At 35.8% G+C, this 288358-nt stretch overlaps 14 protein-coding genes and 1 long non-coding RNA gene across 30 annotated transcripts in view; 10 read left to right on the top strand and 5 right to left on the bottom strand.

Annotated features, from left to right (window-relative positions):
- The window catches only part of ahr1b (aryl hydrocarbon receptor 1b), a 33136-nt gene extending 23069 nt beyond the window's left edge, over positions 1-10067 (top strand). The window contains exons 7-11 of the mRNA XM_065243237.1: positions 1-13; positions 208-317; positions 853-994; positions 1092-2583; positions 7047-10067. The exon at positions 1-13 is cut by the window's left edge and continues 190 nt beyond it. Coding sequence (XP_065099309.1) covers positions 1-13; positions 208-317; positions 853-994; positions 1092-2583; positions 7047-7208 — 1919 coding nt within the window. The 3' untranslated portion in view covers positions 7209-10067. The remainder of the gene's footprint in view (positions 14-207; positions 318-852; positions 995-1091; positions 2584-7046) is intronic.
- A 14442-nt stretch (positions 10068-24509) lies between these two features.
- Positions 24510-29079, top strand: LOC135721489 (uncharacterized). 2 transcript variants are annotated; one of them, XM_065243764.1, is made up of 3 exons: positions 24510-24648; positions 25551-25690; positions 27697-29079. In XM_065243764.1, the coding sequence occupies exon 3, from the start codon at positions 27704-27706 to the stop codon at positions 28769-28771; it is 1068 nt and encodes a 355-aa protein (XP_065099836.1). In that variant the 5' UTR covers positions 24510-24648; positions 25551-25690; positions 27697-27703; the 3' UTR covers positions 28772-29079. The 2 variants fall into 2 exon arrangements, with proteins under 2 accessions (XP_065099836.1, XP_065099846.1); XM_065243774.2 differs by lacking the exon at positions 24510-24648 and having other exon boundaries at positions 25451-25690.
- A 2190-nt stretch (positions 29080-31269) lies between these two features.
- Positions 31270-39531, top strand: mfsd6a (major facilitator superfamily domain containing 6a). Its single transcript, XM_065244620.1, has 8 exons — positions 31270-31495; positions 32528-33501; positions 34972-35582; positions 36055-36152; positions 36620-36781; positions 38221-38319; positions 38483-38766; positions 39042-39531. Exons 2-8 carry the CDS (start codon positions 32551-32553, stop codon positions 39180-39182), a joined length of 2346 nt encoding a protein of 781 aa, XP_065100692.1. The 5' UTR covers positions 31270-31495; positions 32528-32550; the 3' UTR covers positions 39183-39531.
- A 14509-nt stretch (positions 39532-54040) lies between these two features.
- On the top strand, positions 54041-68119 carry nab1a (NGFI-A binding protein 1a (EGR1 binding protein 1)). Of its 2 annotated transcripts, none has more exons than XM_065244619.1 (8): positions 54041-54274; positions 57019-57791; positions 57884-58017; positions 58234-58285; positions 61475-61594; positions 63217-63346; positions 63586-63726; positions 66282-68119. In XM_065244619.1, the coding sequence occupies exons 1-8, from the start codon at positions 54091-54093 to the stop codon at positions 66353-66355; spliced, it is 1608 nt and encodes a 535-aa protein (XP_065100691.1). In that variant the 5' UTR covers positions 54041-54090; the 3' UTR covers positions 66356-68119. The 2 variants fall into 2 exon arrangements, with proteins under 2 accessions (XP_065100691.1, XP_065100690.1); XM_065244618.1 differs by having other exon boundaries at positions 54042-54274; positions 63187-63346.
- A 5416-nt stretch (positions 68120-73535) lies between these two features.
- glsa (glutaminase a) lies at positions 73536-94214 on the top strand. 6 transcript variants are annotated; one of them, XM_065244614.1, is made up of 18 exons: positions 73536-73945; positions 79617-79707; positions 80018-80136; positions 80527-80656; positions 80797-80876; positions 81441-81604; positions 81722-81780; positions 84568-84600; positions 84678-84736; positions 85218-85284; positions 85373-85423; positions 85620-85796; positions 85877-86008; positions 86090-86182; positions 90320-90381; positions 90463-90539; positions 90621-90684; positions 92129-94214. In XM_065244614.1, the coding sequence occupies exons 1-18, from the start codon at positions 73677-73679 to the stop codon at positions 92280-92282; spliced, it is 1881 nt and encodes a 626-aa protein (XP_065100686.1). In that variant the 5' UTR covers positions 73536-73676; the 3' UTR covers positions 92283-94214. The 6 variants fall into 6 exon arrangements, with proteins under 6 accessions (XP_065100686.1, XP_065100685.1, XP_065100684.1 ...); XM_065244613.1 differs by having other exon boundaries at positions 79614-79707; XM_065244612.1 differs by having other exon boundaries at positions 79611-79707.
- Positions 94215-95101: 887 nt separating this feature from the next.
- On the bottom strand, positions 95102-110047 carry stat1a (signal transducer and activator of transcription 1a). 2 transcript variants are annotated; one of them, XM_065244610.1, is made up of 25 exons: positions 109872-110047; positions 108837-108981; positions 108570-108720; positions 107938-108033; positions 107734-107826; positions 107542-107620; positions 106171-106262; positions 105918-106069; positions 105370-105528; positions 105178-105270; positions 105034-105093; positions 103931-103954; positions 103731-103818; positions 103608-103649; positions 103416-103499; positions 103219-103317; positions 102612-102747; positions 101135-101190; positions 100869-100960; positions 100468-100607; positions 99925-100113; positions 99692-99767; positions 97597-97666; positions 97465-97503; positions 95102-97117 (listed from the first exon to the last, which is right to left on the bottom strand). In XM_065244610.1, exons 2-25 carry the CDS (start codon positions 108962-108964, stop codon positions 97109-97111), a joined length of 2247 nt encoding a protein of 748 aa, XP_065100682.1. In that variant the 5' UTR covers positions 108965-108981; positions 109872-110047; the 3' UTR covers positions 95102-97108. The 2 variants fall into 2 exon arrangements, with proteins under 2 accessions (XP_065100682.1, XP_065100683.1); XM_065244611.1 differs by having other exon boundaries at positions 107734-107823.
- Positions 110048-112066: 2019 nt separating this feature from the next.
- On the bottom strand, positions 112067-115917 carry mstna (myostatin a). The gene is made up of 3 exons (XM_065244606.2): positions 114755-115917; positions 114065-114435; positions 112067-113536 (listed from the first exon to the last, which is right to left on the bottom strand). Exons 1-3 carry the CDS (start codon positions 115164-115166, stop codon positions 113168-113170), a joined length of 1152 nt encoding a protein of 383 aa, XP_065100678.1. The 5' UTR covers positions 115167-115917; the 3' UTR covers positions 112067-113167.
- Positions 115918-116695: 778 nt separating this feature from the next.
- ftcd (formimidoyltransferase cyclodeaminase) lies at positions 116696-125001 on the bottom strand. The gene is made up of 14 exons (XM_065244605.2): positions 124846-125001; positions 124457-124640; positions 124258-124386; positions 123953-124041; positions 122190-122369; positions 121855-121992; positions 121549-121680; positions 121413-121474; positions 121195-121324; positions 119402-119563; positions 119094-119137; positions 118514-118652; positions 117569-117664; positions 116696-117391 (listed from the first exon to the last, which is right to left on the bottom strand). Exons 1-14 carry the CDS (start codon positions 124897-124899, stop codon positions 117308-117310), a joined length of 1623 nt encoding a protein of 540 aa, XP_065100677.1. The 5' UTR covers positions 124900-125001; the 3' UTR covers positions 116696-117307.
- Positions 125002-125977: 976 nt separating this feature from the next.
- Positions 125978-131119, top strand: cnot9 (CCR4-NOT transcription complex subunit 9). Of its 2 annotated transcripts, none has more exons than XM_065244608.2 (8): positions 125978-126165; positions 128201-128383; positions 128614-128729; positions 128817-128926; positions 129012-129121; positions 129222-129320; positions 129431-129522; positions 130562-131119. In XM_065244608.2, exons 1-8 carry the CDS (start codon positions 126148-126150, stop codon positions 130728-130730), a joined length of 897 nt encoding a protein of 298 aa, XP_065100680.1. In that variant the 5' UTR covers positions 125978-126147; the 3' UTR covers positions 130731-131119. The 2 variants fall into 2 exon arrangements, with proteins under 2 accessions (XP_065100680.1, XP_065100681.1); XM_065244609.2 differs by having other exon boundaries at positions 125991-126240.
- A 3321-nt stretch (positions 131120-134440) lies between these two features.
- Positions 134441-151990, top strand: plcd4a (phospholipase C, delta 4a). The gene is made up of 16 exons (XM_065244603.2): positions 134441-134681; positions 136768-136821; positions 137079-137237; positions 137505-137733; positions 139104-139233; positions 139591-139822; positions 139929-140130; positions 140320-140464; positions 146116-146268; positions 146928-147095; positions 149301-149457; positions 149539-149655; positions 149926-150104; positions 150180-150312; positions 150700-150849; positions 150933-151990. Exons 2-16 carry the CDS (start codon positions 136782-136784, stop codon positions 151022-151024), a joined length of 2286 nt encoding a protein of 761 aa, XP_065100675.1. The 5' UTR covers positions 134441-134681; positions 136768-136781; the 3' UTR covers positions 151025-151990.
- A 1391-nt stretch (positions 151991-153381) lies between these two features.
- Positions 153382-168683, top strand: slx9 (SLX9 ribosome biogenesis factor). The gene is made up of 6 exons (XM_065244604.2): positions 153382-153678; positions 154147-154273; positions 164894-164962; positions 166809-166974; positions 167612-167680; positions 168314-168683. Exons 1-6 carry the CDS (start codon positions 153472-153474, stop codon positions 168432-168434), a joined length of 759 nt encoding a protein of 252 aa, XP_065100676.1. The 5' UTR covers positions 153382-153471; the 3' UTR covers positions 168435-168683.
- Positions 168684-171330: 2647 nt separating this feature from the next.
- adarb1a (adenosine deaminase RNA specific B1a) lies at positions 171331-199778 on the top strand. 3 transcript variants are annotated; one of them, XM_065244601.1, is made up of 12 exons: positions 171331-171534; positions 178590-178640; positions 184632-184658; positions 188730-188789; positions 190871-191808; positions 192585-192699; positions 192776-192944; positions 195143-195294; positions 195374-195542; positions 196329-196510; positions 198796-198974; positions 199061-199778. In XM_065244601.1, exons 3-12 carry the CDS (start codon positions 184649-184651, stop codon positions 199235-199237), a joined length of 2151 nt encoding a protein of 716 aa, XP_065100673.1. In that variant the 5' UTR covers positions 171331-171534; positions 178590-178640; positions 184632-184648; the 3' UTR covers positions 199238-199778. The 3 variants fall into 3 exon arrangements, with proteins under 3 accessions (XP_065100673.1, XP_065100674.1, XP_065100672.1); XM_065244602.1 differs by having other exon boundaries at positions 190825-191808; XM_065244600.2 differs by lacking the exons at positions 171331-171534; positions 178590-178640 and adding an exon at positions 180465-180677.
- A 7232-nt stretch (positions 199779-207010) lies between these two features.
- Positions 207011-221406, top strand: cep70 (centrosomal protein 70). 2 transcript variants are annotated; one of them, XM_065244594.2, is made up of 18 exons: positions 207011-207139; positions 209488-209510; positions 209845-209944; positions 210016-210139; positions 213201-213381; positions 213778-213953; positions 214199-214258; positions 214606-214711; positions 214785-214873; positions 215881-215958; positions 217025-217121; positions 217220-217315; positions 217383-217511; positions 217588-217737; positions 217839-218007; positions 218757-218871; positions 221040-221119; positions 221269-221406. In XM_065244594.2, the coding sequence occupies exons 2-18, from the start codon at positions 209502-209504 to the stop codon at positions 221340-221342; spliced, it is 1833 nt and encodes a 610-aa protein (XP_065100666.1). In that variant the 5' UTR covers positions 207011-207139; positions 209488-209501; the 3' UTR covers positions 221343-221406. The 2 variants fall into 2 exon arrangements, with proteins under 2 accessions (XP_065100666.1, XP_065100668.1); XM_065244596.2 differs by lacking the exon at positions 221040-221119 and having other exon boundaries at positions 221269-221394.
- On the bottom strand, positions 220998-227432 carry mmadhca (metabolism of cobalamin associated Da). 3 transcript variants are annotated; one of them, XM_065244597.1, is made up of 8 exons: positions 227382-227432; positions 226752-226790; positions 226518-226653; positions 224748-224968; positions 224546-224654; positions 224167-224288; positions 221886-221972; positions 220998-221800 (listed from the first exon to the last, which is right to left on the bottom strand). In XM_065244597.1, the coding sequence occupies exons 2-8, from the start codon at positions 226758-226760 to the stop codon at positions 221582-221584; spliced, it is 903 nt and encodes a 300-aa protein (XP_065100669.1). In that variant the 5' UTR covers positions 226761-226790; positions 227382-227432; the 3' UTR covers positions 220998-221581. The 3 variants fall into 3 exon arrangements, with proteins under 3 accessions (XP_065100669.1, XP_065100671.1, XP_065100670.1); XM_065244599.1 differs by having other exon boundaries at positions 224748-224965; XM_065244598.2 differs by having other exon boundaries at positions 227369-227391.
- Positions 227433-237781: 10349 nt separating this feature from the next.
- Positions 237782-238596, bottom strand: LOC135721484 (uncharacterized). 2 transcript variants are annotated; one of them, XR_010521498.1, is made up of 3 exons: positions 238447-238596; positions 238207-238298; positions 237782-237987 (listed from the first exon to the last, which is right to left on the bottom strand). It is a non-coding gene; the product is annotated as an uncharacterized lncRNA (long non-coding RNA). The 2 variants fall into 2 exon arrangements; XR_012335910.1 differs by having other exon boundaries at positions 238231-238298.
- Positions 238597-288358: the final 49762 nt, after the last annotated feature.

Raw genomic sequence — 288358 nt, 5'->3', positions numbered from 1 at the left:
CCTGTGATGCAAAGTAATGCCACAAGCTTTTATTCAATCCAGCAACTGCTAAAATATTTAGATTAACTTAGCCTAAAGTAATTGCAAAGAACCATCAATTATGAAATGTTTGGATTCTTATAATGCAGGTTTCTAAATACAATGATACATTATGTACATACTTAGTTTAATGCTGATATAGTGATGTTGGTTCTGACTGTGTTTCAGGGGTAAAATTGTTCTTGGCTACACAGAGGCGGAGCTGAGGGTTCGTGGTACAGGGTACCAATTCATCCATGCGGCTGATATGCTTTACTGTGCTGAGAACCATGTCAGGAGTAAGAATTTCGATTTTCTCTTTTTTGGTAAATTAGATGCAACCTTACTACTAGTAAAATCTGCATTGATCTGATGTTTCGGAAAATGATGTTCGACTTTGTTGTGCTAATGCATGCTGACATTATTGCCAAGGGCTTTGTGTCTAAAATAAACCCTAGTGTCACTAAAATACATTAGCCTGGTTCTCTTAGAAGATTAATTGAAAAAATGACAGTGTCCCCATATTGCGTGTTTCATAAGATGCCAACGTTACATCTGTTGAGATGTTGTTGTATGGACAAGGTGTGGCTGAGTCCTGGTTCAGTAAAAAAGAGAGAGACAGTAGGACTGTTGTTGATTTCAAAATATATCTATGTCAATATTTTTGATCAGTGCACCAAGCAGTACTAGACACCAAGGAAGCTACCGTTCAACCGTACTCCAACCAAGGCTAATTTTACTCTTATTTAGCTCTTGGCTAGTGTTATTTTTGGGCCCTAATGGCAAGTATACCTAAATACTTGGGTTTAAAATATTGAAATTTTGCTATTACAGTGATCAAAACTGGAGAAAGTGGTCTGACTGTGTTCAGACTGCTTACAAAGGACAATCGTTGGAAATGGGTACAAGCTAACGCTAGACTCGTCTATAAGAACGGCAAGCCTGACTACATCATTGCCACTCAGAGGCCTCTTGTGTAAGTACATAAGTTGGTTAGCTTGCTAGACTACATGTCTTCTAACTGTGACATTTTGACAAGTTCGTTGAAACTCTTTACACCACAATTTATTCAGGGAAGAAGAGGGTGGGGAGCACCTGAGGAAACGATCCATGCACCTTCCCTTTACCTTTGCAACCGGAGAGGCTCTGTTGTACCAAATCAGCTACCCCATGCCAGGCATCCCTGACACCGTTCAGGGTAAAGGGAAGAGCGGCAAAACCAAAAAGAGTAAGGGGGACAAAAGTGGGAAGGATAATGTGGACCCCAGCTCTCTGCTTGGAGCCATGATGAGACAAGACGAGTCTGTTTACGTGTGTCAGCCTGCAATGGAGCCCCGAATGTCCTTTCACAGTAGCCTCTTTAGCAGCCAAGGAGAAACTAGCACTTTTTCATCTTCTGCAGGGAATGATAACTGGAATCCGACACAGAATGGTGTAATTGCCTGCTCCAAACAAGACCCAACAAGTTTTGACCCACTACTTGCCATATTAGACTCTTTGTCCCTGGGAAATGAAGAGAGCTGCTCCAACAGCGAGCTATTTAATGCCCTGGAAAACCTCGGACTCAATGCGGAGGATCTTGAATTACTTCTTTTGGATGAGAGGATGATCCAGGTGGACATGGAATCTGATTATATCCCATCTCTGAACGATCTTCTTACCAACAATGAAATCCTTTCTTACATCCACGATTCACTAGAGAACCGTCTTGATGACACTGCAGGTGGTGTTTTATTACCTCCCACTGAAGTAGATACTCCTGAACCATCTAAGCTCTGTCTACCGTCTACTTCTGACTCAGCTGCTGAAGTTACTCCCTCCATGCCTGCAATGTACACACCTTTCTGGCCACCGAAACTTCCAGCACCCATAATTCAGCTCTCACAACAGATGCAACAACATCTCAACGGCCATTGCAAAACCGACAACTGGATCCCTGCACCGATGATGCCTCCTATATCTGAAACTGAGACCCCTGCATCGTTTCTTACCCAGCAAGACACCTTGTTGGTAAATTCGGTACAAGGTGTCAACAATGATCACTGGGCCCCCGAACACACACAAACCAACTTGAACAAGTTGTCTCCACTTGGTGACAAAATAACAGGACAAAATCAGATGCTAGTCCCATTCCAATATAAACAGAAACCTGCTGAGGGTGGACAAGCCTCTACAAACGGGATCTACAGTTACCCCCAATGGCACGGATTCAACTGCACAGACCTTAGCACAAATGGACCTTGTTTTCCTAATGGCCAGACATCACATATACACAATGCAATGGGTAACCATGTCATGTATGATATGTCCGATGGTTCAGGGGTGGAGTTAACACTAAACAATAGTTCAGATGTGGAGCAGTTTCCAGGAGTCATGGCGTCTTCCTCATCCTATCAGCAGGATCATGAGAAACATCAGCAGCCAAAGGTCCCACCCACTTATTACACCACCTGTACCAAACAAAACTCCTCACTAGATCAAATTCTGGATTTAACCCCTTCTCAGACCTTCCCCTCATTGACAAATTATGGCTCTAATCTGACTCACGACACCACTCACAGTAAGGTAAGAATATCCCGTTGATTCCTTTATCATTGTAAAGCATAGGTGTCCAATCCTGGGGGGCGGTGTCTCTGCAAAGTTTTGCTTCAACCCTAATCAAACACACCTGAACCAGCTAATCAAGGTCTTCCTAGGCAGACTAGAAACTTTAAGGAAAGTGTGTTGAGGGAAGTTTCAACTAAACTCTGCAGGATACCAGCTTTCCAGAACCGGGATTGGACACCCCTGTTTTAAAGGAATACCTAAAGTATACCTTTATGGTACCCATATGGTCTTTTTATAGTTGTAAAACAGGTTGTCTAGACTCGATGATATGCCCCACCCAACCCCCTAACATTTTCCTTTCTTTTCCATTGACCTAAATGCTTACACTCATCTAATTGTGCTCTGAATAGGAGACCAAGAGCTAACAGGTCACAGCTAATATACTGAGACTGCATGTACAATGACAGACCCTACTGTCTTTCCAGTCCCCCGAGGCCCTCCGTGGGGCCCAGCACAGGTGGATGTTTGCTTTGCCTGCTGCGTGTCTTTTATTATGGTGACTGTGGTTAAGATTGTAATCTTCCTGTAAGCTTCCAGGTCAAGCCAAGAGCAGCAGGCAGGCTTTTTGGCTATTTTCTATATTCTGACTGTAGGCAATGTAGCATTTGCTCCATTGTTACTTTGATGCCTGAGGATTTGAAAGAGCGAGAGAGGTAGCGAAACCCTCACAAAGGGGCCACTCATGCAGCAGGGAGTAGTTGGAAACCATGGGACCCTGTCTGCACTCATTTATCTAGACGATCTTGCCTTCCCACAAGTAGGGCACCATGCTGGTGTCATTTTTTTGCTTGGTATTCACAGATTTTTGTTGTAGATTGTTAGGACATTTGAACAAATACTTAACTAGGGATGCCTCGAAAGTTCGGGGCCCAAAATTATTCGGCTGAAAAAATACCAAAATTGAATTTTTGAAAAAGTGAAAAGGCCGAATGAATTTTACCAAACAATTACGTTTTTGATGATGCAATTAAATAAGATCCAGGGTACCGTGAGAGCCGCATGTCGGCAGTATATGGAAGCATTTTAAATTATCACAGAAAGCTGATTTTTTTCAGTTTTTTTATTTACCAAACTTTCAGTGCATCTCTACACTTAACCCTAATTATTGAACGTGATGGGCCAAGAAGCATCCACCCAGTGCCGGTCTTTCCTATACGCAAAGTAGGCAATTTGCATAGGGCCCCGCACCACTAGAGGGCCCCCTTGATCTCAGAATTATTTAAAACCATTATATCAAAGAAAAATTATTATTATGTTTAATGAAAACAAGACGCTATAATTTAAATAATTTGCAAACTTCCGAATTTGTGCGGGTTTTTAAAAATACTTAATGATTTCTTAAATCACTGATATGTACTCGGACAACATGCAGGCAGTTTCTCAATCCGAAGGCTGCAGCCTTCAGAGGTCACATTTGTAGGCTGCATATGCGTCATAAAAACGTATTTTAGAATATTAACAATTATAATGTTGACTATTATTCTTAGTTAATGGTTAATTGTTATATTATGCTTATGACTTGCAAATGAAATGCTTATTTAACTTAAAGGTGCTCTAAGCGAATTGAAGCGTTTTAGACCATAAAACATTTTTTGTTACATACCGGAAACATCTCCTCACTATCTGCTTGCTGCCTGTCCGCTGATCAAACTGTAAAAAAACGCGATCTCTGTAGACAGCCCCGGCTTCACAAACGGCAATATCAACAAATGGCCAAACCTACAAACAGAAACCATAACAAAGTGTTCCAGCCAATAAACGACAAGAAGGATTTGGGGGTGGGGGTTGGGCGCGTTCATGAAAGCACGGAAGGGAGGGGGAGGGGGAGGAGGTAGCTACGCTCTGTCTGTTTGAAAACAGTTCAAACATCAACAGGAAGTGACGTCGCACATTATTCGCTTAGAGCGCCTTTAAATAAATCAGGCTTGATGACGTATGCAGCGCGCATATGCGACATGATTCGGAGGTTGCAGCCTTCAAATTTAGAAACGGCCGCGTGCATGACGCAGAAGAGTGATTTGGTAACGATGCGCATATTATATGCCCACCATTGATTTAAAACAAAGACAAAGCTATCCGTCTGGAGCAGAATAAAGGGAAAAAAACGTGAAGCAAGGGAACAAGATAAAGGATTTGCGCGAGCAGATTAAGTCAATGTAAAGACACGCATGGGGCGATTCAAATGACGCGAATTGGGTGACACAATTGCCGCGAAAACACGCGCTTTTTCCTTTGAACTTCAAGAACGCGCTCTCGTGCAGGATAATTTGACGAGAGAGAGAGAGAGAGAGAGAGAGAGAGAGAGAGAGAGAGAGAGAGAGAGAGAGAGAGAGGTAAGAATGGTGCCCACGTCGAGAAAACTTAATAGAAGACTTGAAATTTGTAAAGGATTAAAGTATATGTCACTCGTTTAATTACAGTATGTTAACTGGATAACACTGGATATAACTCATTGTATAGATAATAAAATAATGTATTTTGATTACACAAATCAAACCTAACTATATGATTGTAGCTGCTGACCAGCATAGGGAATCTCTATGGCTAATTTCTAAGACATGTTGCTGATACAGTACTGTGTGTTGTACCTTATCTTGTTAATTGAGTCTTTTTGGGCATCTTATGCCTAGAATTATTCAAGGAGATTGATTCTTTTAACTTACTTTAAAGTTTGATCAGTTGTGCATAATGACATGTGCAACAAATGGATATAGGGTGTCAAACTCATAGATTTGCAATATTTAAAATCAGACACTATTTTTAAAATATTTGGGGTCAACCTCTGTGACAGCTTTAAAGGGACACTTCACCCATTTGCATTAAGCTTTGTATAGTTAGAACTCCAGTCATGTTTTTGAATGGTCATGCATCATTTTCTCAGTTGCCGCTGAGACTGGAGAAATACAGATTTCAGTGTTGCACATCCTTCTTTCAATGATGTAAAAATCATCATTTTGCATCATTGAAAGAAGGAAGTGCAATGTCTTTGTTGAGGGAATGAGACTACAAACACCCCTTTTCTCTGTCAAATAGGCACCTAATTCTAAATGTATGTTACATTTCGACTACAAATATAACACTTTCAATAAAGATTAATGTTTCTACGGGTGAAATGCTCTTTTAAAGCTGAAACTTATCAAATCCTATCAGAGGTCCAGAATGTCATTGAAACACACCAGTGGCTTTGCTGTCATCAGTATTAAACATGTTACCCCTCGAAGTACCCCTCCCCACAGAGCCCCCCCCCACATAACAAATCCCAATTTAACCCCTGTGTATTAACAGTATGTATTTATATGTAATTTAATTTGATTCATTACATTCATTTAGATCAGGTAAATTTTGTAGTGCTTCTCACAACACATTTAAATCAAAACAACTTATCAGCAAATACATGTTTCATGTTAAAATCAGCAAGTTTATCAGTCAGGGTTTCAAAGTAATGTGCATATGGGAATATTATACAGCTATAAGATAATACACTATGTGGTTAGTTAACAACTAACTAACAGCAACATTGACTGGGTTTTACCCAGATAGCACAGGTACGTCTGTGAGATGTCTGGTAAAGATCTGGAGATCTGGAATACATCTGGTGTGTAAAAACATCTTATAAAGGAAAAGAGCTGCTTTACATACATTCTAAATCAAAAACGTCTTGCAGACATCTTCAATATGTCTATATGACATCTTTTAGGAGACGTCTCACAGACGTATTGCAGATGAGAAAACAATTTAAATAAGACATCTTGCAGATGTAAACGCAGACATCAAATAGACGTCTCCGAGATGTATGTGTGCTATGCTATAAGGGTCTGAATGCACTGACAGAGGGCCCCTCACAAAGCTTTGCTTAGGGCCCCCCAGCATCTAGGACCGGCACTGCATCCACCCAGAAGACCTGGCATCAATCTTGCACACATAGTACACTCTAGGAACTGCACATCACCTCCCTGGTAACCACCCAGAACACACTGTCAGAGAGAGAGAGAGAGAGAGAGATAGTGGACAAATGGGATTATCTGATCCTTAAAGGACAAATTCAAACATCGAGACACAACAAAATCAAATTGAAAAAGAAGTGAATGAGCATAAAATTGACAATGCAGAGAATTTGGTCTTTTATGTCCATCATTGCATTGAGTGTATATGTGTGTGGGTCATTGCTCACAGCTGAATAATGAATAGAGATTTACCGCCCATCCAGGCGTAAGCAATTTTGACCTACAATCCCATCTCCATATATTACCTCATGCATCTGATACTACACACATTGTAGACTTTTATATAGGAAGTGGAAGATATTGCGTTGCTCATATGACAGTCACATCAGTTTTATGTGTGACCCTTGTTGACGTTTTTTGAAGGAAAATTAAAAACATGAAACTGTCTCACATTTGTTTGTTATTATTTAAATCCAGATGGAAACCAGCTTCATTCTCAACCCCACTAGTGTTGCTTACGCAGGAAGCTGTCTGATTCCCAATGGCAACTTGACGACCACATCCAGCAACGGTCCCTGTCCCCTTTCTGAGCCCGTACCACCTACGCCAGACCCTCAGACCACCGGTTTTTACCTCTGATCAGAGTCAAATATCCATCCGAAGAGATGCCATCAATCACAAAGGACTGTCAGAACGACAAAAGTACACAGAGTTCTTTTTAATTTTGTTTACTTGAATTGCGTTCGTTTTTATTTATATGAAATGAGCCAGAAGTGTAACTGGAAGATCAAGTACCTAATAAAATCACCCAATATAATCTGATAGCACTCTTATTATTATATTTATTAGGAAAATGTTGGGATAATTTCATTAATGTTATTGATAACTGATGGTTTGTGAGATGCAGTGATGTGTCTAGGTTGACAGATGCAGTTAAACCGGATTTAGTACGATCGTTGTGGTTACGTAACGTTGGCCGCCATTTATTGGCTCTCATTCATAAAGTCACAAGCACACTATTGCATTGTGACTATTTACGTAACAATGACACATGAAGGACTGTCGAAATCAATTTGTTTTGCTCTTGTTTTATGAATGAAGCCTCGTTGTCTGTAAATCACGTCAGGAGCGCGTGCAGTATCTAGCTCTTATGAAACCGATTGTTCTGAAACGCAGTAACTAAATAAGAGATTTATGTGAACGGAAGATTGGGATGCATATTTATTCGGAAATCAAGAGTATTATGTTTATTATAACATCATAAATAACGATTTAGGGAATAGTTATCAATAATAAAGCAGTAAAAAGTTAGATTTTGTCATTCAGAATAAACATCTTATATGCACTCGCAGGAAGGAAATGCAGGACTTTGGCATTAAGATGCAAATATAACTTCTTTAGACGACACTTTGGTCTTTTTGATCTATTGATCAGCTACATTTTATGAGGTTTGGCACCCCTATTTTTAGATGCAGTTGATCATGCCTGAACTCGGATTGAAAAAAATATTCATTGAAATGATAAAATCACAATTTGTAGATTTTTATTGAGTAGTTTTGTCTCAATTGGAGTGAAAGTTAATAGCAACACCGAGAATATTTCACAATTTTTAACCCCAAAAGTACAAATTTGCTGTACTCACCCTCAGGGCATCCAATAGGTTGACGTCTGTACCTGGCGGCCATCTTGTCACAGTCAGCTCGCTTACTCGTAGCATTGTGTTTTAATGGTGCATGTACTTTTTAAATAACCATAACTTGCTTATTTTTCTACCGATTTTCAAACTGTTTGGTTTGTTATAAATGTAAGAGAGTACTTATGTCACTGCATACTTATGAATAATGTTCATGAAACATGTTCATAATCATAGCCACGTTATTAAAGTTCGTAAGAAACCAAACGATTTGTAAATCCGTCAAGATTTCAGCAAGATAAGAGTATTTGTGCAGATCACTCGCCTTACATCAGGTACCACAGAGCTCGCCGGAAAGCTTGCCTGTAACAAGATGGCCGCCAGTGATAACGTTAAAGTCTCCCCCGTTACGTCTATATGTCACCAGGAGTCGTGGGGATTACGTTTGTATTGGATATATCTTCTTTTGAAGTCTCAAAGTGGTGGAAACCGTTGACTTGCATTACGTGGATCACAGAGCACTGGGGTTTCTACAAAATATCATTTTTTTGTTTATTGTTCCACTGAAGAAAAAATGTCACCAACTTATCGGATGGCCTGAGGTTAATAAACATCAAATTTATTATTAACTATCCCTTTAACTTTATAAATTATACCTCCAGTGTATTAGCAATGAATTTTAAAAAAACAGTTTGTAGAAGTGTTTTTTTTTTGTCGTAAAAACGATATTCTGGAAACCTAAGACACTGAATGTGTTGAGTATATTGTAAAGCAGATGAAAAAAGAAGATTTCATGGGGCTTCAGTGTGTTTTATTAATAAATGTGTTAATTGATAATAATAATATTGTTCATTTAAATGAAATTACCACCGTTTTTTACTATGTTCTTACTTCAAGAGATGAATTACTACATACCTATCTTTTTTCAATGCGTGCACTTAATCTTTATACAGCGCCTCGTGAATGTGTTAGCATTTAGCCTAGCCCCATTCTTTCCTTAGGATCCAAACAGGGATGAATTTAAAGCCACCAAACACTTCCATGTTTCTCGTTTTTAAAGACTGTTACATGAGTAGTTACACAAGTAAGTATGGTGGCACAAAATAAAACGTGGTGATTTTTTAAGCAGATAAAAAATTTGAACTATATTGTATGGCGGAAGAGCACTTCGTTTGCAGCACTTCGACTTCGGATGCAGTAATATTGATGGTTTTTATCTGCTTTAAAAATTGCCATGGTTTATTGAGGTTGAGGTAAGAACATAGTAAAATATTGAAAAACTGTGGTGTTTTCCTTTAATGAAGTCACAATGGATTTTCAGGACTGCCTCTTTGTTTTTGTTTTTTAATAAAATTGTATTTACAGACATTTCTATAAGAAGTACGGTAAGAATGGCTCAAATCGTAGCTATGGAATTGATTATATCTACATACATGATAAAACCATATTAGCATATGGAGTACGATCTACAAAATGTTTAACAAGTACCATTTGTAAATAATCTGTTTATTTTATATTGTCGTGAGCACTGTTTTAAAGAGCACTAGGTTTTACTTGATCTCCGACACGAGATGTAGACGTGTTTGGAGTAAATATTTCCTTTTTGGTATTATTTTCCGCTTTGTGTTTTTAAAAAGATGTTTTACACTTTAAAATGAAAAGAACGTGGTGCCATACTGCTCAATTTTACTCCGAATTTAAATGTATTATTGTTTAAAAAATGTTGATGCCCATGTTTTTTTAAAGAAAAGCACATTTGGATTTATTTTAACACACTGGAAGTAGTGAATATAGTTACAGATGAAGTTCTGTCCATGTTGAAATGTACAATTTGGTCATTTGATTAAAGAATCTGTGCAATCACAACCAACCTTGCACTATAAACCAGTCTTTCTCTCAAGTTCATTTTTGCACATTTTGTTTTTTTCTTTGGCTGCATCCGAAATCGAGTACCGTCTTGGGTTTTGACTAACATGCTCGATGTACTATATAATATAAATGAAATGCAGATGTACTACATTCGCCATGTTGTCATTGTCACGTTACCTACAAGCATCAGTTCAGCCAGCGTCGCATCATCTCCATTTGTTTACAGAGACAACTTAAAAAATAACAAGTAAATAAAAGTTTTTAAAAAATTGTCGATTAATTGTGAGATATATATATATCTTATTTTGTATGCGATTAATCACGATTAATCGACAATTTTTATTTACTTTTATTTACTTTTTTATATATATATATATATATATATATATATATATATATATATATATATATATATATATATATATATATATATATATATATATATATATATATATATATATTTAAACACAATACATTTCAGAATTTTTCATTTATATATATGAATGTTTTTACTTTTTTTTTAAACCATTTACGTGTGTATATATATTTATGGATATTTTATATATTCTATACTATATATTAAGTAAAAACATTCATATATAAATAAAAAATTCTGAAATGTATTGTGTTTAAATATATATATATATATATATATATATATATATATATATATATATATATATATATATATATATATATATATATATATATATATATATATATATATATATATATATATATATATATATATGTTTTTACTTTATATATAATATAGAATATATAAAATATCCATAAATATATATACACACGTAAATGGTTTTTTAAAAACATGAATGAATGTGTGTGTATTTATATATAGATAATAATAAGACACAGCACACACTCATATATTATGCAAAAACTCATTATTATATAATAACACATTATTTTGTATGCTATTAATCGCGATTAATCGTTGCCCACCAAGTACCATAGTCGATCAAAAAAAATTATGAAACTGTCCATCATATAGTTTAAACTTCACAGGTCATAGTCATCTATGGAGACTCAGCCTGGTGTTAATGCATTCGTCTCACACGAGCGCCGCTAACTTGTTTCCAAACATTCCTTCTCAGCACTTTATCCCTGTATCGATCGCCCAAGCCGAATGTCCCCTTTTCACACCTGCCATAGTGCAAAAAACACAGGCAAACAAACATTGAGGAGTGGCCTGGATGTTATTTTAAGCCCAGCGTTGGGTCAAAAACGGACAACCTATCTGTTGGGTTAAATTAACCCAGAAAATTTATATATTTAACCCAACGATGTGTTGAAATGGGTACAATGGGTTAGGTTCGTCTATTTTTAACCAATCGCTTGGTTGAAAATAACCCAGCGTTGGGTCAAAAAGAAATAAATGAATCTATGCTGGTTTGACCTAACACTGGGTCTCTCTCTCTCTCTCTCTCTCTCTCTCTCTCTCTCTCTCTCTCTCTCTCTCTCTCTCTCTCTCTCTCTCGTGTCTCTATGATTTTTGCTCACTTGTGACAGGACCAGTAACACATGAGGTGCACAACATCTCTCTTCAGTCCCACCCTAGCAACAGAGGCAGACAAAACAGAGATCCCTATAGACCGAGCCAGACAGGTGAAAATATACACAACATAAGAGAGATAGTGACCCGGGTTGTACACAGAAAACATCCACATATCACTAAAACTCCTTCCAGCATGCACTGCAACCGTATAAACTATTATTTGCTATGAGCAGCCAATGAGAGTCTGTTTCTGCTAAAATGTCTTAAAATATTCATCATCCAGACATTTCACTAATGCCATGTATTATTAATGTGCTTACTGACTGAATTAGTCATTCTGCCAATGGGATCACCTGCTTGTATAAAAATATAGTTTAAAACCATCAACATCCTTAACTAGTTTTAGCTGGATTTCCCAGCAGGGTTTGTGGGGTTCTTGGTTATGTTTCTTCATGCAAGGCAAATAAAATCCAGGAATTTTCCAGTCATCGTTTTTTTTTTCTTATAAATATCAGACAAACGGTCTTCTGTCTCATAAAACATTCAACTATCCTCAGATGCTACAAACTGTTTTCTCATGTGCGCATAAAGCGGTTGTAAGTGATGTTATTATTGAAATCATATTAAGAGCAAGCTCTTTGATCACACTTGAACGCTTTCAACGAAGTTACTGCAATTTTTATACATGATTTTGTGGCTATTTTGTAATATTTATTTTTTTTAATATAGAAATATACCAAAGGCATACTACTGTCTGCTATTGCAAAGCAACATACAGGTATACATCTTTATCAGTATGTGTGTTCCCTGGGTTTGAACCCATGACCTTTGCACTGCTAACACAATCTGCTGCTATTCTGAGCAACAACAAAAAAATTGTTTTGCTTATTTTATGCACTGAAAAAAATATTCATTCAATTTACAATTTTTTTTAAGGTGAGTGGTTGCAGTCAATTTATTTAAGATACATTTAACCAAAAGTACATTTATTTATTTTTTTCTATTTTTTTGTTTAAATGTAACTTAAATAAAATTATTGCAAGCATTTAAAAAATTAAGTAAATTGAATAAATCATTTTTTTCAGTGTAGCTATTAACTTTTCATTCAATTTATTCAATTTTTTAGGGTAAGTTGTTGCAATCAGTTTATTTAAGCTACATTTAAACAAAAGTTTATTTATTTATTTATAATTTTTTGTTTAAATGTAACTTAAATAAAAATTATTTTATTTAAGTTACATTTAAACAAAAAATTATTCAATATACTCAATTTTTTTAAGTGGTTGCAATTATGCAACCACTTAAAAAATTGAGTATATTGAATAAATCTTTTCTCATTCAATTTACTCAATTTTTTAAGGTAAGTGGTTGCAATCAATTTATTTATGCTACATTTAAACAAGTGTTTTTATTTATTTATGATTTTTTTTTAAATGTAACTTAAATAAAATGATTGCAACAACTTAAATTTTTTTTAAAATTGAATAAATAATTTTTTTTCAGTGCACTGAAAAACTGATTGATTCAATTTACTCAATTTTTAAGGTAAGTGGTTGCAATCAATTTATTTAAGCTACATTTAACAAAAGTTTTTTGTTTTGTTTGGACTTTTACATTCTTCTTTGTTTAAATGTAGCTTAAATAAATTTATTGCAACCACTTACCTTAAAAAAAATTGAGTAAATTGAATGAATCTTTTTTTTCATTGTGTAGCTATTAACTTTTCATTCAATTTACTAAATTTATTAGGTAAGTTTTGCAAAAAATGTATTTAAGCTACATTTAAACCAAATTTATTTTATTTATTTATTTATTTATTTTTTATGTAAATTCAATAAAATGATTGCAACCACTTAAAAAATTTAGTATTTTGAATAAATCTTTTTTTTCAGTGTAGCTATTAACTTTTCAATCAATTTACAAAAAAATTTTAAGGTAAGTTGTTGCAATCAATTTATTTAAGCTACATTTAAACAAAAGTTTATTTATTTATTTATTTATTCCTAATGTTTTGTTTGTTTAAATGTAACTTAAATAAAATGATTGCAACCACTTAAAAAAAGGAGTAAATTGAATAAATCATTTTTTTCAGTGTAGCTATTAACTTTGAATCGCTACTTGCCAGTCTGTAAAGGTGCGCAGTAGAGGGAGGGACTTTCCATTCTAGAAAGCATCTGATAAAAATCTATGTAGTGCAGGATGAGTAATAAGTATTTTCGGTCTGTTTTCCTAAAAGAGAAATGTGTACATTTTAAATGTAACCTATATGTTAAAGTCTCCACAAGCATACAAATACGCTCATAAACTAAAACTTTTTGATTTAAAGGGGTCTCTCAAATATGTTTCACTCAAGGGGCAACCTTCCGATCTTTCTGATGAAGCCAACACGGAAGTGACTTAAGCTGTGAATTGTCAATCCCATAGACTGTAAAAAAATATGGACATAGTGTCCATGACGTCGCCCTTGGGTTTCTGAAGATCGTTTTTGAAGCCAATAGTAGGCGGAGGCTGCCGTGGCCATCTTTCGGTTATCCGTGAGTGACACGCCGCGCGGTGATGCATTTGCCAAGATGGCGAAGACCGTCTCCGCCCACATTTGGCTTCAGTATTGGCCTACAGTTGAAGACACTACGTCCATGTTTTATACAGTTTCACCACAAGGCCTATTGATTTATGGCTCCTCTCAGTATTTAATTTTTACTATTTAAAATCTTTCTGTTTTCCAGTTGTCGCCAAGTAAAGCATTATTTTTTTTAAGACTGCGAGCTAGTGGAGCTGGTGCAGTATTTTGGTGAAGGCCATTGTTTCTCTCTGTCTTTCTGACCCCAGACTGAGGTGTCCACTCATGTTTGGGAGTGTGGATCAGTCCAGTCATATCCTCTCCGGGAACCCGCAGGCTCCTGGTTCCTGTCGGCTGGACTCTCACGCAAGGCTGTCTGTCACGTACCCTCCCGACACACCCCAAATCAGAGAGCAGGAGCGATTGTGACTGCTTATTATCACCCTGCGGTTCATTTATAGGAATAGAAAGTGATGTTTCTACTGAGCCATTGCTTTCCCAGGCCTGGCATCGCTTGGCGACGTGTTAACGGTCTTACACTTCTATTTATAGGTTTGCTGCCCAATAAATGCACAGACCGCAAACCAGGTTCCCAGGCACAGATTTACTTCAGTTCTGAATTGATTCGAAAAATGTTGGTGCAGAACTATACCTCATGTTTGTTCCATATAAAGAGACAAGTCTTTAATGGTATTTAAATAAAAACTTAACAAACAAAATAAATCATGGACCAAACATCTCCAGACAGTAGTGTTCTCGGCACAGGATGTTATTCTGAATCTAGTCTGTTGTAGATGTTTGTTCTGTTAAAAAGGTCTCGTGGGTAAATCGTCCTCCATTAAGAAACCCAGCGGAGAAACTAAACACAACTGTTGCTAAAGATTAAGTCATCTTTGAATGCAACAGATGGTGATCTAATGTTTTGATTCTGCTAAAACTGTAAGCATGGATTTCGCTTGATTTTAGCGTAGTATTTGGGTTTAGATCAACTGAAAGTTTGCAGGTTTGAATCTCACAACATCTCCAGAAACCTCCAGATAGAGCTTGCACTTGCATTTTATGATGATGTCATCATATACATGCAGCAGTGAGTTGCATCAACCTTGGGTTGAAAAATAACGCTTCTTAATTCTTTCGCCGCCAGCGTTTTTGAAAAAAGTTGGCAGCCAGGGATTTTCATGATTTTCACAAAAGTTTAATGCCTTCCAGAAAATTTTCTTCTTTAAATGTATAAACATACAATATATAAAATGAAAGAACAGACCCTCTGCTTTAAAAAAAAAAAACTTCATTCTACCTTCATTAGATCTATTTTATCACCTCTCAAATATGGGTAGGTTTCTTAAAAAACACCAAACTTTGAGCAAAAAGCTGAGATAATTTAATTTTTGTGAAGGACTTTTGATAGAGATCAGATGCCGAGCGATCCTCAAAACATACACGGACATATAAGCATGCCACCTGGTGGATAATAGCGGTATTGTGAAAAGCCAGAAATATTCGTCATTGGCAGGGAAGCTTATCTTAATTGACGAGATAATCGTCAATGGGAGTGAAAGATTTAATAACTCACAATGTCTCAGTTGTTTTTTTGATCATAATATGGTAGTCAATGTCTGTCAGTGTTGTTCAGTTACCAAAATTTCTCAAAATATATTTTGTTGTCTTTTGCAGAATGCAGGTTTGCAGTCAGGTTTGCATGACATCAAAGGAATAGACAGTAAATGGAAATTGCACTTTAAAAAAATGATATCAAATCAACATATATTTCATAAAAACAGGTTGAGTTTGTTTAACTTAATTTGTTATGTCAACTTATAAGTCAAAACGTAAAATAATGGGTTCAATTGACTTGCAAAACCAAGTTGCTTGAACTTCATGCTACATTTTTTTTTAAGTGTAGTTCACCCCAAAATGAAACGCGTTGCCAAAATCACCTCGATTTCCCTTAGAAGGCCTTTATTAACCCCCTGGAGCCGTGTGGCTTACTTTTATGAAGGATGAATGGACACACTGCAAAAAATGATTTTCAAGAAAAAAAATTCTTAGTATTTTTGTCTTGTTTTCAGTAAAAATATCTAAAAATTCTTAATTGTAGATGCTTTTTCTTCATGATGAAAACGACCCAAGAAAATAAGTCTAGTTTTTAGACCAAAAATATCAAATTTAAGTGGTTTTGTGCATAAAACAAGCAAAAAAAATCTGAAAATCTTACAAATCTTAAACACTAAATTCAAGAAAAATTCTAGAAAAATATGCTTACCCCATTGGCAGATTTTTTTTGCTTGTTTTATGCACAAAATCACTTGAACTTGATATTTTTGGTCTAAAAACTAGACTTATTTTCTTGGGTCGTTTTGCTCATCAAGAAAAAGCATCTTCATTTAAGAATTTTTTGATATTTTTACTGAAAACAAGACAAAAATATCAAGAATTTTTTTTCTTGAAAATCATTTTTTGCAGTGCATTTTTGAGCTTTAAATCAGAAGCACCATTTACTCCCATTATACACGGCAAAAAATTATTATTCTCTTGGTATTTTTGTCTTGTTTTCAGAAAAAATATCCAAAAATTCTTAAATTAAGATGAGCAAAACGACCCAAGAAAATAAGTCTGGTTTTTAGACCAAAATTATCAAATTTAAATGATTTTGTGCATAAAACATGCAAAAAAAATCTGCCAATGAGGTAAGCACATTTTTCTAGATTTTTTCTTGAATTTAGTGTTTAAGAAAAATGTTTACGTTTTTTTTTTGCTTACCCCATTGGCAGATTTTTTTGCTTGTTTTATGCACAAAATTAAATTTGATATTTTTGGTCTACTTATTTTCTTGGGTCGTTTTGCTCATCAAGAAAAGGCATCTTAATTTAAGAATTTTTACTGAAAACAAGACAAAAATACTATTTTTTTTTTTGCAGTGTAAAGCTTGGAACAGCCAGCACATTTACTTTGATTACGTTCGTCTGTAAAAAGATATTGATATACATCGAGGATGCCTTTAGGGTGAGTAAATCATGTGGTCATTTTCAATTTTGACTGTACTATCCCTTGGAAAATTTACATTTTTGGGTGTACTGTCCCTTTAAGGTTCTGTATATTGCCATAGCGTCATTTCATAATTGAATATTGTAATAATTAAAGGAATCAACTTTATATCCACCGACTCACTGGTAAGGATTTGTCAGCTAATAAAAGCAGGAGCTTGGCACACACAAACACACACATGGATCTACACATCTGTGCCAACCATAGGATCCCAGGAGCTGAAAATAGGTTTCGATCGATGAACGTCTCCATGCACGCGCATAATCTCCGCCATCAAAGTGAGGTTTTGGATGAAACCGCTGCCCGGGGACACAGAAGTATGTTAGGTGTTTGGTGGACGATCAATATGAGAATTTTAGGTGTGTGAAGAGTGCTCTCTCTCTCTCTCTCTCTCTCTCTCTCTCTCTCTCTCTCTCTCTCTCTCTCTCTCTCTCTCTCACTCACTCGTTGATGGCTTGTCTAGTATGGTACATTATTGCCTCACTCTCGCAGCAGGGGGCAACAGCAGGGGCGAATGGGTGTGATTGTGTGTAAGCAGGGCAGATCTCAAGGGCGAGCCGGGACATTCTGCACAAAATTCGCCTTTAAAACTTTTTGGAAAATTATTTACTTTATTAACGACAATTGGACGTTTAAGTTACTCTTTTATATAGATTTAAAGGGTCATAATGTGACCTCTGAATGTACATTTACTTCTAAGGGCTCTCCTGAGATTATGTTGTGTCGTACATCAAGTGAGTATTGGCTTCCAGATCGTCCGCGTGCCACAACGCCTTCAGTCAGAATCACAGTCCGCCACGTTTCACAGGACTCTGGTATCAAATATTCATACAGTTTATATCCCTTAAGACCATCTGTGCCCTCTCCACTGACCTGAGAACAGTTTTACTTCATATCTTCTAGAAGATTAATCGGTTTGCTTTAGGCTGGTTCCAGATCAATGTGAACACAGCATATATAAACAACATTCCCTCGCGTCGACATTTCTTTTCCTGACTCTCTGATACATTAAAGATGTTGATCTCATCTGCTCTCTTTTTCGGAAAAATTCAGACCTTTTGTGGTTCCCTGTGTGACCCAACCGGACTTTTGGCAGCTATTTTAATTTTGTGGTATCCGTTTCGACTTCTCTGTGGGTTCTTCGTTATGTTTAACTGGCGGATTGTTGGTTCTTTCAGTTTAGCAGTAATGACTGTGTTTAGATATCCAGGAATAAATTATATATAAATGATTTCCTTTTTTAACAAATTCCTATGCCAATGTGATCGCATATTATGCATCTTCCCTATTATTACCGCTTTATAACCTGTCTGTGAAAATCCAGCTAAAGTCATTTTTTGTGAACGGTGAAAATATTTGAAATCTTATATTAATGTAAAATCCAACTTTGATGCTCCTATCATTATTATTAAATTGAGACTTTTGGTGGATTTCACAGACAGGGTCACAAATATTAAACCTATCCGTCTCTTGGGGTCAATCTTACCCCACTTTTCTTTAGTTTAAAAACATGGTTCCCTTTATCTCAGTGGAATAAGATTTTGTGACTTTTAGAGAATAAATCTGAAAATGTCACTAAAGTAGTGATGTTGAACAGTTGGCCACATCCAGTAAAATGAATGGGTCTCTATGGGCATCTGCTGGTCACAATGATTTATTTCCTAAACTGTAACCATAAAACTGTTTTTTTTTCTAAACACCAAATGGTAGAATTCAACACATAACATCTGGATCAATATCTAAAAGCAATTCAAATCAAATTTAGATACTAATTTATGTTATTTTTTTCATAAAAATGTGATGTTTTTCAGCCAAGCTAATGGTGTAGTTGAGGAATTGAGTGGTAAACAGGTACAAAAGTACTTCATATCTCCCAAAACACAGCATTAATGTATAGATGGGAAGTAAACAAAAAAAAAAGATATATTTGTATCCTTAAAAATTTATATATTTTTTGTAATCACTCTTTTAATTTCTGGGGTCATTTTTACCCCCAGGGAACTCTAACGTATACAGGAAAATAGGGGCTTATGAGGGTTAAACTTGTGGATGGGTTCCTTATAGTAACACCCTGGCAACCACACAGAAATATTTAGCAACTGTACAGAAAGCATATTAAAAGCATTTTAGAAACTGCATAGAAACCCTGTTGACCTGTTTGCATGCACAAAAAGAAATCTCAGTTTCGACCCATGGTTGGGTCAGAAATATGAACCCATTTTTTAATATTCCCTAGGTTAATTTATCCCAACGGGTGGATTTGTTCATGTTTTACCCATTGGATGTCTACAGTGTAGACAAATTCTGCTTAAATTTCCTGTCAGATGCATACAGAAACATCTAGGCATGAATAATTTTATAATAAAAAATTATTAATATGGTGGGAAAGAAAAGGGAGTTTGTTCAGTAGTGTCTTGTCTATAAGGCAAAAAATATATATATTCAAATATAATTTTAAATATATTTTAAAATATACAAAAAAAGGTCAAAAATAAATTCTGAAATATATTTTTTTAATATGTTTACAAAAAGGAATTTTATCCTAATATATTCGTTTGGTCATTTTTTATTTATTTTGAAATATATTTTAAAAAGAAATACATTTAAAGGCGGGGTGCATGATCTCTGAAAGCTAATGTTGATATTTGAAATCACTTAAACAAACACGCCCCTACCCCAATAGAATCTGGACCTTCTTTTGATAGACCCGCCCCACACATACGCAACCCAGGCAACGATGTCTGGTGGTAGACACGCCCCATACTGCTGATTGGCTACAAGTGTGTTTTGGTAGTCAGCCGGACTCTTTTCAAAAGTGTTTTTCAAAACCACGCACCCCGCCTTAAAGCATTTATATTCACAAAAAACTTTGTACAAACCTGTAAACACAACAGGTGTGAAAGGTTAAAATTTAATATATTTTGAACTGGAAAAATATACCTATATATTTTTTTTATTTTATACATACTGATACTTTATACATTTTATACAAACTTTTATATTTTGGCTAAGAAAAATATATTTTTTTTCTGTATGGGTTGTAAAATTAATAATGTATTTGTTGCACATTTTGAAATATGTGTTAATAAACTAAATATATTTTTAAATTTAAAAATAAGGTTTACTTTCTACAAAATGTATTTGAGAATGGGTTGATATTTTTGGGCAGAAAATGTAGCTCTTGTTTGTTTTGTTGTAGATTTTATTTGCTCTCTGTTTATTTTCGATTTAGCAGACAAGTGAAGCATCATTATTTCTGGAGGACCGGAAGGACACAAAAAAGGGAAGAAATGCAATGGACTCTCTCATAATATTTTGATAGAGCTAGAGAGGATGTTAACACTCGACTGCATGGATTTATCAGCTGTTTCCCAAAAAGACTTCTGACTGTGTGTCTTTAACGTAACCAAACACTGCTCTCTATAGAGATATTCATGAAGATTTCATTAACTGGATGATATTAATGATTTTTACAGCTTGCTGCAAAGTTATTATGATAATAGATCGGGGTTCGCGAACCCCTGGTGGTTCGTGAGGGAATTACAGGGGGGTTCGTGAGTTAAAGGTTTGACGTTTTTAAGATGTCAAATAAATCTTTGGTGTCCCCAGAGTACATTTTTTTTGTTCACACAATCTTTTTAGTATTATATATTTTTGTTTTGTTTACTTTTCAGGATAAAATGGTGCGCCAGTGCCAGAAAGCAGACGGGTCTGCTTTTCCACCATTTCATCATAAATAATATCTTTTGATCATACACAACCTTTATGTTAACTGCTCAAATACTTGTGTCAAGATCCATTAGTCCATGTTTCAGCATTGTGTACACCCACAACCAGGCGACTATTTATTCAAAATGAGCTTTCTTAGTCATCTGTGCTGGATTCCCCGGGGGAAACTTTCTTCAAAAAACAGGAAAGTTGTAGAAGGGTTCAAAGAGGAGCTTAGCTTCTTCAACCCATCCAGTAGTATAGGCTACAGTTCCCATGAAAAAAAGGCCCCTGTATTGGGCCCCGCAAATCTCCTTGCACATACGTAAGAGTTTAATTCCTAAGCAAGTATTTAGTCGTGATTAATGTCTCTTTCCCTCATCCTCTGATCTTACTTTTTTGGCTAAAAACATTCCTTTAGGTTACTTTATCGTAAGTTCACATCCTGTCTACGGCCAAGTTTATGTGGGAGACAAACAATGGCCTGGCTATAAAGCAAAAGCACCAAAATTCCAACATTTGGCGCCCAAATTTCCAGTAAAGATGACAAACATATCAGTTCGCAAAGGCGTTGGAAAAATAGCTGCGGAAAACCAAGTCAGAGATCTGTGCCCGTTAATTTCCTTATTGTAAATGATCAAGACAACTGCATTAGAAAAAAACATTTCTGCTGTTCGTTTTTCAATAAATGTGCGGCTATGACGTCTCTCTGATGTTTCTCTGTGTTTGAGTTGATCAAAGACGCTGAGGTGAAGACTCCCTGAAACAGTAAGCCCAACTGAAGCCCTAGAGAAACTTCGACATTGCTTGCAGATGTGAGCCAGTATGAAATTTTGTTATATCACTGCTGCTACCGTCACAACATGCTTACAGTAAAGTGTTAACTGAATATAATGCGAATCAAATGACAGCTACACTCGAATAAAAGGTACAAGGCTGACACTGGGACAGTAGCCTACCTTTTAAAAAGATCCTAATATGTATCACATAGGTACCGATAAAGTACCTTCGAGATACCAATATGCACCTTTTAGGTACAAAAGTGTACTTTTTGAAAGGGTACCGACCCAGTGACACCCTTTGTCTTGCATTAGTCACCCTGTGCACGCTCTGAAAAAAAAACTGTAGGGGTTCAATCTTCAGCTGGCTGGCAGGACCTGCCAGTGGCAGGTCCTGCCAGCCTGCTGAAGATTGAACCCCTACAGTTTTTTTTTCAGAGAGTGCACTAGGTAATATTTTTTTTTTGGAAATAGCCTCGTGTTTGTTTAAATGTTGATCTCTGCCGACCTCTGCTGGTCAGAGTATGAACTGCACTGCAAAATTGCATAATAACTGCTAATGCAAGATCTGTTGTGTGAAAAAATGTGAATTTGACAATTCTTATTGAACACAGGGCCTACATAAAACTATTGTAGAGTACTTTAGTATTTACTATAGTAAACCTTTGTTAAATGCAGTACATTACGGTAACAACTACACTTATTTTGTTAATATTTTGTTTAGTATTCACGTAAAGTTAATATTTTATAGTATTAACTTTGGAGAGTGAATAAACTGTAGTAAACGCTATAGTATACAGTACTTTACTATTTACTACAGTATGGTAAAAATCCAAATCACAGCAGTATTTTACTATGGTAAGTAGAAAAGTATAATACAGTATGTTTATGTGGTCAGGATGTGTTTCCTCTGGTATGATGAAGGTGGTTTTTGGGTCACTAACAAAAAGGGGGTTGGGAAGATGAGAAATATTTATAAAAAAAAAACTTGTTTTAAAAGCACGCATCAGGTTTATTTCAATGCACATAGTGTATTTATGTTGATTTTATGCAATAAAAAATTACATTTGCACCATTTTTATGAAAGTTAGACTGAATGGACGTGAAAATGTCAAATGGTGTAGCCGCAAATTGCACCAAAGAATGAGAAATATTAAATATTTTATCCACCTAGATGGTATTTACCCGACATAATAATTAAAAATGTAAATATCACATGAAAATTTTTTTTATTATGTAATATTTGTCCGGACATATGCTGAAAACAGCTCTGTTTTCTAAATAATCTTTGACAAGTGATGTAAAAATGTATGTAAAAAACATTATTACACTAAACTGTATGATTATATTTTATTTCAAATTTTTTATGAATATATTTATATTTTCATTTTTAAAATATTAATTACACCAATTGACATTTTTGCAATTGTCCCCCAAATATTCTTTTAAAATGTATAAAACTGGAAATTTTAGACTTGGATCTCAAAAAATCATATTATTATACACTAAACTAGATTATTATATTTTATTCCACATTTTTTATAAATACATTTATATTTTTGATTTAAAAAAATATTAGTTACATCATTTGACACAGACCGGTTACACCACACTGACATTTTTGCAATTATCCCCCAAATATTCTTTCAAATTGAAATAAAACCAGAAATTTTAGACTTGGACCTCAAAAAATCATATTATTATACACTAAACTAGATGAATATATTTTATTCCACATTTTTTATGAATACATTTATATTTTGATTTAAAAAAATAGTTACACCATTGGACCTTTTGCAATTATCCCCCAAATCTCTTTCAAATTGAAATAAAACCAGAAATTTTAGACTTGGACCTCAAAAAATCATATTATTATACACTAAACTAGATGATTATATTTTATTCCAAATTTTTTATGAATACATTTATATTTTAAATTAAAAAAATATTAGTTACATCATTTGACACAGACCGGTTACACCACACTGACATTTTTGCAATTATCCCCCAAATATTCTTTCAAATTTAAATAAAACCAGAAATTTTAGACTTGGACCTCAAAAAATCATATTATTATACACTAAACTAGATGATTATATTTTATTCCACATTTTTTATGAATACATTTATATTTTGATTTAAAAAAATAGTTACACCATTTGACCTTTTTGCAATTATCCCCCAAATATTCTTTCAAAATGAAATAAAACCAGAAATTTTAGACTTGGACCTAAAAAAATCATAGTATTATACACTAAACTAGATGATTATATTTTATTCCACATTTTTATGAATACATTTATATTTTCATCTGAAAAAATATTAGTTACACCATTTGACACAGACCGGTTACACCACATGACATTTTTGCAATTATCCCCCAAATATTCTTTCAAAATGAAATAAAACCAGAAATTTTAGACTTGGACCTAAAAAAATCATAGTATTATACACTAAACTAGATGATTATATTTTATTCCACATTTTTATGAATACATTTATATTTTCATCTGAAAAAATATTAGTTACACCATTTGACACAGACCGGTTACACCACATGACATTTTTGCAATTATCCCCCAAATATTCTTTCAAAATGAAATAAAACCAGAAATTTTATACTTGGACCTCAAATAAGAGAATGTATGCAAGTAATCTGCAAATTCATTTTGAAATTTTAACCCTTTTACATTTAATAAAACCATAAGGACACAAAACAATTAACGTCACGTCATTGACCCAGTCCGTGGTATTCAAAAAAATTATCATGTGATCAAGTGAATCCAGGCCAGGGATTACAATGTTGACTCTTTACACAAACTCTCACATGCTACACATCACACTACAACACTTTTACTCATATGAGTGTTAATAATCCAGACAGACAGACACATCAAATCACTCGGGCACCATTCACTTTACGTTAGAGATGATAAACACTGTTATAGGACTTCTGAACTTCTTCACCTGTAAGTATCTATCTATCTATCTATCTATCTATCTATCTATCTATCTATCTATCTATCTATCTATCTATCTATCTATCTTATCTAACTACAGTATCTATCATACAAGGTAAGTTTTGTATTTTATTTTGTATTTTATTTATTTTTTAATAAGTAATAATGGGTATCTCACAGCTTAAAGAACAAGCAATACATGCTTCTGAACTTTATAGGTCAAAGCTGAAGTTTATTTTTTAGAGGTCCATAATGAAACCCAACCGGTCGATAGCTGATAGCTGTACAGTTATATGATCTGGGGGACTCAGGTGATCTAACAAAATGAGGAAAGCAAATTAGGTCAGTTCAACCCATGATTGAATGTAAAACTTGAATAAATAATAACTATTTAAACACATCTATTGTCCTTTATTCATGTCATGGAGAACATTTTTCCTTAGAAATCCACAGACCAATCAGAGTCCACAAACGTTTACAATGATCAGATATTTCACTGTAACAATGTTACATGGGTGCGGAGTAAGAATCCTCAACATGATTTTCCTTATTCCTCCTGTAACATCTCAAACGTACAGAGATAAGCTGGATTTAACCTTTCCTCTTTGTCTCAATCTGTCATATGCATGCATACAGGGTGGACGTATTGACCACAGTGATGTATGCATGCAGAAACTGACAATTTTTTACACTCCTGAGAAAGATTGTAAGATAATGTTTACTTTATATAGAAATTTTAAACCTAAGGTGTCCGAAACCTTTTTTTTGTGACTCATCAAATGTAAAGTTTTTAAGTGTGCTCTTCTGTACAGATTTGGATCAAATCGATCTAAAGCCACCAACCCACCTCCGCATGTCGCTGTGAAATATTTATCGCTTTCCTCTTTGTCTTTTGTCCTCTATGCCAACAGCTGCCTCTTTATAATAGATCTTCCCTCCTGCTTTATACACATAAACACAGTGTCATGTCAACACAGAGATACATTCACCACCTGTAGCTGCTCTGCAAATGACAGACAGAAACACAGCAGACCTGCTCGCATTAACACAGGTAAGGGCCACGTCTGGACTAGATCTGGATTTTTTTAGCCTATTTCCATATTATTATTATTATACATTATTGTTACTATATCTCTGTTTGTTCTGCAATGTATTTGTAAAGCTGCTTGCAACCTTGCAAAATTGTAAAAAGCGTTATAGAAATAAACGTATATACGGCTTTATAAACAAGTATTTATACATTCATTTATACAGCATTTTAGTACAATGTTGCATTGCTTCAAAGCAGCTTTACAATGAAAACAAAGAATAAAAATACAGAAAAATGGTGGAAAATTAAATGCATTGTGTAGGCAAACATTGCTGTCCTCATAGATTATAATCTAATAATACGTTGTTATTATTATATGCACATTAAACTAGACATGCCTTTCCATCCTACATGGAAATGATCCTTAAAAGAAGTAATATTGCAAGTAATATAATAGTAATAAAAACGTAATATAGCAAATATTGATTAAGAATATTTTTATTTGGTTGTCAAAATATTAATTGTGATTAATCGCATAAAAAATAAAAGTGATTTTTGGCATAATATATATAGAGTGTGTGCTGTGTGTAATTATTATGTATATATAAGTACACACACACACACACATTCATGTATATGTATGTATTTAAGAAACATTTAAATGTGTATATATATTTATTTATATTTTTTATTATATTTAATATTCTATATTATATATAAATGTGAAAAATTGATATATAAAAAAATTCTGAGATGAATATATGTATGTGTTTAAATGGTTTAATACTCTGTCAAACATAAAGGTACGAAGCTGTCACTGTGGCAGTACCCTTTAAAAAAGGTCCTAATATGTACCATTTAGGTACAAATATGTATCTTTGAACTGCCAATATGTACCGCTTTGAAGTACTAATATGCACTTTTTGGAGACAAATGTGTCCCTTTTTGAAAGGGTACTGTCACAGTGACAACTTTGTACCTTTATTTCTGAGAGTCTATACATAATAATTATACACAGTACACAAAGATATATTATGCACAAAATCACTTTTATATTGTATGCGATTAATCGCGATTAATCTTTGCCCAACACTAGTAAAAATGTATAACAATGTATTTTTTTATTAATATAATATAATATAATATAATATAATATAATATAATATAATATAATAATAACAAAATCTAAATATATATTTTTTTTCATACAAACTTTTATTTTGTATGCGAATAAACTATGTGATTAATCACGGTTAATCTTTTGACAGCCCTATTATTTGCAATAGTCAAGTTTTTATGCATGCGTGTGTGTGTGTGTGTGTGTGTGTGTGCGTGCGTGCGTGCGTGCGTGCGTGCGTGCGTGCGTGCGTGCATGTGCGTGTGTGTCTTTGGAAAGGAACTATCCCAGTGACATAGATGTAAAATAGGTTTTTGGTGTCCCCAGAGTACGTATGTGAAGTTTTAGCTCAAAATATCACATAGATAATTTATTATAAAATGTTACAATTGACACTTTGTAGGTGTGAGCAAAATTTGCCATCTTGTTTGTGTAATGTGTACTTTAACATGCAAATGGCAGTGCTGTGGTTGGATAGTCCAGATTAAAGGGCGGTATTATCCCCTTCTGACATCACAAGGGGAGCCAAATTTCAATGACCTATTTTTTCACATGCTTGCAGAGAATGGGTTGTTTAATTTAACCAAAACTAAGTTACTGGGTTGTTGTTTTTTTTACATTTTCTAGGTTGATAAAAGCACTGGGGACCCAATTATACCACTTAAACATGAAAAAAGTCAGATTTTCATGATGTGTCCCTTTTAAACTTTCTTGACTAGTGAGTTGCTATAAATTATAAAAGTAAAGTTGAATTTGCTTAAGTAAATTTTAGCTTTATTTTTATAATTTATAGCAACTCCTCACCCGTCAAGAAAGTTGACATCAATTTAATGTAAGTGCAACAAGGAATTTTTACAGTCTATTTTTCTGTCCATCACATTGAATTAATCTTTCTTTAATTTTCCCAAAGCTCCAGAATGCATCTGCTGTTGGTTCTTCTCTTTGTTCTTGAAGTCCAGTCGAGATCCACCAGCCACAACTTTACAACCGACTGCCTCTATCATGTGGAGCTCAAAGCCGCCAACTGCACCAGCAGCAATTTCACGCACCTGCCCGTCTCCGTTCCACCCTATACCGAACAACTTGACTTGTCCTTCAACCACATAAGTGCCATACGACCCCGAGCTTTCCAGACCACACGAAGACTTCGCGTCCTTCTTCTGAACGGCAACACCATTAGCGCACTGGCCGATGGGGCCTTCTTCTTCCTAGAAGATCTGCTGAGACTGGACCTGAGCAGAAACCGAATCTCATCGCTGAGCGGAGGTTTCTCGTTGGGACTTGGGTCCCTTCGTGAGCTGTCGCTGGCTGAAAACAAGTTAAGCGTCATGGAAAGTGATTGCTTCGTCCACTTGGACTCATTACAAAAACTCAACCTGAGCCATAACGCCATCAAAACCATCAAGATGAGAGCGTTCGGCTCCACGAGTACCCTACGCCAGATACAACTGGACTGGAACAACATCACGGTTCTCAACAACGGGATCTTCTCCATGCTTCGCAACCTCGAAGTTTTAAATTTACGACACAACCAGATCCACGCGCTGGATGTTGGGGTTCTTTCGCCCTTGACCAGTCTTGCCTTACTGGATCTCACCAGCAATAACCTATCGTCCATTCAGTTCAAGACCTTCTTGAGTCTCAATACGTACAGCACCCACATCATGCTTCAAGGAAACCCGTGGAAGTGCGACTGTGATCTTCAGAGAGTGTTTCGAAAGCTTTGTAACGTCAAGAGGTTGTTCCTAGATGACTACGACAGCCTCAATTGCTCCAATTTGGATGAGATACACGGTTACTCAATGGGTTTCGATACTGAGCTGTGTGTCGCTGAAATGGTAACCGTCCTTGTCATCACCATCACCGTGTTTATCACGGTTGTGGCCGCCATCGTGATGGCAGAGAAAAAGAGGAAGAAAAAGATCAAAGAAAAACATTGGACGGAGGTTAGAGAGGCATCCAAGGCTGATCGATCCTATTACTAAATTATTATGACTGTCAATAAGATACACATACAATGAAGTGACTATTGAACATTGCCCTTGTAAGGTGTTTGTGAAAGTTATGAAAGAAAACATGCATTTGGTGATGTTTTCATTTATTAATTGATTTATTTGTATTTTCTACATGTATAACTTTACTGATTGATTAGTTATGAGACTTTAAATCGCTACCTTTCATGTTATTTGTGTTTGCCTTACCGAGGAACATCTCTGAATAGGTCTCATAGTTAATTTTATAATAATCTACCCAACTTTGCTGGTGCAGGTACAACACAGTCCGGCAGGTGGCAGCAGCTGTATAGATTTCCTGTAAATAAAACAAATCCGAAGAAACAGTTCTAAATTATTTGCTCATTACATTGCATGTCTAGTTTACGTAATAAATGTAGTAAAATAAAGCAATTAATAAATGATTATTTAATATAACCAATCATTTTACAACAAAAGTATTCAATTTACAATGAACTTGCTTTACAATACCCCGCTTTACAATATAGTATAAAGTGAAAGTTAAATACGAGAGAGAGAGAGAAAGAAAAATATAATTTTGAAATATATAAAATAAGGTTAAACGTTTAAGACAAATGGTAAAAGAACTAATAAATGATTAGGATAATTTGTAAATAAAAAAGCAGCTGTGACTTTAGTTCGACTTCATGCTGCGCTTCGCATACCGATCAGTGTATGACATCAAAGTACCGCGAGAGCGATTGGAAAGCTGTGCTGTGTAATCACTATCGCGGTACTTTGATGATGTACAGTACAAACTACTAAATACTCATATTGAAAACACACTCGTGTTCAGTTAGCTTAACCGACAGACAATAAAACTAAACGTTATTCCTTAATGTAGGATCAGTTGAAGTAGATCCTCTTGGTATTTAATAAAGCATGTATGTCGGATGTGCTGTTCTGGCTTTGGTCCGGGGCTCGAGAAGTGTAGGCTATCGACAGGACAAGATTAGGGAGTCAAATGTATTGGCCATGGAGATTACTGTTATTGCCAAAACATGTTGATATTTATAAATAAGTGATTTTCTGTTATAGGTTTTTAAAATACTGTAAATGCATTGGTCGCATACCATACTGAATCAGCATTGCAATGTCTGGTGCTGTAATGCAAACAATATTTTAGTTGTATTGCCTTTATCCCAGACAGCACATTATCTCAGGGATGAACAAATGCTTTATGGTTACATTGCGTTAATATTTACTGCCATTAAAGTAGTTCTACATGCATTAAAGGATCTAATCTATTCAACAAGACCAGAGTGAATAAACATCAGCCTTCAACACAGCATTGATTTAAATTGCAAAGTGACTTGTTGAACAGATGTAAGTTAGTTATTTTCTCATGCAAAAGTCCCACTTGACTATGCAATGAGGTTGACAAGAGGATTTCAAGCTAAATAATAAAACTCTAACATCAGGGCCGAGAAAAAATATAGTGAACACTACTGGGATGCAAAAAGTTTATCATTTGTGCCCGATATATAATTACTCAATCCAAAAACATTATGGCACACACAACGAAGTACAGTTTTTTATATATAAATTATAATATGACTAACAGTGAAATAGTACAACTAAATTATTTTTGTATTAATTTGTACTAAATATTTAACTTTTTGGTAACATGTTAAAGTAGCTTTCTTCTATGGCCAACTTTAAGGGGGCAGCGCCCCCTATTGAGCAGCCGCCACTGATACAAAATGTTTTTGGGTGTTTGAAGATACACACTTTTTATGTAACCATTTAGTTTGCATTAATGTGAAACTGTTTAACATACCCTGAGAAGCTGAGGAACAGGTTGTTTTAGGATGTGTGAAACACTTGATACGCCCGGTATGCACATAATAACAGGTTTCATACTGATCTTTATATGTGACTGTGTTTTTATTGTTCTGAGATCCAATGTATTCTTTTATAGCTTCTTTCTGTTTGTTCAAAGTCATAGTAACAGTGTAAATGTTCAACACTTAAGTGGTAATTCACAGGTTGTATGATATCAAAGCTTGCGAAGAAACCAATCTGTCAACTAGAAACATTTAATTTGAAACCTGTGTCACGTCTGCTTACCTATCTTAAGTTTATTCATGATATAATTTTCTCTCACTCACACACACACAAGTACAAATGTTTTTAAATATACTTTGCTTAGCATTTTATAATATAACGTAAATGTTGTATATGCATATAACAATCTACTGTAAAGGCACTTCAACTGAGTCTCGTGCGTCAATTTGCTATTTTTGTACAGTGACGTCTTCTATTTTATAATTATGAATCATTTTCTCCCCATTGGACGGCTAAATAAACAACGTCAGTGGTGCCTACTTAATATTCAGCAGCTACGTGTTCACAATTGGAAGTTACCTTGCAACGTCAGCACTATATTTTCAATATTCATCTGCCATGCCTTTGACAAATTAAATATGCATAGAACGTCAGCACTAATCATAAATATTCATGAGGTAAGACCAAACTCGGTTTGCTGTGCAGGTGAACGCTGGTTCGTCGCCGCGAGCAACAACAGTGTCCGTACAAAACGTGAAATAATTAAGAAAAGCTATAGAAAATCACCACACAGAATCAAGAACAAGATGATCGCTGGGTTGATCGCTGGAAATGGACGGAAAAAATCAACTTTTTAATCCATATTTACGTCTTCCGGGGTAACAAATACACCTGAAAACTTTGCGACAGGTAAGGTTACAGTGACTGCTTTCTTGTTTTCGTATTAATGTGTACGGCTTAAATGAAAATGTATGGATAATGGCCTGGATTTGATGGACTTCTCTGTTTCCTACAATTGAATTGAAGGCGGTTTTGTAACCGGCGTTCGTTGTTTTGATGGTTTCGGTTTTCACGATGGAACATCATTTATAATATGAAACGGCTGAAAATAAGCAAGGACATAAGTTAGTGTCAATATTGTTGTATTTGTCGATAAAGCCGCATTTAAAGGAAACGCAGGTACTTCCGTGACAGTCTAGGCGTGTTCAGCTTTAAGGGGCGCTGCGCAGACCGTTTGGCATATGACTTCAAGTACCGCGAGAACGATTCGAAAGAACAGCTGTTGAATAGCTCTCGCGGTACTTTGATGTCATAGACCGAACCTTCTGCGCAACGCGGCTCTGTATATCTCCATGTCGTCACAGCACGATCAATGTTTCCACAATTTTGAAGTTATTTATATATGTTTACCATTTTAGAAACTTTTGTAGCTCTGCAGTTTTCATTTAACCAGAGTTCGGAGCTCCCACATAAAGTAGACTTTAATATTTACAGTATTTATTTACTATAGTAAACTGTAGATACATTCCTAGATACTACAGTGTTTTTGAACCATACCATAGTAAAAATTAAAGTATACTACAGTATACTTTTTAAAGTCCTATAGGATAAATGTATTCCTTTATATGTTTATGTGCTCCTGTATAGCATAGTAAAGTAGTAAAGTATTGCGTTAGCATCGCAAAACGTCTTGGGTTCGAACCCAGGGAACATACAAATGTGTACCTTGTAATGCACTACAAGTCGATTTGGATAAAAGTAAATGTAAAAATAACATGCAATAAATATTTATTCTAAGCTTGCGCGCTGCAGTTTCAAATTTTGAAAAAAATCGGTTTATTGTTATAGTTGTGATGTGGACCAACGATTTTAACCTTTGTAGTTATCGTCCTTTGGTGTGCATTGGTCTTAATTGTAATTTTTATCTTTTTCCAATTTCAGATCTATTAACCAGTACAGCAAAGATGGCCGACGACCACGTGGCCATCTTAACAGACGATGAAGAGGAGTTGAAGAGGAGGCACCTTGAGCGCTTCGATCGTGTGTCACTTGAGATTCGGCCAGAACAGCCCGCCCCTTCTTCTGAGCCCGACGGTACGCCCCCTCAACGTGAGATGGGCTGCTGCGAACGCTTGTTTCTCCGGGTCAACCCCCAACTTCTCGTCTCGAAAGTCTTTTATTTTTTTTTCTACTCTGCCTACGGTTCCCTTCACCCACTTCTCGCTCTTTACTATAGGCAGCTGGGAATGACCCCAACCCAAAGTGGTCTCTTAGTGGGAATTCGATATTTCATCGAGTTCTGTAGCGCCCCCTTTTGGGGAGTCGTGGCAGATCGTTTCAAGAAAGGCAAAGTAGTGTTAGTTTTCTCTGTGCTTTGTTGGCTCGTTTTTAACTGTGGGATCGGCATTGTGCAGCCAGCAAACATCAAATGTAAAGAGGAGAACCCTCTGATGACCACAACTATGGAACCACCTCCCCTCCCGACCACATCCAACGAGTCATTCTACCTCAACTCCAGTTTCATCCCGACAACTCAGCGGATGAGACGACGACGGGACCTGATCGGACTGTTTTCAAATCTGTTTGTCGTCCATAGCTCTGAACGTAGGTTCAGACGGGAGGCCAACTTGAGTTACACCAGGGCACCCAATGGACTGAATGGACTGAATAGCACGACACAGTCTGAGGCCCCCTCGACTGTACCACCCAAAGCAACTACATTTATGTCAACGACAGAACCTACCAGCACAAATACGACATTCCCAAGCACCACAAGCACAACAACTGTGCCTACGATGCCAAATTACGACACGGAGTATAACGTGGACCAAGTTCAAGGGATTTTCCTGCTGATCCTGCTGGTCATTATCGTTGGCGAGTTTTTCAGTGCTCCAGCCCTTACAATCGTAGATACGGTACGTAACTTTCTTCGCATTACAAAGTAGATTTTAATTTTTACTCAACCAACATAGTTTTTATGGCTGACCCCAGTATGTAGAATAGGAGTTACCAGTGGCTAATTTAAAGCGACACTCCACTTTTTTTGAAAATATGCTTATTTTCCAGCTCCTCTAGAGTTTAACATTTGATTTTTACCATTTTGGAATACATTCAGCTGATCTCCAGTTCTGGCACTACCACTTTTAGCATAGCTTAGCACAGTCCATTGAATCTGATTAGACCATTAGCATCGCAGAATGAGAGTATAGTCCTAGCCATATCTGCCTAGAAAATCGCAACTTTTAATTTTCTGTCAGTCTTAGTACACAATGTAACTACAGAAGAGTCCAGTTTTAAATGGGAAAAGTTTTTTGCGCGATGCTAATGGCCTAATCAGAATCAATTGATTATGCTAAGCTATGCTAAAAGTGGTACCGCCAGACCCGGAGATCGGCTGAATGAATTCCAAAACGGTAAAAATGAAATGTTTAACTCTAGGGGAGCTGGAAAATTAGCATATTTTCGAACAAGTGGAGTGTCCATGTAACGCAGATATTATATATATATATATATATATATATATATATATATATATATATATATATATATATATATATATATATATATATATATATATATATATATATATATATATATAGTCAAATATTTTAACCAAAATATATATATAGTCAAATATTTTAACCAAAATATTTGAAGACGGATAGATGCGAGTCGACTTTCAGTAGGTATTCGTACTGACACGAGCCAATATTTCATTTATTCTTTAAAGCACTATGGTTATTTGGAAACATAAATATCATTTGATAACGATTATTTGATAATGTTAGATAGCATCAAGGTTATTGGAAAATGTTGATAATTTTGATTTATCAGCCTTGTCGATTTTAGCAAACACTTCTTAGTTAGCAGGGCATTTTTGTATACCGTTTAGGGATGTGACAACCAGCAGCTTTGTCTGCAAATTTGAAACAATTTTCGATTAGTATTTATAGTATTTAACTCTTTCCCCGCCATTGTCAATTAAGAGAAAACGCTTCCCTGCCAATGACGAGTTTTCCGGCAATCCGTATTTCTGCTATTATTCACCAGATGGCGCTCTTACCCAACTTATAAAACCCAGAAGCAACCCCTCACGCCAAACAGTTCAAACTCTGTGTATCTTTTGATCATAGCTCTGAATCGGATTTCTATCAGAAATCTTTCATAAAAACGCAATCGTCTCAGAGGGTGTGTTCTTTCATTTGATATATTGTATGTTTATATATTTAAAGAAGACATTTTCTGGAAGGCATTAAACTTTTGTGAAAATCATAAATGGCTGGCAACTTTTTTTAAAATGCTGGCTGGGAAAGAGTTAAATGCACATAATTTAACCATGTTATTTGAAGTTTAACTAAATCAGTTGTTGATTTTGATTGTTCTAGGTGACTCTGCAATACCTTGGTTTGCACCGTGACCGCTACGGTCTCCAGCGAATGTGGGGATCGCTCGGCTGGGGTGTCGCCATGCTCTGCGTCGGCATCTGGATCGACCATACCAGTACAGAGCTTTATATCGAGGATGGAAACGGTTGCTACATGCGCAATTACAAAAACTACACTATCGCCTTTATTGTGTTTGGCGTACTAATGGGGATCGCACTGATTGTCTCCACTCAATTTACGTTTGACGGTCAAACTCAAGCAAAGAGTGATAAAAAAGAGGTGGTAGACCACCAGCAACAAGATGCCCAACCTGGAGGTTCTTCCTCCGGTAGAACAGAGAACGCAGAGACCCCAACAAATGTCCAAGTCGAAGAGTTCCACTTCTGGGACTTGATGAAGCTGTTGTGTGGGGTACGGTACAGTACCGTGTTGTTCGTAGCTTGGTTCATGGGCTTCGGATATGGGTTTGTTTTTACCTTCCTTTACTGGCATTTGGAGGACCTGACCGGGACGACGACGCTGTTTGGCGTCTGCTCCGTTTTGAGTCACATATCGGAGCTCGCCGCATATTTCACCAGCCACAAATTCATCGAGCTGGTGGGGCACATCAGGTGAGGTTTCATTCGTGTCACTTTCCTATGTTGAAGTCACTGATGCTTTAGCTCCATAATCCTGTCTTTGTGCATGCCACCGTAATGTTGCACGCAGATTAGTGATTGTACAGTCCAGTTGAATAGCACAATGCCTTTTTCTTTCAGTGGTGATGCAAGTCCAGAATGCATTGCGGCAGCTACACTGTCCACTCACTGTGTCTCAGTTTACATAGAGCTGAATTTTGCCATTTGAATGATCGTCCTCAATGACATGTTTCTTGTAGAGCATTGCGTTAGAAAAGACATGGGTTGAGTCCCAGGAAACACACAAACTGACATAGTTATATAAAATGTATAGCTTGAATGCACTTTAAATGAAAGTGTCTGCCAATGCGTAAATGTAAGGAACAGGATATAAAAATAATAAGTCAGAATGCAAAGCATTTCGGAAAATAATAAATGCAATTTTCTCTCTCCTTTCTCTTGTCAGGGTTCTGTACATTGGCCTGGCTTGTAATACAGCGCGTTACCTCTACATCTCATACCTGAAGAATGCTTGGAGCGTGCTGCCCATGGAAATCTTACAAGGTAACACTATGGGGCGGTTTCCCAGACTGGGTTTAGATCAATCCAGGACTATGCTAATGTTATATTAGGACATGTTTTGCCAACAGTTTGTCGTTTTCAAAACACTTTAAAACCCGTCAACACTGTTTTCATGCTAAACCGCATAAAAACGTTCCCTGTTTTTGGATGAAAATGTTATGCTCGGACTACGTTCGGGTTTTCCAAGAACACAATAAAACAAATTCCTCTAAAAGGTTTCCAGTAAAAATGCAATGATCAATAAATGTCTTTGGTGTGTATGTGTGCAAAGGAATGAAGTCCTTGATCAAGTTAGTTTACATTCAGCACAGTCTTCTTTCTTTGTCTAGCGTTTTTTATGTACGACGTGTATTATTTGTAGATTTTAAAAACAAACTTTCTTGAGCTGTTTCACGTATTGCTTTGAAATTTAAGCCTCAGACTCTGATGCATCTTGTTCACCTGTGTAGGTTTGACGCATGCTTCTGTATGGGCGGCGTGCATCTCGTACTTGAGCGCAGCCGTATCTCCGTCTCAACGGACGTCTGCTCAGGGCATCCTGCAGGGGCTTCACCTCGGGCTGGGAAGAGGCTGTGGAGCTATGGTCGGAGGGGTTTTCGTCAACTACTTCGGTATGAATAATGACAATTGCTTGTAAAGGTGGAAGGTTTGATTCTTTGGTAACACATATGGGTGATTCTCACGAAATCCAGACTTGGAAGGTGTCTAGCATCAGATTTCTTTTAAAAAGCCATTGAAGCCCTTTTTTTGCACATATATAAGATTAAGGTATGAAGTTACTATAATCATTATTTTTAGAGGATTTAAAAAATATTTCCTATAGAATTATTACATTTTTTTTTAGATTATCATTATAAAAAATGATCATAACCGCAACATGATATTACAATAAATATATGCATTTACAAACTCATGTTTCCGTAATGAGAACTAAAAAGTTGTCTAGGTACTATGACAAACAAAATTGTAACTTTTATCTGGAGAGAAAAAATAAGAACTGCTTACCTGGTAGCCATCTTGAGTGTCACAGTGAATTATATCCCTTCCAGCTAATTTTTTTTTGAAAATGTTAGTTCCTTGAGGGATTAAACAATGATTGAAAATTGTTTGCGGAGGATGAGAAAATTGGTCTTGGACACATTTATATTCCTTATTATTGTCTCTACATTTACCAATGATCAACAAATACCACATGTTTCTTTACTGTAAATGTTTATAGTATAACATGCACTGAAGCGTTTAATTTTTTTTGATTTTTTAAAATTATAAATATTTCCATGTCAAAGAACCAAAATCCAGTCATGGACACATTGCGGTAATGAAAATTTTCTCCTTTAACTCTTTCCCCGCCATTGACGAGATATCTTGTCAATTAAGAGAAAACGCTTCCCCGCCAATGACGAGATTTTCCGTCTTTCCGCAATACCGCTATTATCCACCAGGTGGCAACCTTTTAAAACCGGAAGTATTGCCCTATGGCAAGCTGCTGCATGTCCGTGTCTGTTTTAAAGATCGCTCTGAATGGGATCTCTATGAAAAGTCCGTCATAAAAATGGAATTATCTCTGCTTTTTGCTCAAAATATGGTGTTTTTGCAAAAACCTACCCATATTCAAAAGCTGATTACAAAAGAACCACTAAAGGTAGGATGAAACGGTTTTTTTTTGTTTGAAAGCAGAGGGTCTGTTCTTTCATTTGGTATATTGTATGTTTATATATTTAAAGAAGAACATTTTCTGGAAGGCATTAAACTTTAGTGAAAATCATGAAAAACGCTGGCGCTGGCTGGCAACTTTTTTTAAAAATGCTGGCGGTGAAAGAGTTAATGTGAAAAAAAACAAGATTGGTTTGTATGATGTCATTTGAAATCATGTGCAAAAAAGTACATGAAGAGATGTTTGTAACTGTATGCTTATTTTGATAGCATTTAGGTTTTTTATCAAAATGTTTCATGACACCTCATAAGTCTAATTTCGCGAGATTTCGAGCATCAAAATTTAATTTCAAGTAAATCAAATTATTATATGATTGTGTGTCGTCTTGTTTTTCAGGTGTTGCAGAGACGTTCAGAGGAATTGGAATGACTTCTCTTGTTATATTAATCATCTTTTCATTCATTATGTGCATCACTGGTCAAGATGAGAAGAAGGGTGAGCATAAAAAATGTCTTGTTCTTGTAGTTTACTATAATAAATACCCACAGTATTTTCTTTATGTGGAAATAATTTGAAATGTACTTATAAAAACGTAACTTCAATGTTATTTTTGTAAACTATTTTCCATAATGTCATTTTTTGTCTTTTATTCATTCAGAGGACAAGATGCTAGCGGAGAACATTCCTATTGCATCCAGCCCCGTTCCCATAGCGACCATCGACCTGGTCCAGAACACGGCAGACTTGGCAACGCCCAGTCGACCCGAGCCCAAACTTCCTGTTTGGAAACTGCGACACCAGGAGGAGCAGGAGGACCTGAACAAGCCCGCCTGGGTCCCCTCCGGGTCACCGTGGGTTACCATCGCCTTCGCCTTTTATCAGATCAGAGAGATGGTCGTCATGGCGAGGACATACCCACCTGTTGAGGTCCAGCCCCTTCAGGTAACAAAGAGGATCATGGGAAGAATGTGATTGAATGTGGATGTTTTATTGTATATTGAAGGTTTGCCTATTCTTTTTTACATGCATACTGTAGCAGAAAGGTAAGAAGGAAGATATTTGGTTTAGCAAATATTTTGATTGAATAAAACATTGCAGCAAAACTATTCACATTTAAAACCTACTTTTTTGACACCATCCGATCAGCATTTTGATAATACAGTGCAAGAATTTATAAAAAATATTAAATATAATGTTTCACTACTGTGCATCTCCAGGACACAGATGAGGTCCATTCAGACTCTCGGGAAGAGGACCAATTACCTCCAGTCTCTGACAGGACCACCCAACAGGACGACCGTCCCAGTGGCCCCCAGTCTCAGGAGGACCCCGGGCCTCCAGGAGCCACTGAACATTGATGATTCCCTATAGGGCACATGCAAGCCTATATTAGGGTAGGGACACACTAAACCAACGCCAAATTAGCACTTGAGGTTACCTGTGATGTCACCTCGAATTGCCTGTGTTGGGGCCAAGAGACTCAAAACCTCCCACCTGAAGTCACACACTGTACCTTATACCAAAGGGTGTTTTCACGACTTGGTATTGTATTATACTGAACTATTTTACCTTTAGGCCTTTTAAAGTGGAACTATATGGACGTATAAATAAGTGAAGGAGAATATTATGTGGTGTAAATGGCCTTTGTATTCATTTTTAACTTATTTTTTGCACAAGCTTTAAATAAAGCTTGATTATTTAAACCGATGTGCGTCTCTTTGTACCTTCTCTGGCCTGTAGAGGGAAGCAGTCGGCCATTTTGTCAGTACACAATTTGGGATTTGTGAGGCATTAAATTTTGTCCCCCTTGAGAAATGTTATGAATATAAATGGGGTGTTTTTATTTATATTGCATTAAAATTATGGTTATTTTATCATGCATTAGGTAAAAATAATGCATTAATAGCTTTGGGGAAAAAACGGTGCACTTCTTAACAAGCCACACAAATTTGAGATATGATTTGTGTCTGTAGCACGAACGCTATAGGTTGCGTTTCTCCCCAAATTTTGTTTTTCCACAATAAAACAAATCGAAGAAAGTCTGCAAAAGACTCCAGATAATTTACTCACCACCATGTCATCCAAAAAGTTGATGTCTTTCTCTGTTCAGTCGAGAAGAAATTCAGAATTTTTCTCATTTTAATGGACTTTAATGGACCCCAACACTTAACAGTTTTAATGCAGTTTATAATCGCAGTTTCAAGGGCTCTAAATGATCCCAAATGAGGCATAAGGGTCTTATCTAGTGGAACGATTGTCATTTTTGGCAAGAAAAATAAAAATTATGCACTTTTGAACCACAACTTCTCTTCTTCTTCCGGCTGTGTGATGAGCCAGCGCGACCTTGCGTAATGACATGGAAAGGTCACGTGTTTCATATATGAAACGCACATTTGTGGACCATTTTAAACAATTAACTGACACAACGACATTAATTAGTATCATTCCACATACAACAACGTCGGAACGGTCCTCTCTCTCCACACTTGTAAACACTGGGGCGTAGTTTCGCATTCGTCCTCTGTGACCTCTCGACGTGATGACGTATTGTCACACAACTGGAGGAAGACGAGAAGTTGTCATTTAAAAGTGCATATTTTTTTTATTTTTCTTGCCAAAAATGACAATCGTTTCGCTAGATAAGACCCTTATACCTCGTTTGAGATCGTTTATAGTCCTTTGAAACTGCAATTTTAAACTGCATTAACACTGTTATGTGTTGGGGTCCATTAAAGTCCATTAAAAAGAGAAAAATCCTGGAATGTTTTCCTCAAAAAACATAATTTCTTCTCGACTGAACAAAGAAAGACATCGACATTTTGGATGACATGGTGGTGTGTAAATTATCTGGATTTTTTTTTTAAGAAAATGGACTAATCCTTTAAATCATCATCGTTTGATCAGACTGACCCGGTTGATGTTTACTCAGCATAGGAGGGCAGACCTCCCTTGTTCCTATGGAAACCGGACCATAATGCTTTGCTCGCGTGCGCACTCGCTGTACATGGTGACTTAAAGGGATAGTTCGGCCAAAAACGATATTAAACCCATGATTTACTCACCCCCAAGCTGTCCGAGTTGCATATGTCCATCGTTTTTCAGACAAACACATTTTCGGATATTTTAGAAAATATTTTATATCTTTCAGTTGATTAAATGTAATGTTACGGGGTCCAGCAATAGTCCACGACCTTCAAGTCCAAAAAAAGTGCGTCCATCCTTCACAAATTAAATCCAAACGGCTCCAGGATGATAAACAAAGGTCTTCTGTGGGTAATCCGTGCGGTGTTGTTGTAGAAATATCCATATTTAAAATGTTATTAACGTTATAAACTACCTTCCGGTAGCGCCGCCATCTTAGACTCAGGAGAGAGTATTAGCGTAATGCTGCGTTCCAGGCAACCTGTAACCCGTAACTCACGACTTCAAAACCACGACTCACGACTTTGAACTGGGAGTACATCGATCTAGTACGAGTTCACGGGTGGGAAGTCACGGGTTTGACTGCCGTTCCAGAGCACTTTCACCGGTAGAAGGTTGTAAAAACACGAGTTACAGGCTGCCTGGAACGCATAAGGTCGTGAGTCGTGGTTTTGAAGTCGTAACTCACGGGTTTAAAAACCTGCCTGGAACGCACCATAAGTGTACGCACTTTTCTTAGTGACGTATGACAAATTCGGAGGGCGGGGGCACAGAGCAGCAGCAGAGAAACTCTGTAAGCTGCGTAAGCTCTCATCCTGAATGCGGATCACTCCAAGATGGCGGCGCTACCGGAAGGTAGTTTATAACGTTAATAACATTTTAAATATGGATATTTCTACAACAACACCGCACGGATTACCCACAGAAGACCTTTGTTTATCATCCTGGAGCCGTTTGGATTTAATTTGTGAAGGATGGACGCACTTTTTTTGGACTTGAAGGTCGTGGACTATTGCTGGACCCCGTAACATTACATTTAATCAACTGAAAGATATAAAATATTTTCTAAAATATCCGAAAATGTGTTTGTCTGAAAAACGATGGACATATGCAACTCGGACAGCTTGGGGGTGAGTAAATCATGGGTTTAATATCGTTTTTGGCCGAACTATCCCTTTAATGGTAATAATTGGCTTGATTGTGAATTGGGACTTAAACGTTTCTCGGCAAGGTAAAAGAAGCAAATATATTTCCTCGTTCCCAGAATTAATTTCTTCCTCTGGAATCAAACACATTATTTACAGCAGACACCCACTCACAGCACAGATATCATCTCCGGTGAGGTTAGCTGTCACTAACGCAATATGCCCTGAATGCTTTGTGTCGAAATTCAATACAATGCAATTTAAGCATAACAGTGGATGCAGTTAACATCAAAGCACTTGCTTTTGAAGCAAAAGTGATCTTGTATCTGTTTTTGTTTTGTATTTTGGTTTATATAGATGTTGCTTGCAAAGGATAATTTGTTTTATATTTATTTTCTATTTAGTTTTATAAAGTATTACTTTGTCTATGTTGGCATTAGCAAACAAACTCAAAACAAAAGATCAAAGTGGAAGTTTGTTTTGGTTTGTGGTTTGCTTTTGTGATTTTGTTTTCTGTGGTTTGTCTGTCAGACCTGCCGAGTTGTGTTTATCGTTGTATGTTTACATATATTTTTAAGATAACAATCAATGCCATGATCACTTGGGCATATTTACGTTTGTGGCCCTGGTCATAAGTAGCATGGGTATATTTTTAGCAATAGCCAACAATACATTGTGTCGGTCAAAGTTGTAGATTTGTTTATTCCAAAAATCATTTGGATATTAAAGATCTTGTCCCATGAAGATATTTAGTAAATATGTGGTACAGACTTAATTTGGACTACTTTTAATATTTTCTAAATATTTAGATTTTTTGACCCCTCAGATTCCAGATTTTCAAATAGCTTTATTTCAAACAAATATAATCCTATCCTAACAAACCATAAATCAATGGAATGCGTATAGTTATTCGACTTTCGGATATTTTATCAGTATGTGTGGGAATCGAACCCATGACCAGCAATTCAGTATCATTGTATATATATAAAACTACCATTACCATCACTGTATTGTGGTAGCCTACTGCCCGTAGTACTTTTAAGGGTTAAAAGTTAAACAAAACTCTCAAGGTTTCTTGGATCAACTTTAACTTTGTTTCATGATTGTTTATTTATGTTTTTCTCTGAATAGCATAATAGGATTTCTAAATGTAACGGAGATTGTTGTGATCCAGTAAACAGTGTGACTTTCTGTGTGAATTTCTCAACAGTGAACCCACACAGCAGCCCGAATGTGGGCAGTTTCCGCCCATTTTGTAAATTCCAAAACCAGAGATCCAGCCAAAGGACGGGTAGTTCAGAAACTAGGGACAGGTTTCTACAGGATACATTTCCCTTTTTACGCTTTCAAATGCTATACTGTATATCCCAGTTCAAGACTACAAATTTTTTTTTCTATTTTAATTACAATGACTTTGATAAGAGTTGCTATAATGACGGGCCAGTGTTGCCAAGTCCACAATTTTCATACGAATTTGGGCTATTTTTAAACTGTTGACGTGGGTTGATTTTTTTCACGGGATGAATTTTGTCTATCTCCTGTCCATCTTAAAGGGACACTCCACTTTCTTAGCTCCCCTTGAGTGAAACATTTGATTTTAACCGTTTTGGAATCCATTCAGCCGATCTCCGGGTCTGGCGGTAGCACTTTTAGCATAGCTTAGCATAATCCATTGAATCTGATTAGACCATTAGCATCGCGCTCAAAAATGACCAAAGAGTTTCCATATTTTTCCTATTTAAAACTTGACTCTTCTGTAGTTACATTGTGTACTAAGATATTACGCAGCACCCGAAAGTAGTCCCCTTGGAAACTTTCAATAGCAGCAGACTATTTTCGGGCACTGCGTAATATCATTGCGCCTGCTGCAGCCATTTTACAGCAGCAAAGTCCTTGGTTATTACGCCAGAATGAGAGTAGAGTTCCTAGCCATATCCTACGATGCGGTCTTAGTATACAATGTAACTACAGAAGATTTCAAGTTTTAAATCAGAAAAATATCGCAACTCTTTGGTTATTTTTTGAGCGTGATGCTAATGGTCTAATCAGATTTAATGGATTATGCTAAGCTATGCTAAAAGTGCTACCACCAGACGCGAAGATCGTCTGAATGGATTCCAAAACCGTAAAAAACAAATGTTTAACCCTAGAGGGAGCTGGAAATGAGCCTATTTTCAAAATAAGTGGAGTGTCTCTTTATGGTCTTATTTATAAATTAAACTTTATAATTATTTATATACAGTGCTTTTTTTAAAGAAGAAATTGTGTGTAATGCATACAAGTGAATATAAACTATGTATTTTAGGTAGCCTACACTACCTAAAGTTAAAACAACTTTGTTTTGCACGTCAATTCAACCTACTTTTTTAAGTTTTGGAATTAAAAGTTGACAAAATCAAGTTGAAATTGTTTAACCTAATTTTTTAAGTTAAAGTATCATAAAAATATGTAGATTTGACAAAAATACTAAATATTTCTTACAGTAGTGGCATAATTTGAGGTTATTAGGCTATTCTGGGCTGATTTTAATTGGCCATAGGGCAGGTTTTTGTGCAGACCAACCTTGTGACATGTGCCCTTTTCCCAACATATAAAAGTAATGATATTAAAAGATAAATAAAAAAAATAGATAGGCTATGCTGTCTAAACATGAAACGATAACTGTTGAGGTCAATAAACGATGTGACGTCAGAGAATTTATATACGAACTAAGCTTGAAACAGAATGTGAGTCATCCTCACTGATGTGATAAAAGCGAACAAATCTGCTGAGGTTTGGACGGCAGATGTTGTTTAAATAATTGTAGAGGAACATCTAGTCCAACTAGCTTTGGAGATTAAACCATATTTAATCAGATGTTCTTTAAAGAATAGAAGCAGTCTGGATGAAATCTTCACAGCTGTTGTGGGTTGACGTTCAGTCTCTGCGGAGATGCTTCCTGCGTAAAGAAGGCTTTCAGTTCGTCTTTATCATCGTGTGGTAAATCACGTCAAATGCATGGTTTATGTTTTGATATTTCGCCCTCATTAATTGACTCGGGAGTTTCTGCCGCGTGGTGGGCGGGGCTGTGGGCGGAGTCATTTCTCACGGGTCTCATTTCTCAAAGCCAAAGGGCCTAACATCAAAGAGTCCTAATGATAATTATCGCACACGATGTTTGCCTCATTTCAAAGACGTGATTGAGTTTATTATCTTCAATTATGGTGCTTTTGTGTAATGAGTCCTTTGTTTTTCTGATCTCGGAATTTCCACTTCTGCAGAAATCAGAGATTTATTCATGAAGAAATGTCACGTTTCATGTCGAGATAAAACCTTTGATATATAAAAAAGTGGCAGGAAAGGAGCCCCAAGTTAATAAATTCATTAGGCTTGAGGGCAAACTTTGAATTTTCATATTGCTGCAGTAATGTTAAGTCTTCATGAAATCAAAATGGAATTTTTTATTATTTGATCCAGTGTATTAATTAATACAGTGTGTTAGTATTAATCCAGTCTTTATTGTAAACAATTTATCTATGTGTGTCATTATTACTTTTTTAATCGTGTGCCCTTATAAACTTTAATCACAATCTGATTATGCAGGCTTCTGGCGTCATTTTGTGGCGATCTTTCTTTGATGACGTCAATTTGAGCATCCGTTAACCCCGCCCCCTGCAACTGTCAGTCAGACTCTGATGCATATTCCATTTCTGAGTAAAACGCGGTTAATTTCATCGGATGCACGCGCGCCGTCGCGGTTACGCATCTGGAACACAACTTCCGGTCTCTGTTTGTTTAATGCTCTGGCTTCTACCGAACTCTGGAACAAATATCTCGACAAAAATAACAAATGTTTTGGTTTCCTAAAGACGAGGGGAGACGGCAATTATGGATCATCGCTATCAAGGAAGGTTTGGCAGCCAATCTATTCAACATTGTATACATTAACCTATATAGTATACATTTTACACAGTAACGTTAGGTCAGTGTAGTTTTTAGCTGGGATTTGAACTAAATGTAATCTACATGTTGTTTATTTTGCTTGTTATTTATTAGACATAAACAACTCTAAAAGGCTGAATTTGATTGGAAATTAAGTTTGTTCCACGAAAGCCGTTTGTTTATGATGTTACTGCTGAAGCCATAGACATTATATACATAGACGCCTCATAGACAGACACTTACGGTACATTCACACGATATGATTGGCTGACGCACGCGTTGCCGCTTGAAAAGTTGAGAAATGTTCAACTTCTGACGCGGTTTCGACGGATCCACAATTTAGTTCGCCAACGCTTGACGTCACCCATTAAAAGTGAATGTCACGCGTTGGCGAACTGAATTGTGGATCCGTCTGCGCTGTGTCAGTGCCGTTGCTCACGGCAGAAGTTGAACATTTCTCAACTTTTCAAGCGGCAACGCGTGCGTCAGCCAATCATATCGCCTTATCCAAATAACCTCGGCAGAGCCAGCCAATTACGTTTATGGAAGACCGTAGCTTGTGTTGCGGCCACAGTGATTGGCTGTTGGCCACGCTTCAGACAAGCCTTCCGTTAAGCGTTAACGCTTACGCCCCGTGTGAATGTACCATTAGGGTGGCCATTTGTGCCGGTTCCACCGGACACGTCCCAAACATGCTTTCAGGTGCGTTCCCGGGAAGTCGCGTTGGTCGACCGGATACGTCATCAAGGTTTAATATTTCGGGTTCAATTTCAGAAAAGCAACCATTACATTTCAAGGTAAGAATGAAACTACAATGATTGTATGTCTTAAAAGAAATAAATCTTAATTTTCTGATGTATTTTAACTGAAATGTGAGAACCTCAATGACGTATGCGGTCGAGCAACGCGACTTGCGGAGAATGCACCCGAAAACATGTTCGGGACGTGTCCGGCGGAACTGGCACGGATGGCCACCCTACTGACACTGCCTATTGGAGCTGACGTATAAGTGCGGCCGCCATCTTGGATGGGTCCCGAGTGCGCCCCCCCCTGCATTTATTTTTACTAAGGAAGGTGTATCCCCAACTACAATAATCATAACTCCCTGAATTTTTACCGTAGTGTAAGGAGACTAGGGATGCACCGAATCCAGATTTTTTAGGTTCGGCCGAATCCCGAATCCACCGTTTAAGATTCGGCCGAATCCGAAACCGAATACCGAATCCTACTCGCATCCTTATTCCATTAACACAGTAAAACACATTAATGAAGTAAACAACGTCCACAGCAGTGTATTTTTCATTTTATTTAATTTTAACTGTACATTATGCCAGGATGACAAGTTGGAAAAACTATTTTGACAATTACCATAAGCCTATGCATAATGAAAGCGATGCGTTGCGACACGCTCGTTTTTACAATAAGCAAGCAGCTCCGCGCTGAAAACTATATTTAACTTTGAGTGAGAAGCTCCGCTCGTCAATGTCAGGTTTCACACGGCCGTCCAATTACAGTGGAGGAGGGGCGGGAGATTACCACAGCAACCAACCGGCTCACAGCTGAAGCATCACAGCTACCAAGCGCTCGGCTGAAAAACAGCTGGAATTTGGCGTCCTCAAGGCGTTTTCAGCTGTGTTTAAAAGTTTTGGTGTGTCCAGCCCCTAAGGCTCACCGAAAGAAAAAGCTCATCTCCACGTCAGCACCCGATGTGTGTAATCAACGGCCACGTTACGTCGACCAGCGTAGCGCAAGCCTAGGGTTCGGTTCGGTGGAAAAAAAATCTAGGATTCGGCCGAATCCGAACCCCGTCAAAAAGCCCAGTATTCGGCCGAATCCGAATCCGAATCCTGGATTCGGTGCATCCCTAAAGGAGACCCAACCAATATGGCGGCGACGCTGGATTACATTCCAGCACATCATTATAATGTCTATGGCTGAAACCACCTATATCCAATAATTTAATTTTACAGTGGAAATCACTCACCACGCCCACTCGTAAATATGCCACGATACTGAAGCAAAGTCGTATGTTATTTCCTGTTCAATGTAACGTTTTGAAAATCTCATTACAGGTATTTTAACGTTTGCTTTAAATATACAAAGGTTGCTCAAAGAAAAGATACCAGGTATGTATTTTCACAGTCCTAAGGGGTTGCTAGGGCATAGCTAGGTGTTCTGCATGGTTGCAAGGGTTGCCAAGTCTTAATCATTTTTATGGTCACTACTAGGTATGGGGCTAGTCTTCATTGTATACATCCATAGAGTTTTTACACTCTTGGGTTCTTCCAAGCCATGGTAAAGTTAAATATGGAAATTTTCTAGAGCAACATAACCAACCAACAGTTGGTTTGTTCATACTTTACACAAGCCCACATTTTCAGTGTGTGTAAAGAATCATTATATCATTGTTTTATTAAAAAACATAATTATGCTTATAAAAGTTCACCTCTGCTCAACCAGCCTACATGTTAGTCCGCAGCCACAAACGCTTGGGGTCGAGTTACATGTTAAATATAACTTAGGGATTTTTTTAAACCTGTAAATATGAGCAATGTTAAAAGTTAAGACCCCTAATATAGAAAGACGAGCATGTCTGGGCGATATGCAAGGAAGTGGGCGGGCATTGTTGTGGGGTAAAGTATGAGCTGTCTGTCTCTCTCTCTCGCCCACGTGCTCTCCCCCAATTGGGCAGTGAAGGTCACTGGAGGTGGTCTCACATTGCGCCAGACATAGGGGGACTAATAAGCACCCATGTGTGTTGGCGCATATGCGTGTAAATTCCTGTCACCTAATCTGTAGTTAAAACCCCAACCAGTAATCCATTTCACACCTCAGGTTGTTTTGTGACATTCCTAATCCTAAAACGTGCCAACTTAATCCTGCCAAATAAAGACACATGTTTTAACATCGCTGTGGTAATCGTAGACGCGTCAATCAGGGTACATTTGTGTTTGGGTGTTTTGTTTTATACAAGTGTGCACTCTAACATGCTCTCAATAAAAGGTCAATACAACACAAATATGCAAGTATTTAAAGGGGACATACCATGAAAATTTTACTTTTTTATAAGTGCTATAATTGGCTCCCCAGTGCTTTTATCAACCTAGAAAATGTGAAAAAGATCAACCCTGTAAATTAGTTTTGGTAAACCATTCTCCACAAGCATTTGAAAAAATTGTTCATTGAAGTTTGGCTCCCTTGTGATGTCAGAATTAATCTGCACTATCCAATCACGGCACTGCTGTTTAGGACAGAGATCAGATCATTGGTATGTTAAATGACACACCGAAAACGGCACATTTTTGCACACACCTACAAAGTGACAATTTTAACATGTTATAATAAATTATCTATATGATATTTTGAGCTAAAACTTCACATACGTACTCTGGAGACACCAAAGATTTATTTGACATCTTAAAACGTCTTGTGAAATGTCCCCTCTAAGGTAAATGATGAACAACTGTGTGGCTTTTTAAGAAGGGGTTTGCTATATATAGTGATCAGATTTGACGCTAGATAAAAAATCCCCTATAAGCTTAATGTCGAAGGATGGGTCCAAGCCATATCTGTCAGAAAATGGTCCCTAGATTTGGTACTAATTTGAACTCTTTAGGTGCAGAGGTGTAATTTTCTAAAGAGGTCCGCCCAACGACAGCTTAGGACCATTTTTTGACCATTTTTTTTTCGAACAGTGTAGGGACTAATGTGCACTTGCAATGCCCTCCTTGAAACACCCCGCCCACTTTTTGTCTAAAGTCTCAAAATACAGTAGTTTAGTTATCTATCTATCTATCTATCTATCTATCTATCTATCTATCTATCTATCTATCATGCTTTTATGTAGCTATTTAGGGCTGTCAAAAGACTAATCACGATTAATCGCATAAAAATATATAGATAGATATATAAAGATATATTTTATATTATAAAAATAAATAAATAAATATACCTATCTATCTATCTATCATGCTTTTATGTAGCTATTTAGGGCTGTCAAAAGATTAATCACGATTAATCGAATAAAAATATATAGATAGATATATAAAGATATATTTTATATTATAAAAATGAATACATAAATATACCTATCTATCTATCTATCTATCTATCTATCTATCTATCTATCATGCTTTTATGTAGCTATAGGGCTGTCAAACGATTAATCGCGATTAATCGCATATAAAAGAAAAGTTTTTTGCATAATTTATGTTTGTGCACTGTGTGTAATAATTATATATATAAATACACACGTTAATGTTTGTATTAAAGAAATATATATTATATGTTGATTTTTATATTATATTAATATAATATTTATATTATATTAAGTTTTATATTATAAAAATAAAAAAAAAATATTGTATTTGTTTTCTTAAATTCATAAATGTGTGTATTTATATATCAATAATATATACACACACAGTACACACACACACACATATATTATGCAAACACAAACTTTTTTTGTATGTGATTAATCGCGATTAATCGTTTGCCAGCCCTAATATTTAGCTAAATAAAAGCATGATAGATAGATAGATAGATAGATAGATAGATAGATAGATAGATAGATAGATAGATAGATAGATAGATAGATAGATAGATAGATAGATAGATAGATAGATAGATAGATAGATTTTTATTTCACCATGCATTATTTGAAACTCTTTCAGACAAGTTTACAAAAGCATTACAGACAGATCTGTCTCCTAGGTGTTAAAACTCATTTTAAATAATTAAATCCTGTATGCGAGTGTGAAGTTTCATGCTAAAGAAGGAAGAAAGAGGATTTTCTGAGTAACTGTCAGCTTAACCATTAAAAACCACAAACCCACGCATACCCTGTCAACAGCCTCACCCTGTAATGGCAACACCCACTCTGAGCAAGGGCCCCTATACACACACACACACACATATATACACAAACAAGATGTATTGGTACGTCACAAAGCCTATCTATCTATATGTGTGTGTGTGTGTATATGTGGGTGGCCAAGTGTATGTGGGCATGTTTAAGTAGGAAGACATGCATAGTTTGACGTGCATATAGGCTTAGAAAATTAGAGGAATCTTACTTTTTTATCACAACTCCTTTTGTCAGGTCTTATTTATAGTCAAGCGAACAAGCACAAACATATACAGTAGCATTCCAGCTGGTTTGGACCTCTTATTTATGTTTACATTTATGCATTTGGCAGAAACTTTTATCTTGTATCAAGCTATTATGGATTAAACGCATGACCTGTGCGGTGCTTGAACCAATTGACCTACAGAAACGGACAATAATATGTTATCCCAGTATATGAACAGCCGAAGTATGATTGACAGGCCAACTGTGAATACGATACATTCTCTTGGTATTCAAGGATCCCATAACTCAAAAGATTTGTTGTCGCTGGAAAGATGCCACCACACATCATTTATATCACACCAAGTGGAAAGTAACTTGCTTTGTTTTGAGGGAGAGAGCAACATAAAAGAGAAAATGACGGCACCCACCACGCACTTCCTCCCAGGAGCTGTTTGGCTATGCCCAGCCTCCTACCCAAAATAGCTCAAGATGCTGAGACAGATGGGAGGCTGTTGATGTGGCCCTCCATCCAAACATCCGGTTTTGATTACATTTCATTTTAAAGGTTGATATAGCTGCAGTACGCACATTTTTTTGTGCTATCTACAGAGGAAAATATCTTATATCCGGGATGGTATAAAAAAATAGATTCTGCTGTGCTGTTAGTTTGTGGGTTTTTTCAAGCTGTAATTTTACTGCAAAAATGAGAGGTGATGCAAAAATGCTGTCCACCATGAATTTGAGTCTGTCGCTGTGTTTGATGGGATTTTGTCACCTGTGAGGGTGGGTGTGGGAGTGAATATCCTGAGGTGTTTACTGTCTCGTAGACAGTGTTACAGACAAGTTGTGATGCAATGTATAGTCCACACTCTCTAGGCTTTAATCTAAGATGCCTTTTTTACAGACTTGTTCACTTGACAATTCGTACGTAGTGCAGAGACTACTAAATAAACATTCACTAAATTACTATTATAAAATGAAATATTTTTGTAGATGTAGTTTACGAAACATATAACTTGATCTTGTGGGAATTTTTAAAGGCGGGGTGTGTGATTTTTGAAAAACACTGAAAAAGGAAGTCGAGCTGACTACCAAAACACACTTGTTGCCAATCAGCAGTAAGGGGCGTGTATACTAACCTCCATCATTGCCTGGGTTGCGTATGTGTGGGGCGGGTCTATCAAAAGAAGGTCCAGATTCTATTGGGGTAGGGGCGTGGTTGTTTAGGTGATTTTAAATGTCAACATTGGCTTTCAGAGATCATGCACCCCGCCTTTAAATGGACACTCCACTTTTTTGAAAATACGCTCATTTTCCAGCTCCCCTAGAGTTAAACATTAGATTTTTCCGGGTCTGGCGCTAGCTTAGTTTAGCATAATTCATTGAATCTGATTGGACCATTAGCGTTGCGCTAAAAATAACCTATGAATTTTCGATATTTTTCCTATTGAAAACTATTTTATTAGTATTATAAAATGATGATAAACACAACAATGATACCCACCCACCCCTAAATCCAACATCACAGGGGCTAAAGCAAATCATAGTCCGTCGTGCGTAAAAACCTTTTTCGCAAAATTTGTAAAAACGTACAAATCGAATGGTCTTGCGCAATTCCATAAGATTGTGTTGGTGTTATTTTGTTGATACTGTAATTTAGTAAATTCATAATGTGTATAACATGAGTATATAAATTGTTACCATAAAATGAAACATCAGATGATTTGACCATTAGCATTGCGCTAAAAATAACCTACGAATTTTCGATATTTTTCCTATTGAAAACTATTTTATTAGTATTATAAAATGATGATAAACACAACAATGATACCCACCCACCGCTAAATCCAACATCACAGGGGCTAAAGCAAATCATAGTCCGTCGTGCGTAAAAACCTTTTTCGCAAAATGTGTAAAAACGTACAAATCTAAGGGTGTTGCGCATTCCATAAGATTGTGTTGGTGTTATTTTGTGGATACTGTAATTTTACAAATTCATAATGTCTATAACATGGGTATATAAATTGTTACCATAACATGAAACATCAGATGATTGGACCATTAGCATTGCGCTAAAAATGTCCTATGAATTTTCAATATTTTTCCTATTTTATTAGTATTATAAAATGATTATAAAAACAACAATGATATCCACCCACCCCTAAATCCAACATCACAGGGGCTTAAATAAATCGTAGTCCGTCGTGCGTAAAAACATTTTTTCGCAAAATTTGCGCAAAAGACGTATGAACCCTGCTAAATACAATAATACAAATACAAATTCTCATGATTTCCATTACAAATATCATCACTCTTTATCATTAAAAACAATAGAAATTTGCTTTATGTAGTTTTTTTTTAGTCTTATTCCAGTAGGATTTAAAGGGATAGTTCACCCAAAAATAAAAATACATTTTGTTATGAACCTGTATAAATGTCTTTGTTTTGATGAACACGAAGGAAGGTATTTTGGGAAATGTTTGTAAACAAACCGCTCGTGGACCCCATTTACTTCCATAGTATTATTTTTTCCTACTATGGAAGTTAATGGGGCTTATGATCGGTTTGGTTAAACATTCCCCAAAATATCTTCCTTCGTGTTTATCAAAACAAAGACATTTATACAGGTTTATAACAACATGAGAGTGAGAAAATGATGACAGAATTTTGATTTTTGGGTGAACTATCCCTTTAACGGTGTTTTGTTGGTTCCCATTCTCCAGATAAAATCCCAGAACCCAACACATTACCAGCAGAAACCACTATAGTTACCAATTAAACCAATGCAATTCCCATTATAACCCTTACATCCGTTCGAATTTCTGTAATTGTTTTTATTGTGTCTTTTTTTAAAAAAATATCTTTCGTCTCCCACTTAAGTTATAAAGTCAAACGGGTTTTAACGTCACGAAAGTGAGTTAATAGCAACGATGAGCGGCTTTACATTGTCAATGAACCGTACAGGAACTCCTTTAAAAACTCTCCTTTCGCACATGTTGTGTGGTTCGTCCGTCTGAAAAAGAAAAGCACAGAATAACCAATTAAATTTTTCAATATGTCATGAATGTGCGTATCAGTCAGGTCTCCCCGAGCAGCAGCATCACCGCCCGCGCGCGCTCTCGCGCTCTCGGTATTCCGTCCCACGCGCTCAGCGCCGCCCACACGAGGATTTGCGTCAAGCCGGCGCGTGGGAGTGAGAGAGCAATGCAGCTTACATCGGAATATCCCAGCAGAAGAGAGAGAGATAGAGAGAGAAAGAGTATGTGTGAGAGAGAGACTGCACCGATGAGCGTTCAACGGACTTTCTCTCCAGCGCGAGAGGCGGAGCGCAGCCCCGAGACGACGGCGAGCAACGGGAACAGTCGCGCGCACCAGCTGCGGAAGAGAGGTGAGCGATAATATAAACATTGCATGTTAAAAACATCACAGAAGTTCTCGTGTTGTTTATTTATTTATCTGTGTGTTGCTAATATGTTGAGTTTTTATCTGGTGGATGGGAACCAATGAAACACCGTTACTGGAATAAGACCCAAAACACACTACATAAAGAAATGTTGTATTGGTTTTAAATGTTAAAAAACAGCAGATAGCTCATATTGGTATTTGTAATGGGAACGATTAGACTTTGTATTAGAGCATTCAGAAGAGAAGTGTGCACTTTTAAAGTTTTTAAAATTTGATCTGGTTGACTTTAAAGTCGGAATATCTGCATTGCTTGCATTCATTGATGTTGTCAGATGCATGTGAGGCACTACATTTCATGTAGCCTACGTGTGCAGGTTGCTACGTGTTTATGCCTGTATGGAGAGTAATTTCCTATTTTAATAAACGGTTGTGTCTGCAAGATTATAGACGTGTGCAATAAAATACGATCCTTCTTTGGAAGTTGCAGTATAAGTAGTTGTTAGCAATGGCGATGTAATAACCAAATATGCAAGATTTGAACAAAAGTCGTTGGATTGTGAATATATATTAATGGTGTCTTGTTTAAGGATCTGGTCTGGTGGTGATGATAATGTTTTGAGTTTAAACTTTGCAAAATGTGATGCAGGAGCTATTATCAATGTGCATGGCACTCAACCCCAGATTGCACTAGGGGTACTGTCCTGGTACAGTGCATTAGATTAAATTTACATTTATTTATTTACCAGATGTTTTTTTCCACAGTGAATTACAAATGAGAGAGCATTTAACATTTTTATCAGACTACATTCATATTTTGCCTTTTGTCATTTAATTGATGCCTTTAACTAAACTAATTTAGGTAGATTGACTTTACTCTGGTAACACTGTGGGTGTCTTGGGGAGTTTTTTCCTTGCTATGCCACCTTTGCCTCATTGAGGGGTTTGTAAGGGCTTTTTTAAATGCTGCTTTGGAAAGATTTGTGTCTCGCAAGTGCTATACAAACAAACTGAATTAAATGGTAACCCTTTCAAAACATTGATAACGTCTACATACACCCACATAATGCGATTATATATATTGAGATTTTGTAAATATTGCGATTACCCTTCGTCTCATGCAAATACAACTCTTCAATCAAAATAATGGCATGTAAGTTATACACTTTAATCGCATTTATACTAGTGCTGTCAAAAGATTAATCGTGATTAATCGCATACAAAATAAAAGTTTGTTTTTGCATAATATATGTTTGTGTATATATATATATATATATATATATATATATATATATATATATATATATATATATATATATATATATATATATATATATATATATATATATATACAAAATAATGACACACAATACACACATAAGTATATAATGCAAACACAAGCTTTTATTTTATGTGCGATTAATCGCGATTAATCTTTTGAGAGTCCTAATTTAACTGAAGTGCGCATGTGTTTTCAGCTTGACCTTTAATCGCATTTATACTAGTGCTGTTAAAAGATTACTCGTGATTAATCGCATACAAAATAAAAGTTTGTTTTAGTTTTTTTGTTTTTGTATATATAAATACACACACATGCATGTATGTATGTATTTAAGAAACATTTACATGTATATATATTTATTTAGATTTTAATATATTTTATATGATATATAAGTAATATAATATAAAAATAATATTTTACATTATATAAAAATAAAATGAAAAATACATAAATAACATGCGTAATATATATATATATATATATATATATATATATAACTTAATAAATACAAACAATAGACACATAAATATATTATGCAAACTTTTATTTTGTGCGATTAATCGCGATTAATCTTTTGACAGTCCTAATTTAAATGAAGTGAGCATGTGTTTTTGGTATTCACCTTAAGTGCGATTTTTCGCAAGTTTTCCCATCTTACTGCGAATAAGTCCTCAGTGTGATTGTTGGAAATAATCACATTATTGGTTAGGGCTGGGCAAAAAAAAAGATTTTTCGATTAATCGTTTTCCCCTCGTGGTCGATTCAAAATCAATTCTCACATGCCATGAATCAATATTTTTTCCATTTTTTTCCACAAACATTGACCGTAAGATTAAAGTTAATCTAATTACTAGTCTTCTCCACTAGATGTTACCCTTTTTGTGCCTTACACCTTGTTACTAAGGAGCGAGAGGCGAGCCTGTCATTCATTCATTCAGTCTAATATATTATAATATAATATTCTGTATAATCTATATTCATTGAGTTGAATCGAGAATCGAGTATAAAAACCGAGTCGAGAATCGTAATAAAAAATCGGACCAAGAATTTAAATCAAACCGATAGCTTGTGAATCGATATCGAATCGATCTGGAACATCTGAATCGATACTCAGCCCTATTATTGGTGTACATGTAAACGTAGTCATTGACTCGACCAATGGTGAGATTACCTGTTTGGTTATTACTATTTTTTGGAATTACCTTTTAGTGCAAAAATTTGATCCTGTCTGTAAAATCTCGGTTTATTCAGTTTAATCTTTGACATGACCTTAGTCAATATTGAAGATTTCAAGGTTATATTTTCCCAAAAACACCAAAAATGACTTAAGCTGGATTTTCACAGACAACGGTGCAAATTACAAAAAAATATATAGATGCCAAGAATGTTTTACTTGATTTTACGGTATTAAGTTCTTACTGTATTGTTGTGTGTTTGCATGTGTGTAGCCATGTCGGTACTGTTGCCACGTTCTTTGGGGGAGCTCCAACTGTACAGAATCCTGCAGAAGGCCAACCTGCTGTGCTACTACGAAGCCTTTATCCAGCAGGGCGGCGACGATGTCCAGCAGCTCTGTGAGGCCGGCGAGGAAGAGTTCCTCGAGATCATGGCCCTCGTCGGAATGGCGACCAAACCTCTCCACGTCCGACGACTCCAAAAAGCCCTACGCGATTGGGTGACCAACCCTTCCCTCTTCAACCAACCGTTGACATCTCTACCTGTTTGCAGTATACCGGTTTACAAGCTCCCCGAAAGTTCACCGGGGGTACAACAGAACCAACTCACAGTACCCAGGGCGTTGTTACCCACAAGCCCCAGTCCGGCGAGGCTGGATATCAGCAGAGACGGGACACCGGGGTGTTCTCCGCTACAAGGGGCTAGCGAGGGTCGCTTCTGGGGGAGCGAGAGCGAGCACAGTCTATCTCCATCCGGAGCATGTTCCCCGTGTTCTCCACACGACGCCCTCGACGCTCTCGACGCAGCCGCCGTCCAGTGCGTGACGGACTGCGTCGAGAGACTAGCCCAAACGTTGCCCAAAAGTGACCCCGCTGAGGTCAAAGAGCACGTCCGTGCCAACAAGAAGCTTAGCAAGATGATCGGCCACATCTGTGAGATGAGCGAAGACGATCCGCAGAAAGAGGCGGAGGTTCGGAAGTACAGCGCCATCTATGGGAGGTTCGATTCGAAACGGAGAGACGGCCGACAACTTACGATGCACGAGGTTTGTATTTATTGTGAATGTGCGAGTGTGCGTTGTGGTGTCTTTAATAATTACAATGCGTACAATCTGACTCTCTTTTTTTTAATGTGTAGCTAACAGTAAATGAGGCGTCTGCTCAGCTATGCATGAAAGATTTATCACTGCTAAGCCGAAGAGACGAACTTTTCTCACTAGCTAGGCAGATTTCACGCGAAGTCACCTACAAATACACCCGCAGGAGCAACAGGTGAGACACAAACTTTTGGTGATGTCACCTCTTAAAATTTACTTCCATAAAGTTTGTGTACGAACTTTTTCATGTAAACTGCAATTTTTTTCTTTAATGTTGCCCTCTTTGATATATTTGGTCTTTAAATGTATGTTGCTTGCGACTTTTCTTACGTCTTTTTACGTTGTTTTTATCTTAGTGTAAATAAAAACCCCAAATTTGTCTTTCTTTTAGGTCTCACTGCGGCGAAGAGGAGGAACCGTCTCCCAAGAGAATCAAATCCGAAGTGAGTTTCCTAAATTCAGTTCACATTCATAATCCTTACCGCTGCAACAGATTGCTTTATTTTCCGGAGACGGCACGCTTCAGCCTTGCAATCATTTTCAAGCTCCAGGTGGTTTCTCAAGAGCTCTTTATTAGTTTTTCCGGTCTTGTTGTGATATGCCACCTCTTTGCCTTTGCGTCTAAATCGGAGGCGTGATTTTGTGTCGCTCTGTTAATAATCTCCGGTGTATAATTAACGTCATGATTCACTCCGAAATGATGCCTTCACGACGTTTCTCCCGTGAGTTTGCCTCAAGGTGAACATCCAAAAGTAAATGATGCTGCTGTTTCTCCATCTCTATGGAGCTATGAGTCAACAAGACTCTGTTGTTCTGCGTGATCAGATTTCAGCTTGTTGGATAAAAACACACACACACACACAGGCAGAGAACTACACGGTGGACTCGAATATAATTTTTTTTAATCATCCTGTGGGTGTGTGCAGAATTACCCACGCCGGCGCTGTGCCTGTCTCTGCCTGAGTCTAACGTCATACGTGGACACACGCAAACACCACACACACACAAGTAGTGACCTCAGAGGAAAATCTGGAGGTGGTTAATGGGCGACAAGAGGTGACAATTTGTTCAGAGGTGACGAAGTCTGATCTGATACAGTGACAACAGTTAAAAAAGGCTGGAAACTACCATAGCAAATAATTGTTTACGTTATTAATGTTTTTAAACATTGGGGTCACTGGGATACAAGGTCCTATATACAAAAATCCGTTACCTAAATCTAAACTACTACTAAAATTTATTTTTAAAAATCACTTTGACTTTTACTTAAAGGGACACTCCACTTTTTTTGCAAATATGCTCATTTTCCAGCTCCCCTAGAGTTAAACATTTGATTTTTAAATTTTTTTGAATCCATTCAGCTGATCTTAGGGTCTGTCTGTACCACTTTTAGCATAGCTTAGCATAATTCATTGATTATTACGCCAGAATGAGAGTATAGTTCCTAGCCATCTCTGCCTAGAAAATCGCAACTTTTAACTTTTAATCTTAGTACACGATGTAACTACAGAAGAGTCAAGTTTAAATAGAAAAGATATCGAAACTCTTTGGTTATTTTTGAGCACGATGCTAATGGTCTAATCAGATTCAATGAATTATGCTAAGCTAAGCTTAAAGTGGTACCGCCAGACCCAGAGATCAGCTGAATGGATTCCAAAACTTTAAAAATCAAATGTTTAACTCTAGGGGAGCTGAAAAATTAGAATATTTAAAAAAAAACTGGAGTGTCCTTTAGCTAAAGTGTTATTTTAAGGAGTATATATGTGTGCAATTAAGGAGTTCAAATGCAAAACCCATGACATGTTTGTTTGTAATTAAATTTTTTTTGAGTCTCTTATGTTTAGATTCAGTAATTTCACTTTGATGGCATTGAAATGCCTTATTTTTAAAAATGTCACGTCATTTTAGTGGTATTTAACACATTTTTGTATTTCACTGCAAAACCCTCTAAGTGCCATTCATGCTTTTTTGGCAAAAACCTCTACTAAAACTTCTTTGGACAAAACTTAATAAATAGTTGCAAAATCACTAAAGATGCAAACATTGCAAATGGGTCAGTGACAAAAACGGTTTGGCAGGATGAAAAATGTTAAAATATATATAAAAAAAACCTCGTTTTAAAAGCATCACGTATATTTCAATGCACATAGTGTATTTATGTTGATTTTATGCAATAAAAAATTACAGCTACACTGTTTTTTATGAAAGTTAGACTGAATGGACCCAAAAATGTCAAATGGTGTAACCACCAATTGTGCCAAAGAATAAGAAATATTAAATATTTGATCTACCTAGATGGCATATAACCATAATCAAAAAAATAAAATCATCACACGAAAACACATTTTATTAGAGTTATTTCTAAATGTAAATTTTTATGCGTTTTTGTAATATTTGTCCGGACATATGCTGAAAACAGCTTTGTTTTCTAAATAATCTTTGACAAATGATGTAAAAATGTATGTCAAAAAACCATATACTACACTAGATGATAATATTTTCCACATTTTTTATGAATATATTTACATTTTAATAAAAAAAACTAGTTACACCAATTGACACAGACCGGTTACACCACATTGACATTTTTGCAATTATCCCCCAAATATTCTGTCAAAATGAAGTTATAGACGGTTTCAGCAGTAACAACATAAACAAGCGGCTGTCTTGGTCCGCACGTAACTTCCGGTAAACTCGGCTTATATTAAGTAACAACAAAGTTCTTTAAACGTAGTTTATTTATATAACAAGCAAAAAACAACAGATTACCTAGGAAACCAAAACATTTGTTATTCTCGACGAGACTTTTGTTCAAGAGATCAGTTTAGCAACTAGTCAGACCATTAAAAAAATTAAAGAAACCGGATGTAAAGTTCGGATCCAGACGTGTATCTCGTCAGCGCACGTGCGTCCGATGAAACCGTCTATACCAGAAATTTTAGACTTGGACCTCAAAAAAAGAGAATGTATGCAAGTAATCTGCAAATTTATTTTGAAATTTTAACCATTTTATATTTAATTAAACCATATGGACACAAAAAATTTGCATCACGTCATTGACCCAAATGATAAAGTCCGAATGTAAAAATGAAGAAACTGAACCAGACATTAGGGGGCACTGATCCATGTCAATGCCACATTCGTGTTGTATTCAGGTCCAAGTACTCACAAGGTACCCAAGTATGATCCATGGTCGTTTCGTTTGATGAATGTTTAATATGTGCCGAGAGCATTCGGTTAATATCATCTCATTTTTAACAAAGGTGCCGTTAAGTGGCTTTTGCATCAGAGCTGACTGCTACATCATTATCCTCATTTTACATATAGTACAGTAGCATACTGTTTAAGAGTTGGAAAATTATGTGAAACTAAATTTAATCAGTTTTTAATCGAACAAACATTGATAACAACATAAAAAAAAGTGTAGCTGCGAAAGGAGATTCAGTCGAGCTCTGATTTACCTTCACAGTCACTGTCGGCCTTGCAGATGATTCACTTTGTACCGACAGATTTTCCAAACTGTGCAAATGTCAAGTGGCACCAGAGACACAAATAGATGAAGCCATCATTGAGATATTAAACTCTGTCACTTCAGCCTGTGTTAGATTCTCATGATCTCATTCCTCGGTTAGGATGGTGTCTACGATCTGCAGGAGGCCCTGCACGTTCTTCACACGCGACAGGAGACGGTGAGAGAGCAGCTCGCAATCGCCAAATCGAAGGGAGAGGAGTCGATCAGACAAAGTCTACAGGTAGTGACATCTATGAACTGTAAATCACTTTTTTTTTGTTATCTGTGTGAAAAAGACTCAAACAATTTTGTTTGACTGCTTCAAAATGGTTTGAACTTTAAATGCTGCTTGTTAAAGGGACACTCCAATTTTTTTGAAAATATGCTAATTTTCCAGCTCCCCTAGAGTTAAATATTTGATTCTTATCTGATCTCTGGGTCTGGTGGTACCACTTTTAGCATAGCTTACCATAACCCATTGAATCTGATTAGACCGTTAGCATCGCGCTAAAAAATAACCAAAGAGTTTAGATATTTTTCCTATTTAAAACTTGACTCTTCTGAAGTTACATCATGTACTAAGACCGACAGAAAATTAAAAGTTGTAATTTTCTAGGCAGATAGAGTCAGAAGAGTCAAGTTTTAAATAGGAAAAAATCAAAACTCTCTATTTTTTGTGCGATGCTAAAGGTCTAATCAGATTTAATGGATTATGCTAAGCTATGCTAAAAGTGCTAGCGCCAGACCTGGAGATCAGCTGAATGGATTCCAAAATGGTAAAAATCAAATGTTTTAATCTAGGGGAGCTGGAAAATGAGCATATTAAAAAAAAAAGTGTAGTTTCCCTTTAAATATTATTTGAAAACAATGTCTGAAAAGTTTGTTTCAACGTAGTTTGAACTTTGTTTGTCTAAAAATAGTTACTTTAAACATTTGTTCCAAAGTTTTGTTTTAAGTTAAAAGTGTTTAAAAGTTTGTTTCAAAATAGTTTGAAGCACTTCTTAAAAAAACATTGGTTGACATTTAAAAAGTTGAAAATGTTCACTGTAAAAATATTCCGTAGAAATTACAATGTTATTACAGCTGGGTTGCCGGTAATTTACTGTAGATTTAAATTGATGTTATTTACTGGCAAGAGTTTGTTAAAAGTTAAATAAATTTTAAATATTAACAAGTCTTTATGTTTACAGAATAAAACTATACAATAACAGCCTCATGCAAAGCATTCTGGGAACCAGAAATCATCATCAACCTTTTTCTGTTTTTTGCTTCAGATTTTGTTTCCCAGAATATTTTGCTTGATGCTGTTTTTTTTAGTTTTACTCTGTAAAGACAAAGACTTGTAAATGTTTAATGTTCATTTAACTTTAAACAAAATGTTGCCAGTAAAAAAACATACATTTAAATCCACGGTAAATTACCGGCAACCCAGCTGCAATTTCTACGGATTTTTTTTACAGTGTTTGTTTGCAAATAAACGAAAACAAAAGTACGCACATCAACCTCACATGGGTGCTTGACTAAAAATAATCCCAGCCCAATTTCAGAAAAATCAGCACACCAAAAATATAAAAAGTGTATTTGCTGTCGATGAAGAGCCTGCGAGCTCGAAACGTCACACGTCATTCGCAAGTCTTATTAAATACATTTTTTGAGCTTTGTTGTGCCCACTTTACTTATACTTTTGCTTATGCTTGCAAATATTGAAATATATTTTAGGTTTAGGAAGTGCATTTACAATTTTTCCAAAATGTTCCAATTTTCCAATGTTCCAAGTTTGTATTTAAAATTCGGAAACGGCATTTAGTTCACACTCAGCATTTTTGTATGCAGGTTCAACTTGATTCTCTATTGGCCAAGCAGGTGGAGCTCCTGCGGGACGCTGCGATCCAGGAGAGACTGAAATCTTTGGATTGGCGGATTCCTACGGCGGCTCTGAAATATCTCACTCCCACACCTCAACACTGCAACAGCGGACTCTCACATGTCTCCGGTACGTTACTCCTTCCTCTCCATCTGCAATGGCCTCCTGCTAGTCTACAATCGGTTGATTAAAAGTAAATGCATGCTTATATAATGTATAACATGTCACATATGTTCTCTTGTAGCTTAGTTAGTATTACCAATGCAAATGTCATGGGTTTGATTCCCAAGAATTGATTGAATGCACTATAAGTCACTTTGGATTAAAGCATCTGCCAAATGCATAAATGTTAATGTGATTAAATGCAGGTGAAAGACCCTTAAATCTGCGTTTGACTGACGTTCCACTCGGCAGACAGCTGGCCAATGAGCTGAAGCGACATCACAAACAGATCACAGAGGAAAGACACAACCAACAAACCTCAGACGAGAGGAAAACAGCGACCACAGGTTAGTGCCCACAAACAGCTACACTGATATAAAGAACCTACATCGTACAGCAATATCTTTTTAAAGCCTGTTGGTAAGTGCAAAACATAATATGCAATGAGCATATTTAATTATTATATTCAAAGAGAATATACAGGAAATTTGTATGCGGTATTAAAAAAAAAAATTTAGCATCTAAAGTGCTGTCAAGTATTTAGTGTGAGCTCATTTTACACTTGAGCAATAGCAGGAAACCTGCAGGATCTCTTATGAAATGAAATTTCTAATTATAGTCTAATGACATCAGGACTTCGGCCTCTTTGTGTTTGTTTAGTGCCAAGAGAGGTCAACACTAAATATTGACTTAAATATTAAGTATTTTTATTCAGAAAATTGTGGTTTTCTTTATAATTCGTAAATATTTCCTGTATTTTCTTAATAAAGAGAGCAAAAAATAAATATGGATGGTCATTGAAACTTCTGCTCCTGGTGGGCTAAGACGTACAATACTGTATATGGTAAAATACTCCATTCATAATTATATATAAAAGCCAAAGTAGCCAAAATTAGGTTTCTTAGCAGGCAGCATAATGTTGCCACCTACTTTCTGGAACAGCTTTTGTGTGCACACATGATGCCTTAAAGGGATAGTTCACCCAAAAATGAAAATTCTGCCATTATTTACTCACCGTCATGTATAAACATCTTTGTTGTGAACACAAAGAAACATATTTGTACTTGCACAGAAAGCTGGAGCACCATTTGTTTCAATAGTAGGAAAGAAAGATCCTATGGCAGTCAATGGTTACAGGTTTGCAACAACTTAAAGGATACGTCCATTTTCTTAAAAAAAAATCCAGATCATTTTCTCACCACCATGTCATCCAAAATGTTAATGTCTTTCTTTGTTCAGTCGAGAAGAAATTATGTTTTTTGAGGAAAACATTCCAGGATTTTTTTCATTTTAATGGACTTTAATGGACCCCAACACTTAACAGTTTTAATGCAGTTTAAAATTGCAGTTTCAAAGGACTCTAAACGATCTCAAACGAGGCATAAGGGTCTTATCTAGCAAAACGATTGTCTTTTTGTCAAAAAAAATTAAAAATATGCACTTTTAAACCACAACTTATCGTCTTCCTCTGGTCCTGTGACGCGCCAGCACGACCTCACATAATAGATCATTACGTCAAGAGGTCATGGATGACGTATGCGAAACTACGCGCCCAGTGTTTACAAGTGTGGAGAAAGAGGACCGTTCCGACGTGGAATGATACTAATTAATGTCTTTGTGTCAGTTTATTGTTTAAAATGGTCGAAAAATTTGCGTTTCATATATGTAACACGTGACCTTTCGACGACATTACGCTATTACGTGAGGTCGCGCTGGCTGGTCACACAGCCAGAGGAAAAAGAGAAGTTGTAGGTTAAAAGTGCATATTTTTATTTTTATTGCAAAAAATGACAATCGTTACGCTAGATAAGACCCTAATGCATCGTTTGGGATCGCTTAGAATCCTTTGAAACTGCAATTTTAAACTGCATTAAAACTAATAAGTGTTGGGGTCCATTAAAGTCCATTAAAATTAGAAAAATTCTAAAATGTTTTCCTCAAAAAAAATTAATTTTTTCTCGATTGAACAAAAAAACAGATATCGACATTTTGAAAGACACGGTGGTGACTAAATTATCTGGATTTTTTTTAAGAAAATGGACTAATTCTTTAAGAGTGAATAAATGGTGACAGAATTTTCAATTTTGTGTGAACTATCCCTTTAAAATGCTGTCTAGGTAGGGAAAGCATATAACTGCATTGAGAACCTTACGCAGATGTAGGCAGATGTATTTGCGTGCATATCGTGCACAAGTTTATCTGAATATCATCCTTAATACGTCAAAACAAAGCACTTTTCGTAATGTATGCAATCTTTCATGCAAATGTTATCTGTGAAGGTAGGACTTTCTCTCTGAAACTCCTACCTGCCCATCCACACTGTGTTAGAGCTGTGCGAGTAGGTGAGGATTTAGTCGACTCTTTGACGTACTGGGTTTTTTCTTTCACCACACTGTGGGTAGGACCTGATGTCAGTCAGAGTAATTTACTGATCGTCTTTTGAACGCGCCTGATTTGAATATCTGCAATATGCGTTATAACATCTGTATTCCTGTCTATGCCCTCTTTGGTAATTTCTGACACTAAAAAGTACCCGGCCGAATTTTGTTTTTTACTGGCAATGTCTTAAATATTGATCAATACGATCAGATTGAGAATGAAGTTGGATTTTTTCAATCTTTGTTAAAAGCACCCAACGCAATTTAAGACGTATAAATTAAAACCTGTGAAATTATCTCACAAATAAATCAAAGTGGATTCAGGCACAAACTTTTATCACTTTTCTTTGCATGTAAATATTTAATAAAAAAAAATATTTCAGACTTTGGGAAAGGGGAAATGTGTGCTTTCCAGACCTTTCATATTTCAAATTCTAAACATATCTTGAAATATAATGCAGAACTGCAAAAAAAAAAATGAATATGCAGACATGTATTTAATATCTGTTTCCTTTCAATCACAGAAAATGGGTCATCTCAAAAGGAGCCCAGCCTTTTGGACAAGACCATCAAATCAGAACCTGAAGACTCCAGATAACATCTTCAACCTCTCACACTGTAAAAAGTGAAAGTTGGATCTACTTAAAAAAATTACTTTTTAAAAAAATACTATTTAAAAAAAAATCGCAATGAAACGGAAGTAGCGATCATCTTATTTTTACGATTTAAAAAATCGCAATTAAACGGAAGTAGCGATCATCTTATTTTTACTAAAAAAAAAAATCGCAATGAAACGGAAGTAGCGATCATCTTATTTTTACGATTTAAAAAATCGCAATTAAACGGAAGTAGCGATCATCTTATTTTTACTAAAAAAAAAAATCGCAATTAAACGGAAGTAGCGATCATCTTATTTTTATTATTAAAAAAATCGCAATGAAACGGAAGTAGCGATCATCTTATTTTTACTATTTAAAAAAACTCAATCAAACGGAAGTAGCGATCATCTTATTTTTACTATTTAAAAAAAAAATCGCAATTAAACGGAAGCAGCGATCATCTTATTTTCCTCGTCGCGAGGTATAACCAAGTGTAACAGCTTCTGAAATTAGAAAAAATGTAGGGCGGGACTTTTCAGGGCGGGAAATTGTCCAACGAGAACTGATTGGATCGTTGGAAGTTGGGTCATGTTGCTATTTGCTATAGCCTGTGACCGGAAGTAAAGAAAGATTGTTTCCAGGAGATTAGCGTTTTTATTAAAGATTATAAGGGCACCCAATTATTTTTTTTTTAAATGAAGCTCACAGATAAGTTATTTGTAAAAAAAAAACACATTATTCCAAAAAAATGAAAGTTTTTAATTTCATTAAATTGACTTTAAAGGTGTAGCAGAGGATTTTCTCGAATTTTATAAAAGAACCGCCTTCTCCACTTTTTAAAAAAATGCAATTGCGCAACACTCCTGATTGACAACTAGGAGGACCAATAGTCTAGATGATCCACCCGAAGAAAAAAAATCCTCCGCAATACCTTAAAGCTTTATCAATATTTTACTTAAAGTGAGAAAATTTAAGTAAAAAAATCTATTCTTTTAGGAGTTACCAATTGAAGTATTTTTTTTAAATTAATCCAACTTTCACTTTTTACAGCGTAAAACTTGTGTTTTGTTTTCTCAGTGGATATCTAGTATTAAAACTGTGTGGCCTTACAAAATGTAAATGCCTATAGATTTATTTTCATTTTATTTTTAAAAATTATTTAAAATTTTAGAAGAAGAAAAAAAACGCGCAAAAGTCTTGCAGTCTGTGTGCACACAAAAAACTTACAAGAGCGTAATTGTGACTATATCAGTTTGTAAATAATCTTATTTTACTGCATGTTTTATTTTTAAACTATTTTTATTTAACATATAAGCACTCTGCGACTGAAGCACAACTTGAGGTTTTTAGTTTTTGTTGAGAATTTTAAGAGGTATCGTTCCTCACCAATGGTATTTGATGACATTCATCTGTTCGTATTGATTTGTCAGTGAAGATGTGAAGTTCATTGAAGAATAATAAATATGTAGGCTTAGCTTTTTCTCGACTTCGTGATTGCGTCACTAAAAAGTGTACTAATTGTGTGACCAACTTTAGCTTTTATCAACAGACAAAATTCATAGATTGTGTATCTCGCTGTCATGAGATGTTAAATGTTTTGATGTGACTGCAGTAAACGTTTGTAAATGTTTTGATCACACATTAATGTTTTGTCTGTTATATGCGCTAGTCTGTTGTTGATGTAGTACTGGTCTGTTTACTAAACGCATCTTTCACCGTTTTTGTATGTTGTCTTTGTGAAATTCTCGTACAATAAAACCAAACTGAAGAAATGGGCTTCAAGAATTGTTTTTCAACACATTAAACCTAATATTTGTCTAATTTATGATGTCTAAAAAGAAACTTTATTCGGTGCAGTTTATGTGCACTGCAAAAAATTATTTTCAAAAAAAAAAAATTCTGAGTATTTTTGTCTTGTTTTCAGTAAAAATATCTAAAAATTCTTAAATTAAGATGCTTTCTTGATTAGCAAAACTACCCAAGAAAATAAGTTGAGTTTATAGACAAAAAATATCAAATTTAAGTGATTTTGTGCATAAAACAAGCAAAAAAATCTGCCAATGGGGTAAGCAAAAAAATCTTAAACATTTTGACACTAAATTCAAGAAAAATTAAAGAAAAATTTGCTTACCCCATTGGCAGATTTTTTTTTGTTTGTTTTATGCACAAAATCACTTACATTTTATATTTTTGGACTAAAAACTAAGAATTTTTTTCTTGAAAATGATTTTTTTTGCAGTGTGGGGAAGATATTTGCATTTTTTATTAAAGATTATGAAGACACATGAACTTTTAAAAAATAAGTTCACAGATAAGAAAAAATATAAATATAAAATACCAAAAAAATACAACATTATTCAAAAAAATAAAAGCTTTTTAATTTCAATTTCATTGTGACTTTAGCTTAATCAACCAAAGTTTTTCATTTAAAGTAAGAAAATTTAAGTTGATTAAGTAAAAATTAAATTATTTTAGGGGTCTTTTTTAAGTTAATCCAACTTTCACTTTTACAGCATAAAACTTGTGTTTTGTTTTCTTTATTCGCTGCAGTTTATTTTTATTTGGTTTCACCATAAAATAGCATTGAAACATTGCAATGAAACTTGTAAGTTCCTACCAAAAAAAGTCTTAAGCGAGATAAAATGCAAAACTTATTACAGATCAGTTTACATTTATACATTTGGCAGACACTTTTATCCGAAGACACTTGTTTTATCAGTACGTGTTTAACATGGGAATCGAACAAACATGTTGATAAAATGTATAACTTGCAATACATTGTAAGTCATTGCAAAAAAATGATTTCCAAGAAAAAAAATCTTAGTATTTTTGTCTTGTTTTCAGTAAAAATGTCTAAAAATTCTTAAATTAAGATGCTTTTTCTTGATGAGCAAAACAACCCAAGAAAATAAGTCTAGTTTTTAGACCAAAAATATCAAATTTAAGTGATTTTGTGCATAAAACAAGCAAAAAAATCTGCCAATGGGGTAAGCAAATTTTTCTTGAATTTTTCTTTAATTTAGTGTTTAAGAAAAATGTTAAAGATTTTTTGCTTACCCCATTGGCAGATTTTTTGCATGTTTTATGCACGAAATCACTTAAATTTGATAGTTTTTACCAATTTTCCTGCCTCGTTTTGCTCATCAAGAAAAAGCATCTTAATTTAAGAATTTTTTGATATTTTTACTGAAAACAAGACAAAAACACTAAGAATTAAAAAATAATAATAATTTTTTGCAGTGTGCCGAATCCATAAATGTAAAATTAAAAGATAAACAAAAGTAAAAGTATGAATTTCACATTTTGTGTAGTTTTGGTACATTTTCATGTGAATCTCATGTAAATTCCCACGTAGAAACCCATTGGATCACACATGACATATTCTCCACGTGTGATCCCATGGGTTTTCACATGGGAATTTACATGAATATGTACCATATGTTTCACACATGCGTTTTTTCCCATGTGAAATTCAGGTGGCTTTTTGGTATTCATACATAAATACATCTTTTAACTTCATATAAGCAACTAACAAGTTAATTTTAAAGTTTATTTATAGAGACGGCCCCCGAAACAGCTCATAATCTGGAAGTGGTTCATGAATCGAGCTGATCCAAGCAGCTTCATCTTCGGGTTGTGTCGCACACATGCGTTAATGCTAAAAACACCCACATACGCACACGCACACACACAAATGTGCATTCATCATTACTTAGGTGCACAAGCCCTATACGGTCCTTCCTCAGACAGACGTCATAACACCTACAGCATCTCTTAGTGTGAGGGAGACGGATCACCGTGGTGACCCAGATGTGTGGGCGGAGCTTGAATGGGGGCGTAAACAAACCCAGCCAGTGCATTACTGTGGTTTGCAGCAAAGACTATATTATAGACTAATGGGGACACTTGTTTAGCATAAAATAAGTAAGATACATTGAGGATCAAAGGTTTAGACATTTTGATAAAGATAAAACATATCAGCTCTCCTTAAAAAAACATAAAGGCTTCTTAAACTGTATTTTGGCTTGACAGCATGGGATTTCCCATGAGGCGTCTCCTACGCGTTTGGGGTTAACCATAAGCGTGTGTTTCCTGATCTCTGTTAAACGCAGTCTGCATGTGAAATGTTCGCTTGGTGTGTTCGTGTGGGTGAGGTGAGTTGAGTTCAGATATACTCAACATAGTTTAAAATTCACTTATGCTGTCTGGTGCATTCAAATGCAAGGGTTATCCAAATTATGAGAGAGATACTTATGTATAAAAAGTGCTCTGTAATGGACTAGTCATCTATCCAGGGTGTACACTACATTGTACACTACACTAAATTGCCTCTTGGCCTCTCGGATAGGCACCGGCCACCATCGACTCTGCAGAGGACAAACGGGTTCAACAAATAGGTGGATCATATGTATAAGAACTGGTGTGCAATTTTAGTTTCAGACTACATGATTCGTTTCTTTCAGTACAATTCATTAAAAGTAATAGAGATGTATCTTTTTTTGATGTCCACAAGGTGGCAAAACAACCAAAGGTATGAAAAAGCTAAAGACGAGGACGTCAAAAGAGACTTCCTGTTTTAATTATGCATATTTTAATATAATATTTATATGCTTATATGCACTGTTTAATGTAAAATACATATTTTGCCGGAAAATAGAAACAAGACAAGACATTTGTAATACAAGTATATACGTTAGAGATTAATTTGAAAGTAAATGATAAATTAAATGTTTTGTGCCCTTCATGGCCCCCCAAAGAAAATGTATTACATAAAACATGCAAAACATAACATTTGAATTAAAGGAGTAGTCCACTTTAAAGATGGGGTCCATTGACTTTTTATAGTATGAAAAAATCCTATGGTAAGTCAATGGGCCCCATCTATAGAGTGGACTACTCCTTTAAATAAAACTTAGAAAATATACAGTGTAGTGCTGTTGGTTAGTAGCCTTATTTTTCTGGGGTTTATTAAGACAGAATTCATAATAAATGAATGTATTTTATAAAATGTCATAAAACTGGGGCCCCCCGGCACCATCTCTGGCCCCCAGTTTGAGAGCCACTGACATCTCACTGAGCCATGCACAGTGTTTTGATTGGGCATTGCGATGTTAATACCGGGCGAGGCAAGCATGCAGTAAAACTCAGAAGGTCTTAACCCATTGGTCGTGTTTAACACACTGTAAACTGCAAGTATGCCTGCAATTTTAACGTTAAAATGACAACAATGGTTAATGTGATTGTCTAACATGTACATTATTATACACTCAAAAACGACGGTAAAATATAAACAAACACAACCATTCTCACATGTAAAGATAAGATACTATATACAATAGTAAGGGTGAGCGGGGCATAAACTAAAGCGGGTTAATTGTAACACGGCTACTTTACATAATTATACAGGAACAAAGAGGGTTTTGGAGGCACAAAGGTACATTTCTTCATCTTAAGTCACCAAATCCAACCTTATACTATTTTAATGACTGTCCAGGGTTCCCACGGGTCCTTGAAATTCTTGAAAGTTTGTGAATCTGGGGGGGAACTGTTCGCTTTAAATGCTTATATCTTCTGTATGTGAATGTTGATTCAAAATGCTTTTTTGCATAGTTGTGTTTGACACATGAAAACGTCTCGGGTTACGTATATAACTGTTGTTCCCTGAGAAGGGAACGAGACCCTGCGTCTCCCTTGCCATACTTCCTGCGTCCCTGTAACGCCGTCTTTGGCAATATTTCAGATAGCGATATACTTCCTGGCTCCCGCGTCACCCTGTCTTTGTCGTTAAGCCTCACCATTGGTTGAATTTGATATACACATTTAGACGCACTTACCCCTGGAGGCGTCCCCAAAGTGTCACCGCAGTGACGCAGCGCGAGTTCCCTGGAAAGGGAACTGTAACAATATATCTTAAAAGGTAACACAATGTAACCTTGCTCTCACTTGAAATGTGTCCCCACATTTAGTCCTTGAATTTGAGGGTATTGGACTTGGAAAGTCCTTGAAAGGTACTTGAATTTGAAGTTAATTAAGGTGTGGGAACCCTGACTGTCTTGTTACCTAAAACATAACACCATTTTGAAAATGTCAGCAACTCTTGGTAACTGATAGCTGGGATTGAAAACATTTTTACACAGTGGGGTTAGTTGTCACACGGTGTTACAACTAAGCCTGCAGTATACAATGATTATGAAATGAAAACAATGTAAATACTATTCATCAAAATGATAACTGTTTATACAATATCATGGGAAAAATTATGATAATTGCCCTTTCAAAAAAAATCTATTCATATGCATTGATGCATAATAAAACAATGGTTAGATGAAGGATCATGGATATATGAATATGTGGACAGAATTTTATTAAATTATTTTATTGAGTTTGTGCCCCACTCTCCCTTATTTATTATAGTAAACTGTAGCAGAATTTATCTACTTAGTACTGTAGTGTTTCTGAACTATAATTATGTGTATATATATATATATATATATATATATATATATATATATATAAAATATATAATATATATATATATATATATATATATATATATATATACAATAGTATTATTACTGTATTATATAACTATATAATAATAATAATAATAATGTATTATAATATAGTTATAATTAATGTATAATTATTATTAATTATACATTTATAATTTATTTATTTATAAGCACATTGGCTATTTTAAAATGGCATACTACCGTACTACTTTTATTATTGATGTAGTGTATAGTATACTGAACACAGCTCTCGAATTTTCCGTATTCATACAATAGCGACATGGGCCGTTTCTCAATCCGAAGGATGCAGCCTCCGGAGGTCGCATATGCGGGCAGCATACGTCATCAAGGCTGGTTTATTTCATTTAACTGAGCAAGTAAGAAGCATATTACAACAATTTACGATAAACTAAGAATAATAGTCAAGGCTGAACTACTCCATCATTCTACTGTTTAAAATGTACCTTTCCATACATACTTTCAAAACAATGCTTAGTGTGCAGTACGCCAGTAATCTTCCGTTACGAACACAGCCAGCCGCTCTCCCTGTGAAGGGAAGTGATGTACGCCATAACAATGATTGACTTGCGGATCATCCAATCAGCGCTGAGAACAACGTCGCGGGGGCCAATAGAACACGAGTGCCGCTTCAGTGGGCGTGTTTTATTCTGTTACGTACCGAATCGAAGCAACGAGGGAAGAAACCGGCACGACTCTGTCATATAGAGGATTTACGGACGTTATAAAAACCACAATACCGTTACTTTAACCGAAAATATCGCACTTTATTAAGCCTGTTGCGCTTGAAATGTTACAGTTTAGGTTCTCGGGGGCGTTAAAGGAGTTTTGTAAACCGAATCTGAGGCGCATATTGAATAATAGTAAGACAGATAATAAAACAAAAGTCGCGTCTCGCTCCATTAGCGCCGCCGCCGGTGCGCTACCGCTGTCCTGGAGGCGCGTCGCCGCCGCTGGAGGAAGATGCTGCGCGTCTTCGTTTAGACGCGCACTGTGTACAGAGACGGACGCAGCCGGCCAAGCCCAGAAAAATGCGCTCGGCCCTGAAGCCGTGGAGAAGTGAGTAATGAAACCAGTTCCATACAGAAATCATCGCCTTGTTTTATAAATTAAATGATCAGATGCCTCCATTCATTCATTATGGGCCTAATATTACCAGCAACTCATTTCACTATGACATAAAAAATGCAAATGTATGTCTGTATGTAAATAAAGCAAAGATTGTGAAGATGCAAAAAGAGATGCACCTTGTTCCAAGGATTGGGGTGGGTCAAATTCCCAGGAGCCTTGATCCTCTGTGGTTTCATCTGCAAATGGGATCTTTCTCCTGTTTTTATTTAAAATGGCTTTTTTCATGGTTTATATATAGTAAGGATGGACATTGGAGGGTTTTGGCCGATCCTCCTAAATGTCTATGTGTATAAAAATGTCTATATTAAATTCTCAGTGTTGTTCTGTAGTTAGTTATTTACCATTGGGTAAGTTATACTGGTTGATCGGAAATAGTAATTAGTCATAATTGTAGGTAATAAATTAAATAGTAGGTTTTCCTACAGCTCAGTTCGTAGAGCATCGCATTACAAATGCTGATGAAAGACGTCACGTGCATTTTAGTCATAGGCATGTTAGTTTTTGTGCTACCAGGTTACCTACTTCCTGTTTCTAAAACGGAAGCCTGGGGTTTTCTTGAAAACACGAGGGCCTGGGAAATATTTCAAAACATATTCCTCTGAATTTCTGGATTTTTTGAAAAAATAATCACACATACATTTATTTGTTATGCGATGAATGTGTCTTTGTCCTTGGAGAGACAGATTTGGCGCCTCTCTCTCTCTCTCTCTCTCTCTCTCTGTCTTTTTCTCACAATGACTTTTGAAGGTCATGGTCAGGTGATTGTAACATCCCATCACCGTGATTTTTCATCTCCATCTCTCATATTCTGTTCCCAAACCCTTTTGCTACCCAATAAAATACATTGAGACTGCAATTAAATATAGCTTTTGCATCTGTAGTGCGCTTTAAAATAATGCTGCCTACGTAGGCAGCTCGCTAGATTTTGAAACGGAGCCACTTACATGTATTTGTAGAGGCCTGCACAAGTCGGTTGTCAACGGCAACCTTGCATCCAGACCGATGCTGGGCTATTTCTATGGAGCACCCTTCACCCCCTTTCTTTTTAAACACAGGCGATTGGTCCATTGATCGAACATCGACGGGTCAATTGTAACACTGACTGATGTGAACCTGATACCCTTTTAATCTTTCTCTCTCTCTTTCTCTAAATCAGTCTCTCTTGCATTGTGTCAGCAATAATGCTCGTTGGCACTGTTGTTCTTCACAGTCTAATTCGTGATGTCAGGTCTCAGAGGCAGATGTGAACATTCCTGGGGCGTTCGGTGTCCTACAGTCCGACTTATTCACACACCAAACAAAGCTTTGTAAAAGCCAGACTGCATAGTTTTGATACTTTGATATAGCAGCAAGTATCACTATTACTGTCACTCATACTTCTGTTTAGTGAGCTGAACAAACCTTTAGTGTTAATCTGCAACGTAACACATCCGCTACAAACACAAATGAAACCTGAAAGCGTGCAGCTCGGCAAGAAGATTTGCTGTCTGGTGGATAAAACAAACAAGGCAAGGCAAACGTCCCATAGATTTGCATCAAAGGAGGGGCTAGGATATTATGTTGATACTTGGTTGGGCTAGTTTGACTTTAAAAGTGGACATGTAACATCTACCACCCATAAAGCCCTAGCAACCACATAGAAATGCTCTAGATATGAGAATGCATAGTTGATTTTCAAATGAGCCCATTGCAGAGTAGCTGACAGGCCAGGTTTATCCGTCATGACGCTACCAGCTGACATATGGATGCGGGTGTGAGTCAAAGCTGGCACCGGCGAGCTGAAATCCTGCCAAGCTATGCCGGCTTTGAATCTGCAGTGAAAAATCAAACACTGAATGGAAATTCAAATTTTGTGTCAGCTGTGATATTGAAGCATGTTTTTGTTGCTTTGTGTTTTTTTTTCTGTTCAGCCTGAATTGGACGATTAGATTAGAAACATGTCACTTGATATTTGTTTCTGTATGTTTTGTCCCTACTTAATTTATTTTAGAAAAGTTTTAAATGTACTAAATTATGCAAATAAACTTTTAAGGCCCTGTTCACACCAAGGATCATAACTATAAAGTTAAGTGCTGCAAAACGATTAATTGCGACTAATCGTTTGCAGAATAAAAGTTGTGTTTACATCGTGTGTGTGTGTACTGTGTATAATAATTATGTATATATATAAATACACACCCATGCATGTATAATTTTAAGAAAAAATCTATTTAAATATTAAGTATTTATAATTAAAAATATAAAAATGTATATGCACATGTACTGTAAATATTTCTTAAAAATATACTTGCATGTGTGTGTATTTATATATACATAATTATAATACACAGTACACACACATATATGATGTAAACAAACACTTTTATTCTGCAAAGGATTAGTCGCGATTAATCATTAGGGGTGTCACGATTCTCCAAATCCTCGATTCTAAGGGCTCGATTCGATTCTCGATTTTTAAATAATTTTTTTTGAAAGACAAAAAATTATATGCCTTTATTACTATTATTATTATTATTGTTATATTTTTACATTAACATGCACATTGCGTGCTTTTCCTCGCATGGGGGTTTGTGGGCTTTACTTTACGCAAGAGAGCTTGTAGAGAGAGGATTCCTTCTTGCACGCACATGGACTTAATGCGCGCGCGTCTTGGACTCCTCCTAGCATCTGAAAAAAAACGGTGCGTCATAAGCAGCTGCGCTTCTCTCTGTCTCACGTGCACGTGCTCTCGCATCTGTCCAAAGTCTAAACATAAACTAAAGTAGTAATCCTTACGTATTTGTTCAGTTTTATGCGTTTCATGCGAGCTGAGGCAAACTATCCATTTAAAAAAAAAAATATAACCCGCTGCATCTTGGCGGCTCTGTCGCGCACGTGCAGAGAGCTGCGCTCTGTCCGAAGTCAAATCACTAGGTAGTAATCCTGTTTATGATATGCATTTCAAGGAGTTGTAGCAATACATCCCTTGTGTTTAAATTATAAATCGCATTCCGCTGGACCGATGTTTTTAAAGGCACCTCTGAGAGGTTTTTTTTCCCCGCTTGGCAAGCCGACCGGACATGACATGGGGGTGTGGCAGCATCGACGATCCCATTTTTTAATTCGAAGTTCAAGGTTGTGACTTAATTTCGAACGATTTCGATTTAAAATCCAAATTGTGACACCCTTATTAATCATTTTGCGCCCTAAAAAAAGTTTTCAAAACCGTTCTCAATTTACGTAAAATAACCGCACATCGGGACGCAAATGAAAACAATACAGAGAAATTATATTGTTCGGGTAGTTTTTAAGGCAAACATTTCTAGCTTTTTTATTTATCAGCTCACGTGGCCTCAAGGGATATTAAAGTGTCCATTAAATACACACTTAAATCTAGCCGGAAGTAGTGGGTCATCTGAGTACTTTCAGCCTACAGTTTTACGAATATTATCAATTTGGACATACTACTAGGGCTGCATAACCATTAATTGCAACTAATCGTTTGCAGAATAAAAGTTTTTGTTACATCATAATATATAAATATGAATTCTTATTATATGCATACATTTTTTTTCTTAAAATTATGTATGCATGTGTGTGTATATATACATAGATAATTATTTCACACACATATATGTAAACAAAAACTTATTCTGCAAACGATTAGTCGCGATTAATCGTTATGCAGCCCTAATACTCGCCTCGTATTAAGATATTTGCCTACTATAAAGTATGGAAGTTTCGGACGATTTTTTATTTTGAGGCGTAGCGATAGTTAATGGGTATATTTAGCATTGGCAGGTCAGGTGTTTTTTATACTTCTGGCCCAAATATTGTTCCTAAAAGGCAAAGTGTGTGTGTGTGTGTGTTTCTGCGGGATTGTCAGCTATTTGCCGTGTGTTTGACTGATTCTCATTGATGCAAAAGGAAATAATGAAGCCTTTGTATACTGTTCCAGGTGAACTTCCAGGTGAACACACAGACATGTTACTTGATGTTGCATTTCTATAAAACCATTTGTAATGAGAGTCGAAACCAAATCCAAGTTAGCATGATTTGTTTAATCCATATGAGACTTTATTATTATTATATAATGCGTGTGTTTTTGTGCACATGTAGTGATATCGGTGTGTTTGGTGTAGCATATGTGCATTAGCAGGATTCAGTAACTTGCTATGAAGTAAAGGCTTAAATTCAGTATGGGGGACGCGACCGCTCTTGCTAGCGTACGTGTCCTAGTTTGTTGTGCCAGGTTGGACTCTCACGGTACACCACAGGTATTTCTTCTGGAAAAATGAAAGGTGTGTTTTAGACTTCCCAGCATTTGGTTGGTTTTGGCAGTGTAATTAAAACTTACTCTTACTTGTATGTGATATTTTGATTTTCACATAAAAAATGTGGAATACATCTATCTGGGCTTGTTGTTAACTTATCAACATTTATTTAAGTTAAGCAAAGTCATTGGTTTCCCAGGTTGTTCTGGTCATACATGCTTATGCATTTTTGTGTCATTTTTTAAATGTATATATCATTCATTTCTTTTTATTTTCTCTCCCATTCGGTTGATCTGCTTGGCTTGCATTTGTTGTGTAAGTATCTGATTTTATTTCTTTGGTCATTCAAGTTTCTATCAACGTGCACATTTTATTTCTCTTCACATTGTTTCTAACTCCTGCAAAACTTTTCCGCACCAACAAACATTCATTCTGTGGTCTAGATCCACATTTATCCTCCATTGAATTTAACCAACGAGTAATTTGAATGAAAATGTACCTATATGCCCTTAAATCAACTTCATGACTTTAAAGCAATACTCCAGCCAAATATCAAAAGTACATGATGTACTCACCCTCAAGCAATCCGAGATACACATGTCCTTCATCTTTCAGACAAACACATTTGGAGTTTTTTAGTAAATGTCCTTGCTTTTCCAAGCTTAAAGCAACGCTATGTAGTTTTTTTACCTTTAAATAATGTCTCTAAAATTATTGCAGTGATAGAACAACTTTTAACTGGACAAATTGTACTGTTGCTACAACCTGAGGACTGGTTACAAACCTGTATACATTTCTTTGTTCTGGTGCTGAACACAAAGAACGATGTTACAGATCAGAAGACCCACTGACTTCCATAGTATTGTTTTTTTTTTTACTACTATGGATGTGAATGGGGCTTCTGATCAGTTTGGTTACAAACATTCTTCAAAATATTGTGTTTATCAGAACAAAGAAATATATACAGGTTTGTAACAACATGAGAGTGAAGAGCTTTTCATTTTTGGGTGAACTATCCCTTTTAATGCGGGGGGTGCATGATCTCTGAAAGCCAATGTTGACATTTGAAATCACCTAAACAAACACACCCCTACCCCAATAGAATCTGGACCTCCTTTTGATAGACCCACCCCACACATACACAACCCAGGCAAAGATGACGGTTAGACACAAACATTACTGCTGATTGGCTACAAGTTTTGGTACTCAGACCGACTCCCTTTTCCAAAGTGTTTTTCAAAAATCATGCACCCCACCTTTAATAATACAAATTTGAGTAATTTGTTTTTTTTTATCTTTGCTACAATCTCACCGACTTTGTATATCTCTTCATTTCGCAGAAGAAGGAAGGCAGGCATTTTGCCCAGCCTGGAAGATCTCCTGTTTTACACCATTGCAGAGGGACAGGAGAAAATTCCAGCACACAAATTTACCACGGTAAAACCACACAAACACCAATACACAAAAATGTCATTCGGAGTATTGTATCTTATGTGTACTCCTGTAATTTGACGAAGATTAAGCAGATATTTTACAACCATTATCTTCTTGAAAAACCAAAAGACCAAAAATATTAATGACTCATCTTGCACTCATCTAATAAAATCCAATAAAATGCTCTAGAATGAGAATGTCCCATTTCTTAATAAGATCCAGCCAGTGATTTAAAATACATTAACAAATACGTAAAAAATATTGAATTTCTGATTGTATAAATTATGTAAATGTACTGTCTCATGTGTTTCAGGCATTAAAAGCCACTGGTCTGCGTACCGGAGACCCTCGTCTTAAGGAGTGCATGGAGATGTTAAAGGTCACGCTAAAAACCACGTCAGACGGCGCTCTGGATAGACAACTTTTTAAAAAGTAAACATATAAGTTTAATTAAACCCAATGTCCAAGTGTAATCAAAGCTTACAATAAAATGTTTTATTAGAATTATACATTATATGTTTGTTATTGGACGAATACAAATATATTGGCTGTAGTTATTCCAGTACATTTAAAGTGTTTCATTACTTTCCTATCAAAATTTGAAGTTCTTTTTAAAAGTCTTTAGCCAATACCTTCACTATCAGTAGTTTCTTATTATGCATGATAAACCGCAGTTTTGTCCTTGACTGAGTTTTAGTAAGTCAGACATGTGGTGCAAAGCAAGGACAAAATAAAAAAAAAGTTCACACTGCATATTAATTATTCAGAGCTTTCCTTAAGCTTTAAGTGTCGAATTTTATCTGACCTACTTTTTCCTCACAGGTGTGTGCAAAGCAACATCGTTCTGCTGACTCAGGCATTCCGCAAGAAGTTCGTCATTCCCGACTTTCAGTCGTTCACCTCCCACATCGATCAAATTTACGAGAGCGCTAAATCATTATCAGGTGGCCAGGTGAGTGCTCGCATACCAATGTCTGAACGACAAACACAAGTGTTTTTTAATTTAATAATAAAAAATGCGTTTTGAATTGTTAACGCTTTTAGTTTACGAATCACGTTTTGATTTTGTGATACTGTTTTTGTGTTATTTAGGTGGCGGACTACATTCCTCAGCTAGCAAAATTTAGCCCAAATCTTTGGGCTGTTTCTCTTTGCACTGTAGACGGCCAACGGTAAATTTTCAGTCTATAATAAAATACGTACACTTGTTTTTCGCATTAATTAATCGCATACAAAATAAAAGTTTTTTGCATAATATATATTTTGTGTGTAATTAATATGTATTTTTAAATCAAACCCATGAATACATTTCAGATATTTTTATTTATATAAAAAAATTACATTTATATAATATAGAATATATAAAAAATACATAAATACATACAAGTATATAAATATATAAATACTATATATATTTTATATATATATATATATATATATATATATATATATATATATATATATATATATATATATATATATATATATATAAAAGATTAATCGCGATTAATCACATACAAAAAAGTGAGTTTTTGCATAATATATATATATATATATATATATATATATATATATATATATATATATATATATATATATATATATATATATATATATATATATATAAATTATGCAAAAACTCACTTTTTTGTATGTGATTAATCGCGATTAATCTTTTCGTTAATATTCACTATTTAGTTTTTTTCATGTTTGCTTTAATTTTCTGCTATTCACAGATACACCGCTGGTGATACGAAAGTCCCGTTTTGTCTGCAGTCATGCGTGAAACCTTTAAAATATGCCATCGCGGTTCACGACCACGGCACTGAATATGTACACCGATTTATAGGGAAAGAGCCCAGCGGTCTTCGTTTCAACAAACTTTTCCTTGATGAAGATGGTAAGGCGATCTTTAAATCACTTTTTGGTGATGAATGTATATATAATGTTTGTTTTTGTTGAGGCTACTTACACTTTAAACTTATTCGTTGACTTTTTTTTTTTACTTTTTTTTCAGATAAACCTCACAATCCCATGGTAAACGCTGGCGCCATTGTGTGTACCTCCCTTCTCAAGGTAATTTGCAATTTTATCTTCACAACCTTCTACTGTTTTGATAAATAAAAACACAAAACATCAAAATGTGTAAAGTTCAACATAATTTACATTTTTTCTTATTTGATCACCTAAAATGTGTAGCTTTGCTGATATTTTTACTTTTTTAGATGATGCTTGTGGAAATCAGAGAGACCAAATGGAATTAATCTGATTACATTCGCTCTCATCTGAGATTAAGATTATGAATAATCATGCTTTAAGGATTATAGTGAAGAGAGAGAGAACAGGAAGAGGAAGTGGGGATGAGAGGAAAAATAACAGAGAGATGGAGATAGAGATACCATTATAGGGAAATGCAATAGAAGATTATCACAAAAGACAAAGAAACACAATTAAGAGAGAAATCTTTTAAAATGTCTCCGAAATTAAGTTATCAGGCTTATTCTGCAGTTTATAGTCGAAATAATTTTGTCCCGATCAAGACTTAAAGTGGCAGAATTAAATTTAATCGTTTTCAACTGATCCGTTATTACTAAAAAGGCAGGTCTGTATAAGTAACCAATATAAAATAAAATAAAAAAGACATGAATTGTGTTGTACATCTGAATTAAATTTAAATAAAGACATAATTTAATAAAATTAATTGTGTTGAACACCTGAATTAAATTTAACTAAATTCCTCATTTGCAAGTCGCTTGGATGATTTATAAAAAAATTTAAATACGTTATTTATGAAGTAAATATTAAAATGTATACAAACACACACACATAGATGTACGCAAATAAGAGCCTGACCGATAAAGGATTTTGAAGGCCGATACCGATACAAATGTTTGCTGCTTTTAAAATCCGATATTCCGATATATCGGCCGATTTTATTTTTTCAGAAACGCGCAACAAAACATGAACAGATATCCTTAACATTAGTTATTTGTAGTTATTTATGAGTTTTAACTAAAATAATATGATAATGCATTTTAAAAAGAAACTTGTTTCTTTTATTGTCATAACAGAACAGAGGAACATCAAAATATATTAAAGTTCTCATAAATAAAATTTATAAAAATACAAACTTAAGATATGAAACGTAAACACAAAAACAACAACAACCAAATCAAAGTTACCAGTTTTTAAAGACTTGGTTCATAAATATAACTTTGAATAAGACTGGAGACAAATTCTGTTAAGTTTTGATAAATAACAACAACAGCAAAATATAAATTGCTGATCACTTGACTCAGGCAGTGGCTAGACGCCTAAATCTGGACCCTACCAGCAGCTACTGGTTCGGAGCACTCTGTCAAAAACACCAATTGTGAGGAAATCTAATGAAGGCTGTTTCGTCCGTTTTGTTTTTTATTAAATATTCATTTATCGGCCATTATGAATACCGATAGTTTGGAAAATGCCGATATATCGGTCGGGCTCTAACGCAAATGACTTCTACTGGAGTCTGATATTGTATTACAGCATTTGAAGGGTAATGTAAATGTTATGGGACTTATGCTGCGTACACACCAAAAGCAAATTCAATTATTAGCGCAAGTAGATTACATGCAAAGACATGAATAGACGTAATTTCGCACAGACGAATCCGTGCTATTCGCCTCAGATGCGTTGAAAATATTAAATTCAAGCGGAAAATTGTCATGACACAAAGTTAAATCCCACGAGTAATCTATAGCGATTAACTATTTACACACAGTCTATGTTTTATGGATAATGAGTAGTGTAGTATTTTGAGAGCTAGCAAAATAGGATATTGTGGTTGTGTTTAGAAGCATCATGATGTCATATATTTGCTAAAACTTACAATAAAATCACTTTCTACGATATGATACACAAACATGCATAATCAGGTCTTTGTTACGAGATAATTATAATTTTTTTATTTACATATATGACAACATTTTATCAAATACTGTAGCTTGCATGAAATGTCACTCAGGCCTGTCGGGGTGGTAATGTGTGATGTATGTGTGAAGGATTTGTGTGGTTTTTATTGTTGTTGCGTATTTTACAGCATTAGGAACTGTGGGAAATTTTGACCCTCCAACAGGTCAATGACGTTGGTAATTTCCCTTTCATTTATTTTTCCATATTGAACAAATTTCCAACTAAAGCTAATGCTAGGCTACATTAGCATAAGACTGACAAATTCACTGCTTTACTGTCTGACTTGATAACTGACAGAAATTCAAGCGTACCGTAATTCTGCCTTATGCCTGTGGGAACAACGATAAAGGTTTACTTTTTTCTTTTTTAAATTAATTTTAATTTTGAATTTGTAAAAGTTTTCATTTTTGGATTTAACAAAACAGTCATTTCAATAAACATTTCTTCAATGTGGAAAATATGTTTGTTTGTTTTTTTACTTTAGAGCCCCTCATGTAAATGAATTTAAACATTAGACTTACCACAAATGGTAAAACAAACTAGCAGAAGACACGGTTTTCATCAGATTTCCCTCCCCTTTAACATTTAGCATTTTCATAGCAATAATATTTCTTCATACATGATCACATTTACTTGTTGATTTATGATGTTACAAAAATCACATTACTAGATTATATTAAATTTGATCTCACTTCATTTAAAATCACCTGCCTCTTATTTTGTAGCGTAACATAGTATAACTTCGTAGCGCTCCCAGCGTAATTGTCAACTTATTTTATAGCATTTCTGTGTCTAACATGTTTAAGTGTAAAATATGCGGTAGTAATATTTTTCTTTTAATTTTATGGCTGGTGTAAATATCTTTGGTAAAGCGTTTCGCATTCATACCGTTTTATTTTTGACTTTTAGCAAGGTGTAAGCAACGCTGAGAAATTCGACTATGTAAGTACATTTTTAATAATTCCTCTTTATGTGTACCTAAATAGTTTTTACAGTTTCATAATGATGCCGTTTTATAGGTGATGAACTTTATGAAGAAGTTGGCAGGAAATGAATATGTCGGTTTTAGCAATGCTACGTAAGTATTCTTTATTTATTTATACACTAAAATCAACATTTTTAACATCAGTGAAAAAGTTTTTTGTTTTTACGTTGTAAAAAGACGTGCCCTTAAAGGTGCAGTGTGTAAATTTTAGCGGCATCTAGTGGTGAGGTTGCGAATTGCAACCAACGGCGTAGTCCACTGCTCACCCCTTGCTTTTGAAACACATAAAGAAACTACGGTAGCTGCCACCTGACAAACATGTCATCGTCGGAGACAACTTAGTAAGAAAAATTGTCCGTTAAGGGCTTCTGTAGAAAAATGGTGGCATAAAATGGCGACTTCCGTGTAAGGGGACCCTCTTTGTATGTAGATAAAAAGGTCTCGTTCTAAGGTAATAAACACATAACGGTTCATTTTGAAAGGTCTTTGTACACCCCTTATTTTGCATTTATGTCAAGAGATCCTTCTAAAAATTACACACTGCACCTTTAAAATGAATTCTTGTGATTGGCAGGTTTCAGTCTGAGAGACTGTCGGGTGATAGAAATTTCGCCATTGGTTACTACCTGAAGGAAAAGAAGGTACGTGTACGAACTTTTTACATCAGTCATGCGGCATTAAAAATTCACAAAGGCATTCATTGAGTATGTTTTTTTTCCACATCTACAGTGTTTCCCAGAAGGTACAGATATGACCGCCATCTTGGATCTGTACTTCCAGGTCATTATAAATTTAATTATTATATTTAATTCGCACTATATAATATGCGTGGGGTTTGATTGTGTTATTTGGTCACTAAAATGGACAAAACTACGTATATGACGATTTTAATATAAAAAAATTGTAAGAAGTAAAAAAAGTTTTTTTTAAAACTAAATTCACACAAACTGACCGTGTTATTGGTTTGCGTGTGCAGTTGTGCTCTATCGAGGTGACTTGTGAAAGCGCCAGCGTCATGGCGGCGACCTTGGCTAACGGTGGCTTCTGTCCAATCACGGGCGAGCGTGTGTTGAACCCGGAGGCCGTGAGGGACACCCTGAGTCTCATGCACTCTTGCGGCATGTACGACTTCTCCGGACAGTTTGCTTTCCACGTGAGTTTTCACACGTGAAATTCCAACAATACTGCTACAAACAAACTCTTGCGTAGTTTATAACATGAACGTATTTGCAGGTTGGTCTTCCGGCCAAATCGGGTGTTTCTGGTGGCATCCTACTGGTGGTGCCAAATGTAATGGGTGTCATGTGTTGGTCTCCTCCTCTTGATAAACTGGGCAACAGCGTGCGTGGCATCCAGTTCTGCACGGTACTAAATCGAAATAATTTTTATAGCCATGACGTAGATTTTTTCTCTTTCCTTTTAACCTAATGCTTCGCTTTTTTGCAGGATTTGGTCCAGCTTTTTAATTTTCACAACTATGATAATTTACGCCACTTCGCCAAAAAACTGGATCCGCGCAGAGAGGGAGGAGAACAGCGGGTGAGTGACACATGCAGCTGATGCAACTACAATACGGGTGGACGATATACTAAGGTGCATCTTATTCAAAGCCCCGCCTCTTTTGTTTAATTAGAACATTCGCTTTTAACACATCTGCTGCTGTCAAACATGGAAAGAAGAACGAAAAATTTTCATCATTCATTCATTTTTGATACGAACTACACATGTAGCTATTGTATATCGTCCACCCTTTGAGGCAACTAAAGTGAAATATTGTCCTACACAAATGTATCGCAAGCGTGTGTGTGTTTAAGAACGTGTATGTGTATGTGGTGACCAAACCAAATCATGCTGATCGTTCTACGATCTTGGCCCTGTCCCAAATGGCGCACTTCATGTGGACTTTCGGTCTCGTGGTTAGTCTACGAGTCCGTAGGGTGTCCCATCTGTCATGTTTATGCTCCGAAGTGTGCTCATCAGCGCCCCCTTTGCACCCTTAATGTGGTCTTTACCGCGCACTTTACCAACCAATCAGATGGAAGGAGTTCACACTAATGCGCAACTTCTCTTCCTATTTCTGCCGTGACGCTCGAGTCTGTCCCAAAAGACGACTCCGATGCGCCCTCGTGGACTCGCGTCAAGGGTCCCTAAGGTCATGATGTCATCAAAGTGTAAACTCTGAGGAAGCACATAAGTCCGAAGTGTGCCATTTGGGACAGAGCCTTTCTTTCCTGCTCTAAACAAGCCTACTTTTTCTTGCTCTCCCCCTGCTGGAGGACCAGGGTACTGCGTCGCTATCTGCTTCTAAACACAACTGCTTTGATTTACAACGCTACAGATTTTAGTGGTAAATTTTACTTTTAAAAACTAACCGCTTGCACCGTTTCTGTACCTCTCTGCCATCTATACTAATCCAAGCAGGAAATCATGTGCTAAAATAATCTAATCTGATCATCTGTCCATATCCGTATTGGTTGAACCAGCAGCAACAGCAGCAGAACCTCGGACCCATGGATTATGCAAGCCTTCAGAAAGAGCTAGCGCTCGATGACAAAGTGTGGAAAAAGATTTGCCCATCCGAAACGGACGAAGACAGTTCCACCACGTTAGTCTATAGGATGGAGACCGTAGCAGAACGAAACTAGAAGAGACGACGGCCCCTTCCTGCACACTTTTCTGGTTTTGTCATCCAGCCAGTTATTGCATTCATTTAACATAAGGTCCAATCCCGTTTCTCTGTCTTGCCCCCTACCCCTAACTTTTGCACGTTCACGTGAGAATAAGGGCAATCCCAATTGGGGTAAGGGGTAAGACAGAGAAATGGGGTTGGGCCTCAGTCTCTATGTCTGGATTTACAGAGGAAAGCCGCTGTTGTTACTGTCTATTGCTGCTACAGTCATGATATGCTGTTATTTGTACCGGTCAAAAAGTTTTATGGTTGTTTTTTGTTTTCTGAAAGCAGTGTTGGTTTTGAAGGTAATATTTGTAGTTGTTTTTATTTGTTTAACTATTTCTTTCATATCCGAGTTTAATGTGAAGACATCAAGCGTGTAATGATGAGTTTTGAAGAATGTAAACACTGAATGTAAACTACGCGTGTTTTGGACAACGGCAGACACAAAACGCAAAAAAAAAAATCAAAAAAGAAAAAAGAGGTTTGTTGCATACTGTCACAAATTAATAAATTACAGTCACTGCATTATTATTACTGCTCAACGGTTTTGAAATATGAAAACTACATTCCTAGACCTTTCCAACAATATATAGTTTCTAGTTATAGATTTACATTCACAAAAAAATATTGAAATAAACTTGGGTGTCCCATTTAGGGGACAGTGCCAGTTAACAGGGTTTTAAGGCATCTGGTACTGACATATTTTACCATACATCAGTGCTAGTGTTTTGTCTCAAGATGCACACCAGTGATGTTTTTTGTAAAGTATTTTTGTTAAAACTACTGGATTAATCTAAACCCTGTCCGGGAAACCACCCCTGTATGTTTTTGTGGCATTCGACCTTAAGTGCACAAATTGTTTTTTTCAAAAGGTTTCGAAAATTGTATTTAAATTGTTTCTAAAAAGGGGTTCACACATGTGACTATTTAACACAATTTAGTCTATAAAGGTTAAAATGTTTAATTTAATTAGTACAATTTGAAGGTGGGGTGCATGATTTTTGAAAAACACTTTGGAAAAGGGAGTTGGGTCGAGTACCAAAACACACTTGTAGCCAATCAGCAGTAAGGGGCGTGTCTACCACCTGACATCGTTGCCTGGGTTGCGTATGTATGAGGTGGGTCTATCAAAAGAAGGTCCAGATTCTATTGGGGTAGGGGTGTGTTTCTTTAGGCGACTCAGCATTGGCTTTCAGAGATCATGCACCCCGCCTTTAACAGCCAGAATGTTAATTTTTGTTTTGAATACATTTTTATTATTTATTTTGGTAACGCTTTACAATAAGGTTGTATGTGTTAACGTTAGTCAATGCATTAGCTAACATTAACAAACAGTGAAGTTAGCTCATGCATTTACTAATGTAAACAAATAAGTACACTGCAAAAAAAATCTTAGTATTTTTGTCTTGTTTTCAGTAAAAATATCCAAAAAATTCTTAAATTAAAATGCTTTTTCTTGATGAGCAAAACGACCCAAGAAAATAAGTCTAGTTTTTAGACCAAAAATATCAAATTTAAGTGATTTTGTGCATAAAACAAGCAAAAAAATCTGTCAATGGGGTAAGCAAAATTTTCTTGAATTTGGTGTCTAAAGTCGCAATGAAATTGAAATGAAAAACTATATATGTATTTTTCATAGTGTGGTATTATTAACAAATGACTTATCTGTGAGCTTCATTATTTTTTAAAAATTCGTGTGTGCTCATAATCTTTAATCAAAAATGCAAATCTCCTCCCCTCCTCAAAACGATCTCTCTTCACTTCCGGTCAAAAGTATGGCAGGTGGGCGGGGTCCGGGAGAAGATCGCAGTGATTAGCAATTAGCAACACGACCCAACTTCAAACGATCCAATCAGATCTCGATGGACAAATTCAAATCCAGCCCTGCCTTATTTCATCTCAAAAGCCGTTTCATTCGGATATACGTCACCACGGGGAAAATAAGGCAATCGCTACTTCCGTTTCATGGCGACTTTAAGAAAAATGTTCAAGATTTTTTGCTTACCCCATTTTTTCTTATTTTATGCACAAAATCACTTAAATTTGATATTTTTGGTCTAAAAAAATTGACTTATTTTCTTGGGTTGTTTTGCAAGAAAAAGCATCTTAATTTAAGAATTTTTTGGTATTTTTATTGAAAACAAGACAAAAATACTAAGTAAAATCTTTCTTGAAAGTCATTTTTTGCAGTGTAAGCATTACTTTTTGTTAACCACATACAGGAGGAGTTTGACACTTTCAATCAAAAGCATGCACAATTTAGGTTAAACATAAACAGTCTGCCTTGAAACCAAACAATAGATAAACTGCAGTAACTAGAGCAGAACTGGTCAACTTTGATTAGATAACTTGTGAAAGGGGAAACGTGTTATGACTTGTGGTTTTACAATGGAAATTTGTCTTGCGTCTATCTGTGTTGCTATTTTCAATCTTTCGGTGTCGCTCAGCCAGTTTACTGTAAAGAGCTGATGCCTGTATTGTGCTTGGTCACAAGAATTGCTTTTTAAAACCTCCGACACGTGAGGTATGTTTTGGCTAAGTGCCGATTTATCTGGTTTGGCATTTTTACAAGTGTCTTACAGAAAGGAAAATCATTTCGTTTGTTACACGATTTGTTTACAGAAACCGCCTTTAAGGAGCTTGTGTAAAATCTATAAAGTATTAATATTGACATTTGCAAAATGTTTATAAATGTGACCAATAAATATTATTAGTTTGTGCCAAAAATAATCCCTTCTCTAAATTTTTTCTTTTTTTATATTTTCATTTTTTTTCTCCTGCTTTGTTTTTATTTATTTTGTCCTCATGGTTTACTCTTTAATAAACAATCTGTATTGAAAAAGTATTTATCTAGCCTGTTTGGTTCTTGATTTTCGTTATTGTTAACAAACAACGTGTCACATTTCTTGGTATGAGTCGACTGACGTCATTTCACCGTGACGGGATCCCAATGGTTCAAATATCAATAATGTAGCATAAATGACTTTCCTGTTGTCTTTCAGGTCAAGTCGGTTATCAACTTGCTGTTTGCTGCCTACACAGGGGATGTATCTGCCTTGAGGAGGTATTGTAACACATTGAAAATACATTTTGAAACCTGATACGTATTTAAACATGATTATTTGCTTACGTGCGCTTTCTCCAGGTTTGCACTGTCGTCAATGGATATGGAGCAACGAGACTACGACTCCAGAACTGCTCTTCACGTAGCAGCCGCTGAAGGTAAGACTTCAAATGAAGCAGACTAATTTGGCAACAGTTTGTTTCCTGCCCCTGACCTATTTTTTACCGTTTTGTTTTTAGGTCACACTGAAGTTGTGCGTTTTCTCTTGGAGGCCTGTAAAGTAAATCCAGAGCCCAAAGACAGGTACCTATATTAAATTACCGGAGAGGTTTCGTGTCATTCTTTATATTACCGCATAATCATAAAAACTAATTTTCATAGTTGCATAGTTTTGATTTGAATGTTGTGTGATACAGTTTGGTTAAATTACTAATGCTACGTACACACCGAACGCGGGGCATCATGTTATGCTGCATTCACACCAGCCGCGGTAGAGGCATCAATCGTGAGTGATTTAAATGTCAACGTAAAGACGCGTTGACGTGTGTCTGGAGGTCTCGCGACGCAAATTCCGCCTCATTCGCGTGTCTACTTCACGCGAAAGCCGCATATTGAGCGCAAGTTGAAAAATTTGAACTACGTGCAAAAAACGGATCAGGAGCTTGCTCTTGTAGTGACGTGATTACAGGAAGCGAGCGGAGTCACAGAAGCCCCTCCCATGATGCAAATTTCTGCGTGAATGTCTTAATGACTAGAATTTTCGCAAATGATGAGAGTAAACAGTTCAAGCGTCAAACTACACAAATTTGACGCCTCAAACGCGGCTGGTGTGAACCCACGGTTATTCACTCTAGATTACTTGTGAGATTTCACTTCGTATCATGCAAATTTTTTGCTCGAGTTGAATATTTTCACAATTTTGAGGTAAATAGCATGTGTTTTTGCGGCAAATGCGCTGCTCATATCGCCTCATTCGCATTGCTCTTGTAGTGACGTGATTACATGAAGAGGTGATGCCTGTATGTGCTTTGACACCAAAAATTTTTTTTTAAACCTCTGACACGTGAGGTATGTTTTGGCTGAGTGCCGAAGAGTCTGATCACATCTTTGCATTGACTTTGTATGTAATCTACTCGCGCAAAACTTTGAACTCGCGTATGGTGTGAACCACAGTAAAGGAAGGAGTTGTGACCTATCTGTTGGGGGGAAACTGCAAAATGATAGTCTGTTTTTTTGTGTACGCGAACATACGCGCACGATCAAACGCACAGCATTGCAAAACTATCGTATATTTGACTTGTACGTGTACACAGACGTTCGACGCATGCGCATTGCGACAAAATGCATTGGATCTCCTGGGTTACATAGTACTATTCTCCTGTATGCGCATGCAAGACCTACCCATCCAATGTAGGCTGGGTTTTAAAAACGTGCGCACTCTTCTGATGACGAAAATTGTGTCATGCGCACTGTGCCCGAACCCTCGCATGCAGGTAAAAACTGGACCATACTTTGCCCTTAACCCCCTGCCCAGACCTAACCAATCCCCTTTGGATTGAAGTTCACGTCCCATTATGGACATCTGCAGCAATTAGCGCACGTGCTGTTTGTATTTTTATGCGGAGCTCATTTTGGAGCCCCAGGTTCGAATTCGTTGCTTGAAATTGCTTTTTGTGGGAAAATCGAGGTTGAAGCAACGAAATGTGCATTTTGAATGAACTAATATCTGAGTTTTGTTTCTGCACAGGTGGGGTAACACTCCAATGGATGAGGCCGTTCATTTCGGCCATCATGATGTGGTTACCATCCTTCAGGACTATCACACCACCTACAGCCCGAAGGACATCACAGCCGATGGAGAAAAAGAGACGGCTGAGAAGAATCTGGACGGGATGTTGTAGAGATGTTTAAAGTGGAGAAAACAGTTACAAAACAAACAAACAGTGTTTGGACCCTTTTATTCCTGTTTTGTGGGGTGTGTGTGTGTGTAACCTCTGTAGTTTTGGTTTACTGTACACGGGGGAATGTATGTAGAGTCTCATAAAAAGTCTGATTAGCCATAACTCCAACTGAAAGGGCAATACAAATCGAATATACTCAAATATACACTTTAATATGTAAAATGTAACTGTGCGAGATCACACCAGACGTGGAAGAGTCGGCAAGCGTGAGTAATTTACATGTTAAGTCAATGCAAAGATGCGAATAGGCATCTTGCGGCGTGAATGGCACAGCACGATTGGTGCGGGGTGCGCATAGTGCGTTACGCGCAAATTGAGCATTGCCGCGGAAAACACGCAAGTTGGAAAATCTGAACTTTGGGGGATATTGGCGCCACCTTAAGCAATCATGGGCTTGCTCTAGTAGTGACCTGATTACAGAAAACGAGTGGAGTCGCTGAAGCCCCACCCATGACGCGAATTTCCGCGTAAATGTCTCGAATGACTTATGCTACTTACACACCTAACGCGGGGCACCTAGATTACTTGCGGGATTTAACATCGTGTCATGCGAATTTTTCGCTCGAGTTGAATATTTTCAAAATAAAAACGCGTTTGAGGTGAATAGCGCATGTTTTTGCGGCAAACGTGGCGCCCATATCACATCATTCGCATTGCCCCACGCGAGGACGCGTCTGATCGCGTCTTTGCATTGACTTTGTATGTAATCTACTCGCGCAAATCGTTGAACTCGCGTCTGGTGTGAGCCCACAGTAAAAATTTCATGTGAGGCTTTCATTCGCAAATGGAGCGAGTAAACTTAAAACGTTCAAGCGCCCATATATTTTTGCCGCCTCTACTGCGTCTGGTGTGAATGCACGATAAGACTATTATATATGTATATATTAGTATGGTTTGAGAAGGTTTATGTTTCGTACAAACATAAAGATGTCAAATGGATATTTCATCAAAGATATCTAAGAATAGCAGCTTAAGAGCACTGACCAGCATTAGGTGAGATATGTAACAAATCTATTTACTTTTTTATTTATTATTTTACTCTAAACGTTGACCACAAAACCAGTCTTGAGTCGCACAGGTATTTGTAACAATAGCCAACAATACATTGCATGGGTCAAAATGATCGATTTTTATTTGATGCCAAAAATCCTTAGGATATTAAGTAAAGATCATGTTTCGTAAAGATATTTTGTACATTTCCTAATGTAAATATATCAAAACTTTATTTCTGTGAATGGTTGCAGTTGCTAAGGACTTCATTTGGACAACTTTATAGGCAATATATTTAGATTTTTGTTTTTGTACCCTCAGATTTATAAATAGTTGTATCTCGGCCAAATATTGAATATGTTTACATGCAATCTTACGGCATTCATGCTTAACTCTTTCCCCGCCATTGATGAGTTAACCTTAAGTTAACTCATCAATTAAGAGATAACGCTTCCCTGCCAATGACGAGAATTTCCGGCTTTCCGCAATACCGCTATTATCCACCAGGTGCACCACTTCTGCAACTTATACAACCCGGAAGTAATGCCTCACGTTAAAGAGAAAGAACTCTGTGTATGTTTTAAAGATCGCTCTGGATTTGATCTCTATCAAAAGTCCTTCAAAAAAATTGAATTATCTCAGCTTTTTGCTCAAAATTTGGTGTTTTGGAAGAAATCTACTCATATTTGAGAGGTACTAAAAAGACTAATGAGGGTAGGATTAACGTATTTTTTTTTAAGCAGAGGGTCTGTTCTTTCATCTGATATATTGTGTTTATATATTTTAAGAAGAAAATTTTCTGGAAGGCATTAAACTTTTGTGAAAATCATGAAAAATGCTGGCGCTGGCTGGCAACTTTTTAAAAAAACGCCCATAACAGCGGCACAGGTAGTTTTTTTCCTCATCACCTAGATTTCGCATTGCATGTAAACACCTTAACTGGCTTTCTCGCAGTTTTGTTCATGTGCGCAAGTTTCGCTTATTTCCGCGCATTTATCTTTCATACGCGGAAATAACCGCAAAGTAACGCACAAAAGTCTGCGCTTGGATGGTCAAGTAGTTGGCAGAGAAACTGCAAAAATGAAAGCTCATGTTACAACAGTATAGCTTATAGCATTTTTTTTTTAACAACCATATGTACTATAGGCGGTGACGTCAATACTTGCTAGAAATCTGACAAATCTCCAAATCCCACGTAAATGCAGTTTTCTGCATAGCCAGTTTATTGATTTTCATGTAAACGCATGATAGTTATCCGTTAATTCGGCACATGTAAACGCACCCTTTTGTCCTATCCTAACAAACCATACATCAATGGAAAGCTTATTTACTAAATCGAGTAAATTGAGATTAATGACTGGTTTCGTGGTCCAGGGTCACAAATATCCTCGACTTTATTACTATTTGTACTACTACTTTATGCTTCTTATTGATTGTGTATCATCTTGTGAATTTGTTTCAAATTACTTTGTTTTTCGATTGTCAATGACTATTTGCACTATATTTATTTATTGAGATGTCGTTTGTTATTCATTTACTTCTAAACATTGTTCGAATTCCCATTTTCGTAATTTGTTGCCAGATTTTCACAACCTTGCTTATCTGTTAATCTTACTGTATTTAATAAAAATAATTGTAGAGGTGAAAACATTCGATTACTCTGCAATTGACTCATGCTGGTAAACATGTTACAAAACTCTATAGCCAACCTATTGTTATGTGATATTGATTGATAGTCATATTCTGTACGTAGAAAAACTACACAGCAATTTTTATAAATCAGTTTTATTACAGGATAAAAATCCCCCAAAATAAGATACATGCACTTGTATTAACAACAATGACAGCAAATAGGTCTAAATGTCCCGTGGATTGTGTGACAGCACTATATGATGGTTTTTATGTCTGTAAGCACACGTTATATTCACACATGCACAGTGATTGTTTTACTGTAAGAATGGTAAAGTTTTATGGACGTGCGAATACTTGAACAAACCTCCGAAGCTGAGTTGACCTCAACTGTGCGAGGATTTTCTAGTGGGACACTATTGTTGCCGTTATTAAAGTTGGCTATTGTAAATGTGTGTGTTTCGTAAATGTGTGTTGCTGATGTTATTTATTAAATGCTAAACGTCACAATGCAAACATACAAGCAATCAATGTTTTTCTGTCTTATTTTAATTACGTTTCGGTTACATTGCTTAATAGATATTAGTGGTAAAAGCTGTTCAAATTATTGCGCTATTTACTGCTATGAATTTACTGCATCGCTTTGATTTTTATTTAATAATTAAACAATAAAGGTTTTAACTGTAAATTATAAATAGTTTGTTTTCTATAAATGTTTAATTTCTTAAACTTTTCCAAGGCATCTATTCAGTGTGGGACCTGTATATATTTAGGCAACCCTTAAGTCGCAAACCTGTATTAACTTCTTTTTCCTGCTGAACACAAATTAAGATATTTTGAAAACAGATCTGGGGCACCATTCACCTCCATAGTATTATTTTTTTCCCTACTATATATGGTCTCGGCAGTAACAACATAAGCAAACGGCTTTTGTGAACCAAACGTTACTGTATAAAATAATGTATACAATATCTTTAGATTGCATTCCAAATGTTTATTTTATTTTAGACATTTTTGCTCCACAGTTCAGTTTAGCTACAAGCCACACGTATAAATAAACACAGACCAGAAGTAAACTTTGGTTCCAGGCTCTTATCCGCTGAAACATGCGTGCTTACAATGAAACCATCTATAGAAGTCAAAGGTGCCCCAGATCTGCTTGATTACAAACATTATTTAAAATATCTTCATTTGAGTGAACTATCCCTTTAAGACAATTATACAATAATTACGCTATATTGCTTTTACTTTATGAGATTTTTAAGAAATATACAACATTTGTTAGTCTACACCAAAAGCTTTAGGTATAGGTTTAAAGCAAACGAAAATAATTTTTATAATGCCCACGACAGACTAAGCAGACAAATAATTGTAATCGAAAACAGCAGCACGATCCAGTGTAGAAAAGAAAATACATAAAGTACAAATACGTGCAAACAAATACAAATGAAGCACCAGAAATTTCACAAAGCATTCAGGATTTTTTTTCAAGTGTGTTTAAAAAAACTAAACACCCAACAGCTTAAATGTGTCAATCAGACCTTAATCCTTGCTTTTTGAAAAATCTTTCTGGGTAATCTAAAATACTCTAGGTCACATTTTACTCCAAAATATAACTGGAAATATTTATAGTTAAAAATGAAGCCTTCTCAGAACCATAAGGATTGTATCCCCTTGCCCATCATTTTAACTTTTTATGATTTATTTCTTACTTTCTGCGTCTTTATATCATCACTTGGCATATCAGCAATGATAGAATTTATAAAATTAAGTGCTATTTACAAACTATAACGTCTCTAACTTTATAAGGTTGCTTTAATTCACCATATTAAGTGCTAAGTATACTATAGCATGAATTTAGTTAGTTTTTTATAGATGGCAGCATATATACAGTATTTTTTTTATCTGTTCGCTACAACAAAACAGGAATATCTGATCTCGACTCACACCTCACACATCATATCAGGTGTCTTACATCACTATGTGACCTTCCAATACTGCGAACCTTTCCGTATTACAATAAGTACGTCTATCGAAACCTTGCAATTGTAACATAAGTGCATGGTAGTTAAAGACACGTCGTGTGTGAACAATCCTTTTCGTTATTTTTAAGCAAAAACCCATTAATGAAGTCCTTAAGTGAGGTTCTATGGCATCTGCAAAGTAGAATAAAGCATATCAGTGCCATGAATATTGTTGAGAAATAAACATAAGTGATCATAAAAATAATTGCATTATAATTGAAAATATTCGCTAAGGTGTAGTCACACTACACTTTAAACATGCACTGAATATGGCTGCGAATATGGGCGGGAAGCGTTCATCCATCTTTGGCAAGAAAGGTCACGCCGTACCGATACAAATTCACAGGTCAAAGTTTAAAAGACTTGAAATTTGGTATGCAACAAAATGCGTATGAATGAAAGTGTAGTGTGACCGCCACTTAAATAAGCAACATAAGCGTACATTTAGAAATACACAAAAGGTGTTGATTGTACCCTACCTCCAAAAGAGTTGATTCCATTTCTTGTATGAATGGATTCTACAGACAAAGCAAAAATAATTGTATGCGATAATATATATGTATACAAAACTTGAAGCGGTAGAGAGAAAGATATATATAATGTATACATACCATCCGCGCTAGCTCGCCAAAGACCTCAGGTGACATAGGCATGAGGTTATGTTCATATTCCTTTGGTTTCCTAAAGTCAAACAAAACGCATTTGTCAAAACAAGCTAAAGGTAAGGCATATTCTTAATTGCACAGTTATAGGATTATGAATATATTGTTTAGGTATATAAAATAGGGCTGTCAAAAGATTAATCGTGATAAATCGAATACAAAATAAGTTTGTGTTTGCATACCATATTTATGTGTGTGTTGTGTGAAATAATTATGTTAAATTATTCATTTATATTTTTATTTATATATAAGATAATAATAATAATTACTAGATAGTTACATTTCCTGAAGAAAATGTGAAGTGGACCTTGCCGTGGCAAATTTTCAGGGGACAGTATCATGCAAGAATGAATGTACTCCAAGTGACAAGTAAAATTATCCAAACACCGTTTCTTGATAATGTTCTGATGCAGAGATATAAGGCTTTGTTTATTTGGTTGCTAGGGTACTGTATTTGGTTGCTAGGGAAAAATTGGCACCCACTACTGATTACACTCCGAGCAACGAGTCAAACGGTCCAACCCCTGTGTCTCTACGATGTTCTGATGCAGAGATATAAGGCTTTGTTTACTCGGTTGCTAGGGTACTGTATTTAGTTGCTATGGAGAAAAATGGCATCCACTAGTGATTACACTCCGAGCAATGAGTCAAACGGTCCAACCCCTGTGTCTCTACGATGTTCTGATGCCGTGATATAAGGCTTTGTTTATTCGGTTGCTAGGGTTCTGTATTTGGTTGCTAGGGAAAAATTGGCACCCACTACTGATTACACTCCAAGCAACGAGTCAAACGGTCCAACCCCTGTGTCTCTACGATGTTCTGATGCAGAGATATAAGGCTTTGTTTATTCGGTTGCTAGGGTACTGTATTTGGTTGCTATGGAGAAAAATGGCATCCACTAGTGATTACACTCCGAGCAACGAGTCAAACGGTCCAACCCCTGTGTCTCTATGATGTTCTGATGACGAGAACTGTTTGAATTTTATGTTGCTAGGGTGCTCAAAAGTGGTTGCTAGGGGCGTGGCTTAATACCTATGTAAGGATCCTGAGAGACTGATTGGATGCCGGAGTAAAATGAGCCCACCCCAATGTTTCTATGACACTGTGCTGCAAAGATATCCATCTGGGCATTTTATAATGGCAGTCTATGGGAGATGTTGCAAGGGAGCCCAAAATTGTTGCTAGGGGCGTGGCTTAATAGCTCTGGGACTATCCTGATAGACTGATTGGATGTCTGAGTAAAATGAGCCCACCCCCCTTGTCTCTATGACATTGTTAAGCGAAGATATCACATGTGGAACTTTTTTTCCCTTATATGGGCATGTTTCCTGCCTTATTATAAGTCAATATGAAATTTCGGGTGCCTCTTACACCCCAGGGGTAAAACTTAGACCCCAATGTGATGCATGTTCTTACAGAGCCTACCACCCTCTTCAAATAATGTAACCCACACGTTTCTACAAAATCCTTGAGCGGAGCTATGACCCGCAAAGTTCGGCACAATGTTAAGTCAATGGGATTTTTTGGGTGGTTTTTCGCCCCCCTTTCGAAAATCCTGCACCCGATCGCTTATAAAAGTCATAGCACACCATTCCTCAATAATCCAGTCGACTTGAGCCCTCTTTTGTGGGACTACTGCAAACCGTGTGGGACGAGTTTTGCGCCGAAATATATATATAGATATATAGCAGATATATATATATATTTGGCGCGTAACTCGTATATATATATATATTTGAAAATATATTAATATATATATATATATATATATATATATATAATTTAACAATCATTTTTATTCACAAACTTTTATTTTGTATGCGATTAATCTTTTGACAGCCCTATTTTATATATATATACATACATACACACACAAAATAAATACACAGTGCACACATAAAAATTATGCAAAAACAAACTTTTTTTATTCGATTAATCGTGATTAATCACGATTAATCTTTGGACAGTCCTAAAGTACTAACTTAAATCTTAGCTTGACTGTGGGATTGTGAAATTTGCTTTGCTTTTCGCAACATTGACTTACATTTCAGAGATAGAGATGAGGGTGGTACTGATATAGCCTTCATCTGACTTCCTATCAACATCCATTGGCTCTTGTTCTGGATAAACAAAAGGATAAATCAGCATTTATTATCCGTGACCCCGTTTCGTGTGATTCGATCAATTTAATTTTTATAATTTATAATGTAAACATGGAAAATAAATACGCTTTCTTCAAATCAAGTTTTTTAGGTGTTTAATATGTAAGTAACTTACTGTCTGTGGGTTTAGAGTAGTATTTCCTGAAGGCTTCATCTTTAGGTAGATTAGGGTAGAGGAAGCGCAAAGGGTTTTCCGGGACGTTTTCGGCTGCCATCACGCGGTAGTTTCGAATGATGTCGGGAAGTGAAACAGCCGAGAGCTCCTTTTTCGTGTAGGGCTCCACAGAGCGAATCTGCGGCTCTTCTAAACAAACAAGCACACAAAAATCTCAGTGATGAAACAATGAGTCAACTAAAGCTGATTTTCAATTTGCACCATCTGGGGGGCCTTTACATTTTATAAAATACATTAATTTATAAATAATTCTGCGTAATAAAACCTATTATCACCTGTGTAATAAATAAAGCTACTAACCAACAGCACTACATTGTATATTGTAATATGATTTGTTTAATTCATTAAGTTTTTAAGTAAAATTTTCTTTTGTGAGGGCCACGAAGTTGAATTTTTATTTTTCTTTGGCTTGGTGTTTGATTTGCTGTACACACGGGTTTCATACATAACCAAATATTGTACGAGATTAAGGAAACATCTTACCGTTCGCGTCATGTTCCACCCAGCTGAATGTGATGGCTCCATCGCGGTTGCTTTCGCTAAAGCGCAACAGAAAGGTACCGGGAGCTTTGTCGTGTAGCAAAGTTTTAGTGCGGTCCTTGGTCACAAACCCAACGATACACCTGAGAGACAAACAGCGTTAAAAGAAAGCTGCTGCTTTTCCAATTAAATGTCAAAACTTTCTTAAAGACGTTACATTTACACATGTAGCCAAGTTTAAATGATTATTGAGATTTGTGCCTAAACAAGAAACTTAAACGTATTAACTGTTTCTTCACAACTTTGCTTTTAACGTAAATACATCTTGTTTTAAAGAAGTTTAGATATTATTATTATTATTGATGACAAATAAGTAATGCAGTACAGTGTCCATGCAATCTTACCCATCATCCCAGAGGCTCAACAAGTGTCTCTTTATAAGGTCCAAAATTCCTTCAATCCAAAGCCAAAATGTAGCGTTCTTCTCACCACCCGACTACCCCACATGCAAGAAAAACAACCTGTCAAATCTTCTTTATACAAACACCATCTATAACTACGATTAACAGAAATGAAATGTGTAATACGTGCCTTTTAACTCGGCAAAATTAAGTTTAACCTAATGGCTAAACTGTTTAATTCATAGAAAACGTGTGATGTGGTAACCAACCTTACAGAATCTGTTCCATGGGATCTGAGCTTCAGGATCTGACACTGCTTTGGGACCTGGGGGTCAAAGTTCATTCAATTTAGTACTTTAAATGATGTATGAGTAGTATAATGTATTATAAATGTATGAAGCCGTGTATCACTGAATGTAATAATTTCTCACAATAAATTCTGTTTTATACAATAATGTCTTGTTTTTTTTACTCTAACATCCTTAAAACATGAAATATATGCGTAAGAAGTGAGATATTATTTATATTTCTTGCTTTCACAGAAAACGTAACAAAATTTTGTTAAAAAATCCAATTCAAAAGTAAAAAATTTATTTAAAATACTTTATTAAAATATTGAAGTTAAATTTTATATTTTAAGGTAAAGTGTTCAAATAAAAAATAAATAAATAAAATAAAAAAACAAAATATATTTAAAATATTATATATACAATATAAAGGATTTTATATAACAATTTTAATTTATCTTGCCAACATCCTTTTTAACGCGTTAGGCTTAAGGCCGAAGTATAGTCCATTTTTACATCTATGTGAGGGTCTGTGTACAGTGCGCAACTGCCGGTGACGCAATTTTCGTCAAAAGAAAAGTGCGCAAGTACTGTACGCGCACCGCTGGATTTTTAAACCCACGAACATTGTATGCGTTGGTCGCGAAAGCATGCGCCTACAGGAGAAAGAAGTACGTAGCACAGGAGATGCAATGCATTTTGTCGCAACACACGTGTCAGACATTTGTGTACACGTACGAGTCAAATTAATGATAAGGCTGTACATTCGACCGTGCGCGTACATTCGCGCACAGGTAAAAAAACAGGGCTGCAGACTTAAAAGAAATTCTGGTAGATCTCTCTCAAATTGGGATGTGCACTATGTCAGCTTTATTTTCGAGATAACAGCGCTGAACATATTAAATTGCAATACAGTGCGATTATTGACCATTATTGAAAATGTAAATTTAAATGCAAAAAAGGGCACCGATACACTATTTCACTCCCCCTTTACATTTCATTAGTAGCGCCAAACAGCATACTTATCATCAAAATGACAACAGCCAGTTTTTGTGCGTTAAATATTTCTATACAAATCTAGTTTTTTAATTAGGACAAAAGAAAATCAAATTTTTTCATTATTCTAGAGCAAATCAAAAAAAAATTAAAAGCTTTAGAAGTCAATATATTATGAAATTACAATTAATATTTATTATATATGATTAAAATGTAAGATTAACATAAAGTATGTTCTTTTTTTTATTAATTTATACATATATCCTGTACATATATTTTTTTTTAAGGATATTTAGATAATTGTGTTGAAAAAGCTGAGTAAAAATAAGATTTTTGCAGTTTATGTATAAATTTGATAAACACAAACAGCCAGTCATTACTGATAAATAAACCTATTCACTATGATACAGGTCCTATCTTATTTATATTGTGATAATGACTGACTGGTACTTTTCACACTTACCCAAAAGTTTAGTTCCCAGCATGCTTAGTTGTTCTTGATTGAGACCTCTTTTGGTAATGGCGGAAAACTGCCAGCTCAGCACCTCCGATAGATGTCCCCATGTACAAGTAGGAGGACTCACGAAAAACGACAGATTCTGAGAAAACAAAAAACAAAATGAGACAGAAATAAACTGAGGTTTGAGGAAAGTTACTTGACAGACATCCACAGGCAGCTATATTTACTCATGCAAGTACAACTTTATAGTTTCCCTGACTTGCAGGAAACAGAGAAATCTTCACATTTAAACATTTGTAAAAGACCAACAGCATTACACATTTTATTTTATTGCTACTTTAGCCTTAATAACACAAAAAAATATTCTAGTATTCATTTAGGCAGTCTCATTATCATTTTCATTCTGCATCCTGTTTTTAAAGTCAGGAATTGAATTAAACTTTCAAAAGGTGTTTTTCAGCTTTAAATGATGCAAGACCCTGATAGACATTTGAATGTGAGAAAAACTTGCATCATTACCCAACAGGATATGATCAAGACAGGAAGTGTTACTTTGTGCACATTAAGAACTAGACATCTATATATAAAGCCAGCAGAGACAGCACTTTACCTTGGGCTCAGAGGTCAGCATGTTGTACCACATTATGGACGCCCATCCACTGGGCAGCTGACTGACGTTGGAGATCACGACTATGGGCAAGGAGGTGGTCTGAAAAACAGGAACGCTCGTTATAGTAGCCAAAATAACTTGGATAAGAGTTTTCCTTCTTTAATAGTTAAACATACAACATATCTTGTTGTATCTACCTCAAAATTCATCACCATTCCAGACCAGCAAAGCTCCGCCTCAAAAGTGATGGAGTGAAGTTCTTCCGAGACGATCAGCGGGCCCTGCCACAAGTTTGAGAAAACAAAACTTTTAAACCAAAGCATCACTGAACGAATTACATACGAACAAATTAGTTGGCTCATCTTTCAAAGTACCGAACAAATCCTCACCTCACTGGTTCTGTTCCCAGTAACTTTCCTCTCTTTGAGTTGCTGTGAATTAAGAAAATATATATATATTTTTTAAAACAACACAAGCATATTTGACTGAATAATAATCGTTATCCACTTTACCAGATGTCGGAATTCTGCCGCCATTCCGTTGGATTCCTCCATGTTCATCACCTTCATGGACGTTCCCAAGATGTTAAACATACGATACCTGAAACAGGAATTGATGCTTATCTACCAGGCAAATGAAATTCGATTACATTTTAAAGCTATGGTACACATTAAAAATGAAAATATTGTGAAAAAAAAAATGACATACACACCCTTTTCGTTTTTCAACAACATCCCTTGAGGGCAAAAAGAGAAATAAAATATTATTTACAGTTTATTTTTATTATATTTTATAAAAATTCTGTATGGACTATATAGTTTAATTTATATTTATTTATTATTTATGATAAAAAAATTAGTAGTGCTGGGCAAAGATTAATCACGATTAATCGCATACAAAATAAAAGTGATTTTTGGCATATATATATATATATATATATATATATATATATATATATATATATATATATATATATATATATATATATATACACATTCATGTATGTATTTAAGAAACATTTACATGTGTATATATTTATTTATATTTGTGTATAGTGTATATATTTGTGTATATTCTATATATATATATATATATATATATATAAGGGATGCACCGATACCGATACTGGTATCGGCCTCGATACCACATTTTCTAAAGTACTCGTACTCGTTAAAAGTCCCCCGATACCAGGGATCGATACCACGGTCTGAGAAATGTCTATGTTTGAGCAGCGTGTAACGGTTTAATGCCTCTTGTGTTGTCCAAAGAGGCAGAGTTTACAACAAACTGGAAAACTAGTCCCTTGTTTTTTTGTTAAATTATATGACTAAAGCTGTTACCTGTAAATTTAAATAATGTTTTTTATTAAGTTCTCGGTATCGGCAAGTACTGAAATGCAAGTCCTCGTACTCGTATTCCAAAAAAGTGGTATCGGTGCATCCCTAATATATATATACATAAACAAACAACAAAACATTTCTGAAATTAATATATATATGTGTGTGTGGGGTTAAATATACATAATAATTACACACAGTACACACACATATATTATGCAAAAAAATTACTTTTATTTTGTATGCAATTAATCGTGATACATTTTTGCCCAGCACTAAAATTTGGTATTGATGAAACTGAATTAAAAAGCCATTTCAATAAAATACAATACATTGTACAAATTATAAATTAATAAATAAAATAATATATTGAATTTTTTGTAATCTCTGTTTGATGTTGTGACACCAAAATTAAATTTCTGTTATTATTTTTTCTTGGTTTAGTGTCTGACTTTGGTTTGTGTTGCATTATACTTACTTATCAAAATGCACCTTCACGCGAACAGTGTGATTAAATTCCTGAAGCTTTATAAGCATTCTGCAATAAAAAAAATGTGATTCATCAAAACCGAACGATAACTTGTGACCTCTCGTTTCAAAGTATAAATTTGTTTACCCTTACCGAATTTTAAGGGTAAACAGAACTCCCGTCTTGAGCACCAATGGTCTTTGAAGTTGGGTTGGCATGCATGGTTGTCTCTCAACAACCAAGGAGCTAAACGCACACACGCAAAGAAGGTTAGCTAAGTTTTAAACAGCATGTGCAAAATGCAACATAGTTATACTCCAGAAAAGAAAGAGTAAGGACTCTTACTTTGTAATAAGATTTTTGAGGTTTAACGTAATCCTTTCCTCCAGAGTGTTTTTGCTACTGGTAATAGGGTCGTTGTCATATGTGAACTTCTGCTCCAGTTCAAGAAGTTTCTTAAGTTGCTGTCTAAGCTGAAGCAGAGATTCGCCAACTGAAGTAAACCTACAAGAAATAACAAAAAATCTTAAAGGGGTCATTTCGCAAGACTTTTTTAAGATGTAAAACAAATCTTTGGTGTCCCCAGAATACATATGTGAAGTTTCAGCTCAAAATACCATATAGATAATTTATTATAACATGTATTATCCCCTTCTGACATCACAAGGGGAGAACAAATTTCAATTACCTATTTTTCACATGCTTGCAGAGAACGGTTTACCAAAACTAAGATACTGGGTTGATATTTTAATCACATTTTCTAGGTTGATAGAAGCACTGGGGACCCAATTATAGCACTTGGAAAAAATCTGATTTTCATGATACGTCCTCTTTAAAACTCGACACAATCTTACAATGTGCAAAAATGGGTATCTCTACAGTGAAACCCTCACCAGTTCTGCAGCTGGTCCAAGCAGACGTGGGTCAAACCTCCGATGCAAAACATCTGCTGACGCCGTTTCCATTCGGCAAGTTCAGTTGAGATGAGCTCGAACACCACCTGATCCATGAGGTTCAAGACCTCTGATATCTGACTGATCACGTTCTGCACAGAAACCCAAACCAGGTTAAACCCAACTGCACAGTGGTCCTCAATAACCAATCGGCAGGACGGGAGGAGCGACAACCCATCTGAAAAATTCCTACCTTTCTCATGTCGTTGAGTTTCATTAACATGGAGTGAATGGCCAGCCTCTCCCGATTCAGGTCTTCTTTCGAAATCGTCCCGTTCAGGTCCTCTGTCAAACACACAAACATAAAAAAATGAAACTAAAAAAAGCTATTTCAATAAAATGCAATACAAATTATAAATAAATAAATAAAATAAACAATATATTGACTTCTAAATCACTTTTTCATAAATGCTTGATGCTTTAAAATATATATATTGACAGAACTTCTGTGCTCGGGTGAGACTTTGGCGTGCTCGCGTGAGACTTTGGCGTGCTCGCGTGAGACTTTGGCGTGCTCGCGTGAGACTTTGGCGTGCTCGCGTGAGACTTTGGCGTGCTCGCGTGAGACTTTCGCGTGCTCGCGTGAGACTTTCGTGTGCAGATTTATTTTTTAAAGTTTAGTTTCATGTGTGCGCGCGAAACAAAACGCGTTAAGTTTCACGTGCGCACGCGAAACTAAACTTTATTAAACAATATAATAAGTCGAGAAGAATTTTAATCATATGTAATAAATGTAAATTATTATTAATTAAATGTAATATATGTAGTATATGTAATATAATATAAATGTAATAAATGTAATATATATATATATATATATATATATATATACTTCTAAAGACACTTTTTTAACAAATATATTAGGGCTGTCAAAAGATTTATCGCATGCAAAATAACAGTTTTTGTTTGCATATTATATTTGTGTGTGTGTGTGTATTGTGTGTAAATATTATTTATATATAAATACACACATACATGCATAAATTTGAGAAATTTACTAATAAATATAATAATAATATATAATAAATATCAAAATCTAAATAAATATACAAGTAAATGTTGTATTAAAACATGCATATGTGTGTATTTTTATAAACAAAATAATTACACACAATGCACACATATATTATACAAAAACAAACTTTTATTTTGTATGCGATTAATCGTGTGTCCTTTTAAGTTAATCTTAAATTTTTATCATATATAATAAATATTCCTTGTAATGTAACAATATATTTACAAACACTATTTGTTTGATGCTTGCAGAAAATATTTTTGATCAATTTACAAACCTACTATAGGTTATTGTTTAAGCGCAATGCTAATGGTCTAATCAGATTCAATGGATTGTGCTAAGCTATGCTAAAAGTGATACCGCCAGACCCGAAGATCAGCTGAATAGATTCCAAAACGGTAAAAATCAAATGTTTAACTCTAGGGGAGCTGGAAAATGAGCTATCTTCAAAAAAAGTGGAGTGTCACTTTAGTTTGGACCACAAATGCTGTTTGTTTATGTTGCTGCTAAAACGGTCTATAGAGAAAACAGATAGATTAGTTGTGTCACCTCTGCTTTGGTGAGTTTTGCTCTTGAAGTCGTACTCATCTTGTAGATCTTCAAGATTTTTAATGATTTGTTCAGTTCCCTTGAAAGTTAAGACAGAAAGTTACACACAACAGGAAAAAGAAATGCTTTTCCAAGTCACTTTAGATAAAAGCATCTGCTAAATAATAAATGTAAACTTGACTGTGTATACACCTGCACTTTCATCTTGATGTCTTTTACTTTCGCATCCATTTCTCGATGTTTCTCCACGATCATGTCGTTTTGGGAGCTCTCTACACGATTCTGCTACAGAAAACTACTTTAATACAACAAGCTGACACTGCGCAAGTTTATACCATAATAAAAGATACTGGGAATACCAGTTGTGGTAATTGTTGATGTTTACAAATCACTGACCTCTGACATTTGGGCGGATACTAAAATCTTTCTCTCCTCATTCAGGTTCCGACTGATGATCATTGCCATGGAAACAGGATTGTCTTGGAAGAGACTCTAGGAAAAGTCGGAGTTGACTCTTTAGGAAATGCATCGATTTGAACCTCACTCTTATCTCCGCATGCATTATTTTGCATTAGGGATGCTTAACGATTAATCGCGATTAATCGTTAGCAGAATAAAAGTTTTGGTTACATCATATATGTGTGTGAACTGTGTATAATAACTTTGTATAAATAAATGTACACACATGCATGTATATGTTTTAGAAATGTTTACACGTGTATATACATTTGTATTTTTATGTATAATTTATATTATATATAAATATAAATACTTAATATATAAAAAAAAATCTTAAAATTATACATGAATGTGTTCATATTTATATATATATACATATTTATCATACACAGTTTACACACATATGTGATGTAAACAAAAACTTTTATTCTGCTAACGATTAATCGCGATTAATTGTTTAGCATCCCTATTTTGCATTAAAATAAATTCAAATCTGTGTCCGTTAAATCATTTCTGCATTTGTTTTGTAGCATGATTGTTAAAGGAAATGTTCAATTGTTAACAGATACCTGCAAGTTCCTCTTGATCTTGCGGATGTTGTGCTGGTTCAGGAAGTCTTTCTCCATCGCAAACCGGCTGTGTTGATGATCCAGCTGGGTCAAAAGGTCATGAAACCTCACGGTTGCTAAGGACTCGTTCTCTACGTTGGCAACGTGGTCCCTACATGTCACAAGAATAAATTGTTAAACTGTTAGGGGGCGTTCACACCAAAGTGTTTAAACACTGTAAATATGTTATTATATTCTATATAGATATATTTATAAAGTAATTCCGACCAGTCATGGCTCTCTATCCAGCTGCTAAGATACTGGCGGATGGCCATTGGGAAGTTGTCATCGTACAGCTGATCCACTTGCTCCAAAAACTTCGAATCCAGTTGCTGCAGCTCCAACCACTGACTCATGTTGGCGACTCTGTGGGCTGTGAAGGAAATAAATAAATAGAAAGGTTAATAGATGGATTTGTTGTTGTTAACGGATGCAGAGGAAGGAAGGTTAGTACACAATAATTGTGCTAGATACAATGTTAAACCAACATTCAACACAGACGCACACTGCAAAAGACAAAATATTATTCAGTAGTTAAATAAATGTGACGCACCCTTTGTGAACATCTGAATACATCATCGATTAAAAAATGTATATATTAATATTCATGAATATATTATTGAAATATGTATGAATAATTCATATTTAATTTAATATAAAACTTACGTTTTATTAAATAAATTATTTAAGTATATATTTATAAATTATTAAATATTATTATTAGGTTATTACAAATTATTAAATAAGTATTTTTCCTAAATATGCCAGAGTTACCTTTATAAATAGTTCAGCTTTCTATGAAAATAATAATTGCCTCTGGCACGTCCCCATTTTGAAGGGAGGGGGTGTGTACGTGTGGGAGCATGTGCTTGTAAATCTATTATTTCTATTAAAGTTATTAACAAGTTAAAAATATGATCGTTTCGTCTAAATGTCCTTAGGGATTATTGACAGATCAAATATTTTATTTTAAGACTATTGTAAGACTGATAAGTTACATGACGCATGATGTTTTGTTTACGGGGCTGAACCTAGCTGCCATGTAAGTTACGCAGCCTCGTGTTTTGTTTTGCCAGCATTTCACATTTACACGATAAACATCGCTGTACATGAGAGATTATTGACGACATCGATGTATATTAATCGTTTATTCGTAAATTATTGTAATATCAAGCAATAAAGCAGACTTCCTGGAAGTTTTGCAAGTAACTGTAGAAAAAAAATATTCTGAATGCGGAAATATTATTATATTTTATTACTCACCCCAAACGCGATGATAAAAATCAAGAGTCCACTGATATACGTTTCTCCTCCTCTGCTAACAGGAGAGGACTAACAGGTCAGTTCCCTGTTAATTTCGTTAACAGTTTTCCAGTTGTCTTTTTACAGTATGTCGGGCTCTTACTGGAACGCGCTCCTGCCTGAGGAGACTGCGTTTGAGTGACAGGTGGACGAGCCAATCGGAACGCCGAATTTCGACCACCTAACGCAGCTAGCCAATCAGCGCGACCTGACATCTCCCGTGACGTGGTTGGAATTTTGGACAACAGATGAGTCTGAAGGCCACGTGATTTATAGGAAACTGAAACCTGCACAAGAAGCGCATTTCATCATCACTAGGGTAAAACGAGTTTTTGAGAAAAGTACTGAATCTTAATGTGTTGTACACGCAACGTAAATGTCAAAGAGGGAATTAACTGCACAAGTGACGAATACACTTCGTTGATGTGGTCTGCATTACATTGCAGCTGGCGTCTTCGGTTATACCCTTGCGAAAAATTAACCATGGTTTTACTGTAGTAAAATTGAAGTAGCAGGGTTTTCGCTGTATTGTTTACGCTGTATTATAAATAAGGGCTTGTCTGCATTAAATGGCAGCTTGCATCTTTAGGTTAAATGAGACTGGGGCAAGTTGTCACAGTTGTTATTTAAAGGGGACATATCATTAAAATCAAACTTTTTCTTTGTTTAAAGGCGGGGTGCATTATCTCTGAAAGGCAAGCCAATGTTGATATTTCAAATCGCCTAAACATACACACCCCTACCCAAATAGAATCTGGATCTTCTTTTGATAGACCCGCCCCACACACATGTAACCCAGGCAATGATTTCGGTTAGTAGACATGCCCCTTACTGCTGATTACTGGCTACAAATGTGTTTTGGTACTCAGTACCATAGATATGTATAATAAAGGCTAGATGTCTCGCTGGCGCTGCTGGCCAATTGAGTGGAACATCCGCATTTTGGCGGCCATCTTACCATAGGGCGCTCGCTCACTCGCAGCATTAAGTTTTAATGATGCAGGTACTTTTAAAAGACCATAACTTGCTTAATTTTTTACCAATTTTCAAACGGTCACGGTTTGTTATATACATCGAAGATGTACCTATGACACTGCATACTTATACTAAAAATAAAGAAAAAATCATGAAACATGTTAAAGCATCCAGAATTATAGCCACGTTAATAACGTTTGTAAAGAAAATTGAGCAAGTTATGGTCATTTAAAAGTACCTGCACCATTAAACTCAATGCTACGAGTGAGCGAGCGCCCTGTGGTAAGATGGCCGCCAGGTTAGAGACTCCGCCGTAAGACATCTATGCTCAGCACGACTCCCTTTCCCAAAGTGTTTTTCAAACATTTAAGTGCTATAATTGGGTCCCAGGTGCTTCTATCAACCTAGAAAATGTGAAAAAGAACAACCCAGTAACTTAGTTTTGGTAAACCATTCTTTGCAAGCATATGAAAAAATAGGTCATTGAAATTTGTCTCCCCTTGTAATGTCAGAAAGTGATAATACAGCCCCTTAAGCATAGATATGTAAAAGGCTAAATGTCTTACTGCAGAGTCTCTAACGTCATCACCTGGCGGCCATCTTACCTCAGACAGCTCGCTCACTCGTAGCATTGAGTTTAATGGTGCAGGTACTTTTAAATGACCATAACTTGCTCAATTTTCTACCGATTTTCAAACAGTTATGGTCATTTAAATGTACATGCTCCATTAAACTCAATGCTACGAGTGAGCGAGCGCCCTGTGGTAAGATGGCTGCCACATGCGGACGTTCCACTTAATTGGCCAGCAGTTTTGCTCACACCTATAAAGTGGCACTTTTTACATGCTATAATAAATTATCTATATGGTATTTTGAGCTAGAACCTTACATATGTACTCTGGTGACACAAAAGATTTATTTTACATTTTAAAAAGTCTTGTGAAATGTCCCCTTTAAATTCATGTTTAAAAGTATTCACCACATAAAATATGAAATTCTGGACTCTTTATGACGTTATGACCTATGATGCCCTATCTATACCAATGTGCTGCGGTTACACAATCTTGACTCAGAACTTGACTTTACTTTTAGGAAACACATGTTATGAATCATGTTATGCAACTGTTGAATCAATCGGTAAAGTATGCAAGCGATACATTTTTAATAAAGCAAAATCAGTACAATTCTGTGCGTACTCATTGTCCTCAAGCTGGGGATGAACTTCTACTGTTTTTGCCTCAAGGGGCCCCTAACCCACTGGGTGGGCCTCAGAGAACAAAATAACACAGGCGAAGGAAGTTTAACTTCCCTACAACATGGGTTTGTTGCTTTTGCGCGCCGTAATGTGGGCCACATGCTTGAAACGATGCCAATGGTGTCATTCTGTTAGGGGTCACTGGGGACAACTTTGAAGAGGTCCTTTAAGGACAATCACAAACAACTCGGAAACATCAGTAACAGTTGGTTTACTTGATACGACAACATGGAAAATCAAAACTACAGTCAAATAATATGTTTTTAAACTATAGACTAAAATTAAAAACATCTACTAATTCGTTCAGAAATCACTACGTCCATTACTAACACATTACATTTGATATCTACGATAAGCAATAGCAATATAAACAGTGTGTTTTACGAAATAAAATGCGCGCACTTGTGTAGTTGACGTTGTTGTCCCAGCATTGTCTAAAAATATTTTAACATCAAACTAAAGTTTCGTTTGTGGTTCAAAAACTCCAAAAGATATCAATTTCAACCTAAATTGATTAAATGGGTAATAGTTAAAAAGTTTTTTGTCTCCCATCCATATGCCGATAAGATGAAACTGCAGATTTTTTCGATTCATCTGGGACAGTGTTGTTTAGACATCATGTTGAGTCCATTTCTGGGTCAGCGTTCTTGTTTTCGGTCACTGGGGGATAAGCAACTTTATATAAATAATCAACTGCACAGTCCCATTTCAAGTAATTTGTACATTGTTATATCATGGTGTCACCCTGGTAAAGCCCATCGGGTCATCTCTCTGCTCAAACACATTGACAGAGGAAGCATTTCAACCTTCATAAACCAAACGTTGTCTTTGTGTGCAACAGTTGATGAGAACGAACTAAAAACACTGGCTAAGTTGGTTTGTTGGGACCTTGGTGTGGTCAGATTGGTTTAGCAGGAACTATGTAAGTAAAGGATATTTATGCAAAGGTTATTTTCACTTCCTTCTGTTCCAGAGACATTAGGGCCTGTTGTTAGCTATAGCGACTCCGGAACCCCTCTTTCAGGGTTCAAGAGCAACCGCAAAGGTCCACGACCATCGAGGGGATTTTTCCGTAGATGATTTGTTCGCGGTCGTTGAAATACAGCATGTTTATCGGGGACATCTTGGTGGGCGTGCAGCATGGTCCAACGCTGCCCCGAGGGTTGGCTTTGTTTACGATGTGACTGTGGGGATACTTCTGCACGCATTCGCCGGAGCAGTAATTGGCTTTGTAGCGCTTGGGTGCAATTATCCAATCCCACCCGAAATCCTCGAAGTCAACGGTGAGCGGATACCGGCAGCAGCGGGATTCGGTGGAATGCTCGTCACAGTCGAGGCCAGTGTCGCGTCTGGAGCGCTTGGCGGTGTCCGATATTTTGACCTCCAGGAAGGGTTGCTGTGAACGAGAAGTCAGGGTCAGCCATAATGGGTGTGTTGCGTTAATATCGTTTATTAACTTTTCCTCATGACGAATCTTAAAAATTCGAAATCACAATTGTCTTCTTTTGTGTTCCACATAAGTAAGAAAAACATACGAGTGTGAAAAGATGCAAGGATTGGGAGTATGTTATTTTTAACTACTATTTTGTGTCTATTATTATTTCAACTACTAGGCTACAAGATCCCAGATCATTTTCTTTTTATTTATTTGTTTATATTTTTATTAGAGATGCACTGATATATCACCGATATATTGGCCGATGTTTCAATAATCGGTATCAGACGATTAAAACAAAATAAAAAAGACACTAACATTCATAAAATTTATCAAATGTATCTTCAGAATTGAGTAAATTCAAGTTAATATAAACAGCAAACTATCGGTATTGGCAGATATCACTCTGAATAATCGGTATCGGTTGAAATTTTGAATATCGATGCATCTCTTATTATTTGTATTATTTAAATATTGATAAATACTCACCAGTCCTTCTTCGCCCGATTCCGCAGAAGTTACAGCCAGGTCATTTCCGTTCGCGTCGAAGGCCTTGATTTCTATCCCAAAGTTCATTTCGGGTTGTTTCAGCCACGACTGTAACAGCTGCTTCATGTCAATATGTTGCCAGGAGTTTGTCTGAGCGTTTACGTCAATTTTTTGGGAAGGTATTCTCGAGCGACTGTTCCCCTCCGAAGGTACCTTCAGGCGGGATATCTGGATAAAGACTGTCGTTGGTTCCTCAGCTGGTCTCAGATAGATCCAAAGCTGGGCCTTCAGAATGCTGTCGGGTAAAATCTTGGGGCTCAGCGAGAACATGCAACATTTCGGCATCCCCTCCCCTTGGGTAATAGCTTGAGCTGAAAGGATAAAGGTTATTGAGGCTATGGCCACCCAAGTCTACTTTACAAGCATTTACAACAATAACTAAACTATACAGATCGCAATACGAAAAGATCGCAATACTAGGGGTGCATGGTATTGAGAGACAAAATCAGAAATGCGGTATGATACCACTTTTATGTGGCCGGTATGCAACTTGCGGTATTACGGTATATTTGCTGACCACAAGAGGTTGTCTAAATATGGCAAACAAACTTTTGCTTGAAAATTTTGCTTGAAAATTTTTTTTTTAAATGCACACACCTACAGTAATTTGCTGTAAAGCATGCAACTTACGTTCTGTGGCCATGGTAATGATGGTCTCGCTGCTGTCCTGTTCTTCATCTTCACTTACTCCACCATTTTGCACATACTGGTCCAGGAGCTCCTGAAGCGGAGGTGCTTTGGGCAGAAGAAGCTTGACGGTATCCCTGCTGATGTTCGGGGCTTGTTCCAGACGCAGGATGCTTAAAATCTGTGATTTTATGGAGTGCAAACGCATGAGTTTACTCTGCTGTCTGAACTGACAGGTCGTGCACTGCCCGTTGTCTTCTCCAGATGTCACAAAGGTTTGAGATGTCGTGGTGGTGGTCAGACTCTGACCGTGTGACGCTGGCACACTCCACATGCACAGATAAAGAATAAACAACATGGTTTTGTGTCGTTGGAGACGTTCGGGCATTTGGGAACGGATGGCACTTTTACGCATTCAGCAACCAAACAGCACTGGACAGATGTTCAGAGTCCCAGGCCGTTTTATACTTCAGATTCCCCGCTGTTAGATATCGTGTGATTGGTCGGCTGTATAAGTCCAAATATGATGAGATTCTGGAGCTTTGTTGTGTTTGAAAGCCTGTAAAGGTTTTTAGGGTTAGTCGGTTGTGTTTGATATACCAGTGAATTGATGTGAATGCCATATACATATGAAAATGAGTTAATCATTTCGAGATAGACTTACTGTGGATCAAAGTTGTGTTTTTTGGGATTTAAACCTATGACCTTGGCATTGCTAGCGCCTTGGTCTATTTGTAGAAAACAGGATAATAATACTTATATATAAAGACTGTTTATTTGTAAAATGTAGGATTAGAGATTTATGTAAACATCTAACATTTTTCCAACTCTGATATGATGTCCTTGTACGTGCTTTGGACATTATTGGTACAGCTGTTCAGCAAAGACAGATGTCTTCTGGTTTCTCTATCTCTCTTTCTCAGCAGTGAAGCTTTTATAGATGCATAAATAACAACAGATGACCTGGGTAAGGACCGAGATAGTACGGGTGGGAAATGGGTGGGCCGGCCGGTCGCAGCGCCTCCTGATGGTGGACTGTTTAAGCACAAACACAATATAGTTAACCCTTAAAGGGGACATTTCACAAGACTTTTTTAAGATGTTAAATAAATCCATGGTGTCCCCATAGTACATGTGAAGTTGTTGCTTAAAATATCATATAGATAATTTATTATAGCACGTTAAAAAATGTGTCCTTTCAAATGAAAAAGAGTTGATCTCTGCACTAAATGTCAGTGCCATGGTTGGATAGTGCAGATTAAAGGGCGGTATTATCCCCTTCTGACATCACAAGGGGAGCCACATTTCAATGACCTATTTTTTCACATGCTTGCAGAGATGGTTTATCAAAGCCAAGTTACTGGGTTGATCTTTTTCGCATTTTCTAGGTTGATAGAAGCACTGGGGACCCAATTATAGCACTTAAACATGGAGTCAGATTTCACAAAAAGTCAGATTTTCATAATATGTCCCCTTTAATTCAGTGCTTTGTATGTTGATCGTCACAAATAGCTCAACCCAATTTTGGATAATATTTTATTTGGGGTTTTATGTAGTTTGGCAGCATATCCCTTGTATTTTTCTAATAAAAAGTGTTGTAAATCTAAAGGTTTTGTAGAGTTTTGAGGGCACATTTCAATTTCAAAAGTCTTCATAATTGTGAGATTTAAAAAATTAATCTGGTTCAGATGTTAACAAGTTAACAAAAGATACACTGCAAAAATGGTATCAAATCAGCATATTTTTTGTTACTTTAACTTAAAAAATTAAGTGAAACAATTTCAACTTGTTTTTTTAAGTTATGTCAACTTTTACAAGTCAAAACTTGGCAAAACCAAGTTGTTTTTACTTCTTGCTGCATTTTTGCATTTCGCTTTAATTTATGCCGCGTTACTTCAAGATACTTTATTGCACATTAAAAATGTTGAAAACTGTATAACAGCAGTTGAAATATTTAATAAAACTTACATTGACAGATGAATCAATTCACACAATTTTAGGTAATTACAAAAAAAATGTACGAGGACTAAATAAAACTAAATCAGAACAAAACATGCAATTATTCAGACATTTTTGTTTCATTCAGGAAACATTATGGCTATTTTTGATTATATAATTGTACATTTGGTGTCCAAAAGTATTTTTTTTTTTTTGCTTAATTCACATGGTTACATATTAAATCATTTTAAAGGCCACCTAATTAGCAAAATCCACTTTTACAAGGTTTTTGGACCTAATGTGTGTTGGCAATGTGTAAACACAACCACACTACAATGAAAAAAATCCACCCGCTCCTTGTTTTATAATCCCCGTTTAAACCAAAGCACTGTGAGGTCACATTTATAAAGCCCCGCCCACTTATGACACTTTGTACAGAAAATATTATTTTATATAACCATTTGAAAAATGCAGAAAAAATACTTTGGACACCAAATATATCTGCAATTATATAATAACCCATATATTTCTGCATGTTTTAGGAAACAAATGATGGATGTTTTGTAAGAAATTCAGATTTTTGGCAATGCCCACGTGAGTGACGGTTCAACTGCGATGTCATTTCCTGTGGTCTGCGATTTCCAGCGCTACTTTGGCACTTTCTCTGGCTTTCTTCAACAGCTCGGATATTCTCGCTTCAGTCTGTAAACCAACAAACCACACAAACTGCACATAAACACCACGATCACATGAAACAGTCCAGTTTGCTAGGTTTTGACATTTCGAAGCTCCTCAAACAAGTTTCGCATCACTTTTTTACGTTTACCAGGGAAATCTTTCAGGAACTTTGATTATGTTTATGTTTTTGTGATCACTCACAGCGGCTTTGAACGAAGTATCTGTTATGTCTTTTAGATTGATGACGACGTTGTAGTATGCTCCAAACACAGCCGTTTCCAAAGCTTTCGCAGCGACCTGTTACAACAGAGAGATATGCATGGTAATAAATCATTATGGAAAGTTAAATATAAGCTGTGTTGCTATAAATTACAAAAATAAAGTTGAAATAACTTAAGATAATTCAATTTATTTTTAGTGGTGGGCAAATATTAATCGCAATTAATCGCATACAAAATAAAAGTGCATTTTGCATAATATATGAGTGTGTGGTGTGTGTAATTATTATTTATATTTAAAAACACACACACACATACATATATACATTTCAGAACAATTTTATTTATATATCCATTTTTTTGTTTTTATAAATAAATATATATATATATATATATATATAAATTAGGGATGCTAAACAATTAATCACAATTAATCGTTAGCAGAATAAAAGTTTTTGTTTACATCACATGTGTGTAAACTGTGTATAATAAATATGTATATATATAAATATGAACACAGTCATGTATAATTTTAAGAAAAAAAATAAAATAAATGTGTGTACATTTATTTATACAAAGTTATTATACACAGTTCACACACATACTGTATATGATGTAAACAAAAACTTTTATTCTGCTAACGATTAATCGTGATTAATCAGTAAGCATCCCTAACATTATATATATATATATACAAAAAAATGTAAATGTTTCTTATATACATACATGCATGTGTGTGTGTTTATATATACAAAATAATTACACACAGCACACACTCATATATTATGCAAAATGCACTTTTATTTTGTATGCAATTGATCGCGATTAATCTTTCTCAGCACAATTTTTTTCTAAGTTGAAATTAATAAATAAAGTTTATACAAATGTAAGGATTTTTTTACAGTAGGTGTAGAATTCCCAATCTCACCTGAACATCTGATATGCAGGCCACATTTCCATACTTCACCATTTCTTTGAGCGGCGCCCACAGCGTGTCGATTTTTTCGGCCAGGGAGAGCGGCACACCCACTGCCTGCTTTAGACCCTCCTGCATCGCCTCCTCTCGTCTGTACAATAACATCAAAAGTCACAAAATTCCTAAAACACGTCTGCACACATTCCCAAAGTCGTTCCAAACGGATGGGATCCAAATGTACCGTACAACAATTATGTGCATGTTTTTGCAAATACCACTAATAGCTGCGTTGTATAACTACATTTCGCGGTGGAAGAAGTTTGCATTGATGACACATAACTACATTTTTAAGTTGAATGCTTAAATAAAGCACATGTCAGCCACATGCCTCTCAGTAAATATTTACCAAGATCTTATTGTTTGTCTTTGTAAGGCAAACTATGTTTTCATCTGTACAACAGGTTTAGCATGATTTCTTTCCTGTCTTTTGAGATGCTTGTTGTCTGATGTTTGATGGATTGATACAGTAGCATGGCAACACAAACTCGGTCCATTATGTTTGCGCAAACATTACAGAGCTGGCAAGCTGTACCTTTTGATCTCATCTGCAGTGCCTTTAGGCAGTTTCAGGGCAGTCTGTAAAAGAAAAGATGGGTTTATTACATACTTCTTCTAGATAACAGGTATTGCACATATTATTTGAGACCTTGGTGCCGACACTGGTGCCAACTGACATTTCTCGGACATTTCTCATCTTGTTTTGTCTTTCACAGAAAAATTAGTCATATAAAGCCTTTGAACAGTTAGATAGAAACAACCCAGTAACCCTAGGTAAAAAAAAGACATGCACTTTGTTTAAATACCCTTGGTAAATGTACTATTTATGGATAGGTTGTATACCATGTAGCAATTGAAGGCGGATGAATCAGCATCCACTTTGAGCAGCAAGTCATTCATTGCTTCGTGGAAAGGAGGTATTAATCTTCTCATTTCCGCATCCAGGGAATCAAACTGCCTCTTTCCGTAAGTCATCTGTCCGACCATGCAGCCCAGCGCTGCACCCTGACAACCACAAAAGAGGAACGAATTCACTAAAGTGTTGTGTTAAAGGTGCAGTGTGTAGATCTAGTGGTGATATTGCGTATTGCAACCAACCCCTCCCTTTCGAAACGCATAGAGAAGCTACGGTAGCCGCCACAGGACAAACATGCCGTCGTCTAAGGCCCTGTACCAAATGGCGCACTTCCTGTGGACTTACGGTCTCGTGTACTTAAACTGCGCATGCTCACTTAGTCTACGAGTCCGTAGGGTGTCCCATCTGTCATTTTTACGCTTTAAAGTGTGCTCATCAGCGCCCCCTTGATGCAATCTCCGGCAGAAGTCCTTGCGAAAGAGCAAGACCAATCAGACGACGGAAGGGAGGAGTTCACACCAACGTGCAACTTCCCTTCCTATTTCTGGCGTGATGCTCGAGTCTGTCCCAAAACACGACTCCGGTGCACCCACATGGACTCGCATCAAGGACCCTTAAAGTCTGCACTCTATGATGTCATTAAAGTGTGGAGTCTGAGGAGGACCACAAGTCCGGAGTGTGCCATTTGGGACAGGGCCTAAATGGTGCACTTCATATGGACTTTTGGTCTCTTTCTAGTCTACGAGTCCGTAGGGTGTCCCATCTGTCATTTTTACGCTTTAAAGTGTGCTCATCAGCGCCCCCTTGATGCAATCTCCGGCGAAGCCCGCACTGCAGCAGGCTTCGCGCACTTTACCAACCCAGAAGTTCTTGCGAAAGAGCAAGACCAATCCGACGACGGAAGGGAGGAGTTCACACCGACGTGCAAATTCCCTTCCTATTTCTGGCGTGATGCTCGAGTCTGTCCCAAAACACGACTCCGGTGCACCCACATGGACTCGCATCAAGGATCCGTAAAGTCTGCACTCTATGATGTCATTAAAGTGTGGAGTCTGAGGAGGACCACAAGTCCGGAGTGTGCCATTTGGGACAGGGCTTAAATGGTGCACTTCATGTGGACTTTTGGTCTCTTTCTAGTCTACGAGTTCGTAGGGTGTCCCATCTGTCATTTTAATGCTCCAAAGTGTGCTCATCAACGCCCCCTTTGCCCCCTTGACGCAGTCTCCGGCGAAGCCCGCACTGCAGCAGGCTTCGCGCACTTTACCAACCCAGAAGTCCTTGTGAAAGAGCAATCAGACGAATCAGATAAAAGATGGGAGGAGTTCACAATGATGGGCAAATTTGCTTCCTATTTCCGGTGTGACACTTAAATCTGTCCCAAAATACGACTCCGGTGCACCCTCGTGGACTCGCGTCAAGGGTCCCTAAAGTCTGCACTACATGATGTCATCAAAGCGTGGACTCTGAGGAAGTCCACAAGTCCGGAGTGTGCCATTTGGGACAGGGCCCAAGACAACATAGTGACGAAACACGCTCTGTAGAGAAGTTTGTCTGTTTAGGGCTACTGTAGAAACATGTCACCGCAAAATGGCGACTTCCATGTAAGGGACTTAAAAATATAGGTAATAAAAATATAAAATGGTTCATTGTGTAAGAACTTTATACAGCATTTTATATATTATATTGCATTTCTGTCAAGAGATCTTTCTAAAATGTACACACTGCACCTTTAAAGATTGGCACATCATTGACAGTTTGATAAGAGGTTAGACTTCATTACCATGGCGGCGATCGCTGCAGAGACAGAGCCTCCGCCAGGTGCCGCTGTTCTGGCCCCGACACTGTGGACAAACTTCTGCAAAGACAAAGACGCCAGCTGCCCACCGTCCTGACTGTCCCGCACCATATACCTAAACCCAGCATCATCCAGTCAGATAACAGCCAATCTGCTGTCACTCAGCAGCCAATCAGAAAAGGTTTTTTAATGATGTTACTCACTCTATGATTCTTTCTTTTGGAATGAACGGCCCCAAAGAGTCGAGTCCTAGTTTGCTGATAACCTGGAAGAAAGATTGCACCAAATCGTGAGAACATTAGATTTTTTATCGTTTTGATTGTGTCGCACAAGACCCACCAGTCGGATTTTATGCTCGTCCTCCACAACGAAGAGATTGTCTCGCCGTATGTAGAAGTCAGCGCAGTCCAACATTGCTTTCAATGGGATAAGACCCACAATCTGGGAGCCAACCACTGGCAGGTTCAGATCCTAGATGGCGAAAGTTAAGTTTGGTGTGAAGTCATGGGTTTAATTCCCAGGGAACACACATACTGATAAAATTCATACCTTTTAATGAATAAAAGTATCTCTCAAATGCATACATGCAAATTAAAATCAGTTTCATGTTAGAATCAGTCGCGTAAAAAAGCATGTTGAGCTCACTTTGGCATCTCTACAGATTTCTTCATACACGGTGTGTACGGGCGTCAGCTCAAAGTCGAGGATGTTGGTGGACACCTGAGCCAGGTAAGATTCCTCCAGATACCATCCCATACCCTGAACCTTTTTCAGGAGCCCGGGCTATAAAATAAACATGCACACAAGCAACAAGATGTTTGTAATGATTTCAATGCTGTGTGTATATAAGAGCAAGATTGTCAGGTTATCAAAGCATTGACATTCCAGTACAAACAAAGTCTTTGATGCTAACATCAAACGTTGTACATAATGGGTATTTAGCAACCGAGTTCACATGAGGTTCAAATTGTGTAACATACTTGATCTTTACCACGACCCTGTTCTCTTATATCCAGAGCGATTCTGTGTGCTTGTTCCTTTGTACTCAACAGGTTTACATTGTAGGCGACAAGAAACTTTCGAGCGCCGGTAACAGTGGCTCCCCACGAGGGGACGAAAGTGGCAGGGCCGTATTCAGGGGCCCATTCGCTCTTTTTCAGCTGGTGAACAGAAGATAAAACAACAAATAGAAGAGGTTGTTTTTAATGCAAAAAAATTTGTTTTAATACTTTCAGAATAGGGATGCATAACGATTAATCGCGATTAATCTATAGCAGAATAAAAGTTTTTGTTTACATTATATGTGTGTGTGTGTGAACTGTAATAACTTTGTATAGATAAATGCATACACATGCATGTATATATTTAAGAAATGTTTACATGTGTATATACATTTGTATATTTATGTATAATTTTTATTATATATAAATAGAAATAATTAATATATAAAAAAATTCTTAAAATTATACATGCATGTGTGCATATTTATATATACATAATTATTATACACAGTTCACACACACATATATGATGTAAACAAAAACTTTTATTCTGCTATAGATTAATCGCGATTAATCGTTATGCATCCCTATTTCATAATATACATTTAGAAGGTAAATTTGATATCTAAAATGTTTCTTCCATCGCTAATAGGTCTAAAGCATGGCTGCCCAAACTTTCCCTACTAAGGAACAAAAATCAAACCTGACTGGGCCATGGGCTGAAAGTAAATATTGCTGTGTTATATTAAAATTAAAGTTGCCCTGATTCTTCTCATTTATAATTTATTAATATTTAAAAAATAAATAAATAAATTAATAAATTACTGATTAATAAATCAGTTTTATTTCATTTTGGTAAAAAAAGAAATAATTTTGCCCATTTTAATTTCCTTTTGTCTGTGTGCCATTGCTTCGATCTCTCCATTATTTGCCCTATAGTACCCGAATTCGTTTCGTGATGCATGCTTTACACCTTCAAGTATGTATGTACATTAAAAAATGTATTCATTTTAATTTCTTGAATTTAATTTCAATTTACATTTGTGTAATGTACAAATTTAAAACAATTTACATTTTAGAAAATGTTTAATTAGAAATATGAACATCTGCATCAAAGACGTTTATCCTTTTTCCTCATCTCACGTGGCATGACGGGCCAAATTAAAGGATAGTTCACCCAAAACTGAAAATTCTGTCATCATTTACTCACCCTCATGTTGTTACAAACCTGTATAAATTTCTTTGTTCTGATGAACACAAAGGAAGATACTTTTTTCCTACTATGGAGGTGAATGGGGTCCACAAAGGGCTTGGTTACAAACATTTCTTAAAAATATTCCTTTGTGTTCATCAAAACAAAGAAATGTATGCAGGTTTGTAACAACATGAGAGTGACTAAATGATGACAGAAATTTCATTTTTTTGTGAACTATCCCTTTAAAGGTCATTGCGGGCCAACTTTGGCCCTAGTTTGGGCACCTCTGGTCTAAAGCATCCCTGTATTCACTGTAAAAAAAGATTTGTTGGTTCAACTTAAAAAAAGTAAGTTACTTGGTTGTCTTGAGTTCATTCAACTTAAAAATATTAGCTGGCTCCAAAAAGTGTAACAATTGTTGTGTTGAATTAACTCAAAATTTTAAGGCAACCAGGTAACTTACTTTTTTAAAGTAGAACCAACTTTTTATCTAAAATTAAAATACTAGGCACAATTAATGTTCAAAATCTCAAAGGTCAGGTCTGACCTTATCTGGTAATGCTTCATATTCGCCTGCACGGACAGAAGGTAGAGACCTCCTGCTTTCTTTTCTAGCCGCTTCTCCATAGAGATAGACTATAAGAGAGAAAAAGTCAATAACATTTACATGTGTGCATTTGTCAAACCCTCTTATTCAAAGCGACTAACAGTGCATTTGTTTTTTTTAGTCAGCATCTGTCTTCCCTTGGAATCTAACCAGCAACCTTTGCACTGCTAACTTAATGCTCTACCAATTGAGCAGCTACAGAAATATTAAACCAACTATCATAGCCAAACACCAGCAAAGCTCACCTGGCACATGCAACATATCAGACAACCTCTGTCCAAATTCATTTGCGCACTGTACACACTCCTTCATGGTGACATTTTGCACCGGTATGAAGGGACAGACATCCATGGCACCAGTCCGAGGGTGCTCACCTGAAACATGATCATAGTTAAGTAACTTCTAGGTATACAAAATCTCTGTACTGACATGCCAAAATTATACCTGAGTGTTTGCTCATGTCTAGGAGTTTAAACGCAACCCGAGCAGCGTTCAGTGCACCCTCGATTACTGCCTCGGGTGAGCCCACAAACGTGTAGACCGTCCTGTTAGTGGAAGAACCTGGATCTACATCCAACAGACTGCACCCCTCCGTGCCAGAGATGGCATCAGCTATGGCGTCAATTACCTGGATATTAGATATCAATCAAAATGCTATCTTGTATTAAAAGCAATGGGAATAAATATTAAAATAACTTTATTCGGTATATAAACAAGTACAAGGAATGTTGACATGCATATAAAAATTAAGTGACATACAATTTTTGTCTTGACATTTTTTTTCCTTTCAAGCATTCTTTAAGTCATTTAATTCGCTTTCACATTTTTCTTACCTCTTTGTTACGCCCCTCTGAGAAATTGGGAACACATTCCACTAGCTTAGCCATGGCAATAACAGATCATAAACTTTCCTCACACAAACTCGTCCAGACTCCCCTGTTTCTCCAAACTGCAACCTTTTAAGTGTCCCATTGGTGAGCATTGCTCTGGAATAATTAACCCGCCCTGTGGACTGAATCTGGGTCAGCTGGTAATCATTCTCTTACTGTCATAGATAACCTAGACACCCATTTTTAGGAGATTTTTGGGAAACCTACCAAAAAGTGTCACTCATATTGGCATGTTTTAGTAAAGCATTTTGCCAAAGCCTACAGGCGTTATAGATCATAAATCCTTGAATGTCGTATTATCACGATTAAAAAGATAATAGTGTTTAGTCTTACGATATGTCTTCGGTCAACATGTAACAACATCAACACAAATGTCACTTGATAAGACTGATGGTTTAATAAACAACTCCTGAAAACTTCCCAAACAATTGCATTACGCTCAAAAGCCGAATGCAAAGATGAGTCTGGTTAATAAATCATCCAGACAGGGGCCAAAGAGCTGGAAAATTGGGGAAAACTGGAAAACTTTACCCCCTCCTCATCACCAGAATTAGAAACAAATAAGCTTTTGTCAATGTAACTCTTGCATTATGCAACACTTTAACTATTACAGAAAACAAAGTGATTTTCTTGTGGCCTAGAGACTGATCCCAGAGCAGAATAATGTGGCTGTTCAGTAAAAGCAAGTACGTATATTTAAATGTACGTTTTAGTCAGAAATAAACAGATTTTTGATTTAAAAACTGTTTAAATGCAAATAAATAAATACATAAATAAACTTGAAACCACCACAGCAATTTTAATGGTTATAATGGGAATTATATTGGTTTAATGGAAATTGGTTTTATATAAAGGGGTCTGTACTGGTATTGGGTTTTTGGTGAGATTTTATCTGTCGTATGGGAACAAACCGTTAAATCCTACTGGAATAAGACCTAAAGAAATTTTATAATGGTTTTAATGGTAAAAAAAGGGTTGACTTTTGTGCATATTGAAGCAGAAAGGAGTCATACATTTCTAGTTTCCGAACCACAGGGTGCGGTATTGAGCGTCACTATTCGCTTGAGTTTCAAACCGGAAATAACGAAATTTCCGGAAGCGACTCGTAGTAGACGAGGCAGGACCGTAAGGCGGTCGTTTTATGTTTATATCTCATGTAAACAGGAGTTATTTTTTATTTTTATTTTATTACTGCTGATCACGTTTACTCTGGATAGTGGATACCATAATTAAGTGATAGGGAGGATGCTGGCTACAGGAGCGGTGAGTTTGAGTGAGCCTTTGTTCAATTTAACGCTTGCCGAGGCCTGCTAGTGCTAACCGCTAAAGCTAATGGAGGTAGAGTGTTACTATGGTGATGTATTAAAATTTATGAACTGCTTTGTTTTTTGTGTTATCAATATAAGATGTTTTGTGTGTTTGTGCAAATTGTTTTAGTGCACTTTGTGTTTTAAATGAGATGTCTTTTTGGGCTTGTTGAGACTTCCACACGTGTACAGTTTGTAAACATAGCAAGGTTTTAAGTAACTTATATGTGAACAGTTACATTGCATGTTAATTATGACCAGAAGTCTGAGATTTTGTGTTCAGTAGTCCCGTATAAAGTTAGCTAGAAACAAATTAGCAATTTAGGATTCCTGCAGATATGCAATGCATACATATAATATTATTTTCCTTTATCGTTCTTTTATTAAATGAAAGAAAAAAATACTCTTATCATTCATAAATCTCTTGTCATTCATAACTGTAAATTAAAGTCCTTTTTTATGTTAAAATAAACACGTAACATCAAAATTAGTGGTGCATCAATGTATTGGCCGCCATTCAATTTAAACCCCTGCATATTGGACGTGTAAAAAAGAGGCCGATATAACAAAACGATATATCGGTTATAATACTTTATTGTATAATGTTTGTTGCACACTCCAAGGTTTTTCTCTGAGTGAAAGTATTTAGAAATTAAAAGAAATTATGTTTTTTGAGGAAAACATTCCAGGATTTTTCTCATTTTAATGGACTTTAATGGACCCCAACACTTCAAAGGACCGATTCAAAGGACTATAAACAAGGCATAAGGGTCTTATGTAGCGAAACTATTGTCATTTTTGGCAAGAAAAAATGCACTTTTAAACAACAGCTACTCGTCTTCCTTCAGCTGTGTGACGAGCCAGAGCGACCTCACGTAATTGGATAATGACGTCGAAACGGTCACGTGTTACATATATAAAACACACATTTGCATATCATTTTAAACAATAAGCTGACACAATAACATTAATTAGTATCATTCGATATACAACAACGTCGGAACGGTGCTCTTTCTCCACACATGTAAACACTGGGGCGTAGTTTCGATACATCATCTGTGACCTCTTGACATGATGACGTAATACGCGAGTTCGCGCTGGCGTGTCACAGGACCAGAGGGAGACGAGAAGTTGTGGTTTAAAAGTGCATATTTTTGATTTTTCTTGCCAAAAATGACAATCGTTTTGCTAGACCCTTATGCCATGTTTGAGATCGTTTAGGGAAGCTGCGTTAAAACTGCAATTTTAAACTGCATTAAAACTGTTAAGTATTGGGGTCCATTAAAATGACAAATCCTGGAAAAATTTCCTGAAAAAAAAAAATTCTTCTCGCCTGAACAAAGAAAGACATCAACATTTTGGATGACATAGTGGTGAGTAAATTATCTTGATTTTTTTTAAAGAAAATGGACTAATCAATTGATCAAATCCACGTTCAATGGAAACAATGATGCAACATGTGTTTTTGAACTTTGCAAACTTAAAACATGGTAAAAACAGTCAGCTATGACTTTTGTCTATGACAAAAGGTAAAATGAATGAGCAAATGACATATACAATCAGCAAATAATCTGTAAAATCAGTATCAGATAAAAAATCATTTTCATCACTATTTATTTATTTATCTATCATATATTTAAACCGATTTATTATGGTTTTTCTTAATACTTTTTTTTATTAATAATAGTATGTGTTTATTTGTATAAAAAATACTTGTAGATTACTTATAAATATTTGGAAATATATAATATTATAGTCTTTTTTGTCGCTTTTATTATAAAATATTGCTGTACAACTTTTCATTCTGTTATATGTGCACATAACAGCAAAATGTCCCACCTCTTATAAGGCGTACACATTAAAAGCAAATTCAACGATTTGCGTGAGTAGATTACATACAAAGGCAAAGACGTGAATAGACGCGAACTCATAGCATTAAACTGCACAGAACGTCATATTGATATTGTTTTGAATAATTTCTCTTTCTTTAGACTGTACCCACAGCGGGGCTGCCACAGGTGGACCGTGAGAAGATCTATCAGTGGATCAATGAGCTCTCCAGTCCCGAAACGCGAGAAAACGCCCTGCTGGAGCTCAGCAAGAAAAGAGAGTCTGTGGCCGATTTGGCGCCGATGCTCTGGCACTCATGTGGTACTATAGCGGCTCTCCTGCAGGTGCGTGTCGGTGATAACTCAAAAGAAACTTCTGGTGAATTAGGAAGTCATATTATTTGCTGTGATGTAATGGCTGCCTGGTACTTATCATTGATTTTTCTCAACGTTTGGAGGAGACGCTTTGGTGCATGTCTTGTACATTTTAGCAACTATATGACAGTCTGTGAATGATGGTTACTACAATAGGACTAATATTAAAATGTACTTTTGACTTTGTCTCTATTGTACAGGAGATTGTGAACATCTACCCATCTATAAACCCTCCGACACTGACAGCTCACCAGTCTAATCGAGTGTGCAATGCTTTAGCGCTGCTGCAGTGCGTGGCATCCCATGTAGAAACACGGTAACTCACTTCCTCCACACCCAGAAAACATCTTTGCCGAATGCCGACTTTCCCCCATAACTTTTCCTTCGTCTTTTTCATCCTCAGCTCTGCTTTCCTGGCAGCTCACATCCCTTTGTTTCTATATCCTTTCCTGCACACGGTCAGTAAAACCCGACCCTTCGAATACCTCCGGCTCACGAGTCTCGGCGTGATCGGTAAGTAAACCGATCAGTGCAGAAAAAAATGACGCATCTGGCAGTTTTGTAAGAGAGATTAAACTAAAAGTCTTTGGTTTTGTAGGAGCGCTGGTGAAAACCGACGAACAGGAAGTAATCAACTTTCTGTTGACCACAGAAATCATACCGCTCTGCTTGCGTATCATGGAGTCAGGCAGTGAGCTATCAAAGACGGTACGGCTTATGGGTTTGAAATTCCAAGAAGCGGATACTATAGCCTGAATATATTTTGCTTAAAAGTGTCATCTCAATGTATTCCTGCTTCCTCTTTCAGGTGGCCACATTTATACTGCAGAAGATCCTCTTGGACGACACAGGCCTGGCTTATATCTGCCAGACATACGAACGCTTTTCACACGTCGCCATGATACTGGTGAATAAACTTTATTTATGCTTTAAACAGAAAAGTTGAAAGGCCATAAACGTTTTTGTCTTATTTGTTGATTTTTAAGATTAACAATGCATTTTTATTGGCTATCACAGGGTAAGATGGTCCTCCAGTTGTCGAAGGAGCCTTCTGCTCGATTGCTAAAGCATGTTGTACGCTGTTATTTACGACTGTCTGACAACTCAAGGTATTTATGGGACATCAGTGCGACGTATTATCTACTTTTTGTCTTCACCGTACAAATTTCAGTATTATTGGTTTGGGGATCAGTTAAAGGACTAGTCAATTTTCTTATAAAAAAATCCAGATAATTTACTCACTACCATGTTATCCAAAATGTCTTTCTTTGTTCAGTCGAGAAGAAATTATGTTTTTTGAGGAAAACATTCCAGGATTTTTCTCATTTTAATGGACTTTAATGGACCCCAACACTTACCAGTTTTAATGCAGTTTAAAAGTCAGTTTCAAAAGACTCTAAATGATCTCAAACGAGGCATAAGGGTCTTATCAAGCAAAACGATTGTCATTTTTGGCAAGAAAAATAAAGATATGCACTTTTAAACCACAACTTCTCGTCTTCCTCCGGTCCTGTGCACGCCTGCGTGACCTCAAGTAATGCGTCATCACATCAAGAGGTCACGTTTGACGTATGTGAAACTACACCCCAGTGTTTACAAGTGTGGAGAAAGAGGACCGTTCCGATGTTGTTGTATGTCAAAGATACTAATTAATGTCGTTGTGTCAGTTTGTTGTTTAAAATGGTCTGCAAATGTGAGTTTCATATAGTTAACACGTGATCTTTCGTCGTCATACGAACGGAGGAAGACGTGAAGTTGTGGTTTAAAAGTGCATATTTTTTATTTTTCTTGCCAAAAATGACAATCGTTTCACTAGATAAGACCCTAATGCCTCGTTTGGAATCGTTTAGAGTCCTTTGAACCTGCAATTTTAAACTGCATTAAAAATGTTAAGTGTTGGGGTCCATTAAAGTCCATTTAAAAAATAAAAATCCTGCAATGTTTTCTTCAAAAAACATAATTTCTTCCCGACTGAACAAAGAAAGACATCAACATTTTGGATGACATGGTGGTAAGTAAATTATATGGATTTTTTTTTTTATTGGACTAATCCTTTAACTCTCTCTTTTTATAGATACCAGCCTCTTTTTAGCCTGTAGGAGGTGCTGTTAACCATTAAAACTGTTAAAAGCTTTTCTCTCTTTTTAGGGCAAGAGAAGCTCTCCGTCAGTGCCTGCCCGACCAGCTAAAGGACACCACTTTCGCACAAGTGCTAAAAGACGACTCCACCACCAAGCGCTGGCTCGCCCAGCTCGTCAAAAATCTACAGGAGGGGCAAGTCACAGATCCCCGTGGCATCCCATTGCCCACACAGTAAACCTACACGGGTCAATACGATCACACTCATTCAAGCACCTCCAGGACGCCTAGGACACAAACTTTCCCACCATCCAGTAAAACACGCAGACTGTTTTAAATATATAAGGGCACTTAATATTTTTTTGCCAAGAAACGGTGCTCAGCATTCACGGTTTGTTTCTCTGAGATACTAAAGAAATTGACTTTGGGGGACCACAAAGGGAGTAAGGGTCTCGCACATCTCGCATAGTTTGTTTTGTTGTTCCTTTATTTCCTCGTCGCGTTTTTGACGAAATCAAGAGGAGTTTAAAGACTTTTTTTTGTCTGATTCTTTTTTGTGTTCTCCTCGTAAAAAGGAAACGTGTGTGTAATTTTGAAAGCTGTAAAATAAACTGTCATGTCATCTTAGATGTCAATTGAAATCGTGATCACTGTGCTGCTTTTTTGCTGGAAAATCTCTATTTGCTGCCACCAGCAGGCTGTTGGTCGTACTGCAAAAACAAACTCTGGGAATGGTGATAATAAAATGAATAACATCACAAGTTGAGAAGTAATATTAGCAGGATCGATTCTGTTACATCATTGAGATATATCTGTCAAATAAATATACTTAAAGGTGGGGTGCATGATCTCTGAAAGCCAATGTTGACATTCGAAATCACCTAAATGAACACACCCCTACCCCAATATAATCTAGACCTTCTTTTGATAGACCCGCCCCACACATACCCAACCCAGGCAATGATGTTAGTTAGTAGACACGCCCCTTACTGCTGATTGGCTACAAGTGTGTTTTGGTACCCATCCTGACTCCCTTTTCCAAAGTTTTTTTTAAAAATGGTGCACCTCGCCTTTTTAATCCATCTTTTTTGTAGAATATGCATTATTGTATTTGTAATTTCGTCAACTAAATGGCCAGTTTAGTTTAATTGCTAACCACTATGTAACAAACTTATCTGATACCTTGTTAAACGTCAGGAGAGAGTTTCACCGAGGCGATGTCTGTAATGGAAAGTGTTTGTCCGTGTGTACAGGAGTCTGGAAACACTCCAAGCGTCGACTCGATGCTATTGCAAGCAGGGACCCCCTTATAAAGGCGGCCGGTCCGTGCATGTAAGCCGAGCCCAGAAACCGAACTCGCCTGTGTTTTATTCATGAAGAGAAACAGGAGGAAGGTACAAAGGGGAAGAATTCCTAATGGGAGACGTGGCCGAATACAACCCAAATCAAACGGCGTGACCCCCAACCAGTTATTATTGTTTTGTTATGGACAGAATACACTGATAGTCAAAAGTATAGATGATTTAATAGCAATTGTTAAAAATACAAAATTAATAGTTTATTGTTTTTTTAGACTTCTGATGCAAACTCCAATATAAAAATATATGCTACTTTGTTAGCAACTATCCGTTTAAGTTTTGATTAACAATAATAACCTTACACAATGAGAAACTTAAAAGGTCTGAACATATTGCACACTCTAAAATGATATTAAAAAGTATATTCCCACAATTGAAATTTCCTTCCCTATCAATTTAACCCTTCATAGATGGCTGCTTACAGTAACCTGATCTGGTGAAGAGCCCCAATAATAGTGGCCAAGCGTAGACAATAGGCTCTTGAGCTCCACAAACGCACATTCAAATGTTTTTCAGAGCCAGGCTGAAAGCGAGCAGCACTGTTTTAATATTTCATCATCATGCGGTCCATCATTTGTGTGCATCGCACTGCCCTTCTGGTCTGAGATCAGCTTAAACATATCTTCATGTGGAAAAAATTTTAAAGTAGAAATGCTTTGTATTAAAGGAGTAAATGTGACCCCGTCTGTAAAATCCAGGTTTAAAGGAACAGTATGTAGGATTGTGGCCAAAACTGGTATTGCAATCACAAACATGTGGCTAAAACTGGTACTGCAATCACACAGCTGTGGCCAATACACAAAATGACAACATAAACATCAGTTGAGGGCTGCAACTCCACTTTTTAAATGACAATATCCTGGCCAGACCACTGTTGTCAGTGATATAAGTATTTGAAATGAAAATGATTTCTTAATATCTAGTGACATATCAGGGCCATTTTATGATTAATTGATATAAATTTCTTACATACTGTTCCTTTAAGTCTCATGATCTAATCGTATATGAGATTTGGAGCATCAAAGTTTGATTTTGATCATTGACATGATTTTACTTAGTCAATATTAAAGATGTCAATGTGATCTTTAACACGTTTTTTTTTTACATTATGTAGGATGAGTTTATGTAAAACAAAATAATAGGGCTGGGAAAAGATTAATCGCATACAAAATAAAAGTTTTTTACGGTGTGTAATTATTGTGTATATTTAACCACACACACATACATATATTCATGTCAGATTTTTTTTATTTATATATACATTTTTTTAATGTATATATATATAATATAGAATATTTATTTATTTATTTAATTATTTTGTATGCGATTATTCGCGATTAATCTTTTCCCAGCCCTACAAAATAATTATAAATCACAACAATCACTTCAGCAGGGTTTTCACTGTTAAGCTACAAATTTAATTTAAGCAATGTGACATCACTTTGATTGCATATGATTATGAAAAATGCCTAACCAGTCATTTATTTATGTTTTTTGTATTTTGGGCTAAAAACACAGACTGTGGAAGAGGTACCAAAGCTGTATTTAAAGGGACACTCCACTTTTTTATTTGATTTTTACCGTTTTGGAATCTATTCAGGCAATTTCCAGGTCTGGCGTTACCAGCATAGCTTAGCGTAATCCATTGAATCTGATTAGACCATTAGCATTGCGCTCAAAAATAACCAGAGAGTGTCAATATTTTTCCTATTTAAAACTTGACTCCTTTTGTAGTTACATTGTGTACTAAGACCAACAGAAAATTAAAAGTTGTGATTTTCTACGCCGATATGGCTAAGAACTATACTCTCATTTTGGCGTAATAATCAAGGACTTTGCTGCCGTAACATGGCTACAGCAGGCGCAATATTACACAGCACCTGAAAATAGACCCTTTGGTAACTTTTAATAGCAGAGGACTATTTTCGTGCAATTTTCAGTCGTTCTTAGTACATGATGTAACTACAGAAAAGTCTATTTAAAGTTTTAAATTGGAAAAATATTAAAACTCTTTGGTTATTTTTAAGCGGATGCTAATGGTCTAATCAGATTCAATAGATTATGCTAAGCTATGCTAAAAGTGCTAGCGCCAGACCCGGAGATCAGCTGAATGGATTCCAAAACGGTCAAAAAACACATGTTTAACTCTAGAGGAGCTGGAAAATAAGCCTATTTTCAAAAAAAGTGGAGTGTCCCTTTAAAAACAAGAATATCATAAAAACACGGGTGTGGGCTGTTTTAACTTGAATTATTATTAGTATTAGTTATTAGTAGTGCACTATACTAATATTATATAAATATTGGTACAAAATGTATACATCTCTGTACCAAATGGTACATTTTAGGACCTTACTTCCCCAATGTCAGCTGGGGTACATGTTTCGGCAGTTTTTAAGTGTACTGGAAAAAATAGTCAAATTTTACATATAAATATCCACTGCTGATAAAACCTTAGCTGTCACACGAAAGGAATGTGACACTGAAGGCTCAAATCGTTACGTAATCCGCAGTATTGTGTTTCCTTCTTAAAACTGACATACCCTTGTTGTATCTGCATAGAGGATTCGGGAAAGGCAACACAAGTCTGTAGGGGTGGGAAGACAAAAACAGAAGAAAGAAAGATAGAAAGTGCATTTTGAGGAGAATAGGACCTGTGTTGTGGATCTGTGGGTGTGTGTTGTGCGTCATAGGGGAGGTGTGTTGTGGCGAGATGTGGAGGACGGTCAGATCGGCTCCTCAGCACTCAGGCCAGGGCCACATGACTCCGGCTTCTCCTGAATTGTGGTTCTGGTAAAAGTGCAAAAAAAGATCCGACTATGAGCCTGCATATGGTAAGTGCGACTTTTTGACTGTACAATTGAGAAATGTAATATGATAGTAAAGTTTATGAACAGATGCTGGAACTTGCATTTGTTTATGGCTAAATTTAGTGACTTGAACATTAAAAAAATATATTAAGAGACAAAGACAAATAATGTTAGAAAGTAAGGTTTAGAAAGTAAACATAATTGTCTTTTAAACCCGAGTTACCCAAAGTATGTGTGCTTCCTTTGGTCATTTTTAATATTATTTGAGGATTATTATCATGTTATTTTATAATTATTTTAGGTCTATTATATTGTACTCTCTCGCAACATGGTATGTTGTAAATAACTCATTAGTGATGTTGATCATTTTGACCGCCATGTTTAACGTCAGACGTCTGGCCCTCGCCTCATGTGAAACCTGCAACTCCATGGCAACAAGGCCAGTAGTTACCGCACGTCTTTAAACGCTCACATGGAGACACTGACACATTTTAAATGACTGACAAACTACTATTAGTAACACTTTCATTAACATTAGTTCATCCATTCATTAACAAAATATGCAGTAGGCCTATGTTTATACACTGTAAAAGGTGAAAACTGCTCTACTTAAAAAAATAAACTTACTTCAATTGGTAACATCTAAATATATACATATATGTGTTTTATAAACTTACCTAAAATATTTCAACATTTATATATTTTATATATTTGAACATTTTCAACTTAAATTTTGTTTATACAAATACATTTGTTTACTGTTCATGTTAACTCTATATGCATTAACTAATGTTGACAGATATGTTTTATTTAAAAAAAAGTAATTTATTTATTTATTAGGAAATGTTAAAATTATTATTGACTCCACAAAAAAATGCTAGGTTATTTTCAAAAGGTATGAACCCAACCCAAGAGGATTATTCTTGTTCTTGTTGTCTCGACGCAAAATGCAGAGTTGTTTTAACCCATTGTTGGGTCAAAAATAAACACTTTCTGTGTTAATTTTTTCCAACGGCTGGGTTTGTCACTTTCTGGGTTGAAAATAACCAAGCATTATTTTAAGTACAATGGCAGAAATTTTGTTGCACTTACATTTTTAAGTTCAATCAACTTTACAATTATTTTAACTTTCTTGACTAGTGAGGAGTTGCGATATATTATAAAAAAAACTTAAAGGGACACTCAACTTTTTAAAAAATATGCTCATTTTCCAGCTCCCCTAGCGTTAAATATTAGATTTTTACCATTTTGGAATCCATTCAGCTGATCTCCTGGTCTGGTGGTGCCACTTTTAGCATAGCTTAGCATAATTCATTGAATCTGATTAGACCATTAGCATCGCGCTTAAAACTAACCAAAGAGTTTCGATATTTTTCCAATTTAAAACTTGACTCTTTTGTAGTTACATTGTGTACTAAGACGGACGGAAAATTAAAAGTTGTGATTTTCTAGGCCAATATGGCTAGGAACTATACTCTCATTCTGGCGTAATAATCAAGGACTTTGCTGCCGTAACATGGCTGCAGGAGGCGCAATGATATTATGCTGCAGCCGAAAATAGTCCCCAGCTATTGAAAGATACCAAGGGGACTACTTTCAGCCGCCGCGTAATATCACTACGCCTGCTGCAGCCATGGTACAACAGCAAAGTCCTTGATTATTACGCCAGAAGGGAGTATTGAATATAGATGCTAATGGTCTAATCAGATTCAATGGATTATGCTAAGCTTTGCTAAAAGTGGTACCGCCAGACCCAGAGATCAGCTGAATGGATGTTTGTGTAATGCATTATTATTGCCTCCTGATGCAAATTTTTATTTTATATTATCTAAGTAATTTGATCTAAAATAAGAAATAATTAAAACATTTGAACCAGAGTTATAATACGTTAACATGATATGTCACTATAACAACCCAACATAGGTTAAATTACAACTCGTAATGTTTGACCCAACGCTCGGTTGAAACTAACCCAGCATTTTTTTTTGTAAAATTATTTATGATGAAAATGTTGGTTTGGTGGTTTATATTTATTTTGCGGTAAAAAAAAATGATTATGTCCCATGTTTAAGAAATGTCTTGACTTCTTTAACCTTTTTGTAATAAACAGCAGATGCCTTTAGAATGACAGAACAGCAGATGGCTTCTACAGAAAGGAGCCTACGTAAGTTACTGTACATATAAAGATGTATAAACAATGCATTGCTATACAGTTTATAGTAAATCTATGGTATGTCCTCATGCAGATAGTCTGTTTGTGTGCATAGTTTACAGTTCGTAAGTAATGCACCAATGTACAATAAGTTATTATGTTGGTGTTGTTTACATTGACATGGTCTACTGGATGCATTGGGAACTGGGTCAGGTACGTTACCTTTTGTCTGACCGCTCCTCAATCCTCTTTATCCCCGTACTGATCAGGTATCCAAGATGATGATGACCTGAAGTCTATGATCGTGGGTACAGTGATGAGAAAAATCAAATCTCGGACATGGAAAAAGCAGCGGTACTTCAGGTTACAAGAAGACTGCGTGACTATCTGGTACAAGAGCAAGAAAGCTGGAAACGCTCACTCCACCTGTAAGTACGAGAAATCAAACATTGTCCAGTCATTTTTGTAAAACTATTCAGTACTGTAGTCGTACGTAAGGTAGACATCCTCCATAAAGGTGGGTTTTTGGACATGAAACCTTTTGAGACCACATTTAGTCTTTATCTTCATGTTAGGTCTTGGTCTAGATTTTGGTCTTATCTTGGTCTTAGTTGGTGAAGTCTGATCTTTTGTTTATAGCCATTATTATGAGCTTTACTGAATAAAACAAAGTCAATTTAAATGTATTTGTGTAGTTTCTGTTAGTGATGTGGAAGCTGTACGAGAAGGGCACCAATCGGAAGTTCTTCTCAGCATCGCCGACGAGTTCCCTCCCGACCGTTGCTTCACCCTGGTGTTTCGTGGACGACGTGGCAACTTAGACCTGGTGGCCGAATCATCCGAAGAGGCTCAAACTTGGATTAGAGGGATACGCAAACTCATCAATAACCTGGAGAACATGGGGCAGAGAGAGAAACTAGACCAGTATCCTTTACTGTTTCTCTTTATCTACCGGTCTATCATTCCCTCCCTGTCTATCTTATTCTGACACAGTGTAAAAGGCATTACAGGATAACCAGGTTACACCAGGTTAGCAGTGCTGACAGCCCCCATTTACTTGCTTAAAAAAGATGCTGAAAAAGATGGTTTGTGGACCAACATTACTATCAAACAATCATAGGCCTAGAATCAGAGGAAAATTATAGATAAATATATTATAAATTATAAGAAAGCCAGTGGCGGCCGGTGACTTCTTTTTTCGAGTGCGCTCAATGCGAAGTTCATAACAAAATTTATATAGCCCATCATGTGTGTGGTTCGTAATTTCAAAATATGTTTTCGGCGCGTCGAGTGATCCTATGTGCATCACGTGTCTTGTCAAAATAAGTGCCTGCTGCAGACGCATCTAAAGGGTTTATGATAAAAGAGACGCTCGCGTTTGCCAGATACTCGCATAATCTCATGCGTATTCAGAGTTTACTGTTAAGGGAGTGTCTTGCGTGAATTTTGTAACGTGTGTGAATTTTGTGATGTGCGCATTCAGGTCCAAGCAAGAGTCCAAGATGCGTGCATTTAGGTTCGAGCAAGAGTCCAAGATGCGCGTATTCAGGTCCGAGCAAGAGTCCAAGACGCGCACATTCACGTGCGTGAATTTTGTGACGTGCGCATTCAGGTCCGAGCAAGAGTCCAAGATGCGTGCATTCAGGTCGAAGCAAGAGTCCAAGATGCATGCATTCAGGTCCAAGCAAGAGTCCAAGATGCTCACATTCAGGTCCGAGCAGGAGTCCAAGATGCGCACATTTAGGTCCGAGCAAGAGTCCAAGACGTGCATATTCACGTGCGTGAATTTTGTGACGTGCGCATTCAGGTCCGAGCAAGGGTCCAAGATGCGTGCATTCAGGTCCAAGCAAGAGTCCAAGATGCACACATTCAGGTCCAAGCAAGGGTCCAAGATGCGCACATTCAGGTCCGAGTAAGAGTTTTGTGAACGTGAGCGTCTCTTTTATCATAAACAGTTTTGACACTTATTTTGACAAAACACATGATGCACATGGTTCACATAACGCAACAAACACATATTTTGAAAACACGAGCAACACACAACGCTCCGAACACATATTTTGAATTTGCGCCCCTCGGATGAGCAGTCACGAGCCGCCACTAAAGAAAGCCCCTTTTTCTTGCTCTTAGCCTAAAATTACTTTGTAATGTTGATAGAGGTCCGACACATCCTACTAGAATAGATCACATTAAACCCTAACCCTACAATAAGACAGCACCGTTTGTTGGTCCACGTACCTGGGTAAGTCACGTTAAACAAATCAGTGTTGCTTTCTCTTAAGTGCTGCATCTAGATGGATCTGTGATTGGTTTAAAAAAGCAGACAAAAACAGGGATGGACAAATGAACTTTAAGGAAGTCCGAGATCTGTTGAAGATGATGAATGTGGACATGAACGAGCATCACGCTCTGCGGCTCTTTACGGTAACCGTATAGCAACTAATTGTAGCTTAAGTTGTAGCTTAAAGGGCACATATTATGCAAAATCCACTTTTACAACCACATAAATGTTTGGACATAAATGTGTGTTGGCAGTGTGTGAACACAACCACAATTGGGTGGTGGGATTGCCGTGAAAAAACGCACTATTTGCCTCAAAAACGCGCCTTCGCACAAGTTGAAAATATTCAACAAGCAAAAAATTTGCATGAAACAAAGTTAAACCCCGAGAGTAATCTAGAGCGAGCAACGTGATGCTATGCGTTTGGTGTGTACATAGCATTCATTTGGAAGTCTTTATCAATGTTTACACTCTTTTGTACATTTTTAACATTTTGGCAGATGGCAGACAAATCTCAGTCAGGTACACTTGAAGACGACGAGTTTGTACTCTTCTATAAGATGTTAACGCAGCGAGAAGATGTCCTGCGAGTGTTTCAGGAATATTCGGCTGACGGACAGAAACTGACACTTCAAGATCTGGAAGACTTTCTGCGGGAGGAACAACTACATGAGAATGATGTACAGCAGTACGCCGTCGAACTCATCGAACGCTATGAGCCATCAGTCACGGGTAGCTAAAGTTGTACCTTTTCACTATCATATTACTATTGCTTATCATGTCAATACCATCTTTACTAGTTCTCTTGCTTGACCCATTCTGAACTTCATTCCCATAGCTAAAATGTTGCATGTAATGACAATCGACGGATTGTTGATATACCTGAGCTCGACGGAGGGCTCAATTTTTAACCCTGCCAAGATGGACCTCTACCAGGACATGACGCAACCTCTCTCCCATTACTTCATATCTTCTTCTCACAACACATACCTCCTGGAGGACCAAATCCGGGGACAAAGCAGCATTGAAGGCTATATTCGGTATACGTTTTTACAACCCAATAAAACGTCAATGTGCAAATCACTGGAAGCCACAAATTGCATGTTTTATTGTTGTCCACTGTTTCAAAGAACAACAATGGTGTGTGTTTGACCCCATTAGTTTTGGTAGTTACATTGTATTAAAGCTATAAGTGGCTTAAATGTTTGAACTATCTACTTGTGTCACAGAGCACTAAAACGTGGTTGCCGATGTGTGGAGGTGGACTGCTGGGACGGACCAAACGGAGAGCCGGTTGTCTATCATGGGCACACGTTCACCTCAAAGATCTTCTTTAAGGATGTGGTCTCTGTGCTGGGCAAATATGCATTTAAGGTACGTCCTGAGCTACAGCAGGGTTCCCCAAATCTTACCCTTGAGGGCCAGAGCAATACAGAGTTTAGGTCCAACCTTAATCAAACTTACCCACCTCTGTGATTTTCTAGTGGTCTTGAAGACCTTGATTATCTTGCTCAGGTGTGTTTGATCAGGGTTGGAGCTAAACTCTGCAGTGCTCCGGCCCTCCAAGGTAAGATTTGGGGAACCCTGAGCTACAGGCTTTGTTGTCATTTGATTGACATTTTTGTTCAAAAGAAGAACTGTTATGGTGCGTTCACACCAGATGCGAATGAAGAGTTGAGCACAAGTGATTTACATGTTGAGTCAATGCAAAGATGCGTTAGACATCCTGCGGCACGAGTCGCACGAATTGAGCAATTTGTGCGAATGACGTTGCGCGAATTGAGCAATTCAGGTGTTTGACGCATATAATGCGTGAATTTAAAAATCTGACCTTTGGAGGATTTTGCCAATCAGGAGCTTGCCCTAGTAGTGATGTGATTACGACGTAGCGACCTGAGGCAGAAATACGAAACAACAATCGAGGACAAAATCATTGTCGCTGTGTGTGGACACCCGTAACTATACGACACATCTTTGTACTTTTATTGAAACTGGAATAAAAAGGATCTCGCTTGGAGGAAAGTGAGGAGGTCGGACAATCTGGTAAATTGTAAAAGAACACTCTTTACTCATATTGAGACTACAAGCTAAAGCCGGCAAATTGAGCGTATTCGCATCTGAATTTCATGACCGAATGAAGCAAGTTAACTCAAAATGTTCAAGCGTCCAACTACGCGCAAAGCGCGATTTATTCGCCTCATTCGCGTCTGGTGTGAATGCACAGTTAGACATTCACAAAAACATACAATTGTTGTAGTGATATACTAATAATGAGGAAGTTATCATATTTGATAATAATACTATGGTACTTGCCAAACCATTCATTTCATTTTCATTTCATTTATTTATTTTTTTCAAGCAAATAGTATAACAATGGAATAATACTCAATAATAATAATAACTAGCACTTATGCTTGAAATGGAGTGGGGAGAAGAAAAACTTATTGAACCCCACCCCAGTCTATTAAAGAATTTATACAAACCGAACAAAATGCTTCCGTCTTCAATTATAACAATGGAAAAAAGAAAGAGAGAAAAAGAAAGAAAAAACAAACATAAAAATATAGCTGCAAGCAGCAATGGCGGGCCCTCGCACGTTTTTTTACCGCTACACGATGCGTCCGAGAAAACGATGCACTGCGGGCAAGGGCATCAAGTGGGTAAACATCAGTGGGCTATTTAATGTTGTTACTGAGCCATTTGGGGACTGTAGGTAAAAGAAAAACCCCACATTTTAGACAAACGGGGGTGCTAGTGAGCCACTAAAGAGACACGCCTTTGTCTGACCTATTTGTCCACTCTGAACAGCCGACAACTCTGATGTTTGTGCCGACTTTTAGGTTAATCTAAGCACGCCAAGAGTCCTAAATATGCCTGAAATAAATGTAAAGTTTGACGCGTTGCCATGGGAACAGCGTTCGAGATATCAAAAATACCTTCGCAATTTATCATCTACTATGTCTCGGCATCATGTTGACCACTTCTGGTGTCAATCTCATGAATATTCTAGAAGGAGTATTTAAAAGAACATCGGCGTCAACCCAAAGGCTTAAATAAGCCTTTAAAATGAAAGTAAAATTTGACGCGTTGCCATGGGAACAGCGTTTGAGATATCAAAAATCCCTTCGCAATTTATCATCTACAATGTCTCGGCATCATTTTGACCACTTTTGGTGTCAATTGCATGATTATTCTAGAAGGAGTATTTAAAAGAACATTGGCGTCAACTGAAAGGCTTAAATAAGCCTTTAAAATGAAAGTAAAAAGTTTGACGCGTTGCCTTGGGAACAGCGTTCGAGATATCAAAAATCCCTTCGCAATTTATCATCTACAATGTCTCGGCATCATGTTGACCACTTCTGGTGTCAATCTCATGAATATTCTAGAAGGAGTATTTAAAAGAACATCGGTGTCAACTGAAAGGCTAAAATAAGCCTTTAAAATGAAAGTAAAAAGTTTAACATGTTGCCTTGGGAACAGCGTTCGAGATATCAAAAATCCCTTCGCAATTTATCATCTACTATGTCTCGGCTTCATGTTGACCGCTTCTGGTGTCAATCTCATGAATATTCTAGAAGGAGTATTTAAAAGAACATCGGCGTCAACTGAAAGGCTAAAATAAACCTTTAAAATGAAAGTAAAGTTTGACGCGTTGCCATGGGAACAGCGTTGGAGATATCAAAAATCCCTTCGCAATTTATCATCTACTATGTCTCGGCATCATGTTGACCGCTTTTGGTGTCAATGTCATGAATATTCTAGAAGGAGTATTTAAAAGAACATCGGCGTCAACTGAAAGGCTAAAACTAAGCCTTTAAAATGAAAGTAAAGTTTGACGCATTGCCATGGGAACAGCGTTCGAGATATCAAAAATCCCTTCGCAATTTATCATCTACAATGTCTCAACATCATGTTGACCACTTTTGGTGTCAATCGCATAAACATTCTAGGAGGAGTATTTAAAAGAACATTGCATGGAACTGTAAAAAAAATCCACCTTTGTGACTGACACACTTCCTGGCGCCTGGTGGTGGCGCTATACCCGGGAGTCACAATAGGCACATCGATGCGATCGGAATCTTCAGACGAACAAACACCCCGCGTGTCATTACAATAAAACATTTTTTGCCCTAGATATTAGACACTTCCTGTTTCTCTGATTTCACCACAACTTTGTCGCCTCGCCATGGCGGAACCGTTCGAGATATCAAAAATCCCTTCGCAATTTAGCAAGTCCAATGTCTCGGCATCATGATCACCACGTTTGGTGTCAATCGCATGAATCCCCTGGGAGGAGTATATAAAAGTTCACCGCATGCATTTTTTAAACAATCCAAAATAGCCGACTTCCTGTTGGGCGGAGCTTAAATGTTAGAGGGCGAAAGTTGTTCGGGTCAATGCGATCTATAAGCGTACCAAGTCTCGTACATGTGCGTACATTTTTGCCCGATCTGTGCATCAATGTTTTTTTTTGCATTACAGGGGGCGCTACAGAGCCCCCGTGCCACGCCCGTGTTCCAGCCTTTGGATTTCTGCGATGACGGACGACTCTGACGTCTGTGCCAATTTTCAAGAGTTTTCGAGTATGTTAAGGCCCCCAAAATGTCCAAAAGTGTTAAAAAAAATAAAAAAAAAAAAAAAATAATAATAAAAAATATAGCTGCAAGCAGCAATGGCGGGCCCTCGCACGTTTTTTTACCGCTACACGGTGCGTCCGAGAAAACGATGCACGGTGGGCAAGGGCATCAAGTGGGTAAATATCAGTGGGCTATTTAATGTTGTTACTGAGCCATTTGGGGACTGTAGCTAAAAGAAACCCCACATTTTAGACAAACAGGGGCACTAGTGAGCCACTTAAGAGACACGCCTATATCTGACCTTTTTGTGCACACTTAACAGCCGACAACTCTGATGTGTGTGCCAACTTTAAGGTTAATCTAATCACGCCAAGAGCCTTAAATATGCCTGAAATAAAAGTAAAGTTTGCTGCGTTGCCATGGGAACAGCGTTCAAGATATCAAAAATCCCTTCGCAATTTATCATCTACTATGCCTCAGCATCATGTTGACCACTTCTGGAGTCAATCGCATGAATATCCTAGAAGGAGTATTAAAAAGGAACATCGGCGTCAACTGAAAGGCTTAAATATGCCTTTAAAATGAAAGTAAACTTTGACGCGTTGCCATGGGAACAGCGTTTGAAATATCAAAAATCCCTTCGCAATTTATCATCTACAATATCTCGGCTTCATGTTGACCACTTTTGGTGTCAATTGCATGATTATTCTAGAAGGAGTATTTAAAAGAACATCGGCGTCAACTGAAAGGCTTAAATATGCCTTTAAAATGAAAATAAAGTTTGACGCGTTGCCATGGGAACAGCGTTTGAGATATCAAAAATCCCTTCGCAATTTATCATCTACAATATCTCGGCTTCATGTTGACCACTTTTGGTGTCAATTGCATGATTATTCTAGAAGGAGTATTTAAAAGAACATCGGCGTCAACTGAAAGGCTTAAATATGCCTTTAAAATGAAAATAAAGTTTGACGCGTTGCCATGGGAACAGCGTTTGAGATATCAAAAATCCCTTCGCAATTTATCATCTACAATGTCTCAGCATCATGTACATCACTTCTGGAGTCAATCGCATAAATATTCTAGAAGGAGTATTTAAAAGAACATCGGCGACAACTAAAAGGCTTAAATATGCCTTTAAAATGAAAATAAAGTTTGACAGGTTGCCATGGGAACAGCGTTTGAGATATCAAAAATCCCTTCGCAATTTATCATCTACAATGTCTTGGCATCATGTTGACCACTTCTCGTGTCAATCGCATGAAAATCCTAGGAGGAGTATTTAAAAGAACATCGCATGATACTGTCAAAAAAATCCACCTTTATGACTGACACACTTCCTGGCGCCTGGTGGTGGCGCTATACACGAGACTCACAATAGGCACATCGATGCGATCGGAATCTTCAGACGAACAAACACCCCGCGTGTCATCACAATAAGACATTTTTTGCCTTAGATATTAGACACTTCCTGTTTCTCTGAATTCGCCATAAATTTGTCGCCTCGCCATGGCAGAACCGTTCGAGATATCAAAAATCCCTTCGCAATTTAGCAAGTCCAATGTCTTGACATCATGTTCACCACGTTTGGTGTCAATCCCATGAATCCACTAGGAGGAGTATTTAAAAGTTCAATGCATGCATTTTTTAAACAAACCAAAATAGCCGACTTCCTGTTGGGCGGAGCTTAAATGTTAGAGGGCGAAAGTTGTTCGGGTCGATGAGATCTATATGCGTACCAACTCTCGTACATGTGCGCACATTTTTGCCCGATCTGTGCATCAATGTTTTTTTTTGCAATACAGGGGGCGCTATAGAGCCCCCGTGCCACGCCCGTGTTCCAGCCTTTGGATTTCTGCGATGACGGACGACTCTGACGTCTGTGCCAAATTACAAGAGTTTTCGAGTATGTTAAGGCACCCAAAAAGTCCAAAAGTGTTAAAAAAAATAAAAAAAAAAAAAAAAATAATAATAAAAATAATAATCCGAGCAAAAACAATAGGGCTTCGCACCTACGGTGCAGGCCATTCTGGCCTGCTCCTCGGTGCTCGAGCCCTAATAATAAATCCGAGCAAAAACAATAGGGCTTCGCACCTACGGTGCAGGCCATTCTGGCCTGCTCCTCGGTGCTCGGGCCCTAATAAATAAAGGTAATAATAATAACTCATTAAGAAACATTATTCTACCATAATGAGCAATTGCAATGTTTTGCACAATCATCGTCTTTCTTTCTCTTAAAACAAGTGCTGTTTAAGGTTACGTCTCTGTGTGTCACAGATTGGGGCATGGGTTTGCTTTAAACCTAGGCATTATGCCCTTTTGAGTGTGTGTGTGTGTGTGTAAAATTATCTGGGGCAGTCGACCCCTCCCTGGCAGCAAATTGACCGCTGTTGTGTCTTTAATTTCTCTCCATCACTTATTCACACACATACACTCTCCCCTCTGCAGACATCACAGTACCCCGTTATCCTGTCCATTGAGAACCACTGCAGTGTAGAGCAGCAGAAAGTCATGGCCCAGCACCTCACCCAGATCCTTGGAGACCAGCTGCTGACAAGCACCTTAGATGGAAAGACTCCTATCAGCCTCCCATCCCCAGAGGTGAGCATGGATGCATGCAGTCAGTTTAACAGGCACTTAACAAGTCAACTTCACTTGAGTTATTCATATGGAAGAGTCCACACCAATGACCCTAAAGTTTCCACCATGTGACCGGACATAAATCAGTTCAGAGTATGATGGCCTCTTCAGGATATGTTCACTTTCCCCGTCATTTCACCTGCGCGGCTGCCATATGATCTTTGTCTGTGCGACCCAACAACGCTGAATTATTTAAGCAAACAATAATATGCCCCCACCAGACATGCTCAACCATGCCGAAATGACCAACTTAGTCCTGCGTAAATTTCCAATGAGGCCGTGACTGGTTTATGTTGGTTAATGCTGATCTACAGTAGCTGGTGGACCAGCATAGCCATTTTCCACTTGTTTTTTTAGCATGGTTTACTGGTGAAGCTGGTTGACTATTAAAGTCTAGTTAAGAAGCCCTATGCAAACATCCTAGTCTTTTCAACAATTATGAAAGCAGGTTCTTAAATGTTCTTGCTTACACATTTCTCTTAATCAGAAGCTTTCTTTAGTGTGTGTCCAAATATGTTGTCATGTGTTGAGAGTACAGGTTTACTGCATTACTTGAATGATGGCTGAAGGCATTCGTTAATGGGTACAGATGATTGTGATTCCTCTCCATATGTGTGTAGGACCTGAAAGGGAAGATTTTGTTGAAAGGAAAGAAGATAGGAGGATTAGAGGATAAAATGAATGGGCTGGTGGGCGACCCTTTGACGGGAGAGGTGAGCGAGGAGGAGGAAGCTGTTGAAATTGATGACGAGCATCATCGCAACGACAGCATAAGGCATAGGAGCAAGGTACTGTGATATTTACATTTAAACAACTTTGTCCTTATCATTTTGAGCCCCATTGGAAGATCAGTCTACATCATATCTAGCCGGTCTGTCCCTGGTCATTGGTTACTGGCTGGTCAAGGATTGTAAAAACATTTTGAAGCTGGTTAGATCAGCTAGTAGCTAGTTTGTTGCAGATCTAAGATGATCTACTAATAACCTGACTGAACAAACCCAAAATATTAACAAACCCAAAAACTGCATTTTCCAACTGGGACTCAATACACTCTTGGTTTGCTTGTGTTGTCATGTCTTAAATGATGGTCGGGTCAACCGACTAGTGGTTTATTCAAGTGGTTAAGATGCAAGTGAGGATTATCCAGAATTATGTCCTTGACCAAGATCCTAATAAGATCCAGGGGAGATGTTCAGTAATTCCCCCATTTGGATAAGCAACAACATAATTGATAGAGGCTTTTATCCAGTGGGACTTAGGACATGCAAGGTATATCAGTAGGTGTGCCTTCTGGGAATCAAACCTATGACATTTGCACAATTAGTTAGCTACAGTACAGAGTACAGAATACAGAACAAACTCTTTTCCTACCTCAAGCAACAGTTTTGCTCTGCCTGCCACTGCAAGATTCAAATATAATTAAATAGATTTACTACAATGTGCCAACTTTAGAGGAAACAAATTGTAAGGTTCCCCCTGAATTGGAACTGATCCTTCTCATGTACAGTAAGCTAGCAAAAATACTTTGGCACTTGATGCCCACTGAAAATGTGTGGATTATCCGCTTTTGAAAGATTGATAGGGTGAAACTGAATAACTGTAAGCGGAATCTGCTGTCTAAGATCTATGAACAGTTTGGGGTTTGTTGAGAGGAAATACTTGACATAAGGAGAAATACTGTAGATTGAGGGCACTTGCCCAAGTAGTGCATTTTATGTGAACTACCACCTTTTCTTTTCAGATTAAAGAACATGGGTATAAGATAATACTACAGTTCTTAGTAGTTGTAAGTAATAAGACTACAACTAAAGTCCTGTGAATTGTGCCTCAAATGCTTTAAGAAAAGTCATGGGACACCAAGATTTGCCAAATTTATGGAATGTGCCAGATAATAATTAAGGCAACAAGACCGCAAGAAAGACAACACAAGGTAGAGAAATAAAGAGAGAGCTAGATAAGAAAGAAATGACTTATCCTCTGTTGTCTTCTGCCATGTGATAGGCCATTTGCGCAAGCTGGCACCGAGACACTTGATTCATGAGACACTTGATTCTTTGAACTTTGGTTAGATGCAGTCAGGGAGCACCCCTCTAGGCTTCCAAGATCGAGTCATCTCATTGACTTATCAACCGGCAAAGTCTGGCATGGAGGTTTAACTTTTAACTTGCACTGCTTAGGCTATTGACAAAACAGACATTTAGAGGATACTTTTATCCTTACTGAAACCCTACAACAGGGATAGTCCCAAAAGTTGGGAATGAAGATTTAACCCTTGTAGGTTTGGTTACCAACCGTCTGAATATCATATTAAAGTGGCACAGCAGGTTGGCAAGAGAAAACCTAACAGTTGGGAGTGTAAGATGAAGCCAGGTGGATACCTGGCCTCATTACCCAATGGTTGCCTGTCGCGCACAGCTTTATCATCCCTGGGTTCAATGGTTTGGGTAGCTGAACTAAATGACTGTAGTAAAACCACATTGTTTAATCTGGTTAATCATTGTTTTGCACCCAATTACTTAATTATACAAGTAGAAGCAACACTGTAATCTCGCAGATGGTAATTTTGGTGTAATACTTGTAAGTTGGACAGCGGTCTTGATTTCCCTTTAGCCTAGCCCAACTCCAACCCTGGTTGGTGTTCAGCCAGCTGGTCTCAAAGACTGACCAGCTAAGCAGTCATGGATTAATTCCTAGAGAGTCAGGCTTGAAACCTGAAGGTTTCCGGTTAAAGTCTTGCAACTGAGCTGCACTTGAGCAAGGTACCTTATTCCCAATTTCTCCCCGGGCACTACAGTGATAGTGTGTATGTTCACAACTTGCAGTGTGTATGGGCTACCATACTTGACAATCATGTCACTTTACTAACAAGTAAGCCAGTATACCTTTAAAATCATCATAACAGACCAGTGGGAACCAGCATGGCGGCCAGCTAAGACTAGCAAACCTTTTTAGCAACAGGAAATGAAACTGAGAATTTCTTTTGTTCTGTTTAGAAATCCAAACAGGGTCTGTCTAAGGAGCTTTCTGACTGTGTGGTATACTGCAAGAGTGTCCACTTTAGCGGCTTTAAACATTCTCGAATACACTCCAAGTTTTACGAGATCTCCTCCTTCACAGAGTCCAAAGCAAAGAAACACATACGAGAAGCAGGTAAGGGAAATGTGATTCTGACTGCTCATAGCTCATCAATTATTTTTGGAGAATTCAATTGCGATATTGTGTTTTTTACAGGAGCAGAGTTCGTTCTTCATAACGCTCGTCAGTTAACTCGGGTTTACCCCAGCGGCCTGAGAACTGACTCGTCGAACTTCAACCCACAGGACATGTGGAATGCAGGGTGCCAAATTGGTAAGTCTACCTGAGACTTCTTGAAGGATTTGGCTAATTCATAAGATTCTGGTTCAGATAGTTACCCGTGTAAGGTTTTGGACCGCTTTCTTTTCTGTTGAAAAATGTCCTAAACTAGGTTGTTTTCTGGCCTTACCTTCCATAGGCTTGGCTGTTCTGGTTTGATGGTTTTACAAGGGTATAAGGACCAGTTAGGGTTAAACACCAGTTTGGCTGGCAAACCAGCTGACCCAGACTATTTTATATTTCAAATTTTCCTTTCTGTTCTAGTTGCTCTAAACTTTCAGACCGCAGGGGTGGAGATGGATCTTAATGATGGCTTGTTCAGTCAAAACGGGTGCTGTGGCTACGTGCTGAAACCGACATTTATGTGCAAGACAGATAAGAGGTTTGACCCAGAAAACCCACAAAACCAAGAAGGATACCAACCAATCAGTTTGTCCATACAGGTACGGAAAACATCAAGGTTTGCATCTACAACATCCTTATTTGTTATAAGTGCATGTTTTGTGTCTTTTTCTCAGGTAATCAGTGGCCAGCAACTTCCTAAAGTGAATATCAAAGAGGGTTCGATTGTTGACCCCCTCGTTCGGGTGGAAATTTACGGCGTATCGATGGACCAGGCCAAGCAGGAAACCAGATACATCGACAACAACGGTCAGTTAAAACTTATAGGTTGGAGTTGAGTCTAGACTGAGAAAGTCTAGACGTAGTTAAAACAGAGATCTGGTTGCATTTCAGAGACTAAACATAATAGTTTTTTTAGTGTTGTTGTGAAACTAATGGTTTTTACTTAAAAATTATCTATTGAGGTCACTGTGGCACATCTTGGCATTTCAGCCAATATAACAATATAACATTTTTCATATATAATTTACTAAACCAGATGCTAGTTAAGCTCTTAGCTGAGCTGAAAGTTTCGCAAATCAAATAATAAATACATAAAAATTACACAAATGTTTTAAAAAATTATTTTAAATAAAGATTAGCGTCAGTATTTCCACTGCACTAATATTCATATAACTTTTTTATTTGTGTGTGCAGGTTTTAATCCAGTATGGTATGACAATCTCCAGTTTAACATTCACGTGCCTGAGCTCGCTCTGGTAAGGTTTGTCGTGGAAGATTACGACAAAACATCGAAGAATGACTTCGTGGGCCAATTCACGCTCCCTTTTACCTGCATTCAGCCAGGTATGGCGACGAATGCCTTTCTGAAGCCTTTCATAAAAAATATGAGCTGCTGGAAATATTGTGCATTTGTTTTGTTCCTACAGGATATCGTCACATACATCTCCTTTCTAAAGACGGCACAAGCATCGCTCCTGCCTCGCTGTTTGTTCACATCCGGGTAACAAAACTAACGTAAAACGTAAAAAGTGTTTTAAAGTGACACACGCACATTATATTTTAATATTCAAAAAATTCAGCAGTATCAAGTCTTCCCAGTGCACAATCACTTATAACATTAAATATAATTTGTTACTACACATTTCACATTTCTCATGTATTATAGTTATGTTTTTATTATGTGTTTTTAAGCCAAATAATTTTGTAGTTATCTAACAATTTTAACTGTTTAAGATTTTTGTGACTTTAGTTAAAAAGAACTACAAGCGTTAATACTGTGAGAGCCTGTACAGCCTAAAATCATTTCATTTTGGAGTGAATTATGACTTGGATGACATTATGCCTTTGTGACATTCACTCAATCGTATAATTTATGTATTCCAGAATTATTTCTTAAACTTTCACCCATCTTAATAGATCATAAATCTTCACTTTTGTTTCTAAATCACTTTGCAGTTTTCCTGCAAAACACCCATAGCCAACCCCAAAAGTTGGAGAACGTGCAATATGAAATTAAAGCCTATAGTTCAGTAGTTACAGTAGCTTGTGAGCTTTAAGGAGATTTAAATAAAGAGATAATAAGGACATCAACACAAGGGCTCAATTACAATCTTACTGTGGCCCTGAAGAACCTCAGGGGCCCGACTCAGTTACACAGAGATACCGAAGGAGGGCTGTGAAAATTAACCCTCTCTGTTCCCATCCCCACCTCGTGTACCACTGTATATGTAACACAATGCATAATATTCTGTGCATTAAAACATTCTGTGCATTTTTATGTAATGCGAGGCATCTTTTCTGGTTATATGCTGCTAGTTTAATAGTGTTATATATATTTTATATTTCTACGCTCCATATGGGCCAATTCTAAACATTTTTTTGTAACGAGTTGGCAACCCTTGAACTGTTTGCTTTGCCTGTATATATATGTATGTATGTATGTATGTATTGACTTGCCATATAAAAAATAAAAAATAAAGATCAGTTTGAAAGGATTTTCAGTTTTTGTTGCCAGATGTAATGAATCTGTAACGTATGTTGACATTAAGTTAAGGTTTGCAGGGTTTCAGCAGAAAATTTGTTAGTTAGGTGGTAGGGTTGTGCAGGTGGGCGGGCCGGGGGTGTGGCAATCAAAGGGGCGGGGCGTATGCGTCATGATAAAAATATTTTTATTTAAAACAATCAAATATAACTCAATTTTGAAGAAACTATGACAGAAAATGAACACATACTAGATTATTAATGAATTAAATGTTTTATCAACAGGCTAGTTATCCTTTAGACAGTGACAGACCATGTCTTTCTCTCATTTCGGCCATGTGGCGATTCGTGGAATTTTTTTTTTGGACGACCTATTTAAGGTGGTAGGGTATCCCAGCTTAGGTGGGCCGCCCAAACTGAAAAGTGCTGCGGGAAACCCTGGTTTGTTAAGGAAAATCGAATTAAGGTGCTTGTAACCCATTTTCTGGCCAAAAAATATGTTTTAAATATATCCTAAATACATTTTACAGAAAGTTAAGCTTAATTAAATATATTTTTTATTTTAAAAATATATTTAGTTTTATATCAACATATATTTCAAAATGTTTATCAGGGGCAAGCACATTTCTAATTTTACAACCCATATGGCAAAAAAAATCTTGGACAAAATATATTTTAAAAATATACAAAATAGATTTTATTAACAGTGAAGTTAATTCTTAGCATATTTTTGAAGTTGAAAACAATTAAGTCTTTGTCTTTTCAGGTTTGTAACATGAACATGACATTTTTCTTATACGGCAATGTGGAAATATTTCCATGGATAAAAATATATGGTCTGAACATATTTGTAAATGCTTTAAAATATATTCATTTTAAAATATTTTTCAAAATATTAATGTAAACAGATTCCAAAATATATTTCAACAAACATATTTTTGGCAATTTTTAAAAATATATCTAAAATTATATTTGAAAAGATATATATATATTTTTGCCGTATGGGAAAGGGCCTATCTAAAACAATTGTATGTTTTAAAACAAAACAACATATAAGGTTAAAAAGATTTTCTCTAACTTTTTTGCATTTTAAATTTTTGGTAGTTACTCTTATATGAATTAATCATTAATATTTTACTAATATTTTAGTGTGGTCTGTTATTCTGTTTGTTTGTGCACTCTGCACGACATCCTGACCATTTGCAGTTCCTAGTTAAACTTATTTTTGTTGTTATCCATACATTCATCATACAAGTATCTAGAATATATTTTATATGAATATGATCTAACTTAAATATTTCGATGAACTGTGAAACATACTCACAAAAATTCTGTCAGACGTGGTTTCGGTGAATAACTGTGGCGGAACTGATTTTCTGTCACATGTCGATTCGGATCAGTTTATATGTAACACCAAACACTGTTAAAGTGTGCACGTGTCGCACTTTTCGCCATTTAAATCAAAAATCCACAAACTGAGGCAAAATGGTGGGGAAAATTAAACGCACACGACAAAAACTTCATCACGGCGCCGTAAAACTAGAAAATGAAAACGAGAAACGACAAACGTTGAGGAATCTGGAGAAAGCGCCGATACCATCGACACACGTGCAGAACAGTGAACTCACAAAAACAGATTCAACGCAGAACAAAATAAACCGATCTGACAGCAATACAACCAACAATGCAAAGGTAACAAGAATTGTTTGTAATAATGCTTTAATATGTACTGTGGTAAATTGTAATAAAATTCATATATACTATAGTGTTACCATAGTAAATATCGTAGTTTATCAATTCAATACACATAATACCATTCATTTATGAAGCCAACTCCAAAAATGCGTACCATTGTAATGCTATATATCGTTTTTTTACATGGTACCACAGTAATACTACGTTTTATTGATATTTATTATGGAACCATTCATATGTCATTGTATTTGAATGCAGTTATTATTCAGTACCATGGTCTATGCAAAATTACTTCCTGATACCATACTTACACTATGGTGCATTCACATTACTGTTTTGTAAGGCATTATGTCAAGTGTTATTTATTATTTATCATCTTTATCAGCTCCATATTTAGTGTTTAATTTGTCCTCAGATGACTTGCTGTAAATGATCTCATTATTCTGCTTCGTGTTTTCCATGTAGGCTTTTAATTTTCCCAGTGGAGTTTTTGCTGGGACAAAAATCTCTCCGGAGTCTTTAGTTCAAACTCTGAAGTTTGATGAACCGTCAAATGTGACCGTAAACAAACAGCCAGCAGGTGAACAGAAAGGTGAGCGATGTCACACAGGTTAAACTGATTTTACAGCATATTTTGCAGCATATGTACACTACCGTTTAAAGGTTAAGAGTCAATGCACATTTGCAATATTTAGATAATGTCAAGATATCTTGTAGGCTTAAAAGAAATTAATATTTTACCATCTTGTAGCCCAAAATGCATAAGGACCGCAAAGGTCATGGGTTCGATTCCCATACATATTGATGAAATGTATAACTTAAATGCAATGTTTGTATAAAAGCATCTGTTAAATGCATAAATGCAAATGCATGTAGGTCATCACCATGATACATTTCAATGCGTTTGATCTAATTTTATAAATGCATACAATAAATAGACGTTACCACTAGATGGCACAATGTAGCAAGCCTGTTTAAATAAACTCTTAACATAAATACAACATGCATCAGATGGTGATGTAGCTTAGTTATCCAGGCACTTATGGGAAAGGGTTTTGCAAATATTGAGCGATGCAATCTCAGGTTACTCCACTTGTATATTGCAGTTGACTTCAAAGCATTGACTGCTTGCATTTAATTGGATGACGTGTTAACGGTATCATTTAGATAAAGTGAGGTCATGTAAGTGAAATAAATGCAAAATGTATTTGCTTTGAATAACAAGATTCGCCTAATAAATAAATATACCATGCATGTCCTCTAGCTTTGATTTTTTTTCTCTTTAAAAGACCGATGTGCACTAGTATTGAGGTTAAGTGAGGAGTCCCGCTCTATTCTTGGCTCTCTGCAGTATAAATAACTCATGCATGAAGATCACATCAATGCACTGACATGACTGCTTAGTCTGACGGTCTGGATGGTAGCATGCAAATGAATGAATCTTTATTATTTGTGTCCCATCACCTGTCTCTGATATAAAAGCTACTTTGCATGTAAGTGAGAGACGGTGATCTGTCTATTAAGCTGTATATGTGTGCAATGTAGTGTGTATAGTATGCATACTAAGCTTTTTTGTATGCACGGAAAACCCGGATGACATACAGCATTTGCCATATTGCGAAGTTTAAAGCAGAGTGTTCATGTAAAGGTCAGTGGTAGAGCATTGCGTTAGCTGCGCAAAAAAATGTGGGTTCGAACCCAGTGATCACACATACTGATACAATGTATGCCTTGTAATGCACTGTAAGTCGCTTTGAATAAAGCATCTGCCAAATGCATGAATGTGAATGTAGAGCATAGTGTGTTTGGTAAAGTATCCCACAATGCAATGCATCTGTCCTTTGATGAGATCCCTGAAATTAAACTTAAATCTTAAATTTTTGCATGCACACCCGTAAGTGAATTTTTTTTATGAACACACGTTTTTAACAGGGAAGTGTGTAATTTCTACACCAACAAACATACATTATTTCCAAACTTTCCCATCGCCCTATGTCACCCACGTTTCCTTTTGCTATTGTTTCTGCAAAATGCTTACTCATACGTCACAATTTTTGTACATAAAAATAAAAGGTAGATGGTATTTTAACGTTGCGGAAAAGTACATACTTCTTCACGGCACGCTGATCTCTGGATTTAGAAAGTGCAGATACACTGAGTACCTTGAGTCACATCAAGTACATCGATTCAGTCTTGATGCACCGAACGTGTCTTAGTTTCTTGCAGAGAATTCTCACAGCTGGAGAAACACGCTGCCGATAAAACCCACTGTGTAATTTGGAGAGATCTGTGAGTGATTTTATAACCTCAGTATAAAGAACCACAGACGGCAACAGCTAGCAGCTTTGACGCATGAAATGCAGGAAAGTTCGCCACTGTCCCTATGAACGTTTTACTGCGCCTTGCTGCGTTGCATTAGGATATTGAAAAGCCCAAGCCTTGAGTTTATAACTTTAAAGTTTCGGTGACATTTTGATAATCAGGGACAGATAAATTGGATTTAGCAATACTAATACGCTGATATTTTGAGCAGTTTGTTATTGTTATAATATTCTAATATAATATATAATATTTTTAAAAGCCTAATTGGTTCGAATTAGGGTTAGTTTTTATATTCTATGTTGCGCTACGTTAACCTACGGTACGTTAACATACGCTACGTTAACCTGCGTTACATTAACCTGCGCCACGCTACATTATGTTATGCTACGTTACTACTGTTACGATACATTACTTTATAACTGTTATGTCTATTTATTACGGTTACGTTTATTTATTACGGTTACATTACTTCATTATAGTTACGTTATTTTATTACGGTTACGTTACTTTATTACGGTTACGTTACGTTATTACGGTTACGTTACTACTGTTACGATGCGTTACTTTATTATGGTTTCATTTTCTACTGGTGCGATACATTACTTTATTACGGTTACGTTACGTTATTACGGTTACGTTACTACTGTTACGATGTGTTACTTTATCATGGTTTCATTTTCTACTGGTGCGATACATTACTTTATTACGGTTACGTTATTACGGTTACGTTACTACTGTTACGATGCGTTACTTTATTATGGTTTCATTTTCTACTGGTGCGATACATTACTTTATTACAGTTACGTTACGTTATTACGGTTACGTTACTACTGTTACGATGTGTTACTTTATTATGGTTTCATTTTCTACTGGTGCGATACATTACTTTATTACTGTTACGTTACGTTATTACGGTTACGTTACTTTATTACGGTTATGTTACTTTATTATGATTACGTTACTACTGTTACGATGCATTACTTTATTGCGGTTATGTTGATTTATTGCGGTTGCGTTGCTTTATTACGGTTGCGTTGCTTTGTTACGGTTGTGTTACTTTATTATGGTTACATTACTACAGTTACCGTTACGTTACTACTGTTACGATGCGTTACTTAATTACAGTTTCATTACTATTGTTACAATACGTTACTTTATTACGGTTTTATTACTACTGTTACTATATGTTACTTTATTATGGTTTCATTACTACTGTTACGGTTGCGTTAATACTGTTACGATGCGTTACTTTATTATGGTTTCATTTTCTACTGGTACGATACATTACTTTATTACGGTTACGTTACTTTATTACGGTTTTATTACTACTGTTACTATATGTTACTTTATTACGGTTTCATAACTACTGTTACGATGCGTTACTTAATTATGGTTTCATTACTACTGTTACGGTTGCGTTAATACTGTTACGATGCGTTACTTTATTATGGTTTCATTTTCTACTGGTACGATACATTACTTTATTACGGTTACGTTACTTTATTACGGGTATGGGTTAGGTTACTTTATTACGGGTACGTTACTTTATTACGGTTATGTTACTTCTGTTACGATGCATTACTTAATTACGGTTTCATTACTACTGTTACTATACGTTACTTTATTACGGTTACATTACTACTGTTACGATACGTTTATTTATTACAGTTACGTTTGTTTATTTATTAGGTTACTTCATTACGGTTATGTTACTTTATTATGGTTACATTACTTTATTATGGTGGTTACGTTACTACTGTTACGATATGTACTTTATTACGGTTACGTTTATTTATTACGTTACTTCATTACAGTTATGTTACTTTATTACGGTTACATTACTTTATTTTTGGTTACGTTACTACTGTTGCGGTTACGTTACTACTGTTGCGGTTACGTTACTACTGTTACAATGCGTTACGTTTTTGCGGTTGCGTTACTTTATTACTGTTACATTACGTTACATTTGTATTTAGCTATGTTTTATTAGTTGTAGATTGACTAGCTAAACTATAATGTTTACGTGGAAAAAGTCAAGAAATCTGATTAACCACCATCATTAATATTAAATTCTTATATTCTTTATTTGTTTGAATATCCCTTATTCATACAGATCAAGGATCTAGTTCTCTTTAAATATGTCTCAGTCTAGGCAGCACTTGAGAGAAGTAGACATGGAGAATCAATGCGGCCCTGGCTTTGCTTTGACAGAACGAGAACATTGGGCTCCTTAATTGGAGGTATTGTGTCTTCGCATGACCTCAGAAATTGACCTCCTTCACCTCTAGCTCAGCTCCCCTGACTGTAGTAAGGAGAAGGCAGCACAAAAGTCCTGTCCGCTGCTAATTGGCGGTGTCCGTTTCAGCCAGCTCTCTGAACATGATGCTCACCCCGGGATGGATGTGGTGGGAGTTATGGATTTTTACCCCCCCATTTCTCGTTTGCGGCAAAGAGGCTGAGATTGAGTTTCTAGCGTCGAGAGTGATGCGTGGAGATATCAGCAGGGCAGAGATCGCTATCGGGCAGATACAGCGCAAAAACACGAATGTTGATATTTCTGTGGTGGTTGTTGGTCAGAATGATATACTGAGTTTTCAGCCTCCAGTGACTGATCTGAGAGCAGTTGAGCGACTACTTTTAAATGGTTTAAAACATTAGAAAACTGGTTTCAGATCTGCATCTTGAAACTGGTGAGCAAATAAATTTGGATGTGTGCAATTATCGAAGCCATATGGGATAACGAAATTGCGTTAATATGTAAATATCATTCCAAGGTCTTTTCGCAATTTATAAAATAATCGTTTTGTAAAAGCAATGATGTTTTTATTTGCCCCAGGACATTTGAAGTGTAACTTCTGGTCTTTCCTTTAGAAGTCACAATCTCGTAAAACTGGCGTAGATGGAAAACATGGGTCACAGGATGAGACCCTTATCATTATCTTATCGAGACGCCTCTGTGCGCTTTTATTCAGAGAGCATTGCAGTTTTTCCAGGGTTTTTTTAGCTGTTTAATGCCTGTATACCAAAAGAAAGGCGTAAAGAACTTTTGCACATGTTTATCGTGGACTGAGAAAAATTGTTTTGATGTATGCATGACACACAATCGTTTATTGCTAATAAATAACTCTCAGGTTCATCTCTTGGGCCTCTTGCAAGCAAACAATATCAAATCTTTCAGAGGTTCAGCTTTTCCTTGCAGGAAGTCGGTGGATATTTGAGATGACTGTTTCTCTTGGGCTTAAACTCCAGCGCACGCAGACCACACCCCTTTTAAATGATTGACACTAACAAAATAGCCTACTACACAAATCTCAGAAACAGTATGCCACAAATGTCTTTGATGTAGATTTAATTTATTTCCAAATTGCAGCTGGAAAATAATAAAACATTTTTGGCGTTTATATAAAGGACATAATGTGTGCTATAAAAACCCCAGACGCTGTTTAAAATGTAATTTTGGTCTTTTTATAGCATGCATGCCTGAAATTCATCATGTTTGTAAAACTCAACTACATTTGGAAACCGTATAGATTTGTTTAGACCTTTTAGATTTTTTTTAATACAAATTTTTAAGTATATATATATATATATATATATTTATTATATACCGTCTGAAGCTGTACAGTGATATTTAAAAGGGACATTTCATAAGACTTTTTTAAGATGTCAAATAAATCGTTGGTGTCCCCAGAGTACTACATATGTGAAGTTTTAGCTCAAAATATTATGTAAATAATTTATATAGCAAGTTTAAATTGTCATTTAACATGCAAGTTTGCTGATCTTTGCACTAAATGGCAGTGCAGTGGTTGGATAGTGCAGATTAAGGGGTGGTATTATCCCCTTCTGACATCACAAGGGGAGCCACATTTCAATGACCTATTTTTTCACATGCTTGTGGAGAATGGTCTACCAAAACTAAGTTACTGGGTTGATCTTATTCACATTTTCTAGGTTGATAAAAGCACTGAGGACCCAATTATAGCACTTAAACATGGAAAAAGTCAGATTTTCATGGTATGTCCCCTGTAAATGCAAAATTATAAGATATATATGCAAATATATCTATTAAATAATTTTTTGTGATTACTCGTAAATCTGTGCACTTCAACGTTCTGTCAAGATGTTTTTTGTTATGTATCTCTGAAAAATCAGCTTGTTTTTTACATAATTGGAAATATAAACAGTGTCCTAATGCACGTTTGTCCACAGTAAACATTGATTTCGGAACAAGAAATGTCAGCTGTAGGTAATTTTCAGAAAAATCTTTTTTCGGTTTTCGGTGGCCAAACATTTTATCCAAACGCTTCTTTCTTTGTAAGTTGCCTGGCAACAGAAAAATTGTTCACGATTATAACCACAGAGGTCAACACATTTTCATTTCTTTCTTTTTATAGATCTGCATGAGTTTAACACGCAAGTTATTTTCAGAGAATGTTAATACATTTCAGTGTAGTGAATTTTTGTAACATCTAGCTCACATGACAGATCAGATAAAAATGCAAAGTGAAGTTTTAAAGTTAAGTGGCATTTTTGTAGCACTTTTTTTGTAAAAATAAAACATGAATTTCGTTTTGGCTATGCATGCAAAAAACTTGACCTCCAAGTGTCTGTGGTCTATAAATAAAGCTTGGTGAATTTGAACAATTTTACACAGTCTCTCTCTCTCTCTCTCTCTCTCACACACACACACACACACACACACACACACACACACACACACACACACACATAGGTACATAGTTCCACCTATTTTGGTCACTGGCCTTCAACACAATCATTACATACACACAATATGGTTCCCCTGATTAGATTGTAGTTTCCAGCGACAGGAAGTGACATACGTTTAAAACAACAGACATCCTGCTGTAATCTAAACGCAGCACAGTTCCCTTCTGTTTCATGAGACAAGCATGCATTATTATCTCCCATTACGTACAGGATCTCACAGCTGCGACACGTGAACGTCATATTAAAATTGTTCCCTTCTCACAGGGATGTGATTTTTCCGTATAAATACGGATTTCCGTATTTTCTGACCTTATCTTAATTATGTAAATCTGATTTTTGTGATGTGGAGTATCCGCGCGTTGTTAGTAGACGCACGCTTTGCCGTCATCCATCACGTATTCCAGATATTGGGTTTGTTTGAGTTCATACAACGCTGCAAGAACTTAGAAGCAGGTGACATCAAAGTATCACGAGAGTGATTTGAGAAATAATTTTCTGTGTTCTTGAGGATGCGCAGAGCGACTACATTCGGGACGTAAAGTTATAATTTGAGTATTAGACACAACACGCTGTAAAACATTATCACTGTATAGTTCTGAGGTGGCAATGATATCAATTAAAACAACATATATACATAGACTGACCTGAAAAGCTATTCCACGCTTGTAAGTCACATCGGTCTACTACTGTAAATACGTAAATGTAAACATGTTAAAATTATAAAATATTGCATGAAATACTGTAAATACAAATTGGTAAATGCTTGACGGATTGGCAGCAGTCCACGCAGTCACAAAAGAATTTTTTGGGAACGCAGAAAAATCATGCATGCATGAAACTAATTGCATCAATATTAATCAGTCAAGTAATCAGAAATAACTATTTATGTAGAAAGTTTATCATTTGCGTGTGTTTATAAGCCTTGCAAATGTTAATATTTAAGCGATTTTAGACTATTTGAGCGACAAAGATGCTAAAGTGAGCTGTTGCGCAAACACTCATGGACGAACTCAAAAGTCCACGCATGGAGACACGTGTTTCAAAAACTATGCAAACCCATAATTTCTTTGCACTTGAAGGTGTATACACACATTATCTTGTTTTACCACAGTCGTAGCAAGTGTTCTCATAAAAACTGTTGTTTATTATAAGTGAACAGTTCAGAAAGAAATCGGTTGTGTCAGTGTATTGATCCGCGCTTATCCGTTCTTAAAGGGACAGTTCCTTTTAAAAGAATTGCTTATGTTTGTGTCATTATGTTAATCAAACTACAGAAAACAAAAGGAAAATCACTTCTATAGCTTTAAAAAGATTAATGTTGCTATTTATTTGATTCTATTACTGTACCAAAAAGTTGTGTTGGGTCCCTTCCTTCTTTTTTGTCCTTGGCCAATCACATGCCTGTTCTCAACGATCTGTTTTGTGTATGACTTGTATTTTTACGCTACCATGTTGCATGTTAATATATTATTTGAAATTGCTTTAATAACTCTACCTTCTTAACTCTTTCCCTGCCATTGACAAGTTAACTTCTTAATTAAGAGAAAATGCTTCCCTGCCATTAAAGAGTTCTTGGCAATCCATGTTTCCGCTATTATCCACCAAATAGCGCTCTTACCCAACTTATAAAACCCGAAAGCAACCCCTTAGGGCAAACAGTTCAAACTCAGTGTATGTTTTGATCATCGCTCTGAATCTGATCTCTTTTAGAACTCTTTCACAAAAAATGCAATTATAACCTACTCATATTTGAGAGGTGAAAAAAGAAAACAAATGAAGATGGTCTGTTCTTTCATTTGATATATTGTATGTTTATATATTTAGAGAAAAACTGGCAACTTTTTTTAAAAACGCTGGCGGGGAAACGGTTAATAAATGCCTGGATTCCATATGCTCCATCAGTTCATGTCAGTCTAGTTTTTAGACAAAAAAAATTTAATTTAAGCAAATTTAAATCTGCCAATGGAATAAGAAAAAATTGTGTTTATAAAAAAAGGAAACTTATTTCAAGAAAATTTTTCTTATTGAAACGGCAGATTTTTTCTTTTAATTTACTTAAAGTTTATATTTTTGGCTTAAAACTAGACTTATTTTCCTAGGTCATTTTACTCATCAAGAAAATACATCTTAATTTAAGAATTTTTAGATATTTTTACTGAAAACAACACAAAAGGAGGAGATTTGCATTTTTGATTAAAGATTATGAGGGCACGTGAATTTTTACAAAGTAATGAAGCTCACAGATAAGTCAATTGTAAATTATATATTTTTATATTTAAATTATATGATTATTATATGAAATTAATGTGTGATGCCTTGCCCTGCCTCTGAATTCATTCTTCTGCTGGTAAAAGCAAGGCAGGGTGGAAAAAATTATTTGAAATAATATAATTACATTCACGCTCTACATTCACATTCACCTTTATCCAAAGCGCCGCAATATTTTGTAACCATTAATATACTAGCCTAACTTCCACAATCCATTTAAATCCCAGTGGATAAAATCATGTCTGGCTCATCATAATTTTCCCGGAATGCCGTGTTTCACTTGGAAGTACAACACAGTTTAAAAGGTAAATATGTTTGAATGCCGATTCATCTTGCTAAGCGCATTTTTTCGAGGTCACATTTGCGATCGAGCAAAAATTGTGATTTCAGCATCACTCAACATGGTTGTCTTTCCTGTTTGGTACTGAACCCTCAACCTTTATGATGGCGGCCTGTGTTGTTTAACTGATTGGCTGCCAGCGTGTTATTTTGACAGGTGCGCTGAATTCGTGCTTGCAGACAAAACAAAACCGAAATGAACCCAAACATCTGCATTCAAAACCAACCGTGAAACCCTCTTCAAGGATAGAAACTCATTTGTTTTGATTTCAGACCCATAAGGACAATGACGTTTTAAGAGAAACCCAAAACTCTTAAGACTTTACTACTGACTTTAGTATGCAGCTCCTCAACCACCTTTTATGACACAGAAATTATGCTGCCTGCAAATCGTGTGTTTTGTTGAGAAAAGAGGCATGCTGGTACTTTTTTAAAGCTACCTGATCTGACCAATAGATGATATCATTTTAAAGGACCGAAGTATTATAGAGGAGAGGTCCTCAACCTTATTTCAGGCCAATGATCCCTTAATGGAGAAGCAGGGACGTGTATCAAATTAAGACTGTATTTATTACATTATTTATAACACATAGTTTATGACGGTTATGTTACAAAGATAAAATTTTTTTTTTTGCATAATGCATCTGTGAAGTTTCAGCTCAAAATACCCCACAGATCATCATATATGTCAAAAATGCCCATCTTTATTTGGGAGCTAAATGTGCAGTTTTTGTGTGTGTACCTTTAAATGCAAATGAGGTAAAAAAAGACAGTGAGCGCTTTCAGTTAAAATAGGTCTGATTTCCGTAAAATACAGTATGAGACAATACTATCTAACGATTGAGAGATGTCGGACAGCGTACAACTCGCTAAGGGTGGAAATTATGGTAATGCTGGACTGTCAGTCAGTGACCGTGGGCGGGGCTTTACTAGTGTGACATCACATTGATAAGATAGTCGAAACAACATGTCTATTGAGACTGCTTTGCTTTAATGTGTACTTAAAGTGAAGGAGGGGGTGGATTTTATCATTGTAGGGTTTTTGTGTTCACACAATCCCAACACACATTTATGTCCAAAAACTTTATTTTAAAGTTTTTTATTAGTAGTATTTTACATAGTTATTGTTATCATTAAATGGCATTGGACCTTCATCTGATAATTTTCTTTTATTGGTACATGAAATCTATCTGTCCATTTTGCATGCGTTCTCAGCTTTCTGAAATATTGTAGTGTTTAATGGTCGCATGACATTCAAAGTAAACAAATAAATTTTTTGTTAGTAAGTGTTTTATTTAATTTATTTAATTAAAAAAATGTATTTCATGAATTATTTGTAATAATTTTTTTCATCAACTCATGAACCCCCTTTTGAGTTCCCCCACGAACCACTAGGGGTTCGCGAACCCCAGTTTGGGAAACCCAATGTTAGGGTATGTTAGTGCCTAAAATGCATATTTAAATATTTAAAGAAACATAAAATTTTGTGAGAATGTGAAAGTTTTTTGTTGAATTGATGAATAATAATCCATGTTTTTCTTTTCTTTTTCAGGTTCAGGAGATAAAAAACAACAATCAAAGAAATTAAAAATGAAGGAACGTAGAGAGAGATGGCTTAACAGTAAGTATTATTTGTGACCCTGCATATATATATATATATATATATATATATATATATATATATATATATATATATATATATATATATATAATAAAACCTTGATATATTTAATATTGACCGAGTAAATTTACGTCAAAAGACTAACATCAGTGTGAAATCAAACTTTGATGCTCAATCTTATAATCAATCAATATTAGATTATAAGACTTTAACCTGGATTTTACAGAAGGGGTCACTTTTCATCTTCAATCTGAAAGTTTTTTTTTTACCATAAAGCAAAACAATCATATCAATTAAACGTCTTAAACATACTGAAGGTCAAGTGCATGGTGCAGTTAATAAGATCATCTCTCCGGTTGACGGGAACTTTCGTCACGGATATGGCAGGATTGTTAACACCATACTGTGATTCTGACGCCTGTAATCGTTTCAGTCGATCGATGCGTCGTGTAACACAACTCGACCGAAGGCTTTTATAATTAGGATGTAATGAGACTCAAGCTGTAACCCAAGCCTGCAGACATCTCAGATTTACAGGAAATTAAAAAAAAGTGGGAATAAGTTGTTAATAGACACTGACCTATCTGTAAAAAAACTCAAGTAAATGTTGACTGCTACTTGTCAGGTTTATAAAAAGTGTGTATAGTTACATAAATAATAATGAGTAAGTGTTTGTTTGGAGCATTCGCCTTCAGAGAAATGTATTTTTGTGGGGCATTTTTGTGCCTTGTCCTTACCTTTTTGAGTCACATGCAAGACAAACATTGGTTTAGACAAACATATCCCATTAAGCATACGTTCATTATTGAGATGTCTGGATATCATCATGTTATATTAAAAAAGAAACAAACTAACTCTTTGTCGAGAAACAAAGAGGCATGTTTTTGGGTAACAATGACATGTTCTTTATGTTTGCAAAATGATATAGACCAAATGCCATGCATGGCTCTATGAAGATATTTTCCCATACTGTTTTCAAGCAGTGTAGTATTTTAGACCTGTCCTTTCTTCCCTATATGTATTTGTTTTTGTTGGATGGAGTAACCTTGTGTGGACTGGTTTCTGTCACTGAGGTTTGCTTGTAAATGGGTGACATTATTCAGTTCCCTCAGTAGTTTTTTGTCTGTGACATCACAGCCTAGGCATGAGACAAACATCGGAACATGCGGGTCCAGATATCCTTTCAGATAATTGTAATGACCATTGTAAACTATTACAAAGAATAAGTGCGGTGGCCATTATCAAAACTATGCATAAATTTGTTGATAAAATAATCATTTTATTGATTCTTAGCTGGTCAAAGTAGTTATTTAATAAGAATTTTATATTTTATTTGTGATCCGTTTTATTTTACACCTCAAATTTGCACTAACATACAAGTGTAACACAGCTAATTTTGCTTGCAAGTTTGCTAAATGATAAACCAGCAAGCGTGAAATTTAATTTGACCTTGTCTAGTACTTGTCTTTACCAGAAAACTAGGGCTGCGTAGCGATTAATCGCAACTAATCGTTTGCAGAATAAAAGTTTTTGTTTGCATCATATATATGTGTGTGTGTGTGTACTATGTATAATAATTATGTAAAAAATAAAAATAGATACACATGCATGTGTCATTTTATTTATATATAATAAAAATTATATATAAATATAAAAATGTATATACACATGTAAGTATTTCTTAAACATATGTGTGCATGTGTGTGTACAGATTTATTATTATTACACATTTATTAAACTTTTATTCTGCAATCGATTAGTCGCAATTAATCGCTATGCAGCCCTACAAAAAACTGCAAGTTAGTCCATGATCTGTTTAACTTGAAGTTTGTTTTATCGTCTCTAGAGATCAGTTCGATAAAACTGGAGCGTGAACAGAAGGTGGCACAAGCACGGAGGAAAGCCACGCCCGTCGTGGGGGACATGAGGCTGCTGGCAGATGCCCTTCCTGAACTCTCCCAGCTCCTTCCATCCCTAAAAACTCTTGCTGGCTCACACCGGAAAAATAAAGGGTTAGTACATGCCACATTTCTTTGTTAACAGATCAAACACTTACAAAACCTACCCAGTCTCACGAGGTTTCGTGATATAGTCACTTAATTTCCATGTTTTTTCGTGATCGTAACGAATTCCTGTTTTCGTGTGATTATCACGTATTGGTTACTCAACTGCTTTTTCCTATTTTTAAACCATTGTCGCTTCGGTTTAGGGTTAGATTTGGTGCTTGCATTAGTGTGTCACTTTATACTTTGGTTTATACTATTCTTTCTGATTTATTTTTTATATGTCACCTGGCGTTAGGGTTAGAGTTGGGTTTGGGTAAGGATGTCATTTTATGTAAATCTAACTCTAAACCGAAGCGACAATGGTAAGAAAATAGGACAAAACAGTTGAGTAACCAATACGTGATAATCACACGAAAACAGGAATTCGTTATACGATCACATAAAAAAACGCGGAAATTCGTGATAATATGACGAAAAAAGAATCAAAAAATTACGTGCCTATATAACGAAATTTCGTAAGACTGGGCTGTCCAAAACACTTCAGTTCATAAATATTGAGCAGATGTTCTGTTTTACAAATATTTTTTAAGATAAATGTTATAATAATAACATTTATTATTTAAAATAATTTTTTTCGTCTCAGTTTGGTTAAGAAGAAGCCGGAACCTACAGACTTCGGCCTGATGAAACCAGCGCAGAAACGAAAGCTACTGTAAGATAATCCCAGCTATTTAAAGGGATACTTCACCGATTTAGCATTCAGCTTTGTATCTGTAGAAACCCGGCATTACTGAATGACCATGTTTCCCTCCATCATTTCCCCCTGAGAGGAGAGATATCTGCATTTTGGTTCTGCAAAAAAGTCCTCCGATGATGCAAAAATCGTCATATTACATCATCGGAGGACTTTTTTGCAGAACCAAAATAAAATCGGTGAAGTATCCCTTTAATATCCATATGTCAATAATGTCCATTTGTGAAAAATCTGGTGACTAATAGGGAAATCTCTTAAAACCTGTCAAAATATGTCCAGGACACACCAAATGAAAATATTTTAAAGGACTAATACAACTTTGATGGTGTAATTTTGTTTTTATTACAATGATTTTAAAATACGGTAAGATACCGCTTTTAAAATTTGCAACGTATATAGATTTTTTGGAATTGTTGGGTTTAAAATGACAGATGTTTGATTAACAGGTTTTTTGAGATTCACCCAAATATTTTAAAAGGTTTTAGAGCATGAAAACTTCTTGTTTACTTGGTGGTGAGCCTTCATGGTTTTATTGTAAGCAGGTTCTTCAATTATAAGTTGAAACCGGTTGTTTTTTCATTCTTGTTCTAGTGAGACCGAGATATCTCACTTCAGTGAAGCCATGAAAAACCCAACCTTCAAGACCAACCCCTTGGCTGCGATTGGCGAACATTTACGCAAAAGACTCAAACAAGAAGACGAACAGAGTTAACTCAACTCGTGAGCGCCCTCCTACGGTTGGAATAGAAAAACTGTATCTCGTATATTGTAATTGTAATTGTGGTATACCTAAACAAACAAGGACGAGCTGCACTGGTAGAAGTTGCCGTATTTCTTTATTATTAAAAAATGAAAACCAAGAAATGTTCTGGCACTACATAAACACTATGGAAAACATAACCTAATGAATTTATTGCAGTTTGAGTATAATTTAATAAACAAGTCTTCAGTGTTGAATGAATTATCTGCTTCTCTGGACTTACGCTTTAATTATCATGTTATCAGATGTTTAATAAGTGTTTTTTACACAGGTCCACAGGCTCATGGGAAAATAAAACTGGAATAGGAAAATAGGACATATTTGTGGTATTATTAGCGGTGCAATAACTACTTAAAGGTGCAGTGTGTAATTTTTTAAAAAGATCTCTTGACAGAAATGCGAAATAATATTCAAAACTCTATTATCAGGGGTGTAAAAGGCCTTTTTTATAATAAACCGTTATGTTTTTATTGACTTAAAATTAGAAGTTTTTATTTACATACACAGAGGGTCCCCTTTCGTGGAAGTCGCCATTTTGTGCCGCCATGTTTCTACAGAAGCCCTTAATGGACAAACTTTTTTTACTAAGTTGTCTCCGTCCATGACTTGTTTTTCTGGTGGCGGCTACCATAGCTTCTCTATGCGTTTCAAAAGCTAGGGGTAAGCAGTGGACTGAGCCGTTGGTTGCAATTCGCAACCTCACCACTAGATGCTGCTAAACTATACACACTGCACCTTTAATTACTTAAATATTTAATTCAGACCCAGTCTAAAGTATTTTCCTGTTGTTTAAATTATCATTCACTGTTTGTGAATGATACCCGTTACTCTTTTAAGTGCTCGCTTTAAGATTTTCACACAGTGGGCCGAATTACTGTATATTCTTCTTGGAATGTAATAAACAGAGTTTAGGTTTATTTTATTAATTTAATCGAACAGCCCTCCAAATTCACTTTTATTCTATTGAGAAAAGTGGCCAAAGAAAAGAAATTCATATGTCGAGAGTGTTATCATTTTTTGAATTGCTTTGAACAACACCCTTAATACAGTAACTAGATTTTTGAGGTTATCCAAAGAAAATACTGATAAGAATGTAGGTTTAAATTTTTTATATTTTTCACCCACACAATATTATCAGAGTGTGCTTTTACCATTTGTCCTTATTTCAATTATTAAAGCTACAGAGTCAAATACATTGAATTGTAGAATTTTTTAGAAGTTTCTGCTTTAATATGTTATTTTATTTTACTATTCAATGCATTAAGCATCATAAAAAAGTACAATTAAGTACGTTTGATAATGTGTAAAACAACGTATTTTTAAAATGCACTGTTGCTCAGAAATAAGCAATTTCACTTGAATATACGAGAAAAATAAGACGCCACATTTTTTGGGGTATACAAAAACGATTGTCAGTTACGAGAATTTAATGCAAAGTTGGCTAAATTTAAATGATGTCGCAATCATTTAATTTTTTTATGCCAAATTATTTTCCTTTAGATTTTCAAATCGAGTCAAATATTTACATAAGATTAACCCCTATAAACGAGCTTAATTGCTTTATTGTCGCATTTGCTCATATTCCTTAAATCACACATTTATAATTTATAAAAGTAATATCTTATGATTCTTGTGTATGTGTAGTAAGCAAAATTAGATGGATTATTCTCAAATAATAGCAGTGCTTCTAAAATGATGCATTGCCTGTTATATAAACCAATATGCTTCAGTGTATGGGGGCGGTCTGTGCTCGCGTGCTGCATTGTGATGCCTCCTCATCACCACATCTTCATCCATCAGTGGGTCGGATGCCTAACCATCCCAATTCCCCCTCATATGAGTCACACTGGTGCCCACCCGCTGCCTGATTTACACACACAGGGTCAGTAGCATCGTCAGCTTTTTTGTGTCCACACAACTTCATGACTCTTTTGGTATTTGTGCAGGTTTGAGGGGCCCGATGAGTCAGTCTCTTTATAAGGGGGCTTTCAATGTACACCGTGATAGTCAAGCATACATACATGATGTGATTTTGTAAAAAAAGTGTTATACTTATTACATGTAGCAGTATAGTGTTTTGTAATATAAACATATATACAGCTGCCCCAGCCCCATGTATTTGGGCACTTTAGCCACAGCTAAATGTATGATATCATTTTAATAGGTTTTAATTTTATTTAATAAATAAATTGTAATTTAATTACTAAATCTGTGCATAAATGTTTGGTTGTGCTGCCTTTTTTTAATAAATTCCATTTTTACATGAAAAATACTGTAGTACATGTTTACCGTAGTAAACTAGTAAAAATCTTCATTTTAGATGCTATAGTTTAAAAAAAACACTTTACCATAGTAGGTAGATATTAAAGTATACTACAATTTTTACTAGTTTATTAATTAATACTACAGAATGCTACAGTATACATTGCTAAAATGTAGCAATTATTATAATGTACCACAGTATAATACAATTTTGTTACAGTTTACTATAATAAATACTAAATTATACCACAGTATTTTTCATTATAGGTATATTAAGGCTATATATTTATTAAAATTATTATTTTTTAGTGCGTTTTTTTGTCCAAATACTTTCAGGCGTATTATATTGTACTATAATCTAAAATCATACAAATAAAAAAAAATCATTTTTGTTGTACATTACACTTGACAGCTTTGCAAATCTGTAAATTTCTCAAAATGAATAAAACCGTCAACTCTCCTTCTTAACCAATCAGCGCGATCGCACGGCCTGTCAAACTCTAATCCACCAATCAAGCGTCAGATGGTATAACATCCCGCCCACTCACTGGCCAATCAAGTGTCGTGTTTGTGGTTTGTCCTCCGCTACATTGCTTTATTCTGTATCGCAGAGGAAAGCACGCGACGCGACGTGATTCATTGTACGACATGAGATGATGCTCTGCACGCGTTAGCACATCTTTACGACATAGTCTTTTCATTTCTTTTTATTTCTTATTTTGCGCTTTATTGGAGTCATTATATTTGTCCAGATTCGCCTCCAACTGGTATTAAAATTCAACAACCTGCTGTAAGTATTTTCGCCATTATTTACCTCAAAATATCGTACGTGTATACATTTTCTTTTCATTCCCTTGTGTTTTAGCAATGCATTGATACGCATGCATTAAATAAAGGACGGAATGTAATGAATGGACAATTATGTCGTTCAGCATCTAAATCGGAAGACATACGATGTTACATTTGTCTCAACAGATCTTGTTTAACAGTATTCAATCAAATCCATCACATCCTTGATGTTTTATTTGGTTTAAAAATGTGCATTAAAACCAATACTGACTGACTTTTTGCTAGATGTGCTCCTGTGAATGGGACAGCTGTCCTAACTAACTGTAATACTAATATATCTGGTATTTAGCCCTGGTTTAATAAAAAATATGCTATATTAATATTTTAAAGATAAAATTCTGACATGTTTCAGTATTATACTGCGGTAAAAATAATTCCCAAATCTCTTTGCTGGGTCTCAGGAGGTTGTTGGTACCTGTAGATATATTTGTCAAAGCTCCAGGTTTGATTTTGTTTTTTGTTTAAATTCCAATCATGGTTTGTTTAGTAAAACAAACGAAACCCTTTGCCCGGGCGAGTGGGAATACTGCAAGAAATGAGGGAAGCAAGGATGTGGTATGGTTGATTAAAAAAAGCAAAAAAAGCACAAACAAAAGTCATACTGTGAAATGTAAAACATGTACAATCTTGTTTAGTTTTAATCAAAGTGTGCGTATCGTGGGTTGATAAAATAACTAATAACTAACCATATGTATATGAAAAAACTTTGACAAATGAATTCAAGTTGTTTGTGCTTTTAAAATCCAGAAATACAAATTGATCTAAGCATTACACTTTTAAAGCAAACTCTTTAAAATCTTTTTTTCCTGTGGTAAATGTAGCAACAAATACGCATTTTAATGGTGCATGTTTGCATGTTAAAGTCCTAGTTTAATCTGAAAAAGGTCATACAAGTGAAATCCTTGATCTTCATAATAAAAATCTTTTAATACAAAATTCTAGTTTATTTTAACCTGTGATGATTAAAAGAAAAGGTACTTCTCTTAAAATAGGATCCATATAACCTCATCCATACATTAGCGTTGTTTTTTCTTTTATTAAGATTAAATCTATGACTTTTATTTTGAATATTTTTTTTTGCATGACTCTTTTGTTGTCTTTTCTAATGGTGTCCACCTGTGTTCTGTTTGTCAATTAGTGTGTGAGTATATATAAATTTTGTGTTGCCGTAGGGTTTCAGCGAGGTTTTATGGTCACATCTTGTTTTAGTTACTAGTTTGTCACTTTTTCAATATGTTTACTTAATCTGAGCCATTTTTGTTGCATGCAAAGTCATAATAATAAACTGTAAGAAAAAGAAATGTACTAATATGGATTTCTGAGATACCAATATGAACCCTTTTGGTCCAAACTTTACATTAAGAAAGGTTACCGCTCCAGTGACAGCTGAGGTACATATTTTTTTTGGACAGGGTATATATGCATGATCAAAATCATATGGTGTTTAGATTTTAGAGAGTTTAGGACCTTGAACATAACCAATAGGATAATTACTAAGTTTAAACTGGAATATTATCATACTTCTTATACTATTGTTGCAGTAGATAATTTGATAATCTTAATCTACTACATTGGCCAAAATGTGCAATAACCAAAGTATCCTATGTTGGATATTATATCCCACAATGCATCATGATTGACCTTTCATTGTCATTGTAGTGAATGTATCATGGGCGAAAAGAAGTGTTATTGAGGGTACAGGGATTATAAAGACTAGGGTGTATTATTTTTTTTATCATGTTGTTCGAACTCACAACCTTTTGTGCTGCTAATGCAATGCTTGACTAGCACGGAGCTCCCCAAAATGTGTGACAGGTTTAAGTGGCTTGTTTGAGTGTCCCAACTAGCCTGAAAGTCGAGTTTTTTGTAATCAGAAATCAAGTTTTGTCTAAACTGAGACTTGGATTGTCTAAAATATAACAATAATAGCTGTTTTTTATTATTTTATTATTATATGTCATTCGTTATCAACGTCTTTTCAATGCGAAATTGTACTTTTTTTAGTTTTTGCATAATATTGATGTTGTTTGTTGCTTACACACAAAAGGCAAACCGTTTATTAAATTCAAAATGAGGTCTTTGCTTTCATCGATTGTTTTAGCCGCTCATAAAAGTTTCGTGAATGAAATGCGTGTGTGATTGGCGCAGTTAAATCCCGAGCTGCACGATGGGATACCACAGCTTTTATTTTTAGCTTAACTGTGAATGTTAAACGTGCGACGGCCGTAACCAGGGCAGATGAGGTGAGAAGTCGTAAAAAATGATTGGCAACAGCCAGCACTTTCTTTTTTATAAATGATTTCAGAAACATAAAATGTGACCCTGGACCACAAAACCAGTCATAGGTCGCACGGGTATATTAGCAATAGCTGACAATACATCTAATTGGAAATTGATCAATGAAATTTATGAAATTTAAAAAAATTGACCCTTATGATTGGTTTTGTGGTCCAGGGTCACAAATTCTTAACATTTGAAAGCCAGATCGAATTGTAGATATTTGACTCTCAACTCTTGAACTTAGCTCAGTTGGTTGAGCATTGCATTAGCAGCACAAAGGTCATGGGTTAATTACCATGCAACATACATAATAATTAAATGTATAGCACTTTTAGTCACTTTGGATAAAAGCATCTGCCAAATGCGTTAGTTAATGTAAGTATAGATTGACTCAATCAATAATGTGGTGGTTTAAGGCGGAGCTACATGTTTGTCCAACCAATGGCTGCCGAAAGATGAATCTGTCATTCTGTACTATTTAATGGGAATTTCCTATATACAGTGTGTGTAGTTTATTCATGATAGACGAAGTTTTGACTCCTGAGTGTTAAAGGCACGTCAGGACAGGATCAATCGTCTCTGTAGGTGTGTATGTGTATGGGGGTCTTATCACAGCAGGAGGTGTTTTATTGGGTGTGTGGCCTCACTTAAAGGCAGCGGTGTGTTTTGAAGACATTTCAAAGCAGGTTTTCATTAATTCTCATTGGTTTACAAGGCTTTTGTTGGCACATACTGCAAGTTATTATCTGAAATCTTTGTCAGTAAACGTTATAGATCTGTTCTGATTTAGTGTTCCTGCCGCTCAACTGGTAGAGGATTGCATTAGCAGCAAAAAGGTCATGGGTTCGACACCCATATACAGATACGATATTTGGTAGGACTCACATTGTGATAATTTTTTATTTATTTATATTTTTCCTTGCGTATTGCAATATGAAATACTCGATGACTTGAAACACTTTCTTCTTCCTTTTCTTCTCCTTCTCCTTCTCCTTCTTCTACTCCTCATCCTCCTTTTTCTTCTCCTTCATCTACTTCTTCTTCTCCTCGTCCTTCTCATCCTTCTTCTTCTCCTCCTCCTCCTTTTCCTCCTTCTTCTTCACCTTCTCCTCCTCCTTCTCTTCTTTCTTCTCCTCCTCCTTCTTCGTCTCCTTCTTCTTCTCCTCCTTCACCTCCTTCTTTGTCTTCTTCTTCTCCTTCTCGTCCTCCTCCTCATTCTTCGCCTTCTCATTCTTCTCATCCTCCTATTTCTCCTCCTCCTCCTTCTCCTCCTTCTTCTTCTCCTCCACCTTCTCCTCCTTCTTCTTCTCCTCCACCTTCTCCTCCTTCTTCTTCTTCTTCTTCATCTCCTTCTTCTTCTCCTCCTCCTTCCTGTTTTTCGTCATCTCCTTCTGCTTCTTCTTCTTGTCCTCCTTCTCATTCTTCTCCCTCTTCGTCTTCTCCTCCTTCTTTTTCTCCTCCTCCTCCTTCTTTTTCTTCTTGTCCTCCTTCTTATTCTTCTTCTTCGTCTCCTTTTTCTTTTCCAACTACTTCTCCTTTTCCTTCCTCTTCCCCTTCCACTACTTCTCCTTCTCGTCCTCCTTCTTCTTCTTTTCCTTCTTCTTCTTCTGCTTTTCCTCCTCCTTATTATTCTTCTTCGTTTCCTTTTTCTCCAACTACTTCTCATTTTCCTTCCTCTTCTCCTCCTCCTCCTTCTCCTCCTTCTCCTTCTTCTTCTTCACTTCCTTCTTTTCCTCCACCTCCTTCTCCTCCTCTTTCTAATTCTTCTCCCTCTTTGTCTTCTCCTGCTTCTTCTTCTCCTCCTCCTTCTTCTTCTCCTCCTCCTTCTTCTTCTTATTCTTTGTCTCCTTTTTCTCCAACTACTTCTTTTCCTTCCTCATCTTCTTCATCTCCTTCTTCTCCTCCTCCTCCTTCTCTTTCGTCTTCTCCTTCTTCTTCTGCTTCTTCTTCTCCTCCTCCTTCTCGTTATTCTCCCTCTTAGTCTTCTCCTCCTCTTTCTTCTCCTCCTTCTCCTTCTTCTTCTTCTTCTTCTTCTTCTTCTTCTTCTTCTTCTTCTCCTCCTTCTTCTTATTCTTCTTTTTCTCCTTTTTCTCCCACTACTTCTCCTTTTCCCTACTCTTCTTCTCCTTCTACTCTTTCTTCTTCTCCTCCTCCTCCTTCTCCTCCTTCTTCTTCTTCTTCTTCTCCTCCTCCTTCTTCTCCTTCTTCTTCATCTTCTCCTTCTTCTTCTGCTTCTTCTTCTCCTCCTCCTTCTCATTATTCTCCCTCTTAGTCTTCTCCTCCTCTTTCTTCTCCTCCTTCTCCTTCTTCTTCTTCTCCCCCTCCTTCTTCTTATTCTTCTTTTTCTCCTTTTTCTCCCACAACTTCTCCTTTTCCCTACTCTTCTTCTCCTTCTACTCTTTCTTCTCCTCCTCCTTCTCCTCCTCCTTCTTCTTCTTCTTCTCCTCCTTTTTCTCCTTCTCCTTCATCTTCTCCTTCTTCTTCTGCTTCTTCTTCTCCTCCTCCTTCTCATTATTCTCCCGCTTAGTCTTCTCCCCCTCTTTCTTCTCCTCCTTCTCCTTCTTCTTCTTCTTCTTCTCCTCCTTCTTCTTATTCTTCTTTTTCTCCTTTTCCCTACTCTTCTTCTCCTTCTACTCTTTCTTCTTCTCCTCCTCCTCCTCCTCCTTCTCCTTCGTCTTCTCCTTCTTCTTCTTCTTCTTATTTTCCTCCTTCTTCTCATTCTTCTCCCTCTTAGTCTTCTACTCCTCTTTCTTCTCCTCCTTCTCCTTCTTCTTCTCCTCCTTCTTCTTATTCTTCATTTTCTCCCAGTACTTCTACTTTTCCCTACTCTTCTTCTCCTTCTACTCTTTCTTCTCCTCCTCCTTCTCCTCCTTCTTCTTCTTCTCCTCCCCTCCTTCTTCTCCTCCTCATCTTCTTCTCCTTCTCTTTCTCCTTCTTGTTCTTCGTCTTCATCTCCTTCCTCTCCTTCTTCTTTTTCTTCTTCTCCTACTCTCTCATTTCTTTCATTTCCTCTTTATGTTCCTTTTAGTTTAAACCAACACAAGCACTTTTGTCACCCCTTAGACAGCTAAGCTTTCTTTTATATCAATCATTTCTTTATCAGTATCTTCTTGACGTATATATTTTATGCTCTTTTCTGGTATGCTCATACTGTACTCCTTCATCTTCATCGCTGTATTAGAATGAATCTTATGGGAATACTACAGTTACTGCTAAGCTCTCGGTGTCTGAGATCAGGTTGACGTAAGGTCGGGGGCCAGCGTCACTTTAACAGATTCATTGATGTTTTCTGTCTCAAATAATTTCTCAAGTGTAAAAAGATCTGTAACAGTAACTTTTTGCTTTGAAGTTTTGATATATATTCGTCTTATTGTGGTCAGATATATGATCTAACCCCCATTTGAGAACCACAGATCTAACCCATGTATTTTTCTACAATTAGTAACAACAACAAAAAATACACTGGTGGTACCGCAGTATAGTGTTGGTATCAAATAGTCTTTCAAGGGAATAAATTATTAATTTATTCTTGTTTTATACATTTTTAAAAGTAACACATTTGTTTATGTAAGATACATGCATGCAAAAAAGTAGGCAGAATTAGCTTTAAAAATTCTTTCTATTTGCATGTAATGCTTTGAAAAGATTGCTAAAGCAGTTTGTATCAATAAAATAATAACGCAATAATGAAATAATGTTGCTGCCGTTTTAAAGGGCACCTATTATGCAAAATCTAAAAGGTGTTTAGACATAATGTGTGTTGGCAGTGTGTGAACACAACCACCCTACAATAAAAAAAATCCACCCACTCCTTGTTTTTAATCCCCATTAAACCAAACTACTCTCATTAGACATTCTGTTTTGATTCTCTTATCAATGTGAGGTCCCATTGATAAAGCCCCGCCCACTTACAGTCCTACCATAGTTTCCACCTTGGTTATCTCTGTTGAGCTGAAACTTCACAGACACATTCTGGGCACACCTTATATTACATCTTATAAAAAGGCCATAATAGGTGCCCTTTAAATTAAAAGTATTATTTTAACCCCCGTCTAAATAAACCTTCACCTGATTTGACATCAATGTGAGATACAGTATATGATGGTTCAGTCTGTGTACACAGCCATCTGCTGGCTGTTTGTGGCAGGTACATTATTCTTTAGTGAGATGTGTGTATACTTCCATCTACTGGATAGTTTAAGATGTTGCAATATGTGATCCTGGACCACAAAATCAGTCATAAGGGTAAATAACAAAAATGATTCTGAAAGCTAAATAAATAGGATTTCCATTGATTTCCATTTGTTAAGATAGGACAATGCTTGAAAATCTGAAATCTGAGGGTGCAAAAAAATAAAAAAATATTGATAATATCGCCTTTAAAGTTGTCCAAATTAAGTCTTTAGCAACACACATTACTAATAATAAATACATTTACAGTAGGAAATTTACAAAATATATCTTCATGGAACATGATCTATACTTAATATCCTAATGATTCTTTGCATTTAAAAAAAACATAATTTTGACCCATACAATGTATTGTTGGCTATTTCTACAAATATACTCATGCTGCTGATGACTGGTTTTGTGGTCCAGGGTCACATGTGTCATTGTTTTTTCATATTAATACATTTTTGTATTCTCCTGCGACTGTTGAAAGTAATGTTTATGAACTTGGGATGGTTGAAATAAAACTGCCTTATTTTATTACAGGTCACTCGGCACACTGAGCATCTGAAGAAAAGCAGTGAAGAAAACATACAGGTGTGTATTATGACCTGACACACACACACACACACACACACACACACACACACACACACACACACACACACACACACACACACACACACACACACATACAGACACAGAGTCCACAAGAGGGAGCCAGAGGATTGATAATGAGATTTCAATGAAGAGTTTGCATAAACCTATATGACTTTCTTAATACAAAAGGAAAATTATTGAAAACGTCGCTATTTTCTTCATAGTGATGTTAGTTAAGTTTTTTAAGAATAACAAAAATACTACATTATTAATTAATATAAATGCATCAAATGACTGGTAGTAGCTAAATTAACCCTTAAATGCATGAATTTTTGAGGGTCTTTAGGGATCAAAAGTCTGGAAACACTTGAGTGAAATGTTTCTCATGATCTTAAAAAGTTTTTAAATGCTTGAAATTACTTTTGTTAATAGAAATATACTTGAGGCATTCTTTCAATTCTTTCATTTTTTTGGAAAAAGATGATATGCTGAAAAAAAATCTATTTTGCATGCACAATTTCAATATGAACTCATCAAATTTACACAAATTCAGATTATTTTATAATCTACATTAATTTTACAGCTCCATACTCTTAATGGTCACATTACACACGCTGTTGTTATTGTTATGTCTTATGTCATGTTAGCTTCACAAACAACAACAAACTTCTTTGATGGCTTTGATTTCCTGTCAGCTCTTGGTTGGTGTGTGCATGCACTATTCCGGTTTAAGTGCCCATATAAGGACTTCCACTGTACTTCCTGAACTGAAATTGCCCATAAAAGAAATAAAGCAAGTTACGTTTGAATCTTTTATGTTAAAAAAAAAACTTTTTGAAACTTGTACGAAACCTAGCGAAGTGCATCTGGCACAGAAATACTCCGCCATACGTTTTTTGACACTTTGCCAATGTTTAGCATGAGAAAACAAACACTTAAACTGTGTCATTATGTCAGAATGCATAAAATAGCTTTAGATCCCCCCTTTTAACTCTTTTACTGCCATTGACGAGTTATCTCGTCAATTAAGAGAAAACATTTCCCTACCAATGACACTTATCTGAAGAGTTTTTACATTAGTCTGTAATTCTGCTATTATCCACTAAATGAAGCTCTTACCCAATTTATAAAAAAACTGAGGCTAATTTAAATTAATTTTTGTTTTGATCATCGTTCTGAATCTGATTTCTTAGCAAAATTCCTTTACAAAAATTCAATTATTTCCTGAAAAACTATTTTTGAAAAAACCTACCCATATTTAAAAGGTTATAAAAAGAGAACAAATGAAGATAGGATGAAACTTTTTTCCTCGTTTTGTTAGTTTATTTGTTTGAAAGCACACTGAAAAAAATATTCATTCAATTTACACATTTTTGTGGTTGCAATCAATTTATTAAACAAAAACAAAATGTGAAAAAAAATACAATTTTTTTTTGTTTAATTATAGCTTAAATTAAATGAAAATTGAATGAATCACTTTTTTTTGTCAGGGTTTGATATATTTGTATGTTTATATATTTAGAAGAAAATTTTCCTGGAAGGCATTTTGTGAAACATTTAGTAAAAATCACAAAAAATGCTGGCAGGCAACTTAAAAAAAAAGGCTGGTGGGGAATGAGTTAATGCATTTGAATAATTGTCCCATTTTTTCGATTTCTCCCAATTTTATGAGACTCTGTTGATATTTAAATAAAACAACGACTGGCAACTATGCAAGTATATTTGTGTTGGTGTAAAAGGATTAGTGGAGTTCACACCTGGTTGCATTCCACCGGCACCCATATAACAGTCCAGACAGCCCCACCCCTTTCTTCATAAATACACAACACTTTCCTCCTCCCTTTATGTCCTCCACGTCTCTCGTTCTCATTCTTCACTCCTGAAGTTGACTCCCGATCAGCAGAGAGAGAGAAAGCGAGTACAGTTTTTGTATTATGGCTCAGTCTCAGAGTTGGACTCAAAACATGGGCACCTATTACTCCCTCGTCCGTAGGAGATTTAAGAGAAGACGCAAAAAACGCTCGGAACGAAAAGGTAAACTGTGTGGCGGTTGAGAAATATGAAATATTTGAAATATTTTTTTTAGATACCAAACGTTTTTTACTATATGAATGCCTTACTGTAACTGGTGTGTTTTGCGGTGGACGTAACGTTTGTTAGGAGTTGAGTGGGCTTTGTTTCAGTTTGTTAATGTGCTGTTTATTATTATTTTTGACATTATCTGATTATTTATTGTGTTGTAATAGACACATATTAAAAAAATTATAAGTTGTTTTGTTGTATAAATGCATTTTATAGCTCTAATATATTTGATTTGTTTTTATAAATTTCTGTATGTCTTTTCTTTATGTCCGTCATCTCAAAAAATTATTAATAATATAAAAATATAAATAATTCATATTTCTCATTTTTGTGCAAATTGGGAGTCAACACAGACTAACAAGTGTCAAAATTAAATCTGCTTCTTGGTCTTCTAAGCCACTTCTTAGGGTTTTTGTGCCAGGTTTAGATGTCTCTCTCTCTCTCTCTCTCTCTCTCTCTCTCTCTCTCTCTCTCTCTCTCTCTCTCTCTGTGCTGAAGGCAGCAGATAGCAGGTTCACTCCCGACAGCTTTTCATGTGTGAAGTTTAATCTCCTCTCATTAGAACGGCCACTTCACGCCGCTAATCTCTCACCATGGTTACGCCGTCTGCAGTCCGAGTATCGACCACACTGTGTAGTGTTGACTAGTTGAAAGATGAGCGATTGAGTTTGCGTTTAGGCTTAAAGGATTTCGTTTGGATTTAGGGATAAATATTACAATGACTTCTGTCAAATGCGTTGCTAAAATTGTCACTCCAAAAAAATAAATGCTGGGTTAATTTTAACCCATGGTTGGGTAAAATATGGAAGTTTCCTTGCGTAATTTAACCCAACAATTGGGTTTGTCCATATTTTACTCAAATCAAACACCTGTATTTTCAGTGAATATATCACTTTTAGTTTCTTGTCACTTTGATACTCTGGTGGATGACTGATGCACACCCTAACAAATGTATTGCTCAATTCAATTCACATTTATTTATACGCTCTAAAAAATGCTGGATTATTTTCATCCCAGCGTTGGTTCAGATGGGGCGAACCCAACCCATTGAGATGTAATTTAATCCCGGGTTGTTTCAACCAGAATGCTTGAAAATGTTTTAACCAATTGTTGGGTTAAATATAAAAAAATTCTGAGTTAATTTAACCCACAGGCTGGGTTTGGCCCTTTTTGAACCAAAGCTTTTTTAACTGTATAACGTTCGTCACAATTTTTTATTTCTGCAAAGTAGAAATAATTTACAATTTAAATGCATTGTATTATTGGAAATCTTTCGTAAGACGTACGTTAGTGATGTAGTCTCAAAGACGTACCTTAGTGATATAGTCTCAAAGATGTACATTAGTGATATAGTCTCAAAGACGTACGTTAGTGATATAGACTCAAAGACGTACGTTAGTGATGAAGTCTCAAAGACGTACGTTAGTGATATAGTCTCAAAGACGAACATTAGTGAAATAGTCTCAAAGACATACATTAGTGATATAGTCTCAAAGACGTACGTTAGTGATATAGTCTCAAAGATGTACGTTAGTGATGTAGTCTCAAAGACGTACGTTAGTGATATAGTCTCAAAGACGTACGTTAGTGATATAGTCTCAAAGACGTACATAAGTGATATAGTCTCAAAGACGTACGTTAGTGATGTAGTCTTAAAAACTTACGTTAGTGATTTAGTCTCAAAGACGTACGCTAGTGATGTAGTCTCAAACACGTACGTTAGTGATGTAGTCTCAAAGACGTAAGTTAGTGATATAGACTCAAAACGTACTTTAGTGATATAGTCTCAAAGACGTACGTCAGCGATGTAGTCTCAAAGACGTACGTTAGTGATGTAGTCTCAAAGACATACGTTAGTGATTTAGTCTCAAAAACGTACGTTAGTGATGTAGTCTCAAAGATGTACGTTAGTGATGTAGTCTCAAAGACGGATGTTAGTGATATAGTCTCAAAGACGTACGTTAGCGATGTAGTCTCAAAGACGTACGTTAGTGATGTAGTCTCAAAGACGTACGTTAGTGATATGGACTCAAAGACGTACGTTAGCGATATATGCTCAAAGACGTATGTTAGTGATATAGTCTCAAAGACGTACGTTAGCGATATAGTCTCAAAGACTTACGTTAGCGGTATAGATTTAAAGACCTACGTTGGCGATATAGTCTTGAAAACATACGTTAGCGATGTAAGTCTCAAAGACGTACGTTAGTGATATAGGCTCAAAGACGTACATTAGCGATATAGGCTCAAAGACGTACGTTAGTGATATAGTCTCAAAGACGTACGTTAGCGATGTAGTCTCAAAGACGTACGTTAGTGATATAGTCTCAAAGACGAACATTAGCGATATAGTCTCAAAGATGTACTTTAGCGATGTAGTCTCAAAGATGTACTTTAGCAATGTAGTCTCAAAGACGTACATTAGCGATGTAGTCTAAAAGACGTATATTGGCGATATAGACTCGAAAAGTATGTTAGCGATATAGTCTCAAATACGTACATTTGCGATGTAGTATCAAAGACGTACGTTAGCGATATAGTCTCAAAGAGGTACATTGGCAATATAGACTCGAAAACGTACGTTAGCGATAAAGTCTCAAAGACGTGCATTAGTGATATAGTAGTGCTATATATAAGAGTGCTTCTTTACAATATAGTAAAATATGGTAAAAAATATGGTATACCTTGTAATGCAATGCATAAATGTAAATGTAAGATTTGAGATAAGCAAATGCTTTCCAGCATTAGTCGGTCTTTCTTTGCTTACATAATCCCCTTTTATAAAGACAACGGTCAATCTCTTTATTTGTGTCATTCAATTTGTAGTTTGCTGCCTCCCTAACTGATCTTAAAGCTTCTTGCATACTATATATTGCTAAACATTTGACAGGTATGAATGCGTAAGGAATGTTTGTGATCTGCGTTGTTTTATAATTTAATATTTAATGTAATATGTAAGGAATCAGCTTTTCATTTACATTGTTTGGAAAATGCAGTTTATAAGCTTACACCCAACAGTTGGGTTAAAAAAATACATGCATGGTTGCAAATATTGCACTTTCATAAAATATAGGGCATAGCAAATGAGATAAACATGATCCTTATGCATTTCTACACACTGTGTCACTCCAGCTCTTACAGGGAGATAAAAACCCCATCTCCTCCGGAGCAAGTGTATGGGTTAAAGTCCTGTTAGACGAACTGTGACTTAAATGAATTCGGCATTAGCTTGAGCTGTTCGGTTTGACCGGCCGAGACCAAGAGCGTGTCCAGCCCACCTGTCTCCTGTTCTGACTCTCACGCCCTCTCTCGCTTTTTTCTCTGATGGTGTGAGAGATAGATCCATCTCCGTGGCATGTGGTCCGGTCTGGAGCTTTGCTGATAAAACGCGCCATCCTTCCTAACCGCTCCTGCCCGTGAGATCAGTGGCGGCACCACCGTGTGCTTTTAAAGACGATTGCTTTCATTCGTTTGGAAGTTGGCTGCGGCTTATTTTTGGAAAGTTTATCAGTCATCAAAAGCAGCATTAGCTAGCTGAGACTCAAGCCGCTTGGAGTGAATACTCGTATGTTTCCCGGACCTTAACAACAAATGAGTTCTGTTTTTATTATTAAGTTTGGCTCTTCAAAAAAGTGCATTTACAAATTGTTGATTTATAGGGAAAACATCTACCATCATACATACACAATACAATACCTTCTTATGATTGTCTCCTTAAATTGGTCAAACTGATTATTAAAAATCATACAGTATGGAATAGACACATTTCAACATTAAACATGTATGTTAGCAATTTCTTTATAAGCTGATTTTTTTAATGGTTGATAACAATGTAATGATGGTCAGTATTCAACCTGACCTCTGTATCTGTCTATCACTTTATTTCATTGTTGTTTCTTTCTACAGGGATCATCAGCAAGGCAATGAATGAAGGTAGGAACAATGGCTTATGTGTATTTTATGTGTAAAAAATGCAATGTAATATAAATAACTTTATTATCAGTGGTGTATAAAGACCTTACAAAATGAACTGTATTGTTTTTATTACCTTACTATGAGCCACTTTTATCGACATACACCGCGGGTCTCCTTACATGGAAGTCGCCGCCATGTTTCTGCAGTTGCCCTAAACGGACAAATTGCTTAATTTCCTCCATACGTTGTCTCAGACGATGACATGTTTGTCCTGTGGCAGCTATTGTAGCTTCTCTATGCGTTTCGAAATTGAGGTTGGATGCAATGGTCAATCTCACCGCTAGATGTCGCTAAAACACTGGACCTTTTATTTATTTGCATAACACTTTTTGACAACGTTGCATTGCTTCAAAGCAGCTTTATAGAAAAGGAAAGAAACCATAGATAATGTGAGAATTATTAATATATAGAATAGAGTAGATGGTAAGTGGAAGTTTATCTGTCTCCTCTATTTCTTTCACTATTTCTCTCTCAGGCATCTGTATGCATTATAAGCCGGTTGCTCTCCATGGTGCTGAATTTGTCTTTTTTAGCTTGCAGCTCTCCATGGTGCTGAACTGAATATGTCTGCATTTATTACATCTCGTGTTGTTTTCAGAAGCTCGTATGCGGTTTGCTACGTGCTAAATGCATCCGTATGAGTCTCGGATTTTGTTTCAAGAATGCGTTTCGCTAATAGCTGTGATCTGAAACGCTCTGTGAAGAGGTGAGCGTACCTCAACCACACAGAACAGTAAAGTTAAAAAGTTCAAGTAAGAAGTTTAAACGTAAGGTTTTTGTTTGTATTTAATTATAAAAGTGATTGTGTTTCTTTAACCCTTATGGGTTGTTGAGGCAATTTTTGGCCATATTTTTGTCTTAATTTAGCTACAACTTTCTCTGTGTTTCAGCAAATGGAATGATTTTTGGTGAAAAATCTTGTATTGACACATATTTTGAGAAAATGCTTTGAAAATTATCAAAAACTCTACACTATACCGTGGGCAAATTTACCCTTTCGGGTTATTTGTGTACAAAAAAGCCAAATTAAACGGCTGTAAAAATTAATCAGATTAATATGTTTTCCAATTTTTTTCATTTATCTGTTAATTACCCTAAGTACTGATCAAAACTACCAAATGCTTACAAAATTTCCATGATTTTAACTCTTTAACTCTTTCACCACCAGCGTTTTTAAAAAAAGTTGCCAGCCAGCGCCAGCGTTTTTTATGATTTTCACCAAAGTGTAATGCCTTCCAGAAAATGTTCTTCTTTAAATGTATAAACATACAATATACCAAATGAAAGAACAGACCCTCTGCTTTCAAAAAAAAAAAAGTTTAATCCTACCTTCAGTGGTTCTTTTGTAATCAGCTTTTGAAAATGGGTAGGTTTCAGCAAAAACACCACATTTTGAGCAAAAAGCAGAGATAATTAAATTTTTGTGACGGACTTTTCATAGAGATCCCATTCAGAGCGATCTTTAAAACAGACTCGGACATGCAGCCGCTTGCCGTAGGGCAATACTTCCGGGTTTAAAAAGTTGCGGAATTAGCAGTAGCGGTATTGCGGAAAGACAGAAAATCTTGTCATTGGCGGGGAAGCGTTTTCTCTTAATTGACGAGATATCTCGAGATATCTCGTCAATGGCGGTCAAAGAGTTAATTGCCAAGTTCATAAGTGGTGTCGCTGATTTGATAAAAACACATAAAATGATCGATTTTCGATATAAACCAGTCCTTCCAGAAAAACGCTGAGTTTTTTTGTGATTGTTGCAGACAAAAATCCTTGATCTTGCATGTTTTCTTAAAAAATGCGAAGGAATGTGAGGGATATTTATGCAATTTTATGGGTTGAAATTGCAGGAACTTGCAAAAATTGCGGGAACATGCAAAAACTTTTGCAGCTTTCCAATGATTTTCACGTCGTATAATCGCGTCACTTCATAACGTTACCATGGCAACAGGGGACATGGCTGCGCTTGTGTGAGGTAAATGCAACATTTTCATTTTTCTGCTAAGATATATGTGATTTTTGCTACAAAAATGCGGGGATTATGAAATCATGCAAAAAAAATGCGTCCCCGCATAAATATGCGAACTTTGGCTGATTATGCGTTAAATCATGCGATCGCATAATCACGTTCTTCTGAAGGGACTGATAAAAAGTGATTGTGGACTGGATTTTTTTTTTTTACCTTTTTCACAGTCTTGGGCTTGTCAAAGATTGGTAAAAACATTGGCTTTGATGCATTTTTAGTTTTTGTGCAGCATCAGATTTAAAAATTTTCTCCCGAATTAGTTGTTTGTGGCTTTTTTTGCCCCATTGACTTACATTATAACGACAACGTCTAGTAAGCGCGAATGGTGCGAATCGAGAGCTTCTGCAGAAAAAGCGCGAATTGAAAATTTTTAACTTTGGTGGAAAACCACGGCGCGTTAACGAATCAGGAGCTTGCTTTAGTAGTGACGTGATTACACAGAAGCCCCTCTCATGACGGGAATTTCCACTTGAATGTCTCGATAACTAGAATTCACGCGCTGCTTTCACGCAAGAATGAAGCGAGTAAACTCAAAATGTTCAAGCGTCAAACTAGACACTGTAGATGTGAATTTTACGCCTCAAACGCGGCTGGTGTGAACGCACAGTTAGAGGTAGAATTTGTCATTTTTACTGTTGAACACCATGTGGCACCATTAACCCTTTAGTAGGCCTGTAAGCTTGATTTCTGGCTTGTACATTGAGTTATATGGATTCATTGGACCCCTTTTCTAAAATATATATCCACATTTTTTAAAACAAACATTTAAACCATGTTAGATAATCAGTAATTAATATTTAATGTTACAAAGAACCTTCTGGGTCCCTTGACCCCAATTAAAAAAAACCTATTTTAGCCTCTTTGACAAGACAAAATATTATTCTTGACAGGCAACAACTAATTTGTTTCTCTTCACCCGTCCCTTATTTTCACACACAGGCCACATATGAAAGACATCCATTCATCTATCCATCCGTCTGCATGCACGTTCACTTTATAAAAGCTGTTGCTCATCATTGAGTGACGTCGGGCGTTCATCGGCACAGCCGGCTAGTGAGAAATCCATTAAATTATGCCACACTTTTTCCTTTTCACACAGATAATCCTCCTTTTGCACAGTAAACATCAATTGCTGATCGCCGTCAACGAGCAGGTGCACTTATCTCAGACGATTTTAAGTTCACCTGAGAAATTCTCGAATGGGATGTTTTGAAACGATCGAGAACTTCTGATGACGGGAAATGAATTCAAGCTGTCAGTATATCTCGCATTGAAGTGTGGGACTGTGTGTCATTCGCTCTAATAGCTTTCGTGATTTATCAAGCCTCTCTTATCAACAGTATCCACTTCACTCAGCCCTTCAAAGTCTCGTTTTGACAGCCATGTCTTTTCTACACAGACCACGTTCAAGCTAAGCTGTCAATATATCCACGCCTTTGGATTTTAAGCATCTTTTTATTTTGTCTTGGTCAATGTGGAAATGTTTGGATTTAGGGGCGTTATGGACTTACATTTTACATTTTTGTACCTAATAAGTGCATATTAGCATCTCAAAGGTAAGGTTACTATAAAGAAATCAAGGGAAGGGAAGAACCGACTTTAAAGGCTTCTTTAATGACTTATTCCCTAAACTCCATTGATCTCTATTATATCCAATTAAAACACAAAGCCGTTCCTCCCCAGCAGGCATCTAATTCTTTATAACTTGTTTCTGTTCACACCCCAGCAGAAGTCGGAATGCCGAAATAAGATGAATGTTTGTCGTATCGCTCGTCTCTTCCTCTGGATCATTAGGGGAATGTTAGCGTTTAATTGAGCAATAATTGCACCTGCACATCAGTTTCCCCCCCATCATTAAATCTGCTTAATTATCCTCATTAACAGAGCCGGCGGAGGGCGTAAGTGGGAACAGATGACTTCAGTAAGCAAAATCATGATCAGCGATGATCGGAGATGAATTTTAAATCTCTATGTTTCTCTCTCTCTCTCTTGCTCGCTCGCTGTGGTAGGAGTTGGTGGGCGACCCAGAGGGCAGAAGTTTTTCAGTCTGGGTGCAGATGTAGACATGAGTGAGTCTTGCATTTGTCACATTTGATTTTCATCTCTAGGTCCCATCCCACTTGGTTGTGTCATTTTGATAAAGGGTCATGAATTGAAATATATGATTAAAGGACAACACCACAGTTTTCAATATTTTTCAATATGTTCTTACCTCAGCTTAGATGAATTAATACATACCTATCTTTTTCGATGCATGCACTTAATCTATGTACAGCGCGTTGTGAATGTGTTAGCATTTAGCCTAGCCCCATTCATTCCTTAGGATCCAAACAGGGATGAATTTAGAAGCCACCAAACACTTTCATGTTTATCCCTATTTAAAGACTGTTACATAAGGAGTTACACAAGTAAGTATGGTGGCACAAAATAAAACTTTTGTTTGGAGCCATAGGAATGAATGGGGCTAGGCTAAATGCTAACACATTAACGAAGCGCTGTACAGTTTCTCACTCTGTCAGTGTGTTTGTAAGGGTCAGTAATAGAAAGTTAACACTTTCCCTGGAGGAAACTTTTAGACAGGCAGTGCAATAAATAAGACGCTTAAGAGTCTGAAATTGCAATATGATGGTTCAGCCTGGTATGGATTATAAACTCACACTCTCTACACAAACACTACAAACACTATGTGATGTTTTGTGTGATCTGAACCTGAACTTTTTTAGGACCGCTTTTACATTTTCTATATTAAAGTTTTTGTGCATTAATCTAGTGCAAACAGGTTCTTCAAGGTAATGAGATGGGCTCACACCTCAAGATATCGAAGCCTTACCTTCCAAGCAATCCAGGGGCCTCATTTATAATAAAAAAAAGTAGAAATGTGCCTAAATTTGATCTTACGATCATTTCTCAAAAGTGCATACATGTGATTTTTACACGAACAAGCGCACAGAAAACGGAGGTATAGATGTGAAATCTATAAATTGCAAATGATCTTGAAATTGTGCGCAGCTGAATAGTTTCAAATCTCCGCATTTAAACGATGCCAAATTAATGTCATTAACATATAAAAAGCACCTGTCAATGTTTAAATCCTTTATGAGCAGCAAGAAAGACTTATATTTCCAAATATTTGCAGCAATCTGACAATTAAAAGTGTGTACGTCTGACAGTCAAAACGACAGTCGTGGATTTTTGCGTACGCACACTTTATGATCAAATCTGTGCGTACGCATGCTTTATAAATGAGGCCCCAGATCTATTTTTTCTGAGCACCAAACGGAATAACTTATCAATCTTTTACTGCAGGATGTTATAAATGAAAATTTATGCTAGTTTCCTTTGCCTTTGGCAACTGATTGTCATGATGTTTCTTTGTTTTTTGGTAGTTCGTTTTAGTGAAATAAGTCAATTAAAGCTATTGAGTAATATGTTACAAAATGTATTTCTAAAATAAATCGGAATTATTAAATGAAAAAGTTAGTGGTGGGCAAACGATTAATCGCGATTAATTGCATACAAAATAAAAGTGAGTTTTTGCATAATATATGTGTGTGAACTGTGTGTAATTATTATGTATATTTAAACACACACACATACATGTATACATTTCAAAAAAACTTTATTTACATATTTATATATAAAAAGATTAATTGATATATAATGCAGGATATATAAAAATATTAGTAATGTTAAGTAAATATATATATATAAATGTAAATGTTTCCTAAGTACATACATAAATGTGTGTATTTATATATACATAATAATAACACACAGCACACACAACTACTATTATGCAAAAACTTTTATTTTGTATGCGATTAATCGCAATTAATCGTTTGCCCATCAAATTAAATTAAATTAAATTAAATTAAATTAAATTAAATTAAATTAAATTAAATTAAATTAAATTAAATTAAATTAAATTAAATTAAATTAAATTAAATTAAATTAAATTACCATTTTTTATATTTAACTTATATTTAAAAATATTTTGTCTTTATTAAAAAAACAATTCTTTAAATGAATGTCTTTAATTGGAAACATCATTTCAATCCAGTTACAAAGAAAGATAAAAGAATCTCTAAATTTTACATTTACAAGGTCCTGCACCGAAGGCATTGTAAGTTATTCTCTCTGGGCATCGCAGGTTCGTGTCGAATGGACGTTAAAGAAAACCGCAACCTGGATAACCTCTCCTCGAAGGAGGGGCTGGGTGAGGGGCATCACTTAGCCAATAGAAGCGCACGAGGAATAAGCAGAAAACGTCCTCTGGAGGAGGGCAACAGAGGTCACGGCCACTCCAAGTTCAGGTCCAAGAAACGCAAGAAAACCCAAGGGCCTGTCTTGCCCAAAAATGCTCTCATGCAACTTAATGAAATCAAACCGGGCCTACAGTACAAGCTCACGTCTCAGACAGGACCCGTGCACGCGCCCGTGTTCATTATGATGATCGAAGTTAACGGACAGTTGTTCGAGGGCTCGGGTCCGACCAAGAAGAAAGCCAAATTGAATGCTGCCGAAAAAGCGCTACGCTCTTTTGTTCAGTTTCCTAACGCGTCTGAAGCTCACCTCGCTATGGGTCGCACCCTGACGGTCAATGCGGACTTTACATCAGACCAGGCGGATTTCCCAGACATGCTGTTTAACGGATTCGAGACTCCGGGACCGACGGACGACCCGTTTTACTTGAGTCTGAGCGGCAATGGCGCTCTCCACTCCATAAACAAATACCCATTGCCCGTGACTCCTAACAACAACAAAATGGCACGTCAACCCCTCACACCACCTTTGGCTCTAACAGCACCCCCTACAGGCAGCGGCAAAAACGCAGTAATGATCTTAAACGAGCTTCGTCCGGGACTGAAGTACGAATTCGTGGCGGAGAGCGGCGAGAGCCACGCTAAGAACTTTGTGATGTCCGTCACCGTGGATACGCAGATTTTTCAAGGTTCCGGGAGGAATAAAAAGCTGGCGAAGGCGAGGGCGGCCCAGGCGGCGTTATCGGGACTGTTCAACATGCAACTAGACCAGACGCCATCTCGGCAGCCGATCCCAAGAGATGGACTCCAGCTACACTTGCCTCAGGTGAGAAATGTGCGGTAGCAACACAGAAGTCATAGGTTTGATTCTGAGGGAATCCAAATACTGATAAAAATCTATTTTACTACCGCTATGAACAAATACGTTCACACTGCAGCCTAATTCAGGTGTCACTCCAGATCTGAGTCTGGATCAAGCACAATGTGTTACCTCATTTATTGCCGCAATACGCTAAAATCACGCTTTAAGTCAGTTATTGCAATGCATTTCTGTCATCTGAATATATTTCTGCGGATATACAGTTTAATCTTTAGCTATGTCTATACGTTTGCCCTTTGTTTTAAATTTATCAGGCTTGATATTAAATAAACACTTAATGCGATTAAACTCTATGCTTCAGTGGCTTTCCTTAACTATCATTTGTCCTTATGAAGCACCTGCCAGTCTTCATTGAACAGTTTTAATGAGCTCAGAATCTAGACACAAATGTTTCGTTGGGCTTTGAAAGGAAGTCAAGCATTAAACCTTTAAGCATTATTTACACACAAGTCAATCCCGTTCATAATCCCTCCCGTTCGCCCTTGATAACAACAGATGAGAATAAACACAATCTTAATTAAAATCTGATACATGAGCCGTTCTCAAACAGGAAATCACGATGCTTTTAGCTTTCTGTCCAATGAGATCGCTCTGTATAATGCCTTTCAGTCAAGCATTTTGTATCCTAAGGGATTTTTTGATTGATGAGATACAGTTGGCACACCTTTATTTTACAAATACAGTGGCATAAGCAGGCCTTAACAGCTGTTTGTTTTATTAAGGTGCTTGCGGACGCCGTCTCTCGATTAGTCGTGGAAAAGTTCCGCGAGCTAACGGACAACTTCACCTCTCCGCACGCACGACGAAAAGTCCTAGCAGGTGTCGTCATGACAACAGGTAAGCAAAATAACAATCTTAAGTAATTTTGTTCTCTTAAGAGTTCTGGTATTAAACCTCACCTGGTTATTTGTAGGCACGGATGTGAAGGATGCCCAGGTGATCTGCGTTTCCACGGGAACCAAATGTATAAATGGAGAGTACATGAGCGATAGAGGCCTGGCCCTGAACGACTGCCACGCTGAAATCATCGCACGACGATCCCTCATCAGATACCTTTATAGTCAACTGGAGTATTTTCTCAGGTGAGACACATGGAGTTTCTTTCTAAGGGGCTGTTTAAATGCGATATTAAAATTCACCTCAGGACAGGTCCCTCTTAAGGTTTACAGCTGATTTTTGAAGCATTTGATTGGACAGAAATCTGTGCAGTGCAGGATGTGTCATCAATGATTTTCATCCGTTTATCAGGAGAATACAAATTTAAATGTGTGTGCCTGCTGAATGATTATCAACTTTTACTAACAAAAATGTTTATCAACTTTTTTTGCAAATTTTTTTTTACATTTTTACTTGCAAAAATATTTATTAATTTTTACTGATAACATTTTTTATCAACTTTTACTGGCAAAAATATTTTTCCACTTTTTCTAACAAAAATGTTTATCCAATTTTACTGGCAAAAATGTTTAAATCACAAAAATGTATATTAACCTTTATTTGCAAAAATGTTTATAACTTTAACTTGCAAAAATATTTTTCCACTTTTACTGGCAAAAATATGTGTATCAATTTTACTGGCAAAAATATTTATTCACTTTTACTTGCAAAAATGTTTTTCAACTTTTACTCACAAAAATATTTATCAACTTTTTCTCTCAAATTTTTTTTTATCCACGTTTACTCTCAAAAATGTATAACCACTTTTACTCTTAAAAATGTTTATTAATTTTTACTGGCAAAAATGTGTATTCATATTTACTGGCAAAAATGTCTACACATTCTTACTGGCAAAAATATTTATCCAATTTTACTTGCAATAATGTTAAAATCTCAAAAATGTTTTTTTACTTTTACTCGCAAAAATATTTATCCACTTTTTCTCTTAAAAATGTTTATTAATTTTTACTCACAAAAAATGTTTATCAACGTTTACTTGCGAAAATGTTTATAAACTTTTTTCGCAAATTTTTTTTATCAACTTTTACTGGCAAAAATGTTCATTAACTTTTTCTAGCAAAAATGTTTATCAACTTTTACTGGCAAAAATGTTTATCTAATTTTACTGGCAACATTTTTTATTCACTTTTACTGGAAAATATTTATCCACTTTTACTGGCAAAGCTGTTTATGCAATTTTAATGGCAATAATGTTTAAATCGCAAAAAATTGTATTAACTTTTATCTGCAAAAATATTTCAACTTTTACTGGTAAAAATGTTGATCAACTTTTACTGGCAAAAAATGTTTATCAGCTTTTACTGGAAAAAAGGTTTATCAACTATTACTAACAAAAATGTTCATCAACTTTTTTTCACAAAAAATTATAAATGTTTATTCACTTTTACTGGAAAATATTTATCCACTTTTTCTCTTAAAAATGTTTATCATCTTTTACTCTTAAAAATGTTTATTAATTTTTACTCTCAAATTTTTTTATCAACGTTTACTTGCAATTTTTTTTATAAACTTTTCCTGGAAAATGTTTATCCAGTTTTACTGGCAATAATGTTTAAATGGTTAAAATGTTTATTAACTTTTATTTGCAAAAATGTTTATAAACTTTTACTGGCAAAAATATTTATCCACTTTTACTGGCAAAGCTGTTTATGCAATTTTAATGGCAATAATGTTTAAATCGCAAAAAAATTTATTAACTTTTATTTGCAAAAATATTTCAACTTTTGACTGGTAAAAATGTTTATACTTTTACTGGCAAAAATATTTATCAACTATTACTAGCAAAAATGTTCATTAAATTTTATTCACAAAAAAATGTAAATGTTTATTCACTTTTACTGGAAAATATTTATTAACTTTTACTTTCAAAAATGTTTATCCAATTTTAATGGCAAAAAATGTTTATCAACTTTTATTCACAAAAAAGTATAAATGTTTATTCACTTTTACGTTATAAATGTTTATAAACTTTTAAGAGTACACATGAGCTTAAAAGCTACACAGTTCATGTTTTGGTTTCCTCTCTGACTTCAATCCCACAATTATGCAAAACTGTGTTGTATTGTTTGGTTGCTGGGTCTAATTACGTTTTAGCTTGAAATGTGACAAATCATTTACCAGCCTGTGGATATGAAAAGCTATTTTTGGATATATTATCAGATACAGATAATGAATTGATCAGACACGGCTCTGTGTGCGTATTTGATCAGTCATGGCTTTTATTAACCGTGAATGATGCATTTGATGAGATTGGTGACAGGCCGTGGACTTCTTTTCAATTATAAATATCATTTGTAAGAGCTAAAACATCTGTGTTCTGTAGTGACAGACCCGAGGATCATGAGAAATCCATATTCAGATGGTGCAGTGAACACGGCTACCGGCTAAAAGACAACATTCAGTTTCATCTGTATATCAGCACGTCACCCTGCGGAGACGCCCGGATCTTCTCACCTCACGAGGCTGGTGCTGAAGGTATGAAACATTTTCGAGATGGATAGATTTGTGTTACATTTTTTTGTGTTGTAGCAAACCTCTAACTTTTATTTTTTAGATCAAGGTGACCGGCATCCAAACCGCAAGGCACGTGGACAGCTGCGAACCAAAATCGAGTCCGGAGAGGGAACGATCCCGGTACGCACAAGCAACACTATTCAGACCTGGGATGGAGTCTTGCAGGGAGAAAGATTGCTAACCATGTCGTGCAGCGACAAGATCGCCAGGTATGATGTCACTACCGTACTGTGATGATGTCATCCACAGTGGAGGAGGTAGAATGGGTTTTTCTTTGACTTTAGTCCACAGTTTTAATCTAAATGTGATCAACGCCTCCAGCCCTCTTTTTCGGAGAGACTTACGTTTAATCATTCGTAGGTTTCGTTTAATGTCAAATTTTTTACCCCCCCCAAACACCTTTAACCATTTCCCCTCATTAGCATTCTGTCCCCCTCAGGCACTCAGAAAGCAGTTGATTGGCTGTGGTTTTGCCTCTGAAACCCCAATCACTTCAGCTCTCTCCGGAGCGGGCGGCACCCTGGAGCAGGGGTATTGGGGCTCTGATTGGGGCTCTGATTATGGCCTCCATAAACAGGCGTCCTGCTGAGGGAAGCCTTAACTCCACAAACACACAAACCCAGAATATGCACAAGCGTCGCATTGGATGCTCGGAAAGCCACTCCAGTTAAATGGCGTCGTTACGATCCAGCTGCGTGCCGAGGCTTTTAGGGAACGCTGAGCATTACCTCACCATGAAGGACGAAATCACGGTGATTGAGATTATAGACCCAGGTGTTATTTTTCTGATCGCTTCAATGGCGCGCTGAAAACCCGGCTTGACATTAACATTGTTCCTTTATCGTGACATTGGTGTCACGCTGTACATCCACATCCTGTTCTGTAACACTCAATGAGAAACAACCTGACGTCACTGATTCAAATGCAATGTTAAGGTACTTGTGTTTTTTAATAACGTATCTTCTGATTTTTGTCATTATGTTCTCTTCCTGCAGATGGAACGTGATTGGAGTGCAGGGGTCTCTTTTGAGCTATTTCACCGAACCCATCTACTTCTCTAGTTTAATCCTGGGCAGCCTGTACCACGCTGACCACCTGTCCAGAGCCATGTACCAGCGTATCACTGACATAGATGACCTGCCCCAGCCTTTCAACATTAACAGACCCCTGCTCAGTGGTAAGCAATTATATGTGCATATATGGATGGACAGTAATAGTGTAGGGATAGACCTATGGATAAATGGACAGATATTTAGATGGATACTGTTATTATGAGTGTTTCATTTATATAGGTGTACAAGTAGAGAGATGGATGGATGGATGTATATATAGATGAACAGACAGACAAATAGATGGACGAATAGATAGTTAGACAGATGGCTAGATGGATGAAAAGGCAGACAGAAAGGTAAATGTATAGATAAATGAATGGATAGATAGATGGATGGATGATAGATAAACAGACAGATAGATAGAGAGATAGACAAACATATGGATAGATAGGCAGGCAGGCAGACAGACATACAGATAGATGGGCAGGTAGATGGATGGATGGATAGATAGACTGATATATAGACTATAGATAGAGGGAAAGATGGATAGAAGAATAGGCCAATAGGTAGACAGAAATGTGGATAGATGAACAAATAGACAGACAGACAGACAGACAGAAAGATATATAGATTGATTGATTGATAGATAGGCAAACATATGGATAGAAAGATAAGATAAACAGACAGACAGATAGATGGATGGAGGATAGAAAGACTATAGATAGAGGGATTGATAAAAGGATGGATATTTATGGATAGATAGGCAGGCAGACAGACGGACGGACGGATAGATAGATAGATGGATGGATAGATAGATAGATAGATAGATAGATAGATAGATAGATAGATAGATAGATAGATAGATAGATAGATAGATAGATAGATAGATAGATAGATAGATAGATAGATAGATAGATAGATAGATGGATGGATGGATGGATGGATAGATAGATAGATAGATAGATAGATAGATAGATAGATAGATAGATAGATAGATAGATAGATAGATAGATAGATAGATAAACATATGGATAGATAAACATATGGACAGACAGATAGATAGATAGATAGATAGGTGGATGGACAGATAGATAGATAGATCAGTGGTTCTCAAACTGGGGTCCGGGGCTCCCAGGGGGGCCGCGAGATGGTGCCAGGGGGGCCCCAGTTTTATGTCATTTTATAAAATACATTAATTTATCATGAATTCTGTGAAATTAAACCTAAAAAAATAAGGCAGCACTACTTTGTATAATTTAATGTTTTGTTTCATTAAAATGTGAAGTTTTAGAACTGTTTTTTGTCATACATTTTCTTTGGGGGGGCCGCGAAGGAATGCACCGTACACAAAGGGGGCCGCACGCTGAAAAAGTTTGAGAACCACTGAGATAGATAGATAGATAGATAGATAGATAGATAGATAGATAGATAGATAGATAGATAGATAGATAGATAGATAGATAGATAGATAGATAGATAGATAGATAGATAGATAGATAGATAGATAGATAGATAGATAGATAGTGGGACAGATAGATGGGCAGGTAGATGGATATAGATAGACTATAAATAGAGGGATAAATGGATGGATGGACGGACGGACGGACGGACAGACAGACAGACATACAGATAGATAGATAGATAGATAAACATATGGATAGATAAACACACAGACAGACGGACGGACGGACGGATGGATGGATGGATTGAAAGAATGATATAGACTCTAGATAGAGGGATAGATAGAAGGATGGACCCATAGGTAGACCGATACATGGATAGACAGACACACAGACAGATCAATGGATAGATGGATGGACCGATAGATGGGCAGGTAGATTGATGGATAGATGGGCAGGTAGATGGACAGATAGATGGATGGACAGATAGATGGGCAGGTAGATGGACGGATAGATGGATGATAGATAGACTATAAATAGAGGGAAAGATAGATGGATGGATGGTTGGACGGACGGACGGATGGATAGATAGATGAACATATGGATAGATAAACAGACAGACAAATAAAAGGACAGACAGATAGGTGGATGGATGTATAGAAAGATTGATATATAGACTATAGATAGAAGGATGGACCCATGGGTAGACAGATACATGGATAGATAGATGGAGAGATAGACACAAACATATGAATAGATAGGCAGGCAGACAGACAGACAGATATATGGATAGATGGGCAGGTAGATGGATAGCTAGATAGATAGATAGATGGATGGATGGATGGATGGATGGGCGGGTGGTTTTGGGTTGATGGATGGATGGATGGATGGATAGATAGACAGATGGACAGATAGATATATGGATAGATGATTGATAGAAAGACAGGTAGATAAATGGATGGATGATAGGATAGATAAACCGAGAGAACTGAAACTCTTGTCTTCTTCAGGCATCAGTAACACAGAAGCACGGCAGCCTGGTAAAGCTCCTAACTTCAGTGCCAATTGGACAGTTGGTGATCAGGGATTGGAGATCATTAACGCCACCACAGGGAAAGATGATCTGGGACGCCCCTCACATCTCTGTAAACACACCCTGTACAGCCGCTGGATCTCTCTGCATGCCAAGGTAAACACATACTGCCCTAAACAAAGATTTGTAAAAACACTTGGTTGTTGTACCATCATTAGTATAATCCCTTTACTCTATCTCAGCTCAACAAGACTCTAAGGATCCCAGGATTTCAGCCAAGCACATATCACGACGCAAAGCAAGCGGCCTCGGACTACCACACAGCCAAACAAACTCTCTTTAAAGCTTTCTACAAAGCAGGACTGGGTGCATGGGTGGAAAAACCCATCGAACAAGACCAGTTCGCCCTTAACCCTTGAGATGAACCAAGAGAGAAAATGTGATCTTTTTGGTTGGAGAAACATTGAACGTTTTACCCTTTATTATTATTATTACAAACTTTTATCTGTTCATAACATGTATGGGTCCAGAATGACCTATAAACACTTGTTTGGGTTAAACTAACCCAGCAAGGTGAGCTGCATGATTTTATTTTGACTAGTATGCTGGCTGAGTTTTACTTTACAAAATGGTTATTTCATTTTTTACGGCAATTTGTAAAATGTTATTTATTATATACAGTATAGAGCAAACGATATATACTGTATAATACGCTCGATAGAAATCATGCATCATAACTGACTCCAGCACATCAACCAGCACATAGGTTACACATAAAAAAAATAACCCAGCATTTTATTTATAGTACATTTATTAACAATTGTAGTTTTTTCAGTTTAGATTATGTGTAGTTTCTGTTGTGTATATTTTTTACTCATTTTTGTCACTCAGTTGTTTGTTTTATCTTAAGAATGTCATAGTATTTTGTTGAAAAACAATAAAAGCAGTATGACCCCCCCCCCCAAAAAAAAACTGTCAAAATACCCTTACATAAAGTAAACCTTGTACTTTTAGTACTTCATAATAGTACCACAGTAGTAGAGGTCTTCTCAGGTCCAAAGAAATGTAACCGACCCAAATCACTTTTTACCCGAACCTGACGTGCATACATTTTTTTGTTTTTTAAAGAAAGACCAGAGACAAACCTGAGAAAATTAGACCTGGGTCCGACCCGAACCAGTGGCAGTTTTTTTACCCGAATGTAAACGCCACTGACGTTGAGTTTGAGTTGAGTAAAACATGTAATGAGTTTTCCAGTCCTTTGTGATTGACTCGACTTCACCCGCAAAGACACATTTTCTATGTTGTATAAGCCTGTAAAACTATAAAATGATGTTTATTCACTATTTAAGTTTTGTTTTTAAATTCTGTGACGTTTTTAAGCCCGGAAATCTAAATATTAAAATGACCTGATTTCCGGTTGACCTTGGGAACCTATTTTCTCCATTTGTTCACTTTGTTAAATATCTGCTTAACTTTACATAAACCACATAGCTAAATTATTTATGTAAAATTACTCAGTAGTACACTGTAAAAAATACTTTGCTGCCATAAAAATTTTTGTTAAATCAACTCAGATTTACAAGTCATGTCAACTTACTATTATTTATCTTGACAAGAGATAAGTTGATACAACTTATAAAATCAAGTTGACTTTTTCAACTATATTTTTTAAGTAATAACAACTTACCTTTAGTTATAACAACTCATCTGTGGTCAAGATAAATAATAATAAGTTGAATTGACTTGTAAATCTGAGTTGATTCAACAAAAAATGTTATGGCAGGGAAGTCTTTTTTTACAGTGTACATATTGGTACCAAAGAATTCATATAAGTGTATTAAGGTCTGGTACCAAATGTATACATGTATGTACATATTAGGTTTTATAAACACTGTAAAAAAGATTTGTTGGTTCCTGATTGCCTTAAAAATTGTGTTTAGTTTTTAGTAAAAATATTAGTTAACTGATAAATAGTTGTGTAAAAACTAATATTTTTAAGTTGAATTATCTCAAAATTTTATGGCAACCATGTAACTTACTTTTTTAAGTTGAAACAACTTTTTTACAGTGTATTGTCCCAGGGACCATTTTTCGGTCATTTATTCTGACAGTGTACTGTGTATTTACAACGGTATGAATTTGGTTTGATTTGGTTTTGCCAGGACAGAATTGGACATTTTTTCCCTTTTAAGTTATGCATCCGAAGAAGACCCGAACTCTGCATGAGATAAAAACTTTAGGAAAATAATAAACAAACAAAATCCTGGTGGTTGTGATTCACTCTTGGCTCAACTTTGGTCAAGCAATCTGTCATTCAATTATTCAAATACCCAGACAGTGTCACACGTGTTACCTGAATAAAATAAATAATTAGCATAGACTTTTGAAAGCATTGAAGTATCCACTACGCAACGGATTAAAACCAAATGTGGTTTTACAAACAAAAGGATAAAGTGGATTTGCTTTTCAAATCCTAATTTCACTAAATTACAACCTTTTGTTTATCCGTAGCACCGGTTGGCGGTAAATGAAGCGATTAGCTACGCAGTAATTGTGAAATTGTGTTTATCTGCACTTGTGGGTCTGTTTGAGTGGGTTAGTCTTCAAACAATGGCTCTTTCGGCTAGAAGTGCTTTTATCTAAAACTCCTTTAATTTACTGCCTCTTATTTCTTTTTCCATTTGCATGCATCCTGAAGACTTTCTCTAAAGCACTTTTTTCTCTGTTTACAAGATTCTCGTACCTTTTGACATCGTAATGAGTTTTTCAGTCCTTTGTGATTGATTCGACTTCACCCACAAAGACAAATTTTCTATGTTGTATAAGCCTGTAAAACTATAAAATGATGTTTATTTACTATTTAAGTTTTGTTTGTCACTTTTTAAATCCCAGAAATCAAAATTTTGAAATGACCTGATTTCCGGTTGACCTTGGGAACCTATTTTCTCCATTTGTTCACTTTGTTAAATATCTGCTTAACTTTACATAAACCACATAGCTAAATGTACATTATTTATGTAAAATTATGCATAAAGCTTCGTTTAATAGATGATAATTTCTCCAATTCATATGAAAGTAGTGTGATGGTTTCTGATCATCTCTGTCTTCTTCTACCGGCATTTACACGCCTACTACCCACCGTGCATCTGTGGCATGCGGGTTCGGTCCATATCAGCTCTTAACACCTGTGCAAGGTGAGAGAGTTAAAGATAATCCAAGCATGGATTTGACTCATCTCTGTAAAAAAAAACTAAATAAAAGGAACCTTATCGGCCATCGCAACTTAAAAAAAAACTTCCAATCTGCCAGTGCCATCCGTAACTTCAGAAAACATTGTGCACGAGGAAAGCTGTGGATATATTTATGGTCAGGGGAAAAATAAGAGATTTGCGGATGATGTTCAGGGTTCAGACAGACTCGAGGTGAGGCAGGATTAACGTTAGACGCCTTTCACGGCTTCCGGCTTCGTCCTTTATCTCCAAATTGCCTTTCAGGATGTGAAGCCTGTAGAAAAGGTAAGCCGCTCGTGTTGTTGAAGTCATACAGGTGAAGTCTCACTCCACTTAAACTGTTTTTGTTGAGCATAATTTTGTGCACTCACAACGCGTCGGTTGTATTTGTTGTTGCCAATTGGCAAAGTGAGATAACGTGATTTGAAAGAGTGAAAAAAACGTCAGGGGTTTTGGATGAACGCTTTTTGCTTTGAAGAAAATTGACTGGAGTACTTACGACTGAAATCGCAAATAAAGCTGGCAAGTTTCATAACTGATGGCCATTTCTTTACTTTTACCTGTGGTAAACATGCACCTGTGAGAAAATCATACATTAGCATTTCACTAAAACAATAAAATGAGTATACTCTAAAAATATAAAGCTGGTTTAACTTAAAAAAAAAAATTATTAACCTGGGTGCCTCAAAATGCTGAGTTAATTCAACTTATTGTAATATATCAAACTTGTTGACAGAGCAATTTTTGAGTCAACTAATATTTTTAAGTTTTAGGTAACTTACTTTTTTTTAGTTGAACCAACAAAAATTTGTTCATTTAAACTCGTAACACCTACAAAATTTAAGTTTATTCAACTAAATTTAAAAATAAAATTTTAATAATTTTTTTGTAAAGGTATTGCGGAGGATTTTTTTTTCCGGGTGGATCATCAAGACTATTGGTCCTTCTAGTTGTCAATCAGGAGTGTTGCGCAATTGAATTTTTTTTAAAAGTGGAGAAGGCAGTTCTTTTGTAAAATTCGCGAAAATTCTCCGCTATACCTTTAATTAGTAAGAAATTTTAAAGAGTAACTAAACCCCTGGTCAGAGCCTGACTCCACCCACTGCAATATTTGAAAAATGCAAGAAAAGTGGGCAGATCCCAAGGAGATTGAGGGGACGAACTAAGCGTGTGGTAAGATTGTAACAAGGGCGTGGTGAGCTTCAGTGCCGGCCTGAGCCTCTTGGGGGCCCTAAGCAGAATGTGTTTGGGGGCCCCCCTCCCACCACGCGGACACAAATGTCACGCTCTAATGTTATATTATAAATGAATAATAATTTAAATAATGAAAAAAATCTATACTTAAATAAAATACTTTATTCTTCAATGTGTCATGTCATATTAACAGGCTATGGAATGTTAACATTGGCCAACAAGAAAAACCTCATCTGCTGCATCATCAGCTGTGGAGACACTGACACTTGATGAAACATCAGGGGCGGGTGGAGTTGGTTGTGCTCCAAAGTACTTCAACAGTGTTCCTGAAAAAAATAGCATAGGATAAGTGCATAGTTGATCGAGCAGAATGAGTTTATTTTGCTTATTTTTCATTACTTACACAACAAGCAATAAATAAATAAATATAGGATAGCACTGTTACATCACTACCCACCATATAAATAAGATTGAAGTCCATTTTCATCACAGAAATCTCCCTACCCAACATGGTATTGGTATATATTCTCATAAAGTCCAATACCATCTCTTACCAAAGATCTTAGACAGAGAGCATGTGCTTTGCCTATGAAGCTGGAACGTTACCGATGTTGGAACGTTCACTTCAACACATACAGCAATGCTAGCTAGGGATGTGATGGATCACAAAACTCACGGTTCGGATCACATTATGGTTTTTGAGGCACAGATCTGATCATTTTTCGGATTAGCAGAATAAGGGGTTGGAAAAACTAATAAAAAAATGAAGAAATTACTTACAAACATTTATAAAAAGAACAAAGTTGCACATTAAGTAAGGGCTAAAATTAGCATTAGGAACAGAAATCAAATCACATGAATCATAACACTTTATTGTATGAATTAAATATAATTATTCTTTTTTAGAGCTACAGAAGTGATTTTCTCTTTGTCTTGGAAGGTTTGATTAACATTAATGACACAGACTTAAGTAGGTTAATTAAGGTTACTGTCTCTTTAAGAGAAGCACGGACCTGGTTTCTGCCTAATCTATACATAAACCGTCTAAAGACATAAACAACTGTTTTTATTGGAAAAGAGTACTGTGGAGATCATTTTGTTTGTATGTGCCCTGTCAAGAACAGAAAGATTTTATGTGTGCCCTACTAAGTGCACTTATACGCGGCGGGCTCACACAGACGGAAATACAGACGGCGGAGCATAAAAACGTTATGTTCTTTTCAGTGCTCTATTCCTCAAATATATGTTAATGGACTACAGTATGACAAAAAATAGCGGAACTCTCTCTAAAGTTTAAACATCAAGTGTTAGTGTTCTGATCTCTGAAGGGAGCTGGGCTGGACAATTTAAACCGCATGGGCTTGCAGAATACTGCTCACTTTAGCGCCTTTTTGCGGGATAAAATGTTTAAAATCACTTGAAATGTTAACTTTTGCAAGCCTTTGAAACACGTGCAAATGATAAACTTTCACTATTTAAGCGCATGCGAGCCGAACTGTGGGTCGATCACGGTCACGGATTAACGTCGATCTGTCACACCACTAACACAAATTAAACATACTGTATATAATCATGCAAACATACCTTTATCTTGCTCTTTTTTTCTCATCCTCGGTCCTTTTCTTTGTTCTCTTTTCGGCCCCAGAGGGATATATCCTTTTTTTTGACATGTCAAATGGCTCATCATTGTTTACAGTGAGTGACGACGTTGTGCACTTGCGCGCAGGTGGCGCAGGTGTCTATGTTGCGCCTGACTAAAACGCTAGCACTGCAGACACATAGTTGTCTGCAAATCAAAATTTTCTTGTCTTTAATTATTCATTTATAAATTCGTATTCATTCATTCATCCATTTATATTACCTGTTTAAGTTATTTAATTGTATAAAAAATAAAAATAAAAAAAACGATTGGGGCGGGGGCCCCCTGGTGGCCAGCGGGGCCCTAAGCAGCCGCTTGGTTCGCTTATGCCTCGGGCCGGCCCTGGTGAGCTTGAACCTGCTTACGTCACGAGTCATTTCTTGGACCCAACATCCAATAGGAAAATTCAACTGCAGTAGCCACCGTTCAACCTGAAGAGGGCAGCACTCAGACGTTTTTACACCATATATTGTAGTATTGAAACACTTTATATCCAAATGTCAAAAAACTTACTAAAATCAATGAACAGCACTAATAAAGCATGGTAACTAAAAAAGTTGGTTTAGGGTTTAGTTACTCTTTAAGTTAATCCAACTTTTTACTTTTTACATTATGTAGTTCTAAACTATATTTCTTACAACTAAACCAGATTAATCCTGAATGTCTTAATTTCCATGTCTGTGATATATTGCACAGATTTTGGAGTTCAATACAGAAACCTCAACCACTTTTCATTTGTCACAGCTCATTTATTCAATCGATTTGCTATTTAATGGACCTTCTAAGTTTTTAATGTCAACAGATGGGAGGACAGACACCCAAGCACTTATTGCGTTTATCTTACCCGAGTTAACTGAGCATCAAAATGAATCGTTCACAGGTGCTAAATGCACAACCTGCGTACTGTGGGGGTCAGGATGGAAAAAACACAGAACTTTTAAATATATAAGCTTAATAAATGTGTCTCAAGAAATAAATGTAAAACGTTTTCACTTTATTAATTATGTTTTTTTTTACCAATAATCAAAAAATGTCACCAAATACACTGCGCCTCCATACATTAACAATTGCATTTTAAAACTTTCATGCTATTTTATGCAGAAATCATTTATTGATAAGTTATTAATGCAAAAACAATTGCACATTGAAAATTAATATTTGGAGAGCAACAGGTCAAGGCCGTCTGGCACAATGAATTATAAATGAATTTAATTTTATTAAAACAACAACATAATAGTATGCACACATACATAAAGGTAATTTCAAATGACAAGGGCATGCTTTTTATTTTTTATCAACATATTAATATTTGATGTTTTATTCAGAAAGTCTATCCATTAGTCTGTCCACAGTTTATAAGTGTCTGCATCTTTCATTCAGATAACTGTTTAGATATTTGCATGACTTTTATTCAGAGGTGAGATTGACCTTTTCCAATCCATGGCTGCACATTGCAGGACAACCGATATGAAATGCCACAGAATCTGTGGATTTAAAAGAGCAACACCTGTGAAGTGAGATTAGAGGCTCATAAAAGGCTAAAATAGATATAACAAAATGCTTTTTTTGAAAGATTATGCTAACTAGGTCTTAAGTGCACTTTATGTAAATGTTGATATAATATACTATGTGTCTGGGTTCAGGGTCACAATCATGGTAAATGTCAACAGGCTTCGTTCCTTCATCCAATGTGCATTACCTCACCTGTAGGATGATGGAAAACTATGGAGGATAAAAGCATAAATGAATGCAGTAAATGCATAAATACATAATTTGCATCACGAAAGCACTTATATTACTTAACATTCACTTTTTAATTTTATTTAGGCATTTCTAGATTTATTTCAGCATTTTTTAAATTCATTTTTGTCATTTCTCATTTTCCACAAAATTATCTTCTTATCTTCTTCGCTGTTTAATTTAAGACAAATACTGCAATTTTATCACAAACCTTTTCATGTTTAACATATACAGTAAATAAATGCTGGATCTCTGTCTCTATCTAGTGTACACTCTGGGTAACAGCACTTAAAATCCCGCTTTGTTTTCAGAGGGAAACTTTAGTATTCAAGCGGAAACGGTGAGGGGCGTGTCTTATCTGTTCTGCTTTCCTATTGGCCCTAAACCAGGAAGCGATTTGGTCGCGTCAGTTTCCGCAGTTATTTGAAACCGTAAACATCTTGTCGTTTGTACAATGTCAAACCAGAGGTTTTAACAAACACTAATTAATAAACATCAATCTTCACATCACAAAGGTAAGATTTAGATTCTTATTTGTTAAAAAAATGTACATTTCATTTCAGCTGCATTTGTAGCGACTCTTTGTGACTCGCGATGTGTTATTTCAGATTATTTTATTAACATTCAAAGAGTGTGAAATATGATTATACATTAAAATGTTTTATTAACTACTCTTCACATATATGCATACTATTTTATATATTAGCGTAATGTTTACCATTTTATACGTACCATTTTGGTAAGACACAGTATGTCTTCGTATATGTAAATATAAGTTAGATCTGTAAGATGTTGATACAATAATTTAAAAAAATACTGTATTATACTTTAGTATTTACTGTAATGAATGTAGTAAAATTCCTAGATCCTATAATGTTTGAAACCTTACTATAGTAAATATTAAAGTATAGTATACTAAAGTATTCACTACAGTTTACCAATTTACTATAGTTAATATTACAGAATGTTAGAGTATAAATTAACAAAGTGTCATAATCTTTATAAGATACTATAGTTTACTATAGTAAATACTAAAATATACATTTACTACAGTTTATCAATTCCAAATAGTTAATACTACATAATACCATAGTAAGCCTCAACAAAGTGTAGTGATTACTTTAAAAACTACAGTATACTACACTTTTATTCAGTTTACTATTGTAACTATTAAAGTATACTACCGTATTTACTACAGTTCATCAGTTCACTATAGTAAATACTAGAGAATACTATAGTATACATGAACAAAGTGTAGTGATTACTATAATATACTAAAGTACAGTATACTACACTTAAATTCAATTTACTTTAGTAGATATTAAAGTATTCTACAGTATTTACTACAGCTTATTAATTCACTTACTATAGTTAATAGTACAGAATACTATAGTATACATAAACAAAGTGTAGTGATTACTATACTACAGTGCAGTATACTACACTTTAATTGAGTTTACTATAGTAAATATTAAAGTTTACTACAGTATTTACTAAAGTTAATCAGTTCACTATAGTTAATACTACAGAATACTATAGTATACATGAACAAAGTGTAGTTATTACTATAATATACTACAGTACAGTATACTACACTTTAATTCAGTTTACTATAGTAAATATTAAAGTATACTACAGTATTTACTGCAGTTCATCAGTTCACTATAGTTAATACTACAGAATACTATAGTATACATGAACAATGTGTAGTGATTACTATAATATACTACAGTACAATATACTACATTTAAACTCAATTTACTATAGTATATATTAAAGTATACTACAGTTTTTACTACAGCTTAGTAATTCACTATAGTAAATACTACAAAATACTGTAGTAAACATTAACAAAGTGTAGCAGTTACCATAATATACTACAGTATGCTTCAATTTACTACAGTTTACTATAGTAAAAATATGAAAGTATATTGTATACAACAGTATATTTAGTTTATCAATTCATTTTACTTAATACTACAGAATATAATAGTAAACATCAACAAAGTGTAGCAGCTACCATAATATACTACAGTATGCTGCAATTTACTACAGTTTACAATGGTAAATATAAAAGTATACTACAGTGTTTACTACAGCTTATCAATTCACTATAGTAAATACTACAAAATACTATAGTATATATATGAACAAAGTGTAGCAGGTACCATAATATACTACATTATGTTGCAATTTACTACAGTTACTTTGGTAAATATTAAAGTATACTACAGTATTTACTGCAGCTTATCAATTCACTATAGTAAATACTACGAAATAATACTATAGTATACATTAACATAGTGTAGTAGTCCTCATAATATACTATAGTAAACTGTAGTACATTGCAGCATACTATAGTAAATATTAAAGTATACTACAGTATTTACTACAGTTGATCAATTCACTATAGTTAATAGTACAGAATGTTATGATATAAATTAACAAAGTGTCATAATCATTACAAGATATTACAGTTTACTATAGTAAATATTAAAGTATAGTACATTATTAACTACAGTTTATCAGTTCACTATAGATAATACTATAGTATACAATACATTAACAAAGTGTAGCAGTTACCATAATATACTACAGTATGCCACAATTAACTACAGTTTACTATAGTAAATATTGAAGTATACTACAGTGTTTACTACAGTTAATCAATCCACTATAGTTAATACTACAAAATGCTATAGTATAAATCTACAAAGTGTTGTAATCATTATAATATACTATAGTATACCATAGTAAATCCTAAAGTGTACTACAGTATTGCATGCCACCGTGGCTTTCTGTAAATGCATTTGCATCCAAACATATTACATTCATTTTTATCGAATTTAATGTTTTCTTACAGGGCATTGAGCCAGAATGGAGCAGGTGAGTTGTTTTTATCTCTATCATCATTTGGCAATGTTTCCTATTGCACTTTTGGATAGCTGGTACAGTAATTCGACCTGTCCCCCCGTGTCCACCTGCTGTGGATAGATAGTGGTGGGTTTGCATGCAAAGTCGATCAAGACAGAACAGTAGAGACAGAGACTTTGATGGTTAATACGTGATAGCATGGATAGGAAAGCTTTAACTGCAGCGTTGCAGTCCAGGGACAGAACGTATGTGTTTTTGTGGACCTACGGACAGTTTCAGGTAGCGGATTTGAATGTTTACGCATTTGCAATGTATGATATATGTAATGATGACACGTGTTTTGCAGCAGGAACAGAGAGAATGGGAGGCTGTCAACAGGTTGTTACAGCATCATGGGTTCAAACCCGTGAGCTTTGCCGATCCAACCGAGAACAAGAACCTTGCAGGTAAGGTTGCGTTACATCTGTTTAATATGTTTTTGTTGCAGTTGTTGATATTGTTTGTGTGTTGTCTATAGAGTTGGTCCTGTTGGACCGCAAGTCGGCGGCAGACGTGCGGATGATGTTGAAGACCATGCTGTCCGATTCAGAGCGAAGACAAGGGTTGATTCAAGAATTGATTCAGTCCAACAGTCAACTGAAGTGAGTCAAGTAATATGAATTATATACAAATTAATGTGTGCATAAATATTTATGTGTGTGCATATGATATGTTAAAGGATTAGTCAATTTTCTTAAAAAAAATCCAGATAATTTACTCACCACCATGTCATCCAAAATGTTGATGTCTTTCTTTGTTCAGTCGAGAGGAAATTCTGTTTTTTCAGGAAAACATTCCAGGATTTTTCTAATTTTAATGGACTTTAATGGACCCCAACACTTAACACTTAACTCAACACTTAACAGTTTTTTTCAACAGAGTTTCAAAGGACTCTAAACGATCCCAAATGAGGCATAAGGGTCTTATCTAGTGAAACGATTGTCATCTTTGATAAGAAAAATTTAAAATATGCACCTTTAAGGTCGCGCTGGCGCTTTTCAGGATCGGAGATAGACGAGAAGTTGTGGTTTAAAAGTGCATATTTTTTCTTTTTCTTGTCAAAAATGACAATCGTTTCGCTTGATTAAAACCCTTTTGCCTCGTTTGGGATCGTTTGGAGTCCTTTTGAAAACTGTTTAGTGTTGAGTGTAGTGTTAAGTGTTGGGGTCCATTAAAGTCCATTAAAATGAGAAAAATCCTGGAATGTTTTCCTCAAAAACATAATTTCTTCTCGACTGAACAAAGAAAGACATCAACAGTTTGGATGACATGGTGGTGAGTAAATTATCTGGATTTTTTTTTTTAAGAAAATGGACTAATTAACATATCACTTCTGTCAGGCACACGCTCAATAATGTAAAGGCCTTTGTGTCAGGGATGCTGACCACCTGCTGTAATGTGATATAATGTGGGATGATGTTCATGAGATCAGATAGTTTGAAATCTTTCAAGCATGACGGATGTGTTATCTATACTCTTAGTCTTAACCAACATTCATTTCATAACACAAGTGGCCAATTTGCCCTTAGGTGCATTCTTATGGTTCCCAAAATACATGTTAGGGTCCCTGGGGTCATTAAAGGGATAGTTCACCCAAAAATGATAATTTTTTAAATCCTCATGTTGTTCTTTATTCTGTCGAACACAAAAGAAGATGGTAAACACACAGATGATGGTACCTATTGACATCCATAGTAGAAAAAACAAATACTATGGAAGTCAATGGGTGCCTTTTGGATACGTTAATGCAATAATCTTATTTATTCTGCCTTTTAAGTCCATAACTACTTAACTTTTAGTTTCTTGCATGTAAAAACAGGCTCTGTAAACTTAACAAAAGGTGTTATGGGTAATATTAGACAAAAAAGCATGGAATGATCCACACTTTGATGCGCACAGTTAAAAAAAGATTCTGAGCACATTTGTGGGACTGTAACATATTGTAAAATGAAACGATAATGTAGCATATTTTAGAGGATTAGTCCATTTTATTAAAAAAAATTCAGATAATTTACTCACCACCATGTCATCCAAAATGTTGATGTCTTGCATTGTTCAGTCGAGAAGAAATTATGTTTTTTGAGGAAAACATTCCAGGATTTTTCTCATCTTAATGGACTTTAATGGACCCCAAAACTTAACAGTTTTAATGCAGTTTAAAATTGCGGTTTTAAAGGACTCTAAACGATCCCAAACGAGGCATAAGGGTCTTATCTAGTGAAACGTTTGTCATTTTTGGCAAGAAAAAGAAAAAATATGCACTTTTAAACCACAACTTCTCGTCTTCCTCCGGCTGTGTGACGAGCCAGCGCGCTACCCTCTAGACGTGATGACGTATTACGTGAGGTTGGCAGATAGATAAAAAGTTGTGGTTTTTTCTAAGTTTTAGTAATAATGATACTAAAGAACCTGATTTGGTTTTAGATGGGATAAGCATATTTAACAAAAAGTGTAATAATAAACATATTCGACAAATTCTCCAGAGCAAAACGCATAATAGTCCTAGAGGTAAATTTTATTGGGCATCTTTTATTGAATTCATAGATTGGAAGAAGGCCTGGCTGTTACCTCATAAGTATTGCATCCCAAATAAGTCCAAAGAAATTCATTTTAAGATCTTGCATAAAATATATCCTGTGAATGATGTTGTGGCGAAATATATGGATGTTGACAACTCTTGCTCATTTTGTGGAAATGAAGAAGAAACACTGACCCATTTATTTTTTCATTGTGACACAACTCAACATTTTTGGAAAAATGTATATTCTCATTTAAGTAAACACCTTGATTCTTCCAAGTCCTTCCAGTTAAAAGAAATAATTTGCTACTATGAAGGCACATCTAATATTCCAATTGATTACATTGTAAATTTTTTTATTTTATTTGGAAAATATTTTATTCACAAACAAAAATTCTCTAAATCGCAGCTTAACTTTCCACATTTCCTAATCGAAATTGAAACTTTTCTAAAATCCCTTAAATTTGTTAAAAACAAGAAAAATGAAAGATTTTTGAAATATTATGATGACTTTTTTTGTATTACCACTGATTCATAATGTTTTCCTATGTTAGTTTATTTTTTATTTATTTATTTTATTTATTTATTTATTTTTATTGTACTAATTCATCTTTCTGTTATCGTGTTATTGTATTTTATTTGTGAAACTTTACATATATAATTTGTTAATTTTTCATTCCTGTAGAGGTTTATGTGTATTCTGTATGTTTCGTGCATTGTTAAATGTTTTAAAAGCATTAATAAAAAAAAAAAAAAAAAAAAAAAAAAAAAAAAAAGTTGTGGTTTTAAAGTGCATATTTTTAAGTTTTCTTGCCAAAAATGACAATCGATTCGCTACATAAGACCCTTATGCCTCGTTTGAGATCGTTTAGAGTCCTTTAAAACGGCAATTTTAAACTGCATTAAAACTGTTAAGTGTTGGGGTCCATTAAAGTCCATTAAAATGAGAAAAATCCTGGAATGTTTTCCTCAAAAACATAATTTCTTCTCGACTGAACAAAGAAAGACATCAACATTTTGGATGACATGGTGGTGAGAAAATTATCTGGATTGACTAATTCTTTAAGTATGGATAATGTATAGATAGTATGTGAATTGGAGTTTCCCAAACAGGAAGTGATGGATGTCGTGTGATTTCAAAACAGAGAGGAGGTCCAGCAGCATCAGGCGCAAGCCATCCGTCAATCTCAGAGGGCGACCGAGCTGGAGGGCATCCTGGATGGAGTGAAGGGCAAAGTTCAAGACCTCGAGGACTCGTACATTAATAAAGCTGCTCAACAGCACAGCCAGTTCACTCAGCTCCAACGGGAAAAGAAAGACGCTGAGGTATTTATGAATTATACTAAAAAAGTATGTAGTATGTCATACTAAAAAAAACACATATTTCTATATGTCCGCTTACATGTCCGTTTTTCTATTAAATTTGGTTTAAGTTATGCTATCAAAAAGGCGTGTGAGAAAATTATTTGTTTGTTTGTGATTGATACCGTGGCTTGACTTCACGATCACTACTGCGCACTCTCGTCATCTGTGCGTCACAAGATGTTATTTGCCATTTTTGGGATATTTTGGCTCAGCAAGGGAAATCTATGGAAACACGTCGTCCATCTTTTTTGCGGTCTGTAGTTGAGATCATAAAAATGTATCATATAAACATGTATCCATTAAAAGTATATCAACTCAGCACTAATCTGATTTGTTGTTATGTGTGTGCAAACACAGAGCCGATGTCACTCTCTGGAGCGAAAACTGTCGCAGGAGAAAGATGAAATATCTCAGCTGCAGAAGAAACTCCAGTACGCTGTGAGAGAAGAGGAAAGACGTGTGGCCCGACAGAACCAGGCCTTTCAACAGATCCACAGCAGATCAGCCCGACCCAACTGCACTGTAGACCAGCAGTGAGTGACACAGAGGATCATGGGATATGTGTCATTATGTCTATATAAGATTTGTTGGGCTTCCAAATTGTATCTGTGAAATCCAGGCTAAAGTCTCAAAATCTAATGATGATATTTGAAGCATCAATGTTTGATTTTACTCATTGATTAAAAATATGATTTTATCTAGAAACGGTTAATAAAAAAAATGTCATTAGCTTTTCATAGACTGGTTCACATATATATTATTTAATTCTTTCTTACAGGATTTTGGATGTCATTGACGTTTACGAATCCCAAATGCAACAGCTGCGAAATGAGTTTAAGTAAGTTTTGGAAACATAACGCCGTGCTGCTGATATACGACTGTATTTTTGCCTAAATACAACATCTTAACAGATATCAGAAATATAAATAAATAAATAAAAACATTAATGTCTTTTGATGTTCCGTTTTAAGCTTCCTAGACAGCACACGACTCCGGGGCCAGATCCGCACCGGAGCTGCCGACTTCGGTGCGTATCCGGTCCGGAGTCGTCTGAGTTTTATCCAAAGTGACTTACAGTGGATTCAAGCTATGCATTTTCTCAGTATGTGAGAATTGAACCCATTCGCTTTGCACAATGCTCCTAGCTACATAAACATATTAAAACCGTTGCATCTCATTTTGCAGATTGCCTAAAAGCAGCTCTGGAGACTCTTTAAATTCCCAGAAGAACAAGTCAAGACTGGAGAAAGACCCAACGGACACGTTGTCCAACTACAGGACCCTTTTGAAGGTTCGAGTTTGTCTTCATCGGCAGTGACATCTGCTGGTCTCTCTGTGTAACCGTGGCTTTGTTTTTAACGCAGTCGTACCAGGAGCAACTGAAGGAGACCAAAGCTCAGCGTGAAGAACTCAAAACTGAAATCCAGAAGCTGAAAGACGATCTGGAGTCTAGGTTAAGAACCATAAGAATTCAATAAGCACTTTTTATCTAAAATAAACCTTATAGTTCATAGTTATAGCCAGGGTTCCCACGGGTTCTTAAATCTTTGAACGTTTGTGAATCTGGGGAAAAAAATTCAAGGCTCTGGAAAGTTTTTGAAAATATACATAGATAGATACAGGCCATTGAAAGTGCTTGAATCTATTTTATGCTAGACGTTTTCTGGAAAAAATCCATATTTTTCCCTGTGTAGTGTAGGATAATATCATAAAAATTCTAGACGTTTTAAGCACACGTGCTAAACTGTTTACTTTAGATGCTTATATCTTCTGTATGCGAATGTTGATTCATACCAAAATGCTTTTTTTGCATAGTTGTGTTTGAGAAATGAAAACGTCTCGGGTTACGTATGTAACTGTTGTTCCCTGAGAAGGGAACGAGACGCTGCGTCTCCTTTGCCATACTTCCTGCGTCCCTGTAACGCCGTCTTTGGCAATATTTCAGATAGCGATATATTTCCTGGCCCCGCATCACCCTGTCTTTGTCGTTAAGCCTCACCATTGGTTGAATTAGATATACACATTCAGACGCACTTACCTCTGGAGGCGTCCCCAAAGTGTCACCGCAGTGACGCAGCGCGAGTTCCCTCGATTGGGAACTGTAACAATGTATCTTAAAAGGTAACACGATGTAACCTTGTTCTCACTTGAAATGTGTCCCCACATTTAGACCTTGAATTTGAAGGTATGGACCTGGAAAGTCCTTGAAAGGTCCTTGAATTTGAAGTTAACTAAGGTGTGGGAACCCTGGACTTTTTATTGTTTATTAACTCCTTCAGACCTGGACTTCAGGTATTTAATCAGTCTGCCTTATTTTGATTGGTTGATCAGCATTTTTTGGTGGGTTTGAACCACAAAATGTCCATTGCACACAGGGTCTGAAGGGTTAAAATGTGGAAAAAGAGGTTTCTGGGGTTTGGATCACCAAGTTTTAAGGTGAACTGTCCCTTTGTGTTTCAGACCCACTGTAAAAGAGTTAAAGACCTGCAAACAACAGCTGAGACGAATGGATCGGATTATCCAACAGAGTGGCGTCAAGTAAGACAAACCCTGAAAAACAGCACATGATGTGTCCATCTGAGATAGTTCACCCAAAAATGAACCATTTACTCACCCTCAAGTTGTTCCAAACCTGTATACACAAATTAAGATATTTTTAAACATATTGGGGCGGTTTCCCGGACAGGGATTAGACTAGTCCTAGACTTAAACACTTTTAAGAGCTCTCCAAACTGAAAATAACTTGCACTGACATATCTTAAAATACATCAGTGCCCTTTGTTTTACCTCAAAATGCACACAGGTAATGTTTTTAGTAAGGCATGTTTGTTAAAACTAGTTATATTTCCTAATTAAACTAAGGCCTAGTCCTGGATTGAGCTAATCCTGGTCCGGGAAACCGCCCCATTATTAACCAAACAGATCTGGGGCACCATTCACTTCCATAGGATTATATTGTTCCTACACTGCAAAAAAAAACGATTTTCAAGAAAAAAAATCTTCGTATTTTTGTGTTTTTTCTCAGTAAAAATATCTAAAATTTCTTAAATTAAGATGCATTTTTTTGATTAGCAAAATGACCCAAGAAAATAAGTCTAGTTTATAGACAAAAAATAAAATTGAAGTAGTTTTGTGCATTAAACAAGCAAAAAAATTCTGCCAATGGGGTAAGCAAATTTTTCTTGAATTTAGTGTTTAAGAAAAATGTTAACAATTTTTTTGCTTACCCCATTGTCAGATTTTTTTGCTTGTTTAATGCACAAAATCACTTAAATTTGATATTTTTGGTCAAAAAACTAGACTTATTTTCTTGGGCCGTTTTGCTCATCAAGAAAAAGCATCTTATTTAAAAAAAAAAAAAAAGATATTTTTACTGAAAACAAGACAAAAATACTAAGAATTTTTTTCTTGAAAATAATTTAAAGTCAATGGTGCCCCAGATCTGTTTGGTTATTAACATTCTTTAAATTATCTTCCTTTGTGTTCAGCGTGTTTGAAACAACTTCAGGGTGAATAAATGATTTAATTTTTCTGTGAACTATCTTAGGTTGTGTTTTAAATACAGTATGGTTGCATCTCATGCATCCACACTTCTGTTTAACAGGTCATCTGTGAAAACACAGGACTCGATAGAGACACTAAACACCGAAAACACCGGCATCCAGCACCTGGACGCCTCTATTTGCAGGAGATACCTTACGGTGCGTACAGATGCACTGCATTATGGGTAAAGCCCTGATCTTGTTTTGATAGTTTTAGTGACGTCTTTCATCTATGTCGTTGTTTCTGGCTTTTTAAGGAGGTCTGTAAGGAACTAAAAGTCGATGTCAGTAATCTCATTTCGGAGGTGAAAGATCGATGCAAACAGGCCGAATCTGCGGAGAGACTGGAAAAGGTAAATTTAATCGTTTAGCCTTTGCTATAAAAAGTAGTCTGATATCATGAGCATATATATCTGGCAGATCCTACGTGACATCACAGCAATCCTGACCAATCCCAGGGCACCTCTGGGTTTGCTAAGACAACAGGGGGAGGTTGAACTGGTTGTTCCCACTTTAAATGTTTGGAGCCAACAACTAAACGCTTTATCTGTAAGTATAATGCATTTGGTGACTGCTAAATGAATCATTTTTCCAAAACATAAATGCTTGCATTTACATCCATCAGGAAGTCCATCGTTCACTTGGCAGGCTGCAGAAGAGGTTGTTGCCATGGCAGCCAGAAGGCGGCACCACCGCATCTTCAGATAGCGTCCGGGTGGAAGATTTGATGCTTATCGTCGACACGCTACTCGATGAAACGGCATCAGACGACAAGGTACATCTGCACATTATTGTTCCAAAAAATATGATCAATTACGTGTGTTATCTTGCTCTTAAAGAAAGACATTAGCTGATGATATTCATGGTGTCTCGCAGGTGCTGCGGAGTCCTACCAGACACACGCTGGAATCGATGGTCGCTCATTTTCAGCAGCTTTTCGATGCCCCCACCCTGACAGGAATTTATCCTCGGATGAATGAGGTCTACAGCAAACTGGGAGAGATGAACAACGCCATGAGGAACCTTCGAGATGTGCTGAACTTGGGTATGAATTGGGGATGCATCAATATATTGGCGTCTAGCTACCGATTTTCTCACTCACATCGGACATTGGCCAGCAATTAAAAGTCAATATTATTGAAGATTTTACATTTGATACTTTCTTTTGCATTTCAACAGTTTTATCTTCTTTTTACCCTAAACAATCTTAAGAGGAAAAACCTTAGACTGTTGATACAGCGGGGAAAATAAGTATTTGACAGATCAGCATTTTTATCAGTAAGGGGACTTCTAAGGGGGGCTATTGACACAATTTCCACCAGATGTAGCCATCAAGCCAAATATTGAGTTCATACAAAGAAATCAAAACATTTAAGTATACAAGTTTAGTCATAATAAATAAAGTGAAATGACACAGGGAATAAGTATTGAACACACTTTATTTAATACTGTGTAGAAAAGCCTTTGTTGGTGATTACAGCTTCTAGACACCTCTTGTATTTCACTTTATTTATTATGACTCAACTTGTATACCTAAATGTTCTGATTTCTTTGTATGAATTCAATATTTGGTTTGATGGCTACATCTGGTGGAAATTTTGTGTCAATAGCCTCCTTAGAAATCCCCTTACTGATAAAAATGCTGATGTGTCAATAACTTATTTTCCCCGCTGTGCTTACAGTAAATAACTATTAACGCCATAAAATGAAAAGCGCAAGTAAAAACATTTGCAACACTTAAAATAAATAAAATGTGACTTCATGCTAAATAAACACAATCTTATCCTTTGCTAGATGACAGAGCACCACCTAGCGAGGTTGTCAACAAAGTCGCTGCTGTTGTGTCTCAGACTAATAATGACACGGGTCAGGAACTTTACAACCTTTTGGAAACCACTGATATAGAAAGGTGAGTAAATGTCTGATATAAAACTTTATTCGATTTCATTTCAGTGATTGCTATGATTCTTCCAAACTAGTGTTAGATGCTCTAACATTGGCACATATTATGCAAAATCCACTTTTACAAGGTGTTCAGACATAAATGTGTGTTGGCACCACCAAGCGGCCATCTTGGTATTCCCTACCGTATTCACATACGGTACTTAAAGCATGATTGAGCACGTTTGTGATTAATAATCCATTAATATTAATAATCTGTCCACTGATCTGATAGTGTAATGAAGATGATTGTATAGTAACTCACTGTTTAAAAAGTAAAATATACAACTTTAAATAAATAACTGTGTACATGCTTATGACGTTTGCATTGTAATAATAAACAGTGAGACTTCAGATATAAAAATGGAGAGTGATAAAGTAGTGTTTATTCATTAAAATCTCATAACTCCTGTTCATTTAATAGAATGTTTGGGCATACCAATATGGCGGCGCAGTGGCTTCACAATTGTGACGTCATGCCCAATCCAGTCATTTATATAAATCAGTGGTTGGCACTCTGTGACCACAACAACGCTACAATGAAGAAAATAATTTAATCCCCATTAAATCAGCGCGTTCTCATTAGACATGCTGCTTTGATTCTCTTGTTAATGTGATGTCACACAAACAAAGCCCCGCCTATAGCCACTGGCTGACTGGTTAAATTTACCCAAAAGCTTTGCTAAATGTGTTTTTGTTAGCGCATTATAGCACTAATGTGGCTAAAGATACTATTGTAACAGACTGGGAATCAGATCTATTTTTCACTAGGAGCTGTAGCATTTAACTCCATCCCGCCAGCATTTAAAAAAAGTTTAATGCCTTCTACAAAATGTTCTTCTTTAAATATATAAACATACTATATATCAAATTAAAGAACAGACCCTCTGCTTTAAAAAAAAAAACATTTCATCCTATCTTCATTTGTTCTCGTTTTATCACCTCTCAAATACACTGCAAAAAATTATTTTCAAGAAAAAAATTCTTAGTATTTTTGTCTTGTTTTCAGTAAAAATATCTAAAAATTCTTAATTGTATATGCTTTTTCTTCATGAAGAAAACGACCCAAGAAAATAAGTCTAGTTTTTAGACCAAAAATATAAAATTTAAGTGATTTTGTGCATAAAATAAGCAAAAAAATCTTGAAAATTTGCTTACCCCATTGGCAGATTTGTTTGTTTGTTTTATGCACAAATTCACTTAAAATGTATATTTTTGGTCTAAAAACTAGACTTATTTTCTAAGGTCGTTTTGCTCATCAAGAAAAATCATCTTGATTTAAGAATTCTTACATATTTTTACAGAAAACAAGACAAAAATACTAAGATTTTTTTTTCTTGAAAATCATTTTTTGGAGTGTATGGATATGTTTCTTAAAAAATACAGAATTTTGAGCAAAAAGCTGAGATGATTTGATTTTTGTGAAGGACACACAAGAGTTTGAACTGTTTGACCTAAGGGGTTGCTTACGGGTTTTAAGTTGGGTAAGAGCACCACCTAGTGGATAATAGCCAAAATACAGATTGCCATAAAAACTCGCCATTGGGACACTGCAAAAAATGACTTTCTTACTTAGTATTTTTGTCTTGTTTTAAGTAGAAATATCAAAAAATTCTTAAAGTAAGATAAGAAATTAAGAAATATATAAGTTAAGTTAATTTATGTTTTAAACAAGCAACAAATATATGCCAATGTGGTGAGAAAAAAAATTGTGAAATAAGTTTACTTTTAGTTTATCTATCTCACCCCATTGCCAAATATTTTTGCTTCTTTAAAGCACAAATTCACTTAAATTGTATATTTTTTCTCTAAAACTAGACTTATTTTCTTGGGTCGTTGTTCATCAAGAAAAAGCATCTAAATTTAAGAATTTCTAGATATTTCTACTGAAAACAAGACAAAAATACTGAGTAAGAAAGTCATTTTTTGCAGTGCAGGGAAGCGTTTTCTTTTAATCGATGAGTTAACTCCTCAATGGCGGGGAAAGAGTTAACGGTACACACATGAAAACAACACTTTTTTTTTTTAAATAAGAAATGATCTGTGGGGTACTTTGAGCTGAAACTTTACAGACACATTCAAATAAAAGTACAGTATTTTTATAGCAACATATCAGTTTATTGTGTTGTTTTGCAGCATCATCATAAAGTTAAAAGAACATGAAGAATTTTTCCCAGCGTTTCATTCATTCATACTTGAGCTTCTGCAAACTTTGGGTAGGGCCAAACATTTCATTCACATTTCATTAAGAAACACTGTGTAAATCATAGCTAACCAAACTACAAGTTTACACAAGTGCTTTTTTAACTGTTTGTAGATGAACGTGAAACAAAATTACAAATAAATCCTATTTTCTCTCTTTCAGATGTCCAGTCTCTAGACGATGTTTTACCAACCGTACGCTCGCTCAAGTCGAACTGTCGTGTGATAAAAGGCTGATGGTTTAAAGCACCGTGTGGTTTCAGACCTGCTTAATTTTGTGTGTTTAGGCAATACTGCAAGTGTTCATATTTTATAAATAAACTGCATTACTGCGCACCTTTTCTGAATCAAATCGCATCAACGGTCACAAGAAACCTTTAACAAAGATTTCCGTAACATCACAACCAGTTAAATCTCTCTTACGTTTAAGTGACGAAAAACAGTACAGTTCATTTTCAGGACAATGTGCAAAAACGTCAGTCGCCTTCCTCTGAAGCTTTGGAGTGTCCCTGAAGTTTCTCCATGATCAGACTGTTGAAAGGCGCGTTAGTGATGAGCGTCAACACAAACGTCGGCGGCCCCTTTAAGACGTGACGGATGAGCGTGCATGACGCCAGGTCCTCGATGTGAAAGCCGCCGGCGTGGCGGTGAACGTCGTCCTGTAGAATAGAGTCCTGTGTTTGATCGCCAAAAAACTGAAAATAATGGAGAGAAAGAAGTTCAATGACCTTTCAAATACGACTCAAATACTGATGTTTCGACAGAGCCGAAGGTACTTACAGCTTTCCCAGACATGGGATTGATGAAATCTGCCCAGTATCCTCCTCGCCACAACGTGAAACAGATTTCTTTAGCGCCACTCACAAACTGCAATGAAAAGTCAAAGATATTGCATATATACAGTACAGTGCAAAAAAAGATTTAAGAAAAAAAAATTCTTAGTATTTTTGTCTTATTTTCAGTAAAAATATCTAAAAATCTGCCGGTGGGTAAACAAAGAAATCTTGAACATTTTTCTTAAACACTAAATTCAAGAAAAATTTGCTTACCCCATTGGCAGTTTTTTTGCTTGTTTCATGCACAAAAATCACTTAAATTTTATATTTTTGGTCTAAAATGCAAGAAAAAGCATCTTAATGTAAGAATTTTTAGATAATTTTACTGAAAACAAAAAAAAATACTAAGAATTTTTTCTTGAAAATCTTTTTTTGCAGTGTCAATATTGCCTACCCTGCAAAAAATGACTTTCAAGAAAAATTTTATTTAGTATTTTTGTCTTGTTTTCAGTAAAATTATTTTAAAAATTCTTAAATAAAGATGCTTTTTCTTGAAGGGCAAAACGACCCAAGAAAATAAGTCTAGTTTTTAGACCAAAAATATCAAATTTAAGTGATTTTGTACATAAAACAAGCAAAAAAATCTTAAACATTTTTCTTAAACACTAAATTCAGGAAAAAATCTAGAAAAATTTGCTTACACCACTGGCAATTTTTTTTGCTTGTTTTATGCACAAAATCACTTAAATTTGACATTTTTTGTCTAAATTGCAAGAAAAAGCATCTTATTTAAGAATTTTTAGATAATTTTACTGAAAAAATAAAAATAATTTTTTTTTCTTGAAAATTTTTTTTTTTGCGGTGTCGATATTGCCTACCCTGCAAAAATGGCTTTCAAGAAAAAAATTACTTAGTATTTTTGTCTTGTTTGCAGTAAAATTATTTTAAAAATTCTTAGATTAAGATGCTTTTTGATGAGCAAAATGACCCAAGAAAATAAGTCTAGTTTTTAGACCCAAAATATCAAATTTAAGTGATTTTGTGCATAAAACAAGCAAAAAAATCTTAAAATTTTTTCTTAACACTAAATTCAAGAAAAGTTCAAGAAAAATTAGCTTACACCACTGGCAATTTTTTTGCTTGTTTTATGCACAAAATGACTGGAATTTGACATTTTTAGTGTAAATTGCAAGAAAAAGCATCTTAATTTAAGAATTTTTAGATAATTTTATTGAAAAAAAAAATACTAAGAATATTTTTTCTTGAAATTTTTTTTGCGGTGTCGATATTGCCTACCCTCCAAAAATGGCTTTCAAGAAAAAATTCACTTAGTATTTTTGTCTTGTTTTCAGTAAAATTATTTTATAAATTCTTAAATTAAGATGCTTTTTCTTGATGAGCAAAACAACCCAAGAAAATAAGTCGATTTTTTTTTATACCAAAAATATCAAATGTAAGTGATTTTGTGCATAAAACAAACAAAAAAAATCTGCCAATGGGGTAAGCAACAAATCTTGAACATTTTTCTTAAGCACTTAATTCAAGTAAAATTCAAGAAAAATTAGCTTACACCACTGGCCAATTTTTTTGCTTGTTTTATGCACAAATTCACTTAAATTTGATATTTTTGGTCTAAATTGCAAGAAAAAGCATCTTAATTTAAGATTTTTAAAAATAAATTTACTGAAAACAAGACAAAAATACTATGATTTTTTTTCTTGAAAATAATTTTTTGCAGTTGATGCACAAAATCAATTAAATGTGACATTTTTGGTCTAAATTGCAAGAAAAAGCATCTTAATTTAAGATTTTTTAAAATAATTTTACTGAAAACAAGACAAAAATACTATGATTTTTTTTCTTGAAAATAATTTTTTGCAGTTGATGCACAAAATCAATTAAATTTGACATTTTTGGTCTAAATTGCAAGAAAAAGCATCTTAATTTAAGATTTTTTAAAATAATTTTACTGAAAACAAGACAAAAATACTACGATTTTTTTCTTGAAAACCACTGTTTTTCTTGATGAGCAAAACGACGCAAGTTTTTAGACCAAAAATGACCAAAGATGTCAAATTTAAATGATTTTGTGCATCAACTGCAAAAAATTGCATCAACTACAACTGATTTTTTTGCAGTTGATGCACAAAATCAATTAAATTTGTCATTTTTGGTCTAAAAACTAGAATTATTTTCTTGCGTCGTTTTGCTCATCAAGAAAAACAGTCATTTTTTGCAGTGTAGTGCGCAACTCCCCTAAAGGGCCTTTAAAGGGTCGTACTCACATTGTCTAACAGTTGTTCCTGCGTTCTCTCCGCATCCTCCACATCCGTCTTCGCATTCTTCTGTGTTACCGTGACAACAGTGATGGGACTCATCGGTAGCGTCGGGAAAAACAGCTCTAACTCTGTCAAAGTAAAACAAAGATGGTTATTAAAGCAACAATTTAAAGTATACATAACCCTTCCTGTCAAAACCCAGCTGATGTCATTTTTTGTGATGTAATGAGAAAATATAACCTTGATATCTTTAATATTGACTAAGTAAGCTGAGCTCATGCCAAAGATTGAAATCAATCTCAAAACTAGATAATGAGATTTTAAACTGGATTTTACACACAGGGTGACATTTTTAATACGACTTGAAGCGTTAAATCAAGTTCACCTTTCTTGAGAAGCTCCGGACAGGAACGCATTGAAAATTCTACATCTGATCGACTAAAATAGTGTTCGGCTTTACCGACCGTCTGTGCCTTTAGTGAAACTTCTTTACCCTGCGTATCATAAATAAACAATTCAACTCTGTTAGTCAGTACAATAAAATACAAAACAAATTCACTTTTATTTTCAGACTGATCTTAATATACCTGATATTCATGAACAAACTGAGCAAGTATAAATTCGTGTCTCTCTGTGCTGGATGGCGCTGACAAGACATCGGGTAAAGTCCGGTGGACCGGCCCTTTAAACTGTAACCCCGTACCCTTGAGATGACAGTCGAAACCTACGTTGCCTGGCAGCTGGAAGCGCTGATCTTGAGGTCCAAATGGACCCATCGTCTCATCCGGCCATACTGTTCTAGGACCTGCTGGAATTTTATCAAAGTTTTGTTTTACCCCAGAAGATCATTTATAATAGTAATATATCATTGCAACCATTATATTAGCATTTAAACCATTTAACCCCTTAAGTGGTGCTGTCCTGTGAAAGGGACACCTGAGTTTACTTCAATATTTTGCATGTAAATTTTATCTATCACGACAAACTATGTATCATTGGAAAGCTCTTAAGTGTGTAGTTTTCATTTTTTATCACCATTTGGGGAAAATTATGACATAGTGAGAGTCAGTTTCTAAAATGTCTAGGGGCCACAGGTAGGCCAAATTTGTTTTTACATATTTATAACATTAACACCCTACTCTAAACCTAAAAAATCAGGACAAACTATATATCACTAGAAAGCTCTCAGAATGTAGTTTTCATATTTTAAAACCTTTTTGCATTAATAGTAATGCTGTAACAGTAATTTATTAATTTGTGACAAGAGTATGCAGCAAACCGCTGACACCTAGAGGCTGTTGTTGGTAAAACCACTAAAACAGTGACACAAACCACATTTTTGTGATTTTAACTTGAAATTAAAATCACAACTACTTGAGACTTATGGCTTCATGTTTGCATTATTACTTTTGTGAAATATTTACATGTTTTTGTGATTATTTTTATTTCTTAAAATAAATTTAAACTGTGAAAAACCCTAGTGTCCTATATTACACTGCAAAAAATTATTTTCAAGAATACATTTTCTTAGTATTTTTGTCTTGTTTTCAGTCAAAATTAGGGATGTTCACATTGACCGTTAACCGAAGGTAAGAATTTATGACCGATTAACATTATCAGTTAAAAGAAAAAAATATTTGTTAACGCACGGTGCGTGTCGTCATGCGCCGACAGACATTTCTCCACTTTTCTATCTTTTATTATCTTTAAGTTTGCACGTTCAAATGAAATAAATTTGTTTTACCGGGTCACAGACAACCATCAACTGTATTTTTACTCAATGACAATTTAATATTAAAATCTTATAAGTTAACGGTTAATGTTCGGTTCATAAGTTGCGGTTGTCGGTCGGGAAAATTAACTGATATGAACATCCCTAGTAAAAATATCTAAAACTTTTCTTGAAATGAAAAACGACCCCAAAAAATAAGTCTAGTTTTTAGACCAAAAATATCAAATTTAAGTGATTTTGTGCATAAAACAAGCAAAAAAATCTGCCAATGGGGTAAGCAAATTTTTCTTGAATGTAGTGTTTAAGAAAAATGTTCAAGTTTTTTTTGCTTACCCCATTGGCAGATTTTTTGCTTGTTTTATGCACAAAATCACTTAAATTTGATATTTTTGGTCTAAAAACTAGACTTATTTTCTTGGGTCGTTTTGCTCAACAAGGAAAGGCGTCTTAACTTAAGAATTTGTAAATATTTTTACTGAAAACAAGACAAAAATACTAAGAATTATATTAATTTAAAGGTGTATATCACATTTCCACCCCCCACACTCAAAGGGATTTGCCCCACATAAGGGGTTAAACTGTAAAACACTTATAAGACCTTTATAATAACCCATAGGTTGCATACCCGAGTCTTGAGATGGTATAGCTATATACGGCTCATCTGATCCGGCGGCTGAAAATGCTCGAACTGTTGATGCTCTCTGAATGAGCTCTTGAACAACAGATGACCGGCTTACCTGTCTGACCCTCCTGCAGAGCACCTGTAGAGTTAAAAAAGACATAGACACCGGGTCACAACTGTACTACATACATATAAATATATATATGTATGGCAATGAGCTATCAATTTATAACTTACACATGCCATATTGGTGATGACAGTCCTGCTTTACTTAACCTGTAAAAATACAAACACAAATACATATTTAGTTATGTGAACAATGTATAGATTTTAAATACTTGGAATTAATACAGCACGTGTACAGACAGTAATTCATTTACAATGAACGTCTATATACTGAATGTCTTCCCACATAATGTTACATATATTAAAATATGTGCTTTAAATAATATCAGAAAGCTTTAATGTGTATTTTTAAGTACAGAATTTACAGACATTTGACTTTCTACACATTTATGTTGCTTCAAACTGAACGTTACATAATTTACCAAATAAGCCGATAACAACACTTAAATGTAAATAACAGACTGTTTACAAACACTCATGGCAAAGAAACAATGTTTTTTAGTTATAGCACAAACAAAAACAGCTAATGTAAACAACCACACAGTCTGCTGCTGCTGTTGTTGAGATCTGATCACTTTACTCGCAATAAAAGCACATCTAACACGTGACTTTAGCGTCAAACGGTCACTCAAGCGTTCATCTGGAATTATACGTTTATAACACAAGTTATGTCACGATATGTAGTTATTTGTACAGTTTATAAAACGTATAGCACAGCATGTACTCGCCCTGTCCGCTCACCAGTCTGTTGATCACGTCCACACGCTGAGGCATGTGACCAGTGACGTCATAACGGAGCGCCGTCAAGGACAAAATACTTTTATTTTAGTGCGATTAACTCGTTTATTGTTCTTGGGACATTTTTCATAAAAATAAATTCGTGTAAACTATTCCAAAATGTGTAATATTTCAAAATATTTAAAAAAATGAACGAAGAAAAAATGTGCTTTAAAATTATTTTATTTCGTAGAGAACCTTAATCTTACAGAAAACCCCCGTGTCTTTCTTTTTTTGTTATTTTTTTTCCTTATGTCTCTTATCATTTTATTTTTTTTTTATTTTTTTTTTACTATGCTTGTCTGTTATGTAAGAAATCGTCTGTTGTTTACAGGACTTTTATGGTTGTCAAGTTGACTTTTCTAAAAAAAGTTTCCGAGAGAAACAAAAATAAATATTTTATTTTAGTTAATTTTCATTTTTGTTAAATATTTGTTTAATACAATATGTGTTTAAAACTATATTTTTTATGTAAGTGATTATTGTCTTGTTTAGGAAATATCATTTTACGTAATACCTCATTTTGTTCTTCACGTAAATATATGTTTTTTTTTTTTTTTTACATTCTGTAACAGTGTTATTTTATCACATGGCATCATATTTGTATCATTTTTTTCCGAAATAAAATTGTCTACATGGGTAAAAAACTACAATACAGAACAGAATTAAATTTGATCTCTTTGATCAATACAAAATATAATAGTTTTTAAATTTTTTATGGAAGATTTTTAATACATTATGAACGTTTTTAATGCTCTATGAAAGTTTATTTAAATATTTAATATAAATCTAATGCTATGATTTTCCTCTTTGCGTGACTAAATCGGTCTAATTTTGTTTTATTGATATCGTATCCCATTTGAGAAATGTTTAGTAGTAAGAATAAGCTTCGTTGACAAGGAATAAAATACAAAATTTCCTCACCTTAATTTCAGTCAGTGTGCCGCTATGAAATCGTGCGGGTCGATTGCGTCACGATGACTTTGCGCATGCGTTAACAGATAATATCCAGCAGGTGTCAGCAGAAGCCAAACAGTTATATTCTGTACCTGTTCCAGTATATAACTGAATAGAAAGATATACGAAACAAAAACCTAAACAGGAAACAACATTAAAGACAAAAAAGTTAAACGGATGCAATGAAAACTGTATTGGTCTTAATGGAAAACATAATGGTCTCATTATATCTACCTGTAATGTGTTGGGTTCTATTGGTGGGATGTTATCTGGTGGATGGGAACTAATAAAGCACCATTAAATCCTAATGGAATAACCACATAAAGGACTTTTGTAATGGTGTTTGTAATGGAAACATTTTAGTGTTTTTTGTAAACATGAGGATAATGTAGCTGAATGTTAGACAAAGTGAAAATGTCATCAGGGCGTAAAAGGCTGTTTGACTCCTCGAGGAGGACCGGGTGAAAGTTTGACTGACATGTCCTCAGAACAGAGCTGAAATGAAGTGAGTTTTCAGCCAGAGGCCGTCTTTCTCGGCACACGCATGCATCTGTATCACCAGCAGCCACCATCTGGTGTATTCAGGCTGGGTGAGGAAACTAACGGGTCAGCGGCTCTCTGCGGTGCAGGGCGAGGCGCATGGGAGCGCGTGCTGCAGCGTGACCATCTCTCGGGCCTGCAAGGTCAACATGCAAGAATGCATGAAAGCATTTTGCTTTCTGTTGCGAATTTGCATTCTGAAGATACAGCAAATGGGCTTGGTGATTAACTATGAACTTGTTTACTAAAATAAATGTAATGCATAACAATAAGCGCATATTTTTAGGGCTGTTATTTGCTTAAACTAAAATATAAGAGAGATATATCAGTGTTATAAACAATCGTAATACTGTATTAAGCATTGCCTGCTGTGCTCGAGTCTCGACTCCCTGTTAATTCAAATCTAAATCGTGAGCTGAATCTTAATTACTTGGCATTTGTCTGTGGCAGATATTAGACTTTATATGAGCATATCTTCCCTCATACACACTGCTCAAGGACATTTTTGAGGGACAACTCCTTTAGCAATGATAACCGAAACGACTTTGCCCTTATTTTTTTAACTACTGCCCTTCATCCACCCCACCCATTCAAAAAAGCCTTTATGGTGGTTCATCGGAAGCATCCATCCATCCATATGACAATCCGAGCAGTTCCCAATGGATAGGATCAAAGTTCCATCTAGTTGAGGTGCTGTTTACACGACAATGTTTACAACTGAAAATGGGGAAAGTTTAAACCGATTTGGCTGTTTGCTTACACAACAATGTTTTGGGGTTCTGATAACACAAACTTTTGTTTTACTCATTCACCACCAGCCTTTTTTTAATAAAGTTGCCCCCCCATAATTTTTCTTCTTAAATCTACACTCACCTAAAGGATTATTAGGAACACCATACAAATACTGTGTTTGACCACCTTTCGCCTTTAGAACTGCCTTAATTATGTGGCATTGATTCAACAAGGTGCTGAAAGCATTCTTTAGAAATGTTGGCCCATATTGATAGGATAGCATCTTGCAGTTGACGGAGATTTGTGGGATGCACATCCAGGGCATGAAGCTCCCGTTCCACCACATCCCAAAGATGCTCTATTAGGTGGAGATCTGGTGACTGTGGGGGCCATTTTAGTACAGTGAACTCATTGTCATGTTCAAGAAACCAATTTGAAATGATTCAAGCTTTGTGACATGGTGCATTATCCTGCTGGAAGTAGCCATCAGAGGATGAGCACATGGTGGTCATAAAGGGATGGACATGGTCAGAAACAATGCTCAGGGAGGCTGTGGCATTTAAACGATGCCCAATTGGGACTAAGGGGCCTAAAGTGTGCCAAGAAAACATCCCTCACACCATTACACCACCACCAACAGCCTGCACAGTGGTAACAAGGCATGATGGATCCATGTTCTCATTCTGTTTACGCCAAATTCTGACTCTCCATCTGAATGTCTCAACAGAAATCGAGACTCATCAGACCAGGCAACATTTTTCCAGTCTTCAACTGTCCAATTTTGGGGAGCTCGTGCAAATTGTAACCTCTTTTTCCTATTTGTAGTGGAGATGAGTGGTACCCAATGGGGTCTTCTGCTGTTGTAGCCCATCCGCCTGAGGGTTGTGCGTGTTGTGGCTTCACAAATGCTTTGCTGCATACCTCGGTTGTAACGAGTGGTTATTTCAGTCAAAGTTGCTCTTCTATGAGCTTGAATCAGTCGGCCCATTCTCCTCTGACCTCTAGCATCAACATTTTCGCCCACAGGACTGCCGCATACTGGATGTTTTTCCTTTTTCACACCATTCTTAATAAACCCTAGAAATGGTTGTGCGTGAAAATCCCAGTAACTGAGCAGATTGTGAAATACTCAGACTGGCCCGTCTGGCACCAACAACCATGCCGCGCTCAAAATTGCTTAAATCATCTTTTTTTCCCAATTCTGACATTCAGTTTGGAGTTCAGGAGATTGTCTTGACCAGGACCACACCACTAAATGCATTGAAGCAACTGTCATGTGATTGGTTGATTTGATCATTGCATTAATGAGAAATTGAACAGGTGTTCCTAATAATCCTTTAGGTGAGTGTATAAACATACAAATATATCATATGAAAGAACAGACCCTCTGCTTTCAAACAAACAAACAAAACAGGGGGAAAATTTTCCATCCATCTTCATTTGTTCTCTTTTTATCACTTCTCAAATATGGGTAGGTTTCTTCAAAAATTCCAAATTTTGAACAAAAAGGTAAAATAATTGCATTTTTGTTAAGGAATTTTGTTAGAGATCAGATTCAGAATGATGATCTAAACATACATGGAGTTTAAAATTAATAAAATTTAATCATGCTACTCCAGCAAAGTTTACAAAATTTTGCCGCTTTATCGGAGGGGTTTGCTTTTAGTAATAAACATACCTCATTGTCTGTCGTCAAAACTGCTTGATGCTTTCGGCATCTTGATTGTTTGTATTTATCGCTCTGTAAAAGAATGTGTATGTGCGAATGCATGTAGTATTTCTTAGAGGTGGGCAAATGATTAATCGCAAACTAAATAAAAGGTTTTTGCAAAAAAGTACAGTTTTGCATAATATGTGTGTGTGTGCGGTGTGTAATGTATTAGGTCTGTCAAAATTTACGTAAATCCATTTTAACGACACTCATTTTATTAACGTGTGATTAACGCAACGCACAATTTCTGTTTGACCCTAGGTCTAGCACGTTGTTGGATAAATTGAGACGCAGCCTTAGTAAATAGTGTCCATCCACTTGCGCGTCTGAGATTTTGGTTTTGGTTTAAAAAAAACGTGCAGGAATTAAAAAATAAAGTTTGGGACCTGCTTGATGTTTACAGTGTTATTAAGAGCAACAAGACTCGAGAACTTTATTTATATTTTTATATATTCTATATTCTATATAAATACAATTTTCCCCCTTAAATGTATACATGTATGTTTGTGTATTTAAATATACATAAAAATTACACGCACATAAATAATGCAAAACACATATTTTGTATGCAATTAATCGCGATTAATCATTTGCCCAGCACTAGTTTCTTTACAAAGTAACACTGCCATCTACTGGCCTGGCACAATTAATACAGCAGCTTTGGTCGTGTAGATCCGTATAAAGATCTTTATAAACACAGATTTGACAGCGTTGTCGTGCGTTCATTGAATTTTTCAAAATTGCAAATGAAAACACTTCAGTTTTTTACTGTCATTACGTAGTCTTACTATGGAAGTAAAATGGATGCGAAATTTAAGTTATGCTGTACAAATCTCAGCCTAATTTATGCTTCAAATCAGGCCGTCAGACTGATCTCTCGATATGGGTAAAACATGTATTAGGGTCGCTCAGACGGTTCAGGTTTGAACAAAAATGCATGACTCAGAACAGGTCCCTTTATGCTACGCTGTCAAGGCCTTGTGCCAAGAATCAGCACATTCCCGTAGCCGTTTCATTCTCCCTCTCTTTCTCAGGAGATATGATGGAGGACTGCTGGCGGCTCATTAACTTAATTTGATTTTCCGACCCTCAGATGAACACAAGACTTGCTCGCTTTGAGAAACAATCACATCTGTCGCCGCCAACTCACAAGCGCCTCATCGCCATCAGCGATGCCAGAGAACTTTCGAGACGCATCAAACCTGTTTTGCAAATGACAAGCACGAAAATCGAATTTCCATCACATTACAGGTAAACAGCATAATCGTAATTCCTATTTGGCCCCATGCAAATAAATCTTCAACTACAGCAGGTCTTTAAACTAAATTTGACTGACAGAAAACAAGTTTTACGCTAATCTCTGCCTTTAGCAACATGTGCCCTTTAGTGATGAAAGGCTTTAATAACAGAAAAACAACATTCCTTATTCTCTTAACATTGACTTGTTTAAACCCATGACTGGAAATTCTGGCACTCCTGAGATTTCGAAGGTGTTCGTGTGCGGTGTGAGCTGACCGACCTCTCACAGCCGACTGGAGTTTACTTCATACCATCTGGAGTGAAAAATGCAACCATCTTCACATGTGCATGCTACACATACTTGGAGTTCAAGCATAAAAGTCTTTTCAAAAAATCAACAAACCATTTAAAGACACCATTTTGGTTTCCTCCCACAGGGGGGGCTCAGCAGATTGCCAAGGGGGCCTCAAGATGACTTAAAATTAAAAAAAATTGGACAAAACAAGAATTTAAATAAATTAACACAAGCAAAAATCTAGATGTTTCTTATTTTTTGGCAACTTTAGTAGTGAATATACATCTGTCTGGTCATTGCAAGCTCTAAACAGCTGTACATTTTATTTGGAAAAAATTTAGTAAGTGGGGGGCCTTCAAATATTGTTGTGGGCAACTAGGGGGCCTTGAAGTGAAAAAGGTTGGGAACCACTTGCTTACCCACATGAAAAACTGTAGTACAGTATATGTTAATATTTACTAAAGTAAGCTGTAGTAAAATTCCTAGAAACTATGGTGTTTTTGAATCTTACTATAGTATACTACAGTATTTACTAGAGTTTATCAATTTACTTTTTTACTAAGTTGTCTCCGACAATATGTTTTTCCGGTGGCGGCTACTGTAGCTTCTCTATGCGTTTCAAAAGCGAGGGGTGAGCAGTGGACTGAGCTGTTGGTTGCAATTCACAACCTCACCACTAGATGCTGCTAAAATTTACACACTGCACCTTTAATACTACATAATACTATAGTATAAATCAACTGAGTGTAGTAATTACTATACTATACTATACTACAGCATACTACAATATACTATAGTAAATATTGAAGTAAAACTGTACTTACTGCAGTTTATAACTTTACAATAGGTATTACTAAAGATTACTATTAATACTATTTAATTACTATAATTTACTACAGTAAATACTAAAATTAACTATGTTAAATAGTAGCCTACAGTTTATCGATTCACACAGTTAATACTACAGAACACTATACTATACATTAAAAAGTGTAGTAATTACTGTAATATATTATATTTACTATAGTAATTTGTAGATGTATACTACAGTATTTACTGCAATTTATCAGTTCACTATAGTTAATGCTAAAGAATACTATAGCATACTTTAAATAACTATAAAATACTACAGTATATTACAGTTTACTATAGTTAATATTAAAGTATACTACAGTATTTACTGCAGTTTATCAGTTCACTATAGTTATTACTAAAGGATACTATAGCATACATTAAATTAATATAAGATGCTACAGCATATTACAGTTTACTATAGTAAATATTGAAGTATACAGTATTTACTGCAGTTTACTAGTTATTACTAAAGGATACTATAGTACATTAAATTGCTATACTTTACTATATGTTACTGGTGTATACTATATACTAAAATTTACTATGGTATTTAGTAGGCTACAGTTCATGAATTCACACAGTCAATATGTAATACTATAGTATACTATAGTATACAGTATACATTAACAAGTGTAGTAATTATTATATGTACTAAAGTATATTACATTTTACTATAGTAAATATTGAAGTATACAGCATTTACTGCAGTTTATCATTTTACTATAGTTATTACTAAAGATTCAAATACTATAGCATACATTAAATTACTATACAATACTACAGTATATTACAGCTTACTATAGTAAATAATAAAATGCATTATGGTATTTAGTAGTTTATTATTAACAGTTTCATACTATGTAACACTATAGTATACATTAACAAAGTGTAGTGTAATATACTACAAATGACTATAGTAAATACTAAAGTATACTACAGTATTTTGTCACGTCGGTATTGAACAAAATAAACAAAGTCCAATACGTCTATAAACAAAAGCATTTATGGACACACCAAATTATTTGTGTCATATTACAGTTTACTATAATAAATATTGAAGTATACAGTATTTACTGCCGTTTATCAATTTATTACTAAAGGATACTATAGCATACATTAAATTACTATACTTTACTAAAGGGAACTAGCGTTTACTACAGTAAATACTCAAATTTACTACAAAATACTACAGTATATTACAGTTTACTATAATAAATATTGAAGTATACAGTATTTACTGCTGTTTATCAATTTATTACTAAAGGATACTATAGCATACATTAAATTACTATACTTTACTAAAGGGAACTAGCGTTTACTACAGTAAATACTCAAATTTACTATAAAATACTACAGTATATTACAGTTTACTATAATAAATATTGAAGTATACAGTATTTACTGCTGTTTATCAGTTTACTATAAAAAATATTGAAGTATACAGTATTTACTGCAGTTTATCAGTTCACTACAGTTATTACTAAAGAATACTATAGCATACATTAAATTAATATAAAATAAGATACTACAGTATATTACAGTTTACTATAGTAAATATTGAAGTATACAGTATTTAATGCTGTTTATCAATTTATTACTAAAGGATACTATAGCATACATTAAATTACTATACTTTACTACAGGTAACTAGCGTTTACTACAGTAAATACTAAAAATTTACTATAAAATACTACAGTATATTACAGTTTACTATAATAAATATTGAAGTATACAGTATTTACTGCTGTTTATCAATTTATTACTAAAGGATACTATAGCATACATTAAATTACTATACTTTACTAAAGGGAACTAGCGTTTACTACAGTAAATACTCAAATTTACTATAAAATACTACAGTATATTACAGTTTACTATAATAAATATTGAAGTATACAGTATTTACTGCTGTTTATCAGTTTACTATAAAAAATATTGAAGTATACAGTATTTACTGCAGTTTATCAGTTCACTACAGTTATTACTAAAGAATACTATAGCATACATTAAATTAATATAAAATAAGATACTACAGTATATTACAGTTTACTATAGTAAATATTGAAGTATACAGTATTTAATGCTGTTTATCAATTTATTACTAAAGGATACTATAGCATACATTAAATTACTATACTTTACTACAGGTAACTAGCGTTTACTACAGTAAATACTAAAAATTTACTATAAAATACTACAGTATATTACAGTTTACTATAATAAATATTGAAGTATACAGTATTTACTGCCGTTTATCAATTTATTACTAAAGGATACTATAGCATACATTAAATTACTATACTTTACTAAAGGGAACTAGCGTTTACTACAGTAAATACTCAAATTTACTATAAAATACTACAGTATATTACAGTTTACTATAATAAATATTGAAGTATACAGTATTTACTGCTGTTTATCAGTTTACTATAAAAAATATTGAAGTATACAGTATTTACTGCAGTTTATCAGTTCACTACAGTTATTACTAAAGAATACTATAGCATACATTAAATTAATATAAAATAAGATACTACAGTATATTACAGTTTACTATAGTAAATATTGAAGTATACAGTATTTAATGCTGTTTATCAATTTATTACTAAAGGATACTATAGCATACATTAAATTACTATACTTTACTACAGGTAACTAGCGTTTACTACAGTAAATACTAAAAATTTACTATAAAATACTACAGTATATTACAGTTTACTATAATAAATATTGAAGTATACAGTATTTACTGCCGTTTATCAATTTATTACTAAAGGATACTATAGCATACATTAAATTACTATACTTTACTAATGGGAACTAGCGTTTACTACAGTAAATACTCAAATTTACTATAAAATACTACAGTATATTACAGTTTACTATAATAAATATTGAAGTATACAGTATTTACTGCTGTTTATCAATTTATTACTAAAGGATACTATAGCATACATTAAATTACTATACTTTACTAAAGGGAACTAGCGTTTACTACAGTAAATACTCAAATTTACTATAAAATACTACAGTATATTACAGTTTACTATAATAAATATTGAAGTATACAGTATTTACTGCTGTTTATCAGTTTACTATAAAAAATATTGAAGTATACAGTATTTACTGCAGTTTATCAGTTCACTACAGTTATTACTAAAGAATACTATAGCATACATTAAATTAATATAAAATAAGATACTACAGTATATTACAGTTTACTATAGTAAATATTGAAGTATACAGTATTTACTGCTGTTTATCAATTTATTACTAAAGGATACTATAGCATACATTAAATTACTATACTTTACTACAGGTAACTAGCGTTTACTACAGTAAATACTAAAAATTTACTATAAAATACTACAGTATATTACAGTTTACTATAATAAATATTGAAGTATACAGTATTTACTGCAGTTTATCAATTTATTACTAAAGGATACTATAGCATACATTAAATTACTATACTTTACTACAGGTTACTAGCGTTTACTACAGTAAATACTCAAATTAACTATGGTATTTAGTAGCCTACAGTTCATGAATTCACACAGTTCATACTATAGTAGTATAACATATAATGAATACTATATGTAATACCATAGTACACATTAACGTGTAGTAATAATTATATGTACTTGAGTATATAACAATTAACTATAGCAAATATTGAAGTGTACAGTATTTACTGAAGTTTATCAATTTACTACAGTTATAAATATGTAATACTATCGCATACATTAAATTACCATACATATATAATACTACAGTACAATACAGTTTACTATAGTAAATATTACTAATTATTATGCTATTCAGTAGTTTATCATTAACAGCTCATGCTATGTAACACTATAGTATACATTAACAAAATGTAGTAATTACTACAGTATACTACACATTACTATAGTAAATACTAAAGTAACTAGTTTTTTGTCACGTGGGTATTGAACCAAATAAAGTCCAATATATCCATAAACAAATGCATTTATGGACACACCAAATGATTTGTCTCATTTATGTCCTTGCAAACCAAATAAGTTCACACAGCACTCTTCTCCCACAGTCAGGACTTTTATATTTTCTGTGTAAAAAGCTGCTGTCAGTTTAATTCGTGCGGAGCAGTGGGTGGCAGCAGCTCCAGGGGTTTTCAGTTCAGCAGGGGACCCAGAAAACCCCTCTCTGTCCTGAGGCACACCCTCCTCCCATCCCAAAGCCTTTGTTCTTATCGCTGCCTTAATTATGGTGAAAAGGAAAGAGTATTTAATATCAATAGTCTTTGCAGTGTGGAACAGAACAGATATACAGTATGACAGGGGGGCATGAAAGAGAAAGAGGGAGAATTTTAAGAGGATGTAATTTGCATATGTTAGGCGATGCCGATAGTAAAAAAATATATAATACACTGCATAACATATCATTCATTTTGCATACAGTATGCAGAGGATACATACTGTGGTGTTATTTTGCTCGGTCACCTGCTTTGTCCATGTGTTGGCAGGTGTATATTTGTGTCACAAAATTGCCACAAGCCTGTTTCACTCCCCTGCAACACACACACATACAGCGCAGTGCTAAGGGAAAGAGAGCTGAACAGTGACATTTTCCGAAGGCTAAAATCATTGTCATACTAAGCATTTTTGTGAAATTTATGTCACATGCACACACACACAAGGAGAGAGAGAGCTCTTCACCTGAGGGTAATTCACAAACAGACCCACAACCTCCTCCCCTCTCGACATGCATGGCACACACGCACACGTTTTGGGGTCCTAACCTGCCTCCATCAACACACATTAAGCCCAGCGCGTGTGTTTCGAACCCAGACAGATAAACCGGATGGGGCCGCCTCTGTAGACACACATGATAATAAATGTACATCGGATTGACCGTCTCTCCCTCTGAGTGCATCCTCAAACAATATAACACATTAGGAGCATATAACAAGTGTCCCTTTGTGAAACTGAAGTGTGGAAATTGTCAACAGACCTTTATTTATCCTTGGCGAAACATACAGTTGTGGTTGAAAGTTAGAAAATGTACAAACCACTTTCGTTAAAGTGATGTTTAGCATTTTGTTCGTGGAAAATGGTGACGAGTCAAACAAACATTATTTAACACGTTTTACTCGAGAATTGCGATGAACAAACAAGCGAAGTACAAACAAACAAGTGGATGTTTAAACTTTTGTTTGCAAATTGTGGTGATGCATCAAACTAAAAGCAAACAGATATTTTGTGTTTTCTTCGTGAATTTGACGTATAAACAAACGAAGTACAAACAAATATTGTTCAAGTGGATGTTTAACCTTTTGTTCGCAAATTGTGGTGAGGGAGTCAAACAAGAAGGAAAAGGTTATTTAACAGACATTTTGTGTTTTTTTTTTTCGTGAATTTTTGACATACAAACAAACAAATTAAAAAACAAACATTTTTAAAGTGGATGTTCAACCTCTGGTTTGAAATTTATCCGTCAAACAAAAAGGAAACGTTTTACAAACATTATTTAACAGATATTTTGCGTTCTCTTTGTGAATTTTTGATGTACAAACAAAAAAATTACAAACAAATATTGTTAAAGTGGATGTTCAACCTTTTGTTTGCAAATTGTGGTAAGGGCGTCAAACAAAAAGCTTAAGTTTTACAAAGTTATTTAACAGATATTTCGTGGTTTTATTCGTGAATTATTGACGTAGAAACAAACAAATTAAAAAACAAACATTGTTAAAGTGGATGTTCAACCTCTGGTTTGAAATTTGTGGTTATCTGTCAAACAAAAAGGAAACGTTTTACAAACATTATTTAACAGATATTTTGTGTTTTCTTTGTGAATTTTTGATGTACAAACAAACAAATTACAAACAAACATTGTTAAAGTGGATGTTCAACCTTTTGTTTGCAAATTGTGGTAAGGGCGTCAAACAAAAAGCTTAAGTTTTACAAAGTTATTTAACAGATATTTCGTGGTTTTATTCGTGAATTATTGACGTACAAACAAACAAATTAAAAAACAAACATTGTTAAAGTGGGTGTTCAACCTCTGGTTTGAAATTTGTGGTTATGCGTCAAACAAAAAGGAAACGTTTTACAAACTTTATTTAACAGATATTTCGTGTTTTGTTCATGAATTTTGACCTACAACCAAACAAAGTAAACAAACAAACAGTGTTAAAATGGATGTTTAACCTTTTGTTCGGAAATTGTGGTGAGGCATCAAACAAAAAGCAAATGTTTTACTAATGTTATTTAACAGATATTTTGTGTTTTCTTTGTGAATTTTTGACGTTCAAAAAAGTACAAACAAACATTGTTAAAGTGGATGTTCAACCTTTTGTTTGCAAATTGTGGTATGGGTGTCAAACAAAAAGCAAACCTTATTTAACAGATATTTTGTGTTTTGTTTGTAAAATTTGACCTACAACCAAACAAAGTACAAACAAACATTGTTAAAGTGGATGCTTAACCTTTTGTATGCAAATTGTGGTGATGCATCAAACTAAAAGCAAACTTTATTTAACAGATATTTTGTGTTTTGTTTGTGATTTCTGACTTACAACCAAACACAGTACAAACAAACATTGTGGTTGTTTAACCTTTTGTTCGGAAATTGTGGTGAGGCATCAAACAAAAAGCAAACATTTTACAAACGTTATTTAACAGATATTTCAGGTTTTGTTCGTGAATTTTGACCTACAACCAAACAAAATAAACAAACAAACATTGTTAAAGTGGATGTTTAATCTTTTGTTTGCAAATTGTGTTCATGCGTTAAACAAAAAGCAAAATTATATTTAACAAACGTTATTTAACAGATATTTCATGATTGTTGGTGAATTTTGAACTACAACCAAAAAAGTACAAACATCGTTTTAGAATTTTGTTTGCAAACTGAGGTAATAATTTTACAAACTACTAACCTGACAAAACAAATGAGGACGTATGGCTTTAAGACGAATGGCACACTTTGTAAAGCATCTGCTATATGCCTACATGACAATTTTTTTGGTGGGGGGGGGGCATTTTTCCTTTATTTAATAGTATGTAAGGAGAGGACAGGAAAGTACATGGTGGAGAGAGGGGTACGGGATCGGCAAAGGACCTCGAGCTAGAATTCGAACTTTGGTCGCCAAACACGTCTGAACCATATGTCGGCGCACTGCCCACTACATCATTGCCCCCACGAAATGACAAACATTCTTAACAGAAATCATTTGCTTTGTTTGCGACAGCAGTGGGAAAATGCTGAAATATGCTGTGATATAAGTGGACTGGTCTACACAAACTGCACCTCCTGAAGTTCATCGATTCAGAGTCAGTCAAGCGAAGAAACATCGGTATAGACGCACACACACATACGGTTGTTTTGATGTTGTCTGTCACTCACGCTTCATCAATCAGCATCTGTAAGTCTTGTTTGAAGTAGAAATAACATGAAAGGTTTTCATATAGCAGAATTGGGGGGATTTCTGGTTGATGTAAGTACAGCGAAACACTAACGCAGGGAGTATCAGCTCTATTGTGTGAAGACACGTTTCGAAAGCTATTTTATTTTACTGAACCCCAAAACAAGCTGTCAAATTTGCTCTATACTGTATGTTTATTATTATTATTATTTTTTAATATCGTGTAAACAATTACAAACTGAAACAGGAAGTGCCCTGACATATAATGCAAACGCACTTTCGGCGGCCCAAGTTCGTATTCCGGCTCGAGGTCCTTTGCCGATCCCATACCATACCTATCCCTCCACCCTATATTTTCTTGTCGTCTCCATACATACATCAAATAAAGGCAAAAATGGCCCCAAAAATTATTTTTGTGCCTCACCTTATTGCATATGCATTTGTCGAAAAATGTGCACAGCTGGATCGGGGTTTGAAAATAATAGTCATTAGACAAAAAAAGCATTGTTGACAAAATATTAACTTTGTACATCTATCAAATACTACAACAACACAAGCACTATGATAAAAACCGTCACAGCATGACACGTGGTGGAGATATATCTGAACTTTAACTTGTTGACACAACTGAATAAATTTGACTGGGTGATGCATTAAAATTCATAACGTGTATCATTTTACAAACTGCAGGCGGTGTATCAAGACTCTGGTGGCCATACATCATCTACCAGCCCACGATGCAGTCATACGCAGAAAAATCCTGACATATACAATAAAGTACAGTAGTTGACCTGGGGCAGATGTCTACACGTTGACCTTTATTGCCCAGATACTAGATTATCACTGACCTAATTCAGGTACTGACTCACATCACCTGACATTAACATTACACACCATTAAACAAACACATGACTCGTACAGACCGGCAGAAACACAAAATAACATCCAAGTCTGATTTATAGTCGTCTACGCACATTAATCCAAAACAGGAGACGTTATTTTACTACCTATGAAATGACTTAACCTTTAAATTTTGCATAATGTAAGTCTTTGCTGTCACATCACATCTAGATGCATGAGATTAACATGACATCCATATGTTGAATGATGCTATCAACACACTAAAGCAGAGCAGTTAATTACCATCATGTCATATTTCAACTACATACAGTGAGCGAGCGAGCGAGAGAGAGAGAGAGAGAGAGAGATAGAGAGCCAGAGGCAGATAAGAAGATTCATCAGTTTGATCTGATTTAATATGGCTGGGCTACAAGCTCATCTAATTGTAGTAAAGTTGGTCTGACAAATGAATCTGGTTTGTGTTACAAATGTCTTAAGGGTGTAAGAGTCACACTTCATAGCTCTATTGATCCTAATGGGTGACATTCACATACCTCGTCAGAAAAATTTTCAAAATTTGTACTCCAGCTATCACTGGGACCTATAAAAAGGTCCTGATATGTAGAGTTTTCTCGTCAATTAAGAAAAAAACATTTCCCTGCCAATGACGCTTTCATGACGAGTTTTTACGGTGAGTTGTAATTTCACTAATATCCACTGGATGGCCCAATTTATAAAAAGACTGAAGCAAAAACTGATTTAATTAATTTTAAACTCCATGTATATTTTGATAGTCCTGAATCTGATCACTAACAAAAGTCCTTTACAAAAATGCAATTATTTCAGCTTTTTGCTAAAAATTTTGTCTTTTTTGAAGAAACCTTCACATATTTAAGAGTAGGGCTGGGTATCGATTCAGATGTTCCAGATCGATTCGATTTCGATTCACAAGCTGTCAAATCGATTCGATTCCGATTCTCGATTAAATTTTCGATTCTGGTTCTCGGGTAGGTTTTTATAGTCGATTCTCGATTCAACTCAATGAATATAGATTTAATACAAATACTATATTAATAAAAAAAGAACAGTGAACAGCAGTTTACAAGTGGGTAATTTGAAATTAAAAGCCACAACACTAACGTTGAAGAAGACTAGTAATTAGATTAAAGTTAATCTTACGTCCAATGTTTGTGGAAATAAATATGAAAAAAAAAAATCGATTCTGCTCTTTGAGAATCGATTTTTATTAGACCACGTTTTAAAAAACGATTAATCGGGAAATCGATTTTTTTGCCCAGCCCTATTTAAGAGGTTATAAAAAGATAACAAATGAATATAGGATGAAACCTTTTTGTTTGTTTGTTTGTTTGTTTGAAAGCAGAGGGTCTGTTCTTTTATTTGATATATTTGTATGTTTATATATTTATAGAAGAAAATTTAGTAAAACTTTTGTGAAAATAAAACAAAATACTGGCGGTCAACTTTACACTCTTATACCGAGCCCCTAAGGTGACATTGGAGTAAAAAAATCTAAAGTTTAGTTTCATGTGCTCATGTGAAACTTTCGTGTGCTAACGCAAAACCTTCATGTGCAGAATTTTTTGTAAAAGTTTAGTTTCGCGTGCTCACGTGAAAATATCGCGAGCGCACTTGAAAGCGAAAGTTTCGCGTGCCCACGCGATGCTTTCGCGTGCCCACGCGATGCTTTCGCGTGCGCACGTGATAGTTTCACGTGCACATGCGAAACTAAACTTTATTTAAATTTGGCTCCATGTCCCCTTAGGGGCTCCGAACTCTCCCAAAAAAGTCACCCAAAAAAAAGACAAAAAGAAATCATCATTTACTCACTTTTATATTGACACTTATTCATTCACCCTTATACTGTTTCAAACAGATTTGACTTTTTTCCTCCTGTGGAACACAAAAAGAAATGTTAGGCAAAATTAAAAGCCTCGGCCCCCATTTACTTTCAATGTAAAAACTTCTCTTGTCTTGCAAAACATGTTCTGGGTGGATAGGAAAGTAGGTTTGCATTGCAAATGTTACGTATTACATTTCTGCATGGTACATCAAGCAAAGAACAGCAAGGAAATCTTCTCATGTGACCTCTTTAAATAATACGAAAGGTCCCAGCGAGTAATTTTCGATTTAAAAGACATTTAATAATTGTCCATACACAACTCAGACATCTAGGCTAAAACAAGACAAAATTTGGGCTGTCAGTGAAGATTTTTGCCTAACCTTAGCACAAAAATAAATGAAACCAAACACCTTGTAATCACTGTTGACTTTGAATATCAAAGAATCTGCAAGTTATTTGGGCAAAATCGACATGTAACCTAATTCAAGTTTATTTTGGCTGAAATTGGGTTACTCATAGACAGACTATATCAGGTCTAGTTAAGACGGTGAAATGATGGCTATTTCTTGACGGGTTGATCCAGTGTGTAAATTGAGGGGGGGACCTCTTCTAAGCATTGAGGGACCCCCTATAAAGTACAAAAACTATACATTAGGGCGGTCCCCAGATTTTATTAAAATGAAAATACTTTAAAAATATAAAATGTCCCAATTTCACAATAAACTAATCTGAAAGATTTCTGTCTGAAATAAATGTAAACTCTCAAGTGCCCCTCACGCTGTTTTCTGGAGAAATTGATTAGTTTAGGATTGGTTTAGGAGCTTTTAAAAATTCTATTTAAACAGTTTTTTCGCTCTAACTTGAGGGGTAAAAATGGTTAGGGTTTAATCTTTAGTCTTTAATTCAGGATCACATCTTACTCTGTGAAATCACAGCGACCCTATTATGTTGGGGGGGACTTAGCTAGGGGACCCCCATAATCTTTGACATAATTCAAACACTGGGTTTATCTTGTTAGACTTGCTAGTTTCATGATAGTAAGTGCATGTGTAACAATTCTGCATGTGTTATGTTCTGCCCATACCCTTAACACCCAAAGGAAGCACATTAAACAGCATAAATGAGTAGCCTACATACACTATCCTGATTTAAACCTTAAACATACATTTTTGTGTTTTAGTTGCACTGGTTAAGTTTCATATTACACATGTTGTTTAGATTAGATTTTCTACGAGCGCACACAAAGACATACAATCTTGTATTTATATCCTTGGAGAGCAACGAAACCTGCCGACATTCACATTCGTACATGTTGCAATCAAGGGCAAGATGTAGAGGTTACGGACCACTACACGCGTGCCTCGAATATATTTTATATCTTTAAAGAGGTCAACTAGAAGATAAAATATCATTCCAGAAGCATCCTCGGGTTTCTATGATGCAGTCAAGGTTAACTTGGAGGTTGTGGAGGTTTTCAGCTCTCAATTATTAGAGAATAGCGCTTTAAAGAATAGCAAGGGTACTAAGATACTAAGAGTTTCAGACTGGACTCCTACTCAATAAAAAAAGGCTACTGAAACTTCAAAAGTTCTCATTTGATCTTGATGAAAAATAAAAGAGTTTCACATCTAAGAAAACCATCAGGTGTACCAAACACTATATCTCATGGCAATTCGTACGTATTTTGGTACGCATAGGTGTCTTATTCGTAGTAAATCGTACAACCACATTCGTACATTTTTGTACGTTTCATTTTTTCCCCCGTGACGTTAGAGGTGGGGCTTTGTTTTTTGTGACAATCGTATGTTTTTGTAGAATTAACTTTGTACAAATTTATACAAATTAGCCAACTCATAAAATACGTACAAATTCATGTGAGATCAGGCTGGTTGTACCGTACATAGGGTTAGGGGCAGTACACAGGGCGGGGTTTCGTTATTGTTTTTATGATAATCGTATGTTTTTGTAGAATTTACTTTGTACAAATTCATATAAATTAGCCAACTCATAAAACACGTACAAATTCTCGAGAGATCAGGCTGGTTGTACCGTACACAGGGTTAGAGGTGGGGTTTCGTTATTGTTTTTATGATAATCGTATGTTTTTGTAGAATTCACTTCGTATAAATTCAAACAAATTAGCCAACTCGTAAAACACGTACTAAATCTCGTGAGATCAGGCTGGTTGGGTTAGGGGCGGTATACAAGGCGGGTTTCATTATTGTTTTTATGATACTCGTATGTTTTTGTAGAATTCACTTCGTACAAATTCATATAAATTAGCCAACTCATAAAACACGTACAAATTCTTGTGAGATCAGGCTGGTTGTACCATACACCGGGTTAGGGGCGGGGTTTCGTTATTGTTTTTATGATAATTGTATGTTTTTGAAGAATTAATTTCGTACAAATGCATATAATTTAGCCAACTCGTAAAACACGTACAAATTTTTGTGAGATCAGGCTGGATGTACCGTACACAGGTTTAGTGGCGGGATACTGTTATTGTTTTTATGATAATAAAGTTTTTGTAGAATTCACTTAGTACGAATTTATACAAATTAGCCAACCTCGTAAAATATGTACGAATTCTTGTGAGATCAGGCTGGTTGTACCGTACATAGGGTTAGAGGTGGGGTTTCGTTATTGTTTTTATGATAATTGTATGTTTTTGAAGAATTCACTTCGTTCAAATGCATATAATTTAGCCAACTCATAAAACAGGTACAAATTTTCATGAGATCAGTCTGGATGTACCGTACACAGGGTTAGAGGCGGTGTATCGTTATTGTTTTTACGATAATAACGTTTTTGTAGAATTCTCTTTGTATGAATTCAAACAAATTAGCCAACTCGTAAAATTATGTACAAATTCTCGTGAGATCAGGCTGGTTGTACCATACACAGGGTTTTTGTACAATTCACTTTGTATGAATTCAAATAAATTAGCCAACTCGTAAAACACGTACGAATTCTTTTGAAATCAGGCTGGTTATACCTTCTGTTTTAACCCCAATTTACACACATCATATTAAGATAAACTCATATAAACACATTCTTTGGAGGAAATAAGCATTCATAAAATTTTTATACTTTATCGTAAAGAAATACAAAAACGTGGCAATGCTAATTTTATGTTATACTGTATGTTTCACGCTTCAAAAATTAGCTGAAGTGTAAAAATCGTTTAATATAAATTGCTGTAAAGTTGATACTTTTATAAATCATTTTATTGATAAACGAATTACTAGCTATTAATTTATTGATGTAATGTCATTTTATATAATTTCTTTGATTATAAATTGCTCAAGATTGTAAATTGCTCAATATATAACCTATCGTGAAGCTATGTATATTATTAATTATTGTATGTTATCTTGTAACAATTTATTGGTGATTTTTTTTTCATCTAAACTCCACTAAATCCCAAACTTTTGTCACGATAATGGACGTCAGGTATATCGAATTTATTTGTGTTGGGTTTGGTGATTTGGTTTTTATTTTCTCCTGAGGTTCAGGAAGCGGAGAGCTTGCCTATATTGATCGTCTTCAAGGGCAGGATGGGTCAGAAATCGTCTGGCTCCCCAATCGATGTCATCCCTTTCAAGGGGATGAGATTCGATAAACATCTTTTCTTCAAAATCCGAACCCTCCTGCCCTCTATCAACAAAATGATAGGCGGATTGAATTGTAAAAGGTATTTTTAACTCGAATTAGTGATGAACAGTAATTCTTATATCACCATATCATAAACGTAGCGTACATTTGCCTCGACTTTCCATGTATTTTTTGTTTATTACCTGTGTGATTTCTAAACTATTCGACTTTAGGAAAACGGAAGAAAAATTTGGTTAATTTTGTTTGCACAGGTGATTCTTTGTCCATTCACTCTCTGAATATTTGTTTGGTGACATACAGTACAAGGAAACAGGTGTGTACACAATGAGAATGTGTCTCCGCACTGACAGTTTAACAAAAGCAGAGCTAAAGAATTTCAAACGCCGTTTAGGAAACAGGAATGTTTACCTTTACAAAGCAATCCCACGTGATTACAAGACTTCAGCCGTCGCTTGTTTCCAAATAAGACAATCTTCAGTATAAAGCACAAGGCGAAAAGGTAATGATTCCAATAATGACAAATTGGCTCGATCACGGTAATTGCTACAAATTGCTGCGAAAAGTAAATCAAGTCACATAGGAGTCCACAAACGCTCACGATCCAATTATTTTCGGTCTCAGAAGAACATATCGGTTCTCATTTCTCTAATTGTCAGTCTTGTGTTGTGCAGTGTTGCATTGTGGGAGTTGTTAGGAGACAGGTGAAAAGCTCTCGGTGGGATCCGGTGAATGGCGCGGCAACCGAGAGAAACTTCCAGAAAACAGAGCACACAACAAACAGGGGTCAAGGACAGATGACCTGAACGTAATAGCAAAGAAGAGAGAGAGACTTTTTAATTAGGCTGGTTTAGGGTCACATCCACCAGACGTCAATTAGAAATGTTTGTCAGAGATAACAGGTGCTAAGTGCAGCTCTTCAATATGGTGACTGACAGAAATTCGACAAATAACTAGGCTGAACATCTATAATCTTTAATTTTTAAAGATTACACATAATAGCGAGATTATTGTTGAGATTGGCCGAAGGTGGTGAATAGGTTACAAACCTGGTGTTTTGATAGCATTGATGCATTGGAATCGTCTGTACCTTTAATGCTGCGTTCACACCAGCCACGGTAGAGGCGTCAAGCGCGAGTGATTTCAATTTTAAGTGAATTACAAATGTGATTTCAATTTTATGTGAAGACGCAGTAACGCACGTCTGAAGGTCTTGCAGCGCGATTGAGGCGTTTAGCATGGCGCAGTAGACGCCATGGCGCAAATTGAACGTTGCTGCGGGAAATGCGCGAGTTGAAACATTTGAACTTTGGCGGAAAAACGCACAGGGTTACCCAATCAGGAGCTTGCTCTAGTAGTGACGTGATTACAGGAAGCGAGCGGAGTCGCAGAAGCCTCTCACGTGATGGGAATTTCCGCGTTAATGTCTCGATGACTAGAATTTCACCCGAGGCTTTCACGCGCGAATGAAGGGAGTAAACTCAAAATGTTCAAGCGGCAAACTAGACGCCGCAAACTCGTCTGGTGTAAACTCACAGTTAGACTGTCTATGTGTCATAATGCCGTATTTCCACAGCCAAAAACGTGGGTGAGTAAATGCAGACAATTAAAATTTTGGGTGGAAACAGCACATGACTCCTCACCGGAATTGTACGGAGCTGCTGACCTTGGACGCAGATCCTGCTCGGAGTCGTCTGCACTCTGGGATGTTTCCTGCTTACCTCAATAATGTGTTAAAGCGGCAACACTTTATTAAGCCTCAATTTACCGACTAGTCAGACTAAGCAACACAAACAGATCACTCATCTTCTAACTTTTAACATCAGCACCTTATTTTTATCACACAAGTGTAAGACATCACAATGTTTCCCCTCGCGGGTCATTGATGACCTTGCCCAATATGGACGCGACCTTTGCCTTACTGTGCCCATTTAAAGCGTCTGGGGACGGCTGTCCCCGCAGCATCCTGTTTGTCTATGTGTTCGAGATCCTCAGGCGCTCTCATCACGGCCCTGTCTGTAGAAATAACTCCATTACGCTCCTCGTCACTGAACGCGCTCCAAACTCCCTGCGACAGCCAACCGTTCCCGCATCAAAGCTGACCCAACGGCTCAAGTCAAGCAAAACTGCCTGATCCACACAAAATACCCACAAAACATGCCCTTCAAATCTAAGTCAGGCTATTTGTTCGAAAAGCAAACAATAAAATGCCAACAATTCACTACTCTGACAAAAGTGGTACTTTTACTTTATACCATATTAAAGGGCACATATTATGCCTATTTTAAAAAGATGTTATGACCAGTGTTGGGGAAAGATACGTTTAAAAGTAATGCATTACAGTATTAAGTTATTCCCCAAAAAAGTAACTAATTGCGTTACTTAGTTACTTTCATGGAAAGTAATGCTTACATTACTTTTAAGTTACTTTTTCTTACTTGGAAGCTGAGGCTTGATCTCTTTCAGGCCTTGCAGGTGTTTGTATGATCACAAAAATGTCAAGCTCTGGCCTGCCATCTCTGTTTCTGAATCAAACTGTTCCCGCTCAGGCGCACAGAGTGTGTAATTCTACATTAATATGTTCAGTTTAATTCAGTACATTATTTTAATTTATTTTTAAATTAAATTAATTAAACTGAAAAGTAACTCGCATTTCTTTTTAAAAAAAGTAACTCAAATATTAACAACATAAACAAGTGGCGTCCGTGGTCTACACGTAACTTCGGGTAAACTCCGCTAAGAATAAATACAACAAAGTACTTTAAACAGAGTTTATTTATATAACAAGCAAAAAAACAACAACACGTAGATTACCTAGAAAACCAAAACATTTGATATTTTCGACGAGGTATTTGTTCAAGAGTTCAGTTTAGCAAATAGTCAGACCATTTAAAAACTGAAACCGGAAGTAAAGTTCGGACCAGACGCTTATTGCGTCACCTCACGTGCGTCCGAAGAAATGGTCTACAAAGTTATGCATTACTTTACTTGTTACATCAGAAAAGTAATATTATTTCATAATGCGCATTACTTGTAATGCGTTACCCCCAACACTTAAGTTTATAAGTTTCGGATGTGTCTAGAATGTGCCTGTGAACAAAATTCAGTTCAAAAACCCCCAAAGATAATTTATTTTAGCATGTCCAAAACGCCCCTATTTGGGTGGGAGCAAAAACGAGCTATTTTCGTGTGTGTACCTTTAAATGCAAATTAGCTACTGCTCTCTTGCTCTCTTACCAAAAGAGACAGTAACTGCTTTCGATTTAAATAGATCCGATTTCGCGGAGAAGCGCTGAGAAAATAGCGGTCAGCGTACAACTTGCTGAGAGCAGAAACTATGGTAATACAGGATAGTCAGTCAGTGGCCATGGGCGGGGCTTTAGCAGTGTGACATCACATTGCTAAGAGAATCAAAACGGCATGCCTAATGAGACTGCTGGTGTTTTTGTTCACACACTGCCAACACACATTTATGTCCGAACATCTTATAAAAGTGGATTTTGTATAATAGGTGCCCTTTAATGGTGTATTTACATATACTGGACCACAAAACCAGTTTCTCAATTTTCTCAATATTTACATTCCAGATTTTCAAATAGTTATATCTCGGCCAAATATTGTTCTATCCTAACAAAACACATCAAAAATGGAAAGCTTATTTATTTAGCTTTCAGAATTAAAAAAATACCCTTATGACTGATTTTGTGGTCCAGATTCCCAATTGGCAGATACTTTTACACAAAACAACTAATAGTGGATTCAAGCAATATATATTTGATCAATAGGTGTGTACAGTACCTTTGGTCGAACCCATGACCTTTCAAGACCTTTCGTACTGTCATGGTGTTTTGGGTATATAATGGTATTGGTATCATCGTGTTTTTTGGAAGTAGCTTTCCAAATTTGTTCAAATTAATAACATGGTATTAACCTGTACACAGTTGAAATGTATTGTGGTGGTACTATGGTAAATATACATTACTGTATATATATTATGTATCATATTTACAAGTATCACTAAATTACCATCTGATGCCATGATTGTACCGCAGCTCTGGCATAGGTTACTGCGTCTATTAGTTATCAATTACGCTGCCTGAAACATTCACTGGCATGAAACCAAAAACTAAGGGCGTCCTGAGGTATCTGGCTGTCTGCCTGGTGTATAAAACGCATCAAGCAGAGAAAAGATAATTGCAGCACACGCCTGTCTTTCATGTTATTACAGAAGGATCCTGCGTCTACAAACTTAATTTAGGTAGTAACTAATCTTCGGTAAAAATCTGCAACCCTGTTAATATATTTAGTGTAAATAATTTTTTGTGGAATTACACTAACTTTTGTGAATTTGTTAAAAAATATTACAAAAAAACCTAATCACCAAAAACACTTGACAAATGAGCTCAGATACGAAAGCCTCTAATCGCCACCTCCTTCAAAAATGAAATGATGATATTATCCGAATGCTCTCAGCGCGTATTATACGTCCATCAAATATACAATTTCACATCAAATCTGCTTAATCCCAGCCTCAGGTCATTCAGAAATACTGCTTTGTTGGCAAAAATTCTGATAAAAAAAATCTTAATTTACAAGAAAACAAGTCAGACGCACTTTTATGGTGGCCTACACTGCAAAAAATATTTTCAAGAAAAAAATTCTTAGTATTTTTGTCTTGTTTTCAGTAAAATATCTAAAAATTCTTAAATTAAGATACATTTTCTTGATGAGCAAAACGACTCAAGAAAATAAGTCTAGTTTTAAGACCAAAAATATAAAATTTAAGTGATTTTGTGCATAAAACAAGCAGAAAAATCTGCCAAAGGAGTAAGCAAATTTTTTCTTCAATTTTTCTTGAATTTAGTGTTTAAGAAAAATGTTCAAGATTTTTATGCTTATCCCTTTGGCAGATTTTTTGCTTGTTTTATGCACAAAATCACTTAAATTTGATATTCTTGGGTCTTTTTGCTCATCAAGAAAAAGCATCTTAATTTAAGAAGTTTTAGATATTTTTACTACAAACAAGACAAAAATACTAAGAATTTTTTTTCTTGAAAATAATTTTTTGCAGTGTACACACTAAACGTGAAGCATTGGGTAAATCGCTCTAGAATACTCGTGGGATTTAACTACATGTCATGCAAATATTTGCTTGAGTTGAATATTTTCAACTTGCGGAAAGACACAATTGAAGCGAATAGCGCATTTTCACGGCAATTGCGCCACCCAATTCACTTCAGTCAGCTCTTGTGCGAGTTTGCATCTTTTCGAGTCTTTGCATTGACTTGTATGCAATCTACTCGCGCAAATCGTTGAATTCGTGTTTGGTGTGTACGCCCTATTAGAGGATTTTGAAAAGAAAAAGCATCTTAATTTAAGAAGTTTTAGATATTTTTACTACAAACAAGACAAAAATACTAAGAATTTCTTTTCTTGAAAATCATTTTTTGCAGTGTACACACCAAACGCGAAGCATTGCGTAAATCTCTCTAGAATACTCGTGGGATTTAACTAAGTGTCTTGTAAATTTTTGCTTGAGTTGAATATTTTCAACTTGCGGAAAGACACAATTGAAGCGAATAGCGCGTTTTCGCGGCAATCGCGCCACCCAATTCACGTCAGTCAGCTCTTGGGCGAGTTTGCATCTTTTCGAGTCTTTGCATTGCCTTGTATGCAATCCACTCGCGCAAATCGTTGAATTCGTGTTTGGTGTTTACGCCCTATTAGAGGGTTTTGCATCTTATCTCTATAAATGTTATTATCATGTTATGTTTAGTCTAATGCTTTTTTTGTGTCTGCAAAGATTGTCTATACTGCAAAAAATGACTTTCTTACTTAGTATTTTTGTCTTGTTTTCAGTAGAAATATGTAAAAATTCTTAAACAAAGATGTATTTTCTTGATGAGCAAATGACCTAAGAAAATAAGTCTAGTTTTTAGACAAACCATATCAAATTTAAGTGAATTTGTGCTTAAAACAAGCAAAAAAATCTAGGGAATAAGAATTTTTTTTCTTGAATTTACTTAATACAAGAAAAATTAAGCAAAAAATGTCTTATTCCATTGGCAATTTTTTTTGCTTGTGCACAAATTCGCTTAAATTTGATATGTTTTTTCTAAAAACTAGACTTATTTTCTTAGGTCATTTGCTCATCAAGAAAATACATCTTGATTTAAAGGAACAGTATGTAAGAAATTTATATCAATGAATCATTAATTGGCCCTGAAATGTCACTAGACATTAAGAAATCATTTTCATTTCAAATACTTCTATCACTCACAACAGTGGTCTGGCCAGGATATTGTCATCTAAAAAGTGGAGTTGCAGCCCTCAACTGATGTTTATGTTGTCGTTTGGTATATTGGCCACCAGCTGTGTGGTTGCAGTACCAGTTTTAGCCACACGTTTTGTGATTGCAATACCAGTTTTGGCCACAATCCTACATACGGTTCCTTTAAGAATTTTTAGTTATTTCTACTTAAAAACAAGACAAACATAATTAGTAAGAAAGTCATTTTTTGCAGTGCATTTGTTGTTCTATGCAAACATTTCTGTATTTTTTCGACCCAAAAGCTAAGGCTGCAAAGATCAAAAGGGCACGGGACACAAACCCTCATTACCACACTTACACCAGAGCCTGACCTTCAAGGTTAGAAACACACACACAAACCCTTAATATGGAGGTCAGGGACAGTCAGGTTTTTAGGTCACGTCCCGCCCATTTAAAGCAACACAGAAACACCTGTCTCTTCCGGCATGTCAGAGGTTTAGCAGATGTCACATGATGTCAAGCAATATGCGAATGATCAAACCCGCAGGTGCATCGATGCAGAGATCCTTACTGTCTCGGGTGTCATCCCGTAAAATACAAAGAGAAAGAAATATGTGACTGAAATCAAACCCAACAAGTCAAATTAATTTACATTTATACATTTGGCAATGTATTTCATCCAAAGCAGTGCATTCAAGCTACACATTTTTCTAGTATGTGTGTGGATTGAACCCATGACCTTTGCACTGCTATCAATTAAGCTACAGTAGCACCGGTTTATATTCTGCTCTGTGTGATCTTTATTAAAAGAGCTTGTCAACCCCCGACCGTCCATTGCAAAATGTTAATGCGAGCATTTTAATTTAGATCCCTGATGAAGATTCGGAGGATCTGAGAGGGGCGAGCAGCTGTGTTTTTGCCCTGATAAATGACTCATTCAAATGAGTTTCATTAAGAATACATCGAACGCGCGTTCAACAGCCGCGATGTGTTTTGATGTCGAACAGTCGTTGCGACAGCAGGGGTTTTATGCACAAGTCCGTGTGTTAATAGAGTCGCATGTAAATTATCTGATGGTTACACATCTTTGAATTTAAATATCTTGCTTCAATATGCAGTTTGGGTTCGCACGGCAGAAAGGATTCCTTGTTCTTTTCTGCGTACGTATATTTAGATAGTTTAAATAATTACTATTTTGCTTTGGCGTTGATATCCAAGTAGTAAGGAATTGTCAAATTTTGGATGATTACTTCTTAATTTTAGGGTTTGGTTTGTGTATGTTAAAAGACGTTAATCTTATTTTAGCTCATCATAAACAAGTGTACCATTGCAAAAAACTGCCTAAGGCTAACCATTGCACAACGTTTCAATGCTAGCATTGCCAAATTGTGTCTTTCTTTGCCCAAATTCCAAGATTAATGTTTGGTCTCAAGCAGTGGCTGCCGGTGACTTCTTTTTTCGAGGGCGCTCGATGCGAAGTTCGTCACAGCATGTATGTAGCCCATCATGTGTTTGGTTCGTAATTTCAAAATATGTGTTCTGCGCGGCGAGTGATGCTATGTGCATCACGCGTCTAAAGGGTTTATGATAAAAGAGACGCTTACGTGTGCCAGATACTCGTATAATCTCATGCATAATCAGAGTTTACTGTTAAGGGAGTGTCTTGCGTGTATTTTGTGAACGTGAGCGTCTCTTTTATCATAAACGGTTTTGACGCGTGTGCAGCAGGCTTTTATTTTGACAAAACACGTGATGCACATGGTTCACATCATGTAACAAACACATATTTTTAAAACACAAGCATTGCATTAGCAACCCCAACGATCATGGGTTTGATCCCCAGGGAACACACGTACTGATAAAATGTATAGCTTGAATGCACTGTAAGTCGCTTAGGATACATTTTTTGGAGAAAATGTAAATAAAATTTCTTACTCGTGACTCAGCGAATGAATTTCCATAACGTGAAATGATTTATAATCTGAATTTAGACATGCACGTTAAACTCAAGAGGAATTTCAAAGAGCATATTTTAATCACATAAGCTAATATTTGCAAGCCTGGAGTTATATCATATATAAAATACCTCTTATCACCGAAACACAGACTTGTGCGCGCACACACATACACGACTGCTTGATACCCCGAAGAAATGGTAATTTGCCTGTTACACTGCTATTATGTTTGGCATTTAATTATTCTGAGACAAAACATGCTAGAAAAAAATGCTAATATTATTTCTTCATATGCAGTCATATCAAAAGATAAACATAACCAGCAGAAAAACAGAGAAAGAGATCTCATTAATCTCAGCAAGAACAACCCGATTTGAATGATGCCTGACTATCAAACAATACTAATGTTGGGGTGGTTGCTGACATGTTGCTATGCAGTCGCTAAAATGTGTTAGGTTGTTGCTAGCATGTTGCTATGCAGTCGCTAGGGTGTGCTGGGTTGTTGCTAGTCTCTTGCTTTATGGGTGTGTTAGGTGGGCTGCGTCCGAAATTTCCTACTTCCATACTATATAGTAGGCGAGGTGAGTAGTATGTCCGAATTCATAGTATTCCAAAAACAGTAGGCGAAAAGTACCCGGATGACCTACTACTTCCGGCAAGATCCCAAAGTGTTTATTCGATAGACCCTTTACTATCCCGTTATTCAACGAAGAAGGAGAGGCGTTGTTTTATACAAAAATGTCCAAAAGCAGTAACGTGGCTCTATTCAAATGCAAGTACATATATTAAACAGCTGTCCCCTGTGGTGTAATTGCGTGTGTTTAACATAGATCCAATTAACGAGTAACTTCTTGTTATGACAACGTATGTCATGTGATGTATTAACATGGCGGATGTAGTACGTCTAGCATGTCGCTATGTTTTCGCTAGACTGTGCGGGGTGGTTGCTAGCATGTTGCTATAAAGGTGCTAACATAGATATGTATGCTAACTAGATACGTCATTAGCAGCTATTTTTATGGTCCGTTATGTTTAAGTCGTCTGCCATATTGGAGCCCAGAGTTGCCAAGTTGGCGGTTTTCATGCGGAATCTGATTATTTCAAAACTGTTGACATTCATGTTTTTCTCGGATTAAATGTTCACCTGCTGTAAATATTAAGGTAATATTTTTTATTTGTTAAAGTCCAGCTTTGGTATTTGGGAAAAGGTAATTGGGATAGACGCAAATCTGGCAACCCCGCCAAGCCCAAGAGCAAACAAACTGACTGTGCGGCGACAACTGTACTATGGCAATTTATAAAAAGTTACTTGCAGCAATGTAGAGCCAAACATTTTAACTGCTTACACAATACACCAACAAAAAGACGAAAGCGTTACCCAAAACCGCATTAAAAAGTTACTGTATTTAAAAAATGTGTAATACTGAGTTAGTACAAGATTCACAACCAAACTACCAAAGGCCAAACAGTGAATAGCTGTGAGTGACGTATGCATCAGAACCGTTCTAAAATGGGGTATACATATATGGAGCGGTCAAACGTTGTATGTATATATGGGTGCTAAGGCGCGCTGGGTGGTTGCTAGCATATTGCTATCCGGTCACTAGAGTGTGCTGACTCTGAGTGGTTGTTAGTAAACTGCTATGTGGTTACTAGGGTGTGCTGGGTGGTTGTTAGCATTTTGCAGTCGGTAGGGTGTGCTGTGTGGTTGCTAGCACATTGCTATGTGGTAACTATGGTGTGCTGGGTGTGAAAGCAGTACCTTTATGAAAATTAACAATGGTTTTACTACAGTACAGTTAAAACCAAAAAACATTACTGTAGTAAAACCATGCTTACTACACTATAACCACAAAAAAACGTGGTTTATTTTCGTAAAGCTACTTATATAAATAAATCAACTTGAGCAGTTAAAACTGGTATGACCAACTTGTTATTGGTTTACTGTTGGTCATTAGGCAGTGGCACAGCTCAGATGTGTGTCTACATGTGTGTGTTTACCTTTGGTTTTCGCCTTACTATGCCCATGAGCTTTCTGCTGTCACATCACTGTCAAGACTAATTATTGCTCCACACGTCTCTGTGTGCCGTGCAAACACAGCGCAAGCTCCCGTCTGGACAGAGAGAAACCGTTCTGTCTGTTTCTGACCTCACAATAGCTGCGTTTAGATTTACCGACAACCCTTTAACATCTACAAAGGGGTGTCCTTAAGGGGTCACAATGTTAAGATTTACAAATAAGTTACTCAATAGTGCAGTAAAAATGTCAGAGAAGGCAAATTATTATTATTAATTTTATTATTAATTAGTAGTAGAAGTAGTAGTAGTATTTTCTTTTTTTTTTGACGTTCATTAGACATTATTTTAATTATTTGCTTAGATATTATATGTGATCATAAGATCATTTTGTTTATAAATTGCAAAATGATATTTATATATATCGTCAGTTTCATGTAGAAATTCAATGTGCATTTTGTTCTCAGCTAATAAACTTTCTTATACAGTATAACACTTCCAAAACCCTTGCGGTTCCACAAGGAAAGGTTGCGCGCTTTGGAATTGATTAGAGATTTCTGGAACCGAACCTGCGCCGTATTGATTCACTCTTATTGCAATAATGTCTGTTTTGGCAGTAAAACGCACAACTGCTGCTCTGAGACAACAGTTATTACAAACAAAAAGTGCGATGGAACTCATAAAATATTGAAGTTTATGTCAGTAATGCGCTATTAGAATGCTATATATAGCTTAGGATTTGGCCAAACTGAGGTATTTTAGTGGGTAATATATTGGAAAAGCCTTTATGTTGGTACTCTATCACACCTACAGCGCCTTTAAATTAGATCTAGGTAGGAAGCTGCAAAGGTTTTCGAACAGAGCCGATGTGTTGCCTGCGGTTACCAAAATACAGACGTGAAACAGGTCAGTCGGACAGAACCAGAAAAAAGACGCCGGGGAAAATGAAGAGGGATTTGTCTGACAACAGGAGTCTGATTACTGACAAATTCACTTTTATAGGAGCACTAGGGTGAGATGGTGTGTGTCAGTCCCCTTACTGTCTCTGTCTCTATTTGTGCTTGATTTCACACAGCATGCTCACAGAGACCATTTGTCACTTCTACATTGACATACACATAACCTCACACATGCACTCACACACACACATTTTCGGTAGTCTGTGCTATTTCGATACAGAATAATATTGTGAAAATTGTACGTTCGGAAGACAGCGTCATTATATCAATCCCGCGGTCTGTAATGGCATATCGGGAAGCGTGAAGTGGCTTCTGCCTTCTTTATCCCCTGCGGTGCAATCAGAGCGTTTCACTTCACACAGTCACTGCTCAAAACACACGACGGCTTTGAGCTAATGTGTTAAAATTTACAGACGTTCGCCCGTCACATGCAGAGATGCTATCAAAGCTACGAAACACTGGAGGCCTATGTTTACTAACGCTGCTTCTGTAATATTTTTAAGCTATTAGCATTACAATGCCATGTGTGTACAAATCCAATATTGTCCCACATGAAAATAAACTGTAGTATAGTTTAGTTTTTACTAGTGTAAACCGTATATATAGTGTAGTATATTACTACACTTTGTTAAAGTATACCATTCTGTAGTTTTAACTATACTGAATTGATGTAGTAAATATGTTAGTATACCTAAATGTTTACTAGTGTAAATTGTTGTAAATTGTAGTATACTGTGGTATATTATAGTAATCACTATACTTTATTAATGTATGCTATACTATTTTGTCGTATTAACTATAGTGTACTGATGAACTGCAGTAAATATGGTAGCATACTTAAATATTTACTATAGTAAAATTGTAGTATACTGTAGTATATTATAGTAATAATTACTACACTTTGTTAATGTATACTACAATATTCTGTAGTATTAACTATAGTGAACTGATGAACTGTAGTAAATATGTTAGCATAGGCCTACTTAACTCTTTCCCCGCCATTGACGAGATATCTCGTCAATTAAGAGAAAACGCTTCCCCGCCAATGACGAGATTTTCCGTCTTTCCGCAATACCGCTATTATCCACCAGGTGGCGCCCTTCCGCAACTTTTTAAAACCGGAATTATTGCCCTATGGCAAGCTGCTGCATGTCCGTGTCTGTTTTAAAGATCGCTATGAATGGGATCTCTATGAAAAATCCGTCATAAAAATGGAATTATCTCTGCTTTTTGCTCAAAATATGGTGTTTTTGCAAAAACCTACCCATATTCAAAAGCTGATTGCAAAAGAACCACTAAAGGTAGGATGAAACGTTTTTTTTTTGTGTTTTTTTTTGTTTGAAAGCAGAGGGTCTGTTCTTTCATTTGGTATATTGTATGTTTATATATTTAAAGAAGAACATTTTCTGGAAGGCATTAAACTTTGGTGAAAATCATGAAAAACGCTGGCGCTGGCTGGCAACTTTTTTAAAAAATGCTGGCGGTGAAAGAGTTAAAAATTATCTGTAGTAAAATTGTAGTTTACTGTAGTATATTATAGTAATTACTACACTTTTTTCAATGGATACTATAATATTCTGTAGTATTAACTATAGTGAACTGATGAACTGTAGTAAATACGGTAGTATACCATTTACTGCAGTAAAATTGTAGTATACTGTAGCGTCTTGTAATAATTACTACACTTTTTTAATGGATACTATAATATTCTGTAGTATTATCTATAGTGAACTGATGAACTGTAGTAAATACGTTAGTATACTTAAATATTTACTACAGTAAAATTGAAGTATACTGTAGCGTGTTGTAGTAATTACTACACTTTGTTAATGGATCCTATAATATTATATAGTATTAACTATACTGGACTGATGAACTGTAGTAAATACGGTAGTATACTATTTACTGCAGTAAAATTGTAGTATACTGTAACGTCTTGTAGTAATTACTACACTTTGTTAATGTATGCTATAATATTCTGTAGTATTAACTATAGTGAACTGATGAACTGTTGTAAATACGGTAGTATACTTAAATATTTACTATAGTAAAATTGTAGTATATTATAATAACTACTACACTTTTTTAATTGATACTATAATATTCTGTAGTATTAACTATAGAGAACTGATGAACTGTAGTAAATACAGTAGTATACTTAAATATTTACTATAGTAAAATTGTAGTATATTATAATAACTACTACACTTTTTTAATTGATACTATAATATTCTGTAGTATTAACTATAGAGAACTGATGAACTGTAGTAAATATGGTAGTATACTTAAATATTTACTACAGTAAAATTGTAGTATACTGTAGTACAGGGGTGGGGAACCCTGGTCCTGGAGGGCCACTGTCCTGCAGACTTTACTTCCAACCCTAATTAAACACACCTGAAAAATCTAATTAAAGTCTTCTGGATTACTTGGAAATTAAATTTAGGTGTGTTTGATTAGGGTTGGAACTAAACTCTGCAGGACAGTGGCCCTCCAGGACCCAGGGTTCCCCACTCCTGCTGTAGTACATTATAGTAATTACTACACTTTTTAATTGATACTATAATATTCTGTAGTATTAACTATAGTGAACTGATGAACTGTAGTAAATACGCTAGTAAACTTAAATATTTACTACAGTAAAATTGTAGTATACTGTAGCGTGTTGAAGTAATTACTAAAGTTTGTTAATGCATGCTATAATATTCTGCGGTATTAACTATAGTGAACTGATGAACTGTAGTAAATACGGTAGTATACTTAAATATTTACTACAGTAAAATTGTAGTATACTGTAGCGTGTTGTAGTAATTACTACACTTTGTTAATGCATACTTAAGTGAACTGATGTAGTAAATACTGTAGTATACTTTAATATTTAATATTGTAAACTGTAGTAAATTGTAGTATACTATAGTGTATTATAGTAAATACTACACTTTGTTCATGTATACTTTAGTATTCTGTAGGTTTAACTATAGTGAATTTATGTAGTAAACACTATATAACTACAGTTTACCATGGTAAATACTAAAGTATACAACGGTGGGATTTTTATGTTGGTGTCCTGAATTTATGTTTTACTAAGGAAAAGATGGATAAAGAACACATAAGCACATCCAAACAAAGTTACAGAAAAACCACAGAACAGTGAGAATTCTCATAACAAACTCTCTTTCTCCATTACTTTAAGCAAATATTCTTGTTTTTAAAGCAACTCTCAATGCACAATAGGCAAACTGGCACCTTCTCCCATACGTATCACCGAACGGAGAAAGATTGAGACGCTGATGTCGTCTGACACCACCAAACCCTTGACATTACCACTAATTGCATGTAAATTCAGTTCACCACAGTCCTGTTTACCCTGCGGCTCCAAACAGCTATAATATCCTTGGCTATAAAATGATTTATTCCGAATCCAGAGGGATATTTTAATGCAACATGGAAATGGACGATTAATGGCAAATCAATTTAGAAGACGACTAATGATCTAAATTTATTTGTAAGTGGCGAATTCCACGCGTTACTAAATCTACAATTTGTATGTCATGCCGACAAGGTTATCATACAGATAAACCTTTTAACCATTCAAGTGATTCACTGGTAATATAAAATTAGGCAGCATCGTAACTCTAACCCATTTGTTTCTTTTTGACAATAAATTTTGGAACACAAACAAACAACAAACGCAAATAAATTATTGCTATATCATTTCCTGGCCCAGTCCTAATGTGAATGTGTGTGTGTCCAAATGTGTGTGTGTTTGTGTACACGCGTGTTTCTATTGGCAGACTGCGAACGCAGAGGTGCAATTAAAATGACAAATATGCCGTGGGCAAAAAGACTCCCGTGTGTTTATTTTCTCCAAAGCCAGTGACGCCGGGGAACACACACGCGCTCGCTTACAACCTCAGTATCTGAATGGCCGTGCATTTAATTGGGTAGCCATGCTAATTGCGGGCAGTACATCATTTTCACTGCGCCTTTCAAGGGCCCGGGGCCTCTTAAAACATTAGCGTCAGAAATGCATGACGGCAGAATCACGTGCCAAGAATACCACCTCAAATTAAAACACTTATGCAAGCATCTATTTATTTATTTGGTTGCTTGTTCAATCATTTATGGATCCATAAATTCGGTAGCACAATTAATGTCAAACATCGACAATAAAATTTTTTAGTTGTTACATTACAGATAGATAAATAAATCACACTACTGGTAGCATTTTTACTGTACAGCAGCTCTGAATGGCTTTGAATGGTGCCTAGTTGCTATTATACAAGAGAGAGAGAGAGAGAGAGAGAGCGAGAGAGAGAGCGAGAGAGAGAGCGAGAGACTCAGGCTGCACTATACAGTGAGATGTGAATTTGTCTGGGTTTGCACAAAGATCAGTGTTAAAATGTCAATGCCGTTTTGTTTCTTTTATAAACAACAGTAAATTAATCTTTCAGTTGTTTCGTGTCAACTAAAGAAATGTCATTTTGAAAGGAAAGTACCAAAATAGTCTTCCAATAAATGTCTGCTTTCTCTTTCACAATCCTTTTATGCATTTTTTCCACCCTAGCTTCCCCTATTTTCTCTTTCTGTAAATGTTTGTAGAGGAATGCAAGTATTTAAGCCAAGAAAAAAATTGTGTTTACAGAGAACGAATGCTATCTTGTTTAAACATTTAGGTTTTATTTACGCCATCATTATAAATGTCTTAAAACCTCATTGTGTTATAAATCTGCACCATGCAAACTGTCCTTGTTGACCCATAACTAAAAAAACAAGTAGCAAAACCTAAATAACCGATTCAGCAGACGTTTGTATTATCGCATACGTAGCATCAACGAAGGCACTGTGAAAATGCTATTTATTGTAATTTATGTTTAAAAATCTTGCATTCTCCGACCAATGAAATAAAGGAAATGTCACGCTCTACTTGGAGAAAAACATCCTTGTTTATTACGAAGGGAAATCAAATGACTCATTTGTTACGCTTTCCGATTACGAAAGATTTTCCGTTTGTGTTGTTTTGAACTGTTCGCTAATTTGTTTAACTATCTGCATGATCAAAACAAACACAGCACTAAACAAAGTCCAAATATCACGTTGAAAACATTATGGGACGGTTTCCCAGACAGGGCTTATCCTAATCCCCAACTAAATTGCAAGTTTAAGCTTAACCATGACATATTTTAACATATCAGTCCCATTGTTTTGTCTCAAAATGCACACAAATTTTGTTTTTTGTAAGGTTTGTTTGTAAAAAGGTCAGTGACAAAAATGGTTTGGCAAGATGAGAAATTAATTCAAAAAATGTTATTTTAAAAGCATGAATCAGGTTTATTTCAATCCACATAGTGTAATTATGTTAATTTTATGCAATAAAAAAATACATTTGCGCCATTTTTATGAAAGTTAAGACTTAATGGACCTGAAAATGTCAAATGGTGTAACCGACAATTGCGCCAAAGAATGAGAAATATTAAATATTTTATCCACCTTGATGACATGTAAACGTAACCATAAAAAATTATTTAAAAATATTATTTTATTAGTTATTTCCAAATGTAAATGTAATGCGTTTTTGTAATATTTTTCCTGACATATGCTAAAAACAGCTCTGTTTTCTAATGATGTAAAAACGTATGTAAAAAAATGATATTACACTAAACTAGATGATATTTTATTCCACATTTTTTATGAATATATTTATATTATATACCACATTGACATTTTTGCAATTATCCCCCAAATATTCTTTCAAAATGAAATAAAACCAGAAATTTTAGACTTTGTCCTCAAAAAAAGAGAACGTATGCATGTAATCTGCAAATTTATTTTGACATTTTAACCCTTTTACTTTTAATTGAACCATACGGCCACAAAATAATTAACAACACGTCATTGACCCAAAACTACTTAAATGTCCATTTATAACTATAGTCCTGGCCTAGGCCTGGATTAATCTAAACCCTGTCCGGGAAACTGCCCCAAAGAGTATAATCAAATGATACGTTACAACAAACAATGACTTTAAAAATGTGTCAAAACCTCAGCAGGATACGTTAATATACTGTAAATGAATACAGTAAAGATTCAAACCACAAGCATTGCGCGCACCTCCCTAATAGCTTGTGTGTTTGTGACCCGCTATTTCCTGAGAGATGAGTATTTTTAGAGGTGATCTATGTCTCATCTCCTGAGTTTCAAGGCATGTCTGCTGCAGCTGGTGCCTGACACCGGACCCTCGGAGGAAACGCGGGGATCTGACCGTGATTACAAGTTTAAGTCACTGTTGAGTGTTAATGATGGAGAAAACTGTTGACGTGATTATGCTATGAAAGTGTGAAAAAGCTGAAGGGGTTTTGGGTAAGGTTAAAATGAGTCTAAAGGGTTAGTAGTTAGAGTTTACAGTATGGGATTAATGAATGCTGTGGGTTAGGGTTGGGTTACGATTTTTTTGTTTATTTAAGTGACATTAAAAGAATGTTCTTTTTTGTATGCACTGTGCCTTTAAAAAAACATCTCAATATGATGGTTCAATCACAAATGCTGTTTTATGTTGACTTTTCAAATCATATTTCACTGCATCCCATTTTCTGCCTCAGATATTTTGCTTGCTCATCAGTTTTTTGTTGAAACTGAACATAAACACACACACACACACACACACACACACACACACACACACACACACACACACACACACACGTACATGCAAGCATGCAAATAATAGCTCATGGGAGAAGGGAGGAGCTTGACATGTTTTTACTGCAGTATGGAAATGCGACTAGCAATGGGGATTTGACTTTGTTTGTTTGCGAGCATCTGCGGCCGTGTGCGTCTCTGAGTGTGTAAAGAGAGCGTTCGGTCACAAACATAAGAGTAAAACCATTTTCATATGTATGAATGCACATTCAGACACGAATGAAAGAAATAGTGAGCATTCAGCAGATAAAATGTATTGTGCAATTTCTTCTATACCCTGCAGTACTGGCGTTTTTACCCAACATGAATAACAGACATGTGGACAGACATGTGCACACACACACACACACACACAAAGTCATACGCATAACCACAAACTACGGCAATAAAGACCCTATGACAGAGACACAGTGCACTGGCCTGCAGGCATATGACAGGGTCATTAAGAACACTACACACACACACACACACAGTATGTGACACACACACACACACAAAATATAAAGCGCACACTTCCCTCTAGAAGAGCTTAAGAAATAAGCCGCACCCCAAGACTTAAAACATCTGTGGGAAATATGTATTTAAAGGTGCAATGTGGGACTTTAAGAAAGATTTCTTGACAGAAATGCAATATAATATACATAATTATTTTATCAGTGGTGTATTTTGTTTTTATTACCTTAGAATAAGCAATTTTTATCTACATACGCCGCGAGTTTCCTTACATGGAAGTGGCCATTTTGGACCGCCATGTAGCCTTAAAAGGACAAACTGTTCTACAGAGCGCGTTTTGTTACTACGTCGTCTCAGACAATGACGTATTTGTCCTGTGGCGGCTACCATAGCTTCACTATGCATTTCAAAAAGGGCCCTGTCCCAAATGGCGCACTTCATGTAGACTTATGGCCTTACATTGCGTGCTCGCTTTAGTCTATGAGTCCGTAGGGTGTCCCATCTCTCATTATGTTAAAGCTCAGAAGTGTGCTCATCAGCGCCCCCTTTGCACCCTTGATGTGGTCTTTGGCACTGCTGCATGCTTCACGCACTTTGCCAACCCAGAAGTCCTTGCGAAAGAGCAATTAGACGACGGATGGGAGGAGTTCACACTGATGGGCAACTTATCTTTCTATTTCTGGCATGACGCTTGAGTTTATCCCAAAATACGAATCCTGTGTGCACTCGTGGACTCGCGTCAAGGGTCCCCAAGGTCTGCACTACAGGATGTCATCAAAGTGTGGACTCTGAGGAAGTCCACAAGTCTGGAGAGTGCCATTTGGGACAGGGCTAAGGAGGGGTGAGCTGTGGACTTAGCTTTTTGCAATTTGCTAGATGTCGCTAAAAGTCCCACATTGCATTGTTATACGTTGCCTGTGGTTAAGCTTAGGTTATAACTGATAACACTATTTAATATATTTATAAATTTTATACCATGGGTCTGTTGAATGCTGTATTCTGATTGGCTGAGAAATGTTCTGTGGGTGTTGATTATTTTTCAGTAAACCGCACACCTAATTTGTCAAATGTCTTAAAAATAGACATCAGAGCAATGTTTGTGCTAACCGTGGTATAAGCTAAATAATTGACTCCGGTCCTTTGAATTATTTAAAAATAATTATTTTCTTATAATTCAATGGCCCGTCATCAATTATTCCTTGCATGTAAGGTTGTTGGAGACTTTTTATAAGTGGAGATTTTTCCAGGGTTTTGCAGCGAAAGAAAGGCAAATGTGTTAAACACCAATGAAAAATGACAAATTAAAAAAGGCATTTCAATTACGTAAGGAATAACTGACGACGGGCTGTTGAATTATTTGAAAATAATGCACACTTAAGGTGATAATGTGCACTACTTTCAAATAATTCAATGACCCGGATTCAATTATTCTGCGCATATCACGGTTACCAGGTAATTTTAAGACAATTCACAGGTTAGGTGTGCATTTTACAGAAAAATAATCAACATCCATAGAACATTTCTCAGCCAATCAGAATAAAGCATTTAACAGGCCCGTGGTATAATGACTAATAACCTTTTCATTTCATAAATATAAATACACACCTTTCTTAACAAAAATCACAGGCTTCATTGTGCAAAATTCGTCAGCCCATGTGTTTCTAAAGAAAATATTTCATCCAACTACTTTTCTTCTCTGTTGATGTAACCAAGGCTGTGCGAGAGGGGAATAATAATATTAACCAATGAAATCAACTTTATTTAAAGATCCAATCAAATATTGATTGATACAGGCTGAAATCAGGTTTTAAATTTCTATTACCAAAACAATTTAACAATTTCCAAAATATTTTTACAATGATTTTCTCATGTTTGATGTTAAATGCACTTATACCTGCATTGACCAAGACAATACAAAACTATTCCCAGCTGGCCAAGGCCTCGAGGGACGAGACGGCACAATTAATAACCACATTAAAGTCAAAATAGTCCACCTAACAAAAGTAGCACTTTGATCCACATGGACTGTTAACGTTCGCCGGCAGGTGACTTAAGACGGCTGCGTAACACACAGACCTGCATGCAGTTATTTCGACCACACAGGCAGATAAATGAACAAGCTAGCAGCAGTTAAATGCAGTTCAATGGCCATGCGAGAGCAGTTTACTAGCCATATTAAATGCCTCCGATAGTCACAGATAAAGAATGCAGGCTAAACAACAGAGAGTGCAATAATCTCTCTCTCTTTGTGTGTGTCTGTCTATATATAGATACTATACATATACTGTACATACATATGCAAAAGTTCATGGGTTTGATCCCAGGAAACACACATAAAGTTACTGATAAACTGTATGTTGCGCTGTAGTCGCTCTAGACATCCACATGCATACGCACGCGCACACACTTTCGTATGCGTGTTGGCTTTAATCACGTGAAGTTCAGCAGACAGCTGGCTATAAGCCAGACCTCTAGGCCTCAGAGAAATGTATTTGTAACACGATCCAGTCACAATGTGTGTACACATATACAGGCTAGGTATGTGCGTTCACGCATACTTTCGTAATTGCGCTGCTGTGGTCCCGCTAACCTCTCCACACTTTAAGTTAAACAGACCCTCATTCCAACAATGTCTGGACAGAAACCAGCCTGTTTGACTGACCTGAGGTCATAATTCACATCTGCACGCGGCTTACTGCGACTCTGTCAGGGACGGGCCGCGTAACCGTGTCCGTTGATCCGGGTAAACGGAGACGCTTACCTTCCGTCTGTTTCTAGTAAAGTAAACGATTACGGCACCGCGGCGGGCTTCGGTCCAAACACACACCATTGTTCAGAGGGGAATGGAAAACATTATGTCACTCAGAGATGTGAAAGTATGGCAAGGAGTGTTTTGTCAGATGTTTGATCATAAATTGCTCTAAAGTTTGTTTAGATGATTGTAATGAGGCAATTTGGGGAACCTTTTTGCACCAAATGAGACTTTAAAGTGCCATGTACGAAATGTGTTCGCACCGGTGACGTCAGGTTTATGGGTGGGTCTTTGTACGAGTCACGTTCATACAAATTATTACCTCATAAAATAGTTACGAATTTCTGTGAGATCACAATGGAAACGTTTAAAGCCACCTCTGTTTTATTGGTTAACAAGATACGCACTCAAATGTTTGCTTTTAAAATACATTCCTCCTGTCATATTTATTTGCCTGTAGGCTACCCTGCACAAATGCCTTTTACGACAGTGCCACATATTGCTTTAATGCAAGTACATAATGACCACAAATCGTATGCTGAATGGATGATTGCATCTTTATATCATTTTTCTCACCTCTTTGAAAGCAGGGCACCGTTGAGGTTGAGACATGTCACTAAAGAGTTCAGATTTTTTTCCAGGGCATTGTGACATTTTGGCCCATAGAGACCCAGATATGTCACAAATGGGTTATTTTGAGGAAAATGTCATCTCTTAACTGAATCCATTTCCACTCCAGCGGCTGTGAGTTGCGTCGAGATTATAGACGACTCTGTCACTCCATGTAAACATTACAAAGAACATGCATCGCCCCTAAACGAGTGACTTTGGGCGGGTTCGTGATGTGACTGTAGCATTTTCATTGGCTAGGAGCTTTGGACTACTGACACGCCATTGGCTAACAAACCGAGCAATCAAAAATTGTGGCGCTGTTAAAATACAGGCCGTTTTTCAGTCCTTTTTTATTTTATATTTTTTATTGAATACAAAAATATATAAACAACAAAGGCAAATATACATTTGCAGTGTAGATAGGTATTACAGGCTCAACACAGTATAACTAATAAATTGTTTAGAAAAAAAAATAAAGAAAATGAATCGATAGAAATCTGAAATTTACATGAACCTAAATAGTGAGTAAAATAAAAAAATAAAGATAAATATACGGGGCAGTATCACAGGCTGTTTTTCAATCCGATTCGAAAGGCTGCAGCTTGTGTACGTCATCAGGTCTGGTTTATTTAAGTTAACTGAGCATTACAATCGCAATCATATTACAACAATTTACGATTAACTGAGAATAATTGTGAACTTTATAATTATTAATATTCTGAAATTAGACGATGACGTATGCAGCCTCCAAATGCGACCTCCGAGCTGACAGGCGAAAAAAAAAAAAAAGCTGACAGGCGGATTACGGCAAAGTACCGCGAGAGCGATTCAAAAATTAGAATTCTCCGTATGATTCCCGAATAACTCTAGCGGTGCTTTGACGTCATCCGCCTGTCGGTTCGTGCAATGCCGTATGAAGTCAAACAATCCTAATTTTGGGGATAATCCAAAAGTCTATAGGAAGAAAGAATGGGCTTTTTGGTGAGGGAACCAGTCCCGCTAACTTCCCATCTTTGTGCACTATATTAAAATTGGGAGAAAATCAAAATCGATCCTTCTTGCTTTTTAAATAATTATCCCATGGTCAGACATGAAAACTTGGCACATTACGAAAACTACATATATATTGTAAACATGTGGTAAATAATCATGCCAAAAAAAAAACAACTTTATCTGCAACCTTATTTCTGGTCAGCAAATGTCTACCATCATCCACATAAAAATAATTCACTCACTTGTATGCAATTATGTCCCATTGGTATACCAAATGGTTGTTTTCCTGTGCTCTGATTAAGTTAACTGCTTTACCACAGCAGCTCTGTAATATTACCCATCATGTTTATATGATACAAATAGATGAAATATGCCACATATTTCTTACTTTCATCTTTTAAAGCCGAGGTGTGTGTCAGCAGTACTGAGCAGTGGGCTGGATTGTATAATGTGACACAGAAAAGCTTACAAAAATTCATGAGCCAAAAAATCTCTCCTTGCTGTCTATCTCACCCTCTCTCTCTCCTCTTTCTGTCCATCACGGTGCTTGTAAACCCTGCAAGGTGTCAAACCACAACAACTCAAACCCCTAACAATTTAACCACACAAACCAAGCCATTATCAATGGTAACCTGTTTTGCGGTAACGCACAATTTTTATGTTTGGGTGAGCTGTTTCTTTAAAAGGCTTTTGAGATGAATCGGTCCTCTAGAGACCGGTTTGAACTCTCGAGGTCTAACGCTGTTTTTGATATGAGATCACAGGCAGCATTACAATCTCCATATGTGCGCCAGGAAGCCGTGAGCCATGTTTCCATGGTGCGGTGAATCATTTCAGCCCTAACACACACACACACACAGAGCTTAAGCTTTATGAGGTGTTGGAAAAATGGTGCTGAGGGTTTGGATACTTACAACACCCTGAGAATGAAGGACAGCGTTCATTTCTGTATCCAGAAGTCCTCATCATTCCTGGTTTTTGGAGATTCCTGTGAGGTCTGAAACAGGAGATGAATCACTTATTATTTTCAATTCTTTTTTATGCATTTGGCAGATGCTTTTATCTAAAGTAACTTATTCAGGCCATACATGTGGTGAATAAGATCAAACCCATATCAAGTGAGCTACAGGATCTGTGTTATAAATCACATTGTTTTTTTTTTTTTTTTTAAATATATCTGATATATCAAAGAGATCTGACTTGTGGTTTATCTTATGAGATAGCAAAAATTCTTCAGGAAATCCTAACATTGGCACTTAAAGGTGCAGTGTGTAACTTTTAGAAGGCTCTAATGACAGGAATGCAATATAATATACATAACTATATTATCAGTGGTATATAAAGATCTTACATAATGAACTGTTATGTGTGTATTACCTTAGAATGAGGCGTATTTATTTACATACAGTGGGGTCCCCTTACATGGAAGTTGCCATTTTGTGCCGCCATTTTTCTATAGTAGCCCTAAACGGACAAACTGCTCTACAGAGTGTGTTTTTTCACTACTGTATTTTGTCTTAGAAGATGACTTATTTGTCCTGTGGTGGCTACTTGCAATTCACAATCTCACTGCTAGATGCTGCTAAAATCTACACACTGCACCTTTAAACTAAAACTCATGTTGTAAACTGGAGTGACTCCTGTTTTGCGTACACACACCAGTTTTGGGGGATTCACTCCAGTGTCACTCCCAGATCTTAATATTTAGTACGTATATGGCTCAATATTCCATTTTTTTAAGGCTGCCCATCGAAATAATGAACACTTTAAGGCGGTTTTCTCGGAAAGCTGCAAAAAACCACAAGACAAACAATTTTACATCATGTGAAAGACGTCTATGATAGGATTTGAATTCATTTGTGTGAGATGAGAGGGTGTAACGCCATGATTTCATTACAAAGAACCAAGTCCAGAATTTTAGGTCAAAGTTTTGGCAAGACAAGGGGGAGCCCAAATAAAAGATTTACACACACACATCCTGAAACGTCCAGCTGGACCGAAAAACTTGAAATTAAACAGCTTGTTCATTTTTGTGGGTAATTGTGCCTGCTGGTTTTGATTATTAAAATGTTAAATCATAAAACATATGGCCTATCAGGAAGAAAAACAATTAAAAGTAATGAAGATGTGACAAGTTTGTTTCCTTGACAACCTGGTATGAGTTCAACTTGTGTTTTTCTGTTTGATGGGGATTTGGTCTTTTCCAGCAACATACAGAAACCCACACATAGACCTTTGAAACAATGGTTTTCCTACGAAGATGTAAATAAAAAATGCTGCATGAAGTTAAAACACTTTAGTTTTGCAAGTCAATTCAACCAATTATTTGTGATAAGTTGACATAACTAAAAACAAGTCGATTTTATTTTAATTTTTAAAGTTAAAGGCGGGTGCATGATTTATGAAAAAGGAGTCTGGCCGAGTACTATGTTCTTACCTCAACTTAGATGAATTAATACATACCTGTCTTTTTTAAATGCGTGCACTTTTAATCTTTGTACAGCACTTATTAAATGTGTTAGCATTTAGCCCAGCCCCATTAATTTCTATGGCTCCAAACAAAAGTTTTATTTTGTGCCACCATACTTACTTGTGTAACTATTCATGTAACAGTCTTTAAATAGGGAAAACATGGATGTGTTTGGTGGCTTCTAAATTTATCCCTGTTTGGATCCTAAGGAATGAATGGGGCTAGGCTAAATGCTAACACATTCACCACGCAATGTACAAAGATTAAGTGCACGCATTGAATAAAAATAGGTATGTATTAATTTGTCTAAGTTGAGGTAAGAACATAGTAAAATATTGAAAAACTGTGGTGTTTTCCTTTAACATTATTGGATCCACAACAAAATATGATTTCAAATAGTAAAGATCGAGGGCATTTTAACATACCCCAAACTGTACAATTACACATGTATACACATTTCAAACAAGCATGATTGTCCTGTAAAAATCTTGTCATTTTCCTGTCGGAAATATACAACATCTGAGGTTACATCAGTGACAGGATGTGACATCATCAGATAACTTCCTGCATCCTGTAAGACTCTGATGAGAGGAAGCGTTGCATCCGTGTTTGGATTGTCTTACTTCCTTACTTCCTACCCAGCGCCCTGTGACCAACACATGACAGTTCTGTTAAGAAAAAAAATTATTGCTAGTAGTGAACACTTTGGTGTTCAAAATACACTTAGGTTTCAAAATGTCCTTAGTGATGCTTTTAATTTACATACACACACACATAGCCTACACTTTCTTTGATAAACTATTTATGCAACCAAGGCACTTTTCGATTTGTCTTAGCTGGCCGTCAGCCACATAAGCCGAAGATGAATTTCTGTACGATTCGACAATAAATCACAGATATTAGGAGTTCGGAAGGGCAATAAATGTATTCACGCTCAGCAAAATCAGGTTTGGGTTTACTGATGAAACGAGATTAAACACCAATCTGCGGCAGACATCGAAAGAGTAAAACTGCATAAAAAATTAAACTGAGCGAAAATACAGGATTGAAATAACCGTAATTTCATTTGAAGATGAAAATGTTTCCTAACATATTTTACATTGTGGATTTTACTTGATTATAATCTCCATCTTTAAAATCCTGACAATCTTAATTCTTATCTACCATCACAATCCCTTCTCATATTATATAGCATTATATATTAAAACGCTGTCAGAAAAAATGTCAAAATATGTACCCCAGCTTTCACTGGGGCAGTACCTTTTCATAAAGTACAGATTTGCAGAGTTTATATTGAAGTACATCCTGCACTGCAAAAAAATGACTTTCTTACTTAGAATTTTTGTCTTGTTTTCAGTAAAAATATCTAAAAATTGTTAAATTAAGATGCATTTGCTTAATGAGCAAAATGAGCTAAGAAAATAAGTCTAGTTTTTAGATAAAAAATATAAAATGTAAGCGAATTTGTGCTTAAAAATCTGCAACCAATGGAATTAGAAAAATTTCTTGAATTAAGTGTTTATGAAAAATGTAAACTTCAAGACATTTTTTCTTATTCATTGGGAGATTTTTTGTTTTGTTTTAATTTTTTTTAGATATTTTTACTGAAAACAAGACAAAAATACTAAGAATTTTTTTCTTGAAAATAATTTTTTTCAGTGAAGTGTTCATAATTTCGGTGGTTAGTATTTTTGTCTTGTTTTCAGTAAAAATATCTAAAAATTCTTAAATTAAGATGAGCAAAACGACCTAAGAAAATAATTCAAAATAATATCAAAAATATCAAATTTAAGTGATTTTGTGCATAAAACAAGCAAAAAAAATCTGCCAATGGGGTTAAGAAAATTTGTTTCAAGATTTTTTAAAAATTTTGTGATTTATTTCCAGAATACAAGACAAAAAAATAAATTTTTGCAGTAAATATACTTTATTTTAGTATCTCAAAGATAAATATTGGTACCACATGTATTCAAATCTATATGTAACTGGTACATATTAGGACTTTTTTTAAACGGGACTGCCCCAGTGACAGTTTTTTTTGCCATTTCTTTTGACAGTGTGGGATGCACTGCAAAAAAATGACTTTCTTAGTATTTTTGTATTGTTTTCAGTAAAAATATCAAATTTAAACTTAAACTATAAACTTGAAGACATGTTCTCTTATTCATTGGGATATTTGTTTTTGTTTTAAGCACTAATTTACTTAAATTTGATATTTGTCTAAAAACAAGACTTATTTTCCTAGGTCATTTAGCTCATTAAGAAAATTCATCTTAATTTAAGAATTTTTTAGATATTTTTACTGAAAACGAGACAAAAATACTAAGAATTTCTTTCTTGAAAATTATTTTTTGCAGTGAAGTGTTCATTTTTTCGGTGGTTAGTATTGTTGTCTTGTTTTCAGTAAAAATATCAAAAAAATTTTAAATTAAGATCCTTTTTCTTGATGAGCAAAACAACCTAAGAAAATAAGTCTAGTTTTTAGACCAAAAATATCAAATTTAAGTGATTTTGTCCATAAAGCAAGCAAAAAAAAAAAAAATTTCTTGAATTTAGTGTTTAAGAAAAATGTCATTTAAATTTGATATTTTCTTAATTAAAAGCATCTTAATTTAAGAATTTTTAGATATTTTTACTGAAAACAAGACAAAAAATCTTTTTTTGCAGTAAAAATACTTTATCTTAGTACCTCAAAGATAAATATTGGTTCCACATGTAAATCTATATGTAACTGGTACATATTAGGACTTTTTTTAAACGGGACTGCCCCGTGACAGGTTTTTTGGCCTTTCTTTTGACAGTGTGGGATGCACTGCAAAAAAATGACTTTCTTAGTATTTTTGTATTGTTAAGAAAAAAAAATACTAAGTAAGAAAGTCATTTTTTGCAGTGTGGCATGAGGTTGAATAAATTATAAGACAATTTTCACATTTTAGTGATCTATTCCTTTAATATCAAGCCATAGTTTTATGTTTAACAATGCAAAACTGAAATCTACGTCCCCATGGTTTGAATTCCAAATTGAGTATCTAGGCCAGACATGTTGTTCTGGACAGGCCAGAAAAAGTCTAGACTTCATGGAAAAAGTGGACACAAACACACACACGGATGTTTACAACTTACACACTTGGACACCTCAGTAGTCATTAGAGATGCATGATGAAACACAGGGGTTAGACATTTGGCCGGAGAGGAGCACAGAAGATTCATCAAAACCACAGAAGGGAGAGAGAGAGAGAGAGAGAGAGAGAGAGAGAGAGAGAGAGAGAGAGAGAGAGAGAGAGAGAGAGAGAGAGAGAGAGAGAGCAGGTGGAGAAGAGAAGATCTCAGGCTTAAAACTTGACACTGTTTCTATATCAGGCACATGTGCCCTAGATTATTTGAAATATGTGTGTATGTGTGTGTGTCTCAGGTGTTACAAGGGTCAAAGAATCGCCTCCTTTGATGTGTCAAAACTCCAAAGAGAAAAAATGAAGGCACATGAATGATTCATAACATTTATGCATTCGGCAGACGCTTTCATCCGAAGCAGCTTAGAGTTCTATACATTTTTTTTTGTCAATATGTGTTGTCAATTTCACAACTTCCTCATTACTAGGCATTCACAGTTTGGTTTGCACACATTAACCTCAAGCGACATAACGTTATACCTCGAGGGCATTGTGGTTCAGTGCATGTCTGTACATCCAAATAACAAGAGCTTTTAGATACAAGTGTTTTTTAAACGTTTCTATGCTTATTGTGAAACGACGAGCTAAAGCTTCCTGTAGAAACAAAGACAGACATTGTTCGTTTGTGGCTGATGTTTTCAGTTTGTTCTTATGGCCCCTGGACTCTGATTGTGTTTCTTTTAAAAGTGATAAAAGGATTTGAAATAACTTCCTTTGGTAGTCTTCTCGCAGGAAAGAAAGATTATATAGTTAACATATACAAGGAATGTATACAAGGATATCTTAATATCTTAATATACACCCAATCTCACGGCAAGTCGTGTTATAGTCACGAAACATTTGATTTATTTATTCGTGTTCATGGACACAACTTTCCGTTTTTTTTTTGCGTGTCCGTAGAACGACTTTCTTTTTTGTGTTATGTTATGTATTGTTTTTTCATCGTTTTTTTTCTTCTATTTTTTATCATTGTTGTTTGGGGTTGAGGTTAGAAGAACGACTTTCTGTTGCATTTCAGACATCCTAACCAAAATCCCAATTGAAAAAAGTCTTAAAATCGGAAGAAAAACATGTAGAAACTAGGGGTGGGCCGATACGATATTTGGTATCAATATTAGTCCGATATTTGCGAAAAAGGCTGGATCGAATATCGAAGAGGCCGGGGAGTACAATCCGATCCAATACCAACACATACCTTGTCATGGCAACTTGGGGTAAAGCGCGACTTGCTGAGCAACATGAATTTGCACAAAGTTGCACTTTAAATTGTCCAAAGTTACACCTTAACATTTTGAATTGTTTTGCTGACTAACTAAAAATGTTGCCTCTAGTCTGTTTGAAACATTTAAATAAAAATGAAGCAGCAGTATTGCACAATGTTTCACTGAGTCTTAAATTTGCTTTTTGTACGGCTAACAAATGTGTTATTTGCAGCTTAATTTATTAAAATGGTGATAGAGATGGTATTGGATCGGTATCGGTATCGACAGATACTCAAATTTGTGGTATCGAGATCGGTATCAGACATGAAAAAGTGGTATCGGCCCAGCCCTAGTAGAAACCAATACATTAAATTACATCCTAAGCCAAACCCCAAATCTAACCCCAATCCCAAGCGACAATAATTAAAAAATAGAAAAAAAACAATGAGAAAACAAAATATATGATGACGTGGAAAAGAAAGTCGTGTTAAGGACACGAAAAACTATTTATAGAAATTCGTCATGCTCAATGGCATGAAAAAAGCGGAAAATTGTGTCCATGAAGACAAATAAATAAATCAAATATTTCGTGACTATGCCACAACTTGCCTTGAGATTGTGTTGTAATATATCTGATAGCATTAAACTTGCAGGAGAAAACAACTTTTACATTTGCTAAAGGTCTGATCATGAGATATGAAACACTTTTGTGTTTGTGGTAAAAATGATCTCACAGGAACTATTTTACAAAGTGGCAAATTTGTACGAATTTGTGCGAATGTTAATCGTACAAAATGTACAATTATTAGAAAGAACAATAATGAAGGCCCAGCCTTTAACAAAAAAGTCACTGGGGCGAAACATTTTACGAAACTTACAAATGAGTTTGTACGAATTCATACACTGTAAAAAAAGATTTGTTGGTTCAACTTAAAAAAGTAAGTTACCTGGTTGCCTTAAAATTTTGAATTAATTCAACTTAAAAATACTAGTTTTCAAAAAACAAGTGAAAAGTTGGATCAACTTAAAATTTTTTGGTGTTACCAATCAGTGATGCGCACGTTGATCCAAAATGAGCAGGTGCCTGTGGTCACCCGCGGTTACGAGTCATCCAAAAATATTTTTAATGATATTCGGGTTGCGGTAAGTCGCGCCTTTTGAAAAAAAGATGCCAAATTAACCTTTGTAATTTATATAGTACTAGTACTAGTAATGCGGACCAGGAAGCGGGTCAGGTACAATATTTGTTTTGCGGTCCCAGTTTCAGGCAGATTAGTAGAAAATGTCGGTTGGGTGCGGGTTGTGTATACATTGACCCGCACATCACTGTTACAAATAAAAGTAATTTTTTCAGGTGTTACCAATTAAAGTAATTTTTTAAAGTTTTTTCACCTCAAGTATTTTTCACTTAAAAAAAATGTAATTTTTTTAAGGTGTTACTAATTAAAAAAATTCACCTCAAGTATTTTTCACTTAAAAATATAATTCGAAAAAAACCCATCATTTTTTAAGGTGTTACCAAAGTTGATCTTACTTCCCCTTTTAGTGTAAATATACTGTAAAAAAATGCAGCACAAAGATAAAACAAGTTTTGGCTTAATAAAAGCTGACATTACTTATAAAATAAAGCTGAAAATGTTAATCTTAATTTTTTTAAGTTAAAGCAACATAAAAATACATGTTGATTTGACAAAAATGCTGTAATTTTTTCAGTGAATATAATAATGTAACATAACTTTTAAAAACAAGTTGAAATTGTTTAAATTAATTTGTTAAGTTAAAGTAACAAAAAAAAATATATTGATTTGACAAAAATATGCATATTTTTACAGTGTACTTTTCAAAAAAGTTGTTTTTAAATGGTTGTGTCAACTACTTTTTTAAGTCGAATTAACTTTAAAATTTTAAGGCAACCAGGTAACTTACTTTTTTGAGTTGAGCCAACTCTTTTTCAATTCATAAATTAGCCACCAATGTAAAATAGATACAAATTACCATAAGTTTCCTATATGTTTTGCTATCCTATCTATCTTTTTTTACAAAATCTGCTCCGGCAACAGCTCAATGCTGTACAGCATATGAGAAAAATTGAGAAAGAGAGAGTCCTCTGTTGAGCCAGCCACAAAGAATGTCTTCGCATCGGGGCGGGAGCTCTACATCTGCAGAAATGAGGTCAGCAAAGCCTCTCGCTCGTTTCTAATTTTCTCAAAAATTACCCTGCCTGTTCCAAGATTCTCACAACCAACCGTTCCCAAACACATCTGGATCACAGAGTGCCAGATATTCGCTGCTAATCCATCTAGTTTTGCTTGGCTTCGAAGATTGGCCACGATGCTGCCAAAGACCATAAAACAAACGGTAGGTTAAACCCAAAATCCCCCAAAACAGACACCGACATGCATAGACACCATGGCTGAGCTCCCAAACCAGCTGTGCAGCCTCTCTACATATATGTTTGGGAGCTGGTATCTAAAACAGCAGTAAACTGGCATGGACCTTCGTAACGAACACTCTGCATTGCAACCTTGTGTGTCAGGACAAACCTAACTCTTTGTTTAAATCTACCTAGAAAATTTTCACATTTTACACAACCATAGGTTAAAACAACCAATCATGAATTAAACAAAATAGTTGGGTTTGTCCATATTTTATGCAACCATGAGCTGAAACAACCCATCTTTTTTTTAAATGTTGTGCAATAGATTGAATTTTTCTCTAATGACAAAAAAGGAGATGTCAAAGATTTAAACTAAATTCTTGCCAGAAACGCTATCAGATCATTGATTCCTGGAAATCCGGAGCTGCCAGGAGCTGATAAGACCCTGTGACAGCTCGGATTTGAGCCCAGATGGCACTCTGGTTCACCCTCATCCAATAATGTCGGATTTACCGGTTGGACTCCATGCTCGAGACGTTGTCAAAGAGCCCCTGCCATTGTCAGCGCCAGCGGATATCGTGAGCTTGTCACAGAAAAAAAATCTGATATCTCTTTGTTTATTTCAGGTGCGCTCATTAAAATCCCCCCAAAGGATCCCTCCCACCTTGTTTTCTATCTCTCCACTTCTCGGATTCTCCGTCCCTGTCTCTCGTCCCCAGGGCTTTCATAATCTTTCCTATCTAGGAGACCATTAAAACCATATTTAACCCTTTAACACACAGCATTTTTTTATTCTGGTGTCTTGAGGGAAATATTCATCGCTGGGAAATTTGAAAATGATTAAGTTTTAAACAAATGAAGTAAAACGAGATGTTTATTATTAATGATATGGACCACTTGTTGTGTGGAGTGTACAAAACTGGGGTAGTTTTATTGTAAAGGCACAAAATTAGTGATCTGAACACATTATATAACACAAAAACATCAGCACTACAAAAATGACTTTATTACTTAGTATTTTTGTCTTGTTTCAGTACAAATATTATTATTTGTCTAAAAACGACAAATTTTCAAAGGTCATTTTGCTTATCCCAAACATACATCTTGATTTATGAATTTTTAGATATTTGTACTGAAAACAAAACAAGAAAAGTCATTTGTTGCAGTGAGTGATTAAAAAATCAAATATTAATCAAAAAAAATGTTCTGAAGGTTAACCTTTTGTGACCCTGTGTTGGTCAAATCAATTTTGGAGAATCAATGTTTGATTTTATATTGATTTCAGTCTTTGACATGCCCTTACTCAGTCAAAATTAACCTGTAAAACTGATCTAATGAGTGTTTTTTACTATGTGAAAAACTGGTAAAACTGTTTTAAAATAAATGTAATATATTATTTTCATTACTACTTTAATTTTTTTACTAAATATACACAAAATTTATGTGCTACAAAAGATACGTTTTCAGTGAATTAATTTATGTATAAAAAAATAAAAAACTACAATTTTAAGTTATTTAGCATTTATTAAACTTCTACTTGACATTATCAACTTGACCCCAAACATTAAAAGTGTTGCTAAAATCTTAATATAAAAGGAGGGTTAAATATATATATTCACACAATCTTCTTTACATTATATATGATGATTTTATATTAAAAAGACTTTAGCCAGATTTTGACAGACAGGATCACATTTATTTAGTCAATAATCTGTAAAACTGATCTAATGAGTGTTTTTTACTATTAATAATATCTAGAAAAACTGTAAAAATTGTTCTCAACTAAAATAAATGTTATATATTATTTTCATTGCTACTTTTATTTATTTTTTTACTAAATATACACTACATTTATGTGCTATAAAAGATAGATTTACATAGAAATTAATCTATTAAATAAACAATTTATTAGAAATATAAAAAAGAAAAAGTTTAGTTCTTTCTTACAATTTTGCTTTAAATTTGAAGTTATTTAGCATATATTAAACTATATGTGGTCAATTTGACCCCAAACATTAAAAGTGTTGCTAAAATCTGAACATAAAAGAAGGGTTAAAGCTATCAAGGTTATATTTTCACTAGGGCTGTCAAAAGATTAATCGCGATTAATCGCATCCAACATAAAAGTTTGTGTTTACATAGCATATGTGTGTGTACTGTGTATAAATATTATGTAAATATAAATACACACACATTCATGTATATATTTAAGAAATATTTGCATTTAAATACTGTATATACATTTCTATAATTTATATTATATATAAATATAAATATTTTATATATAAATATAACAATTTTTTCTTAAATATATACATGATTGGGTGTGTTTTTATATATAAATAATAATTATACACAGTACACACACATATGTTATGTAAACACAAACTTTTATTTTGGATGCGATTAATCGCGATTAATCTTTTGACAGCCCTAATTTTCACACAATCTTCTTTACATTATATATGATGATTTTATATTTAAAAAAAATCACATTTATTTAGTCAATATTAATCTGAAAAACTGTACAAATTGTTCTCAAATAAAATAAATTTTATATATTATCATCATTACTACTTTTATTTTATTTTTTACTAAATATACACTACATTTATGTGCTATAAAAGATACGTTTACATAGAAACAAATCTATTAAATAAACAATTTATCATATATATATATATATATATATATATATATATATATATATATATATATATATATAAAAGTTATTTTCTGCAATTTTTACTTTAAATTTGAAGTTATTTAGCATATATTAAACTGTATGTGGTCAAAGTGTTGCTAAAATTTGAACATAAAAGGAGGATTAAAGATATCAAGGTTATATTTTCACACAATCTTCTTTAAATGATATAGGATGATTTTATACTGAAAAAAATACTTTAGCTGGGTTTTCACAGACAGGTTCACATACTTAGTCAATATTAATCTGTAAAAGAGATCTAATGAGTGTTTTTTACTATTAATAATATGTAGAAAACAAAAACTGTAAAAAAAATTCTCAACTAAAATAAATGTTATATATTATTTTCATTGCTACTTTTATTTATTTTTTTACTAAATATACACTACATTTATGTGCTATAAAAGATAGATTTACATAGAAATTAATCTATTAAATAAACAATTTATTAGAAATATATAAAAAGAAAAAGTTTAGTTCTTTCTTACAATTTTGCTTTAAATTTGAAGTTATTTAGCATATATTAAACTATATGTGGTCAATTTGACCCCAAACATTAAAAGTGTTACTAAAATTTGAATCTTCTTTACATTATAAACAATGATTTTATATAAAAAATGAAGACTTTAGCTGGGTTTTCACAGACAGGATCACATTTACTGACTTCTTTTTTGAGAAAGCTAACTTGACTTGCCTTCTTTTGTATCCTGTTTCATTAAATGTGCCTCTTTCTCTCTATAGCGCAGTCAAACCGTACCAAACCATGATGGCAGCTATTCATAAACTTGACTAAAAGGGGTTTTCTTTAGAGAACAGTAGCTGACCCTGCCTGTGTCTGGACGAGAGCGAAATGTCCTTTTCCTTTGTCTTTTAATGCAGTTTGGTTAATGAAATGTGTCCTGGGTTAATGAAATCTCTGCTTATACTTTGAATCCCTATAGACTCTGACCATTCCCATAATTCTCTGAATCCATGATCACAAAGACACATAGTTTAAAAAGTACACACATCTGTGGATATTTCCTGCGTTACATTACATTTGTTACCAGTACCAGTTGAGCTACACTTGTAATGAGCTTTATAAAACAATGAACAATATATTATATTCCTGACTGTCTATTTTGCTTCCTGCACCGCCACCAAATATCCAAACACAAGTTTGCCCCCCCCTTTCTCTCTCTCTCTCAAACACAGTGTCTTCTTCTCAACCCTGGTTAACACACAAGATAATTACACCATTCGGCTCTTAATGAATGGATTAAATGTGAAATCACTCTTCGGGTACATTCAGGGTCTCTCTCCGTGCCTCATGGGGTCACATGAGCACACCCAAACAGCCCTTCACGCTGACAGCGCTTTCTAAAGAGCCCATTATTGGACTGGACCCATTCATTAGAGGGGGAGAGACCGGCTCGTCTACAGCAGGAAGACAGGTGGGCCGACACAGAGGCGAAATGAAGCTGAATATGGTGAATATTGTTGGAGACAGCTGGCTGATGGACTGATAATGACCTGAGTGTGACTGTATCTCTCTCTCTCTCTTATTCTCAGTTTCTCTCTCTCTCTCGGTCGTGGGCGATCACCTCTTGCTTGTTTCATTGAAGGAAGGTAAATACTTTGTTTCTTAGATAACCTTGAGATTTATAACCATCTCTCTCTCTCTACGCCGCGCGTAGATCCCATTATGATAACTAATTTAGTTATTCATTAAAACAGACTAAATTAATTTTGCAAGTTACGTCAATAAATAGCAAGAGACACTTAACACAGTAAGCTCGATCACCCAAAGGCTTCATGTTGCATGCATTTGCCAAGTTAGCATGACCTTTAGGGTGGATTCTACAAACACACATTTGCATTCATGCAATTGGCAGACACTTGTATTCAAAGTGACATACAGTGCATTCATTGTATTTTATGGATGTGTTGTCCTTGTGGATCGAACCGATGACCTTTGCACTGCTAATGCAATGCTCTAGCAATATATCTTAATGAAGATAATCCATATACGTCTATGAAGTCAATAACAAAGACTGCTGGTCTATATCCAAAAACATACATTAACTGACCCCAGTACTGTCTCTAATGTATACCCACATTAGAATGGATGAAAATTTTACTTGACCCTATCAGCAAGATCACATACATTTATGCATTTGGCAGACACTTTTATCCAAATCGACCAACGCTGCATTCAAGCTATACATTTAAATGCATGTGGACTCCCTGGGGATCGAACCCATGGCATTTGCTAAATGCTAAATGTTTTTCTCTTTCAAAAACACACACACATACTTACTTAAAAGTCCATGAATTACACAATTACCCTGACCTTTAAGGTGGGGACGACTTGCACATACACGCATTCATACAAACACACACAAATTGTCCCTTTAGTATTCAAATCTACAAAATCGAATGAATAGCTTCTCATTAAAAAAATGCCAAAACAAACACTGAAATGAAAATGATGTGGTTTTAGAGGGTAAAACACACTAGTAGGACAGGTGTGTATCAACCTCCTACATTTAAATACACACACAGAGGCCAAAGAGCACAGATGGATAAGAAAAGGTGTAGTGTGCATGTGTGTGTGTGGCCAGAGCAAAAGGCAAAGAAAGCAACATATGTTCAGCTGACTTGACACAGTGCTGCCCAGTGTGAGAGCATTTTCCATTGTGTGCGTTTGTTTGTTTTGTGTTTACTAATGATAAAACTATTCCTGTCTCAGTAATCTGAGTGTGTGTGTGTATAGCCCTTTTCACACAGACATTCCGTAAAAAAGACGGGAAAGGCATCCTGGATTTTTCCGGAATCGTTAGATTTTTTGTTCATTCACACTCCCAAGATTACCCGGCATCTGATGGTCCCGGAAAGACACGTGACCTGTTGAAAGTCCCGCCCTCTCTTCTATGCAGCGTCTGAAGTTTGCAAATTATTTATTATTTCTCTCTCCAGAAACCACTCGTGTGCATTTTTGTTTATGATAAGACTATAAAGGAATGCGTGAACGCACAGTTCGATGCTGCTGAATGATCTCAGCTTCTGAATGGATATTTGACAAGCTCCCTGATCTCTGCTTTAAAACAGTTTTCAGACATTTCTCATCGTGATTGTTTATATGCATTTAAAACCCGTATTTTGAGGAGCTGAACGATATTATCTTGTTGGGATGACGCGCAGGTATTTTCGTTTATTATAACTCAAATGAGCACGTGACGTGATATTCTTTTATGCTGCTGAATGATCTCCGTTTCAACGCAGTAAATGACAAGCTAATTTACCTGATATCTGCTTCAGTCCAGTTTGCTGACATTTCTCGCTGTGAATGTTGTAAATCCCTAATTTTAAAGAGTTGAACCAACTTCATGTTGCCATGTCACGCGCGTCGTCACTACGACACGTGCGTCATTGTTTATCATTTCCTGATAACTGCTTCAATCTAGTTTGCAACATTTCTCGTGGTGAATGTTTATATGCATGTTATCTCTCGTTTTAAGGAGCTAGACCATAACTTGTGTTGTGATGGCGCGCGCGTCCTGACTACGACAGGCCCGTTACGGCATTTTTCCGGCTCATTGTTCACACAGAGGGTTTTTCGGGTATCTGACTAGGTCCTCTTTCCGGCAACGATCCCAGAAGATTAACGGGACGAGTTTGTGTTCACACAGACGCTTGTCTGGCAATTTATGGGTATTTTCTGGGACCAAAGGTCTGTGTGAATGGGGTTTAAGTGTGTGTGTGTGTGTGTGTGTGTGCGTGCTGCGTGCGTGCGCGCACGTGCGTGTGTGTGTGTGTGTGTGTGTGTGCCAGCATGTGTATAAACGTGTATATAGGTGTACTGATGTGTATATAGGTGTAATAACCTTATACTATAGAGTATTTTAATTTTTATTGTCATGTTTAGTTTTTAAGGTTTTTTTACTGTTTATTGTTATTCTTATTTTCATTTGACCTTTTCACTTTTTAATTGCAATTTTTATTTTGTATTTTCATTGTAATTTTGACTTTTTATTGTTATTCTTACTATAATTTTATCATTTGGATTTTTTTAATGCATTTTTTATGTTTTACTGTAATTTTGACCTTTTATTGTCATTTTGACATTTTATTGTAATTCTTACTTTAAGTTTTACTCTTTATTGTAATATTTAGGTTTTCTTTACTTTTTATTTTAATTTTTACTTTTCATTTGCACTTTTTAATGCGTTTAATACTTTTACTGTAATTTTGACTTTTTATTGTCATCTTGACTTTTTATTGTAATATTTAGCGTTTCTTTACTTTTTATTGCATTTTTACTGTAATTTTTACTTTTTATTGTAATTTATACTTTAATTCCAAATCTTTACTTTTATTAAAATTTTTACTTTTTAAAATTTTATGTATTATTTATTTTTATTTTTATTTATTGCTTGTTGCACATCTTGAAAGCAATAAATCATATTTTATGGCAAATGAATTTCAAAGATGATCTCAAACATTCAAATTAATCCTAAACTATTAAAGTGCACCTTTTTCATTGCTTTAAAAAAAGTTATTTTGTGTATTTGGTATAATACAATGTGTTCACATGGTTTATTGTTCAAAAAACACATATTATTTTCCACATACCGTAAATTACTGTAGCTCCAGATTTCCCTGTCTTCCTGAAATGCATAAATTTTGTCCAAAACTCATTAATTTTAAAAGCACTGTGTCCCTGATTGGCCAGCTAATCTGTCTGTTGTGATTGGCCTGAATACCTCTGACGTCAGCTGGAAATGTGACGCTCCTTACCATGTTTGAAAGATTCACTCACAATGCAATGCTAACAGTAGTTAATTTATAGGCTGTGAGTCAAAACGTGAGATTATGATAATGTCGGTTTTGTCTACAACACCAATGCCAGGAAGTAAACTGTTGCCTACAATCCGTGTGTTTGTTGTAGTCCAAAAAAAAGATTTATGTTGGAGACGATAACTCGCGTCATTGTTTACTTTGGGATTTGTACCTTTTGCATATCATTAATATGTACTAATACACACCTACACACCAAAGAAAATGTAAAATCGTGAATTGGATAATTGGTGCTGTAGGCTTTGAAAGGCGAATTCTATTAAAGAAAATATACCGCCTGGCAGTTTTGAGCTTTATCGTTTTACAGTTATTATTTATGCTATTATAGCAACATTACACACTATCAGAAAGAACGTGACCTTAAATATAGGATTAGGCCTTAGTCCTTATATTAGGACAAGTACTTTTTACAAACATACCTTACAAAAAACCATTACTGGTGTGCATCTTGAGACAAAACAATGGCACTGATATATTTTAAGATATGTAAGTGTAAGCTGATTTCAGTAAGGACAACTCAAACAAGCATTTTAGTCTTGGACTACTTTAGCCCTGTCCAGGAAACCGCCCCATTGAGAAAGTAAATAAAATCTTTTAACAATTGTATCCAAATTAGTGAAAAGTGTAAAATTTACTATAAAGTGCAAAACATGAATAGACAATGGTTGTTTTTGAACTGCCCCAAACTGTAAATCCACACTGTTTAATTTCACTTCACCCAATGACGTTCAAATCAAGTTAATATCAAAGAGAGCTTTGTATTTCAGTCCTTTCAATGGGAAAGTAATTCAGCTAATTTGTTACTGCACGCGGGCGAATAAAGGAAAAATCTGATGAATAAAGTATGACTGATATGAGCTTTGAGACCGAACACTCGGCTTTGATGTTATTATAACTCTCAGTACTGTTGCATCAGCGCATGTCTAATAAACACCGACCGTTGACAAATGTCAACTGCTGTTCGACGTCTATCTTTGTGCGAACGTTTACTTGAACAGGTAGCTTCAGCTTTGTGTTTGGAGGTTTTGCTTGATCACACAACTACACACACACACACAAATACACACATACACAGTAGCTATTGTGTGTTTCCTCTCTGCTTGTACTCGGCAGCTGTGCATGACTGAGTTTCTCAGCCTCAGAATGTACAGAACAAAGCTTTGCACACGACATCCATTTATCTTCCATCTTTGTGTTTGTGTGTGCATGGCCACAGCATAGGAAGTGGCATTTCCAACATCCCAAAATGAATTTTTTTGGGGGAAAAATCATTTCATGCTTCGCCATCACACACAAACTATCTTGTTTTTTTGCGGATGAAAAAAATATGTTTGGCAATAGCTATACTTAAAAAATTCTATAATAGTCACCTTAAAAAATCTAATATTTAGCAAACATCTTTAAAAGAAGAGATGT

Source organism: Paramisgurnus dabryanus, chromosome 24 (genome assembly GCF_030506205.2).
Source record: "Paramisgurnus dabryanus chromosome 24, PD_genome_1.1, whole genome shotgun sequence".
Taxonomy (NCBI): Eukaryota; Metazoa; Chordata; class Actinopteri; order Cypriniformes; family Cobitidae; genus Paramisgurnus; species Paramisgurnus dabryanus.
Note: the sequence above shows the minus strand (reverse complement) of the source record. Positions and strands in the feature narration are given on the sequence as shown.

Bases quoted from the DNA above. Each gene is read 5' to 3' on its own strand.
- LOC135721489 (XM_065243764.1), top strand. From the start codon at position 27,704: ATGCATCTGCTGTTGGTTCTTCTCTTTGTTCTTGAAGTCCAGTCGAGA.
- mfsd6a (XM_065244620.1), top strand. From the start codon at position 32,551: ATGGCCGACGACCACGTGGCCATCTTAACAGACGATGAAGAGGAGTTG. The intron at 36,153-36,619 runs GTAACACTATGG...TCACCTGTGTAG, and splicing joins GCCCATGGAAATCTTACAAG to GTTTGACGCATGCTTCTGTA. The intron at 38,767-39,041 runs GTAACAAAGAGG...GTGCATCTCCAG, and splicing joins TTGAGGTCCAGCCCCTTCAG to GACACAGATGAGGTCCATTC.
- nab1a (XM_065244618.1), top strand. From the start codon at position 54,091: ATGCAGCTTACATCGGAATATCCCAGCAGAAGAGAGAGAGATAGAGAG. The intron at 58,018-58,233 runs GTGAGACACAAA...TCTTTCTTTTAG, and splicing joins TACACCCGCAGGAGCAACAG to GTCTCACTGCGGCGAAGAGG. The intron at 61,595-63,186 runs GTAGTGACATCT...TTTTGTATGCAG, and splicing joins CGATCAGACAAAGTCTACAG to GTTCAACTTGATTCTCTATT.
- glsa (XM_065244612.1), top strand. From the start codon at position 73,677: ATGTTACAGTTTAGGTTCTCGGGGGCGTTAAAGGAGTTTTGTAAACCG. The intron at 80,877-81,440 runs GTAAATTTTCAG...TGCTATTCACAG, and splicing joins TGCACTGTAGACGGCCAACG to ATACACCGCTGGTGATACGA. The intron at 86,009-86,089 runs GTACTAAATCGA...GCTTTTTTGCAG, and splicing joins GTGGCATCCAGTTCTGCACG to GATTTGGTCCAGCTTTTTAA.
- stat1a (XM_065244610.1), bottom strand. From the start codon at position 108,964: ATGAGTCAGTGGTTGGAGCTGCAGCAACTGGATTCGAAGTTTTTGGAG. The intron at 107,621-107,733 runs GTGTATACACAG...TTAACTTTCAAG, and splicing joins ACATCAAGATGAAAGTGCAG to GGAACTGAACAAATCATTAA. The intron at 105,271-105,369 runs GTAAGAGTCCTT...GTGTGCGTTTAG, and splicing joins CTCAAAAATCTTATTACAAA to CTCCTTGGTTGTTGAGAGAC.
- mstna (XM_065244606.2), bottom strand. From the start codon at position 115,166: ATGCGTAAAAGTGCCATCCGTTCCCAAATGCCCGAACGTCTCCAACGA. The intron at 114,436-114,754 runs GTAAGTTGCATG...TTATCCTTTCAG, and splicing joins CATTACCATGGCCACAGAAC to CTCAAGCTATTACCCAAGGG. The intron at 113,537-114,064 runs GTGAGTATTTAT...TCTCGTTCACAG, and splicing joins AATCGGGCGAAGAAGGACTG to CAACCCTTCCTGGAGGTCAA.
- ftcd (XM_065244605.2), bottom strand. From the start codon at position 124,899: ATGGCTAAGCTAGTGGAATGTGTTCCCAATTTCTCAGAGGGGCGTAAC. The intron at 122,370-123,952 runs GTCAGACCTGAC...TCTGTTCACCAG, and splicing joins ATGAAGCATTACCAGATAAG to CTGAAAAAGAGCGAATGGGC. The intron at 119,564-121,194 runs GTAATGAAGTCT...TGTGGTTGTCAG, and splicing joins CTGCAGCGATCGCCGCCATG to GGTGCAGCGCTGGGCTGCAT.
- cnot9 (XM_065244608.2), top strand. The intron at 128,927-129,011 runs GTAAGTAAACCG...TTGGTTTTGTAG, and splicing joins CACGAGTCTCGGCGTGATCG to GAGCGCTGGTGAAAACCGAC. The intron at 129,523-130,561 runs GTATTTATGGGA...CTCTCTTTTTAG, and splicing joins CGACTGTCTGACAACTCAAG to GGCAAGAGAAGCTCTCCGTC.
- plcd4a (XM_065244603.2), top strand. From the start codon at position 136,782: ATGACAGAACAGCAGATGGCTTCTACAGAAAGGAGCCTAC. The intron at 137,734-139,103 runs GTATCCTTTACT...TGCTGCATCTAG, and splicing joins CAGAGAGAGAAACTAGACCA to ATGGATCTGTGATTGGTTTA. The intron at 147,096-149,300 runs GTACTGTGATAT...TGTTCTGTTTAG, and splicing joins GCATAAGGCATAGGAGCAAG to AAATCCAAACAGGGTCTGTC.
- slx9 (XM_065244604.2), top strand. From the start codon at position 153,472: ATGGTGGGGAAAATTAAACGCACACGACAAAAACTTCATCACGGCGCC. The intron at 154,274-164,893 runs GTGAGCGATGTC...TTTCTTTTTCAG, and splicing joins GCCAGCAGGTGAACAGAAAG to GTTCAGGAGATAAAAAACAA. The intron at 164,963-166,808 runs GTAAGTATTATT...TATCGTCTCTAG, and splicing joins TAGAGAGAGATGGCTTAACA to AGATCAGTTCGATAAAACTG.
- adarb1a (XM_065244600.2), top strand. From the start codon at position 180,578: ATGGCTCAGTCTCAGAGTTGGACTCAAAACATGGGCACCTATTACTCC. The intron at 188,790-190,870 runs GTGAGTCTTGCA...TGGGCATCGCAG, and splicing joins GGGTGCAGATGTAGACATGA to GTTCGTGTCGAATGGACGTT. The intron at 191,809-192,584 runs GTGAGAAATGTG...TGTTTTATTAAG, and splicing joins TCCAGCTACACTTGCCTCAG to GTGCTTGCGGACGCCGTCTC.
- cep70 (XM_065244594.2), top strand. The intron at 213,382-213,777 runs GTATTTATGAAT...GTGCAAACACAG, and splicing joins GGGAAAAGAAAGACGCTGAG to AGCCGATGTCACTCTCTGGA. The intron at 214,712-214,784 runs GTTCGAGTTTGT...TTTTTAACGCAG, and splicing joins ACTACAGGACCCTTTTGAAG to TCGTACCAGGAGCAACTGAA.
- mmadhca (XM_065244597.1), bottom strand. The intron at 224,655-224,747 runs GTATATTAAGAT...TATGATACGCAG, and splicing joins AGTTTGTTCATGAATATCAG to GGTAAAGAAGTTTCACTAAA. The intron at 224,289-224,545 runs GTGAACTTGATT...TTACTTTGACAG, and splicing joins TCCGGAGCTTCTCAAGAAAG to AGTTAGAGCTGTTTTTCCCG.